The sequence below is a fragment of the Odocoileus virginianus genome, chromosome 29, assembly GCF_023699985.2.
Source record: "Odocoileus virginianus isolate 20LAN1187 ecotype Illinois chromosome 29, Ovbor_1.2, whole genome shotgun sequence".
In the NCBI taxonomy this organism is placed as follows: Eukaryota; Metazoa; Chordata; class Mammalia; order Artiodactyla; family Cervidae; genus Odocoileus; species Odocoileus virginianus.
The window spans coordinates 21,406,634-21,694,991 of NC_069702.1; the positions used below are offsets into that span (position 1 = coordinate 21,406,634).

Genomic DNA, 288,358 nt, shown 5'->3' on the forward strand with positions numbered 1-288,358 from the left:
ACAAAACAAACCAGCAAACATGGTAAAAAAAGAAGAAAAGAAAAAAATAGAAAAGCAAAGTTAAATAAAAGTATAAAAAAATTTATATATTTTAAAGAGTAACTACAGCAGGAAAAGAACAACAGAAAAACAACCAAAAGAGAAGAAAATCAAAGAAAAAGGAAAAAATTTAAAAACCAAAAACAAACTCCCACACAACCACAAAAGGCTAATGTAGAGGTAGTCATATATTAAGGAAATAAAAAGTGTGATTCTTAAAAAAAAAAAAGCCTTCTCAAAATCTTAAATATCGTTAATAGTAATAATGAAACCAACAGTCACAGCAACAGAGGAAATAAAATGAAAGAAAAAAAATCTAGAACCAACTACAGAGCAAATCAAAATATAAGAATAATAATAAATGTTTTTCTCAAACCTCAGCTCACTGAGTCACAGTCCACCTCCATATCCCTAGGATGCCCTCCAACACTTGGCTGGTTTCTGGACCTGCTGTGGGGACAGCTCAGACTCTAATCTGGTCCTGATCCTGCTTGTTCTTGCCTCCAATGTCTACAGCTGCCAGAGCGAGAGTGTTTTCTTTGGGGGACCTCTCAATGTCTTTTTATATATCCCATAGATAGAGTTTGCCTACTTGATTATGTGGATTTAATCTAAAGCTTGTACAGCTGGTAGGAAGGTTTTCAATCCTCTTCCTTAGCCACACTGCCCCTGGATTTCACCTGTGGTTTTATCTTCACATCTGCATGTGGATGGTCCACAGGAACTTGCTCCTGAGGCTGCCCTGGAGCACTTAGGTCTGCCCCGGTGAGGTCTGGGTGTGGAGGTGGCACAGCTGCTTGGATAGCAGGAACCCTGACGGTGCCAGCTATTCAGGGGGAGCCCACCGCCAAGGGGCGCAGGAGATGTGGTGCTATTAGGGTTTTTTCTAGTCTCTGGCAGCTCTGCCCCAGTGAGGACTGTGCATGGAGGTGGCACAGCTGCTCCACAGGAGCGTGGAGACCCTGGTGGTGCCAAGTGTGTAGGAATGTTGGCTGCATCAGTGGCAGGAGCTATGGTACCATCAGCTTCTGGCAGCTGGCATTCAAAGGTCCTCTCTGGCTGGTCTTTCTCTGTTGCTTGGTGTGTTTAGGTACTTAAAGGACCCCCCCAACTGGAGTCCTTCTCTATTTCTCAATGTGTCAGGGACTTAAAGGCCCACCCTCCTTGGGGTTTCTATATTGGCGCTGGTGTGTAGGGAGACAAAGGCTACAGTGATGGCTCCACCCACTGTGTGTGACTCAGCAGCATCGCCTCGCCTCTATGTCTGCATGGTTTTCCTTTAAAGTCATTTCCCACTGCAATATCTTCCTTCGTGTCCCCTCAGGCCATCTCCCCGCAATCAACAACAGACCTCACCCTGGGATTTCTCTCCAATCCTTATGCTCCCGCTCCCAGTCACCGCACGTTCCAGGGCACTTGTGTCCCTGTCCTGGGTATGTAGAGCTGCGGCAAAGATTGTCTGCGTGGTTCTCATTCCATTCCGACTGTTAGAGATCAGCTGCTGCATTCTCCAGTAGCCTCAAATGCTTCTCCTTTGTCCCAAACAATTGCCCCAATGTGGGGATCTGACCCCTGCTTCAGCTCCCCCACCCCTGGGTGCAGGTGCAGTCCTGCTTCTTTCCTCTCCTTCCTTTGTCCTACTGAGTTTTGCATGGGTCTGTACATTTCTTTCTGGTGATCAGGGATTCCTTCTCGTTCTCAGCTGGTGTTTTGTGAGGTCTTCTGTGTCTGAAGGTGTAATCCTGATGCATCCATGGAGAGAGATTTTTCTCTACATCCACCTTCTCCTCCACCATCTTCCTTCTACACATCTTAACTGATAATGCCATCTTTTTACCAACCCACCCCCATCTTCAAACAAGACCTGGTTATGCTTTTTCTTTCTGCAGACATTTCTTCCCTTCATCTGGACTAACCTAAAAAGACTATCCTTCTCTCAAAATGCAGATTAAATGCTCTGTCCTCCATTGATCCTGGTCTTTCCAGCTATGAGTAACTTCTCATACTCTTTGGAATTCCTATTACACTGCATCACATAATTTTAATCTTGGTATTATAGGTACTTAATTATCTTAGTTCAGTAACTAGAATAACTCACTAGAGTATCTCTTACTAGACTCCGTCTTCCAAAGAGCAGAGATCAGTGCTTAGCAGAAAGTGGGCATTAAACATTTGCTTGATTAATAAATTTAAAAAATTTGTAAAAATGAATTTCTTCAAATTAAGACTTCCTTTATTTGATGAACAAGTGTTAACTCTGTATAAAGATCAGGGTCAAAAGCAAACCTCTGGTTTAGTAAACTTTAAAAAATATCCTCAGGCACTTGTGGTCCAGTGTTGGTGAATACCAGTGTTAAGCTGGTATTTTTGCTAGCCAAATTTGCTACATATGAAACTCATTGGCCATTTGGGGATTGACAACTTTCCTACTGCTCCTTTCAAAGAACTTCCCAAGAAAACTGGGATGGATAATCTATGTGCCATATGTGCTGTTAAAATAAAGTTGGATATGCACCCATCAAGTGGTTTCCATGAGAAACGCAAGGACTCCAGAATATGAAAAATCTTTTTAATTGTAGTACTTATGGTAGGCACTCCAAATAGAAAAATTACATTTCAAACTTTTTTATCTTAAAAAAAAAATAGTTTATACCACAGCTTAAATATCTTGGAGCAGAAACAATGTGGCTGTTTAAAATGTTATATAAACAAGTTTGGAAGAAGCAAAAAAAAAAAAGTTTCTTTTTCTTTTTCATGTTGCCTACAAAGTCTTTAAATATAGTGCTTAACTTAAAAGAGGGATTTTTTTTTTTTTTTTTTTTTTTTTTGCTTCTTGAAAATGGTGGAGACATAGGTATGGGGAGCCCTTCTCCCACAATGATTTGAAGATAAGGGAAGATGGGTAACCAAACTTGAATTCCCTCAACTGAATAGATGGGCTAAGAAGATCTTCATTTGGTATCATCCGCAGGATAAACCTGGGGGTTTATTTGTCTGTCTCTTTTGAGGAAGGTGTTGTTGTTAGCTGTAATTTGTTTTGTCTCCCTTCTGAGTTGTCTGTTTCTTTCTATAGCCACTTCCATTCTTTGAATTTTGTTATTTAAAATTTCTGCTTCTGTGTTCTTAAGAAAGCTAAAAAAATTTGTACGTGTCTTATGATATCCTCAAAGAAGTAGATTGGGTCTTCTTCTTCTACTTAAAAAAAAAAAAGTTTCCAGTCTGTAAAAATTTATCGATTTGCTTACTGTGAAGGTTACTTCTGAAAAATTCAAGTTAACTTTTTTGGTTGTGCTGGGTCTTCACTGCTGCATGGTCTTTTCTCTAGTTGTCGGGAGTGGGGCTCCTCTCGAGTTGTAGTGTGTGGGCTTCTCATTGCAATGGCTTCTCTTGGTGCAGAACACAGGCCCTGTGGTGTGTAGGCTTCTGTAGTTGCAGATCCTGGTCTCTGACACATAGACTCAATAGTTGTGGTGCGTGGGCCAAGTTGTCCCAGGGTGTGTGGAATTTTCCCAGACCAGGGATTGAACCTGTATCTCCGGCATTCCCAGGTGGATTCTTTACCACTGAGCCACCAGGGAACCCCTACTTTTTTTTTTTTTTTTTGATTGAATGAAAGATTCTTTAAATTCTACAGTGCTTTACAATGTTCAATTTTATGCCAAGTGGAATAAATCAGACAGAGAAAGACAAATACTGCATGATATCAGTTATATGTAGAATCTAAAAAATACAACAAACTAGTGAATAAAACCAAAAAGAAGCAGATAGACAGAGTGACTGACCAGTGGAGAGAAGGAGGGTGGGAGAGGCAATACAGGAGTAGATTTTTCAGAAAGGGTTATTAGGGGATTATATGAAATCACGTGTGTGAAACTTTTGAAGAGTGTAAAGCCCTTTGGAAAACCTTTCTCTTAAAAAAAAAAAAAATTAGGGTTTTCCTGGTGGCTCAGTGGTAAAGAATCTGCCTGCTAATGCAGGAGGCACAGGTTCAATCCCTGGGCTGGGAAGATCTCACATGCCTTGGAGCAACTAAGCCCATGTGCCACAATTATTGAGCCTGTACTCTAGAGCCCGGGAACTGCAATTGCTGAGCCCACACACCCCAACAACGGAAGCCTGAACGCTCTAGAGCCCGTGCTCTAGACAAGAGAAGCCACCACAATGAGAAGCTTGACCACCACAATTGGAGAGCAGCCCCTACTCTTTGCAACCAGAGAAAAGCCCGTGCAGCAACGAAGATCTAGCACAGCCAAAAATAAATCAATACAATTATTTTTAAAACATTTAAAATTTCCCCTTTCCTTCAGAATTACATTGCCAACAAATCTGTCTAGTCAAAGCTATGGTTTGAAGAATTGATACTTTTGCACTGTGGTGTTGGAGAAGACTCTTGAGAGAGGACTGCAAGGAGATCAAAGCAGTCAATCCTAAAGGAAATTAGTCCTGAATATTCATTGGAAGGACTGATGCTGAAGCTGAAACTCCAATCCTTTGGCCACCTGATCTGAAGAACTAACTCATTGGAAAAGACCCTGATGCTGGGAAAGATTGAAGGTAGGAGGAGAAGGGGATGACAGAGGATGAGATGGTTGGATGGCATCACAGACTCAATGGACATGAATTTGAGCAAGCTCTGGGAGCTGGTGATGGACAGGCAAGCCTGGCGTGCTGTAGTCCATGGGGTTGAAAAGAGTCAGACACACCATGTAACTGAACTGAACTGAACTTCCAGCAGAATATTTACATTTACCAAGGAGAGGAATAATATCAAATGAGTGCAAAGGATAATTTAAAAATTCACAATTTCTTATCTCTTTTCTTCCATTTACAATCTTTTATCATAATTATAAATGCCAGCAAAATGACTAATGTAAGATTCACAGAGATTATAGAATGTTAGGACTTGTCTGCGTGCTTGAAAACAGAATTGGGGCTAAGAGAAAGAGATTTATTAAGAAGTATAAAGAGCTCACAGAGTCATCTGGATTGCTGAAGACGGAGGGTGAAGGCCGAGCATTCGGGGACAACTCCCCAAATACACCCAGCATGGGGGTGCAAGGGAGCTGCTCGCTCTACTGAGATTGAGGTGGTGAACCCTGAAGCCACTAAATGAGGTCCAGATGCTGCCTCCGGCACACAGCCTCTGTCATGACCTGCACCAGCAAAAGGACACTGCAGGGACTTCCCTGGTGGTCCAAGAGCTAAGACTCTGAGCTTCCAATGCAGGGGTCCTGGGTTCGATCCTGGTCGGGGAACTAGATCCCGCATGCCCCAACGAAGATTGAAGATTCTGTCTATTGCAACCAGGACCCAGCACAGCTAATTAAATAAACAAATGACACTGCATGCCCTGCTTGTCTCCTCGTAGAACTTAGTTCTGATCTGAAGTCCAGCCTGAGCATATATCGGTGGATTCTAAACCATGAGGAAAACCTGTAAGGGAGTTTAGGAAATGTCCATTTTTAGCTTTTTCTAGCATGCAGAAGACACACTGGAGGGGAGCTGGATCAGTGTTGAGTGAATTCAATTAGGGTCGACCATTTCAGGCAGCTTATCTATTTTCCTTGATTTCTACCACTCCCAGAGCTGGGATGCTGGAAAACAGCAAAATGACTAGAACTTGAAAACTGGCATATGAATCAAGTTGTGTCAAGATGCATCATAGACCTATGAGAAGAGTAATTACTTTCTCATTTCCTTATTTGTAACTTCCTTCTCAGATGGTAAGTGTGTTATCTGTGTTTGCTCGATTTGTCTATCCCTCTGCACGTAACCGCTTTCTCATCACCACTTGACTGGCCCCCAGGACTGATGTCCTCATCCTGCAGGAGTTCTGAAGCTGTCACCACCTGCTGCTCCCACTCAGGCAGTGACACGCTCTGTATGTGGCTGCCACCCTGCCCCGGGTGGCTCTCTCCATAACCCTTCTGGGCTCTGAAACCCTGTGGAGGTGACTCCTGAATTAAAGCCTCCACGTGCTATTAATGCTTAGGTTTCAATATATCCAGCCAGGCGCTCCCCAATCTGAAACTTTCCCTTCTCTGCTTTGGTCCAGTCCCACAGCAGGCTGGCTCCCTTGTGCACAATTCCATTACACACTGCTCAGGCTCGGAGAAGGAAATGGCAGCCCACTCCAGTGTTCTTGCCTGGAGAATCCCAGGGACGGGGGAGCCTGGTGGGCTGCCGTCTATGGGGTCGCACAGAGTCGGACACGACTGAAGTGACTTAGCAGCAGCAGCAGCAGGTTCTTACACTCAGCTCCGCACTGCCCCACCCTCGACTCGCCCCCCTCATGCTCCATCGTTCTGGACAGCTGGGCTTCCAGTATAGTCTCTCTTGCTCTATCTGTGCTCTGACACCCCGCACTGGGGGACTTTTCTGCATGGAAGTCTGTGCGTGGGTTCCAACTGCTCCACAGTGGACTTCCTCCCCGGAACAGAAGGCTTCTTCCTCACTTAGGCTCAGAAACCACACATTGGGTAGTGCCCCCTACACACACACACACACACACACACGGGTAACCTCCTCACCTGGCTGATTCTTTGATGCCTCGTGCTGGGCCACTGCCTCCCTTCCATGTGGACATCTCCCTCACCCTTTTTGGTTCAATATTCCATGCCAGGCTGCCCCTCCCTGCACCGGGGGAAATTCCTTACTCTGCTTGGCCTCTGATATCCCGCCTTCAACTACTATAGATCCTCTCCACCAGAACACTGTTTGCTTGGCCTTGTCTAATGGCTTTTGACCTGAATTGTTCAGTAGCAGAATGGAAGGGAAGTGAAAGAGGAAATAGAATCTGAAACCTGAAATATGGTGTCCAGGAAATGGAAATACAAAATGCAGCAAGTCCCAAAGACATATTTGTGTATATGGGGGCACGGTGACTACCATGGTTTCTCTGCTGCATAGAGGACATGAGGGGGCTTAACTTATTCGAGGTAAAGATATGGAGCTAATCTATGATGCTATTGTGGAGGGCCTTAAATGGCTAGGAAATGGTATCTCACTGGCAATTATTACTTAAGTGATTAGCACGATTGGTTTGCACTTCAGAAAAATAAATCACACTGAAGTGTGTAGAGGTGTGGGAAGACAGAACATTATTAGAATAATTTCACTAAGCATTGAGAAGCTGGCCTGGACCAGGTCTGCTCTAGAGTGCATGAGAAGAAAGGGTGTCATCACAGGACATTATCATTCCAGGATGCCAGTCAGAGCCTGCATTGGTTTGGGAACATCTGACATTTCACATGAGATATGACTTTCATCAAACAAGCTGCCAGGTGTTTAGCTTTTTATGGATGTTTTGGATGCTGTGGTCCTCCTTTGGGATTGAGGTACTCATTCCCACAGCCAGGAGTTTTGACTGCTGACAGCTCACATCTCCTTCTTATAAATGTCTTAAGTCAGCTGCCTTGCCCAAGGTTACACTTATTTTTAAAGGGGTGTCCACAGGGACACAAAACTCTGACTCCGTTCAGTTCAGGACAACTGTGAAAGGCCATTCCAGCTCCAGATTACCACTGGGGTGGGCTGATACTTCCTCTGCAACTGTGTTATGCTTCACCTTTTCCTCTGACTCTTTCTGCCTCTTCACTCTTCATAGGTTTTGCTTCTGAGAGCATGACCCAATATACCTCCTGCAGGAAGATCCCAGAGTCTCAGGTCTGTTTCTGGGAAACTGGATTTAAGACACACCCAATCCCAAGCAGCTTTCCTGATAGCTCAGTTGGTAAAGAATCCGTCTGCAATGTAAGAGACCCCGGTTTGACCCCTGGGTTGGGAAGATCTGCTGGAGAATGGATAGGCTACCTAATCTGGCTTCCTTTGTGGCTCAGCTGGTAAAGAATCTGCCCCCAATGCAGGAGACCTGGGTTTGATCCCAGGTCTGGGAAGATCTCCTGGAGAAGGAAAGGCTACCCACTCCAGTATTCTGGCCTGGAGAATTCCATGGACTGTATAGTCCATGGGGTCGCAAAGAGTTGGACACGACTGAGCAACTTTCACTTTCTTTCAATCCCAAATGCAGATGTTAGTAATCATTTTCTGCTATTGGTTGACATCCCCTGTTGTCAAACACAACAATCAAGCTAGATATTAACTTAGAAGTAATCGGCACCTTCAAAAAGCATTTTGTTCACTGTCAGGAACTAGTTCAGACGTTGGGGAAATCTAGCTCTTTATTGACTATACTGATAAAAGTTTAAATAGATTTTGTCATCTATAGGTACTTATTGTCTTCCTGTGAATCATGGTAGTTATATAATGAATCACTCTACAGGTACTGTGAATATGAATCACTTCCGTTGTGGTAATTTCCAGGAGCATGATGTTGGTCACTGTACATGTCATACAAAGTCATCTACTTATAAATAATATAGATTATGTGACTTTTTACACATAAAGGATACATTCATTTCTATTTTCCTGTGTTTATTATTGTAACTTATTTGTCTCTTCTGTTTATTCTTTGCTGGCGTCAGAGGAGACAGAAATAAATTAATGATAGGATATTGGAAAGATGAACTCCTGAGAGCATAAGTTATATGCTTAGAATATTACCAGATACCTAGTAGGTATTGATAAATACTTTTTAAATAAAAATTAGTAAGTAAATAAAATTTAACATAAAATCCATAGGAGCTCTGTGGGTTTAAGAGATGGGACATGACCAAAGGCCTAGTGGATACTTTTAATCAGGTGTCAATGTCAAGCTACTCTAAGTGTCCTAAACTGAGTTTAAAATGTCCTTGGATTTATTAGCATATTTTATAATAAAGTAATAAATTCTAAAGTTGAACTAGAACTTCAGTTTGATACAAAGAATAACTTTCAAAGAGTAGGGGCTTGTATGGTTTATGAAGCAAACTACTTCAGCAGAAATGCAGATAATTTGATCAAAGAGAAATATTTTAGATTTATTTATCTAAATCATTCAGTTGAACTGTCCCCCCTCTGCTAAAAATATGCATTTCTTATCTCATTTTTGATTTAAAATAGAAAGTTAGGGTTTTCCCTGGTGGTCCAGTGGCTAAGACTCTGCGCTCCCAATGCAAAGGGCCTGGGTTCAACCTCCAGTTGGTGAACTAGATCCCACATGCTCTAAGACCTGAAGAAGCCAAATAAAAATAATAAATTAAAAAAAAAATAAAAGAAAGTTAAACAGAGTGCCAGAATGTTTGTAATGGTACAGAAGCCAATTTGAAGCTCTACCTGGCTACTGTCCAGCTGACACAAGGACTGAGTCCTCTCTCCCCAGAGTGGGGGAAGAGAAAGTTTTACTATTGTGACCTCTCCTACTTCATAGCTTGTTGAGATTCCTAAGTCTGCCCTCACTGTCACCTTCCCTCATTATTTCTTGGAAATAGTGTGACTAACAGCCCTCTTTAGGGACCATCCCAGTGTCTGCCCCAGTTTCAGCACTGAAAGTTGCATGTCCCTGGACACTCTTTGTCTGGGACAAATCGGGACAGTTGGTTGCCCCAGTAGATTAATGACCTTCCCACTCATTTATATTAGAGGAAAATGATTCAGTTAATTATTGGCCTGTGCTAGATGAAGCCGCATCCCTGCTGAAATGATAAAAATTTCAGAACTGGGCTGGATTAACTACCCAAAAAATCAACAAGGATTAATCTTTCCTTCTTTGTCAGGACAGAAGAACCAAATGAGAGACGTCTAGGAGGGCCTAGGAATTTGGAGGAAGAACAAGTTTTAGTTCCAAAGTATTTTGCTTTAGTTTGTTCCTAACACAAGATAGGTCCTTAAACTAGTTTGTGGCATCCCGGAAATTGAACAGAAATGGGTCAAGGAGCCTGGGGAAAAGAAGCCAATGCATGTGAATTTAAAATGCTTCCTCATGAGGACAGAGTGCATGAGACACATATTTCCTTACCTTCTGTCATCTTCTAACTTGAAAGCAATGGTTATTGCTTTTTGGCAATCCCTCCTAACCCTCATTTTATTCAGTCATGTACTAATATGCTAAATTCATTGCTAAAGATATATGGTATCTTGGATTCTATCTTGATTAAAATGAAAGTTGAAAATGGAGATCAATTTTGACCAACAGTAAATAATAAAAAACCTTGAATAAAAAGCTTTAACAAGCTGTTAATGTAAGCTTCCTGAAAGTCAGCCTGTTTCACTTCTGCTATGGGAAGTCTAAGAGATGAATGTATCTATTACAACCCCATGGACTATAGCCTGCCACGCTCTTCTGCCCATTGAATTCTCCAGGAAAGAATACTGGCATGGATTGCTAGTCCCTTCTCCAGGGGATCTTCCTGACCCAGGGATTGAACCCAGGTCTCCTGCATTGCAGGCGGATTCTTTACCGTCTGAGCCATGGGACTTCCAGTGTATCCACAACAGGGCCTAAATCTGAAATGAGAGATGGCAGCATATTCCTGGAGGCCTTATGGCTGCAGAAGAATCAGAATTTCAGAAACTTAAGATGAGACCAGGGTGTACAGAATTGGGATGCTGATAATATAGCTTTCCCTCTCATTGAACATTTCTTTCCTCTGAAGTTCACTTACTTGAAAACAGTGGAGGATTTGTGTTTCTTTCTAACAAAAGTGTTAAATTATCTTCCACTCAATCAGCCACTTGGCCCATCAGTACCTGCCTTACCCTATCAGGTAAGAAGTGGTAAGTCCAGTGGATGATAGTGGAATTTCCATCTCTAAGTGGCAGACATTTCCAAACTGGGGATCTACGTGTATTTACCGAAGTTCTTACCCATTCCTATCTTTATGTTCAGACACTACAGGGATGCTGGTCCAAGCTACCATTTTATCGTGCCCTGGTACTGCACTAGTCTCCTAACTGCTTTTCTTGCTTTCATTCTTGCTGTCTCCAAATTCATTGTATCATATCAGCTATAATGCTCTATAAAAAACATAGATCATAACAATTTATCCCCTTCCCCACCCCTAGAACTCCTTTAATGGGCTTCAGTCGCACAATATAAAATATTTGAATTCTTTATCACAGTTTATGAAGCACATATACTAGCTAGCCCCTGTCTGGCTCTCTTGCTTCCTCTTTCTCCTAAAACTCCAGTTACACTGTTTTTCTTTCTGTTTCTTGAATGTGCTAAGCTAATACTTCTGGAAAGTTGCAGTCACTGGAAATGTTTCCTTCTCTACCTCTTGGAGTGGCTACCTTTTTTGTTAGTCGTTTAGTTGGTCTTTATCATGTGATCATATTTTAAATCTCTGTGAGCTACCTTCTATATGGACATTTATTTATGTATTTCTGTCTGCTTTTCCTCCTCAACCAGACTGCAAGCTTCATGGAAACTGGGGCTTGTCATCTTATTCTGAGCTTTAACTCTAGGTCCTAGAACAGTGCCAGTTTTAAGCGCTAAGTTGTGTCCCATTCTTTTGCAACCCCATGGACTAAAGCCTGCCAGGCTTCTCTGTCCATGGGATTTCCCAGGCAAGAATACTGAAGTGGGTTGCTATTTCCTTCTCCAGGGGTCTTCCCAACCCAGGGACTGAACTACGTCTCTTGCATGGGCAGGCAGATTCTTTACCTAAAGTAGATCCTAAGGTGATGGATTTCTATCTTCAAACAGCTTGCAAATCTGGTTGTAGTCAAAGACAATGTAAACGAAAAGTTAAATATGCACCACAACTATTCAAATTGCTGAGACAACATATAATGTAGTACTATATGAACTTTTTATCATAAAGCCTTGACTTAATTCAAATGAAGAGGAGGTAACACTGAACCTCTCAATCACTGGTGGGATTCTCTGGTGGCTCAGTGGTAAAGAATCTGCCTGCCAATACAGAAAACTCAGGAGAGGAGGGTTCAATCCAGGGTGGGGAAGATCCCCTGGAGGGGGAAATGGCAACCCACTCCAGTATTCTTGCCTGGGAATTCCCATGGACAGAGGAGCCTGAGGAGGTACAATCCATGGGGTCACAAAGAGTCGGACACAACTGAGCGACTAACATACCGTCAGATGGTTAGGTTCTGATAGCCAGTTTCCACTGGGGGAAGGCAGGTTGCGGTGGGGGCAGAGAGGAGAGGCTGAGTGCAGAATTGGTGAGCAAATGCCTGCAAACTTTTGCTCCTGTGCAAATTTGGCAAGAGTGACCCAGCTGGCTCCTGTGCAAATTTGGCAAGAGTGACCCAGCTGGCTCTGAGATGAACTTCTTAATATCTGGAGCTTGAGATGAATGTCAGTGGGATGCAATGTTTTGAGGTACAACTTCACTCCTGAAGTTTCCCACCTTTACTCTCCCCAACCCCCCACACCGAGAAGTTTCTAGCTTTAGTGAGATGAAACAATGAAGTAGTTTTATTAAAAAAAAAAAAAAAGAGGAAGTTGCCTTCTTTAGATACGGGAGCAGCAAGTGTGCTTGTGATGATGGGGGTGGGGCAGAGCCAGGGGGCATGCCCTTTCTCCAAGCTGCTAGACCTCAGTCTCCCAGCCCCGCCAAGGGCTGCTCTCCACAGCGCTGCACCAGGCCGAGCCTGCAGGGTACAGGAAGGGGGGTTGTTTAGTTTCTAGAGGACATCTGTTTTTCTAAACTACTTCTCTCCTTTCCAAAAGCTGGCAAGCCTTAGTCATCTCGGCTCGGCACGAACCCACAAGTGTGCGTGTGTGGCTCGGCTCAGGCCCCGCCCTCGGGCGCACACTGCCACCGCGGGGACCCGGCCGGATTGCGGTTCTGGCCTGGGCTGCGAGTGGCTTCTCCGGAGCCGCCCGGCCTCCTCCCCTAAAGAGGACCGCCCGGCCGCCGCGCGGTGCCAGAGCTGAGTACGAGGGAGAAAAGTTTGCAGTGCCGGGCGGAGGCGGGGAACCCCGAGCCGAGGGGTCCTCCGCTTTTTAAGTGTGCGCGGCGGCGGCCGCGTCCCGGGCGACTGTCTCGGAGGACCCGTGCTCCCGAGCGGAGGCTGGAGGCTCGACCCGAGACGGCGGCGGAACTTCTGCTGCGAGCTGTCGCCGCGGGCCCCGGTCGTCTGCAGGAACTCTCCGGAATCGGGAGGGGGAGGGCCGGATCGCTCTTCCACGGGGATTCGTCAAGAGTTCCGGCGGCAGTGGCGGCGGCGGCGGAGTCTCCCTTTGTCCTCCTAGGACCTCCCTCCTTCCCCGTCTCCCTCCCTCTGTCAGCCTGTGGGTCCCGCTGACCCAGGCGCCAGCGCCCTAGGGGACTCGCTATCCCCCCACCTCAGGGTGCGTCCCTGGTCACTCCCACCAGCCTAGCGTCGCCCCCGAGTGGAGCCGAGCCGAGCCGAGGGGGCTGCGAGCAGGAGGGAGCCGCAGACCCCCGGCCGCAGGATGGTGGCGGGGCGCTCCCCGGCCCGCCGTCCCGGGCGCTGGCTAGTCCCCGGGCTGTGGCTGCTAGCTCTCAGCGGTCCCGGGGGGCTGCTGAGCGCCCAGGAGCAGCCCTCCTGCCACGGAGCCTTTGATCTCTACTTCGTCTTGGACAAGTGAGTGCGGGAAAAGGGATCCAGGGTCTCCGGGGGAGCGTGGTCCTGGGTGGTGAGCTGTGGTGGGGGGAGGCTGGGGTGTCTGTGCTACCTGGGGAGGGGTGAGGGGTAACTCTGGTGATGGGCGCCCTGTTGCTGTCTCTGTCCGAAAGGCGAGCGCTTTCGGATCGGTGCGGGCTGCGGGGTGATAGGAGGAGCCCCGAGCTGCTAGGCTCTCTAGGGAGATGGGCAGTTACTGCTGGCCAGTGGTGGGGTTTCTTGGGAAATGGGAGTGCCGTCACTTGGGGTAACCTTCTGCCACCCTGGGACCCACATGAGACTCCTTCTGGGTCCCTCAGCCCTCAACGCCTCACGCTGGCTAAAGTTTGCCGGGTTTTATCCTGAGCACAGCACTTTCATTGTAGCTTGGCAGTCTGCAGTTAACGTACTCAGTGTGGTTTGCATTTCCTTCTAAGGAAGGCTGTGTTTATTTGAAGAGCTGGGATCTTAACTCCGGACAGTTAGCAGGCAGGTGGTCCCTGAAGATGGGTAGACTTCTTAGGTTCTTGTAGCACCTACCTTTCAGCTGCTGATCCTGTTAACTTGGCTTGAAGAAGAGGTCAGGTGACACCCCTGTAAATATTGTTTTTCTGATTCGTTCAATTTTCTTTTTCAGGTCTGGGAGTGTGGCAAATAACTGGATTCAAATTTACAATTTTGTCCAACAACTTACAGAGAGATTTGTAAGGTATCTCTCCTACTTTCCTTTTCTAAGCAGGGGACTTTGAGGTGGAGGCAAGTAGACCAAAGGCTAGAGAGGGTATCCTTTTTTGGAAACCATTTGCAGGGAAAGGCTTTCCTGAAGTGTTGATTTTTAAGTGCCTCAAGGTCTTATCACACACACGCTGTTATTAGGACAGCCCTTCAGTTGTTGAGGGCTTATTTCATCTGGATCCCAGAAACTTGGCTCAGGCTTTGGGGAAGTATCTTCAGATATGATTCCAAATGTCTTTTCCTTTCTGAGTTTTCATCTGTTTTGAATTTCATTTATGCTTTCTCATAATTTATCACTTTAAAAGTTTATGCTAATAATACCCATAATATATTTTCCATTCCGCACAATTCTTAGCATTATTGAGGTCCTCATTAAGAAAAAAAGTGTTGGTAAACTTCAAATGAGCATGTGTTAATAACCCACTACCAGAAAAGGCACTTGTGTGTGTGTGTGTGTGTGTGTGTGTTTAAAGAAATGACTTGTGTTTACACAATGTGTGGGTGTGTGGCTGGTTTAAAATTTAACTGTTCTATATATGCAATAAGCCTTACTAGGAAAGATTGGTTTGTCTCCTATAAAAAGCATAACTGCTATGATAGCCAGCTTACTCTCTTATTTAGAGGTAACCAGAAATTAGTGGCTTTCTTATTTAAAAGTAACCCTAGGACACTAGGCTTTTGAGGCTTTTTTCCTCCTCCTCTTTTTTTTTTTTTTCTTTTTAAAGAAAAAAAAATGCAATGAGGAAATGCAACGTTTATCAAGATAATGGAAAGGACATGAAAAGGAGCTGTATCATTAAATATTGCTTCTTTCAGTCGTGTTAGCCCAAATGTTTTCTTTAAAACAGGCTTGGATGATCAAAACATTTTGAAAGTCATGTTGCAAGTAACTTCAAACAATCTGTAGAGGCCTAGGAAATCCTTGCTTTCAGTTATTGGCAGCAGTAAGCTTATCCCTATAAAAATGTATGCTTGTCCTTGTTCAGTCATCAGTCTCCTGTTTAAGAAGCCAAGTATAACACTCATTTCTGGACAGGGTCTAAGGTAAACTTGTCTAGGAAAGAAAAATAAACAAGGCCTTATATCCTTACGTGTCAAAGGCAGGAGAGAGAGTTCTTGATAAATTTTCTGATTTAAGCCAAGAGTGTGCAGAGTGTCTCATAGATTTTGATCAAAAGCAGTGGGTCATTTCAGTACCTTTCCAAGAAGTAGGTCTCTTATTTGGTCTGGTTTAAAATTGGAATTCTATAATACACAGTTCTCTGGCACAAGTTTAGTTGTTCAGTTACTAACTCATAATATATTGTAGGAAATGAGTAAAGGGTGACTACTGAAGAGAATGACTTTTCAAATATGTGTAACCCTTGGGCATCATTCTGCTCTTCGGTTTATAGAGCTGAGTGTTACAGCTTCAGGTTCAGATCTTAATTAACGTTGCATAGAGTGTCTTTGAAACAGGAGTCATTCTTTGAGATCAAGGCTTAGAGCTTAAGAGGTGTAGCTAACTAGGACAGTTGTTGCCAGTCAGAAGTATGATGCTTAAGACTTAGAGAACCGAACATGTCTAATCAAAATGTGATTTGTTCTTCTCTTTCACATTGTCCTTGACACTCTTTAAGTAATCCTACCTCAGGATAACTTATATGAACTCCTCTCATAGTTGTGGTAATTAAATCAAACTGGCTTGTCTCCAGCCCTAAACTTGCTATGATAATCATTCTGAAGGGATTGGCCTCCTTGAAAGAGATGAGGTAGAAGGCCTAAGAAAGAGCTTTCTAAAAAAAAAAAAAAAAAAATCCACTGGCCTGGAATTTATCTTTCTAGGTAATTTCTTCCTAAAATGGCCCTGTGGGTCAGAGAGGAGTGCCTGAGTCTTGAGCAGCATTGACTAAATCCAGAATGACTTATATGATAATGGTAATGTTGAGCAGAGTTCATGTATCTACTTAGGGGTTCCATTTAAAAGAAGCCTGGACCATTCAGTGAGACTGATTTTAATTGAGACTCCTTAGCTATACATCTGTATTATATCAATATTTCTTTCAAAAATGTTTTAACTGCCTCTTTTCTTATTTTGCAGCCCTCAAATGAGATTATCTTTCATTGTGTTTTCTTCTCAAGCCACCATTATTTTGCCATTAACCGGAGACAGGTTAGTGCATTAACACTTTGCTGCAGGCTTTTAGTAGAGATTGATCTTAAAGGAATGATGGATATTTCCAAGTGGTGATTCAGGCCTCTCAGTGGACTCAAGCAAGTACACAGACAATTTAGTTCTCTTCACTAATAGAGGGAAAAGGAGGTATGAATAATATAAAAGAACAGCTAATCTGAAAATCAATATCATTCATATTGCTGTGGAATGTACAGTGAGACCCAGATCTCTGCCTTAGTTGTGTTTACTGCCTCCCACCTTTCCCCCTTTCTGTTACTGTAAGTAGTTCTACATCTTTCTTGTTTAGATGTAATATATTAATCAACTAGGAATTTGAAGAACCTTAAGGAGGAGAAAGATATGGATCTATTTGGATAATTTACTAGATGGAGCAGACATCCTGCATCTTTAGACTTACTCTGAGGTCCACTGATGCTGAATATGTTTTTATGAAAGAACTTGCTTTTAATTTCATAAATATATGTATTTATAAATTTGAATTTAATATCATATATATATAAATATAATTTCCCCCAAATCAATGTCATAATATTTTATGTGACCATTTTGATGTCATTTGAACTAATCATTGTGGCAAGTTAGAAATAGTCATTGATGTTAGGTGGCAGCCTGGATGGGAGGGGAGAGTGGGGAAGAATGGATACACATATATGTATGACTGAGTCTCTTTGTTGTGCATCTGAAGCTATCACAACATGGTTAATCAGCTATACTCCATCATAGAATAGAAAGTTAAAAAATTAAGTAGTCACTGACATTTTAAAGAATGGTTCTTTCCATAGTGGGAAGGGAAAGTTTCTACTTCATTTAACACGAAGTACACAAGGTAGTTTTTGATCAATTCTTGAATAAATTAGTGGGTTAGTTTTATTGTGAAACCCAATTTCTCCAAACTGTAGTTTCAGCAAGGAAGACTGTTGTACCTTGTTCTGTGTGATATGTGGATTTCTGAGAAGTTTTGTGTTTATAGTTCCTTTAAATAAAGTATTTTTTTTTTTTACTTTAAAAATGTCGAGAACACATAATATTTAAAAGAGCTTACAGAGGTAACTTATTTAAAATTCCCAGAATTGATTTGGAAAATCCATCAAACTTCTAATGTATTTGTGATTTAAGTTTTACTTTTCCTGGAGAGGAAATCTCTCTGTAGGTGGGGAGTCCAGCTTATGACCTCAGTCTCCTCTCTGATACTTCGTTTCGTACTTTCTCATGTGCATCTGGGTCTCATCAAAGGCCGGGGCAACAGTATTCCCTAACAACCCACATACAACAGCTGTTTATTCCCATTGATATAACAGTCCTTGCCTTCATGAAAAGAATTTTTTCCGTTGCCCAGCTTAATTTCCAAAGAAACAGCTTTTGATTCACCCCAGGTCGCTCAGTGGTAAAGAATCAACGTGCCAATGCAGGAGCTGCATTGATCCTGGATCGGGAAGATCCCCTGGAGGAGGAAATGGCGATCCACTCCTGTATTCTTGCCTGGGAAGTCCCACGGACAGAAGAGCCTAGCGGGCTACAGTCCATGGGGTTGCAAAGAATTGGACATGACTGAGCAACTGAGCGTATACATAGCACATCCTTTAGACAAAAAGAGAACCATGCTAACATTTGTGGAGTGCATATGTAGAGAAAAGCGTTTAGAATATTGCCAGACACACAGTAGACTCTCAGTAATTGTTAACTGCATGCTTTGTGCTAGGTTCTCTGTTAGGTACTTTATATGTGAGTTCTCCAGCACTTTGATGAAGTGTAATCACAGGTCAGCAAGATTGGTATTGCATCAGCAGACGTGGAAAGGGTTTAAATTGTGTTAATCTCACTAACACAATTTTTACTATTATCGTACACTATATTAATATTAAATTTATATTACTGTACACAATCTCACTAACACCATTTTAACCCAGGAGTTGGTGATGGACAGGGAAGCCTGGCATGCTGCAGTTCATGGGGTCACAAAGAGTTGGACATGACTGAGAAACTGAACTGAATTGAATCTCACTACAGATTTTCTGTTACCATTGGTTGAATCTAATAAGGCAGGGGTTGGGATAAAGAGGCTTCTGTTTCCAGAGGCAGCATAATATTGCAGCTGAAAGTTGCTGAACCAATTTCCTAGCCAAATGGGCACAGACAAATGACAGCCTCTTTATGTTTCACTTTCTTCCATCTGTATAATGATGATGATGATGGTCATAATAATAATACCTACCTCATAAGACTGCTGTAAAAATTGAAGTCGGTGAGTGTGGACAATGTAGGACAGAGTCTGGCATATATGTATCGAGTGAAGAGAGCTTTGTTGTTGTTATTATCTGCAGTTAGGGAGTGTGCATTATTTTAATGATGGGGAGACATTATCCTTATATAAAGGGATTATTGTACTGCTTGAAAGGATTTATAATAGTCCAGGAGGAATTCTAATATAATGCTACTTACAACTTTTAAAAAAACATAGTTGGCTCTTCTGTCTCTTTTTAAATAGAAATAAGTTACGTTTTAACAAATTTCCCTGTTTACCAAATTGCATTAGTTTGGGGTAGCAGAATGTACACTAACAAGGCCTGGGTAAGAGTTCCAGTTTTGCTACTTACTGGTTAGAGACGTGGGATAAATCATCTTCTCATTGTGTCAGTATTTATGTCTCTAAACTGCAGGCATAATCTACTGTGTTTTCTTCCTTTCTTTCTTTCTTTTTTAACTGTGCTTTCTTAAGAGATTTGTGGGGATCAAAATAAGACAATGCATAGAAAAGTATTTTGTATATTACAGAACAGTTTCCAGTAAAGGATTATTTTCTGAACCTAGTTGTTCTTTTACCAGTTTTATTTAATTAAATTAGTGACTTTTCACATTTCTGTGGTCCTCTATATTTGGATATAAGGTCACTTTTCATTCATTTACCCCCTTTTTTTAAAAAAAATGGGGTATTGTTGCTTTACAATGTTGTGTGCTTCTGCAGTACAACAAAGTGAGTAAGCTGTATGTGTGCATATAACCCTTCCCTCTTGGACCTTCCTTTCCTTGCAACCCCTTCCCCCTCCTCCCCTCCTTCCACCCTCCTCCTGCCCCAGCATCTCACCCCTCTAGGTCACCACAGAGCGCCAAGCTGAGCTCCATATACTATACAGCAGCTATCTGTTTTACACATGGGTGATGTGTTTATGTCAAGCCTAATCTCTCAGTTCAACGCACTCTTTCCATGTCCACATGTCCATTTTCTACATCTGCATCTCTACTCCTGCCTTTTAAGTGTGTAGAAACCATTCACATATTTAGATGCAAGATCACTGAATGAATGTTGCGACAGCTATTGGGGATCCTTGTTTCAAAGTCTGGAAAGAGGAATTCTACGCATGAACTTTCTTGATGTCACACTTAGATGTCTGAGCACATAGAAAAAGCAAAGGTCAAATACATCAGGTTTCACAATTTTGTTTCTATTTCTTATCATTCTTCCGTACTTTGGTAAATATGAGAAGTACCTCTTGCATGTTTCAGAGTGTTGCTAAATATCTTCAGTAGAGAGGAAGCAAGATTAGAAGGCAGTAAGTCCTTACAGTTGGACTGTGTCTTCTGATAGGGTTTCATCAGGAAGTCTGGTACTATGTAAACGCATGAACAGAATAATAAACATGGCAAGAAATGATCAGTTATCCATTTTATATGCTCATGATTCAAAACCATTATTTTTTTAAAAATTTGTATTTATTTATTGGCTGCATTGGGTTTTCGTTGCTGCATGTGGCCTTTCTCTAGTTGAGGTGAGTGGGGGCTACTCTCTAGTTGTGGTCTGAGGGCTGCTCATTGTAGTGGCTTCTCTCATTGTGGAGCCTGGGCTCTAGAGCACGCAGGCTTCAGTAGTTGTGACACATGGGCTTGGTTGCCCTGTGGCATGTGGAATCTGCCTGGATCAGGGATCAAACCTCTGTCCCCTGCATTGGCAGGCAGATTCTTAACCACTGGACCACCAGGAAAGTCCTAAAAACATTATTATTTTGGATATTTCAATTTGAAACATTCTCTTCTTTTGCCCTCATGATTTTTATTCTATTTTCATTGTTGCTGTTGTTAACACGCTGAGTCCTGCCTGACTCTCTGCGATCCCATGAACTGTAGCATGCCAGGTTCTTCTGTCCTCCACTGTCTCCTGTCAGATTCGTGTCCTTTGAGTCGGAGATGCTATCTAACCATCTCATCCTCTGCTGTCTGCTTCTCCTTTTGCCTTCCAGTCTTTTCCATCAGGGGGTCTTCCAATGAATCGGCTGTTTGCATCGTGTGGCCAAAGTGTTGGAGCTTCAGCTTCAGCTTCATCATCAGTCCTTCCAATGAATATTCGGGGTCGATTTCCTGTAGAATTGACTGGTTTGATCTTCTTGGAGTCCAAGGGACTCTCAAGAGTCTTCTCTTTTATCCTCCATATATCTGGTAATCCCTCCACTCACCTACCCACCATCCTGCTTTGCCTATCCTGTATACCATGTTTTGAGCATTGTGTGCTCTGGAGGTAACACAAGGATGGATAATCATGTGTGTGATAGTGAGGAGTGTACACAAACACATATAACTCAGGGCTGTATTATAGCATCCAGTAAGAGGAAAGTGCTGAGTGTTGATTCAGTATGGAAATATCCAGCCTCTCAGTATTAGAGAATTTGAATCAAGATTCATTTAAAAGGATATTTTTGCTTATTGTGTTGAATAATTGGTGATTGTGAATTATGCTTAGTTCTGTTCAGTGTAATCTTAATGAGGTAAAAGTGATTTAGTTGGAGACATTTAGTGAACATTTTTATGTGCTAGATACTGTGCAAAATGCTTTCCATTCATTACTTAACTTAACCCTTATGTCAACTCCATGTCATAGATATTATTATCTCAACTTTATAAATGAGGAAACTGAAGCTGAGAAAGGAAATGTAGCTTGTCCAAGGACACACAGTTAATCAGTGATGAGGAGTATATTAGCCAGAATGGTCTCTTGAAATGTAGAGGAGATCATGCCACTCTTGCTCTTAAGACAATCTGATGGCTTAGAGTAGAAAGCACACATTTCCCAGTGGCCTAAAGCCCTCCCTGACTGCTCACCCACTCCTGTCCTAAAACTGTATGCCACAGTCTCGCCCGCTGGCCGCCTTCCCTTCCCTGAACGGGCCAAGCATGTTTCTGTACTGGCCGTTTTGCTCTTTGTCTTCCCTGGCCTCATCCCACTCGTCACCTCCTCCGAGAGGCCTTGCCTTAGCATCAGGTATGATGCAATCCTACCTCACCTTCCCAATAATGTCCCACAATTCTCTCTTTGGTTGTCAGTTTTTGAAATTGTTCTGTTAATTAATCAATTTATCTCCATAACCCTAATGTAAACTGCATGAGAGCAGAGGGGGCTTCTTTGTCTTGTTTACCTTCACCTCTATATCTTAACACCTATAACAGAGCTTGAAACATAGTAGATGCTCAGTAAATATATGTTGAATGAACGATTGGGTTGGTCTGACTGTACAACCTGAGTTATTAACTGCTGTCAAATGTTTTCTCTCCTTGAGAAATAATAAATGATGATTTATATTTGCTAATCTCATTCCTATTGCTATAGGTCAGTTGCAAACATTTTCAACTCTCTTTTTGATATACTTGTCCCCAACTTGAAAAAGTCATATACTTGTTTGACCTGAGAATAATAATCACTTAGGAAAACATACTCCATAGGTAAACTTCTAAGGAAATTAAAGATAAGTCATTTGATTAAATTTATATAAGAGGTGTAAGTAATAATACATTTCTATTATTTGAAAGAATTTCTTCTGATTCCTTTAAATCCAAGTTCAAAATTTACTTGTGATAAGATAGTTGGTAATTTATAAATTGGTTCATTCATTTTGCAGGGAAATTTGTCAGTATCTGTAAATGTTTAGAAGTCTCCTATCAGCAATTTTACTTTTTAGGACTATGCCCTACTGAAATATTAGCATCAGTGTGCAAAGATAGGTATGTGTGAGATTAAACCCTGAAGCATTGTTCATAATGTGAAAATGGTAGTAAATCTAAATGCTCATCAGTTGATGATATAATTAAATTAGAGTATATACATAGAATTGGATACTATGCAGTCATTCAAAAAATTGGAAAATCTCTATATATTGCTATGAAAATATGTCTAAGATATACTAGTTGAGAAAAGCAAGTTGCAGAATACTCTGTTAAAGATGATAAACAAAAACAAAAATTTTAATGGTTTTTATGGTATGTGTGTATGATGATGAATGCATGGAAAAAACTCTGGAAGACGAGCAACAAATTGCTAACAACAATATTGTCTTAGCAATGAGATTCAGGGTGGGGGTTCCTTCAGTGAGATTCAAGGTGGGCTTTCCTTCATGTTTTTAATTTCTATACATTTAGGTTATTCAATTTTATTTGAATAATGTACTATTTATAAAAAAAATGCTTAGGTTTAAAAGAAATATTACTGACTTATGTAGTCAGAGGCAATTCTCTTGGTATCAGAATGGAACTCCGGAGTTAGAAAGTATCAATTCAGTTCAGTTCAGTCTCTCTGTCCTGTCTGACTCTTTGTGACCCCATGAATCGCAGCACACCAGGCCTCCCTTTCCATCACCAACTCCCAGAGTTTACTCAAACTCATGTCCATCGAGTCGGTGATGCCATCCAGCCATCTCATCTTCTGTCGTCCCCTTCTCCTCCTGCCCCCAATCCCTCCCAGCATCAGGGTCTTTTCCAGTGAGTCAACTCTTCACATGATGTGGCCAAAGTATTGGAGTTTCAGCTTCAGCATCAGTCCTTCCAATGAACACCCAGGACTGATCTCCTTTAGGATGGACTGGTTGGATCTCCTTGCAGTCCAAGGGACTCTCAAGAATCTTCTCCAACTCCACAGTTCAAAAGCATCAATTCTTCAGCGCTCAGCTTTCTTCACATTAGAAATAGAGCATTGTTGCTGTTCAGTCACTCAGTCCAGTCTGACTCTTTGCGAACCCGTGGACTACAGCACGCCAGGCTCTTCTGTCCTCCACCATTTCTTGGAGTTTGCTCAAATGCATGTCCATTGAATTAGTGCTATGCTGTGCTTGGTCACTCAGTCATGTCTGACTCTTTTTGACCCCATGGACTGTAGCCCGTCAGGCTTCTCTGTCCATGGGGATTTTCCAGGCAAGAATACTGGAGTGGGTTATTGTGCCCTCCTCCAGGGGATCTTCCTAACCTAGGGATTGAATCCAGGTCTCCTGCATTGCAGGCGGATTCTTTATTGGTCTGAACCACCAGAGAAGCCCAAGAATAGGAGTAGGTAGCCTATCCCTTCTCCAGGGGAACTTCCCAACCCAGGAATCAAACTGCGGTTTCCTGCATTGCAGGCGGATTCTTTACCAGTTGAGCTACCAGGGAAGCCCGTTGAATCAGTGATGCTTTCTAACCATCTCATCCTCTGCTGCTGATTCTCCTTTGGCCTGCAGTTTTTCCCAGTGTCATAGTCTTTTCCAGTGAGTTGGCTTTTTGCATCAGGTGGCCAAAGAATTGGAGCTTCAGTTTCAGCAATAGTCCTTCCAATGACTATTCAGGGTTGATTTCCTGAATAGAAATAGAACATATTCAGCTGTTACCTTGGGGAGTCCTGAAATGAAGTGAAATGAAAGTTGCTTAGTCATGTCCAACTCTTTGTGATCCCATGGACTATACAGTCCATGGAATTCTCCAGGCCAGAATACTGGAGTGGGTAGCCTTTCCCTTCTCTAGGATATCTTTCCAACCCAGAGATCGAACCCAGATCTCCCACATTACAGGTGGATTCTCTACCAGCTGAGTCAGAAAGGAAGCCTGGCGGAGGCTGCAGATCCTGAAGGATGCTTGTTAAATGTAAACATCAGGACTGGACTTTGGGTCAGAAAAACATAGGTGCTGTATACGAGCTGTGTAACTTTGTACAAGTTGTTTCACCTCTTGCTACCCAATTCCCTTGTCTGTTATAAGGAACTAATCATTCCTACTGTGTAGAAGTGTTGGGGTGATAAAATGTTGGGATGATTAAGTGCACATAATGCATGAGAAGGCCTGATTAATGACTAGGTGGTAAGGAGGTTGAGGCTGAGATGGGATCTGGGTCTTATCATTGTACCTCTTTATCACCATTATGTGCCCAGATTCTAGGAGAAGTTTGAAGTCAAGTGACTTTGCTCAAAGTGACACAGCTAAGTCAGGGCCAGAGTTCACCCCTGCGTATGGCTCTTGAGCATGAGCACCTAACCATTCCACTGCCTCAGAATCTTTGTTTGCCTTTCTCCAGCTGGTTTCCAGAATTAGCCAGAATTGTCGTAATTCAAAGATACATTCATCCTCTAAATTTCTTCTGTTCTCTTACAAACCAGTGACGTGCTGAGAGGAAGTGACTAGTTGTTTTTGTTTAGATTCTAATAGGGAAGTAATTTTTCCTGTTGAGAAAAGTCAGTGCTGGTCACACATTGTGGTAATTCTGAGAGGTCTGAGCATGGCAGCAACTCAGATTCTAGTCGTGGATATAGGAATAGTTGCTTTCAGTGAAGTCCCATGTTTGCTTTATGGGTATGTTCTAGAAAATTAAATGCATTGTTCTTCATGTCTGGAAGACAGACCTGGCACACTCAGGTGGTTAAAATGCAGAGGTCATTTTTTCATGGCCCAGTAAGGTGTTGAATGAGGAAATGGGGTATAAATATACAAGATACAGCACATAGAGACTTTAGGTGTCATCTGGGTACCTCACTTAGATAAGTGTGGACTAAATTAAGAGACGAATTTTCACAAACCCAGATTGTATGAGGCATTTTGTAAGCAGATATTTTTGAATCTAGGACCCTGAACTTGGATTCATTGGTCTGGAATCTGTACCAGAGAGACCTTGACATATATTGGCCTTAGAGTGACATGTTAAATAAAGAGTAAGCAAGTTTTCATATAAAGCATGAGTTCCTAAGATAATGTATTAGCAATGTTTGTGTCTGAAAAATCATCTTTCACTCTTTTGAAACCCTTGAAAATTTTTTAAGTTGAGCTAATAGGGAACAATTTTTTTATTGCAGTTTATTCTTCACACTGTATGCCATATAACAGTATATAATGGCGTAATTAGATAGATAGCTAGGATGGTCCCACATTTGAATGAGTGAGCAGATTTCCCCTCCTGTAATTTTTCTAATTTTGTCAGAATGATTATATAATATTGTGGTTTATTAATGGAAGTAGACAGAAGTAATACAGTTTATTAAGCACTTACTATGTATCAGACATTTTGCTAAATGCTTTATTTGTAATTGCTCAGGTAAAGTACAATGCTAAGTGGATTATAAATCATTAGTAATTTTGTATGAACATGAACAACATCTTGAGAAGATTGTTCTGTCTCACATTCCACTCAATCTACTAACTTTTATTTTCCAAGAGCAATATTTAATTATGTTATGTAACTATACTTCAGCCACCTGATGCAAAGAGCTGACTCATTTGAAAATACCCTGATGCTGGGAAAGATTGAGGGCAGGAGGAGAAGGAGACGACAGAGGATGAGATGGTTGGATGGCATCACCGACTTAATGGACCTGAGTTTGGGTAAACTCCAGGAGTTGGTGAAGGACAGGGAGTTGCAAAGAGTCAGGTACAACTAGTGACTGAACCGAATTGAAATCTTTATAAAGTTTCTGTGTATTCCTACATTTTGTTTGCAGTTTTGTTCATTTCATATCCCTGGCTGATACTCTCTTGAGAATAAAGTACAGTTCAGTTCATTTCAGTCACTCAGTCGAGTCCGACTCTTTGCGACCCCATGGACTGCAGCACACCAGGCTTCCCTGTTCATCATCAACTCCAAGAACTTGCTCAAACTCATGTCCATCGAGTCTGTGATGCCATCCAACCATCTCATCCTTTGTCATCCCCTTCTCCTCCTGCCTTCAATCTTTCCCAACATCACGGTCTTTTCCAGTGAGTCAGATCTTCCTATCAGGTGGCCATAGTATTGGAGTTTCAGCTTTAGCATCCATCATTCCAATGAATATTCAGGACTTATTTCCTTTAGGATGAACTGGTTGGATCTTCTTGCAGTCCAAGGGACTCTCAAGAGTCTTCTCCAACACCACAGGTCAAAAGCACCAATTCTTCGGTGTTCAGCTTTCTTTATAGTCCAACTCTCACATCCATACTTGACTACTGGAAAAACCATAGCTTTGACTAGATGGACCTTTGTCAGCAAAGTAATGTCTCTGCTTTTCAATGTGCTGTCTAGGTTGGTCATAACTTTCCTTCCAAGGAGCAAGCATCTTTTAATTTCATGGCTGCAGTCACCATCTGCAGTGATTTTTGAGCCCAAGAAAATAAAGTCTGTCACTGTTTCCATCGTTTCCCCATCTATTTGTCATGAAGTGATGGGACCAGATGCCATGATCTTAGTTTTCTGAATGTTGAGTTTTAAGTCAGCTTTTTCACTTTCCTCTTTCACTTTGATCAAGAGGCTTTTTAGTTCTTCTTCGCTTTCTGTCATAAGTGTGGTGTCATCTGTCTATCTGAGGTTATTGATATTTCTCCCAGCAATCTTGATTCCAGCTTGTGCTTCATCAAGCCTGGCATTTCGCATGATGTACTCTGCATATAGGTTAAATAAGCAGGATGACAATATACAGCCTTGATGTACTCCTTTCCCAATTTGGAACCAGTCTGTTGTTCCATGTCCAGTTCTAACTGTTGCTTCTTGACGTGCATACAGATTTCTCAGGAGGCAGGGCAGGTGGTCTGGTATTCCCATCTCTTTCAGAATTTTCCAAAGTTTGTTGTGGTTCACACAGTCAAAGGCTTTGGCATAGTTAATAAAGCAGAAGTAGATGTTTTTTGGAACTCTCTTGCTTTTTCGATGATCCAGCAGATGTTGGCAGTTTGATCTCTGGTTCCTCTGCCTCCATACCTATAACACTTGTGCTTATAGAGTTATCTAAACTGGCATTTGGTAGCATAGATGTACGAGGCTTTTAGTTTTTGTGATAGATTGCTCTTTTGTGACCTCCAATAAAACACAAGAATACATATAACATACATGCATACGTGTGTGTGAGTGTACACACTCAGTTGTGTCTGACTCTTTGTGACCCCATGGACTGTAGCGTGGCAGGTTCCTCTGTCCAAGGATTTTTCCAAGTGAGAATACTGGAGTGGGTTGCCATGTTCTCCTCCAGGGGATCTTCCCAACCCAGGAGTTGAACCCTATTCTCTGGCATATCCTGCATTGACAGGCAGATTTACCACTGAGACAAATATGATTATATATGTAACAGGTATAATATATGTGTATATAAATATTTTTGTATATTTATATATGTATATAAGTACACACATATTTATATATTAACTATATATATTTATATATACACATGTATTTACATATGTGTATATAAGTATTTTTATTTAAATATATAATTTTAAAATGTGGGCTGGGCCTATGACTTACTTTAACCAATGGAATGCAACAGATATGAATGAGCCTGTAACTGTGCCTTCAGTAGCAATTTTATCACTGCCTTTCCAGTCTTTACTATCCATCTCTTCAAGGTCATTTAGCTTTTACTTTAGTCACAACTTTTATTTTGATTATCTATTGGTGCATAATAAACTACTCCAATATTAATGGTGTAACTACAACTGGTCATTTCTCATGATATTGTGCATTGAATGGGCAGTTCTTAGGCTTTGCCTGTTGTCAGCTGGAAAGCTGGAATGGCTAGAAGAGTTGAAATGACCCCACCCACATGGTTCGAAAGTTCGTGCTGGTGCTGGCTGTGGTCTAGGGGCTCAGCCAGGACTGTTGACCTGAGTCTTCATTCTGCTACACATGACTTCTACTCATGGCTAGGTTAAGTGTCCTCCTACCATGGTGATTTCAGGGTAGTGAAAGTTTTTGTATGGCAGCTAGCTACCAAGGGTACATAAAGGGAGAAGTCTTGTGCCTTATTTAGACTTAGTCCTGGAGCAGGCATGGTGATCATGGAAAACCACCCCAACATTTAGTGGCTTAAGCAGTGATTTTGTTAGCTCTCTCAATTCTGTGACACATGGCTCAAAAGGAAGCTTTCTCTGCCCCACATTGTATTATCTGGTGCTATAATCATAGAAGGCAGTTACTGTTATGGAGCACAGCTAGCACTGTTTACTGGAATAATGTCTTCTCCTCCATGGGACCTCTGCTTGTGGTCTGGGCTTCTCACAGCATGATGACTGAGTCCAAAAGCAAGTACCATGAGATGAAGGAAGCAGCGTCTCCAGTTCTCTTAAGGGTTGGACATCTAAGAATATCACTTCTGCCTTGTTCTAGTGCCAGGTAGTAACAGGGCTGGGTCAGATTCAAGGGGATGGGGGATAAATTTCAACTTTTGATGAGCGAATGGGTGGATATAGAGTAGGAAGAAATTAATAGAGGTCATATTTAGAGATTCTGTACCATAGTTTGTACGAAAGTAACAATGAAACTCCAAAGATGAATCTCTTTCATAAATAAACATGCCAGCTAAGAGAGGGGAAAAAAAACCTTGTGTGTAACCAAAAAAGCAAATTAGATTGGTAATTTTGGCACTGGTCTTTAGATTCTGCTGTAACCCATAACCCATGTCAGCAAATTTTGAATGATGTGGTATTTACTTTTATTTTTTATTATTAGCCTCTCATTCCTCTTATTCTTTTGTATGAATTAAAACTGTTTATTAACAACATTAATACTTTCTTTTTGTGTTATTTTAATATTGTCATTATTTCCTTCTTAGGTTTGAATAGGTGGGCACATTTCCTTTTACTTTCATGACTTTGAATAGTATTTCTCAATTCAAACTGTCAAAGTTTTAAGAATTAATATGTAAGGTAGAAATGTGAGAATTGAAGTTTTATTTGTTAGAAATGATAATTTTCCTAAAATAGTTTAAAATTGTGCTGTGATAGAAGTACATTTTGGGATTGTTGGTATTCACCTATTCAAGAGCAATACTGAACACATGCATATGAGTTGGAGTTTGTATAACTTAATATAAAGTTTAAAAATTCTATGTGTTTTAGGAGCTCTAGTGAAGAGAAGTTCTCAAATAAGGCTCCCAAACTGTGAAAAACAAAGGTGATAATTCCTATTTACGTTACCTTCAATGGTTAAGAGAGCAGTACAGTGAGTTGATGGGCTTCTTTGGTGGCTCAGACGTAAAGCATCTGCCTGCAATGTGATCTTCCTGAGCTACTAACACTTGGGCTTCCCCGGTGGCTCAGCAGTAAGGAATCCACTGCTGGAGCCATAGGAGATGCAGGTTCGATCCCTGGAAGATCCCCTAGTGGAGGACATGGCAACCCACTGCAGTATGCTTGCCTGGAGAATCCCATGGATAGAGGAGCCTGGTGGGCTACAGTCCATGGGGTCGCAAAGAGTCGGACACGACTGAAGTAACTTAGCACGCATGCACAGAAAATTGATATAAACAGTTGGTATTGATTATTAAACACTTAGGTGCCATGCCCTGTACTCACTATTTACAAGTAATAAGTGAAAGTTGCTCAGTTGTGTCTGACTCTTTGTGACCCCATGGACTGTATAGTCCGTGGAATTTTCTAGGCCAGAACACTAGAGTGGTAGCCTTTCCCTTCCCCAGGGGATCTTCCCAACCCAGGGATCGAACCCAGGTCTCTTGCATTGTAAGCGGATTCTTTACCAGCTGAGCCACAGGAGAGGCCCAAGAATACTGGAGTGGGTAGCCTATTGCTACTCCAGTAGATCTCCCCGAACTAGGAGTTGAACCAGGGTCTCTTGCATTGCAGGCGGATTCTTTACCAACTGAGCTATCAGGAAAGCCCTGAAAATACAAGTAATAGTCCCTTTAATTTTTATAACAACTCTGCTATATAAGTACTACCAATGTTCCCATTTTCAGATGGTAGAAATGCAAGCTCAGAGAGGACACAACTTAGCAAAGTCACAAAATTACTAAGGCTAGTGAGTCTAAGAGCTGGGAATTAAGGTGGCCAGTGCACCATTTTTGACCTCTGGGTTGTGCTCATGGTATGATGCAGGGTGGCATAATGAAAGAACGAGGGCTGGCTGGCAGATGACCCCGCTCAGTTCCTGGCACATGTGATAAAAGAATAGTAACTAATGTCTATGTGACACTGACTTTGTACTGAATTCTTTATGTGCATCGACTCCTTTGATTTTTCACAGCCACCCTGTGGAGTTAGTGTTGGTGTCACTTTTGCTTAACATGAAACAACGGAAGGATGTGGTGATAGAGGACTGGCTGGAGCAGTCTGGACTCCTGTCCGTCGTGCCACCTGTCACCTCACATTCAGCTTGCCACAAATTGTAGGTTTTTAGAAGAGCAACATGGCAATGCAGAGGAGAAGCTGTAGTGAAGAGGGTTTGTTTTGGGCACTAGCCACTTCCTTTCTCTGGTCTTAGCTCCTTTAATAGCTCTTCTGTCCAGACCCCACAGCTTTCTGAATGTTCAAAGCTGCCAAATATAATAACATTATATGATAAAGATGATGGGCTTCCCGGTGCCTCAAATGGTAAAGAATCTGCCTGCAATGCAGGAGACCCAGGTTCAATCCCTGGATCAGGAAGATCCCCTGGAGAAGGGAATGGCTACCCACTGCAGTGTTCTTGCCTGGAGAATTCCATGGACAGAGGAACCTGGTGGGCTTCAGTCCATGGGGTCGCTGAGCGACTAACACTTTAATAAGTGTGATAGTAGTCACCTAGTAAATGTCTGTGGAATGAGTGAGTGAAGACTTCATTGGGGCAGCCATTCTTATTTACATTTTATGGATATGGAAACTGTGCTGCAGGAAATTAAATAACTGCCAGTGCTTACACTAGTTGTAGAACCGAAGTTTTAGTTCATTTCTGATTTACTCCAAACCTGAGTCTTCCTACCTCATTTTATAGATTTCCATATAATTTGTTCTCACTAAAGCTTCAGTATAAAACTTTCTTTCCTCTATTCCTTTCCCTCCTTCTTTCTGGGTCTTTATCAAATTTTTTCAACCCTCAGTTTGCTGAGTGAGCTCTCCTTAGAATCAAGAAGAAAGTACACTGGGTGAACAAAATCCTACAAACAGAGGAATGACCAGTGTCAATAACAACCATAGTAGCTACAACTAACTGTACTTGTTTTTTTCTTGGCCATGCTGCATGGCCTGTGCGATCTTAGTTTCCTGACCAGGGATTGAACCCACACCCCCTGCACTGGAAGTGTGGCGTCTTAGCCCCTGGACAGCCAGAGAAGTCCCCTAACCCAGTACTTATTATGTGCCGTTTAATCCTCACGCCTGCCCTGTGGTACAGGTATTTTCCTCTTTGTTTTATAGTTGAGAAAATGAGATTGGGCTTGAAATTAATCCATGTTCTCTCTGGCTATAAGTCATAGATCCCAGAAACTGCATTCTACATTTTAAAAGATTATCCTAGTTACCTTCAAAACCCCTCCAGTAGAAGAACTGACTGGCAAAATAGGTAAGGGAAAGAGCATTCCAACAACATTCCATGGAATTCTCCAGGCAAGATTACTAGAGTGGGTTGCCATTTCCTTCTCCAGGGTATTTTCCCAACCCAGGGATCGAACCCGGGTCTCCTGCATTGCAGGCAGATTCTTTACCAACTGAGCCACAAGGGAAGCCCTTTCCAACAACATGGAAAGGTTTTTAAATTAGACGGGGTCAGAGTTTCATAATTCTTGGCCGCACTATAGAATACTCTGGAGAATTTCCAAGAAATACCCTGACCCCAGCACACATCAAGTAAATAATAATTTTTTCCATTAGTGTCCAGAAGATATATACTTTTTAAAGCCTTTTAGGTGATCCCAGTGTCCAGCCAGGGTGGAGAACGACATTGCCCCTGTAGATAGGTGAGAGGGTAGCTGTAGACTAGACGTAAATTGTTCTCATATCACCGTGTAAGATCACAGCATTCACATGTGTGGGTGCTCAGCCAATGTGTGTAGACTGATTGACTGAAACCTGGAAAGAGCTTTGAAATCAGGAAAGTTAAGGCAATGCACAAAGTTCAGGTTAAGTGTAGAGATACATTTATAAATGTATATCTTTAGTCACAAGTAGAAAGGACTTAAAATTATGCCTGAATTGTGTTAGTTGGCCAAGTCAGAATTTTCTGCGAACTATTTAATTATGCCACTATTTATAAAATATATCTTCACCTTAGTTGTGACATCATGCACACCGTCCACAGTATCAAGTGTTTTGTGGCTGGAGAAAGGCCATTGATGTGGCCCAATGCCTCGCAGTTTTTGCTGTGTTTCCTTCCCGTCCCTTCTCTTATCTGCTTATCTTTCCTCTTCCCTTCTTATCTCTTCTTCCCCATACTCAGCAGAGAAATTTGAAGGATACTAACAGAGCTGAGAGTGTTCATTTTTTAGATTAAAAAATGAGTCAATATGTTTCTGCCTCTGCCACCCCCCGCCTCTCTGCCTCACCCCCTCTTTTCAATCAACATAGTTATAAAGTCAAGAAGAAAGAGTTGATTATAGATTTTGGTACCCTGATGCCCAACAACAACAACAAAAAACAACAATAGCAACAGCAATCAAACAGAGGTTTCATATCCCATTTTATTTGTTTAAATTCTGCCTCTTTCCAAAAAGTATTTGAAGTCATACAGAATATAGTAACATTGCAGAAAATTAGTAACATCTGAAAAGAAAAGTTAAGATCTTAGAAAAGAGGAGATAGCAATATGATAACCATATGAGCCTAGCAGAATTCTCTGAATGAGGAAGACTTTTACCATGCAGTTCCTGATAGGGCAAGAAGTAGCTGTAGTTAGCAGAAAAGAGGAAGTGTGTAGCGATTACTCAGGGATGGTAAAGAAACTTCTGCCCTGTGAGCTCATAGGGGACTTTGTCTTGATAGCTGCCTCCTTAGCTACAGAGTCACAACAAACTCCAAAGTAGTTTTGGTATTACTGTTTGTTGTAGTTGAAGACAACGTTAAAGCCAAGCTCAGTGAATCTGATATTGATTTGAGCTGATCTTCATAACATACACATTTTGTCTTCTTTTATTATTAAATATTTTCTCCCTTGCTTTCCTTTAGAACATTAAGTCACAGTATAAATGGATGAGTTGTGTTTTTGACCTACTACATGATTTTTTCTCCCTCAGTTCACCATTTACTAATAGAGAAAATTTAACTTATTTTTAGTTGCTTGGGATCCCTCAAAGGCCCTATCTTGTTTTGATTTCCATTTCCCATTTGGTGACACATTTTTTTTTTTTTCAATTTAAAAACCTTTTTATTTATTTGCTTGTATCAGGTCTTAGTTGCGGTGCACGGGCCTAGTTGCCCCATGGCATGTGGGATCTTAGTTCCCCAGGGATCAAACCAGCATCTCCTGCATTGAAGGTGAACTCTTTATCACTGGACCACCTGGGAAAGTCCCAGTGATACTTGTTAGAGGAGAGGCTGGAAAGTGACAGACCAGGGCTCATGTATGTTGATGCTGTTGGGTGTGGCCAAGGAACACTTTTCCTCTTATGACTCTGTAGCTGCAAAAGTAATGAAGCAGTTCAGAGCAACTTAGGATGTCACAGTGGCTGGTATGGATACGGACAAGAGTACTCTGCTTCTTTCAGCGAAATAAGCAAGCAGAGACCTACCTTCCCACTCTGAATCCCACATTGGCGAGTTCTTTCTCCTTAGAGTCTTCTACTAGTGTCTAGTCCTCAGAAGTAATGATGATTAGAATCTGAACTAAATGGAGAAGGCGATTTTTACCAGGCAAAAGCTGTTTGTGTAAACTTGGATTTCAGTTGTCTTTTTTCATTTCTCTTTTGGCAGCAAACATTAATGCTTGAGGACACGCTGCCACTCATTTCTGGGAAGCACCAAATATTTGGTCTTTATCTGCATTCAGACTGAGTCAGTTTCAAGTTATTTCCGTAGATATTAAAACATAAATATTTAGATAAAACAAGTTTATAAATTATGTAATTTACTCCATCATCTGTGGAACTATGAATTTTTTTCCTAGGGTAGATTGAAAAATTTATTGAACACTTACTTTGTAAAAGGCATTATAATAAGTAATTAGTGCAAAGTTGGGGGATACATTATAAATAATAGACATGGAGATAGCCCAGTGTAGGCTTCCCATCTAGTTAAGTGAAAATGTTAAATCAGTGAAATTATTTTAAAGTAGAATATTTTTGAGATACAGAATTGTTCATTGCAGTAAAAGTTGAACATGAATATGTTTGGGGCATCTTAGAAAAAAGAGTGTACTGAAGTTAGTTAGGTTCAGAATAGATAGGTTTTAAAACAAGTATTAAAAGAGACAATCAACATGGGTTGGTGGAGGTGACTGAGTTACAAAGAAGTAAGATTAGGATTATACTTTGAAAGTTGTGTTTTCTGGAAACTTCCTGAGATGAACTTGTCTGATAATAATTTTTACTACAATATTAAAATAGAATCCTTAAAATTAAAATAAATTATTTTTATAAGTGGGTGAGGCTCTGGTGAATGATTTTATGCTTAAAATACAGACATTATTAAATACTCATTAAAATGACAGTATGAGGAGTTATCTGCCTTCAAAACTCAGGGCAAAACTGCCTTAATTGCAAAACTGCCACATTTTTTGAAAAGTGCTTATTGTGATCTTTTCCCATTTTTCTTTTAATTTTATACTGTATTATTTTCAGAGGCAAAATCAGTGAAGGCTTGGACAATTTGAAACGTGTTAGTCCCGTAGGAGAGACATACATCCATGAAGGACTAAAGCTAGTAAGTTCTTTTATACTTATATAAGTATGGGAAAGAACGTTTCCTTACTCTGTAATAAAATAAATTATAACTCCCTAGTAAAACTGGAAGATGCCATTACATGCTTACCTTAAAGTTAAAAAAAAAATTCTTTTAGTTGTTCTAGGGATAAGACTGATAGAAAGAATTTACCATGGTGATAAAAGAAGTTTGTATGACAGTTTGCCTTTTAAGGAATTTTCCATTTTCTCTGTGACTATATTCAGAGAACCACATTTTCTCTGTGGTTATAGTCAGTCAAGGCTAAAAACCTTTATCATTTACACCCAATAGTAGTTACTCTATAATGTGAATATATGTATATTTCAAATTAAAGTAGTTAATATAAAATACCTTGTTTCAAAGAAAGAAGAAAGAAGTGAAGTCATTCAGTCATGTCTGACTCTTTGCAACCCCATGGTCTGTAGCCTACCAGGCTCCTCTGTCCATGGGATTTTCCAGGCAAGAGTACTGGAGTGGGTTGCTATTTCCTTCTCCAAGGGATCCTCCCAACCCAGGGATCCAACCCAGGTCTCCCACATTGCAGGCAGACGTTTTACTGCCTGAGCCGTCAGGAAGCCCTACCCTGTTTTAAAAGCCAGTTTGATTTTGCCAGACTTAAAATTCAGCTTGATGGAACATGCTGGTTAAAAGTTAAGATTATCTTGTGAGTTGGACAATTTTTCTTCGTTTTCAGGCAAATGAGCAAATTGAGAAAGCAAGAGGCTTAAAAACCTCCAGTATCATAATTGCTCTGACAGATGGTAAGTTGGACGGTCTGGTGCCATCATATGCAGAGAAAGAGGTGAGTATTGACGGAAACTGCTCTTTACACTCCAGTGTACTTTGCTGTATGTCTCTGCATGTGTAGCCTGATGTGTGAATCATTCACCTGTTTCCCTCTCTCTCCCCCTCTCTCTTTCTCTCAATAGGCAAAGATATCCAGGTCACTTGGGGCTAGAGTTTACTGTGTTGGTGTCCTTGACTTTGAACAAGCTCAAGTAAGTGTAGCAGATCTGCAGCCTTGAATCTAAATTACGTAGTAGTCTTAAGCAGAGTTGATCAGATTTTAAAATCACGACTTGCATGCATGCTTTCTTGGTGGCTCCATGGTAAAGAATCTGCCAGGAATGTGGGAGACCCAGGTTTGATTCCTGGGTTGGGAAGATCCCCTGAAGAAGAAAATGGCTGCCCACTCCAGTATTCTTGGCTGGAGAATCCCATGGACAGAGGAGCCTGGCAAGCCACAGCCCGCAGGGTCACAAAGAGTCAGACATGACTGAACAACTAACACTTTCATGCATGCTAAGTTGTTTCCGTTGGGTCTAATTCTTTGTAGCCCTGTGGACTAAAGCCTGCCGGGCTTCTCTGTCCATGGGATTCTCCAGGCAAGAATACTGGAGTGGGTTGCCATGCCCTCCTCCAGAGGATCTTCTGACCCAAACCTGTGTCTCTTACTATGTCTTCTGCATTGGCAGGTGGGTTCTTTACCACTAGTGCCCCCTGAGAAGCAGAGTGTTAGTCACTCGTGGAGTCTGACTCTTTGCAACCCTGTGGACCGTAGCCTGCCAGATTCCTCTATCCATGGAATTCTTCAGGCAAGAATATTGAATTGGGTTGCCATTCTATTCTCTAGGGGGATCTTCCCAAATCCAGGGATCAAACCTGGGTCCCCTGCATTGCAGTAGAATTCTTTATCATCTGAGCAACTACGGAAACCCAATTAATTGTTGAAGATTTTCTGTAAAAATGGCCCCCTGTCTTCAACTCTGTGTTGGTAATGTCTGATTTTGATAGGTTTCATTACCTAACTAAACTGAAGACAAAACTCTGTTTTTCTTGAACAGTAATAAAATAATATGCATGCTCCTCTTTAATCAGCTGACAAGGTTATCATGACAAGTCTTGTTTAGATGTTTTGGTTTGATTGAAAACTTGACTTGTAGGAGCTTAGGATTTGGGAAGTCTGTTGGAAAAATCTTTAAAGACTTTCCTTAAAAAAATGTTTTTTTCATGAAGTTTACAGGGTTTATGTATTAAATTTTTTTTCCCACTCACAAAATGTTTTTACATTTAAATGTCTGGTTGAGTGTGAGTGAAGTTTCTGTGTCTCATAACATTTACAGCTAGTAGAGCTCTGTGCTGTTTTGAAATCACAACTTAAGGCCAATTGTAAAGGGGCTGTGCCTGATCTCAGTTCATTTTGTTGTGATGCGTTTAGAGTACACCAGTTACTCCGGCCAGTTCCTTACAAGGAATTAATCCTCTGGTGTCAATTTTCAGATGAATGTAACTAACAAGTAAGGAAGGGTATAAAAAGTTGTATGTCTCAGCCACCTCTCAGTGAACTTTTCCTCCTTTTTCTAAAGCTCGAAAGAATCGCTGATTCCAAGGAACAAGTTTTCCCTGTCAAAGGTGGATTTCAAGCTCTTAAAGGAATAATTAATTCTGTGAGTATTTCTTTGGGGGTAGGAAAGGCTCATCATTTTAGACATATTTTAAATTAAAAGACTTAAAAATTTTTTTTAATTTTGTTTGCGGGTGTAGCTGATTCACAATGTTATGATAGTTTCGGGTGAACACTGAAGGGACTCAGCCATATATATACATGTATCCATTCTCCCTCCATCTCCCCTCTCATCCAGGCTGCCACATAACAGTGAGCTGTGTTATATACATACAGTAGGTCCTCATTGGTTATCCATTTTAAATACAGCAGTGTATAGATATCAATCCCAATCTCCTTTACCATCCCTTCTCATTCTTTTCTCTGGCAAAAAGTTGTCCCCATAACTTTCTCTAAATCACAGATTCTCTGAATCTATGAGTCTCTTTCTGTTTTATAAGTTCATTTGTGTGATTTCTTTTTAGATTCCACATATAAGGGACACCTCTTAGATATATTTTAAACTATAGGAAGTAATCTTGTTATCTTGAAGAGAGAATTTAAGAAGGAAATTTGTTGAGTATTTTACATGCAGGGAAATACTAGAGATCTGGATTTTGTTGTAAGTGAGATTTGGAATTAACTCTTACAAATTGAGCACTGTGAGCCTGGGTTTGTGATTTCAAGTTTAAGATTGTCATCACCAGTCTCAGAGCAACCTTTGAGCATGGAGTTCCTCACCGCGTCGCTATCTTGAAAGTTTTATAGGCTTTATAGAAGTACAAAATAAAAATTTGGATTGGAATGTGTGATTGCTTCCTGTTCCAAATATGGGTATTTCTTAGCTTTCAGTCAGGCAACTCGAACCGGCGGAAGAGTATCTGACTGCGGTTGTTGTTCTTTCCATTTTAATGATTAATAGTTTCACTGGAGCTCATAATATTTCTGTTTGGAATTCAGTTGAGCTGTCTCTGGTGATTGTTAGAATCCGGGCCATCCTAAACAGGGGAAGGGGAAGTGGAGTGATGAAATGCAAAGCAAAACTCCTGGGCTTTCACAGCTGAGGTTTATGTTTCGTTTTACTGCCTTTTGCTAGAAGCACTAGGAACAGTTGCTATTAAGTATTTATGATATTTTGGTAAACAACATCCTAAAATGGAAGTGAATAATACATATATTCTCTAAAGCCAAAGCTTTTCCTTTAATCTTTGGATATTTATTGAAGGGAAAAAAAAAAAAATCTCAGTTTTTTTCCTGACATTTGGTTTTGGCATTTAAAATTTCTTTTTAAAGATCATGTTTTTTTCAGAAACATAGGGTGAGATTTTTTTTTTTAATTTGTTTTTGGTAGCATGTAGGCTTTTTTTCCTCATGGTAAATGGGGCTTTTCAGGGAAAACATGCAATTTAGTTCTATCACATGTAAGAATGACCAGTGGACAGGCCAAACCTAAGTGCAGAATGGAACAGAGATATAATTATTTTAGGAGTTTTACATATGTATTTTGTTTCAGGAAAAAATTTCAATGTAAAATTAGTAAATATTTTTAGAGATGGATTCAAGGTACATATTGCACAACTGTGATTTGTTTTAAAATATAGGAAAATGTATTGACGATGCAAAAGGGAGGATAATTTGACCCTATAAAAAAAGTGTGCTGTGCTGTGATTAGTTGCTCAGTCATGTCTGATTCTTTGTGACCCCATGGACTGTAGCCTGCCAGGCTCCTCTGCCATGGGAATTCTCCAGGCAAGAATACTGGAGTGGGTTGCCATAACCTTCTCCAGGGGATCTTCCCAACTCAGGGATGGAACCTTCATCTCCTGCACTGCAGGCGGATTCTTTACCAGCTGAGCCACCAGGGGAGCCCCAGAATATTGGAGTGTGTACCTCCACTCCCTTCTCCAGGGAACTTCCTGACCCAGGATCGAACTGGTGTCTCCTGCATAGCAGGCGGATTCTTTACCAGCTTAGCTACTAGGGAAGCAAGTGAAAAAAACTGTACTGTATTTTAAATAGAATTTTATTGTACTTGGGAGTTTTCAGTTATTTTTATAATTATACTGTGAAGGAGAGAAGACCTCTGTGGGTTTAGCCCCTTTGGAATTATTTTCTATCATCAGAGGATTAATTCAAAATTCTCCTGGTGATTAATTGGCATCTGAAAATTCTCTTTTTGTGGGTTATGACTACAGATTTCTCCTTCAGGAAATTTAGTTGTTGATTATTGGAGGAGATAAAGTTGTTGTTATTTAATTATTCAGTTTCATTTTTAAAATTTGTATTAAGGAAACTTTAGAATGGGGTTCTCCAGCCAGGAATACTGGAGTCAGTTGCCATGATTATGTTCTTTGCAGTCAAAGATGAGAAGTTTTATATAGTCAGCAAAAACAAACCTGGATCTGACTGTGGCTCAGATCCTGAGCTCCTTATTGAAAAATTCAGGCTTAAATCAAAGAAGATAGGGAAAACCATTAGGCCATTCAGATATGACCTAAATCAAATCCCTTATGATTATCTAGTGTAAGTGACAGATAGATTCAAGGGATTACATCTGGTAGACAGAGTGCCTGAAAAGCTGTGGACGGAGGTTCATAACATTGTACAGGAGACTGAGCCAAATCCAAGAGAAAACAAAAACAAAGAAATGTAAGAAGGCATTGTGGTTGTCTGGGGAGACTTTACAAATTGCTAAAGAAAGAAGAGAAGTGAAAGGCAAAGGAGAAAGGGAAAGATATACCTAACTGAATACAGAGTCCCAGAGAATAGAAAGGAGAGATAAGAAGGCCTTCTTGAATGAAGAATGCAAAGAAATAGAGGAAAACAATAGAATGGGAAAGACTAGAGATCTCTTCAAGACAATTGGAGATATCAAGGGAACATTTCATATAAGGATGGACATGATAAAGGACAGAAATGGTAAGGACCTAACAGAAGCAGAAGAGGTTAAGAAGAGGTGGCAAGAAGATACAGAACTATACAAGAAAGGTCTTCAGGACCCAGAAGGTCTCACTCACCTAGAGCCAGACATCCTGGAGTGTGAAGTCAGGTGGGCTTTAGGAAACATTACTATGAACAAAGCTAGTGGAGGTGATGGAATTCCAACTGAGCTATTTCACGTTCTAAAAGATGATGATGTTAAAATGTGGCACTCAATAGGTCAGCAAATTTGGAAAACTCAGCAGTGGCCACAAGACTGGAAAAGATCAGTTTTTCTTCCAATCCCGAAGAAGGACAATGCCAAAGAATGTTCAAATTACCATACAGTTGTGCTCATTTCACATGTCATCAAGGTGATGCTCAAAATCCCTCAAGCTAGGCTTCAACAGTTTGTGAACCAAGAACTTTCGGATATAAAAGCTGAGTTTAAGAAAGGCAGAGGAACCAGAGATCAAATTGCCAACATTTGTTGGATCATGGAGAAAGCAAGGGAATTCCAGAAAAACATCTGCTTCTGCTTCATTGAGTACACTGAAGCCTTTGACTGTGTGGATTGCAACAAACTGTGGAAAATTCTTAAAGAGATGGGAGTACCAGACAACCTTACCTGTCTTCTGAGAAACCTGTATGTGACTCAAGAAGTAACAGTTAGGAACAGAAATGGAACAATGGACCAGTTCCAAATTGGGAAAGGAGTATGTCAAGGCTGTATATTGTCACCCTGCTTATTTAACTTATATGCAGAGTACATTTTGCTTAATGCTGGGCTGGATGAATCACAAGCTGGAATCCAGATTGCTGAGAGAAATATTAACAACCTCAGATATGCAGATGATACCACTCTAGTGGCAGAAAGTAAAGAGCAATTAAAGAGGCTCCTGATGAGGTTGAGAGATGAGTGAAAAAGTTGGCTTGAAACTTAGCAAAGTTTCAGAATACTAAGATTGTGACATCTGGTCCCATCGTGTGTGCAGGTGCGTGCGTGCTAAGTTGCTTCAGTCATGTCCGACTCTTTGTGACCCTGTGGAGTGTAGCCTGCCAGGCTCCTCTGTCCATGGGATTTTCCAGGCAAGAATACTGGAGTGGGCTGCCATTTCCTTCTCCAGGAGATCTTCCTGACCCAGGGATCGAAGCTGTGTCTCTTAGGTCTTCTGCATTGACAGTTGGGTTCTTTTACCACTAGTACCACCTGGGAAACCCCCTGGTCCCATTGCTTCATGGCAAATAGAAGGGGAAAAAGTGGAAGCAATGACAGGTTTTATTTTCTTGGGTTCCAGAATCACAATGGACAATGACTGCAGCCATGAAATTAGAAGATGCTTGCTCCTTGCATGGAAAGATTTGACAAACCTAGACAGCATGTTAAAAAGCAGACATCAATTTGCTGACAAAGGTGCATATAGTTAAAGCTATGGTTTTTCCAGTAATCATGTATGGATGTGAGAGTTGGACCATAAAGAAGGCTGAGCACTGAAGAAGTGATGCTTTCAAATAGTGATGCTAGAGAAGATTCTTGAGAGTCCCTTGGACTGCAAGAAGATCAAACCACTCAGTTCTAAAGGAGATCAACCCTGAATATTCATTGGAAAGACTGATGCTGAAGCTGAAGCTCCAGTCCTTTGGCCACCTGATGGGAAGAGCCAACTCATTGGAAAATACTGAAAATACTGAGAAAGATTGAAGGCAACAGGAGAAGAGGACGGCAGAAGATGAGATGGTTAGATAGCATCACCAACTCAGTGGACATGAATTTGAGAAAACTCTGGGAGACAGTGGAAGACAGAGGAGCCTGGTGTGTTATAGTCCATTGGGTTGCAAAGAGTCAGACATGACTTAGTAACTGAACAACAACAAAGTTATGTCAAAAGACTTAGCTTGAAGTTAGAAAAATTTGGGTTATTTTAGCCACCAATCATGAACAAAGCCTTTTGTGTTTCATCTGGAGGGATCTGATGGGTATAGTTATTATCTCGTTATAGTTAAACTTCAGCTATTTAGTCACAAAAGGAGGAGTAAGTGATCCTCAGGGAAGTCAACCTCTGGGGAAACCTTGGTGGTGACTTGGCAAAGGAGGCACGTGGACACAGAGCATTGCAATCAAAGTTGCTCACACTAATGGTTGAGATTTTTATCATCATGATGGTAACTTGGGATTTATGCCCATTTTGTAGAAATTTAAAGCAATTCAAATACTTTCTCTCTCTTCAAGGCAGAGACTGCACCACCTCTGGTAGTATACAAAAGCTGTATATCGGCCTCAAATTTGAATCACCCTTTATATTTAGAGTATCTTCTTATCTTTAAAAATTGTATATGGTATTTAAAACAAATATAGTGTATCTATTTCAGGGTATAGTGCAGAGAGAAGAGAATTTCTATCTGTTCTTTATGGTTTACCAAACTAATGGATTACACTCTCCTGTGGAATGTTTTACACAAAGCTAAGCAGGAGACATGAGAGATGTGGGTTCGATCCCTGGGTAGGGAAGATCCCTTGGAGGAGGAAATGGCAACCCACTCCAGTATTCTTACCTGAAGAATCCCATGGTCAGAGGAGCCTGGTGGGCTACAGTTCATGGGGTGGCAAGGAGTCAGACACGACTGAGTCACTAACACTAAGCAAATGGAAGAAATCCTAAAATTTAAATTTTTTAAATGTTTGGTACACTGAAGGTAGAATATTTGTGAAATGGATTGATAATTTATTTTTCCTGTAGAATTTATTTAAATCCATCTGGCCTTATTAATTGTCAGTATATTAATTTCCATGACATTCATCTTTAAGTGAGAAGAATTGATAATATGAATTTCTTGTTTATTTAGTCCTCCTTCCCCTGCCCACCAAAATCCAGTGACCTAATTGGTCTGGTCCCCTTATTGTATAAGATATCACCTTTTGTTAACACATAGTTTGTTTATAATTGACTTCTTAATCAGCAAGGATAGGAGTTTAATTTTGGAGTCTTTCTTCATTATAGTTTTTTTTCATTTGTCTATAATTTTTAATGTGAAATTTATATACAGTGTAACGAAACAGTTGCATGAAATGAACTACACAGATCTTTATTATGCATTCAGTGAGTTCTGACAAAGGCATGTACTTATGTTAAAAAACCCAATCAAGATATAGAACGTTACTTTCACCCTAGAAAGTTCCTTCATGGCTCCTCTTAGTCCGTCTTTGCCCTCTCCCTCTCCACCCCAGAGGCAGCTGCTCTTCTGATTTTTTTGCAGCAGAGTTTAATTAAACTTGTTGTAGAACTTCATATAAATGAAATCGTATAGTATATACTCTTCTATATAAGGCTCCTTTCACTTAGAGTATTTCTGAGATTCATCAGCCTGTTATTTATACTTGCAGTTTGTTACTTTTTATTCCATTGTATGACTATAGCACAGTTCTCCTATTGATAGACACCTATTTGGGGGTATTGTGAATAAAGCTGCTGATAACATTCATGTAGAATTCTTCTTGTTTCTGCTTTTATTTTTCTCAGGTAAATACCTAGGTGTGAAGTTTCTGGCCTGCCTATAGGGTAGGCATATGTTTAGTTGTGTAATGTGCACATAAAAAGAATTTTTTTTAAACATCATTAGTCATCAAGGAAATGTAGTTAAAAATCACAAGAAGATACCACTACATTCCCACCAAAATGGATAAAATTTAAAAGACTGACAGCACAAATGTTGGTGAGGATGTAGAACAACAGGAAGTTTCATGTATTATTGGAGTGACTCCAACAATTTAATCACTCTGGAAAAAGTTCTAACAGTTTTCATTATAGTTTTTATAAAAAAGAAGAAACACAGTAGTAGTTATAACTTTTATAACTTCAAAAACAAGGAACTTAAAAGGCCTTTGTTATGAACATATTAACAAACGTCAAATTTTCTAAAATTTATTTGATTCAGAAAATCTTTTAATGTTCTATTTTAATTTGGAGGGAAATGTATCATCAAAATTTTTAGATTTCTATCTAGGGAAATGATGTATAACTTTTTTTTTGCATAACATTTTTTATACCATTGGTTTAACCTCCACTCTTAATTAGCATATGTGAAGGTTTAGAATTCATTATCTCAAGGTGGTACTAATGAAAAACTTTCTCTTTTTCACCCTTCTCCTAAAACCTAATGTATTCTTTTATTTATTGACTTAGTGAGCTCTTTATGTTAGGGCATTGTGTTAAGCTTGGAAGAGAGGACACAGACTTAAATAAGACAAATTCTCTGTTCTAAAGGGGCTGGAGAGTGACAATTCAGGTTTTGGATTATGGTGGCGCCCTCCAAGAATTATAAAGTATGAGAATTTGGAAAAGGAAAATTTCAGTGAGTCACCCTGTATGATAAAAGTAATTCTATAATGCAATTTGTGGTAAAATGCCAATATGATTAAAGTTGACAGAAGGGTGGAATAAGTTGGGTTATGTAAAGTCATGGGAGGCTTTTTATGGTGGGATCTGAACTGCACTCTGATAATTAGAATAGATTAATTAGAAATAGAGAACACAGAACCTCAGAAATAGCTTAGGCTGAGTGGCTGAAGCACAGGAGAGTTTGGCCTGGATTGTGAAGTGATGTGAGGGATAAACATTGATAGGTAGGCTGGACCCAGATTATGGAGACTGTCCAATGTTTGGATGGTGAATTGGCACTTTTTGCATGAATAATTGAGGAACCATGGAAAATTCATTTAGAGCCTGCATTTATAAGGAAGCAGTGGAAATTCAGGTAGGATATTCCTGTGCTAATATACGGGATGATTTGGAAGATGAACAGCTGTATTATAAGTCTCTTGTAGTAGTGCTTGTGAAACGTGGTGTCAGGAAACCCAATATAGTGAAGACAAAATGAGACTAGAAATAGGAAGACCTGAGAGCGAGTTCCAGTTCGGCAGGTGTCTAGCCATGTGACCTTGTGTGTGCTATAATGTAATCTTTCTCAGTTTTAAAATTCTCATTAGTCAAATGAGGATAATGATATCTATGTCATTGGGTCATTTTGTGAATTACATGAGATAATGATTAAGAATGATCTAACTCAGAAGCGCTGGATTTTAAAACATGTGATAGGAAGCTAGGAACGGCAAAAAGCTAGGACCATGTAGGATGGGATTATTGATCTTTCTGTAGGGCAGTCCACTGAGATTGTCAGTATTCTAAGTGATCAATGACTTTAGATCTAAACAGGGGTGGTATTAGATATGCAAGGATCAAATCTAGCAAGGGGTCAAAACAGCAAGGACTTCTAGATCGTGTAGCTACCCAAAGTCAAGATCTGACTGTGCCTTGGTTCTAAATTCTCAGGATTCAGGTCTAGGGTTTCCCGGGTGGTGCTATGGGCAAAGAACCTGCCTGTCAGTGCCGGAATTGCAAGAAACGTGGGTTTGATCCCTGGATTGGGAAGATTTCCTGGCGTACGAAATGGCATCCCTTTCCAGGCTTCCCAGGTGGTGCTTCCCAGTGATAAAGAACTCACCTGTCAGTGCAGGAGAGACAAGAGACTCGGGTTTGATCCCTGGGTCGGGAAGATCTGCTGGAGGAGGGCATGGCAGCCCACTCCAGTATTCATGCCTGGAGAATCCCTTGGACTGAGGAACCTGGTGGGCTATAGTCCTTAGGGTCGCAAAGGGTCAGACATGACTGAAGCAGCTCAGCATAGCCACTGTTCTTGCCTGGGAAATCCCATGGCCAGAGGAGCCTAGCAGGCTGAACAGTCCATGGGGTTGCAAAGGATCAGACATGACTGAGTGAGCACAGGTCTAGGATCCAGGGAACAGCTGAAAAAGTAGATTCAGAATTCCCGTGGCAAAAGCTCTGTAGAACTTCAAGATTCTCCATTCTTGTTGGGGAACTCAGTACTAGTTAGTGATTCAGAGTAGAAACCTTACTTTGTTAGGGGGAAACCACACCCCAGTGTATCATAGGTCCTTAGGACTTATTTCAGGCACTGGGATTCTAGGTCTTTCCCAGTAAAACTAGGTCAAGGATGTCAACGGAAGTGCTAATAGATTCACTGTCCTGGTCAGAACTATGTCAGGAACAAGGTGGGGCTGAACCACTAGGTATAAAACTGTTGGCTCTTTCTGAGCCAGGCTCTGAAGACTCCAGTGAATGTTACCTGGCAATTAGTTGCTGCTGTGAAAATTGTGATGGCAGTGAAACTGGAAATAAAATGGTAAATGTGGGAAATTTTAAAAAATTAATAGAACCTGGGAACTCACTGGATATAGGATGAAAAGGACAGAGCGGGGAGTCAAATACAACTTCCACTCCTGATAATGTGGCCGAGTATCTAGAAGCATTGAAAGTGAAAATTGTTTTCACAGAAGGGCCAGAGTGTTAGAGGACAGAGTGAAATTGGGCCTGGGAAGAAATCCCAGTGGGGAATGTCACTGAGGAAAGTGGAAATCCAGAGAAATGTTCAAGCCAGGAAACTGTAGACTTGAGTCATTCTCCATCCTCTTGATCTTTCTCCTCTCCCACTGCCCACAGACACAAGGCTTTTATTCTGTTTTCCTCTTTAGATTAACTTTAAAATCTTAGAATGTTACATACTTATTTTCAGTTTCTTGGAAAGGCAATTATAGGACTTTTAGTTGAAGATGAAATTTTATTCAAGCTAGGATAGGTCAGACTAGCCTGTGAGTACCACGTGCTTTCCAGTGCAGTGTTTCATTATGCAGTGCTGGGGAAGAAAACATTGAAAATAGAACAAAACCATGATTAGTGAATAATAGGGGAAGAATAAAAAGCAAAATAATCTGTGCAAAACCTCCCTCCCCTTTTTTTTCCCCCTCTAAAAACAAGGCCATGAGATGTTGGTTTGCAGTTGGTTCCACAAATTTTTTTGATACAGTACCTCAGAAAGTATTAAGCAAAAGAGACGAATCAGCTGTGGAGCTGGCTTTATAAATAACACCTTATCCAGAAGAATTAAGAACACTACATCCTAGGTGATGGCAGCAAATGCTAAAAGTCCCTAAGTACGTAATGGGAAAATAAGAGAGCCTAAACAAGAAGAGCATGGTCACTCAGACATGTAGAAAATTTAAATGAAACTGTTTATAAAGGGAAAAAAGTGCAATATACATTTCAAAAGGTAACTTCATTAATAGTGCTGGGAATATAAGCTTCATTTGACCTTTGGAGCCAAGTTGTTTTTCTCAGCCATATCTGTTGTTATTATTATTTTTAAAAAGTATCTAAGAAAGATGTCTAAACTATGTTTGAATGGAATGAGAAAACACTGCAAAGTCATTTTCTCTACAGGAAAATCATTTTCATAGAAGAGGATACCTAATAAACTACCTGAAAAGACTTTAGCTTAAATACTTTTGGCAGGTTCTGCTCCAGATGTTGATTGCTTAGTTGTGGGAATCTCTACTTATAAAATCATGGCTGGATGAAAAACCTAAAGTCTGAGCTAACCATGAAGATATCTTCATAGGAAAACAACTTGAACTGGTGCAACTGACTCAAAATTGGAAGTCAGTTTCTAGGACTCCCTTTAAAAAGGGTCAGGCTGTAATGTGAGGCCCACTGTATGTCAGATTCTCCTGGGCTTCAGTTTATCCAATTAGTATTAAATGTAGATGAGGTGTCTCTTTTCATAACATCCTTCACATTAACGATAGAAAGGTTGGGACTGTATTTCCCTCTGCCTCCTCTTATTTTTTACCCAACTCTAATACAGTGTTGGGTAAGTAGACGCTGCTCAATTCCCATTTATCAGTGAATGAATAAATAAAATCTATGCTCCTTGAAAATATTTTTATATAGTTATGGTGTATTTAAGCATCAGAAAAGTCAACTCATCTTTTTTTTTTAACCAGAAAATACTTTATTTTGAATTGACTTTTGATTCTACATTACTTTATTTCATCCTTTTGTTTACATTCCACTGTATTAAGACATTTGGTTACAAGTGACAAAAACCAAGTGTATAGTAGCTTAAGGGAAAGGAAAAGAAAGTTATTGGCTTCTCTAACTCACTGGTGGTCCAGAGGAGGAAATTACCCCAGGTGCAGTTGAATCCAGGGTACCAATCCACTCTTAAGGTCTTCTCCCTTTCTAAGTTTTGCCTATGATTCTGTTTGCCTCTGGAGAAGGCAATGGCACCCCACTTCAGTACTCTTGCCTGGAAAATCCCATGAACAGAGGAGCCTGGTAGGCTGCAGGCATGGGGTTGCTAAGGGTCAGACGCAACTGAGCAACTTCACTTTCACTTTTCCCTTTCATGCACTGGAGAAGGCAATGGCAACCCACTCCAGTGTTCTTGCCTGGAGAATCCCAGGGACGGGGGAGCCTGGTGGGTTGCGGTCTATGGGGTCGCACAGAGTCGGATACGACTGAAGTGACTAAGCAGCAGCAGCAGCTGTTTGCCTCATTCCATGCTTGTTTTGTTGATCATCAGAGGCAAGTTCATTGCCAAAGGTTTCAGCTTACATGGGCGTCAGTTAGCAAGCCCATTGTCTCAGCATTAGTATATTCTATCCCAGTTAAGGACTCTGGTTGACTCAGCTGGGTCAAGTGCTCATTCTTATAACAAAAACATAGTCAACAGACATATTTGGACTGAGTAACATGCTCACTGCCATGGTGGAAGGTTGGGAACAAGGTGGAGAAAGAGAAGGTAGCATGATTGATAGCCTCACCAGAACCACGTGGAATAAAGAACAGTTTTTCCAGGAGGAAGGCAACACTGTTTATAGACATGTAAGGATGAAAAAATGTTAAGGATAGGGAAGAAAAATCAATAGCTATGAGAGTCCAGTATATTAAAATATATTTGAAATATTTTAAACATATTCTAATAAGGTACTTCATTTCTTCCTAATTCCAATTAACTAAAAAATACAAATAGAAAGTTCACTTTAAAATATTCATTTAATTTACTGAAATTTTATAAACTTGACATCTTTTGTTCAATGGTCTATTTGTAGTTGCATGATAATTTTACTTAATATTGTTCTTTCCTTTTTCATTATTTGGTGGGGATTGTAGTATAAGGAAATCAAATCCATTTTTGATAAATAATTACAACTTTGTGATATTTCGTGAGAAAACGCCAGTGGTGGTATTAGGTTGCATTGCCAAAGTGAAGTGTCAAATGTTTATTTTTTAACGTTAATCTTTTGGGCTACAAAAGAAGATAAACTTTTAGAGGCTCACTTGTCTGTGAAAGTAAATTCGGTTAAGTAGAACATTGAAAAGGGGGATAAAATGGTAAGATTTATGATTAAATGTACCATCAGTGTAAATCCCATAATTTTAATGCACTTTTAATGTAAAGTCTATTGTTCATCCATTAAGAAAGCATTAAATGATTATTCTGAGTTTGTGCTGTGAACAAAAGGAAAAAAAGGAGAGGCATATAAATGTTTGTTTTGCATCACAATCCAGTTTGGGGCATAATTTTTATGTTATAGTGAGAAAGGAAGACCTGCTAATATGATTTGTTATGAAAATTGCAATTATAACAGGAGGAAGAACTTTAAAATGTCATTTCAGTATTTTGTTTCACAGTTTGTGATATGGGCATAATTTTACTAACATTATACTCAGAACTGCTCATCTGTTATGTTTGGAGCAGAGAAGAGTAGAAGGCAATGATTGTAACTTACATTCTTCCCTAGATTTATTAGAGTAGAAGTTTGTTTAGAATTTATCACTTGTGCTTATATTACTCAAAGGGAGAAAGAATCCATATTTAGAAATGGGTCATGCAGTATTGAGCAACTGGCGTTTTGAAGCTCCAAGCATTAAAAAAAAACAAACACAACCAAACATGTGACTACAAGTTATAATTGTTTTCATTGAATCATTACCTCTTAAAGAAAAATATATTTGGTAGGATGTTTTAAAGCTAGAGAGAAAATAAAAATTGCATCTAAATATTAAAAGGTAAAAAGCAAACAAGAAAAGATTGTGAGAAACATCTTCCCACTCATTTTAGTTGCTTATTTTGTGTACATGTGTAGTTAATTACTAAAGCTTTATTTTGGGGGGAACTTTTTTTGGGAACTAATGTTCTTAAGTTATTTTTCCTTATGAGATTTAAACTTGGAATCCTTCATATTTGGGATGAACTCCTGTTGTGCTTAAAGACTCTTAGTGAGTCAGAAAAAATAGATTATATATTTCAGACCTTTTTATTATCCTTACTGATATTTTCTGGCATGCTGTATGTCATGCAAATTAACAGTTTCTATTTGTTAAGGGTACACTGAGGGTACTCGTAAATTAGCTATAATGTTCTGTTGTATGTGATGTTATTTACTCAAAGTCGGTATTAGAAAGTTATTGCTAGAATGAATATTTTGAATTTTGAATAACATTGAAAATGTTGGAGATGTTTGGGTAGCATATAGAATTTAAGAGTGAAGAAATAATCCAGTTTGGGGGAAAAATCTTTTTATTTAGAACCGACCTTTAAAAAGGATGTCACAGAGGAAACCATTTAATGGGATTTAATGTCATTTTTCTCTTCCACATATCCTATCTAAAATTAGCCCTCTTTTTAAAAGAAGGTGCATATCTTAAATTTGTTTCTTTTTTGTATTTGGCTCAGTGCCTTATTAGTGCCACTGGTTACCACAATTTGAACTATACAAATACGTTTTCCTTTCCTTGTGTGTGACCAAAGATGTGATTTGAAAAGCTCTTTAATTTTAAATATGTTTAACTGTCCATTGTTACACACCGTGCTTATTTGTCTTATAGTCAAGATGCTTGTTTTTTACTAGAAAATTTTGCATTTACTCAGTTAATTCAATAAATATTAACTGAGCAGCAGCTGTTTATAACTTTGTGCTATATACTTTTTATATTAGATTGGTTTTAAATATGAGGTATTATCATTCATTAAAAAAAGTGTTTACCTAGTTTTATGTGCACTGGGCTGTATCCTATTTTCCAAATATAGTATCCTTACCATCACCATTTAGAAATTGGAGGGACTTCCCTGGTGGTCCAGTGGCTAAGACTCTGAACTCTCAGTCCAGGGGGCCCAGGTTTGATCCCTGGTCAGTGAGCTAGATCCCACACTGCTACAACTGAGACCCAGAGCAGCCAAATAAATAAATAAATAAAATTAAAAAAAAAAAGACATTGGAAAAATATAGATTTAAAAAACAGGTCTTGATGTATATTAGTTGTAGGAAGTGGGCTTTTGCTTGTTTATTTAAACTGGGTGTTTGGTCTTCAAATCATAAGACTTAGGTGTTGCTCCCAAATTCAGTATAAACTTCCAAGACACTCTAGGTACTAAGTAATATTTTGACTTTGTCACCTCATTTTGACTAATTCCATGCTAAATTTTATCTTGGATGCAGCCCAACAACAATTCTCCACTAAATTAATCTCATTTTATCTTTAATGCCAGAAGAAAAAGGCCAAAGCTGTATTCATTGTATGCATTTTTGGGGGCTATAATATGATTTACACTACTTCCTACGTATTTGGTATTTGTTATTATAGCATGTGTTCATTATGTAAACATATTCAGAAACTTACAGATCTCAATCAAAATGTGGTTTCATATGTATCTTAAAATAGCTAAGAAAGAAGAAATCAAGTCTGATGCTTTCTGGTTATTTCTGCTGTAAATATTTCCTAGATTAATACTGTTAATTTACATAGTTATTATTCAATAATTTTAAAGATCTGATCCTGACACTATAGATGGACAAGATAAGAAATTGCTTTGTAGCCACTGGGATTCTTAGAAGAGTTGTGTCTCTGACTTAGCAGTGGTGCTTACATAGCCATATGTCTTGCCAATTCTAGCTCCAATGTACATGTCTGCCCACTTGTAGCTCTGTATGCAAATCTGGCCTCTAGTGAAATCCTGCAACCTAAGTACATGATGCTAGATGCAGAGTCAATTGAAATTAATTTGGAACATGCCTGGAATACCCAGGGTGAAACACCATTCTGGTACTTCATTCAAGTTGAACTTCAGGCAAGGGACAGCACAATGGAATCTACTTTCATCTCCTGCCAAACATCTGTAAGAGGCCAGCTGGCATTATGGTCAGAGCTGACCCCTAAGGCTACATCTGGTCTTTTGGCTAACCAAAACTAACCCAGAGTGGGGTGTAAATAACCTTATCTTATCCTACCCCGCTCCCTTGTGAAATAGAGAAATTCCATGATATCCATGTTTATAGAGTTCACCGAACTATTGAGAGTATTCTGGTGGTCTAAATTGTGCAAATAACGTATCAAAATTGTATGCAACCAGTTAGAAACAACTGGTTTCTAAATAATTATAGAAAATAAATAATCATAATTTGTAAGGCTGAATGCTCTTGTTCCCCTTGCAGTTTTATTCCAAACAACTCAGAAGAGGGGGATTACTTGGATTTTCACTTTCTTGTGATCATGTGTTTCTGGCTTTTTACCATACATTTTTACAGTAACTTTATTTATTTATGATTGTGCTGGGTCTTTGTTTCCGCATGAGTGCTTTCGCTAGTTGCAGTGACCAGAGGCACTCTGTTGCGGTGTATGGGCTTCTCATTGTAGTGGCGTCTCTTGTTGGGGAACATGATCTCTCGGCGCATGGGCTTCAGTAGTTGCAGAACTCGGGCTAAGTGGTTGCAGCCTGCAGACTCTAGAGCACAGACTCAGTAGCTGTAGCGTACCGGCTTAGTTGCTCTGTGGCATGTGGACTCTTCCCGGACTAGGGTTCCTGTCCCCTGCCTTGAAAAGTTCTATCATACCTTCTAAAGGAGGCATTCAAAACAAATACATTTTAAATAGGACAGAAAGTTTTGATAATGAGAAAGGACTATGACTATTATCATAGAGATTAAATATATAAAACCATCTTCTAGGCATTTGACAGTTTGGGACAGTGAGCTGGAACATAGACCTCTTACACAAAGTAACAGAATTTAGAATTCTATATCTTTCAGCCTCTTTTTTTAATTATAGATTTTTTTTACTGGTTTATGAACACAGGTCTTGCAGACAGTCTTGGGTATACCAAGGTCTTGCAGACAGTCTTGGGTATACCATCAACTTCTCTGCCCAGACCTCTCCCCACTGGAAGGTCACACTTTTACCTCCAACCCAATCTGTGCTCTGTGGGCTCAACTATAGGTTAAAAACCTTTAACAACCCTGTGGTTCACACATATGGGAGGGAAAGAAACTAAGAAAAACAGTAACAGAGGAACAGACCTCCCTCAGGAAGACATGTAGGCAGAGACATTATTTTCCACCATTGGCATCTCATTTATGTAAAAACATAAATTCACTTTATTCTGCTTTATCTTAGTCCTTTTATGATTATTGATTTGCATACTAGACATTTTTAATATTCTTATTAATTAGTATGTTTGGTCTTTATTCTCTAAGCAATTTTTTTTTGTTTTTTGTTTTTGGTTGTACTTCGAGTACAGAACAATGTGGTTCTCCTGGAAGGCTTGCTCAGTGTGATATCCCATTTCTATGCTCTAACAGTTTGTGTTCTAGTAGAGGGGGTGATTCAAGACTCAAAACATTTTTCTGTAATGCTGATAAAGGTGTGCCTAAAATAACTAGAGTAGTAAAAAGATTGTCAGCTCTAAGATCAGTCACTCTTCTTAATAGGATTTATTTCAAATAAATTCTTTCAAGAATTGTTGCCAGCTAAAATAGATTTAGGGGGTTTATGCTTTCCTTTGACCTTCCATTTTCGTGGCTCGGTTCTCACTTTTATCTCAGACTGGTCAAACCTGGAGCAATAATGCACCTATTTTGTTAACTGGAACCTTTTTAGCTTCTTACTCTTTTGGCAAAACATTTGTATTCTGTTCCCTTCAGAGTCTTGTTATCTGAATTATGTCAAACAGTTTAAAGATGTTAGTGATTTGAGATTCTTTCTTTCCAAGAGGGCACGTTAACTTTTGACAGTGATCCTCAATTCTTAAATGAACAAAAGTGCTTGCTCTTCAAAGGAGTGAGTGTTGATTATTGGAGATAGAATAGCAGACCAAGAGTTGCTGAGGCCCTGACAGTCTTCAGGTGACGCTGGACTCTCTTTGGTCATTTCTGAGTTTAAATGGCTCTCACTCAGAACTTCTCAGTTACAGTATTTTACTCCTCAATCACTATGTGAAAAGTGGGTTCACTAGGAAATGACCCTCAAAAGTACAAATGTGCCCTCTTTCAGAGAGGCATATTCAGCAACAAAAATTCCATGATTTGACCAGCTGATTTTTAGATTCTGACAATTTACATTTCTACTGTTATTAAAGAAAGCACGGAAAGCATTTCTATATCCTGCCACAGTCCTTCCTTCCTGTCTTAGTTATGAGCAGGAGACGCTAGAAACTACTGTACGTCGTCTGTCCTCAACTTCCAGCAAGAAAGAAATGCCTTTCAAAGATCATCTGGAACTTGTCTGCCTTTGCTAATGTAGCGCAGATCAGTTCTAAAAATAAAGGCAGGATTGTTGAGTCCATGAGGAGCAGCTTATTTCATCACTGTTGTTTTTCACTTGTAGCCTGGTGCCTTCTATGGTGGTTTCTGTCTTGCAGAACACGCTAAGAAGAGCTGTTCTGTTCCTGTGCTCTGGGAATGCCGGAGTAGAGAGTCTGTGCTTTTGAGAATAATATTTGGCTCATACAAGGGGCCTGTGTTCTGTAAGTGTAATGTTTGATGCATGTAAGGAGGATTAGCATCCATGGGAATTGAGGCAGAGAAATTGAATAGAAATGCCAGAGTCAAATAAAGAAGTGTTTATTTATTGATATTATGTTGAATCTTTTAATAGAAAATGTTAAATTAGCATAATTAAATAGGAGGTCTGATTTTGCTATCTTGTTTTTGCCTGATGGGAAAGTCAGCGTTGATTTTATGGCTATTGAGAAATTTTAGTTATCTTTTCATATCCAAGGCTCCCAGACTTTGAAGCAACAACTCCTTTTATCTGTGCTTATCTGTATTTATTCTAATCAAATAAGCATTCCTACAGAATACAGTCTTGAAATAGATACTAAAAGGTGACATGGAAATTTCATAAGAGCTTGGTAGCTGTATATGTGGCTAATAAATTTTCTCTGCCACTTATTGTAAATGGAGGACCGCAGATTATTAGTAATCTTATGATTCATTTTATATATTATGATTTAGTTACATTTCTTGGTCTTCTTTTTTATTTCCTTTTTAGATACTAGCTCAGTCATGCACTGAAATCCTGGAATTGCGGCCCTCAAGTGTCTGTGTGGGGCGTAAGTACTTAGAATTTAAAAATACCTTGTAAGAAATTGTACTTTTTTTCCTAGTTAAAATATATGGTTTGAAACTCATGTTGGAAAGAGAATAGCAAAATTAATTTTTTGGCATCTTTTTCTGCAAGAATTTTTAAATAATTCCTTGAAATATTTCTATTTTAAATTCAAATTTTTAAGATTGGAGTGTTATTTTAAATAATGAACATATTGTGTGACAGGCTTTTAAAATCTTCTGTATATTTAGTTCATGTTTGAGACCTTTCTTATGACAAGTAAAATAAAATAGGAAATTTTCTCTTTTATCTGATTATACAAACAGGCATGTATCTGTAGACTTTGAGCTCCATGTTTTGATGACCTGGCCAAAGTACGTCCCTGCCAACTCAGGGTGGATGGCAGGAAAGAAGCAGGTGGCTTGATCAGCTGGTGCTAAAATACAGACTCAGGTTTTAGCACTTTCAAGCCATCCAACCCAGAGAGTGGGATTCTCTGTGGCCTATATACTTTCTTTTTAACCTGGAGCTCATTTTAACCCAACTTTTCTTTCAAAAGTTAAATATTGGGCCTGGTGGCCTCCCACCTGCTGGACGTGGGATGAAGTTCTACATCTTTTAGTGTTCTGTGTTCTTACTTGCTCAGTCGTGTCCGACTCTTTGCGACCCCATGGACTGTAGCCTACCAAGCTCCTCTGTCCATGGGAATTTTCCAGGCAAGAATACTTGAGTGGATAGCCATGCCCTCCTCTAGAGTATCTTCCCAACCCAGGGTTTGAACCCAGGTCTCTCACATTTCAGGCTGATTCTTTACCGGCTGAGCCACCAGGAAAGCCTAAGAATACTGGAATGGGTAGCCTATCCCTTCTCCAGGGGATCTTCTTGACGTATGAATCAAACCAGGGACGCCTGCATTGCAGGCATCTTTTAGACCCACCCTTCATTAATGATTATTGAGATGTTTAAGAGGTATAGTGCATTTGAACATTCTAAAGTGGGATGGTGTTCTGTGCATTTATAATTTGGCCTAATCCTTACAACAACACTCTTCAGCAGTTTTATAATCCTGGATTCACAGGTGGGGAAACTGAGACAGAAAATATATTCAGTAGTTGCTATTAGTAAATGTCCTGTTAGATTCTTGTCTGTCTGACTCCAAAAGCTCATATTCTTTTTCTGAGTCACATGCTACATTTCACTTGCACTTTATTGTGACTTATAAGAACATTCTTTACATTCAGTAATGCACTGAATGGAGAGTGGCATGACAGCATTTTCTTCCACAGTTAATTGTTAGATATGTGTTAGATTATCTTGGGTGGGGGGTCTCTGAAGAGGATTGAAAGTTAACTACTATTAAAAGAGTTGACATATCTTCTTGCAGCTAAGCAGCAAAGATATAAACATTGAAACTTTTCTTCTAGCATGTTATTTCACTCTAACATTTAGTGACTGCTCCTCTTACACAGAGTATGAGTCAAACCAAGTTCTTTTACTAATTGGCCACAGATTATTATTAATCTAAAATGCCTGACTTTTGATGAGTTACAAGTCTGTATGCAACAGAAGTTAAAAGTAGGATTAAATATGTGAAGAAGCTATTAAAGAAGAACTTTGTATGGGGTGTCATAGGTTAAAGAAAATACAACACATGACTGTTCTAAGAACCAGGCAAAATGAGGCATTAACTTCTTCACATTCTCATACCTCAGTGCCTGAGACAAGAGGAAAACAAAGAGTTTTTCTTTCCTACAGATATTTTCCTCAGGATAGAATATGGGCAAGTTTGTACAGTATCTGTCTGGGATGACTGTTGTGCTTCAATTCTATTGGTCAATTACACTTCAATTCTTTTTGGTTACTATTGGAAAACACTTTGTTCAAAAAGTAAAATAATGCATCTCTACCTGGCAGTGAAAGGTACCTCCACTGTATTTCCTTGGAAGGTCTAAGAAAACTAGTAAGACCATGTCTTTTGTTATTAGTTGGTTGAATAGTATTAAAAAATTCCTTGTGCCTTGATGCTTTTGATTCAAGTGATGCTTTTTGTTGTTGTTTTTACAACAACAATGTATTTACATTTTTACAACAAAAATGTACTTACATTTTTTATTCTTCCTTTTACTTCTAGAGGAATTTCAAGTTGTTTTGAATGGAAGAGGATTCAACCTGGGGAGTCGGAATGGCAGTGTTCTCTGTACTTACACTGTAAATGAAACATACACAATGAGTATGTCTTCATAATTTCAGTATTGCTTTAATATCTGTGCAGTATTTCAGCATGAAGTATTTTTCTCAGCTGAAACCAACAGTGCTATCTTTTTTTAATCAGTAAAGAAAGGAAGTGCAATAATAATGCAAGTAGTAATAATAGTTACTTAATAGTTATTTAATAATGGCAACAGTTGTTCATAACTTGTTAAATGCTGGACTGTATCTGAAGTATCCTCATTGTAGAAATTATGGCCTTGTGGCTGAAAGAGTTGTATAACTTGTCTGTGATTACACAACTAATAATGGGCAGAGCTGAGAGTTGAACCCAGTTTTCTTGACTGCACTCTGAATGGACTATACCCACCCGCTGATTTAATTGTCTCTTTCTCCACATTTGTTTCCTGTCACTCTTGCTTGAAAGTCTACCGATCTTGGACTACTCTACTACTTATTACCTCATTTCATTGTCACTTGCTGTCTTTGTCTAATTTGCAAATAAGTTGTCAGCCAGTTTCCTGAGGACAGACTTCTTGCCTTAAAGATATGTCTCCAGTGTCCCCCTGGTACAGTGTTTGTTTATAATTATCATATTTAAGGAATTAAATTTCACTTTCCCTAGCTTGACGTTCAAAAAAGCAGATGAGTGTAACACTTTAATCTTTATTCTGAGAAGAACTTCTCCTCTTTCAATAAATAGATCTTAATATTCTGGGCATTTTGGGTCTCTTTTAAGACTTTTCTCCTTGTTGGTGATTATATTGTCTTCTAAAATTTTATACTGTAAGGCAGATGCTGCAACTCTGTGAACTCTGGTAGAAATATTTTTCGAAAGGATCATCTACAATTTTGTTGTTTATCTGATTGTTATAAACTCTCTGCTTAGCACAGTTTTGTCTGCATGCAAAGTAACTGCTCAATATGTTTGTTGAATTAAAGTATTAAGGGTCTCAGCATGGTAAATGGCATCATTAAATTCCTATCTTTTCTATTAAAATCATCATTTTGGTAAGGAAAGGCAATAATATTTGTAACAAACTCTTGTTAGTAGGTTCTACAACTGAAGAGGAAAAATTATTTTCATATTTTTATTTAGTAATCATCTGTATCTAAGCATTAACTTTACCTAACTTCTTTTGATTACAGGTTGGAGTTTATTATAATAGAAACATTTTATGTTTAGCTATATAGGATTAAATTTATTAAAATAAATCTCAAATAAACTGAGTCAGATTGTATTTTCATCATTTGCATTCTAAGATTATCCAACTGATTATGTAGCTTTTCTGAATATTTATAGTCTAGATCATTTTTCTCATATCTATTAAAATTGCAAGGCAACTTAAGTATTCTGTAAAATGTATTTATATATTATTTGTTGTTGTTTAGTTGCTAAGTAGTGTCTGACTGTTTTGACTATAGCCACCAGGCTCCTCTGTCTATGGAGATTTTCCAGGTAGAGTACCGAAGTGGGTTGCCATTCCCTTATCCAGAAGATCTTCAAGAGGATCTAGGGATCAAACCCTCATCTCCTGCATTAGCAGGTGTATTCTTTACTACTGAGCCACCTAGGAAGCCTGTTTATATGTAATAGACCCAACTATTTTATTAAGCTCAATTAATTAAAGAAATTTTTTATCCTTTGGATATTTATCTTCTTTATCATTTTAAAATTCTGCTTTTTAAAATATATATCATTTTTTCTTGAATAGTATATTGACAAAGTTGAGGGAGAAATGGTGATAATTTTATAGTATCTACAAACTATATGTGAACGTTATATAAAAAATCATAATTTATGATTTACCAGTACTATATATCAGAGAAGGCAATGGCATCCCACTCCAGTACTCTTGCCTGGAAAATCCCCTGGACGGGGGAGCCTGGTGGGCTGCAGTCCATGGGGCCGCTAAGAGTCAGTCGCAACTGAGCGGCTTCACTTTCACTTTTCACTTTCATGCATTGGAAAAGGAAACGGCAACCCACTCCAGTGTTCTTGCCTAGAGAATCCCAGGGACAGGGGAGCCTGGTGGGCTGCCCTCTATGGGGTCGCACAGAGTCGGACACGACTGAAGCAACTTAGCAGCAGCAGCAATACTGTATATCAATGAGGCATTTCTATTTTTCATTCTGTGTTTCTACTCTTCTTTCTTTAGATGAGTATCTTTTTGTTTTTTCATGCTGATGTATCTAATGCCCCACACTTGAACACTGATTGCTGTATCTCTTCATATCATTAATAAAACTGCATGAGATACATAAAGCCCTTTATTAATTCAGTGGCATCTTATTTTCTAGATGTAAAGCCAGTAAGTGTGGAACGGAATTCTATGCTTTGTCCCGCGCCTACCCTGCATGAAGTTGGAGAGTAAGTGCTTCATTAAAACATTTTAAAACTTTTTAGCTACAAATTATAAGGAAATTGTGACACAGTAGGCAGTAGTTGTTTTATCTATTGTTGATATACAGATTGAACATGGGATAGTAAAGCCCAGGCAAATCACTCTGGTTAGTACTTTATGCATTTTTTAGTAGATTTGAAATTGGTAAAGTCTGTTTTATCTTGTTTCTTAAATATTAATGAAAAGACTCTATACATATTTATCTGGGTAGATTGGAGAACTATTGTTAGAGTCTTCAAATAGTAAAGCCATGGCCAGTGTTTTGAATTTTAGTGTATTGAATTTACATACACACACAAATTTCAAAAGTGGGATTTTGACTAATTACTATAGTATTGGAATATTAAGATTGAAGAGCAAAAGGAATGTGGCTCAGTAAGGCACAATTTAGACTCGGAAATATGTGTCCCAGTCCTGTTAAGGTCTATATTCTTATGTTCTTTGGTGTGGCAATAAGCCATGATACCTGGATAAACTTAAAGCTATTTAGTTTATAGGAAGGACTATGATTTTAGTCACCTAAAATACACAGATAGTTTTATCAGTAACTTAATATTTCCATCTGTGACTTTTCCCGCTGTTCTCTTTATTGTGCAGAAAATGATCGTAAATAGTTCACATGTTCTTTTGTTCAATAGTAGTGGATGCAATATATTTAGGATAATGAACAGGATACAGTTCAGAGAGGGAGAATTATGTTTTCCTTTGTGGAACCTAAGAAAATTATTTTACCAGTTTGAAGTTCACTTGAGCACTTGAATTATGTGGATGCTTAAATATGTAAGATATTTATTGGACATTGGTTCTGGTCAATTGAGTAAACTGGAGTGGTATCAGCTTTCTATTTTAAATTGGTTATAGAGGGCTGTATAACTTATAAAAGCAAGACTATCAGAATCTTTTTCTTTCTATAAAAAAGTATTTGTTTTCTTTGTCATATAATAATTTAGCTTTATTGATAACGTGCTTATACCAAATTAGACTGCCTTGGGATTTAAGGCCAGTCCATTTTACATTGAGCCATCTTTACCCCAAGGGCACAGTGGGGCTCAATGTCTTTCTGAACAATACTGTCTTATATTAACAATGGTAAATCTATCGACTTAAAGTTTGGTCTTATTTTATTGAGTCTATGACTCCATATTGATTCCCCTGATTGTTCCCCCAATCTGCTTTCAGAGCTGTCTTCTGTTTCTTAGTCATTGGCAGCTCCATCCTTTTTGTTGTTCAGGTAAAAACAAAACTTTGGGTCATTGATGATCTCTTTTATGTAGCCCATCAGCAAATCTCAGCTCTGATTTCAAAATATATTCAGAATCCAGTCCTTCCCCACCACCTCTACTGATACATCCTAAACCAAGCCACTGTCAGTTCTTGTTTAGGTTATTAGCCTCTCAGATACTCTTTGGCAGAAGTGATTCTGTTAAAACAGATCAATTTATATCACCCCTTCACTTATGCCTGATAATGAGTTCTGCATTACACTGAAAGTCTAGTCACTGCAGTCAGTGTTGTACAAGGTTCTCCAGGATCTGGCCCTTGCTGCATCTCTGACTTTATCCTCTCTTGCCCCTTCTGTTAAGGGCACACTGGCCTCTTTGCTCTTCATTAACCATGTGACTTACTCCCACTCCAGCATCTTTTACACTTGCTGCTCTCTCTGCTTAAGAGGCTCCTCCCCTCTTGTCTCACTGTTCAGCTTCTTCACGTTTTGTTTATATATCATCTTCTCAGTAAGCCCTTCCCAGTTACCTGATTTAATCACAGAGTCTACTCCCTCCTTTGAGTATAACACTCTCTATTTCCTTTTCTTGGTTTACTTTTTCTCTAAAGCATTTGTTTGTTTGTTATTGTGTCTCCTTCCTGCTAGAGTGAATTTGTTTTGTTTCTTGCTGAACTTGATGCTGGACACATAATAGATTCATGAAATATTTGTTACATGTTTCTCAAACACTTTGATTCATTATTTATATACGGACTAAAATAGTGCATTTGGTTACTGGGTATTTCATATTTCACGTAGGAGAAGGATGATCAGAATTCTGTTTTGGGGGTCATACCATTTAAGAGAGCAGAAAACTAACTTGGATTTTTCATAGTAATGCTAGAAAGGGAAGACAGCTTACTTTCTTTTCCAAAGTACTTATAAAATGCAATATGCCTGTTTTGTCCAACACTGAATTTGTTTTCTGTAGAACTTGCCTTGAGGCACAGTCCCCTTTTGAAGAGGCTGCCGTACATACTGCCTGAAATTTTTTAGTGATTTGTAGACAGATCCTCTTCTCAGCTTGCTTGTAGGTGAAATATTAACATCAAAAGCCAGACAAGTGATTGCTTCTCATGCCTGATATTTATTACATCTTATATGTTATTTTTAAAAATATCAGGCACAAGAAATCATCATTTATTTGGCTTTGGATGTTAATATTTCACCTACAAGCTAGCTGAGAATGTTTTGAAAGATCTGTCTAAAATAATTTTGCTTTCCTCTTTTTTTTTTTTATCAAGTACATGATACCACTGAGGCAAAATTGGAGAAGATTTTGTTTGTTACTGTGTTGGACATTTGGAGACATCATTATGTGTTCCACTAAGTACTTTGCAAGTCATTTGGACCTTTCCTTTGCCTTGCATTTCCTTCAGATACTTTTGTAGGTGATGAGCCCTCTTATGAGATTGGATTAAAATTAACACCACTGAAACAGTTTAGCCTTGTAAGGTGACTGATGCTTACTATGTTTGTCTAATTAGCTTTTGGCTAAGGATTCAAACCCATTAAGTCGCTAGTTAGTCTGTGTTTCAAATAAACACATCTGGCCCAACAATGAATGGAGGTTTTTCCTGTGTGAGGGTGACAGATGTGGTGATGGTTCCCCCTGTTCTCTCACTTAAATAATTAACAACATGCTGGTGAAGTAACCCTAGACAGACAGCCTCAAAGCCAGATGCACAGTCTCAGAGCTGGAGCCACGGACATGTGCCTCATCTCATTAGAGTGCTCGCTCAGTCCCTTTCTTATCTTTATGTTGCCTCCTGAATTACATTTTCTTTGAGGATGATCCCTTTAAAAATCCAGGGCTCATGAATTTTGGTTTGAAAGAGGCTTCACATGAAGATGGGAATTAAGAATGCAGCAGGGTAGCTAGGACAGAAGTTTGCATTTGGAAATTGATGTCATAGAGAATCCCAGGCACAGGGTAGCCTGGAGAGTTTACAGTCCATGGGGTCGCAACTGATGTGGCTTAGCATGCACGTACAGCATGTCATGGCGTAACCAAAAGTTAAAGCTGTCTGGGCAGATCTTATCCAGGTATATCATTGCTTAGGATTGCTGGAATGGGTCTTTGGAGTCCTTTGAGGGGATATCTATGGATTACATTTCTTTATCTGGTGTAGAATTTTACACCAAAATGCACAGATTCTTAGTCATTAAACAGAAAGAATGTAAAAAAGGTAGTTCTTTTCTATTTTTTTTTCCATTGGACACAATTTAATTTTAAAAAATGTCCCACGGTTAAACATATTGTCTTACCTAGAAAGATGTATAGGTTGGAAGGTAGTTTCTGTCAGTGGTTAATTTGTACCCAAATGTCTTAAGTAGGAAGGACTCTGTGAAGCCCTGCGGATCCCACCCTTTCGAGGGCAGCTGCCTTTCGCGTGGAGTGTGCGGGTGTCACCATTCTCGCAAAATGGGCTCATTTGCTGACCCTTGTTGGGTGAGACATCAACAATAGCACAGCTGCTCTGCACTAGTTGAGATCTCAAACCTGTAATTTGGCAAGAAGAACAGAGCAAATTGGGTAAATATACATAAACACATTGTGAAGAAAGAAAAACAGAACAGAATGAACCAGAGCCTTATCCTACAGCTTGTTTGATAGAGATGATTTAAGGAGGCATATGGTATAGTTAAATGTGCTTTCAAAAACATTGGCCAGAATCTTCTGGCAAATATGAAATAAATATCTCAATCAGATGAAACTGATAGTATTAGTTCTTTTAAAAGGCTGTGTGGAAAGACAGTTGACAGTGTTTTGAGTAAGAGGAGGTGGGACATCAGTGTATCTGGAAAATTTGAAGCAGCTGATACTGAAGGATCATGGAGATGCATGTGTGGCAGACGGGGTTAGAGCCTGACTCGGTGATAGAATCTCCTTTTCCTCAGTGTTGTTGTTTTTTCAGTATAATTAATTTTGCCTGGAATAAAATTAGTTCCATTTCCCTTTCCTGGTTTGACAGATTCTGCCTTTAGCCTAGCTTCTCACATAAACAGTTTTAATATATTTGTATGGTTAGGTGAATTTCATCTTGTCAGTTTTTTTTTTTTTTTTGAGAGGGAGACTTGACACAATTTTTTTTATCAGAAAAATTCTTTAAAAAGCACTCCAAAACTGAGGTGATGAGTCGGTCCTCGACAGGTGACATGGCGGATGAGGCTGCTTTGGCTGCCCTGGATTCCTGCTTCCTCTCTTGTTCAGCGTCCAGTCAGAGCAGTGCCGTAGCTGCAGGGCCCCTCCTGAGCTCATGGTTGGACTGAGGACCTGAACTGTGTGACCTGTGAGCCTCGGCGCCTCGGCCATGGTTGTTCTCAGTATGTGTGCTGAGTCACTTCAGTCATGTCAACTCTTTGCGACCCCACGGACTGTAGCCTGCCAGGCTCCTCTGTCCATGGGGTTCTCCAGGCAAGAATACTGGAGGGGGTTGCCATTCCCTTCTCCAGGGGATCTTCCCGACCCAGGGATCAAACCCAGGTCTTCTGCATTGCAGGAGGAACCTTTACTGGCTGAGCCACCAAGGAAGCCCATGGTTGAGTGCTTCCAAATAACAAGCTGGTTCTGAGCAAAACCATGGCCTGAGATGAACTCCTTATAGTAGGGGACCAGAGGATGGAGTGTGCCCAGAAGCATCCACAGCACTCAGGCCCCATAGCAGACATTCTAGATGTGAATGTGTCCATCAATGGGTTTCCCTCCAGTTGCCAGTACACTGGACTGCCAGAGACACCAAGTCACAGCCTTGACAGCCTCTTGTGCTGGGGTGAATGTCTGTAGGGGAACTGAACTACTCATTCCAGGAGCACTAGGCCACACGGTGGCCAAGCGTACATTTTTACACATATAGTGTTATTGTTTTTAGTCACTAAGTCATGTCTGACTCTTTTGTGACCCCATGAACTGTAACCAGCCAGTCTCATCTGCCCAGGGGATTTCCAAGGCAATAACACTGGAGTGAGTTCCCATTTCTTTCTCCAAGGGATCTTCCCAACCCAGGGATCAACCCATATCTCCTGCATTGGCAGGCAGAGCCACAGGGAAGCCCTGTAAATGTATAAATTCACCTAATCTGCATTGAATCTTGGTCCTAAATATGATTTTCAGTTCTGGAAATTACCTTTTAAGAGAAACAATAATTAATTCAAGTACATCCAGGGGTGGCTAACAGAATGTGGTCAAGCATTAAAATGTTAAATAGGATGCAGTTAAAATACTGAAAAAGACATAATCTAGATGTGGACACCTCAACTGCCTTCAAACTTCAGGCCTGTTGTGTGAAAGATAGATTTGATTTATTCTGTATTGCTCCGAGAACAAGAGAAGAATGAAAGGTAAAGGGAGGTGCATTTCAGCTCAGTGTAAGGAAGAGTTCTGTAAAAATTAGAACCATTTAGTGAGTGTTTTGGTAACTAAAAGTGTTCCAGGAGGGACAGCCATGCGATGATATGGAAGACGTGGTAGTTCAGTTGCCAAGTCGTGTCCCACTCTTGTGACCCCATGGACTATAGCCCACCAGACTCCTCTGTCCATGGGATTCTCCAGGCAAGAATGTTGGATAGGTTGCCATTTCCTCCCCCAGGGGATCTTCCTGACCCAGGGATCGAACCCAGGTCTCCTGCATTGCAGGCAGATTCTTTACCAACTAAACCTCTGGGGAAGTAAATATGTATTTAAATCCACTTATATATCTGCTTCTAAATTTTATATTATTAAAGTTTTTACTATTATTAAGACATTTGACATTTTTGGATAAAATATACTAAAAATCGAGTGGTCTTTTCTAAGCATCTTTTGAGTACTTTTAAAAAATATACAGTGCAGTTAAAAAGGGGTTATTTTCAGTGTAATACTGAAAACATTTCCAATACAACTTTAGATGTAATATCCAGCACTTCTCTGATATAGCATTTTTTTTCTTCTAAAATATAGCGATCTTCCTGACTGCAGTGTGGTTGTTTCAGTTTTATATAAATATATTGAGTATCTCAAAAAGAAATTATTTTATTTAATTATTTTATCCTTTTACCCTTTGAAGAAAATATTCTTAGATGAAACATTAATTTACATCTATATTCATAACTAGAAATTGAATCTTTATTCACAAATATGAAATTTGGTTTTCAACTCATAATTTATTGTGCATAAAGCTAATTTTTAAAAAGCTCTACAGAGTATTAAATAGTAGCACTTGGTTTCAAAATATCTTCAGTTGACATAATTTTAATAACTTTTTGAGTAGTTACCAGTTTAATTTTCAGTATATGCAAACTGGAGGTAAATTATTTATTACTTTCAACAAATGTCTTTCACAATTTTATTTAATTTTTTCATCTTTTTTAATGGATCATAAAATGGCAGTCTTTTATTGGTTATGCATAAAGTAAACAGCAAATGAATACTTTGCAAATAGGTTACTGTGGATTGAAATGTCAACCATATTTCATGGAGTATGAAATTTCTCATATCAGAGTAACCATAACATGTGGCATTGAGCTGTTCCCCTGTTTTGGAATTTTCATACATCTTTAAACATTGAATAAAAGCACTGTGACCATTAAGACCTTGAATTTTACTTACTGCATTAAATATCCCAATACTAGTGAATAATTTCTCATGTGGAAAGAATTTAGTACATTTGAATTTAGTTTTATTGCTATTTATTTGAGAAGCAGTTGACATTAAAATGCACTTCCAACAGTCTTTCTGTTAAGATGTTTAGGTTTCTTCTATCCTTCTACTTAAAAAAATATTCTAAGGATGGAGCAAAGAGAAAACTAACATTTGTACACAATTCTAAATGATGTAGCACCAATTTGTAGAAAACAAAGTGGAAAGAGTCATCGGTTCTGAGCCTCACCTTCCCTAAACACCCAGAATTGTCTGTACTGTGGGCCAGTCCTGTCTCAGAAGGTTCTCCCTTATCTTTCCTGACTTCATAGTCCCACCTCCCTGGCTGTTTCTTCTCTGATGTCACCTGTGCTTCCTCTTCTTGTGGTTGCTTGTCATTTTTCACCATGACTGGATTCCTAGCCCATAAACTCACCTTCTCTAAGGCTTCCTTTTCTTGGGGATGAGCTCCCAATCTCCAAATAAGATCTTTCCCTTAGCTTTAAGCCAACTATTCAGATGTCTACTACCCAGTTGTCAACTAAGTCACTTGTATTTCCCCTAGGCACCTTAAACCTGAAGTTCCCAAATTAAATCCCTGTGCTTCCATTTAAACCTATTCCTTTCATGATTCCTATTCAGGGTTACCCACCTTCCTGTGCAAGACAGAAACTCCGAAGTCATCTTTAACTACTCCTTCTTCCTCACTTCCTGCATCCTATAAATGTCCAAGTTCTTTCTATTTTTAATTCCTTAATATCTCTCAGTTTTCATTTTTGCACTACCCCCATGGACACTATTTGACTCAATTCTATTTTGGTTTTTATTTGAAATGCACTAAGAAATTCTTAAAATTTTTTAAAAAATTAAGATAACATGGTTTATAATATTATATATGCTTCATGTGTACAATGTTAAGTTTTGACTTCTGTATACACTACAGCATGTTTACCACCAGAAGTCTAGTTTCCATCCATTAGCATACAGTTAACCCCGTTTACCCATTTCATCTTCCCCCTCTTCTCTGGGAGTCATCAGTCTGTTCTCTCTATCTATGTGCTTCTTTTTGTTTTGTTTTGTTTGCTTGCTTTTATATTCCACATATGAGTGAAATCATACAGACTTGTTTTTCTCCATCTGATGTATTTCGCTTAGTACTCTCAAGATCCATCCATGTTGTCATGATAGCAAGATTCTGTCTCTTTTAGGCTGAATACCTTTCCATTGTACATGTACGCTGTACATCTTCTTTAGCCATTCATCTCTCAGTGGACACTTAGATTGCTTCCATAAATTGGTGATTCTAAATAATGCTGCAGTAAGCATCCAGGTGCATAAATCTTTTGAGTTAGTGTTTTTGTATTTAGATAAATATCCAGAAGTGGAATAACTGGATTTTATCGTAGTTCCATTCTTAACTTTTTCAAAAACCTCCATACTGTTTTTTGAAGTAGCTACACCAATTTACATTCCTACTAAGAGTGGAATACACCATGGCTTTCTTAACTGGTCTTCTACTGTAGAAATTATTACTCTTCCAACTGTTACTCTACAATGTAACACATGTGATATTTGTGAAACATAATTATGACTGGATTATGACAACTACTTGTCTTAGAAGTTCATAAGACTATTCCCAAACATCTACATATAGCATCCTGGGTTCTTCATGAGCCCTTTCCTATTCTCCTTTTCAGCATCAAACCATATATTCTCACTCTCATATTCTGTGTTGCTGCCATACTGAATGACTTTTTAGTTCCTTGACTATTCTGTGCCTTTCTTACCTTCTAGCTTTTCAAATAGTGCTCCATTTTCTTAGATTCCTTTCTAATCTCCTTTCCTAACTAATTCTTGATCATTCTTTAGGATTCGTCATAGAGATGGCTTCCTGCAGGAAACCTTTGTTGATGCCCTCATGCAAGGCTGAGTTGGTTGTATTTCCTACATTGTGCTCTAGTGCCTTTCTGCTGGTAGCTATTTTAGTTAATATCACATTCTACTGTAATTGTTTTATGTGACTTCCTTTCAGTTACATTGTAATTCTGTGTTTTCTTTGTTTTTTCAGCCCTATAACCAAGCACACCCTTGCTTGACCTATTGTAGGTAATTTATAAATATTAGAGCAATAGACTGATTGAGTGAGTGATTGAACTTATTGGCAGACATTCAGATACCAATTTGGAGTGTAGTCTTAAGTGTTAAGTTCAAGCACACAGTCAACACAGTGGTAATGTTGGGTTTTGTCAAGATAGCATTTTGTAACAGGAAGGAAATAGCTCTGAAAAATTTCTTTAAATAAACTTGCATGATATTATATTCTAGGCATTTTTTGAACAATTTAGCTTTCTCTATTTTTATATGAAAGTAAGGGGAAGAGAAATTCTTTAAACAAAAAAGTATTGGGCAATTATCTCATTGCTGCAACACATTCTTCAGTATTATCTGTGTTGCTTTTTAACTTGGTATAAAAGTATCTTGATATTCTGAATAATTTTTTTGACAAGTAGTCCAATGTTACAGTAATTTGTAGAGTATCTTCTGTGTTCTAAGCACTGTGTTGGACATTTTGTGGACATTATTTTGTCAAGCTTTTTCCCCCCAAACTCTGAAGTAGGTACAAGTATCCCCATTTTACAGACTGAGGAATGCAAGATTGAGAGTATAGTGACTAGGGTTCAAACCTAGAACTCCTGATTCCCCAACATGTGGGCAGAATCTATCCTCTGTTTCAATTTTATTTTATTCTTGGGACAAATAAAGATGAATTCTTGACTCACCTCTCACTGATATATGGAATTACATAAAAACAATGACTTTAATACATTTCTGTCCATAATAAAGTTTCTGTGACTGAGAGGATGAGTTCTACTGTTCTAAACATTACTAACCAGCAACAGAGGTTATATAGCAATCAGAATGAGAAATCCATAAATTCTAGCAGAATTACATAAAATGTGACAAAACACGATATGCATATATTGGAGTCTTGGGGCAAAGAAAGGTCAAGGTATTGAGTCTGGGTTAAAGGATGAGGTGGCTTTATCAATCTGTGTGCCATCAATGAAGGAGCAGAGCTTTGGACAAAGGTATCAACTCATTACGGTGCCATTCAGTTCCGTCTCTCAGTCACATCTGATTCTTTGAGACCTCATGGACTGCAGCACTCCAGGCTTCCCTATCCATCATCAGCTCCTGAAGCTTGCTCAAACTCATGTCCATCGAGTCGATGATGACATCCAACCCTCTCATCCTCTGTCGTCCCCTTCTCCTTCTGCCTTCAATCTTTCCCAGCATCAGGGTCTTTTCCAATGAGTCAGTTCTTCGTATCAGTTCAGTTCAGTTCAGTTCACACTCAGTCATGTCTGACTCTTTGCAATCCCATGAACCACAGCACGCCAGGCCTCCCTGTCTATCACCAACTCCCGGAGTCTACCCAAACCCATGTCCATCGAGTCGGTGATGCCATCCTGCCATCTCATCCTCTGTCGTCCCCTTCTTATCCTGCCCCCAATCCTTCCCAGCATCAGGGTCTTTTCAAATGAGTTAACTCTTCTCATGAGGTGGCCAAAGTATTGGAGTTTCAGCTTCAACATCAGTCCTTCCAATGAACACCCAGGACTGATCTCCTTTGGGATGGACTGGTTGGATCTCCTTGCAGTCCAAGGGACTCTCAAGAGTCTTCTCCAACTCCACAGTTCAAAAGCATCAGTTTTTCGGCACTCAGCTTTCTTCACCATCCAACTCTCACATCCATATGTGACTATTGGAAAAACCATAGCCTTGACCAAATGGACCTTTATTGGCAAAGTAATGTCTCTGCTTTTAAATATGCTATCTAGGTTGGTCATAACTTTTCTTTGAAGGAGCAAGCGTCTTTTAATTTCATGGCTGCAATCACCATCTGCAGTGATTTTGGAGCCCCCAAAAATAAAGTCTGACACTGTTTCCATGGTTTCCCTATCTATTTTGCCATGAAGTGATGGGACCAGATGCCATGATCTTAGTTTTCTGTATGTTGAGCTTTAAGCCAACTTCTTCACTCTCCTCCTTCACTTTCATCAAGAGGCTTTTTAGTTCCTCTTCACTTTCTGCCATAAGGGTGGTGTTGTCTGCATATCTGAGGTTATTGATATTTCTCTCAGCAATCTTGATTCCAGCTTGTGCTTCTTCCAGCCCAGAGTTTCTTGTGATGTACTCTGCATATAAGTTAAAGAAGCAGGGTGACAATATACAGCCTTGACATACTCCTTTTCCTATTTGGAACCAGTCTGTTGTTCCATGACCAGTTCTAACTGTTGCTTCCTGACCTGGATACAGTTTTCTCTCCTCGTATCAGGGGGCCAAAATATTGGAGTTTCAGCTTCAGCATCAGTCCTTCCAATGAATATTCAGGACTGATTTCCTTTAGGTTTGACTGGTTTGATCAAACACTGCCATTATCATACCAATAATCTCAAAATTTTTTTCTAAAGAAACAACAAAATCTAAAAGCAGAAATAACTTTTAGAGTATGCTTTTCATGCTTGCAACATTTCTGAAAAAAACTACCAACAAATATATATCCATATAAAAATATACAGATATATTCACAAATAAGTATTTTATATAGTAACTGTTAGTTGCTCAGTCATGTCTGACTCTTTGCAACTGCATGTACTATAGCCCTGCCAGGCTCCTCTGTCCATGGGATTCTTTAGGCAAGAATACTGGAGTGGGTTGCCATTTCCCTCTTCACTATATAATAAATGCGAATGTAATTAGCCATGAGAAATAACATGAATATTGTAAAAATTTGGAGGAGTGACACAAAATTTTGCCACTGAGCAAAAATTAAATATCAGACCCTAAAGCATTTATTGAGGACTAAGGTAATGTGTAATAGAAGTGAAAGCGTTTGACTACAGAGTTAAGAAAAGTCCAATTTGGGGCAGGTTACCTTTTTAAGCTTTAAGTTCCTTATTTGGAAAATGCAGATAATGGTACAGCCTCCCTCAGTGGATTGTTTTGAGGATTAAATGAGAAGATGAGTAGTGTGTTGGGTTTGACAGTTTATGGTGAATAATATCAGATTCATGATCTCCGAAGAAGATTTAGCTTCGGAGCCAGGGACTAGGCTTGATCACTCAAGAGCTTTTGTATAGCAGAGTTTTATTAAAGTATAAAAAGGGACAGAGAAAGCTTCTGACATAGACGTCAGAAGGGGGATGGGGAGTGCCCCCCTTGCTAGTCTAATGGAGGTCTTACATACTTTTACCAGACCCACTCCCACAGCATACAATTTAAGATAACCAGATTAGTCAGAAGGTCCTTGTAAAAAAGGAGCATGTCCTTGAGCAAGATACATTGTTGTTATATAATCTCTAGTACAGAGTTTAAGGAAAAACAACCTGTGAGCCATTAACTCTGGGCTTAAAGAAAAAAACATTTTATGTGACTAAGATGAAAGAATGTAGAAAAAACCCATTTGTCCTTTTCTCTTCCTTGAGAACTCCAGACCCCTTTTTCCTCTCCAAGGGCTTTGGACCCCTTTCTCCTCTTTGAGGGCCCCAGACTCCTTATCAACCTACCTAAGAATTAACTCTCTCAGGTTCATAGTAAGGAATAGGCAAATGCCATCATTATTAATATTGTTGCTAATGGTAATAGTTTGATAGTGCTACTACTGCTTTCAGGAAGTGGAAGGTTATATTGTTTCAACTGAGTCCATGTGTCCAAGTGGATCAGGTGGATTTCCATGTCTGTGGAGACTTAAGTCAGTTTTATTTCACCAACCACATTATACTAGACTGAGATTTTAGGAATAATGTGCAGTTGTTTTGATTGCCTACAAGAGCTCATCAGCATGCTATGGGAAACTAAAAGAGTGAACTTTGTTGTAAAAAATATCTTCTGTTTTTATTCCATTTGGATAAGTATGAAATGTTTTGAATGTTTCCTTTATTAATTAGAGAACTGGTTCATGTCTGGTGAGTTCTACCTGCCAGATTATAAACAATTTATGTCAATGTCTACTGATCCCTTCAAAGTTGAATCAATAAGATTACCTGCAACAGTCATACAGTGTTATGACTCCAATAAATCTTCCCCAAAACCAAAACCATGCCTTCTGTGTCATGTGCTTTCTGGTGCATGCTTGAGAGTGGAGGAATTAAGATCTAGGAAACATTATTTTTGGATTCTACTATGCTTAGTCTTCAAAAAAGCAAAACAAAACAAGGCACTCAATTCTGCAGAATAAGCAAGTAATTTTAAGTTTACTTTCTTAAATAAGCCATTTCTCATTCTGTGTTGGAAGTTCATAGAAGTTCAGTAAAGTTGACATAAACACCCTAAGTTGTTGCTTGTTTCTGGATTTCGTTAAACATATTTTTAAAAACAAAATGTTTTGAAGGGAATAATTTACAGGGAATATTTTTAATAGGAGTAATGCTGAATTTTGAAGAAGAGTTTAGCTAGAAGTTTACTAGTTTTATCTTTTCTGGAGACTCTAGCGCTGTAAAAACCCAAGCTACATATCACATTGAGAGGATAATAAAAAAGAAAAACACAATAAGAACTTCCATTTCTTGAAGTGGTATAATGGAAAGAAGTTGAAATTTGTAACAATCCTGTCTTTACCACTTTGGACAAGGTAATTAGCATTTTGGGGCCTTATGTACCTCAGCTATAAAACTGTGAAACTCTTTAACAGTTATAATAATTAAATGAGATAATATCATAAAATGCCCAGGATAGCATCTGGCAGGAACTGAATAATATTTGTCATCACTGGCATCATTATTGAAAGTCTTACCAGTGACTTGAGATTGCTTCTGTTTTACTCTAACTGTCTGTAACTAACAGTGTTTGACACACAATTCAAGGCCTAGAGTAGAACTCTAATAAATTTAACAAGATTCTACTAATCCAGAGTAATTAAGGCAAAGTTTCTGGCTATTAATTCTTGGAATTTAGAATATTTTGTGAATACTGGGGCATGGTGCGGTGTAGAAGCTAGATTAACAAAATGTTGCCTGAACTTTAATGAATGGATAGCTTTGTTTTCTTGGTATATTGATTATTATAGGTAATATACTTTGTAAACTCTTTTGGAAAAGAGCTGTTTCCTTTAAAATCTCCTTGTCACTATTCGCCATTTGATATCTTCTTGTGGTGGTTTATTTGCTAAGTCCTGTCTGGCTCTTGCGACCCCATGAACTTTAACCCACCAGGCTGCTTTGTCCATGGGATTTCTCAGACAGGAATATTGGCGTGGGTTGCCATCTTCCTAAGGCTATGAAAAAAAAAATTACCAACTGATCCCAATTAATGAATTACTATAATAAAACCTGAATTAATGAAATTTTAGTTATTTTTAATTATAATATTTTCAAAATGAGAGCTGTATTTTAATTACAGTAGTTCTCAGCAATGAACAGAAATTATTCCCTCTTTTCTCTGCCTTTTTCAGGATATGTTAAAATCTTGGGTATTTGCAACAAATGCCTACAGATATTTAAATGTATTTTTTCCATTCAGCTTATCTGTGTCTTTCATTATCACTTTCTCTGTATTTTATCTTTGAACGGTTGGTTATTTTTGTATTCTTAAACAATAATCTTGTAATAATTGTAATATCTACAGACAGGGAAAAGTGAAATGGGATGGAATGATTTTTCTCCTTTTTAAAAAGATTTTTGTGAACCTGAAAAATCTCAGCTTTTTCTGTGTTAACGAATTCTTTTAAATCAACTTTTTGTCCAAAAAAGAGCATTTTTAAACTATAAGGACAACCATAGGAATTTTTCATGTGCCTCTTTTAGGAACAATTGAATCACTTAAGGAATTTGCCTCTAGCTACTGAGTAAGGACTGGAACTAAGAAAGAAAAAAGCTAAGATAAACCAACTGATCAGGCACTTGACTTTTAAAATAGACTTTCTGGTTACTTTTGAATGATTTAAAGAAAGAAAAATCTCCCACAAAGCTCTACTTTTTAATTCATTGTTCATTATTGTTTCTTCATTTTCTTTCAGAGCTCTTCATGTTTCAGTGAGTTTTAATGAAGGAAAGTCTGTCATCTCGAGTTCGCTAATAGTCACAGCCACAGAATGTGTAAGTCACAGTTTGCATAAAGTTGCCTTTTAAAGATAACTCTACCCAGAAATAATCTATGGTGTTTCAGTGTTGCTGCATACTACAATAAAGTACAAACAGTAACACTGAAGACCGCTGCAAGAAAACACTTGCACTCGTAGATTGTTTTGCATTTTCCTTTAGTTTCATTTTAAAAGGGATTTTAAGAGAGTATACGTTGTGTTTTGATATTTATAAATTTGGAAAGTCATATCAGAATAAGGTAGGAGAATGATTTCCAAATGAAGCTATTTTTTAATTAAAACAATAACTATAAAGAAAGTAATGTCTTTCTCAATGAAGGTTGCATTGTAGAATCTAAGACATCATGTTTTTGAAATTATTAGTGCATCTTAATGAGTGAGCTTATTATTTTGTCCATTTTAATGTTGGTATTTTTTCATGAGTAAGGAATTTGATTTTGAAAGCTTGATAATATCTTGGCTTGAAACTATATTGAAGCTATAATTTAATTGAGGTGATAGTTTTGTATCATAGATCATAGTGGACCTAAAATGCAGTATTTTGATATGTAAAGTCCATTGATAAGACAATGTTTTCCTTAATTTTTTATGTTAGATTGTTGAACATGAAAACACAAAGTATTAAAAGGAACTGATCACATAAGACTGTTAGTCTTATGATTGCATTTTCTTTGTAAAAAATAAATAAATCAGAGAAAAAAAAAGAAATTCCTGCCCTTCAGAAGACCAAAATCCCAAACCTAAACATTGTCCCACATCTCATGATTTCATGAGATGGTTTTACATTTTGATCTTTTACTTTGAGAGACGTCCTTCCTCCAGAAAAAAAAATAAAAGGCAACTCAATACTATCTGTATAGAGATAGTTTATTTCTTCTTGTAAGAAAACATTGCAGGGAAAACAGCATCCATATGGACTCTTGGGTCATTATTGAATTCCCTGGATAACTCTTTTTCAACACTTGTTTTCATTTTTTTTATTTTAAAAATAGCTAGGCCCTCTCCGCCTCAGTCCCCGCCTTTTCATCTTCAATTCATGTTGCAATTTGTAGATTTTGTGGATGTTGTAGTTTGTCTATTTTCTGGTCCCTCAGGATGTGGTTGAGATTACAAACATTTGTGCTTTATGGTTTCTCAGTGTTCCCTCACTGAAATGGCTTTCTTTCTCCATCCATCCTATTCTGCACCTACAGCTGTTTTCTTTTTTTTTAACCTCTCTTCCACTCAAGTGTGGTTATAGGATCTTTATCTGGATCCTATAACCATACACAGTTTACATGTACAGGGATGCTGAAGTTATATGACCCATTTGGAATTTATAGGTTGTATGCTTCCTAGAAAGAGGAAGTCTTTCTAGGTCTTGCCTGTTTTCAGGGGAGTCTAAGATCATGGCATCTGGTCCCATCACCTCATGGCAAATAGATGGGGAAACAGTGGAAACAGTGACAGACTTTATTTTTTTGGGCTCCAAAATCACTGCAGATGGTGACTGCAGCCATGAAATTAAAAGACGCTTGCTCCTTCGAAGAAAAGTTATGAATAACCTAGACAGCATATTAAAAAGCAGAGACATTACTTTGCCAATAAAGGTTCATCTAGTCAAGGCTATGGTTTTTCTAGTAGTCATGTATGAATGTGAGAGTTGGACTATAAAGAAAGCTGAGTGCTGAAGAATTGATGCTTTTGAACTGTGGTGTTGGAGAAGACTCTTGAGAGTCCCTTGGACAGCAAAGAGATCCAACCAGTCCATCCTAAAGGAAATCAGTCCTGAACATTCATTGGAAGGACTGATGCTGAAGGTGAAACTCCAATACTTTGGCCACCTGATGCGAAGAACTGACTCATTGGAAAAGACCCTGATGCTGGGAAAGATTGAAGGCGGGAGGAGAAGGGGATGACAGAGGATGAGATGGTTGGATGGCATCACCGACTCAATGGACATGAATTTGAGTAAACTCCAGGAGTTGATGATGGACAGGGAGGCCTGGCATGCTGCAGTCCATGGGATCGCAAAAAGTCAGACATAACTGAGCGACTGAACTGAGCTGAATGTGACTCGAGGTGGTTTAAGAGTAAGGTGATTTCAGGAAAAAGGGACATTAGTTGTATCAGAGATGGAGAGAGAGTGTGGGGGCATGTTGTAATATTAAACAAAGGATCTCAGTCATTTCCATGGAGAAGAGATTTGAGCAAAGACTTAAGGAAGGTGAGGGAGTAAGCCTTGAAGACCATGTAAGGGAAGAGTGTTTATACGGAGGGAGCAGCTAAAACAGCCTAAGGTGGGACTGAACCTGGCTGGCTTAAAGAGGAACAAGGCAGCCGATGTGCAGGGAAAGGCAGTTAGGGGAGGAGGAGACTTGAGATGAGGAGAGGAGAGAAGAAGGAGGGGAGAGATCATAGTGGGTTGTATAAGTCATTGTAAGGACTTGAGTTTTCCTTCTGAATGACGCAGGGAGCCATTAGAAGGTGACATGGCTGTTGTTGTTGTTCAGTTGCCAAATCTTTCTGACTCTTTGTGACCCCATGGACTGCAACACGGCAGGCTGCCTCATCCCTCAGCATCTCCTGGAGTTTGTCCAAGTTTGTGTCCATTGAGTCAGTGATACCATCCAACCATCTCATCCTCTGTCGCCGTCTTCTCCTTTTGCCTTCCATCTTTCCCAGCATCAGGGTCTTCTCCAGTGAGTCGGCTGTTCTCATCAGGTGGCCAGAGTATTGGAGCTTCAGCTTCAATGTCAGTCCTTCCAAAGAATATTCAGGATTGATTTCCTTTAGGATTTACTGGTTTGGTCTTGCTGTCCAAGGGACTCTCAAGAGTCTTCTCCAGCAGCACAGTTCAAAAACATCAATTCTTCGGCGCTCTGCCTTCTTTATGGTCCAAATCTCACATCCATACATGCCTACTGGAAAGACCATAGCTTTGTTATATGGACTTTTGTTGTCAAAGTGATGTCTTTGCTTTTTAATACACATAGTTTGTCATAGCTTTCCTTCCGAGAAGTAATCGTCTTCTAATTTCATGACTGCAGTCACCATCCACAGTAATGACATGGTATGACAGTGTTTTAAAAGGATTATTACCCACCAGAGTTCTTGGCCTCCTTCATCAATAGAAATTGATCAGAGGCCAGACAAGAAATTCAGGCAAGTTTTTTGGGGGACCCCTGTTGCAGCAGGGGGGAGCGAGAACAAACAAGTTCCTCTGCTTTTCTGCTTGCTGGGCAGGGAGTTTGTCCCTTTTGTGGGGTGAGGGTAGTGGTGTGTCCAGGGGTTGGGCCAATGGGGTGGTTTAGGTGGTTGCCCACCCTTAGGTGGTGGTGTGTGCAGGGGGCAAGGGCAGTACCCTGCTTTTGTTCCGACTCTTCAGAAGTGGCAGTTTGGTTTTTTTGGTCTCTTTATATCTTTTGTCCAAAATTTGCCCTGACTGTGCATGCACACAGTTATTTTTAGTCCCTTACAGTTTCTTTGTATTTTCTTGTTGGAGGGGAGGCTTAGGTACAAGCACTGCAGCACTGTACCGCAAATGATCTTGGGTTCCATGTCTGTCGCAGGATCATTCTGGTTGCTGTACAAAAACAGACTTGGCAAGATAGGGGCCAAAGTGGAGACATAGAGACCAATTATGTGGCTAGTTCAGTAATCTAGAAGTGGGGGGGTGGTATGCTGTGTGTGGCTCCACTTTCTGCTAGGGAGATAGCAGTGGAGATGGTGAGAAGTGGTTAGATTGAACACTGTGGTGTTCAATGAAGTCTGTGGGGTGACTAGACAGATTAGGTGTGGTTGTGAAAGGCAATAAGTACAGTTCCAAGCTTTTTCACTTGAGTAGTTAGAAAGATAAGTTGTCATTGGTAGGGTTGTTTTTTTAAGGTGAAGTCTATGGGGTACCTAGACAGATTAGGTGTGGTTGTGAAAGGCAATAAGGACGGTTCCAAGCTTTTTCACTTGAGTAGTTAGAAAGATAAGTTGTCATTGGTAGGGTTGTTTTTGGGAAAAAATGAGGGGATCTCTTTTGGAAATGTTGAGTGAAAGATGTCCATTCTTTTTCATCTCAGGGGAAGTATCAGAAAGGCTACCGAACACACAAGTCTGAAGTTCTAGAAAGAGGTCTGGATTGGAGGTGCATGTTTGGGAGCTGTTGTATGGAATGAAAGAGTTAACCAAATTCTACATGATTTTTAATGAAAAAAAAAAAGAAGCTTTAAGAGGTAGAGCATGAAGGGGGAAGAAAACTAGACAAAAGTTTTTATTTATGGAGAAATCTAGATAAGCTGGGTCTTGAAAGGAGAGCAGATCTTCAGCAAGGAGAGAGAAGTGGGGGAGCATTTTACAGATAAATAGTAAACAAATTGAAGCAGGTAAAGACAAATCAGGGGTATGGGACTAACAGATATAAATCATTATATATTGAATAGATAAGCAACAAGGATTTATTGTACAGCAGAGGGAACTATACCTGCTATCTTATAAAGCCTTTAAAGAAATATTATCTGCAAAAATACCGAATCACTATTGTAAAGCAACTATACTTTAAAAAATTAATTAATTAAAGAAATTGAAAGTAGATACATTTGGTTGGAGTAAAAATAGTGGAAGGAAAGCTTGGAAATAGAACATTTAGATCAGATTATCAACAACCTGAAAAAAAGAAAAGAACTTAGAGTTCATTCCACAAGTCTGTGGTTCCTCAGCTTTAGTACACAGAGATGTCACTATTAAAAATGAATGAAGGAAAGAAAATCTGTGTTCATGAGAGCTTGAGCTTAACTCTGTAGAGACTAAGGTTTAGAGAGTTTTTTCTTTTCAGTTGTATTAATATAATTGACATATAGCACTGTATACGTTTAAGATGTAAAGCATACCTATTTACTTACATAAGTTAAAAAGTTAGTTAAGTCGCTCAGTTGTGTCCGACTCTTTGCGACCCCGTGGACTGTAGCCCACCAGGCTCCTCCCTCCATGGGATTCTCCAGGCAAGAATACTGGAGTGGGTTGCCATTTCCTTCTCCAATTTACTTACATAATCATGGGATGATTCTTTTTTTCTCATTAGATTTAATCATTATTTTTATTCAAGCTCAAATATGTCTGGTTTTATTGTAGCTAAGTCATGTCTGACTGTTTGTAACCCCACAGGCTGCAGCACGCCAGGCTCCCCTGTCCTTCTCTCTCTCCCGGGGTTTGCTCATATTCATGTCCATTGAATCAGTAATGCTGTCTAACCGTCTCATCCTCTGCCGTCCTCTTCTCCTTGTGGATGGTAGTAATATCACCATTTTATCGATATGGAAAGTGTGACTGGGGCTGATGAGAAAGGACCAGTGGACGTGTGCTTTACGTCTCTATTCCAAATATAAGAGGACAGTGGGTAATACTATGATATAATAATTACTGGGCATTGTATTTATGTGATACCTAGCCTTTCAGGTATATTTGGATATGATAATTAGGGAATGTTTTGAAATATTCAGATATTGATAATTAGATTAGTAATCTTATTCATTCTAGGATGATGTTTTTGGCTCTTCATAGGCATTTGAAAGTCACACCAAATAAAATACCATCGTCTTAGCAGTTGATTAATCCGTGTGGAAATCCCACAAATAAAGAATCCCCTCTGTTCTCCAAGAGCATCTGGGCTCGGTCCTACTAAGGCACTTATGTCACTGATCTGTAATTTCCTGTTTACTTCTCTGCCTCTCTCTGCAGGCTGTGGCTTGCTCACTGCCTCCCTTTTGGTGTCTGGTGCTTACACAAGGCAGGTGTTCCAAAATTATTTGTTAAAGGAATGCATGACAGTACCTATATATTCGAAGTGGGGATACTAAGGTTTAGATTTAAGAGATTTAAGCTTAGGGTCTGAGGAGGGCTTAGACTTAGGCTATCTGTTCTCTCTCTCTCTTTTTTTTAAATTTTGGCCATGAACATGTAGCATGTGGGATTTTAGTTCCCTGACTAGGGATCAAACCCGTGTCCCCTACTTTGGAAGCACAGAGTCTTAACTACTGGATGGCCAGGGAAACTCCCAGGGAGTCATTCTCTTCATTTGTCTCAGAAGGTCTCCTAAATGTGTCTCTGTTTTTAAAAACGCAGGGAGAGATATTTGTTCTCCCCTCTGGAACCACTGTTCTTCTGATTCTTTCAGAATAATATACTAAGAATGTATTTTCTGAGCAAGAGTTATGTTCCAGACACTGTGCTAAAGCCCTGCATGTGTGCTCAGCACTTTATGATTTAATTCTCACCACTGAAGAGAAGGCTGTTATTATGATCTTAATATTACAGATAAGAAAACTTAGTAACACAGAGAGCCACCTCCAATCTTTACTGCCCATATATGCAAACACAGTAGAAGATGCTTCCTCTTGTAAGTGGATCTAACTCTCAGTAGGGTACACACAGCTTGATGCGCAGAATATTAAATGATTTCAGCCTTCACGGCCTCCAAGAAAGGGGAGACTGGGAGCCTGGAGAATCTGGAGGTTAAATTATTTGCTCAGTTTCATAATCAAGTAAATGCTAGAATTGAGAATTGAACCCGTCTGTCTGCCCCTGTTGCACAATCTTCCGTTCATTAGCAGGTCCTGATCTGATTTATGTAAGATAAAGGTTGGCAGTTTTTTTTTTTTTTTTGGTAAAAGGTCAGATAGTAATTATTTTCAGCTTTGGTGGCAATACAGTTGCACGACCCAACTCTTCCATTAGCGCAAAGGCAGCTACAGATGTATAAACAAATGGGCATGGCTGTGTTCAACCAACTATGTACACTAACCTTTGAATTACATGTAATATATTTTTCTTTCTTTTTTTTCCCCCAGCTATATAGTAATGTAAAACATTTGTTTTAGCTTGCCAGGTTTCTTATGAAATTGTTGAGTTGATTTGGCCTGTGGGTCATAATTTGCTCATTCCTGATATGGAATATTTCAAAAGAATCCAGTAAATGAAATCATCACCTATTTCATGACTCTTTTTTTTTCTTTCCTAAGCTCTGAACTCATGAAATGAAGTTGTAGAGATCTAGTTCCCCTTTTCTGTTTCTGTTTTATTCTAATGTGGTTGCTGTGATTATTTATTTTCTAGATAGATTGCAACATGCTGTTCACAAAGTTTTGAAATTTTTGAGTGATTCCTCTTTTCTTGTAGTTATTTGGCAAGTACAGTAGTAACTCTGATTTGTTTTTATACTTCTTTAATGACTAGAATTTCACATCTGTTTGGCAGAGTAAAGTTTTTCATTGTACCTTAGAGCTTGCTTTGAATGAAGAAAAGGAAATTAGATGCAGGTAAAGTTAAAAGACTGACTGTGTCCAGGACAACTAGAAAATATATCCTTTTTACCCCAAATCAAGCTCAAGGTTCTGTCCCCAGTTGAAACTAAAAAGTTTTGGCTTCACAGCCTTGACCAACACTTGGGTTAGTTTGTTAGTTGCTCAGTTGTGTTCAGCTCTTTGTGACCCTATGGACTGTAGCCAGCCAGGCTCCTCTCTCCATGGAATTCTCCAGGCAAGAATACTGGAGTGGATTACCATTCACTTCTCCAGGGGATCTTCCCAACCCAGGGATCGAACCTGGGTCTCCTGCACTGCAAACGGATTTTTTACCATCTCAGCCACCAGGGAAGCCCCAAGGTACTGTCTTTAATTTGCCTCCTCAGCTAACTTGTCTTTGCAGATACCTGAAAATGCTACTTGCTCAGAACTATAGTTAGGAAGAATTGATCCAACAGATGGCCACTTGGAAGGTCACCCAACAAATTTGTTAGGTATTAACCCAATAAATGGCCAATTCTCTCTGTAATAAAGAGGATTCCTGCTTTTCAGAAATTTGTGTTTCATTAGTTTCTTCAGTTGGTTCAGGTCCCCTCAGATTGTTTTCCAGCCAAAGTTGTCTTTTCTTGTTCTTGAAAGAAGCCACTTGTTGACCCCTACTTCTTCCGGGCTTTCTTATACTTTCCCAGGAGGTCCTCTGAGAACCCCAGTGCAGGCTAGTGCCTTCTTTGTCTGTTTCTATTGTACCGGCTTTCCATCCTCCTCACATTTATGATTGTGTGTTCGAGAGTTGTCCCTCTAACTAACCTGTGGGCTTCATGAAGACTTGCACAACATAGCTTGGGCAGCCTTTTAACTTTCTACTGTTTAAAGAGCCTTACACCTAAACAGAATTGAGAGGCTTTTAGTTTCTCCCTATGATACAGATCTCTGTGTAATCAGATCTGGTTTCGTCTGACTTTGGAGTCTGCACTTCGCAGCACAGCGTGTGCTCATAGAACTGAAGTCTATGTGTTTGACCTTTTTTCTTAATTTGTTTATAAAGTTATCTGAACAATGAAATTATTTCCCTTTAATTGCTGAGGTCTTTCATGTTCTGATAACAGCTCTGGCAAATCAAAACAAAGGAACTGTGGAAGCCTGGATTTGTATCCAGTTAACTGAGCTAATGTCTGGGACTGGGGCATCCAGGGAAGTGTTTATGGCAAGTTCCAGTTGCATTCAATTCTTTGCTTACTGCGACCTGTTCTCCATCATGCTTAACTTAAATACGATAAAGATGAAGTCTGTAGGTCTGTGGAAAGTGTATGTTTTCATAGTTTTCTTGTATACTAATCTTCAGAATCAGTTGAGATGATAATATTATTATATGAAATGATATTTTCATCTGGATGTGCACAGTGTTTTGTGAGTGTTCCTCACAGGGACATTTTTGAAAGAAAATGCAAGAATTTTGACAGCCTGTCATGGCTAGCCCATCTACTTTATATTCTGTCAGTATGATTTTCTGAATTTCCTGCTCATGACACATTTGTAGAAAGAAAAAAAAAAAAAAAACACTAACCACTAAACTTGTAGCATATTCACACCCTCTAGTTTCATGTCTTTATTTCTGAACATAGGATTTGAATTCTAAGAAAAGGGGAAAACAAATGTTCGTAGTACCCTTTTGGAATTTGTGAGCAGAGCCAAATGGTGAGCCATTTCCATGGACACGCTGTGGCTTGATCCTCATGCCGGAAAGGTCTGGGGGAAAAGTTGTGTTCACTCCATACATGAACAGTCACAGATTGGGGGTATTTTATGGAAGAGCTTAAAGGTGGGATCATGAATTTAACACATTTGACAACATTTCTCCCATAAGATATCATAGTTTTCTATGTATTCTGTTGACATTCTTTTCTTGTTATATTCTTGTTTGTCTAGATTTCAGAGCTTAGTGTAATCATTGCATGATTTTTTCATGAATGTTTGGAATTCCATGTAAAAAAAATGCACTTTAAGTGCTTTCATAAGTATGCTGGTGTGTGCTCTGAATTACTTCCTTAGGTTTTGAGGACAGAGGACCTGAACATTTTCTATAATGTATTTATCTTCTCTCTCTCACTGATACATACACACATACACACACAAATTTCTATCTGCAAGACACTGACTTAGATCTTTAGGCTGCATCAATAAATATATGTTGAGTTTGCACTTTATTTTTTTTTCCATTTATTTTTATTAGTTGGAGGCTAATTACTCTACAATATTGTAGTGGTTTTGGCATAAATCAGCCATGGATTTACATGTATTCCCCATCCTGAACCCCCGTCTCACCTCCCTCTCTACCCGATCCCTCGAAACATGTGTATTATCTAGAGTGAAACAGATCACCAGCCCAGGTTGGATGCATGAGACGTGGTCGGGCCTGGTGCATTGAGTTTGCACTTTAATTCTATCAAATTGTACATCAAGAAGTTGCTAGATGACTGCATGTCTTTTCATTTCTTAAAATTAAAATTATTGTTTTATGGTAAATACCATGTAGTAGCATCTTCAAGTGCCTTAAGAGTGGGCTAATAGTAAATAATAGAGCTTTATGAAGATTGTATGTGTGTGTGAAGTTTCTGTACTTATTTTTGTTGTCTTCTAAAAATAGATTACATGACAAGTCAAAGATTCTAGGTGATATTTTGGTGGTGTCTGTTTTGGTTAATTTGCAACCTAACATCAGTTATATGAATAGCTTGTTTGATTATTCCCTCTTATATCCAGATGCAAAATTAGAAAGCAAAGGATGGCTTTCATTGTTCATGTATATACTTGATTGTTAATCTTCTAAAATTTCTGAAGTCAGTGCATGTTTTATGGTTTATGTTGCCCTGAGAATTATTTTAAAAGTTATTTTTAGTGAATTTATTAAAATTGAAACCCAGTTAATAATCAGTGTCTTTGAAAACTGATTTGTTTGGAGATAGTTTCCAAGTCACTGTATGGTAATCTCTTTTTCTTTTTTTTTTAACACTGTGATATACTAACAGATGATACAGGGAAACTATGACTCACATTTCAAGATTCTTCTGATAAGCTATACAAAGAATATTTTGCTAATGCTCCTTAAACTAATACTTTTGAAAACTACCTTCTCTTCTCTTCTTCAGTTATTTACAAATAACTATCTACATAAAGAGGTTTCTCTGGTGGCTCAGTGGTAAAGAACCCATCTAACAATGCAGGAGACACAAGTTTAATCCCTAGGTCGGGAATATCCCAGGGAGTAGGAAATGGCAACCCATTCCAGTATTCTTTTGCCTGGAAACTTCCATGGACAGAGGAGCCTGGAAGGCTACAGTCCATGGGGTTGCAAAGAATCAGGCACCACTGAGGGACTGATCAGTCAAGCATGTCTACATAAAGATCATTATCTCTTTGTGCATAAGTTATTATGCATTACAATTCAAATTCCATCATAAAAGTTCTAATTAAATACCAGCACCATTGTTACTTCAACATCCAAATGTCTTTTCACTTTTTGATCAATCCTAACATTTCCCCAAATGGATACTGGGGGATCCTAGTTCTGTAGGATATTGATAATGTTATGAGAAAATAATTGATTTGTGCTGATGTAAGTTGGACTTTTTTTTTCCTACTATGAAACTATTCAGAGCCTTAAAAATATGTTAATGTGCACAGTGCTTTTCTAAGAGAGATATCCTGGTTATCACTTTGCCACAAGAATTTCATGCCTTGGGAACAACTGACTTTATTATTGTATAGATTAGAAAACAGAGTCCCCTAAAAATTAAACAGTTTGCTTAAAATTAGACCTCCAGACTAACACTTGTAAGGCAAGGCCATTCTAAGATATATATTGGTAGGTTCTTTCAGCTCCAGGCTCTCTTTATCAGCTCTTGGGATAAATGTGACTCTTGCCTTGATTTCCAGGCTTGTACTTCTTATTTGTTTTGAATGACAGAGTGTGTATCTCTGAAAACCTACCTTATGAAGACCCAAATTCCCACCCAGACAGAATGTATTGATTTATTTACAGTTTTTTTTTAATTCCTTGAAGTCTTTAAAGAAAAATAAAAACACAAACAAAACATGATTACTGGGGAATCTCAGAGAGTGAGCATTTGAAAGAGACACTTTGTTCTCTTGGAAAATTGATCTCTGCTAAAAATTAAGTAAATACTTTTTTTGTCTTAGCTCAGTTGGTAAAGAATTCACCAGCAATACAGGAGACCCTGGTTTGATTCCTGGTGTGATCCTGGAGAAGGGATAGGCTACCCACTCCAGTATTCTTGGGCTTCCCTTGTGGCTCAGCTGGTAAAGAATCTGCCTGCAATGCGGGAGCCTTGGGTTCGATTCCTGGGTTGGAAAGATCCCCTGGAGAAGGGAAAGGCTACCCACCCCAGTATTCTGGCCTGGAGAATTACAAGGACTGTATTCCATGGAATTCCAGAGGGTTGCAAAGAGTCGGACACGACTGAGCGACTTTCACTTTGTGTTTGTGGCTCTTGCCGTCTCATTTATTTGGAGTTCATTCTCTTAGTAAATAGTTTTACATACCAGGCCTGGAGTATACCTGGATAAGTAGATTGGGAATAGGCCCTGCCTTCCTAGAACTCATAGTGAATATAGAAAAGACAAATAATAATTGTAGTTCATCATAAATAAATAAGCAAATCAAATAAATAAATTGTGCTAAGTGCTAAAGTTTAAGGTTCAGAGAACTATGCCTTGTACAGTAAGAAGGGGTATTTTCTAGCCAGAAAGTACAAGGAAGGCTTCCTGAGGAAGTGGCTTTAGCTACGCCCTGTAGGATGAATAGGTAGTTGATAGATGAAGCAGGTAGAGGCTGAGCCCAGGACAGAGGTGTTAGGGCTGGAGGAGCTCGTCATTAGGAAGCGTAACAACACCAGTGTGGTTTGTGGTGGTGAGTAGGTTGTGAGTGGGTAGCACTTGAACTACCATGGGTGATCTTCTGATATCCGAATGCATACAGTTGCATCCTTTCGTTGACACGTGTGTACCACTTGCCAGCAAGAACCGTTGTTGCTGGTTTGTCACCTATTTGGTGAGCTTTGGTATTCATCCTGTCCTACCATTCAAGTATATGAAGAAATAATGCTCCATCATCAAAAAGTCTGGGGAAATTCTGCATAAATTCTGCCTAGAGGTAATCATGCTTGTAACCAGAATAATCTTTTCCCAAAGACAAAAGATAGGGGCCATAGGGACTGTTCATGAGGCTTCCCAGGTGGCGCTAGTGGCAGAGAACCTGCCTGCCAAGGCGAGAGAGGAGAGTGACATGGGTTCGATCCCTGGAGTGGGAAATGGCAACCCACTCCAGTAGTCTTGCCTGGAGAACCCCATAGACAGAGGAGCCTGGTGGGCCACAGTCCATTGGGTCGAAAAGAGTTAAAACACAACTGAAGTGACTTAGCAGACACAGCACAACTCCAAATTGTGATTTTTTTTTTCCTGTTTTTCTTTAAGCTATAATTTTAAACATTTTGGGAGGGTTTTATACTTACCCTTGCCTGTCTTAACATAATATATATGAGGTATAATGTGAGGAAATTTAATACAAGTAGATCATATTTAGTGTATTATGTAAATATAATAAAATGGAATATAATGTAATTAGTATATAAGTAGTAAGATGATTTATACTATGTAAAGAATGTAAAGGAATATATTAGCAGTCGGGTTTACCATTATGATGCTTCCTATCGTTTTTTCTGGTGTTTCCTTAAAAAGTGCATGTTTGGGATTTGACTGTCCACTTTGCTGACCGCCTTGCTTTTGTTTTCGGCCTCCTCCAGTCTAGTGGGATTGCAGCCCTCATCGCTATCTTGGTGTTGCTGCTGCTCTTGGCTGTTGGACTGATGTGGTGGTTTTGGCCCCTTTGCTGCAAAGTGGTAAGTAAGAAGGATTTGCCGTCTTCCTTCCTTTGTAAGCATCAAGGTGTAAAGTACGGCTGAAATATGAATCAGCGCCATATTGCTCAACAACGGCAAAGTTTCAATTAGCAAATTGAATTTTAATAGTCATATATTTTAATCACTGTAAGAAATTCTCTCCATGCCTGCTAATAAATGTTTGCTGTAAAACTTCATCTAGGAAGCACTTGAAAATCAGGTTTAGGGGAAGAAGAGAAGAAGAAGGTAGGAATGATGATAGGGATAAAGGGCTTCCCACTCAAGTACAAAAGAATTTCAAGTAAATTGAATGGTATTTTCTACTGGATTCATTGAGAGGGGTTGATCATCTGTCAGGTTTTGGGGTTTGTTTTCTTTTGTTTTCATTGCTTATTGAATGTTTCATTATCTCTTTGAAAGATACACTATTTCAGGACTTTTTCTGTTCGCCTCTTGGAAAAACATTTTAGAAATAAGTCACATGAAAATGTTAGGGTATCTGTGAAACAGTCACTTTGAAGTTATGACAGTTGGTTTGAGGTTGTGTCATTTTTCATGCTTGAGTAAAACCTCTGAAAGAACATGGATATACACAAGCTTTCTAGTGCTACTGTAGCAAATTGCCACACATTTGCTGGCTTAAAACAACACAGATTTATTACCTAACAGTTATGTAATCACAGATCCAACATGGGTCTTGCTGGGCTAAACTAAGCTGAAAAGTATGGACAGGATACATTCCTGTCTTAATGCTCTAGAGGAGGATCTGCTCCCTTGTGTTTTGCAGCTTGCAGGGGCTCCTTCCATTCTTGTCTAGTAAGCCCCTTCCTCCAGCTTCAGAGCCAGGCATGCTGCATCTCTGTCACCATTCTTCTGTAGTCATGTCTTTCTGACTCCAAACCCAGCTGGGAAAGGACCTCCAATATCAAGGAACCATGTGATTAGGTTGGACCCACCTTGATGCACACATGCATGCATGCATGCATCATCTCCCATCTCAAGATCCTTCACGCTAATCACATCTGCAAAGTCTCTTTGGTCCTGAAAAACAGCTTATTCACAGTTCCAGGGAATTAGAGTGTGGATATCCTTGTATGTGTGTGTGTGCTCAGTTGCTCAGTTGTGTCTGACTCTTTGTGACCCTATGGACTGTAGCCTTCCAGGCACCTCTGTTTATGGGGTTCTCCAGGCAAACATACTGGAGTGGGTTGCCATTTCCTTCACCAATGGATCATCCTGTCCCAGGGATCAAACCTGCATCTCTTGCATCTCCTGCTTTGGCAGGTGGACATCTTTATGGGGCCGTTATTCTGCCTGTCACAAGGTGGAACTCAGTAACAAACATCAGCACATTTCAAGCAAAATAACTTGGATTGTTCAGGCTTCATAGAAAAGGTTCTTCTGAAGAAGTGCTCCTTCAAAGCATGCCTACTGCCTATTTTGATATCCTCTTCTTATCAGCACATTATATTGAACTTTATGTTTTGTGGATCTCAGTAGTGTTTTACGTAATGTTACTAGACCGACTCTTCCCCTGTCACCCTTGCTGACTGATTTCCTCTCCTTGCAACTTCAGGCAGTGCTTTGTAGTACTTTTACATTTATTATTCATCGTACTTCAGTCCACTTTCATGAGGCAACTTTACAATCCTTTATCTCAGAGCAGTTGGCCACGGAGGAGGCACAGAGTTAATTTAGACAGCAGCAGAGACAAGAAGCATCCTGTCTCTTTGCTGAACTAATCAGTTTCCTGCCATAGCAATTTACGCTCAGTTTCCTGTTGTAATCTTCATTATCTTAGATATGGTGATTTTTAGACAAGCTAACTTTCTTGCGTCTCAAATTAAAAAGCAAAAAGGTGCCTTATTGTGATTTGTACTCCTTACTTTTTTAATTTAAAATTCACAGGGGTGGTTTTCATTCTTTTGTTACTTTGCATTTTCATTTACTATTGACCAGAGGGCTCAAAAGTGTCGAAGTATATGTTTTTTTTAAAAGGACACTTGTGAACACTGAACTGGGCTTCTTTGTGAGGTTGCTGCATGCCCGCTCAGTTGCTTAGTTGTGTCTGACTCTTGTGCAACCCCTTGGACTGTAGCCCACCAGGCTCCTCTCTCCATGGAATTTCCCAGGCAAGCACACTGGAGTGGGTTGCCATTTCCCTCTCCAGGGGATTTTCCTAACCCAGGGATCAAACCCAAGTCTCTTGCTTGGCAGGCAGTTTTTTCCACAACACTTGATGTATCAAATGAAGTCTTCACTGTCACATGCGATGTTATAGAGGGGATTCGATCATCAGGTAGTGAGAATACATCCATTCCATCCCTGAAACTCTGCAGATTGGGAATCAGGAATATATTTCTTAATGCAGGGTGCAGATTTTATGCAGGACACCACTAAGGTGTGTTTTTAGGATGTCAAGAGGGCTTCCTATACACAGAAACATCATGAATGCTTACTAATTTCTGCAACTTATTTAATAGAATCATCCTTATTTTACATTTAGAAATAGAGACTACAGAGCAGTTAGCCTTGAGTATGAACTTGCATTTAGATCTAAAAATAAATGAATTGGGCTTTCCAGGTGGTGCTAGTAGTAAAGAACCCGTGTGCCAATGCAGGACATATAAGAGATGCTGGTTCGATCCCTGGGTCAGGAAGAAAATGCAGGAAATGGAAACCCACTCCAGTACTCTTGCCTGGAAAATCCTATGGATAGAGGAGCCTGGTGAACTACAGTTCATGGGGCCACAAAGAATCAGACATTACCGAGTGACTGAGCACATAAATGAAGCAGAACAAATGTTCCCTAAAAACACAGATTTAAAAGCAGAGAGAAAGTAGAGGCAAAATTCTGCATTCAGCCCTTAGTAATCTGAGCTAGTGCTGGGCTTGGAATTAGGGGTTCAGAAATGGCTACCATATGATATGGAAACTCATATTTTAATAGTGAGAATGGAGGTTCGTGATTACGCCCAGGAGCAGCACATGTCAGGAACACAAAGGAAAGAGGGATTTGCCAGAATTGAGGGATTGTTTCAGGGAAACTGGGTGGAGCTGCCTATTCCAAACTGATTTTGAATATTGAACAAGACTTTGGCAGTTGATGAGGGACATTTCCTATGAAGTGTGTGTGGAATTACAAGTTATTCAGACGTGCTTTGAGATGTCCCAGGCTGAGGTCTAGCCTGCCAGGGAAAGGAGTGGTGGAAGATGGTTTAGGATCTAGGCATGAACCTCCTATGTCTTTGAGGAAGTTTGAACTCACCCTAGGGATGAGGAGAAACCACTGGAAAGATTTGATCACTGATCCCCTGAAAGAAGCTTCCCTTGCTGTACATGCTGCTGAGATCTGGTCCTGGTGGGGATTAAGTCTTATCCAACTGAGTTCCATCAGCTATGGAAATACAAGCCAGTATAGATGGTGCGCCTTAGATATGGCAGTGGGCAGGGGAGGGGCAACATAGGGATGGGGGAAGTGGGGAGTACAAACTATTAGGTATAAATTAGGCTACAAGGATGTATTACACAGCACAAGGAATATGGCCATTATTTTGTAATTGTAAATGGAGTGTAACCTTTAACATTTGTATTTAAAAAAAAGATACAGCCTGAGCAAAGTATCTCTAACAAAGTATAGAGAGTCAGAATATAACAAGTAAGCTAAATCAATTAGAGAAAGATGAGGAGGTGATGTGAAAAGGAAGGGTCAAAGGAGACCATAACCTTATGAAAAACAGGATCTTGAGTATAACAGAAGGTGTACTATGATAGTACAACTGCAGGATATTTATTTATTTGATTATGTTTAGAGAATATACTTCCAAAATGCTGGCATTTGAATATGATTAGTTAATTGTTAGCAACGTTCAATTATTAGGGATCATTTTGGACTTTGACTATCAGCTGTTACCAGTAATAATACTTTTTAATAGGAAATGAAATGTATTTATTTTAGCTTAGTGTTAATCACTCAGTTGTGCCCATCTCTTTACAACCCCATGGACTGTAGCCTCTGTCCATGGAATTCTCCAAGGAAGATTACTAGAGTGGGTTGCAATTCCCTTCTCCAGAGGATCTTCCCAACCCAGGGATCGAACCTAGGTTTCCCACATTGCTGGTTTATTCTTTACTGTCTGAGCCACCAGATAAGTCCTTATTTCAGCTTGGTATTGTGTACATTTCTTTTGTTTGAGTGTCTTTTAAGTACTGGGGCAAACATTTAGTCTTTCAACTGAAATATGATTAAACAGCTTAAAATGTCTCTTTTCAGGCACATTTAGACTATGTCAGCCATCACCTCCTTGGGAATCATATGCTTAGGAGCTCTTATCGAGATAGAAATCCTGGAAAGGAAAAAAAAACCCTGAACAGAGGCACCCATATCTGTCACACATTCTTCATTGAATCATTTCATATTTTTAAAAAATATCTTGTGAAATAATTTAACCATTCATTTTTCAGAGATTAAAATTTCACAGATATCTAATTAATGACTCAGAGATGACAGTGTTACCTATATCTTAGCCCGGATTTTTTTTTTTTTTTCTGCTCCTAGTAATTGAAAGGCTCTCAGAGTAGGTGCTGTCAGATTTCCATCTGTGGTGTCTCTCTCTGAGGGGAAAGGCTGGTTGGGTGATACATCTCCAGGGATCAGTATGGTTTAGGATAGCCCCCATGGTAAGGTCAGTAATGATCCTTAAAGACATCCAGGTCTTAATTCCTGGAAACCGTGATTGTTGTCTTTTATGGCAAAAGAGGGCTTCCCTGGTGGCTCGGAGGTTAAAGTGTCAGTGAGACTTTGCAGATATGATTAAATTCAGGATCTTGAAATAGGGAGATCATCCAGAATGACCTAGCTGGCTCTAAATACCATCACTGTGCCCATATGAGAGGGTGACAGAGGAGCTAAGACCACAGATGGGGAGAAGGCAGTGTGACCGTGGAGGCAGAGACCAACGCAATGCAGCTTCTAGGCAGGAGCTGGAAGGGGCAAGGAGCGATAAACTCCTGGAGCCTGCAAAATGAACCGGCTCTGATGACACCCGACTTTAGTTGTAAGACTCAGTTTGGACTCCTGGCATCTAGAACTGTGGGAATATAAATTTATGTTGTGTTAAGCCACTAAGTTTGTGGTGATTTGTTATTGCAGCATTAAAGATCTAACAGATTCCCTACATGATTCTGATATTCTCCAGAGTTGGGGATCACTGCTCAGGGCTATTGATTTTGGGGAATTCTTACATAATATGTTTTCGGATCAACTCATTACAAAAACTGTCTATGGGGTGCAAGAAGTTGTAAGATGGGAGATAAGGAAATATTCTTAAAATGTTTGCAGTGATTCTGTGGCAGTGAAAACCCATAGGCGTTCTTTAAAATTAGAATTACCATTCTGTTTTGTTTTGGGTCAACTGTTAAGTAAACATGTGTAATACTTTATATACTGAGTAAAATTTACTCACTGTTTCAGAGTGACAGGGATTTGTCGAAGAAACAGGTTTCTTATTTTAAGAAGTATCCAAGACGTATATGTTATTAGAACCCATTGACAGCAAAGATCTGTGGTCACCTTTCTCACGGTGCCTGTTGTTTGATGATAGAAACCAGTACAATCCCATTCATATTCAGATACATACCACTATTTCAAAATTATGAGAGATAAAGACAAATACCACATGTTTCCACTTATTTGTGCAACCTAGAAAACCAAACAAAGGAACGAATATAACCAAACAGAAGAAGACATGGATACAGAGAACAAACAAGTGGTTGCCAGAGGGGAAGGGGTGAGGGATGGTGAAATGGGTGAAGGGGACTAAGAGGTTCAGAATACAAGTTATAAGATAAATTAGTCATGAGGATATAATGTATGGAACAGACAAAGTAGTTGTATTGTTACAACTTTCTATGACATAAAAATATTGAACCACTATGCTATATACGCAAAACTATTATAAGTCAGTTAAACTTTAAGAAATCATGATAGTTCCTAGACTTATTATTATATTTCATTGTTTATGAATTAATAAAGAAGCGCATAGTATTTCTGTTTCACAGATCTGGTTTCTTGTTTTTAAAAGTAGATTTGACAGTTACATTTCAATACAATTGGATTCCTTTTAATCCTGTGTATTTTAATTTAGCTTGTTTAGTTTAGGAAGGGGTTCGTTGGTCCCCTATAATCAGATTGCCAAAGAGGAACATAGAATAAAAAAGGTTAGGAAAAAACTCCCCAAATATCTGGCTACCAATGATGCTTTTAATATGAGACTATTTTAAAGTGTTAAATCTTTCAATTCATTTAATGAGTATATTCAAGGATAAAAGAAACAGGTGATACCATTAAAGACAGATTAAAATGTTGCAGATTTGTGTCCTCTGTGTGCCTAGGTTTTCCATGGCAAATAGGATCTAAATCAATATCTTTGGAGAACATTGTCTTGTAGTAGTAGTAATAGTAATAATAGTAGAGCTCTCATGCAAAGCTGGAATTTTTAGGCGTTATCATTAGTGAACTATAGAGTATGTTGAGTTTGCAAACTCTTCCATCAGAGGGGAAGTTCTCATTTTTGTGTAGTTATTTCTCACAACCTGTTTACGATTCTGTTTCCTACTCATTGAATAACCTCACATCCATGCTTTACAACTGCTTTTCTATAACAAAGATGTCAGCAGCATCCTTCCTTTTCCTTAGATTAAAAAAGGGGAGAAGTTAAAAACAATCATGGATTGAATCATGAAGGAGATATCAGAAAATACGGCTCTTCACATCACTGTTTAACTCGTAAGATGTGTTGAGTGTATGGCAGGTTTGTTTTACTACCAGCATAGCAGAACTGAGCATCCTGTAGTTGCATCATTCGGAAGAACTGGGCATTCTGCAAAATTACAGATGTAAGGCTAATGAGGTGGCAAAGAGAGACTTTCTGGAGTGTTGTCAATTAGAGTGTGTTATCCAGCTGCAAATAAATATCGCGAATATGCTGGAAATGACAAAAGTTCACTTTGCTCTCTTGTCCTTGGCCAAAGTTCTCCATCCACAAGGGAAAACTGCAAGCTCATTTTTCCTCAGTACATTTAAGACATTGCATAAAGATCTCATAAATCTTTTTAAAACACCATTTTAAAAAGTTATCTTTTTAAAGCCCAATTTACTTATAAGTAAGCTGGGCTTTCATGATGAGGATATATCTGACTAGAGCTATATGGAATCATTTTCTTAGCCAGCAACAGCTGTGCTCTTCTTTCTAAATAGTAATAATGCTTCTACATTGCACTTGTTTTTTATTGTTGAGGAGGGCTCTTGGTGCCTTTATTGAATTACTTTGAGAGCAGTCTGATTTTTTTTTTTTAGAATGCACAATAAAACAGAAGGAATTTAAATTTTAATATTCCTTCCTTGTACCATTAATTAAAATGATTTATGTTTGGTTGCCTCTTTGAAATAGAGTGTGATGTTAGTGCTTATTGGTTCTATCGTGATGTTTTCCAACAGAGCGTCGTTACAAAACAGGGTATCACACTCTTCCTGGCCTTAGTTTATTTACCTTGATGGCAGTGCCTTTACTTAACTCCAGGAGAATACACTCTCACGGGGCTTCCCAGGTGGCCCAGTAGTAAAGCATACGCTTGCTGATAGAGAAGACACAGGTTCGATCCCTGGGTCAGGAAGATCCCCTGGAAGAGGAAATGGCAACCCACTCCAGTATTCTTGCCTGGAGAAGTCCATGGACAGAGGAGCCTGGTGGGCTACAGTCCATGGGGTTGCAAATCAGTTGGACACAACTGAGCATGCATGCTCCCCAAGCCTTCAAAGCACACTCTCACATTGTTCTTGCCAGTCCCCATTAGGCATTTAAAATTATATTTATTGTCCGGACTTCCCTCTATTATTTGTTTATTCAAAGCAGTCTCTTTGAACATTGATGAGTCTGTCAAGGAGGAAAGAAAAGGTAGGCAGATAACCCGATCATATCTTGGTCTGATTGTTGAAAGCAGCTCACTTTGTGGGATTTGGAAAAGAATTTCCCAAACACTAATGTCAGAGAACTTTGTATTTATGAGAGGAAAGGCATTGCACTTGTTCTATGATCTTATCAAAAAAGGAAGGGAAGAGTGAAAGGAAATCCCACATATATTTCAAACAAGTTTTTGTACACGCTAAGAATGAGTTCTTAAAGTCTGTGGACCCTTAGGTGCTTAGATGACATTGCTGAAATATTGGGCATTTGTTTCTGTCACTGGCAAGAGTCGCTTCTGAAATACTACTTGATCTGCAGTCGTTACACAGTATCTTTTTTTTTAATCCAAGGCAGTTCACTGTTGACAGTTCTTTTCACTCTTTTCTGAATATCGGAACATATGATTGCATCAAGCTGGCTGCAGGCTCCAGTGCTGACATTTTCTAGCGCAAAGAATGCCCACATCACTCGAACATTTGAAAAGTGTTAATGAGCAGATCAAAAGGACTGTTGCCTGAAGCAGCTAACTTTTTTTTTTTTAATCGGCTCTCCTCCAAACTGAAATCTTCATTCTAGCAGCTAAGTAGATGAGATGTAATCCTCTCTGATGATGATAATAACAAATGAAAAAAAAAATTGGAGAAGAATCAAACTCTGCATATGGTTCATAAAGTGGTGAAAGTGTTTTCCAGAATCTTCAATATCGAGTTGAAGGATGCTAAGTAGAAAAAATGCTGGCAACTAGGCAATATTATGCCTTTTAAAATCTGCAAATTCTCATAAAATATGGTGCATGCGAATACATCCTTTTCTGAGATGAGTGTTCTTGCACTACTTAATACAAGAATGGGATTCTCATGACTGTTATTTTTAATGTATTTGGACTAACAATCAGGTTTCCTTTTCTCCTGCACTATTACTGAAATGTAGGGACATCAGTGGACACAGACTTTTGCCATTTTTGGCTTTTGGACTGAATGACTTCAGATTATTTTCACTCTTTGTTACTTATGAGGCTGTGTGGTACAATGGAGAGACGGAGCATTTAGAAACATCAAACACACACAACATTTATTTCCTGTTCCAACATTTCTAGGGCAATGATGTTGGGCATATGAATGAAACTGTTATGTCCCTATAAAATGAGGATGATAGCATCTGTCTCATACAGTTACTGTAAATATTGATCTGTATCTGTCTATCTCTGTCTGTCTGTCTTATCTACCTATTCATCTATCTACCTAACCATCCATCCATCCCACCAAGTAATGTTCTTCTCAACACATCTTAAACCTTTTATCCTGTACCCTTTCCCTTGACAATCAAACCTTATTTTAAGAGAATGTCATGTGCCAGAGAAAGTTGAATTCAGAGTTTAGAGGTAGGTGGACCAGTGTCCTGGGTTTAAATACTAATTCTAATGTTTTCTCTGTATATCCTTGGACAAGTTACTGAATTCAGAGCCTCCCTCTCCTTATATTTAAAATAAGCATAGTAACTGCATAGCATTATTATGAAAATGAAAAAAATATAGGGTGTGTGGCATATGCCAGCACCAATAAAATGTGGTTATTGTTAATAGTATTAAGAGCGCACAGATGAGCCTTGGGTCTGTTTCAGTTTCTGAAAGTGCTGTTATTTGTTGTGGTGGTGGTTGTGTCTCTTAATCTACAAGATCAAATTTTTATTTATGCACAGTTGTAAGGGGTTTCCCCTCCATTGTTAACAATGTATAAAGTATACTTACCAGGATTTCAAAATCAATTTAAATTTATAATAAGTCATGCATTTAGTCATACATACAATTAATTACACACTATTGGAAAAACAAACCCTAATGTTCTTTTCTGAAATAAGGTGAATACAAATACATGTAGACATTTGGCCTACTTAATTATGTAAAGGCATAGAAGCAAAAGACCTATTGGAAGTATTGTGATACATACTTTGTCTTTATCGTTCTCTTAGAATTTTCATTTTGGAAAGGACCTATAGTGAATCAAATTTATTTCCCAGATGAAGAAACTTAGCCTGGTCTTATATTTTCCCATCTGTCTTTGAGTTCATTAGCTCTTGGATTTTATTGGTCAAAAAAGAAATTTGATACTTCATTTTCTTTGTAACTAGCAATATTTTATTTTCATGGAAATCTTTTATCAGTTATCATTTACATTTTTTTTCTCCATTAAAAAAAATAAATTTAGAGGTTGGCTATGAGCCTTTGCAAACATTCTCAACTAATTCCTTCAACTCACTTTCAATCATGTTTTTAGTATCTGTTGTTTTCACAGCACTTTGTTAGGCACCGTGATATTTTTAAAGAGGGAGAAATGATATTGCCCCTAAGAAATCAACACTTCTGAGGGGTAGTTGAAAAATTCCAAAATAAACATATAAACCCAAATTGATGAAACATGAATGGTTCAACTGTGTGGTAATGTGTATATTGTTAAAAGTTTTAAAGTTTCTAGATAATGGAATGGAAAGTTGGTAGACTGCTCTGTGAAGGATGGAAGGGACTTAATATGGAAACGGCCATTTTATTGAGGGTAGCAAAGGGATCTTCAGTCAATCTGGAATTAAAGGTACACAAACAGAGATCTTGTAGATAGAGTGTTAGGGCTGAATTGAGGGCCATGCTAAGGCGTTTGAACAATGAGAGTGCAAGAGGACTCATGCACTCAAAAAGGACTTTTTGTTTTCCGGGATGCGGCTTAGGGTAACAGATAAAGAGTCTCTAATAAAGAAGGTAAAAATGCCTCTCATTATCCTGTTGTGAGGATGTCAGCAGTGGTCATATGAGGATTTTAAATTGAAACTTGATTTGCCCATATCCATGCTAAAACACGATGCTATGCAGGATAATGAGCATGACAAATATGACATGAAAAAAGAGGTGTTATGGCGGTGGATGTTCAGTAATTCTCAAGGGGATATAGTGTAAAGAACTATAGGGGCACTAGTGTAAAGAACCTGCCTGCCAATGCAGGAGACATAAGAGATGCGTGTTGCATACCTGGGTTGGGAAAATCCCTTGGAAGAGGGCATGACAACCCACTGCATTATTTTTCCTGGAGAATCCCATGGACAGAGGAGCCTGGTGGGCTACAGTCCATGGGGTCACAGAGAGTCACAACTGAAGCAAGTGAGCAAGCACATGCACATAATGTAATATAGGATTGGGGATACTGTTTCCGTTCTCAGAAATTCATATACCCGTACAAGATGTGCATGTGGTAACCAGAGTTAATTTAAAATCCTCACAAGGAAATGAAAATGAGTACTGTATATTAGACTTAGACTTACTGGAATGAAGGAGGTACCGTAGCCTCTTCCTAGTGAAAGAACTCTAGAGCACTTTAGGATAATTTGCAAAACTGAGTGGAAGCATCATGTGTAAGTTTCCTCCAGAAATTCAGTCATTCCTTGACTTCACTTGTGGTCACTGGAACATTTGATCCATTTTGACTAGAGGAATGATCAATTATGCTTCTATTGCAATCAGTTGAGCTTCTTGAGAGTCCCTTGGACTGCAAGAAGATCAAACTAATCAATTCTAAAGGAAGTCAACCCTGAATATTCATTATAAGGACTGATGCTGAAGTTGAAGCTCAAATACTTTGGCCACCTGACGTGAAGAACTGACTCACTGGAAAAGACCCTGATGCTGGGAAAGATTGAGGGCGAGAGGAGAAGAGGGCAGCAGAGGATGAGATGATTGAATAGCAGCACCGACTCAATGGACACGAATCTAAGCAAACTCTGGGAGATGGTGAAGGACAGAGGAGCAGTCCATGGGGTTGCAAAGAGTCGGACACAACTTAGAGCCTGAACGGCAGACAACAACAAGCTTAGAAAAATACTGACCTGGCTGCATAGATTAGAATGAAGGATGAGTTAGAGACAGAGAAGCAAGCTGCACGTGTAATTTAGCTACAAGTAAAACATGTCGGGGCTTCCCAAGTGGCTCCAGTGGTAAAGGACCTGCCTGCCAATGCAGGAGACATACTGAGGCACTGGTTCGATCCCTGTATCGGGAAGATCCTCTGGAGGAGGGCATGGCAATCCACTACAGCATGCTTGCTTGGAGAATCCCATGGACAGAGGAGCCTGGCAGGCTGCCGTTCATAGGGTTGCAAAGAGTCGGACACGACTAAAGTGACTTTGCACACACACACGCAAAGCATGTAGACATTAATGCCAAAATAAAGCTATGGTAATTATAGATCAATCCTAGTTTTCAATATGTTATTAATTAAAATGCATGGAATGAAGGTGAGGACTGCCAGGGGTGCATCTGGTTTTTCTGAGTACCATGCCTTTAATTAATGGCTTGGCCACCCTTAAAATGCTATTTATCAGTTCTAGAATCTACACTTTGAGATATTGTACAAATGAATACATGCCAAAGAAACTGACCAAGATCACCCAATATCTCAGATCGCTACATGAAAAATGATTGTGAGGTTTAGCTCTCAGATGATATATGGTTAGTATTCAAAAACAGGAAACCCTCTCTTATGGAATTAAAAATAGTTGTCTGTGTGTGTGTATACATTTCACACTGTAGGATCAGTACTAAAAAGTGGAAACTATGAAGAGGGAGGCTTTGGCTTCATTTAGGGGAAAATTTTTCAAATGATGTGGGTTCCTTGCCAGTGGAGTGAATTGCTTAGTGAAGTAGTGAATTTCTCTTTATTGCAGGAATTCAGACATAGTTGGATGATAACTAGGTGGGGATTTTTCAGAATAATGTGGTTCTGGTTGGATGCATTGGGGAAGTTGAAAAATATTGTACTAGATATTTTTAAGGTCCAAAGACTCTCAAGTTCATGATTTTAGGTAGTGATAATGGGAATGGATGTGAGAGTTGGATTATAAAGAAAGCTGAGCACTGAAGAATTAATACTTTTGAACTCTGGTGCTGGAGAAGACTCTTGAGAGTCCCTTGGACTGCAAGGAGATCCAACCAGACCATCCTAAAGGAAATCAGTCCTGAATATTCATTGCAAGGACTGATGCTGAAGCTGAAGCTCCAATACTTTGGCCACTTGATGCGAAGAACTGACTCATTGGAAAAGACCCTGATGATGCTGGGAAAGCTTGAAGGCTGGAGGAGAAGGGGACGACAGAGGATGAGATGGTTGAATGGCATCACCGACTCAGTGGACATGAGTTTGAGTAGGCTGTGAGAGTTGGTGATGGACAGGGAAGCCTGGCGTGCTGCAGTCCATGATGTTGCAAAGAGCTGGGCACGACTGAGTGACTGAACTGAACTGAACTGAACTGAATGGGAATGGAATGTAAAGAATCCTTGCTTCTTCCTGTCATCTTCCTCTCCTCCTGCCCTCCCTCCTTCCTTTCCCCTCGCTTCCTTCCTTTTCCTCTCTCCTTCCTTCCTCCTCTCATCTCTCCTTCCCTCCCTCCCTTTCCTCCTTCCTTCCTTCCTTTCTTCCCTTCTTCATTCCTCCTTCTCTCTTCCATCTTCTTTTCTTTTTCCTGCCTTACTCCTTTTTCTCTCTTTCTAACTTTCTTTCTTCTCTTCTTTTCTGCTAGACACTTTGCTAAGTTCTGGGAATATAACCAGGAACAAAGCAGGCATAAAATTCATCCTCACAGAAGGTACAGTGTTTTGGAATTGGATAAAATTATCAGTTGTGATCAGTGCTAGGGGAGAACAAACAGGCATCCGTGCATATTAAGGAAATCTGAACTACTTTGAGAAGACTGGGGAATTCATGGTGGGGAAAGAAGAAAAGATAGGAATGTGGGGAGAAAGAGACAGATGCATACATTACATACACACTGCAGAGACTGGAATATTTCAAAAAGTCTGTTGGCCATGGTACATGATTTGGTGAAGTCATTCAGAGGTGAGAATAAAGTATAGATTATGAGAAAATTTTAAGGCCGCAATTTTCAAGAAAATGGTTTACCTGAAAGAAATAGGGAAGACAGGAAGAAGAATTGGCTTTTAAATGAAGGTAATTAGGTTGGTTTTGACTCTGTTGACTGTGAAATATTGACTGATCTGCTTTTCACTTATTTTGGACATGCACGTTGATAATGACCTGCGTGCTTCTTTTTTTTGATTTGCCATACTTTTTTTCATTTATTTTCTAGATTACTGTTATTTTATTTTTTAATTTGATTATTGAAGTATAAGTGCTTGACAGTGTTGTGCTAGTTTCTTCTCTACAACAAAGTGAGTCCGCTGTTTGTACACATACACCCCCTTTCTCTAGAGCTTCCCGTCCACCCTCCACTCCCCTCCCACCCACCCCAGGTTATCACAGAGCAATGGGCTTAGCTCCCTGTGCGGTTTCCCACTAGCTGTCTATTTTCCACAAGCTAGTTATATACGCCAGTGCCACTCTCTGTTCATCCCACTCTCTCCTTTCCCCTCACCTTGTCCACGTATCCATTCTCTACATTTGCATCGCCATTCCTGCCCTGCAAATAAGTGGAGTGCTTCCTTTTTATAAAGGAAATGCACCTGTAGCATGATAACCTTTGTCTAATTTTACTACAGTATTATTTTAAATCTTTATCCTCTCTTGGCATTTATTTCTGGGCTAAATCTCAAAATCCACAGATTTCTATCCTTTGTTATTACCAAAAAGAACTGGAATTTTATGTTTATTGATAAAATAAACTTGGATAATAAAAGGGTTAAGTAAAAACAACAGCATTTCTTGTAGCATTCAAATGCTATGATGAATTAGAGATTCAATCAGATTAAATTACTGTCCAGTTATATCCATGTGATTGTGGTTACTGCCTGTTTTTTTTTCTTCCTGAGATTTAGATCTAAACCAAAATTAGAATGATGAAAGTAATATACATAAAAAAGATTATGAGTCAGTTCTCTAAATATTTTTAAAAAACCTTTCATTATGGAAAATTTCAAACCTATGCAAAGAGAAAGAGTAAAATAATGAATCCTCCATGTCTTCACACACTTTGAATGATTCTTAATTATGGCTAATCTTATTTCATCTGTAACCCTATTCACTTCCCACCTCTAATTATTTTGGTGAGAATATCAGAATTATATCATTAACCTGGAAGTGATTTGGTATATATCTTTAAACTATAAGCAGTCTGTAAAAAGCACATTCAGGGATAGTTAGGGAGTTTGAGATGGACCATGTAAGCACTGCTATATTTAAATTGGATAACCAACAAGGACCTACTGTACAGCACATGGACCTCTCCTCAATGTTATGTGGCAGCCTGGATGGGAGAAGAGTTTGGGGGAAAATGGATACATGTATATACATGATTGAGTCCCTTCACTGTTCGCCTGAAACTATGATAACATTGTTTGTTAACTGGCTATACCCCAATACAAAATAAAACGTTTAAAAAACAAATAAAAACATATTCATGATAATAGGAAGATACTGGTACACTAAAAGAATTCTTTGATGATATTAATTTTCAAAGCTACTCCTTTAAAATTTTAAGCATCTAATAACAGAATTGAAACATTTGACCTTAAATGAAGAGAAGCAGTTATAGTTTCAAAGTTTTCCTTCTTAGTATACAGACTTGGATGTGTACCCGAATTATCAGAAGCCATTGGCACTTGGTCAGTCATTTTCTACCAGGATGGTATGAAAGTCCAGATACCCCAATACCAGTGAAGATCATTTAAATCAGATTTCAGTTTATATTCCTCTCACATAAAGAATTAATCATATCAGACTTGATGAAATAATCTACTGAGTAATGATTCACAGGAAAGGAATCTTAGCTCAAAGGTTGATTTGTTTCTAGAAAAAAAAAGGTGGGGAAAGAGAGTATGTTCATTTCCCTTATCTCATCCAATGCAAGCTGATTTTTATATGTCAATTTGAAAAGAATCAGTGAGTCACAGCAGGAAGAGTTTGCTAGTAAATACCCTCTCCATTTGAGGGAACAAGCTGTAATCTAGTGAAAAATGTTTGCATTTTAACATTAGAAGAAACACCTAGTACAAGATATTTGACAGTTTTCTTGTTATTTGCCTGAAAAATGTAGCTATAATGTATCTACATCATAAAGATAAAGTGAGTGAATGTGCTGGTTGGTTAGCTAGTTAGTTAAAAAAAACTACTAGTAGTTGCTAGTTACTCAAAAGCTAATTAACAAAACCTAGTTTAAAAGGGCAATAGGGGCATAAGTATTGAGAAGCTAAGTTGATCAGGGACATCTTTGGCACCACCACAGTATTTTACTAATCTAATTATTTTTGTACATTCTTATTGTCTCCTCTCGATGCCACTGAAGTTCCTACATTTAATTTTTTTTTTTGGTACAGGTTATCAAGGATCCTCCTCCACCACCACCTTCTGCACCAAAAGAGGTAAATGAGTGCTTAATAAGTGATGTGGGTATTTTTTTTTTTTTTGTATTTAGATATTATGCCCAGATCTAATCAATTATGTTGTTGTTGTTAGGTAACTCTGATATACTGAATTTTGAGTTTATGAAAGTTACTTGTTATTTTTCAAACCTGTGGTTTCTTTTACATGTTAGAAGATGGGACCTTCATACATTGATAAACATAGACTGGCCGTCAGGAGCAATAGTACATAGAGATTTAATTTACTTTTATACCAATATATGAATAATATGCTGTTACTGACCTTATTTACAAAAAGTTGGAAGATCCAGGCTTGCAGTTTAAAGATATTATTACTTTCTTCAAAATTATTATTACTTTTATATTACTGCTATATGCTGTATTACTATACCATTAATATAGTATATATTAAATATTATATTACTAGTATGTGGCATATACTAGTAATATTATGTTAGCAAGAAGAAACATGGCATTGTGCATTTTCAAAGCTTCTCAACTACCTTTTTAGTACCAATTTTACAGGGTTCAAATTTACACATATGTTGAGACTTTAAATGATCATTCAAATGTGGTCCTAATTTTAATGTTTTATCTTTTTACATATGAAATGATGAATAAATCTGGAAAAAACAAATGAAGTTCATAGTTAAGGAGCAACTTCTGGTAGCCTAGCAAAATAAGGTAGATTCCATGAATTGTGGAATGAAAGGAGCCCTTATATTCTGTAGAACTTCACTTGAAATTTATACACGTAAGCAGAAGTACATACACATGTGCTATGTGTAATTTTTACTGTATTTCTTCCATACCAGTGGTATTATTCAGAAAAATATCTAAATGTGAGCCAGTTCTGACTTAAGTAACAGTTTAAGAAATTAATTAAACACATTTTTAAAAACTTGTATCTGCATAGGAGGAAGAAGAACCTCTGCCTACCAAGAAATGGCCAACTGTGGATGCTTCCTATTATGGTGGTCGAGGTGTTGGAGGAATTAAAAGAATGGAGGTTGGTATATCTTAAAAAAAAATAGAACCTGCTAATCTGGAATATATATTTTTAGAACTGTTAAGCCATGGAAACTACTTTTCACAGCTCAATTTCCTAATACCATCCAGTATTTCTTAACATGTGGTATTTTTTTGGGCAGTTTTTTTCCATGGAATAATTCTAGCCATTTCAAAACTGTGCAAGAACTGACTTCATTAGCCAATGGATTGCATTGATAAGACTCATGAATTCTAAAGGGCAAAACAAAATTAGGGATTTTCCTCACTGTTTTGGAAAAAATGATGACAGAGAACATCAGCTTTGAAGAAGCCAACTACTTAAAGTTGCAACAATGCTTGTCTTTGAAGAGTCAGTAGTTAAGTACTGTTTGGGGAGGAAAAAATGTTAAAATATTCAGTAGAGTGGATATGACCCTATCACAAATGTAGAGGAAGTGCCTTTAAGGCTTTTAAAAAATAGGTTTTAGTTGCCACTTATGAATAATCATAATTAATATTAAATATCATTTATAGAATGTATTAAATTTTTAGACTGGCAAAAAGTGTGGATTAAAATAAAACTTAAATATTATATCTTAACCATCAAATGAGGTCTTCTTATCACCACAGACATATTTTTCAATGTGATGGAATAATTAATAATAAGCAAGCCCTGTCAGCACTGACCCCTTAACGTGGCAGAGATAAGCCAGCCTCCCATCCAAGGGAGCAGTTGGAGGGATTTTGTCATTGATATCATGACTTTATTATTAAACACAGATCCTGGCACAGCATGTATATAAGAAGATGTATGCGGGGGGAAAACGGTTAGACAGGAATGGGCACAACGTGTTAGTAGTTTTCTTTGAATGGAGTGATTTTCAGTTTGTGTTATGTATTTCCCTGCTTGTTCATGACCTATTTGTCAGTGAGCATGTACTAATTTATATCAGAATAATAAGCCTCATTCCATTGTGAAATCCACACATATAAAATACCACGTGACAGTGGGGATCAAATACATTGCGTGTGTGCTCCGTTGCTCAGTCGTGTCCAGCTCTTTGCGACCCTGTGGGCTGTAGCCCGCCGGGAAGCTCTGTCTATGGGATTCTCCAGGCAAGAGCACTGAAGTCGGTAGCCACTCCCTTCTCCAGGGGATCTTCTCAACCCAGCGATGAAATCCAGGTCTCCTGCATTGCAGGTGGTCCTTCGCCATCTGAGCCACCTGGTATATTTGTTCTTATTGAAAACATGAGGAATTGTGGCAGATTTTTGTTTCTCCAATATTCTAGTATTCCAGAGATTAGGAGTCTCTTTCTACAGAAAAGAAAAGCATATGCATGAGCTCCTGAACGGGCTCCAAGTTAAAAGGCGTATTATTGGAATATGGTCAGGAAAGCCATGGGCCATGAACGTCCTTGAGTAACTCGCATTTCAAGTTTTAAGAGTTATTGACTCTTTTATTTAAAATTTAGTTGAATTGAAATTTATTTATTTGTGTTTTAGTTTTGACTTAATTGATATGAAATTACATTGCCCTTCCTTTTTAGCTGAAGAAAATTTATGAGGACTCATTTACTATTAATAAATCAGAGTCCATTTTAGTCACAGATAATTTTTCTAAAGTTTTTTCTTTAATGTGGACCATTTTTAAAGTCTTTATTCAATTTGTTCAATTTGTTTTACATTTTGGTTTTTTGAAACAATATTGTTTGTTTCTATTTTATGTTTTGGTTTTTTTGGCTGTGAGGCATGTGGGATCTTAACTTCCCGGACCAGGGATCAAATCCACTCCCCCTGCATTGGAAGGCAAAGTCTTAACCAGTGGACCACCGGGGAAGTTCCCTAACCATAGATAATTTTGGCTATATTTTATGGACTAGTCTATCAGTGAGGTGGAACTAAGGATGGGATGATGGAAAAAATGAGCAAGTAAATATGGGCATCACAAAGGGGAAACACAATATGTAAAAATACACAATAAAAATATACTGAGAATTTAGCACCATTAGACTTTTTTAAGCATGAATTTATTTAAACTTGGAGAGGAAAAATAGAAAACATACCTTGTTTTAAAATCATGCCTATTGAGATCTGGAAAGTATTTTCCTTAAAAAATAAATACCTTAAAGGGAAAGTAAATGGAATTATAGAAATCATGGTACATCTGAATTAAAAAATAAATCTTTGTAACTAAATGTTATTTTAAGCCAGTATAGGAATTTTAGTAGAAAGTCTTTCTTCCTTCTCCTTTACATTAAATATTTAAACACTGTGGTAATGGCAATTTGCAGAAAGCTGGAGCTGAACTGATGTTAATAACAGCTGTTAGAACAACTGATCCACGGTACCTGATGACTTCACATGTGTGTTTCTGGCAGTGCAGCAGGAAACTGTTTTTGTTTCTTTTCTCAGTTCTGAAATTGCTCCTTTATGATACAACCTCTGAATATGCTCAGAAATTATGGAATTTCATTGTTTATCATGAAAACCAAATAGAATTGGAAACACGTAGCTATCAAACTTGCACTTTTTTAAAAATAGTCAAAAGTCAGATATATCAGTTTTGTCAAGGCTGCCTTTAGCAACCTGTTCTTGTTATTCTCTTATCCTTTTTGGCTATCTCAATGTGGTCAAACTAAAATATTAAAATTTATACATATAAGTGTGTAATATATTTAATTGTTTTTAAGAGTTTAAGGAAAACTCTATATAGTGTTTCCTAGCTTTAGAATTTGAAGCTGAATGAGAATTGATCGTGCTGTTGTTTGTGGTGATGGTGATAATGATGAAACAGCTATGATGAGCTAAGAATAATGGATTTATGTAATGCATTTATTTTAGACCTCAGCAACTATAATGGGGGCTTCCCTGGTGGCTCAGAGGTAAAGAATCTGCCTGCCAGTGCAGGAGACATGGGTTCAATCCCTGGCTCGGGAAGATTCCCTGGAGAAGGAAACAGCAAGCCACTCCAGTATTCTTGCCTGGAAAATCCCATGGACAGAGGAGCTTGGCAGGCTACAGTCCATGGGTCGCAAAAGAATTGGATGCAATTTAGTGACTAAACAATAGCAACAACAACTATATATTGGGTTGGCCAAAACGTTCATTCAGTTTTTCCCATAAGAAGTTGTAAAATGGACTTTTCCACCAGCCTAGTATCATACATTTAGTTGTTTAGTAGTTGAGTCCTTAGAAATGCCATATTGGGCGAGAACTCCTGTTCAGCTGTCTTCGTGTTCTTTATCTGAGAATGGTGCCAGTGTTACTTAGAGGAAGGATACAGTTACCATTACCTCTGTGATACCAACTGTGAATGCTGCACTAGTTAAAATCTGAGTTAAAAATCTGTAACTTCTGAATGGTCCTAAATTTTACCTACTGATACTTCTACTCCGAATTACTTCTCTGAGTTATGATATTATTTGACTGTATCTCTTTTTTCCCCCCTTAGAATAGAGACTTTACAACTGCAGGAGACGGGTCCTGGTTTTAGGATTTTTTAGTTCAATTTAGATATATCTAAAGATTTTTAAAGTTTTAATTACTCTAGGTGAAGACACTGATTTGAAAGAGAAGGTCATTTCTCTGGAAAGAAAGCCAACTATCTAGCTCTAAAGGTTTAATGGTGTTTAAAACAGTTTTAACAACCTCATAAAGAACATTCTAGTACCACTGATCACACTGAAAGATACAGATACATTTTAATGACTCAACAGGGTCCACTTGAAATTGAAAACCTATTCTAAAATTGTAGTTAAAAAAAGGTAAAAACATCTAAGTAAGCCTTATCAAAAAGCTATGAATAGATCTTTCTATGAACAGTAATCATCTGTATTCCTGTCCGCTAATTCAGGTCATTAAAATGCTTTTAAAAAGCTTATTAATCATTTTTTCTTTGTAGAAATTACTTAACACTGGTGACACACTGCGTGCCCAGGACAGGCCTTCCTTTTCTTTTTAGAGCTTCACTTATTTTTGTCTTCTTTGGTAACATCCTTGCTTTTTAGACTTCTCTGCTGCTCTTGGATGAACAAAACCTTTCTCCAGGGGCTGCATCCTCTTCACATGCCCACACTTGAAAAAAATTTGGCTCAGATTTAGCCAATTTTCACAGAAAAATAAAGAAAACATCATTTGACCGTGCAGTTTTTTTCAGTGTCCAGGGTTTTCAGAGAAAGGAATTCCCCCAAATTTGTGGAAATCTCTGATGTCTCTGAATTCTTCTCTTCAGAGTCTTTTCAGATTTGTCTTCCTTAATGAAAAATGTATATATATGTCAAATAACCATATGCATATGAGCAGAGGAACTGAAGACTGAGAGCTGCTTTACAAAGTGAAGATAAAACACATATAATTATTTTTACTTCCAAAGGCAAAAGTTTAATCATACCTTTGTCCTTACTCAAACTTGATGGAAACTTTGGAAGGAAAAATTAACTCCTTGTATAAAATATATTTGTAAAATTCGAACCTAGTTGAAACATCTTGTCCACTTCAGACTAACATGTTCAAAGCCCTGTCTTGCTACTTACTGTGTGGCTTTGGGCTCATCACTTAACCTTGTATATCTTTGTTTCCTCCATGGGAAGCAAAAAACACAGTATCTACCTCATAGCATTTTTTGTATGGATTAAATGCAGCTTGGCACATGATAATTATTCAATAAATGCTAATTATCATCATGATTACCATCTATTTCAACCATTGTCATCAGTATATAGGGGTGTGTGTTTAGCTAGAAGGAGAACATACCGAAAGAATATAATTACACATTTCTGTTGTAAAATACAAATTAACTCCTTATTTGAAATAATGGAGAAATGGTTGTATCAAATTTAGTTGATGCCAAATTTTTATAAAGGGTCTTTATTTCTAGGATCTTGATATTAAATACATAAGGAGTAGTGAAAAACCTGTTAAATCTCAGAAGAAGAGGAATTTGGAGTTAGGTTACCTACTCATCTTTTGACTCTGAGGTGTTGAGCCAAGAACCAATTGAACAAGAGTCTGTTCTCCTGGGCCACTGTATGTCTGATAGCAGTATTTCCCTTTGTTTTAAAGGTTCGTTGGGGTGATAAAGGATCTACAGAAGAAGGTGCAAGGCTAGAGAAAGCCAAAAATGCTGTGGTAACCCTTCCTGAAGAACCAGAGGAACCCGTCAGACCCAGACCACCTCGATCCAAACCCACACACCAGCCTCCTCAGACCAAGTGGTACACGCCAATTAAGGTGACTGTTCAAACGTTGTGGGATTTAACTGCAATTCCAAAAGTGTAATCCTCGTAGTCTCCCTGAAGGAGGACCAAGTTATATCAAACAGCAGACATTCAAGTCACCTCCTAACAACTGAGTCATTTCTCAGTAACAAGAAATGCCGTTTTTGTTATTTATTCATTTAGTTAATGAAAGAAATGAGAGTAGAGGAAAAGACTTTATCTTCTTCATTTTAGCTCATTTATCTAGCAAGCAGAGGTTGAGTACATTTCCCAGAGATTGACAGCTCATGTTTCCCTTTAGGGTCGGCTGGATGCGCTCTGGGCTTTGTTGCGGAGGCAGTATGACCGAGTTTCCTTGATGCGACCTCAGGAAGGAGATGAGGTTTGTACCTGGGATCTGTTGGGGAAAAGCTAGATTATTCTTTTAAGGATGAAATAATTGATGAGATTAATATTTTCAGTGCCAAGCTTTATTTAGTGTTATATGATTCTAGCATGGTGTTTAAACTATCAAAACATCTAAATCTTAAGATTTTACTTCTATGAGATGGAGATAATTTTTAAAACATCTGAGTTCAACCATTTAGAAAACCAATTTGAGAAAATATTCCTGGAATATTCCCAACAGATCATTTATCCTTTGCTGTGACCATAGGTAGAGAGAATCAGGTGGTTTGTGAAGCAGGCTCTTTCATTACCAAACCACTGTGGTTAATACAAAGTTCTTGTATTTAATGAAGTTTGTGCCTCTGTTTAAATTAATGCATAATCTAGAGTTCTGCTTCTCAAACAACATATAACAACTCTCTTCTTCAATATGCTAGACTTTCACTTTATAGGTTTTAAAATTGTTTTCACGCATCATCTTAGTTTTCTGTCCCCCAACTTAGACATTAATTTTCAACATTTTAAGTGTTGGGTATAGTGGTAGCACTGAAGATGTACTAGCAAAAACAAGAGTGGTTCCAACACTCTCGTCAGCAACCTTCTATATTCCTTTGTGATTCCTCTCATGACTAAAATTTAGTTTTATGGCCTTTTCTTATTTGTACTAATTTTGACTTAATTCACTAACTTATAGATAATAAATATGCACAAGTAATAGCATCTGGTAATATTGAGGGGTACAGATAATGGCCTTTGCCCTTAAGAAATCTAAACTTTGGGATACACACAAAAATAAAATTTATTCCAGAACATGATCTAAGCCATATGCAGATAAACATCAAGGACTCTTGAGTACATGGAGGAAGAGACATTAACTCTTCCTGGAGGAATCTGGGAATGTTTCATCAAAAAATAGAGGCCTGCTATCTTTGAAAATGCATTAGGTTTCATCAGGTGGAGCTAGGTGGAATGAGCATTTCCACAGGTGAAGCATCATGAGCAAAATCTCCGAGATAGCCAAGAACAGTGATATGTGGCTTAAAAAATAGTCTGGAGGTTGGGGATTCAAGCCAGAATGATGAATTGGGAATAGAAAATCTTTGAGTTTGGATAAATCGATGCATTTGTGCTTCTGAATGATGCATTATAATCATTCTTTCATTAATTCAAACAAATATCTATCTAATGTCTAAAATGTACGAAACACTTTGTTAGATACCAAGTAAATCTAATGTTCTTCTTATGGTGCTAGAATAGTTTACATGTTGCCCCAGCAGGTTAAAGCATCATTTATTTTTCCATGATTGCAGAATAATGCTTTCATTATTTTGACCAAAATTTCCTTTGTTTTTGTTTTTTTGAGAATTTGCTCGTTCTTCAGTCTGATATAATCCTGGAACCTTTATCCTAACTCTTGAGGTTAAGTTGTTTCAAAACTCAGAATCTTTCAGATTTTAGGAATCTGATACAATCCGTATATCTGTTTATATACTGTGGAAAGCATCATCTCCTGAGCTCAATGTTGAGACATTCTGCTACAGAAATATTGATTACTACAGGTGGATAATAACAGACCATAAATATGCTCCAGTTAGTTCAGGTCAGTTTTTTCTTCCAAATGTATTTTAGTGACACAGTTAACACAAAACTTTCAGTTTTTAAAGATTTTGTATTTAAAAAATATAGGCAAAAGATAGTAAACTTTTATTGTTTCCCAGTTTTTTGTTTACCACTTTTTTCACTCTTCACCTATATGTGTGATTTATGATTTTTAAATTTGTTTTTGTTTAAATGCAGGACTTTAAACTTAGTAAATATCAATTGTTGGTTCAGTTAATTGATTTGCTTTTCCATCAGATATATATTATGATTCTGTGTGTGTCTGACACAGTCTGATTTAATGTTTATTCATAATACCTATTCTTGATGGTTTTGCTGCTTCCAAAATTTTGTCAACTGTAAATTTTTGTCACTTAGTTCAAGTTCAGACCTCAGTGGGGTACTCCATGAGCACCTTCCACACAGATTGACACTACACACTGTTAATTAAAATGAATATGGTAAAGGTAGAAGCCCACCAATAGTATTAACTCAATTTACCATCTTATTCACAAGGATATTTAATAAATTTTATTAATTTTCTGTATTTAAGGTATAATTATATTTCTGTATTCCCCCATTCAACCAAATCAGTGATGCAAAATTATTTGGTCCTGGAAATCAAGTAATTTTGACATGACTTTTTTCTTACTTCTAATTCTTGCTATGATCTTTTATAATATTTATTATTTTTATAGACTAGGGTTTGATGTCAGACCTATAGTTTACAGCATATAACTTTTTCCCTTTAGACAGCCTGGGAAATCTTTGCCCTCCCCTCTTTTTATTTCTCATTTCCCCATTTTTCATGTTTCATAAAGATTATTAAGAATATCTGAGTTTCTGTCACCTTTGTATCATCTACCAGGTCCTCTTTATTTGATAGAGTTTATTTTTTAAAAAGATCATATAATATTTTAAAAATTCCAGTACTTTTCTTTTGCTTTAGAATAACTTTCATTTGAGAAACTTAATTTACCTAGTAAGAAATTGAAGACCCAGAGGTAGGAGGAGAATAAATGATACAGAACATATTTGGCACAGCTAAATTTTTATGTATGATGGTAAGATGGGATGCTTTGCTTTCGTAATTATCTGTGCAGGAGAAGAAGACCATGGCTCACTGTAACCTTCTATTTATTGTGGCTAGTTAGGTAAGCTCTCAAAAATTAAACTGTCTGAACTCCAAGGTTTTTATCAACGTCGTTTATATAGATATGGTTTATCTCATAGGATTACATGGAGTAGAGGAAAATTTAAATTTAGAAGACGAAGATGTCCAAGTAGCAATGTCCTCTAGTTTTCTGCCTATTCTTAGTTTTGGATTTCCTAGGCAAGCGGGGGCATAATCACTTAATGAGAAAATTAGTCTTGGAGGTTTTTTTGTGACACATTTAGATAGCTAGATTTACCTATGACTAGGCTCCGCCAGCACAAGGAAGGATAAAATTCTATCTTCAACTTGACTCCCCTGAAACCAATCAGTACTTGATAAAATTAAGTTAAAATACAGATCTCTGACTACTCGGACAACTCATGAAATATTTCTTAAATATGTATGTACTATATATATAGTATATATAGGTATATATATATGTATCAATATTGCTTCCCACTAAAAAGATTTGTCTCTGCATATCGAATAGTTCATTGGAATATATGTTATTAGCTGTTCAAGGTCAGTTCTTTTTAAGAAAAACTTAACCTTATCAACAAACTGGTAAATAAATTTTGCAAATAATTTTGTGATTTTTCTGTGCTTGTAAAGGTTTGAGTGTGTTTACTTTTGACTATGCTTCTTGTGACATGTGTGCATAATGGTATAAGAGGTGTGTGTGTGTGTATGTGTGTGTGTGTGTTTAAAGCAATTTGTACATTGCAGAGATTAGGAGGACTTTTGGAAACATTTTCATTTCGTTGGGCATGGATGCAGTTTTGCTGTATATTGTCAAGAAACAAATGAGAACGCTTTCTCATTTCTCAATTTTAAAGAAAGTAATAGTCACGCTCTTTCTTTGGGGGGTAAAAAAAGACACCACAAAACTGCCTAAGAGAGAATAAAACACCATTGTTTTCAGCTTGTGGCTGATGGTTCCAAAATAACACCACCTCCCCTTAGTCAACAGCGCGGCTTTCCACCCTGAAAACCCATCCTGTCATGGATTTATAAATTGTTTACTGCAGACTCTGCCTCTTGAGAGTCTAGTTTCATAAACACATCCGCGCCCGTAGAACCAAACCCGGAGTCACGCACATTTCCCGGCAAGGCCCGTCACGCTGAATTTCCAGCCAAATGGCTCTCCTTTCATGGCTCCGAGGCCGCAGCGGGCTCAGTGGCAGCATCCGCGGCCGAGCTGAAGCCCTTGATCAAGTAACTGAAGTTCAGGCCTCGAGTATCAAAGCGGCGCCAGGCACCTCCGGCTCGGCCCCCGCGCTCCGGCTACCTGTGGGCGCCGCCAGCCCCCGCCAGGCGGCGGGACGGCGGGGCTGCGGGCGGCCCGGGGGCCGGGCTTTGATGGCGGCCGCGGGTCCTCGGAGTCATGAATGTTTCAGCGCGCGGGCGCGAGGTGCGGGCGGCGCGTCCAGGTGTGAGCTCGCAGGTTGTCGCCGACATCTGTTGGCCGCGGCGGCGGCGGCGGCCTCCCCCGGCCCGTAGCGAGCGGCCGGATTGTCAGCGGAGGTAGTTGAGAGCGGCAGGACCGTTTTGGTCTCCCTCTCGCTGCCTGCAGGCCTGAAACACCAAAGGTAGGAGCAGGGGGTGGACACAGCTGCGCTCCCGAACTTGCCTTAGGCGCGAATAAAGAGATCTAATGCAGTCTGACTCCGTGGCGGTGGGGAGACGAGGACGGAGAGCCACTTCAGAGACAACTTAACGCGGCAACATCTGCCGCCAAGTTTCCAGGGAGTGACGGGGGACAGCAGGTACCGATCGAAGTCTCCACATAAACAGCCTCCGCGAAGCCGGGGACTCTTTTGAAGGGCCTCCATCAAACGGGCTGGGGTCTGCAGCAGGCGTTTGTTTGGTTTTCAAAGCGGTGTTTTGTTTTTGCCATAACAAGGTAATTTATAAATGATGCATTAGCAGGCGTTCTCTCTCTGTCTTTTTTTCCCTTTTTCTATTTGAAAAGAGAGTTAGAGAAGCAGCAAAGAAGAAAGCGCAGCCCTGGTTAGGGAGCTGTTGCACAAGCCCAGTCAATCTCCAAGGAGCTTCTTGTCTGTCATCGAGGTTATGTTAACCTTCAGACCGCAGCCTCTCGTTCACCAGCAAGCAGACAGAAATTGAAACAGGGCCAGAAAAGAATGCTGGTGAAAGTAACACCCGTGAAGTATGCCCACTTTGTTTTTTAAACTTAGGGCTTTTTATTACATGGAGATGAAAGAGAATTAGGTTTTCTTGCCAGATGTGTTTAAATTTTTAGTAAGACAAAATTGAGAAAATTGCACTGACTTTAATTTTCTTCTCATTTATAAAGGCTGCATAGAGATAGTTGGGTATTAAAAATCAAAAGTAAGAATAACATGTTAATAGGAGCGTTTTTTTCCCTTTTAAGGAAGTTTCCTCCTCTACTATCTAGATTCAGCCAGAAACAAATCTTAAGGATTTGTATAATTCGCTGAGAATATTGCAAAAACTTATAATTGTGCGCACACAGTATTGGCACAACAGATTAGTAAAAATATTAGTCTGACAAGTAAATCTCCCGGGTATGGTAAGGTAATAAAGATTCTATGGTAGTATAAACTGTTATGGTTAATAATATTTAGGCAGCCTCACCTGAGGAACTAGTTGGGCCTCCACGAAGATAAAAGGAAAGGAGCTGATCCAAAGTGGCCTTTGGAATGAGGGCATCCAGGGAGCAATGACCTGAGGAGAAAGGCTAGCACTTGGCAAAGTTTTCATTAGTCGGTGGTGAAATAAGCAATATGGGCACATAGCGAGTTTCCAGTTAAGCTAAGTATATTACATGGAGAAGACTTCCATTAATTGTGCAGATATTTTCATTTTTAATAATGATTGATGGTAGCTGCTTAAAAAAATGTTCATTGTAACAGAACTCAGTGCTAACCCTCTGATTTTTAAAAAAAATCTACAGAAAAACTCTCCCACCAAAACCCAGTCTGAGAACATGGGTAGCACAGGTTCATTTAGATGGCACCAGAGAAGCCCGAGACCCTCAGTGGCAGATGATTCGGGCTGGACCTCTGGCTTCCATGTCCAGATTAGATTGAGGTTCAGTCCTTTCTTTGTCAGTCCTGCTTCTGAATTCTCGCGCTCCAAACTCACGGCCTCACCTCTTCAGTGGCGGCTTTTTCAAGGATTCTTACCCTCCCAAGGATCACTCTGAACTCTCATGCTTACAAAACAGCGCTCTGTGCTATCAAACCACTTCATCTTCAGATTGAAGAGGCATCTGGAAGGCAGCAATTTCGTACCAGGATGCCTTTAAATTCCACATCACATTTGCAAGACAGAAACCACTTGTGGGTGTTTCTGAGCAGATTGAAGCCTTCACTCAGACGATTTGATGTGTAAGATGTCTTCAGTGCTTGGAACTGTGCTGCTAATAACTGCATTCTTAAACTTTGTTTTTAGATTCCATGTAAACACTTTGTGTCATATAACCAAACGTAGATTTTAGGGACTGTACTTCAGCCTTATTAAGTCAGTCCTACTGAACACAAAATGCCTGCAATGCTTTCACTTTTCCCTTTTTATACTTAAAGAGTAGAGAAAAATATCATTTGTAAAAACTCTTAAGTGATTGCTTGCCTTTTGTTTCTATAAGATCTGAAATTTTGTATGGTCCTTTAGGCCAAGTATGATGCAAAAGCACTTGAAAAGAGTACCAGTAGATGTTTCTATCCTTTTTGTTACCACCAGTATCTTTCCATTCTTACTATCTTTCTCTCCCTTTTTTTTCAGAAAACAGCCTTAGTAGGCAGATTTCTTTATTTAATCTTTTGGCTGTACTGTATGGCATGCGCGAGGATCTTAGTTCCCCGACTAGGGATTGAACTCTTAGCCCAAGTATTGGCAGCATGGAGTCTTAACCACTGGACCATCAGGAAAGCCCCAGTTCTTATTACCTCTTGTCATTACATGTCAGGGCATCCTTAAAATACCTTAAATATCCCACTTAAAAATTAGCAGAAAGAATTATCTTCGGTTTACACTTATTTGAAAGACAAATTTTTACTAGAATAACTCATGTCGTGAACACGCCATTGTTACAATTTCCAGTCTGATTTATGAGTGTGTGCGTGTGTGTGTATATATATGTGTGTGTATAATGTTTAATATAAATGTATATGTATATATAATCCTACAGAACATATTTTTCAGTGTATATGTCTTCGACTAATGTCTGTTTCAGTGGAAAATAGCAAGTTCAGAAAATAGAGTGCTTTTTTGATACCATTTTGTAACTTAAATAAAATTGTTGCTTAATTATGCACATAAGCTGGCGAAAGTGTTGACTCAATTTGATTCCCCAAAGTAAAAAACAGAATATGCAAATTTTAATCATTTAAATGACCAAAAAAGTTTTAATTTTTCAACGAAAGTATAAGTAGAACTTAGATATTTAATTGGCTTTTTACCCCTCTGATCCAAAAGTGTATTTAGTGGCCTCATATATATGTTATATATTAATTTGCAAGTTTAGGTAGAGATATTTCTTGGTTAGAATTGATCAGCAACCTTTAGAAAATCATGAGACAAAAATTATTAAATTAATATAAATATCCTCTTCTTGAATTAATGCACTGAGTTTAAAAATAAGTCTCTGTTTTTTTTTTTTTTTGTCACCAGTGAGCTTTGGCACACGAAAAGAATACTTTAAAAATGTTAGCCTTGTTAACATTGGTTCCATGGCCAAATACATTATTGTATTTGTGGGGAGGCTGTCGATCTCCTGTCTTACTCCTCCACCATCTTCTTCTGCTCCCCCTGTGGCCAGGTACTTTATTTTCTTAGGCTCATATACAGTTTTGTTGTTAAGCATCTGGAGGACATTAATTAAATCATCCAATTGGGAGTAGAAATGTCAGCAAAGGTAGAATTTTAACCTTTCTTTTTCTGTGTTTTAAGTACTTTTTCTGTAGCCCTTATGTAATTTTAATTACAATAGATTAAATTTATATTTATTTAAATGTCACCTTGCAATTTCTGATAATTTACAGAAATTTATATTATTCTGTATATCTTAAATATTGCTTTCAATTTAGAGCTCAAATGATATAGTCCAATGAAGGAAAAAAGTACATTGTTTTGTAGACAGTTTATTACTTTAACAGAGAGCCTAGTGATGGTGACTTTATGTCTACTAGGCCCCCATTTATAAGTTCAGTTTAAGGAAAACTTTCTAACTCAGTTAAGAAAATTGGCTTGAGTAGGATGCTTTCATTGTCCCCTTCTTTTAAAAATGAATTTATACTAATACATTGTATAAATGTATACTTTTAAGGAGAAATAATTTACATTTTTGGTTAAATAGCTTTCATTTCTTTTTATAAAACACTATAATTTTTATAGTATATGTTTATAATCTAAGTAAGTCATCTTTAAAATTGCTTCACATTATCCTATATTCTTCCCTAATTCCACTCTGAATCAAATCACAGTCTCTAATATATGAGGAATTTGAAACTGTTGTAAACTTTGAGGTAAAAAATAAAAATGATTTACTATTCAGACTTTGCAAAAAGTATGTTTAAGAATGCCAATGGCCATTTACTTGTTTACCATTTTTATTTATCTGACTTTGGATTAAAAATTAACTCCTTTAATTTTAAAGACATAAGGAATTTTTTTCTCCTAATGCTTTTCTTTTTTCTTAATGGAATTGGAATAGTTTACAAACTCTTTCCCATTTCAAAATAATTTTGTTCACTGATATATACTTCATATTTCTCACCCTAGAGAACTCTTTCCACTTAGAAAATATGGGGGGAAAAGGTTGTTCTAATTTTCTAAACTTTAGATTCCCATAATGCTTCTTCAAAAGCAGGTTAGTGTATTGAGAATAATATATAGTATATATATTTTTCATAATCCTGACCAGTATTAAGCACATTTTGGCTTGCAATCTTACACACATACATCATATCATATCATATGATATCCTATCTTGATTGACAGTAAATCTGTAAAACATACTTCAATAGAATATTCAAATAGCACATCTATATGCAGATTAGAGGTCGATAGTAACGAATGATTACTTTCCAATTATCTTTGCCTAACAGTTTCATTTCTCTCCCTTCTCCTATCACCTAACATTGGTTGATTCCTACAGTTTAACCCTTGTTCTTAAGTGTTCTCTCCTCCTGCTTTCTCTGGAGACCATGTGGATTTTCACTGCTTTGCCCTCATCACGATACACACCGTTTTAGACAGTTCTGGCCTCCTTCCTCAATTCCTCTTCCTTGTCTCTGAAGACGTGTATGAATTTTCCTCTTAAGTGTTGTATTATTACCACATTCTCTGTGTTTAAGTGGATTAGCATATTCCTTATGTGTGTTTTTCATAAATATTAACTTTATTTCTGTTATTCTAGCTACCCTTCCCCTGCTGCATCTAAGCTGAGGCTGAACAGACCTCATGGTTCCCACAATTCAGTGAGCAGAGACAAGACCTTAACTTATTCTGAGTATGATGTCTTATGCCAAAAAATCACAATATTACCCTATAATATGTACAAAGTACTGATTCAATGAACAGAATTATGTGATTTAATGTCCCTTTTAGCTTTATTGTAATTGATTAAGGTGAATTCTTGATGAATTTATGTAGTAAACTCTACTGATTCTTGAGAGATCCATATTTTGATTTTGTGGAACTTAAAAGGTTTTTTGTAAGCAGGACTAATAATTTTACCTTCAAGTTTCCACCCTGAAACTAAGCTGCTGAGAAAATTATGACATCAGAGCAATTCTTAAATTTGACAAATATGAATTGTCTCTTATAGTAGTATGACTGAGGATACTGATACATAAAAATGCTATTTCTCTGGAGCTAAGGTTTATCATTTGGGGACGATGATTAATTTTTAATTCATAATTAAATCTGTTGAACATGTTCTGCGTTATAAGAGCATGACACAATTATTTCTCCTTAGGTTGAATTCTGAATAGATGAAGGCTTATAATTTTTATTAATTCTCTTTATTGGGATATGTTTATTATTTTCTTGCTTGCAGTTGCATTCTTCTTGTTTTTTTTTTTTTAGACAGATTTACTCTTTGTTTCATATTTGATCTAAGAGAAATTTTCAATGACTGGAATTATTGTAAGATGTATGTTTATCCCAGTGAAATTATACATTATGATGTCAGTCTCTTGCATTGTCATCTTCTGTGTAAGCATACATGCGGCTTATGCTAGCTCTGAGTCTCATTAGTCCAGTTTATAGAAACACTGGCTCTTCTCAACAAAATGACCAGAAAGCTGACAACTGAACTCAGTCCCTACTCTCCAGAAGAAGCATGATGGCTTTATCTGTTCTCTGAATCCAGATTTATGAACTAGTCCTATGCTCTTAACTAGATTAGTTCCTTTTCCATTAACTGCTTAAAGTAGGGCAGCTGTCTGAGCTGTTGGTTGTAAATTTGCTAATGTCTACTTCGTTAATCTCAGGTACAAAAGGCAGCACATAACAGGATCAGAGTTTCAGGACCTGAGGTTTTCACAGCCTAAAATGAGCATGAAAGGGTCAGTGGAGTGGGGAATTGAAGAGATGGGAGGAAGTGTTACATTAGGGAGAAAAGGATGACTTCTGTCATTAATCTTAATTAATTGCCAAGAGTTTTAAATCTGAGTTATTAACACTGAAGTTAAGCCCTTAATATACTGTTCATGCTTTGGCATCAGATGCTCTTTTATAAGATAAAAGGTTTAGGAGGGAGAGAAGTGTGTGTGTGTATGTGTGTGTGTGTGTATCTTACATAAATATTTTCATTTACATCTTTCAAAGATTTCCCTGGGTTAATATTCAGGCCTTCACCTTTTGACAGTTACTGTAGGGCAGTTAGGAATTATAGACAAGTGACAATAAATCCAAATAAAATTTCTAGGTATAGCAACAGCAGTAAATCTGAATAATATTGCTTTCATGTTTACCAGCATACAAAATACTTCACTGAAGAGGAAATGTCAGATTATGGGCTGAAATAGAAGGAGGAAAGATCATGAGCAGAAGTGGGAAAAGAAGCGAATGAAAAAGAAATGAATGAGAAAGAGATTATTCTTCTGAAAAACTTGCAGACAATAGAATTAGTGTTTATTTAAATATTAAACTACATGTTATATGTTTATATAGTTCCGTATTCCTCTATTGCAGCCCTAATCATTTAGAATTAAGCAAATTGAACCTTGAAATGACTAAGCAGCCTTTCCTTTAAAATTCTTTTTTTTCTCCCCACTTGGCTGTTATACTCATGTTTGTCAGGTTTAGCCTACTTTGCTATTAAATCTCCCTTATTATTCCATGATACTTTGCAGTGTGAAATTGCAACTAACTGTATTAATTGTGAGTATTTTGGCTAAGGAGGCTATGGAATAAGGCTTGCGGTACTTACAGGGAAAATCGCCAGAAAGCAGGTATGGCTTAAAGCTTCTGAATTATGATTTCAGAATTATATTTCAAATTCTCCATGTATTTGGACAAATGAAAAGGTCTATAATGAAAGTATATAATGCACTTAAGTTAATTTTTACATGTATATCTTTCTTCTGATGACTCTGAACTGAATTGCAGTTAGCAGGTTATAGCCAGTGACTTGAATATTGTTGTCCACGAATTTAAAATCCTAAATTAGGCTTTGAGATATATAATGTTTATTCTTTACAGAAGTGTTTTCTTTTTTATGATTACTTTTAAATATAAATAAGATAAAACATGAAATAGTATTTATCTCGGTACCTATTTTGCACACTAATTATTGGAGAGACAGTGCAAAAATTTGAAGATATCGAGAGTTTAGATTTTAATTTATAGGCAGTGTAGAGCCAGTAAAGTTTTGGAGCTGGCTAGTAATGTGACCAAATGAAATTTGGGACAGAAGTGTAGATAATTTTTTGTGTGTGTGATAATCTAGTATCAATGCTTTTATATTTATGTGTAGTCTTTCATCATGAGTTGCAGAAAGAATCACTTGAAAATTATAATATAGGAGACCTGATGGATTGTCAAATGACTCAGTGGTTTTTGGATAAAATAACACTTTTTTTCTAATAGACATCCCATCTTTTTTTTTTTTAATACTACTTAGGTTAATTAGCTAAAAATCTGATATTTCATGGCTTCATGTATTTTTCCTGATTTGTCAGAGGTCTAGAGGTCTTTCTTGCTTCTTAGTAATATTTAGATAGATAATTAAAGCTCAGACTAGCAGATCAAATGTACATGAATACATGTATTTATTCATACGTGCATGCGGGCGTACATTGGAGGGTGGTTATGCATCTGATGGGGGCGACAGCAGGGCATCACGGTTGTTGAGGGCACTCATAGTTTCAGGAAAGAGGGAACACTCTCTCTTGATGGGAAGGATTTAGGACTCAAGTTCAGCTGATCACTGAGCACTTACTATGTCTTCCCTGGTGGCTCAGTGGTTCACTGGTAAAGTACCTGCCAGTTCAGGAGACAAGGGGTTGATCCCTGAGTCAGGGAGATCCCCTGGAGAAGGAAATGGGACTCACTCCAGTATTCTTGCCTGGGAAATCCCACGGACAGAGGAGCCTAGCTGGTTATGGTCCCAATGATTACAAAAGAGTCAGACATGATTTAGCGGCTAAACTACGGCAAATGTCTTAGATATGTTCAGTTAGGTGTGTTCAGCTGTTAGTGCTTAAAATGAGGTGTCATTTCATTCCCATTTTATAGATGAAGAACATGAGACTCAGAGAAATTTACTGCATTTTCCAAGGTTACATTGCTGAAAAGTAACAGCCTAGATTCAAACCCAGATTTTATTTATTTCCAGTTCAGTGAGTGGCCCATTATGCCATACTATCGTTGTCCAGTGTTGCTCTTTGTTCTTCTTCCTATTCAGTCAATAACTCAGTGAACTAGGGCTTTTATACAGGTAGAGAAGTGCTTTTTAAAATTTCCAATTTTGAGTCTGATTCTCTTGGGCCAAAATGATCAATTTTGTATCTGTGTCTGTATCCGTAATTTTTTTTAGCATATAGAGTTGAAATTCAGTCCACTATTGGTTGAATCTGTGGATGTAGAAACAGTGGGTAGAACCATTTCAGATGAAGGACTTGAGCGTCAGTGGACTGTAGAATCCTGAGGGGTCTTGGAGTCAATCCACTGTGGAAACTCAGGACAGAGAGACTGTGTACTCAGAATGCATCAGTTTAGTCAGTTCAGTTCAGTCGCTCAGTCATGTCCAGCTCTTTGCGACCCCATGGACTGCAGCATGCCAGGCCTCCCTGTCCATCACCAACTCCCAGAGTTTACTCAGACTCATGTCCACTGAGTCAGTGATGCCATCCAACCATCTCATCCTCTGTCATCCCCTTCTCCTCCCGCTTTCAGTCTTTCCCAGCATCAGCGTCTTTTCCAATGAGTCAGTTCTTCACATCAGGTGGCCAAAGTATTGGTGTTTCAGCTTCAGCATTGGTCCTAATGAATATTCAAGACTAATTTCCTTTAGGATGGACTGGTTGGACCTCCTTGCAGTTCAAGGGACTCTCAAGTGTCTTCTCCAACTCCATGGTTCAAAAGCATCAATTCTTCGGCACTCAGCTTTTTTTATAGTTCAACTCTCACATCCTTACATGACTACTGGAAAAACCATTGCTTTGACTAGATGGACCTTTGTTGGCAAAGTAATGTCTCTGCTTTTTAATATGCTGTCTACGTTGGTTATAACTTTTCTTCCAAGGAGCAAGTGTCTTTTAATTTCATGGCTGTAGTCACCATCTGCAGTGATTTTGGAGCCCCCAAAAAGAAAGTCTGTCACTCTTTCTATTGTTTCCCCAACTATTTGCCATGAAGTGATGGGACCAGATGCCATGATCTTAGTTTTCTGAATGTTGAGTTTTAAGTCAACTTTTTCACTGTCCTTTTTCACTTTCATCAAGAGGTTCTTTAGTTCTTTGTTTCATGCCATAATGGTGGTGTCATCTGCATATATGAGGTTATTGACGTTTCTCCTGGCAATCTTGACTCCAGCATGTGCTTCATCCAGCCCTGTGTTTCTCATGATGTATTCTGCATATAAGTTAAATAAGCAGGGTGACAGTATACAGCCTTGATGTACTCTTTTCCTGATTTGGAAACAGTCTGTTGTTCCATGTCCAGTTCTAACTGTTGCTTCTTGATCTGCATACAGATTTCTCAGGAGGTAGGTCAGGTGGTCTGGTATTCCCATCTCTTTCAGAATTTTCCAGCTTGTTGTGATCCACACAGTCAAAGGCTTTGGCATAGTCAGTAAAGCAGAAGTAGATGTTCTTCTGGAACTCTCTTGCTTTTTCGATAGTTCAACGGATGTTGGCAATTTGATCTCTGATTCTTCTGCCTTTTCTGAATCCAGCTTGACAATCTGCAAGTTCACAGTTCACACACTGTTGAAGCCTGGCTTGGAGAATTTTGCGCATTACTTTACTGGCATGTGAGATGAGTGCAATTGTGTGGTAGTTTGAGCATTCTTTGGCATGCATGTTACCCTATTACATGTATATATGTATATTATATATTCATATGTATTACCCTATTCAGTCTGCTCAGTCACTCAGTCGTGTCCGACTCTTTGTGACCCCATGAATCACAGCACGCCAGGCCTCCCTGTCCATCACCAGCCCCCAGAGTTTACTCAAACTCATGCCCATCGAGTCGGTGATGCCATCCAGCCATCTCATCCTCTGTCGTCCCCTTCTCCTCCTGCCCCCAACCCCTCCCAGCATCAGGGTCTTTTCCAATGAGTCAACTCTTCGCATGAGGTGGCCAAAGTACTGTAGTTTCAACTTAAGCATCAGTCCTTCCAATGAACACCCGGGACTGATCTCCTTTAGGATGGACTGGTTGGATCTCCTTGCAGCCCAAGGGACTCTCAAGAGTCTTCTCCAACACACATATATATAAATAAGATAACTTTGCATGCATCTGTAAATAAAAGCTGATATAGAAGTGGCAGTAAATTGTACAGAAATTTCATGAGCTGCGTGGAATAAGGAACTTTTGCATCATAAAGGACCTCAGAAGTTACGTAATTCAACACCTTCTTACACTGCAACTTCTACCGCTACCTCAATTCTGGACTCCAAAGGAAGAGAACGTTCAAAGGCACAAGGGATGAAATAACTTTTATTTCCAGGAATTTCAGGTAGTTTCCTTGGCTGGAGCAACAAACTGGGAGATGGAGAGATAAGTCCAGAGAGGAGGGCAGAGTTACAGCAATTCCTAAAGCTCTTGGTGGCATATCGGAAAGATCACTGCGTTAGGAGTCAGAAGACATTGTCCTGAAAACTGCCACGAATTCCCTCATCTCTCTGGTCCTCAGTTTTCTCATTTGTATTAAGAGAAATAAATGATCACAAAGGTAACTTTGAATTCTCAAAATCTTGATTTTTATTTAATTCCAACCACGCCAGCTCCCCATGAACATGGCACTTGTCCTGTCATGCTCACTAGTATAACCCCAGGAGTTTGTGCATTGGCCCTCGGACAGTGGGCTTTGATAATCTTTGAGGAATGAAAAAATTTATGTTGATAGAATGTTTGGTTCATTGTTTACAAGCTGTTAAATTCATACATTTTTAGTAATTAGACCTTTCATGATATCATCAATAATTAATGCATATAACCATATTACAGGTTACTACAAGAATTAAAAGTGGCATATGTATCTCAATATTCTGAAATACACTTGAATAACTATGTCAATGCTATGATTCTAGATCCATAGTGGATATTTTACTACTATTATGCTTTAAATAAATTGATAATAACTGCACATGGAAGAAAGTAAAGAGGATACAGATTTAAGAGAGCAGTGTAAAAAAAAATTAATGTGCTAGAGAAGGCCAAGTCTCCAGAAGAATGCCTGACACAAATACTGGAAATGTAATTTTAGAGCATGGTTTTTTAGCCCTGGTCCCCTCTTCTTATCGGCACTTAGACCAGAAACACACACCTGCTAAATGAGGCTAACTTGGAGGCCATATTTACATCTGAAGACCCTGTTCTCTTGGATCCAACCAGTTGTGCCAGGGGTCACATGTTTAAGATTCCCTTCTTCAAAAACCCAAAGAAAGAGACTAGTCAGATGGCTATGGACAGTGGAACTGGCTACAAGATCAGAGTTGGCTTAATGGCAAGTCAGTGTTACTGGAGTCTGTTGGATGAATCCAGCCTGTAAAAACAAGAACCAAATGTTTAGGGAGAAGAGATAAGAGAGTGAAGCCCAGAGAAAGTGATGGAGACAAAAACAATTGATGTTATTCCAGCTTATTCAAGTCCAGAATCAGGTTAGCCAAGATAAGAACCCCTCTTCACCCCCACTCTGGAAGCTATTTTGTGTAGGTTTTCTAATCCTTCAAATAAAAAAGTCTTTAATCCAAAAAAAAAAAGAGAGCAGTGTATTTAAATTTTATGACAGTTTTCTGTCTTTCTATAAGACATCTATTTTTTGCTGCTTCTTTCAAAACAAAAAGAGAAGATATTAATGTGTGATCTTGGATTATCTCCATTGTCATTTTGATATGTGGCAGATTTCTGTCTTGTGTCACAACTACAGAATAATTTAAACACAAAAGTTTCTTTTATTTAATACTATTATAAGCATTGAAGTACTAATGTGTTCTTGTCATTAAATATATATAGCTACATGGGACTGTTCTCCCGTTGGGTCATTCTGAAATTGATTTTCTATCTTGGGCTAACAACAGTGTACAAATGTTAAATGAAAATCAATCACTTTGATTTAAATCAGCTAAGTACACTCCTTTTATTAAGTGGTCTTTTCCCCTACAGCTAACTAGAAGACAAATAACATTTGTTTTGATCTTTAGCCTTTGAACATGTTTAATATAAAACTCTGAGGACAGTGGTTTGATTGCAATTTTATTCTAATATTAAAATTATCTTATTCTTGATTAGTTAGATAAAAGTAGTTTTAGATATTTATAAATAGAAAATTCTTAATTAATATTACTTAACCACAATTTCTTAGACTTTTATTTTTTTCCATTTATTTTTATTAGTTGGAGGCTAATTACTTTACAATATTGTAGTGGTTTTTGCCATACATTGACATGAATCAGCCATGGATTTACATGTATTCCCCATCCCGATCCTCCCTCCCACCTCCTTCTCCACCTAGTCCCTCTGGGTCTTCCCAGTGCACCAGCCCCAAGCACTTATCTCATGCATCCAACCTCGGCTGATGATCTGTTTCACCCTTGATAATATACATGAGACTTTTAATATTTCAAATCTATATCAGAAATATCTCATTATGAATACAACATGGATATAAATAGTAACATGTTACTGTGAAATACTAGGATGTAGCAAGACATGGTTTCTCCAATAGTCATACACAGATGTGAGAGCTGGATCATAAAGAAGGTTGAGTGCTGAAGAATTGATGCTTTTGAACAATGGTGTTGAAGAAGACTCTTGAGAGTCCCTTCGACTGCAAAGAGATCAAACCAGTCCATCCTAAAGGAAATCAGTCCTGAATAGTCATTGGAAGGACTGATGCTGAAGCTTAAGCTCCAATACTTTGGCCACCTGATGTGAAGACTGACCCACTGGAAAAGACCCTGATGCTGGGAAAGATTGAAGGTGGGAGGAGAAGGGGACGAGAGAGGATAAGATGGTTGAATGGCATCACCAACTCAATAGACATGAGTTTGAGCAAGCTTTGGGAGTTGGTGATGGACAAGGAGATGTGGCATGCTGTGGCTCATGGGGTCACAAAGAGTTGGACACTGCTGAGCTACTGAACTGAACTGACTGAGAAAGACTTGGAAACAGTAATTTTTAATTTCTTATTTGCAACTAGAAAAGATAAATCAGGAAAGACCCCAATGTAACATATGCCTTAGATAACTACATTGATGTTGGGACAGTGTCAGGATCTAAAACTGTGATGGCTGGTATAGAAAGTCAAAACTTGAAGAATATACTTAACTAAAAAATTAAGCTAGTTCTATGGAAGTCAGTGTACATGGCTATCATTTCTAATATCATCATCAGTAATGAAAAAACAGCATAATCTATAGAGCAGCAGCTATGTGCCAGGCGCTGTGCTAGTGACCTTGTGTGTGTCACCATAATTCTCAAAGCAACTCACTTTCCTTATCCTCATGCTTGTGAATAAGGAAACTGAGGATCAGAAAGGTCAGGTAAGTTGTTAGCATCACATAGAGGAGTAGTGAGTGAGGGGTGTTGACTTTGTTTGAACTTTAGGTTATAGGAAAAATCAGTGTACCATTTAAATTCTACTTTATGTTTTAAAGTTAATTGGCCAGTTATATAGACAGGCATTCAGTGTTTTAGTTAACAATTTATAGACCCTTGCATTGAACTGATGAAATTAAATTGCAAAGTCCAATATAGAAATGGGAATTACTAGTCAACTGTTTAAATAACATAGGAATCACTAGTGACTATTTAGATACAGTATACTCAGCATGTATATGTAAAGTATTTTAATCACATTTTTAAAATATTGGGGTCATAAAATTATGTGTGGATTTTTTGGGGGGTACTTGCAGGTATTATGGAGGAGCCAAGAATAAGGAATAATTATAAAACATTTTCTTTTCAAAAACAAGTGAGACATAATTAATGGTAGAAAATATATTGACAGGTTAATATTAATATTAAACTTTTATAAATCAGTGGTTATTTCTAATCTATAAAATCAAACTAAAAAGAAAAGTTCCATCCAGAGATTATCACACAATTCCAAGTTATGTTTTCCAAATGTGCTTCATATCAAAACTCATATTCACTAAAGAAAGGCCATAATTTTTAGTTTAGGATACTCTTGGCACAGTCATGTAATTTATTGTTTAGAATCCCTCTTAAAATCTTGTTTTCAGAATATTTCATCATCATTTTCGACTTCAGTTAAATATTTATTGAGTCTTCTGTTTATTTCCTCAATCATTTTCTCTTGCTTGAGCTCTCATTTTGATCTATGGAGCAAATGATTCCACTTGTCAAATTTATCCCTTGATCTAGCTGCAAATAGCGTGCCCCAAATCATCCTACAAGAGCCCACTGAAATGGTTTTTAAAGTGTCTTCTAAGGTACATTAGTGAAAATTGAAGCAAACAGGCTGTCAACCATTACTTTTAAGACAGATCCCTAGCGTGTAAGTAGCAGGAACTGAAGGTTGACATTTGTAGGTTGATAGCCACAGTGTGGTGGTGTAAGTGGTCCTTATGTTCCTTCCACTTCACATGGGGAGGCCAGGGTTTCCTCGTCATAAAACTGTCTTTGATGAGGCATCTAGAAAGACTTTCAAGACATGGCTTGCTGACATTATCATTACAACCATTGTTGTTGTTATTTTGCTGAGAAAATACCTTTTTAACAAATTATCAGAAATACTTTTTCCCTTATTTCCCAGATCTCATTCTATGTGCTCCCTCTCATCTAAACTACTAATATTAAAATTAATAGTAATGATAATTTCTGTAACTGAAGGCATGAGAATAATGTCCTTATAAACAATGTTTTTTTTTAAAAGTGATTTTATTTATTTAGTTTTGGCTGTGCTGGGTCTTCATTGCTGCCCAGGCTTTTCCCTAGTTGCAGAGGGCAGGGGCCGCTCTCTTGGGGTGCACGGGCTTCTCATCGCGGTGACTCTTGTAGGGCGCAGGCTGCGGGCACGTGGACTTCAGTAGTTGCAGCACCTGGCCCTTCAGTTGTGGCTCCTGGGTTCTAGAGCACAGACTCAGTAGTTGTGGCTCATGGGTGTAGTTGCTCTAGGGCATGTGGGATCTTTCCGGATAAGGGATCGAACCCCTGTCTCCTGCCTTAACAGGCAGATTCTTTCCCACTGAGCCACCAGGGAAGCCCTAGACTATGTTTTAAAGCCTAGTTTATTATATTTATAGTAAACAGTTCTTCTGATGCTTTGTAAACATTTACTGATTTGTTTATAAAATCTTTTTTTTAGGAATAAGAAATAGGGAAAACAATGGAATAGTTAATGGCATTAATGAAACTATATGGTCTATAAGATTGCTGGTGGATATCTTTGAATTTAAAAATTATTAATGCTAGAATTTTTCTTTTTATGTGTTGGAAAACATGCATTTAAACACGTTTCTCACTTTCGGTTAAAATGCTTTTCAGTAAAATTAGGCTGATAGGAAAATGAACTATAATGTTGTCAATAGACTCTTATCTTAAGAGAAACATTTAAAAAAATTAGTGATGACTTAAAAAATCACTTCTTGTCCCTAACCTTCTAGAAATTTATGTTCTATTTGGAGTAGAGGATAAAGTAAAGCCTCAAAAATTATAATTCAAAGCAAAGCAAGCAAAATTCAGTTAAAAACAAATCTAAAAAAATAAAGCCCATTGTACATTCTGGATGGATTCTAATTTCTACTCGAGTTTTCTACTCCAATTTTTGTATGGCCTCGAGATATATGATAGTGATACTTTTGATAAATACTATATTTGGAGAATTAAAATTGCTGCTTTAATTGTTAGTAATACATGCACAAAGTTATTACAGATAATATATACTATATATTAATGCAGCAAATAAAAGTGTAAAATATATATCGGTTCAGTTCCATCGCTCCAGTTGTGTCCGATTCTTCGCAACCCCATGGACTGCAGCATGCCACGCTTCCCTGTCCATCATCATCTCCCAGAGCTTGCTCAAACTCATGTCCATCAAGTCGGTGATGCCATTGAACCATCTCATCCTCTGTCGTCCCCTTCTCCTCCTGCCTTCAGTCTTTCCCAGCATCGGGGCATTTTTCTACGCAGTTAGAATTTCACATCAAATGGTAGTTTGACAAAATGAGCTAGAATTAGAATGTAAGAGGCATAAAAATAGTAACTTTCTTCCTGAGCACCTTGTGTTTTTAAGCAGTCTTTGAGCTCCCAAAATATTTGGTACATAGTCTTCAGTAAATTTTTGATCTATTCTAAGGATCAAGAATACATATATAGAAAATAAAATAATGAGGTATTTGAATATCAGTTCAAGGCAGTAACAAGAGATGTAGCTAATGTGTTGCCTAATTAATTTCCAAATGAATGGTCTAGACTTTAATTGCTATCTGAGTTATCAGGGAAGAGCACTTCAGATGAGGAGATAAGATGACAGTTTATAGAGGAAGAAAGGTTTGAATTAACCTTGAAGGATTTGTACAGGTAGAGAAGACAAAAAAGTTCACATGTGTTCCAGGACAGGGGCTCAACTATATGCTTTAGTCACTTCCAAGTTACATGTTGGGAAATAATGGGGAATAAATATATGTCATATCCATTTCTGAGGGTTTCAGTATATTAGATTAACATTTAGCACTCAGTATCCAGCAAGTATTTCATTGTGCTGTTTCTCAAGCTTTTTATTTTTAAATCTTTTTAGATTTTTTTTTAATGTGGACCATATGAAATCCCATAGAGAGAGGAGCCTGGTGGGCTATAGTCCATGGAGTCTCAAAAAGTTGGACAGGACTGAGCACACATGCATGTGTGCACACACACATGTACACACGCACACACATTTTAAGTCTGTACTGAATTTGTTTCAATATTGCTTCTCTTATGTTTTAGTTTTTCAACCACAAGGCACGGGGGATCTTAGCTCTCCAACCAGGGACTGAACCCACAACTTTGTCTTAGTCACTGGACTGCCAGGGAAATCCCCTCAAGCTTTTTAAAGTTTTACCCCACCAGACAAAATCGTTTTATTGAATATTGCTTTCTAGTTCTATATTAGGACCTCATGGAAACAGTTTTTTAGAGAGGATTAGCTTCACAACCTAAATGTCCATTGACTGATGAATGGATAAAGAAGATGGGGAATGTGATGAAATATTACTCAGTCATAAAAAGGAACACAGTTGGGTCATTTGTAGAGATGTGGATGGACCTAGAGTCTGTCATAACCAGTGAAGGAAGTCAGAAAGAGAAAAACAAATATTGTGTATTAATACATATATATATGGAATCTAGAAAAATGGTGCAGATAAACTTATTTGCAGGGAAGAAATAGAGATGTAGATATAGAGAACAGATGTGTGGATACAGGGGAAGGGGAGGGTGGGACGAATTGAAAAAGTAGGATTGACATAATATACACGAGCACGTGTGAAATAGATAACTAGTGGGAAACTTCTACATAGCACAAGGAGCTCAGCTCCATACCCTCTGATGACCTACAGGGGAGGGATCGGGGGTGGGAGTGGGAGGGAGTGGAGATAAATACATACACACACACACACACACACACACGTGATTCACTTCATTGTGTAGCAGAAACTAACACAACATTGTAAAGAAATTCTACTTCAATTTTTTTTTTAAAAATAGTATTAGGTTCATGACAGTATATTCTTGGATAGATTGAGGGAAAGATCAGGAGGCTGGACTAATGCAGGAAGCACCAGGTGAGGGCACCAGTCGGGGCAGGGGACAGTGGGATTCCAACGGAATGGGAAATAGAGTGGAAAATGGGCTCCCAACAGGACTTGATCACTAAGAGGAGCTAGATGTTCAACAAGGAGAATAAAGAAAAGAGGAAGGCCCTTAGGATGGTGCTGTGCAATTGAGCTTGAACAAAAAGTTGGAAATGCCAGTGGAAAGTTAAGAAATACTGGTTTGGGGGAGGAAAAAAAAAAAAAAAAGACCTGGGCATGAAGATTGGAGAGGCTCCTTAGATATTTGAAACTGTGTTTAAGAGACTGAGGATTGGTTTTCTCCTTTAATATTGGGTGTTTTCTTTCTTGTGAATCAAAACTGGCATCTGGTTTAATTTTTAAAAATTAGAATTAGCATCCCAACCTCTCCTTGGTATAGGTTTGTATTTTCCAAATCTTCAGCATTTTTGATAACATGAAATATACAGAAACTGAGGTACTATTGGAATAATTTACAGTGGAGGGTGGGTCAGCAGAGGGAATGAGAGAAAAAGGGAGAAGAAATGTGAGATTTGGTTTGAAAAATTCTGAAGCAATTAACTTGTTCCAGCTGTTTTCAGCAGCTTAGTTCATTTTTATTGTTAATTTTTATTGGAGTGTAGTTGCTTTATAATGCTGTGTTACTTTCTGCTATACTGGCAGGATGAATCAGAGGTACATATACCCTTTTGGACTTCCCTTTCAGGCCACCACAGTGCATTAAGTAGAGTTCCCTGTGCCTCAGAGTGTGTTATCATTAGTTATCAAGAAATATGTCAATAGATTTGTAGCTACTGGCGATGTAACCCTTTTTCTTTTGAAGCAGCGGGAGTTTCATAAATCAATGAGGAAGTAACAGAGATGAGAGTCTGCAGGTTCTTGTAAACCAATGTATCTGAAAGTAGTGTTAAAGAATGATGTGAATGATGATGCTGGATGTTTTGAAAGGAATAGTGCAGATAGTAACTTCTGAAGTCTTAGAGTAGGGGAAGAGTATGAATGAAGATATAATAATGGAATTTTTGATTATTTTCTGCAACTATTTCTAAGATTGATGATCCAACAGAGAGTTTTGGGATGATCATTTAGCTTCAAAGAATGTGAAGTGCTACTGAATAAAGTAATGAATATTGAGTGGGAATTTTTTAAGAATGGAAGTTTTCTAGTAGTTTTGCAGACTTAGTTGTAATCATGCATATTCATGCTGTTCCAGTCCTTTCCTTATCCTAGAATTTTGAATATAATCATTAGTTTTGTGCCTCATTTTTAAACATCAGACCATAATTCATAAATTATAGGGTTTGTAAAATTGATGTCTTTTCATAAAATCTTGGTAGGAATGATACATGTTCACTAACAGAAAGCAGTTTAGATTTGACCAACTTGTTCAGTGGCTTAGGAGATAACTAACAATTTATACTGTCTATGTGCCCACTATGTAACATTTATTTTTCGCTATAGTCCTCATAAAAAATAAATTCTCCATTATGCACACACACAGGATGTTGAAAACAGATTAAACAGCTGGCAAGTGGTAAAGTTTAAACTCAGAGTTTGCTGATATCAAAGCTCTCATATAAATTACACTGGAGTTAGTGACTTGTAGAGGTATAATCTACCAAGAAGTAAGTTCTTGGGGGTACTAAGGCCCTGAGATTTTATGTGCGTGTTACTGTATATATTATTACTTGTATTTTTTAACCTGTGGTATCGGCTTGTACTTTCCCAGGAAGGACCTCTGTAGAGACAGGGATTATGGCAGTATGGTCACCCACCTGCGACGGTGACAGCTGCTGCAGCTGAATCCAGCCCTTGTCATCATTAATGACCTGCATTTGACACTTTATCCCAGCCATCCTTGTTTAGTGTACAATGTATTGCATTAGAATAATTACTACCTGTCATCCTCTATTTAACAGACAGCTCTTAGTCATTGCAGACATGTAAGTGTCATGTGATAGTATGCCAGACCCGTCTTAGCTCCTATGTTCTCATCTTGTTTGTGGATACCTGTGTCCTCTGTATTTCTTTTTTTCTCATGATATTTAAATATGTTTTATACCTCAATTGAAGTATTTTCATTCTTTCACTCACATGGAAAGGATTCATCTCCTTAGTTTTTTTTTTTTCTTTTTTCTTTTTTTTTATCTCCTTAGTTTTTAAATACTAGCCAGACATTTATGAAGGGATAATATTTCCTGAACATAAAGCATGGCCAAGGGATTTAGAGTGGCTGTTTGTCCTACTAAAAATACTGGAGAGCTAGAGTAGAAGTCAGAGAAAGGGATGGTAGTGCTGACTCAAAGAAAGGATGATGACCAAATTTAAAGGGTATAGATTATGTAAAGAAGGTATCCTAGTGCCTACATTAAAAACTTTGCTTTAATTTAAAGATCTGAGTTACTTGCAAGGACACTTTCCTCCCTCCCTTCCTTTTGTCTTTGCATTTAGTTTGAGAACACGCAGGAGATTCACTATCTTACTGAAATGGAAAGGTTTTCCATCATGATTTTACGTCATCAAAATATTATTACATATTTATTTGAATGCGTTTAGAAATTCCTTTGTCTCAGTGATTGAAGACTGTTACTTTATTTTTTCAACTTGTATTATCTTTGTTTTGCTTTAGACTCATAGGCATCTGTTTTGGCTTATTTTACTCAGGAGAGTTAATCTAAAATGTGCTTCTGAATTTTTATGTATCTTAATTTGACACTTAAAGAAAGCAAAATGTCATGCCTGAAATTTGGAATAACACATGCTTTGTATTCAGTATATGATATGCCCCAGCTTATCGTCAAAAGACCAGGTTCAAATATCAGCTTTTGAATTTACCAACTGATTGGCCCTCAGCAAGTTGTATAATCTCTGAACCTTTTTATTAACAGAACTTTTCAACTGAGGCTTTTTATCTGAACCAGGGAACAGAGAAAGTAATTTAATCTTCCAAGGATGCTACACAACTCACATCAGGCTCGGGTGAGAAGTTAGCTTATCATATACAATAGATGCCTCCAAAGGTATTAATGCATTTACAGAACCCTGGTTGAGAAAGGCTAACGAAAATAAAAAATAAATTGCACTCTACATATTTTCGCCACTACTTTTCTCACTAATTGAGAAAAATGTTTTGGCTTTGTAAGCTAGAGGTGAATGCAGTCAAGTAGCAATTTATTTTCTTTAATTCCCTGATTACCACTCAGTGGAAAGGAGATTTCTCTGAAGCTAAAATTAATTTCTCAAATATGTACTTTCTGGATAAAGTATAACTGTATAGCAATAATAGAGAGGACAGGACAGAAATCTGTATTTAGATGGTCTTATATTTTGATATATTAGTGATACTAAAGTTATATATACATTACATTAAGTTTGGAAAGCAACAATGTTTAGAGTTTTGTAATATTTACTGATAAGATATTTAAATAATTATTGTGCATGCCTATATACATTTTTGCAGTAAGTCGTATCATCACTCAAAAGTGACCTTGTTAGGTGAGGGGGAAGGCAAGAGAGACATCCAGGGCCTCTTGAGAACAAGTGGAGTGATGCGTATCAGGAGCAGACACTAAAGATTTATTGTCTGTGGCAAAGGAAACACAGATCTCTGCTTGTGCAATAAGTGTTTTTGACATCGCCCACAGTAAAAGGTGATTGGAAGCTGTAGGTTAGAAAGTGTTCTGCTGGAGCACAATAATAAATATTTTTAGGTCATTGTTTTTATTGTGAGTTTGTCTTGCTATTTAGTCTCTGTGGCACTGAAAACGTGAATGATGGTCATGCTAAACCAATCCTTGTTGTAAATAGGACCTTGCTACCTACATAATCAGATTTACCTAATTGAACCAATATGCCGGAGCAGATTTGGTTATGAGAGGAGGTAGCAATGCAGAGCAGTGTAATTATTATTTTTTCTTCCAATTTCATATTTTGCTTGTGAGCACTTTCTTCCCTGTTTACGTATGCTAGTTTAAAATGAGACAAATGTGGACAGTCGCAAGTAAAAGAGGGAAATCAGAGCATTCTCTAATACAGTATACAAAAAAAATAAAGTCAAAATGGATTAAAAACCTAAATGTAAGACTAAAATTCCTAGAGGAAAACATAGAATGCTCTTTGACATAAACCATAGCAATATTTTTTGGATCTGTCTCCTAAAGCAAAGTAAATAAAAGCAAAAATAAACAAATGGGACTAATTATACTTAAAAACTTTTGCACAGCAAAGGAGAGCATCAGAAAATGAAAAGACAGCCTACTGAATGAGAGAAAATACTTGCAAATTATAGGACCAATAAGGGGTTAATATCCAACATATATAAACAATAAACAAACTCAATTAAAAAAACCAAACAACCCAATTAAAAAATGGACTGAAAAACTAAATAAACGTTTTTCCAAAGAGGAAATGCAGATAGCCAACAGGCACATGAAAAGATATCAGTGTCACTAATCAACAGGGAAATGCAAATCAAAACCACAATGAAATATCACTTCACACCTGTCAGAATAGCTGTCATCAAAAAGAACACAAATAACAAATGTTGGTGAGGATGTAGAATAAAGAAACTCTTGTACACTGTTGGTGGGAATGTAAATTGGTGCAGCCATTGTGGAAAACAGTATGAAAATTTCTCAAGAAAACTAAAAGTAGAACTACTATATGAGCCAGCAATGCCACTCCCAGGTATATATCTGGAAAAAAAAATTAATTTGAAAAGATACATGAACCCCACTGTTCATAGAAGCACTGTTTACAATTTCCAAGATGTGGAAGCAACCTAAATGTTCATCGACAGATGAATGTATAAAAATGTGGTGTATATATCCAGTGAAATACTACTCAGCCATAAAAAAGAATGGAATTTTGCATATGCAGCAACATGAAGAGACTTGGAGGGGTATTGTACTAAGTGCAATGAGTCAGAGAATGACAAATACTGTATGATATCACTTATATGTGGAATCTAAAAGACAATAGCTAGTGAATATAGTAAAAAATTAGCTGACTCACAGAAATAGAGAACAAACTAGTGGTTACAGTGGGGAGATGGAAAGAGCAGTATTGGGATAGGAAATTAAGAGGTGCAAACTACTATGTATAAAATAAACAAGGTATAAAGACATATTGTACAACACTTTACAATAACTTAAAGGGACTAAATAACCTTAAAAATTGTGAATCACTATATTTCACACACCTGCAGTATATAATACTATACATTGACTGTATTTAGAAAATTTTTAAATAAAAATAGAATAAAACAAACGTGAATGATCTACTTGGCCTGAAATTTGGAGAGAGAACAATTCTAATGGGGAGAACCACTTTACCTTGGGGTAGCCATTCTCTTTAGTCTTAAAATAGCCCCATCTAGCTGAGAAGCAGAGATTACAATTCAGTTATTATAGTTGGTTCCTGTTTGCTTCTGGCAGAATAAGTAGGCATGTCACATATAGAAGAGGCTCATAGCAATTTCAAATATTGTCTCACATGGCTATATAAATCCTTACTTTACTGAGAAAAGAGAGAAAGCACTGTGCCTTTTTTATTTTATATGATATCTAGATCCTAAAGTTTAGGGATAAGGACTTTAGCTGGCAGGATATAAACTGTCTGGTATAGATCTTCAGATAGTATTAATGTTCTAAAATAGGAATGCCTTCAGTTAAAAAAACAAAAACGGAGGTCAGTGATGCACATTACCATTTCACAATCTTGATTTATTTATTTATATCTGACTGTGTTGGCTCTTTGTTGCTGCTCAGGACTTTCTCTAGTTGCTGTGTCTGGGCTCCGTACCCGCCAAGCATATGCTTTAGGCTCGAGAGCTTATTAGTTGCTCCATGGCACGTGGAATCTTCCCAGACAAGGGATCGAACCCACGTCCGCTGCATTGGCATGCGGATTCTTAACCACTGGACCACCAGGGAAGTCCCTCTTTTTTTTTTTTTTTTTTAAATGATGGACAGTTCACGAGGACTCGATTTCCTCTGACGTTTCCATAGTAATAGAATAGGACAACCCACATTCAGTGATCAGCGTGTGCAGAGGCTTTTTAACCTGAAGCTCCAGAAATTTCATGGAATTGGTTGAGGCCTCAGTTGAAACTGCAACACAAAACAAATTCTCTCTTTGCCCAGTCCTGTGTTCTTCACAGAAACAAGGGTTGTTTCTGACAGTGCTGCCCAGTAAACCTTTTGCACACAGATGTTCATCTTAGTCTGTTCACAGGGGCGTATGACTTAACTGACTTATGATACCTGGGTTCCATTCTTGGTTGTATGGTTTCCTCTGTGCCCTTAGGCACATTCTCGGGCTCTCTAAATCTCATTTTCCTTTTTTAAAAAATATTTAAAACAAAAATTATTTCATAGTAGCACTTACCACCCCTGGTTACTGAAGATTAGATGAGATAGTGAAGTACGTAGTCCAGTGACTGAAATCCAAGACGTTCTTAATAAGTATTTGCTGTTATATACTTATTATATTTCCAGATTTGGCTGCCTCTGCTTCTCAGTTTCATTCTCACTCTGCACTTTTACCACTTTGTATATTCTGCTCTAGAAGAGCTTACTTTTCCTGCTTTGGCTTTTAAATTTTTTATTTTTAAAAATTTTAATGGATAAATCTGGGTATATATTTATGTGTAAGAACAAATATGTTAAGATAGGGCCTATTTGTGATGATAAAAATAAATTAGGCTCCAGTTGGTATAATTCAGACCTTTCTGACTGCATGGGGCTCCTTCACTCATTCTCCTTCTACCAGAAGTTTGATGGCTGAGGCTCCTGGAAGAGTGCCAAGTGAGCTCCACAAAAGTGAGTCTGAAGTGGTGGTGATTCAAAGGGATCTAGTGAAAACTGAGTATTTTGATTTCAACTTGTATTGAAAATCTCAGATCAATAGATAGTAGGTTTATTAAGATGAATAACATCAATACTCCAATATAAAATAAAAATTTGAAAGGAAAATAAAAACAAATCTTCCCCTACAAAATATGTTCCAAACATTAAAGATATCTGTATTAAAACATTTCTATATAGTTATGGAATTCAGATGGTAAATTTTCTTATGGTAAATGCTATCAGATACTCATATTATATTTTGACTTGCTAAATGGATAAGCAGAAGGACCTAAGCACTTCTTTCTTGGCCTTTTAAAAATTTATAATTCAGTGTATAGTATAAGCTTAGGAAATAGCATATTCTTTTCTGGACGAATCCAAAATATCTATCTGTATTACATCAAACTAGTAACAGCAGTAGTGTGTTAGTCGCTCAGCTGTGTCCTTTTTGCAATCCCATGGACTGTAGCCCGCCAGTCTCCTCCATCACTATGATTCTCCAGGCAAGAATACTGGAGTGAGTTGCCATTTCTTCTCCAGGGGATCGTCCTGACCCAGGGACTGAACCAAGGTCTCCTGCATTACAGACAGATTCTTTACTGTTTGAACCACCAGGGAAACCCATCAAATCAAGTACTTCTCAAATGCTGAATAAAAGGTTTCTGCCTTTCCATAAATGCCCCAGGGTTCTAAAATAAGCTGTATCTTTCTTTATAAAAAGGGAGACATAAAATCGCCTCCTTGGCATTAAGCCATATAAATACCCTGCTTAATTTTGTGAAGACCGTACGAGTTATATTACGTGTAAAACGCTTAGAACATTGCCTGGCATGAAGTCAGTGTTCAGTCAGTGTTAACATGTGTTTGAGACATTAGTAACAGTAACAGTACATAGGAAATCAGTGCACTTCTTCCAATAAAATGATATAAGATGGATGGTGGTTGACTTACAAATCTGGAAGTTGGAACTGTAATGGGAATTTTGAGGGATATGATTCTTCCATATTAAGGTTAACAACTACTGCATAAAATAATTGGAGAGCATATTCCTAAAGAAGGGATTTTCATATTGGACTTTTGTACATATTTCTTAACATACCGAGTTTTCTCATTGGGTGAGAAATCTTCACCTGTTTGCTTTCTCATCTTTCCTTTCCGTGGGCAATTCTCTGTAGTATAAATGTGAAGGGGGCAGAGGGAACCCCACACTCATCACCAAGGTAGCTCTATCATGGACGAGTCTGTCTCCAACAAAGCTGCTTGAAACTAAGCCTAGATTTGAGTTAAATAATTCAAGTCATGTTTGTAAAAACCAGCATTATCTGTTTGAAAAACACTTAGGCTTCATTTTATGAAGTTTAAGACTAGAAAATTATAGTGTCACTAGGCAATTTCAAAACAATTCTGTAATTTTAAATGAACTTCTCTGCCTTCCTGTTGGCAGGAGTCACTCTGCTGAAACCTCCAGCTCTAGGGCAAAAACCCTGAGCTAGAAGGAAGGAGAATCAGAGGGGCAGGAGACCCTGGCAGCAGGGGTGGACATGCTTAATGTATTTAAAAGATTAATAGGCTATTGAAATTAAAATGGCCAACACAAAGCACATTGTTCCAGACTCACAAATGTGTGTGTAACAACCATATGGGCTCCAGCATTAGGCCAGTGGCTTGCTTTTCTGTTGTGACAGGCATAGAGTAGGACTTTTTAATTCTGAAGGCTGAAAGAGATACCTTTTATTTGTCTCACAAATTAGAAATATACACGTAAGTACCAGAACTCATGTTCACATTTTTTTTTTTTTTTATCTTCCAAGTAGTACAGTACATCATTTTTTTGGCGTGGCACCAGAACTGGGTACTGTAAAAATTTGAACGTTTTTCTCCTTCTGCAGCAGTTTAAAATGGTCTTGTGATTTAGTGGCTTTTAATGAGAATAACAGTAGTAATTATTCCTATATATAATACAATATATTAACCACCATGAATAACAAAGTAGCAGTCCTTAAAGTAATCTCCTTTTTCAGCATCATTCGCATTTTTCTGTAGGGACTGAGTTGCTTATAGAGAGCTTGGCATGAAAAGGCAGAAGCATTTTGGATACATTTAATGAGCTTCAATTCTAGACCTCTCTTCTCTTTCTTGCTTTTCTGTTACTGTTCTGTGGCTCACAGAGATATCCTCTGGAGTGAAATACTTTGTAATTTGTCTGAGTAGCACTACCAGTGGTGGTAGGCTTTGCAAAGCCTCTGGCAGGTTTTAATTAACTTGATTCAAACTCAGAAGTGAATGACACTCTGCCTTCATACTTAGCGAGAGAATTTACCGTTTTGTTCAGTGTTCTTTCCTTCTGACCCTCTCTGTCTAAGTGGACAGCAGTAATGTGTGTTAGCAGCCTCATGGAATTTTTTTTGTGAGGAGTTGAAACAACAAATTCCTAAAAATAAGGGATGGATAAGGCATCATTGATTAGTGAAAACTAGAATAAAATAGTAACCAGATGTCAAAATATAATTTCTTGTTTTCACTCAAAAGCAGTGAACTGTTCAGAAATATTAGGGCATTTTTGAAACACCAACACAAGGCTAGGCAGCATGGTTGATGTTCGGTACAAATATTTGGCTTAATAGATACTTAATTCCTCCAGTTGTACTTTGTCAGTGATTTTGTGATTTCTTTATTTCTGGTTCAGATAATGAAACAGAAATCTGTTGTTTAAGAATGTCACAATCCAGGCAGTATCTATATCAAGGTAAATATGAGTTGCAAATTAGAATTGGAAAAAAGTGACCAGAATGAATGGCAGAAAAGTCACTTGCAGACAGACAGTTTTCTATGAATTTACTATAGTGAGATTGTCAATAAAGATGTGTCTGAACACATATAAGCAGAATTTGGCTGCTTTAGCCTAAAGTTTTATGGATATTGCAAATAATCTTCCAGAGAATTTATTCTGCTTTGCTTTGTGCTATGTTAGATGGTTATATGAGATTGGTTTTCAAGGAATTTAATTGAGCCAAATCTGAATCTTTTGAGCTTTTCCTATTACTGGTAATTGCCTCATTAAGTAATTGAAATGGGCACCTTGTTTTCTTAATACTACTGTTGAGACTATAGTGATTGATTCCTGTTCTTTATCACTGAATTAAAAGCTTAATTAAATTTCTGATGTTTTTAAGTTTTATAAAATTAAGGCTCATTCATTTATTAATTTTTTAAAATAAAGAAAAAAGTCACCAACACACTTTTTCTTCTTTGTAACAAAGATTTAAATGAGAAATGCCTCCAAATGATTGAATGAGTGCATAGTGAAGTTATTCATTGCTTGCTGACTTTGTGTCTAGAATTGTGCAAGAGACAGAAAAATAGAAAATAGAAAGGTGGCTCTTATTCTTGTATAGCACTGGGTAGGAACGTGTGTAAGTGCGAAAGCCATTACATGTCAGAGTGCAATAAATAACCAGAGCTTAAAGTGAATTATTTTAAATATTGTGCAATAACTTTTAAATTAATTGCTCTCTGATTATTTCACGTTAGTTTTTTCTTCACTATCTTTTAGTTTTAATATGAGATTTTTATTTCTTTTGCATCATCTCCAATCCCTGAGACCAATTTGAACACTGTTGAAATATTTCACTATTTCTTTCCATCAGCAGTTATGCTTGAACTTTTATGAGAAAATTTTTGTAAAAGCAAAAGAAGCATTCATTGAATTAGAAAAATGTGAGAACATTTTGGCTGTTCGTTTAAGTTTTAGATGTGTGATTATGGGGAAAACTTGCGTGGGACTCATCAAAACAGGATTTTAAGTACATTTGTCCCCCGGTATCCAGTATCCAGAGCATTGGTTCCAGAATACAAAATCTGTGGATGCTCAAGTCTTTTATGTAAAATGGTAGTAATATTTGCATATAGCCTACACACATCCTCCTGTATATCTTAAATCATCTCCAGATTCCTTATTATACCTAATACAATGTAAATGCTATCTAAATAGCTGCAAGTGCATGGAAAATTCAAGTTCCACTTTTTGGAAATTTCTGAATATTTTTTCTGAATATTTTGTCTGAGGTTGGTTGAATTTGGCCATGCGGAACCCATAGATAGAGAAATTATAGGTAGGGAAGGTTGATTACAATGCTACCAATTATAGTACTACTTTAGAAAAGAGAAAACTACTACCATGGTAGTAGTTTTGAAAGAGAATAGCCAAGTTTTGATGACAGAAGACCTGAAAATAGCAGTTGAATAGCACTGTATCATTTAAAAATGTATCTGAATGTCGTCGTTCTGTTGCTCAGTCATGTCCAACTGTTTGTGACCCCATGGACTGCAGCATGCCAGGCTTCCTGTCCTTCACTGTCTCCTGGTCTTCATGAGTTTGCTCAGACTCATGTTCACCAAGTTGGTGATGCCATCCAACCATCTTTCCCTCTGTCATTCCCTTCTTCTGCCTTCAATCTTTCCCAGCATTAGGGTCTTTTCCAATGAGTCGGCTTTTCGCATCATGTGCCCAAAGTATTGGAGCTTCAGTCTCAGCATTAGTCCCTCCAATATTTATTCAGAATTGATTTCCTTAGGATTAACTTGTTTGATCTCCATGTAGTCCAAGAGACTCTCTAGAGTCTTCTCTAACACCACAGTTCAAAAGCATCACTGTTCATCTTCGGTGATCAGCTTTCTTTATGGTTCAACTCTCACATCCATACATGACTACTAGAAAAGCCATAGCTTTGACTAGATGGACCTTTGTTAGCAAAATAATGTCTCTGCTTTTTAATATGCTGTCATGTTAGTCATAGCTTTTCTTCCAAGGAGCAAGCATCTTTCAATTTCATGGCTGCACTCACCATCTGCAGTGATTTTGGAGTCCAAGATTTTGGAGCCCAACAGAGCCTAGTGCTACTGTTTCCATTATTTCCCCATCTGTTTGCCATGACATGATGGGACTAGAAGCCATGGTCTTTGTTTTTTGAAAGTTGGGTTTTAAGCCAGCTTTTTCACTCTCCTCTTTCACGAACTTCATCAAGAAGCTTTTTAGTTCCTGTTTGCTTTCCGCCGTAAGGGTGGTGTCATCTGCATGTCTGAGGCTATTGATATTTCTCCTAGCAATCTTGATTCCAGCTTGTGCTTCATCCAGCCCAGCATTTCTCATGATGTACTCTGCATATAAGTTAAATAAACAGGGTAACAATATACAGGCTTGACATACTCCTTCCCCAATTTGAAACTAGTCTGTTGCTCCATGTCCTGTTCTAACTGTACCTGAAATGTATCTGAATAGAGATCAATTAAAAATCCAGCAAAAGAATGAGCCTCTGACTAAATAATTAGGTCATTTATTGTATACTTGTTTAAGAGCAATGATGGAAACAACTTTAAATTCCTTTAAAGAGAAGAATCGTAATGGTTCTGACAATGGTATGATTACTCCCTACCTTTAGGACTGTGAATAATATTTTAGTTTTAGAATCTATGGCCTGTAATTAGGTTGTGTGTGCGTGTGTGCTAAGTCACTTCAGTTGTGTTGCACTCTTTGAGACCCCATGGACTGTAGCCACCAGTCTCCTCTGTTCATGGATTTTTCCAGGCAAGAATACTGGAGTTGGTTGCTCTGCCCTCTTTCAGGGGATCTTCCCAACCCAGGCATTGAACCTGCATCTCTTACCTCTCCTGCATTGGCCGGTGGGTTTTTTCCCACTGGCACCACCTGGGAAGCCTGTAATCAGGTTGTACATCTGTCAAATACTAATAAGTCCCATTTTCTTACAACTTTAGAATGGGATCATAGTTCTTGGTGCTTTTTTTTTTTTCAAAACAGGCATTTATCATTTAAGAAGATAGATTCTATTAGAAGCTAAGTCATCTCCTACGAGTAGTTTAACTCAAGTGTCACTCTTCAGCGTGGCTCTACCACAGCTAGACAGCTATAGAAACGTACTACCTATTAATGCAGTGAATGTGAAATAGTAAATGTTCCTTCCAAAAACGGGTCACCAACATACTCAAGGGTGGACACAGCATCTTCACTCTAAGTCACCTTAGATGCTGGTCTTTTGATTGAATTACAGACATCTTGAAATTTCTTCATGTTACAATTTCCGCAGCCAAGAGAAATAAGACTTCCTTCCCACTTTGTGCCACACATCATAGGCATGAAAGCCTAAATATCGAGGTGGTGTCTTGCTCTTTGGTTTCTACTTTGCTTCCTCATATTCATGTTGACCTCGCCCTCACCCAAGTTACTGTTCCTTGTGCCATTTCCTGCAGTTTTAGATCCTCTTTTTTCCAGTCCAGCTCACTTTTGAGCTCTTCTTTTTGTGTTCAGTGTTTTCTCCTGAGACAGTGTGCCTGCCACGTTTTCCCTCCTTGTCACTACTTCATTTTTATATTTGTGGTTCATGTTGTGTTATCATGAGCTACGTGTAATTTTAGCATTGCTGTTTCTAGTTGAGTAAATTATGTCCTGAGGATTCCCTGGGGATCCAGTCAGTAAAGAATGTACCTCCAGTGCAGGAGATGTGGTTTGATCCCTGGATTGGGAAGATCCTTGGAGGAGAAAATGGCAACCCACTCCAGTATTCTTGCCTGGGAAATTCCGCGGGCTACTCTCCATAGGGTCACAAAGAGTTGGACACAACTTAGCCACTAAACCACCAACACCAAGTCACATCTTGTGTAAAGGTGAAAACTGAGGGTAGAACGAGGTGTGGTCACTGAAATCCAGCCCATTTGTTCTGAGAGGTTGGGTTAGCATGATGGAGAGGGTGCTTGTTTTGACTGGCAGATGCAGTGCCTTTTTTTCAAAAAAAGGAACATAAAAATTTTAAACTCTCCACACTGGTAGAGGGCATGCATTACAAACCTGTCTGTCTTTAGCTCTGGCTGACACTGTATAGTTGTTTTCTTAATACAATGTCCAGAGTCAATCCTCTGAAAGCACACAGGATCTCACTCTGATGACTGTCTCCTTAATGAAAGAACTGCTGAACTGGGTAGTATTTCTTTGGGTTGGAACTTGACTAATGAAGACTTTTTTTTTTTTTTTTGGCTCCAATATCTGCTTTGAAGTTTTATTTAAAACAATTCTATGCACCATACTATTTGCCAGTTCCTCTCTGTTAGACAGAAACAGTGGTAGGAACACATGGCATTTATTAGTAGTCATCATCTGTCAGGTATTGAACTTCACGGGCATGCCCACACTTCTCCCACTTACTGCATGAGGCCATGCTATTGTCCAAAATTTATAAATGAGGAAATTATAGTGGAAAAGAAATATTACTCAAAAAAAATATACATTACTCCAAGTCAAGTGACTCTCATTGGAGAGTTGGTTTTCAAAGATAGAAAGAGCCCACCTACTCCTTTCATCTTACTCAGAAGCATTGATGGTCATTTACTGATACTCTTTGTTCCAAAAATTCTGTTCTATTGTTTTTTGTACACATTTTTCATATGCCACAATTTGTATCTGAGAGAATACTCAAAATATTAACAGCAACTTAGTTTCTTCCAGTAATTTGATTCAAGATGAGACTACAACTTACAGTTAACTTCAATTTGTCTGTGTTTGTGTGTAATAAGGTGGGGTAAAATACATAAATAACTAAAGTGGTAAGTTATCTTTCAACTCTTCATTATTATAAACCAAGCAGTTACTAACAAAAAACTGTATAAGTTTTAGGACAGAGAAGAAAATAGTATCTTATAGGAAAAAAAGTGAAAATGAAATCTGCTCAGTCGTGTCTGACTCTTTGCGACTCCATGGAGTGTAGCCCACCAGGCTTCTCTGTCCATGGGGATTGTCCAGGCAAGAATACAGGAGTGGGTTGCTGTTCCCTTCTCCAGGGATCTTCCCAACCCAGGGATTGAACCTAGGTCTCTGGTATTGCAGGCATATTCTTTGTCTGAGCCACCAGGGGAGCCCAGAAATCTTCTTATAAGTATCACACAAACCAAAACTATTAAAGAAAACATTATTTCAAAATTTTTCTGAACGTGTTTTTAAATATAGATGAAATCATACTATATTAATAGTAATTTCCCTCCTGCTTTAAATTTATATCATTTTTGGTTTTTACATTGTTACACAGTTTTTATGGTAACATTCACATAACATTTTACCAAACATTGTCCCATGGTAAATGTAGGCACCCCCTAAGTTTGCATCAGTTCAGTTCAGTCGCTTAGTCACGTACAACTCTTTGGAACCCCATGGACCACAGCACGCCAGGCCTCCCTGTCCATCACCAACTCCCAGAGCTTGCTCAAGTTCATGCCCATGGAATCGGTGATGCCACCCAACCATCTCATCCTCTGCCATCCTCTTCTCCTGCCTTCAGTCTCTCCCAGCATCAGGGTCTTCTCAAATGAGTCAGTTCTTTGCATCAAGTGGCCAAAGTATTGGAATTTCAGCTTCAGCATCAATCCTTCCAATGAAAACCCAGGACTGATCTCCTTTAGGATGGACTGGTTGCATCTCCTTGCTGTCCAAGGGTCTCTCAAGAGTCTTCTCCAATACCACAGTTCAAAAGCTTCAATTCTTTGATACTCAGCTTTATTTATAGTCCAACTCTCACATCCGTACATGACTCCTGGAAAAATCATAGCTTTGATTAGATAGACCTTTGTTGGCAAAGTAATGTCTCTGCTTTTTAATATGCTGTCTAGGTTGGTCATAACTTTTCTTCCAAGGAGTAAGCATCTTTTAATTTCATGGCTGCAGTTACCATCTGCAGTGATTTTGGAGCCCCCCAAAATAAAGTCTGTCATTGTTTCTACTGTTTCCCCATCTATTTGCCATGAAGTGATGGAACCAGATGCCATGATCTTAGTTTTCTGAATGTTGAGTTTTAAGCCAACTTTTTCACTTTCCTCTTTCACTTTGATCAAGAGGCTCTTTAGTTCTTCTTTGCTTTCTGCAATAAGGGTGGTGTCATCCACATATCTGAGGCTATTGATATTTCTCCCAGCAATCTTGATTCCAGCTTGTGTTTATCCAGCCCAGCAGGGTGGATATATACAGGATGACAATAAGCCCAGCAGGGTGGATATATACAGGGTGACAATAAGCAGGGTGACAATATACAGCCTTGATGTACTCCTTTCGCTTTCTGAAACCAGTCTGTTGTTCCATGTCCAGTTCTAACTGTTGCTTCCTGACCTGCATACAGATTTCTCAAGAGGAAGGTCAGGTGGTCTGGTATTCCCATCTCTTTAAGGATTTTCCACAGTTTGTTGTGATCCACACAGTCAAAGGCTTTGGCATAGTCAATAAAGCAGAAGTAGATGTTTTTCTGGAACTCTCTGGCTTTTTCAGTGATGCAGCGGTTGTTGGCAATTTGACCTCTGGTTCTTCTGCCTTTTCTACATCCAGCTTGAACATCTGGAAGTTTATGGTTCATGTACTGTTGAAGCCTAGCTTGGAGAATTTTGAGCTTTACTTTACTAGTGTATGAGATGAATGCAGTTGTGCAGTAGTTTGAGCGTTCTTTGGCATTGCCTTTCTTTGGGATTAGAATGAAAACTGACGTTTTCCAGCCCTGTGGCCATTCCTGAGTTTTCCAAATTTTCTGGCATATTGAGTGCAGCACTTTCACAGCATTAGCTTTTAGGATTTAAAACAGCTCAACTGGAATTCTATCACCTCCACTAGCTTTGTTTGTAGTGGTGCTTCCTTTAGGCCCACTTGACTTTGCATTCCAGGATGTCTGGCACCATTGTGATTATCTGGGTCATGAAGATCTTTTTTGTACAGTTCTTCCATGTATTCTTGCCACCTCTTCTTAATATCTTCTGCTTCTGTTTAGTCCATACTGTTTCTGTGCTTTATTGAGCCCATCTTTGCATGAAATGTTCCCTTGGTATCTCTGATTTTCTTGAAGAGATCTCTAGTCTTTCCCATTCTGTTGTTTTTCTCTATTTCTTTGCACTGATCACTAAGGGGGCTTTCTTATCTCTCCTTGCTCTTCTTTGGAACTCTGCATCCAAATGGGAATATCTTTCCTTTTCTCCTTTGCCTTTCACTTGTCTTCTTTTCACAGCTATTTGTAAGGCCTCCTCAGACAACCATTTTGCCTTTTTGCATATCTTTTTCTTGAAGATGGTCTTGATCCCTGTCTCCTGTAAATGTCATGAACCTCCATCCATAGTTCTTCAGGCACTCTATCAGACCTAATCCCCTAAATCTATTTCTCACTTCCACTGTATAATAGTAACGGATTTGATTTAGATTGTACCTGAATGGTGTAGTGATTTTCCTGACTTTCTTCAATTTAAGTCTGAATTTGGCAATAAGGAATTCATGATCTGAGCCACAGTCAGCTCTCGGTCTTGTTTTTGTTGACTCTATAGAGTCTCTCCATCTTTGGCTGCAAAGAATATAGTCGATCTGATTTCAGTATTTACCATCTGGTGATGTCCATGTGTAGAGTCTTCTCTTGTGTTGTCGGAAGAGGGTGTTTGCTATGACCAGTGCATTCTCTTGACAAGACTCTATTAGCCTTTGCCCTGCTTCATTCTGTACTCCAAGGCCAAATTTGCCTGTTACTCCAGATATTTCCTAACTTCCTGCTTGTATGTTCCAGTACCCTGTAACAAAAGGACATCTTTTTTGGGTGTTAGTTCTGGAAGGTCTTGTAGGTCATCATAGAACCTTTCATTTCCAGACTCTTTGGCATTACTGGTCGGGACATAGACTTGGATTACTGTGCTATTGAGTGGTTAGCCTTGGAAACAAACAGAGATCGTTCTGTCGTTTTTGAGATTGCATCCAAGTACTGCGTTTTGGACTCTTCTGTTGACTATGATGGCTACTCCATTTCTTCTAGGGGATTCCTGCCCACAGCAGTAGATATAATGGTCATCTGAGTTAGATTCACCCATTCCAGTCCATTTTAGTTCACTGATTCCTAAAATGTCAGTGTTCACTCTTGGCATCTCCTGTTTGACCACTTCCAATTTGCCTTGATTCATGGACCTAACACACTAGGTTCCTATGCAATATTGCTCTTTACAACATCGGATTTTACTTTCATCACCAGTCACATCCACAGCTGGGTGTTGTTTTTGCTTTGGCTCCATCTCTTCATTCTTTCTGGAGTTATTTCTCCACTGATCTCCAGTAGCATATTAGGCACCTACCAACCTGAGGAGTTCATCTTTCAGTGTCCATCTTTTGCCTTTTCATACTGTTCATGAGTTTGAACACTTAATAGTTTTTCATGGGGTGAATGGTAGCATTATAACTAATGCAATAATGATTGCTTTTATTCCAAGCTGTGTATTTTTGAGGAGAAAATAAGTAGGTTTATAATGAAGAACTAGGAAGGAGTATCTTTTGCTAAGGAAACACATCATTCCTTTATTAAGAGTTACTGTGAACCATTTCAATCACAAACAAGGAAATCCTTTCTGCCCTGATGTTGCTCTTCTCCTGGAATGTCTCCTTCACTCATCTTCCTGCTTTTCCTAGGCTAGACAATCAGGTGGCATTTTCATGAAACAAATAGAACTCTAAGTAGGCAGCGGTGGGATTACTAAACACAGTTAATATTATTATATTAATGTTTTGCTCATATTTAAAACTTATGCAAGTATGAATATTAAAGGCCTTAGTTAATTTACCAAATAATGGATATTTTGTGAGCATACTAAATTTATAGTATGGTGAGATGACTTGGTTTTGAGAAAAAAAAAAAGACAGAGAAACTCCTCAGAGTAGCATTATATCAGCAGTTTACAGTAAGTCTGAATGGACATCAGAATACTGTTACTTAACATGTAAACATATGTTACATGTGAGTGCCTTTTTCACCCCTTTTTTCTTTAATATTCAATCAACAATTTATTACTTTGCCCTGAGACAGGTAAACAAGATAGATCAAGACTCTCTTCTGGTGGAGATGAGTTTAGGGGACAGACAGAAAATAAAGTTAAAATAATCATGAAATGTGAAATCCTTTGAAGAATGATTGAGTGAAAGTAGCTAGGGGAGGCATATGTTGGTATATTAATAGGCAAAAGATAATTTCAGGTAGCAAGAGCTATAAAGAAAACAAAATGAGGTAAGGAAATAGAGAATGACTGGAAAGAGTCTACAGATACTCAGATGGACATGAATTTATGAATGTGTTCAGTTGCAGGAATTAGATGATCCTCATTTAGTGTTATTCTAAGGCTATATCACTTATCTAAATACCATGTAAATTAATACTTTGGTGGCAAATAAAACAAATTAAATATGCTCATTTGCTCAAGAGTCTCTATTGTTGATCTGGGAACAAACAGTGCGCTCTCACGGTTGCAGCTTTAACCTTGCCAATCACAGACTTCCTGTAAGTGCACTGCAGTTCTTTGGAACCTTTTCTGGGTTGGCGTTGGCATTCTTTTGCTAGATTACATTTATGCATTAGTGCCATCTGCGCCTGCTGCACCTTCTGTGAGTGAGCCCTGGCCAAATGACTGGCATTTATCTGAACGTGGAGAGAGGGAGAGAGAGAGAGAGAAAGAGGGAGAGAGAGGGAGAAGAGAGAGAAAGAGAGATCCTAGAGCGTTTATTTTACTCACCATTGGCACAAATGCAATTTAGAAAAGGACAAAATATTTGCACCTGGTGTCCCTGACTGCAACCCTTATAAAATGAACTATTAATTTGCTTTCTCTTAAAAAAAGTATATATGTATACACATACATATATATGAAATAGTTATTTACTTTCAGCCTGTAATATGCAAATGAGATTAAAACCAAGCATTTAAATAAGGAAATATAACAAAGCACATTTGCAAAATTTTCAAGTTGAGAGAAATTATGTACAATTCGAATATATGGGCACTTCTTCTATGACAGTGAATATACATAAAGTAAGTTTGGTTTTGTTGATTAGGTCTGGTAGGCTTCTTGATTTGAACTCTATTTTGGTAAATGTGTTGAAATTGAGACTTAAAGAATATTACCGTCATATGTAGGGAAAGTATGGCTCTGTACTGAACATATAATCAACTGAATTTATTTTGTAGAATCTTTGTGAAATTATGTATATTAAAATATATGGTATTGCAAAATAGCAACTTTCATACCTAGAGCATACTCTAGAGCTGTAAATGGATAAATAATTCTCCAATCAGTAAAAATAGCTTTTGAAGAGTCCCAGCTCTTTACACTATTATCTACTTTTATCTTATACCTGCTTTTAGTGGGCTTGATTATCTGGTTTCCATACCTGTGCAAATTAGAAGCAATATAATAAAATCAGAGCGCATAAGATACATATATCACAGTAATGAGAGGTAAGATTCGCAAGAAAGAGAACGAGAAAAGGAATGGACACAAGACTCAGACAGACGCTGCAGTCTGGAGTTGTTTAATGTAGTAAGAAACTTCATATTCTCCAGAATGCCCTAAGGATCTTGCTGGACTACATCCTAGTATAATTATCAATTTCCATCATTTCAAAGCTTTGTCTTAGATATAAGAACATGTCAGACAACTGAGTCTAGGCAGATAGAGTGTGAGTGTGTTATTGAAAAGAGTTCCATCCTAAATGAAAGTGTGTAAAGTTTGGGGACTTAATGTAGTCGATCCACAACTATCCTACATACTAGTTTGTATTGTGCCAGTGCTAGACACCTGAGTTCATTTTATTTGGCTGTAAATAGGTAAGGTCTCTCTCACGTAAGTTCCCTTTATACATTTTATAATTCTTTTCATAACATTCTTCAGATTTAATTTATAATGTATTTAATAATTTCTGAATTCTCACTGGATGTAAGTTTCATGTGTGCCAAGCCCTTCAGTCAGACTTTTTGGGACCCTATGAGCTGTAGCCCACCATGCCCTTCTCTCCATGGGACTTCCCAGGCAAGAATACTGGAGTGGGTTGCCATGCCCTCCTCCAGGGGATCTTCCCAACCCAGGGATTGAACTGGCATCTCTTAGCCCTCCTGCATTGGCAGGCGGGTTCTTTACCACTAGCGCCACCCTGATAGGCATTTTCCTATATTCCCATCCAGTAATGTTTTATCATCTTTAATGTAATTTTAAAATATCTATACATATATACAAAATAAAGAATTTTATTCATTCATAATCAACACCCATGATGATTATGGGTGTTAGAGGTTGACTCTCCTGGGTCCATATCCTGGAGCTGTTGCTTATTTGTAATGAACTTTTTTGCTTTCTCCAAGCATCAGTTTTCTCATTTGTAAATTCAAGATATCACTACCCACCACATAGAAGTGATGGGTAAACAACCCCAGTCCTTACATAATCCTTAGAAAAGCACTTGATATATATGGACTAAATTGTATAATGGTTGGTCATAATTATCTTTGCTGCTGTTGTCAGAAAACTATTGGTTATATTCCTGAGGAAGATAGTGGGTTATGGCTCAAATTATATTATTAAAAGTGATTGTAACTGGTTTCTCTGACGATTTTGCATATGTTTAACCATGTATCAGTTTGGAAAGATCTTCAGAATCACAGTGGTATTGCCAGGTTAGCACTAGGAGAGAGAAATGCTGTAGTGTTTGCTCTTCTCCTAGGCCCTGGGTCCTGTCTCATTTGGAGAAAATAGCGGTGGCAGCAACATGAAGGACAGCTCACAAAAAGTTTATTCTTCCATTGTTAGTTAGAATCTTTACATTTTTATTTTTGGTGGCTGAGTCTATGTGCCCAATGGTCGTCACCTATGTCTACCAGATGATAGGTAATAGGGGAGAGGACTCCTATTAGGGCCTACTTGAATGACTGAAGGAATGGAACAGAGGCTGGGGGAAAGCCAGCAGCATTTTTGCCTTTCATTTTCAATTATCATGATAGTTTTTCCACTCTGAATTACTTATTCCCAACTACTGCATACAGTCAAGGCTTTATTTGACTCTTACTATTTTACTGAGATTAAGACAGTAAGTTATATCTAAAATAGGATTTTGAGTTAACTTTTGAATTATCAAATATTTTCTTGGCTATGTGTCTTACAAAATACTTATTAAGCAATAATTATTTTTTCATGCTGTCACTGGTTTTATTACATTAAAGTAAATTGACTATCATGACAATTATGATTTATATATAGATAGATAACCACACATGAGTAATATATGGTGGTGGTTTACTTGCTAAGTCATGTCCGACTCTTGCAACCACATGGACTGTAGCCTGCCAGGCTCCTCTATCCATGGGATTCTCCAGGCAAGAATGCTACTGGAGTGGGCTGCCATTTCCTTCTCCAGGGGATCTTCCTAACCCAGGAATCAAACCTGGCTCTCCTGCATTGCAGGCAGATTCTTTACCCAATGAGCTATGAGGAAGATGAGTAATATATAAAAGTCTGTTATATCTTTTAGCATAAATATTTTTCTTTAAATATAACACATCTTCCAAAATATTCCTAACTTAGTCTTTACTGGTATATGAGAACTTTTGATTTTTTAGATCTTGAGTTCATCTGTCATGAATTAAATTCTACAACTTAACTAATCTGTAAATTATGGTAATAATCTCAGTTGACTTTTAAATTCTGTAAATAATCATTCTTTATTGTGGTAAAATACGTATCATATAAGATTTACAGTTTTAACCATTTTTAAGTGTCCAGTAGCGTGAAGTGAGTCAAGATTGTTGTGCAGCCATTATCACTGTTCATCTCTGGAACTTTTTAGCAAAGCAAACTGAAACTGTACCTATTAAACAGTAACTCTGTTTCCTCTCCTTTAGTCCCTGAGGACCATTATTTATTTTTCTTTCTTTTTTAATTTGACTATTCTAGGTACCACATAAAAGTGAAATCGTACAATGTTGTTGCTGTTATTCAGTCACTAAGATGTGTCCAACTCTTTGAAACTCATTGCAGCATGTGAGACTCCTCTGTCCTGTACTGTCTACCAGAGTTTGCTCAAAATTCGTCTCCATTGTGTCAGTTGATGCTATCTAACCATCTCATCTGCTGCCACCCCCTTCTTTTGCCTTCAATCTTTCACAACATCAGAGTCTTTTCCAATGAGATGCTCTTTGAATCAGGTGTCCTAAGTATTGGAGCTTAAGCTTCAGCAACAGTCCTTCCAGTGAATATTCAGGGTTGATTTCCTTTCAGATTGACTGGTTTGATCTCCTTGCTGTCCAAGGGACTCTGAAGAGTCTTCTCTGGCACCACAATTTGAAAGCATCAATTCTTTGGTGCTCAGTCTTCTTTATGGTCCAGCTCTCACATCCAAACATAAGTACTTTGTAGGCAAAGTGATGTCTCTGCTTTGCATGTTATTCTTTGTGTATTTTTCTACTGACTTCTTCATGGGCATCACCTCTGTAATAATGCAGTTAAGTGGATAGATTGAAGTGGTTACACTAGAAGTACTCACTGGTTGCTGCTAATTAATTTATTCACTGGCTGATTTGTAAAGGTGTTATTTTTAATATTGCTCAGTAAGAAATGACCCCAAGTCACACGAAGGGAAGAACTCTCTTGGGTTCATCCTTTTAAAATCTGGGAAGAATTCTGTAGAATCTGAACAGTGAGATATTAACCATGGAGATTTTAAGTCCTGTAGGTTAGTATGATTATAGCAAAAGAGATTATATTTTTGTTGTTTCTGAGTCTCAATAACCTGCATGATTTGAAATGACTATAAAGTAATATTTGTGCCTGGATTTCAGATTTGCTTTTTCTTATTTCCATATGCTGTGTCTTAAACATATGTTAAGCTGTATATTTAAATCTAGAAGTACTGAAAAACCCACAGAAAAATATGTTTTCTTCATTATCAAAGGCTTCAATGCCATCATCATTTGGGAAAAAAAAGAGAAACAGTGAATATAATTTAAGTCTCTAAAACAGACTTTTAATAGCACTGAGTGGAAGGAACATCTGGCTTTTTTTTGCAAGGTGCACTGATGTTGTCAGAAGAGACTGAATAAAAATGCTGATACAATCGTCCAGGTTTGGGTTTTGCCAGTACAAGCATATTTTATTCATTCAGTTTTCTCTACGTCCCAAAGATAGATATTGACTTTGATGAAAAAATACAATGATATATATTTAGTGTGACCCATCTTCCACATTTAAATCTAAAAATGTGCTGCTGCAGTTGGATTTTTCTCAGGGATGCCATTCAAACCACACATTACATTGTCATCTCACATAGCCTTTCTATCTGTGGTGATGGGATGCTAGGTTAGAATATGACAGCTCGGCACAGCTTTCACTGGTGGTGTACTGATGCATGACTACCAGCACTTCTCTTCATTTCAGTCAAAGAGACATTTTCCAGTGGCAAGTTTTTGGAATTGAATTTTCATTGTCATATTTTAAAAGTGTGACAAAAGACTGAATTCAAAGAAAGCAAGCTTTATGAACACAAATATATATTATTTGCAATTGCAAAAGGCAGTTTCTGGCCTTTTACTTTCATGTTTCTGACTCGGAAGAATGTTCCGAGTGCCAGAAATGCCACAGAATTGATACTTTTCTAATAATATCTTATCAAAGAGAGAACAACTCCAATAATGCAATGTAGGTTAAACACTTTTTCATTATAAATAAGGAGTCACCGAAATTGATCTATCAAGTTATATTTTATTCCTTTTAAGCAGGTTTTCATTCTTTTTAAGCTCAAATCTTTACTTTTTGATAAAGTTAGTATAGCTCAACTGGTAAAGAATCCGCCTGCAATGCAGGAGACCCTGGTTCAATTCCTGGGTTGGGAAGATCCCCTGAGTCAGTTCAGTTCAGTCACCCAGTAGCGTCTTACTCTTTGTGACCCCATGGACTGCAGCACGCCAGGCTTCCCTGTCCATCATCAACCCTCAGAGCTTGCTCAAACTCATGTCCATTGAGTCAGTGATGCCATCCAACCATCTCATCCTTTGTTGTCCCCTTCTTGTCCTGCCTTCAGTCTTTCCCAGCATCAGGGTCTTTTCAAATGAGTCAGTTCTTTGCATCAGGTGGTCAAAGTATTGGAGCTTCAGCTTCAGCATCAGTCCTTGCAATGAATATTCAGGACTGATTTCCTTTAGGATGGACTGGTTGGATCTCCTTGCAGTCCAAGGTACTCAAGCATCTTCTCCAACACCACAGTTCAAAGGCATCAATTCTTTGATACTCAGCTTTCTTTATAGTTCAACTCTCACATCCATACATGCTACTAGAAAAACCATAGCTTTGACTAGAGGGACCTTTGTCAGCAAAGTAGTGTCTTTGCTTTTTAATATGCTGTCTAGGTTGGTCATAGCTTTTCTTCCACAGAGCAAGCGTCTTTTAATTTCTTGGCTGCAATCACCATCTGCAGTGATTTTGGAGCCCCAAGAAAATAAAGTCTGTCACTATTTCCATTGTTTTCCCATCTGTTTGCCATGAAGTGATGGGACCAGATGCCATGATCTTAGTTTTCTGAATGTTGAGTTTTAAGCCAGCCTTTTCACTCTCCTCTTTCTCTTTCACCAAGAGACTCTTTAGTTCTTCACTTTCTGCCATAAGGGTGGTGTCATCTGTGTATCTGAGGTTATTGATATTTCTCCTGGCAATCTTGATTCCAGCTTGTGCTTCATTCAGCCGGTATTTCACATGATATATTCTGCATATAAATTAATTAAGCAGGGTGACAATATACAGCCTTGATGTACTCCTTTCGCTTTCTGGAACAAGTCTGTTGTTCCATGTCCAGTTCTAATTGTTGCTTCCTGACCTGCATACAGATTTCTCAGGAGGCAGGTCAGGTGGTCTGGTATTCCCATCTCTTTAAGAATTTTCCAGTTTGTTGTGATCTACACAGTCAAAGGCTTTGGTGTAGTCAGTAAAGCAGAAGTAGATGTTTTTCTGATACTCTCTTGCTTTTTCGTGAGAGCAAGATCCATCCAATGGATGTTGGCAATTTGATCTCTGGTTCCTCTGCCTTTTCTAAATCCAGCTTGAACATCTGGAAGTTCACAGTTCACATACTGTTGGAGCCTGGCTTGAAGAATTTTGAGCATTACTTTGCTAGCTTGTGAGATGAGTGCAATTGTGTGGTAGTTTGCACATTCTCTGGCATTGCCTTTCTTTGAGATTGGAATGAAAACTGAAAAAACTTTTCCAGTCCTTTGGCCACTGCTGAGTTCTCCAAATTTGCTGGCATATTGAGTGCAGCACTTTCACAGCATCATCTTTTAGGATTTGAAATAGCTCAACTGGAGTTTCATCACCTCCACTAGCTTTGCTCATAGTGATGTTTCCTAAGGCCCACTTGACTTCGCATTCCATGATGTCTGGGTTTAGTTGAGTAATCACACCACCTATGGGTGAAACTATGGATGGAGGTTTGTGACATTGTTCAGGAGGCAGTGAATAAGACCATCCCCAAGAAAAAGAAATCCTAAAGGGTAAAATGGTTGTCTGAGGAGGCCTTACAAATAGCTGAGAAAAGAAGAGAAGCTAAAGGCAAAGGGGAAAAGGAAAGATATACCCATCTGAATGCAGAGTTCCAAAGAATAGCAAGGAGAGATAAGAAAGCCTTCCTCAGTGATCAGTACAAAGCAATAGAGAAAAAACAATAGAATGGGAAAGACTAGCGATCTCATCAAGAAAATTAGAGATACCAAGGGAACATTTCATGCAAAAATGGGGACAATAAAGGAAAGAAATGATACGGACCTAACAGAAGCAGAAGATATTAAGAAGAGATGGCAAGAATACATAGAAGAACTATACAAAAAAAGATCTTGATGACCCAGAAGATCCCCTGGAGAAGGGATAGGCTACCCACTCCAGTATTCTTGGGCTTTCCTGGTGGCTCAGATGGTAAAGAATCTGCCTACAATGTGGCAGACCTGGGTTCGACACCTGACTTGGGAAGATCTCTTAGACAAAGGCTTGGCAACCCGCTCCAGTATTCTTGCCTGGAGTATCCCCATGAACAATGGAGCCTGGTGTGCTATAGTCCATGGGGTTGCTGACAGTTGGACATGACTGGACAACTAACCACAGCACAGTATATATTAAATATTAAACATTCACATTTGTCAGCAAATGTTATTAATTTTAAGAGAGTTTTGAAAAAAATATGTTTTGGGAAGTATGCATGAATTATGCTATACTGTTTTCAAATCTCATGATGTTAACAATAGAAAATATAGAATAATTTTTCCTGATGCATGACTTGATCTCTGAAATTTTTATTGACACACAGTGAGATATACCCCTTATATTAAGAAGTACCATGTTTCTTCAAATATTAATTTCTTTGACAGGGAATAGCAGAGTCATAAAGGAAAATAAACACCCACAAAATTGATTAATTGGGCACAGATTTAATATTTCAGTACTTCATGTCATGTTTACATGTGGTTAGGTCACTTGTAATGACCACTTCCTGCGTGTCAGACATGTGTTGTATTTAGATCTAAGTATCATAATGGATTTGGAATATGTACCATTATCTTCTCTGTCTGTTGGTGATTTCAAGCCTGAAGCAGACCTCACTTCCTACCATCTGTTCTCTATTTAAAATTGACATCAAGTTCAGTTCCTCCCTGATGCCTACTTGTTTTCCAGCCTAGAATACTTCTATCCTCCAGTTCAGCTCTTTCTCTATTATGCCTAGCATTGGGCTGACATATAGGAAAGGAGACCTCTAAGGATTGCTTTGAATATCCACATCACAGAAAAAGCCAGGAAGACTTTGGCCATGGAACGATGCCACTATTGTTTAATTAGAAGTCAGCAAAAATTGAAATGTCGTTTCATAGTTTTGTATTTGTACATATAGGCAAGTGAACCACTGTCTTTTATTCCTAATCATTGTGTGGTTAAATTGAAGTACCTCACTATTTACATGAATATCTATATCAATATCAATTATATGTTTGAGAGAGACAGTAGCTGCATAGATAAAATTTAATATTTCATACTCAGTAGTTATCATTAATTCAGCAAATATGTTTTAAACACAGACTATAGGGTGAACACTGTTTTACGCATTTACAAAATGGTAGTAAAAACACAATCATGAAACTCCTGTGTGTTAGTTGCTCAGTTGTGTCCAACTCTGTGCAACCCCATGGACTGTAGCCCACCAGGCTCCTCTGTCCATGGAATTCTCCAGGCAAGAATACTGGAGTGGGTTGCCATTCCCTTCTTCAAGGGATCTTCCTGACCCAGGTATTGAACCCAGGTCTTCTGCATTACAGGTAGATGCTTTACCATCCAAGCCACCAGGGAAGCCCTCATGAAACTTACAGTCTGGAAAGAAGATAGAGTTTAAACAAATTTTTTGTTAAAAAATTAGAAGAGTTGTTAATACTGCTGAACAAACTTTGCTATCATCTGAAATCTAATTATATCTTTTGTAGTAGAATATGAGTGTTAGATACTCGGTCATGTCCAACTCTGTGCAACTCCATGGACTGTAGCCCCCCCAGGCTCCTCTGTCCTTGAGATTCTGCAGACAAGAATACTGGAGTGGGTTGCCATTTCCTTCTCCAAGTAGAATATTAGGCCAATTATTTTTGGTTTAGAAAATCATTTTGGCTTAGAATAACAGAATTTGCTTTTCTGAACTAACTGAAAATTGATTTTTATATCCACATCTGTCTACCTGTATACCTTCCTATCTATTTATTTATCAATATGTGTATCAATATCTATCTTTCTATGTATCCATCCATCCATCCATCCATCCATCCATAAATCATCTATTTACACTAACACTAGACCCAGTATTTGAGTTGTAGATAGACCTGAACTCCAGTTCCTGGTTTTGGGATTTATGTTGAATAATTACATTTAACAATCAAATGGATATTAAATAATCAAAGTCAATCAGTCAATTATTTGACCCAAATATACATGTCTTCAGCATTTTTGAGTTCTATGGCTGAAGTATAAATGTCCTTTGTATGCAGAGGTAAATTATTACACATGAATAAGTCATTAGTATTCTGAAGCAGTATCACAATCATGTTTGTCTACTTATTTGAGTGTATGTATATGTTTATCTTTGTATAAATGTTTAAACTTTGAAAGTCTGTCCTTCTGAGGGAGATTATATCTCTTGAGATGGTTTAATATTATCTCAGTTATTTTAAGAGTTATCTTGTTAGTTGATATGTTATTTAAGCAAGGAATGCCTGTGTTGATCAAGGGACAAAATTCATGTTTAGTTTCTTTTCATAATGTGAAAGCCAAGGGATTCCCATTAAGTGCCACTGTATACTCATTGATAAGTGAAGTGACATCTGGGTCACAGTGGCATCTATCTTTGCAATATGAATCCTGGTGGCTGTATCTGAAAGGTCTGTTCAGACTTGCCTCTGCGCATAAAAGCAAGGATAGTCTTCACACTGTTATCAGCCTAATTTTCATATCAACGATTTAAGGTGCCGCTTGAAGTTTTCTTCTTCCTGGTATAAATTTAGCAGTAAATGTAATCATTTGGCTGCTGCTCTGGCAGTTTAGAATGTTGAAGTGTATTGTGAATAATTTTAATCTACATTACTTATGTGTTATAAAAAAGTATATATCATTTCATGTCTTAATATTAGTTGGTAATAAATGTTCAAAATGAAATCCTGACTTTGGGGATTTGGATACCATTATTAAATATAAAAATGATTTCAACAATTGTTCAAAATTGTTTTTCCCAAATGTAATAAAAATATCTGAGGCATAAATTTTTTGGTCCAAAAATTGAAGATGTACATATGTCCTGTGTTCAAATTGAATGTCTGGAATGAGTTCATTAAATATTTGCTGCACTGAAGGGAAAGAGCATAAAAGTGACTAATTTTCCAGCTAAAGCTTTACGAAGATTTTTCTATAAATTTTTTCCATTTATCATCTAGAAAGTAATTTATAATTTCCCTTCAAAATGAAGCTTTAAAAACTGTAAATCTTTTAAGGCATTTTTAATTGGTATTATCCATTAAGTATTGATTTTAAAACTTAAAGTGCAGTCTTTAATGTTTGTTTTCTTTGAAAGATCTTGTTAAATGATTGGAGTTTGTCTCAGATTAGCTGGGAGTTTAGCTCTCCGACAAATGACCTGAAGAGCTATGAATACTTTAGAGACAGCTAATGAAACCATTTCCTTCTTCAGGGGATCTTCCTGATAGGCTGAATTCATCAACACATTTTTAGTTATTAATTTTTTTAACTGGGACAACATATACTGACTGAAAAGTGAGGATGTAATTCTTAGGATCTAAACTTAGCTAGGAAGAAATCGTTGTATTACTAGGATTGTATACATTAACAAAACCTCCTGATAAGTGTTTTTCAGTGACAATGGTGTATAAGCATTGGGGGTTTCTCTTTTAATGTGCCAAAATCAGTTTGATAAGACAAATGAATTATCTTGATGCCTAATTTTCTAGGAAAAAATACACAAATTGCATGTAAAATTATTGCTTTGTGATATTAACAACTGGAGGTTAAAATTTTAAGTCTATAAATACTCAGGTGAAAATTAATATTTTCATGCATCACTCTTCCACGAGTGAATTAATTTATTCTGTTTTCCAGCTGATTGAAGAGTTGTGATATAACATACTTTTCGTTTGGATTTGTCTAGCATTTATATAAATACATAATTCAAATGTGGGTTGAGTTTTCAGGTAGCTATTATTTGACATAGTGGTTGGAGTTTGGGTTTTTTATCCTGATATTATTTATTGAGTGTATGTGGGAAAGAGAGAAAGTGTGTGTGTGTGTGTGTGTGTGTGTGTGTGTGTTGGTCTTAAGAACATTGAAAAGGAAATCACTTAACATCTTAGCTCAGTCTGTTGTAAAAGAAATGAGGAAGAATACAGGTGTTCAGTCAGTTCAGTTCAGTTTATTTGCTCAGTCCTGTCCAACTCTTTGCGACCTCGTGGACTGCAGCACGCCAGGCTTCCCTGTCCATCACCAACTCCCAGAGCTTACTCAAACTCATGTCCACCGAGTTGGTGATGCCATCCATCCATCTGATCCTCTGTCGTCCTCTTCTCCTCCTGCCTTCAATCTTTCCCAGCATCTGGGTCTTTTCCAATGAGTCAGTTCTTTGCGTGAGTTGGCCAAAGTATTGGAGTTTCAGCTTCAGCATCAGTTCTTCCAATGAATATTCAGGACTAATCTCTTTTAGGATGGACTGGTTAGGTCTTCTTGCAGTCCAAGGGACTCTCAAGAGTCTTCTCCAACACCACAGTTCTAAAGCATCAATTCTTCAGTGCTCAGCTTTCTTTATGGTCCATCTGTCACATCCATACATGACTACTGGAAAAACCGTAGCTTTGACTAGACGGACCTTTGTTGGCAAAGTAATGTCTCTGCTTTTTAATAAGCTGTCTAGGTTGGTCATAACTTTTCTTCCAAGGAGCAAGCACCTTTTAATTTCATGGCTGCAGTCACCATCTGCAGTGATTTTGGAGCCCAGGAAAAAATGTCTGTCACTGTTTCCATTGTTTCCCAGTCTATTTGCCATGAAGTGATGGGACCAGATGCCATGATCTTAGTTTTCTGAATATTGAGTTTTAAGCCAACTTTTTCACTCTTCTCTTTCACTTTCATAGAGGCTCTTTAGTTTTTCTTCGCTTTCTGCCATAAGAGTGGTATCATTTGCATATCTGAGGTTATTGATATTTCTCCTGGCAATCTTGATTCCAGCTTGTTCTTCATCCAGTCCAGCATTTCTCATGATGTACTCTGCATATCAGTTAAATAATCAGGGTGACAATATACAGGCTTGACATATTCCTTTCCCAATTTGGAACCCTGTCCATACTGGGACATGTTGTTGTTCCATGTCCAGTTCTAACTGTTGCTTCTTAACCTGCATACAGATTTCTCAGGAGGCAGGTCAGGTGGTCTGGTATTCCCGTCTTTTTAAGATTTTTACACAGTTTGTTGTGATCCACACAATCAAAGACTTTGGGTGTTAACTTTGTGTAATTAGTAACTTGGCTTTTAAAAAGAGAATTATAACAGTTACTGCTACAGGACTTTATATCATAGGGTCTCTGCTTTCCTCTCTGACCTCATCTTCCTTCATTGCTCAGTCTGCTCTTGCCATACTGTCTGTATTACTTTTCTGTGGAAATGCCAGTTACACTTTCCACTTGATTTCTCTACCAGAATTATTCTTCCCCAGATAGTCACAGTTTCATTGACTTCCTTAGAATCTCTGTGCCATCTGAACATTTCTATAAAGTACAGCTCCTCCAGCACTGGTCTGCGGCACACACGCTTATATATACTGGCACTCTGTAACCATTTACTCTGATTCAAATTCACCTTTTTATGGCATGGATTATTAATAAGTGGTGCTATGCACTTGGTAATGTACCATCTCAATTGTTTTACTATTTGTGATGATAAGTTTGATCAGAGAAACCATATTGCAAAAACCTCATGGGTGGATGGCATCACCAACCCGATGGACATGGGTTTGGGTGAACTCCAGGAGTTGGTTGATGGACAGGGAGGCCTGGCGTGCTGTGGTTCATGGGGTCGCAAAGAGTCGGACACAACTGAGCAACTCAACTGAACTGAACTGAATTCGTGTTGGTTATTATATCTTTTTGACATGGCCCACATTAGTCTTTGATAAATTTTCTTTAGTTTTGTCAAAATATGTCCCATACTCATCTTTTATATTTTTGTTTCAAAACTGGAATAAATCATTCAATTCCAAGGAGATTTAGATGTTTTTAGTATGATATTATTTAGATAAAGCATGTTTGTATATGGGGGTGCTAGTTGTTTTGGGTATTCATTGCTTCTAAGCATTTTCAGCAGGTAGAACTAAAAAACCAATAGTTTTGAGAAAATCATGAGTTTACGGTATATTTTCAATTCTAATTTGGAATTAAAGGCTCTTACTAAATATTTTTGAATTCATACTTGTACCTATTTTCTCTTACATTAAAAACCTCAACCTTACCAATATTTAAATACTTATCTGCCCTGTGCTATAAAATATATTAGCTACAAATTAATAATAAAGTAGCATTACCAAAATTAAGACTAGTGAATGAAATAAAACATTTTTTGTTAGTCTGTTTATTCTTAAATTATTTTCTGTAGTAGATACACAAAGAAAATACTGTGTTAAGTCTCCTGAAATAGTTGTTTTGTAAATGTGATTATGTATCCAGTTATTTTCAGTTCTTGCATCTACTGTATTTTATTTGTATTTGTCCTATCCATTCTTTATTCCCCTGTTTCTCTTTTTCTGACCTCTTTTGGATTAATATAGTATTTTATGTAATATATTAAGATATACCTATGTGTTATTTTTCAGTGTTATCTCTAGAGATAACTTTTCTTAATCTACAATCTAATAATTGTATACAAATTTAAAGTAATATATAAACATTACCATGCCCTAACTTTCATTTATAAACTTCTATTTCTATGTGTTCTTATTATCATATATTGTACTTCTACAGATGTTATGAATTCAATAATATGTTACTATTATTTTTGCTTTAAGTAATCAGTAGTGTCATACAATTTTTATTTTTTATATATTTATATTTCACATTTATGCACATATTTACTCCTGTTTCTCTTTGTTTCTTCCTGCACATCCAGGCTTCCATCTAGTGTCTTTTCTTTCAGTTTCAAGAAATTCATTTAACACTTATGGTTGTTGCAGTTTATTGTAGATAAATTATGTCAGGTTTTGCTTGTCTTAAAATGTCTTTATTTTGCTTACCTTCCTGATGTTGACTTTTTTCCTCCCCATTTAGCATTTGAGAGAATTCTACTGTCTTATATTTTCCATTGTTTCTGATAAAATGTTAGTTGTTGTGCTTACAAATGTTTTCTCTATATAGACTATCTTTGGCTGGAATGATGAGGGGCAGAGAGTTATACTTTTATGATATTCTTTGATTTTTGTAAGTTTTATTATATATTCTCTGGTAAGGTTTCCTATGTATTTATCCTGCTTGGAGATCACTGAGTTTCCTTGATATGTAGGTTTATGCCTTTCATCACATCTAGGAAATTCTTAGCCATTATTTTTTTTTTTCAAATTTTTCTGCCCCATTCCTTCTTCTCTCTTCTGAGACACCAATTACTCATGTGACAGACCATTAGATATTGTCCCAGTGGTCTCAGATTATCTTTAGTTATTTTTTTCCCTTTTTTTTCAATATGAACAATTTATATTCTCTTACCTTCAAGTTCAGTGCAGTTTTCTTCTGTTATTTTAGCCTACTTCTACATGAATCGAAAACATTCTTTATATCTGCTACTATTTTTTTATTTCTAGTTTTTCCATTTTGTTCTTATTGAGAGTTTGCATATTTATGCTGAATTTCACCATATTTTTATGCATGCTCTCCGTCTTTCTCATTAGAAATTTTATTAATAATATTTTATCATACATATTTTAAAGTCCTTGTCTCTTAAGTATAGATTTGCTTATATTAACTGTGTTTTCTGTTGCTTTCAGGTCATCTCGTCCTACTTCCTTGTGAATACCATAATTTGCAATTTTATGCTGGACACTGTCATTAAAAAATAAAAACTAACCTAGATAATATTTACCTCTGGAAACATGTATACAGTTCCTCTGTCATGTTGCTGATTTAGGGTTGAGCTGGTCTCAGTTTGTTGCCATCTTAGATTTAGTGTACTACTGGCTTCCAGACATTCGAGGAGAGGATCAAGGATTTCCCTTTAGTAGAGCTCGCCTTCCACCCCACCCCCACCCCCATCTCATATCTATCTCTGTCTCTCTCCTTTACCACCCATCTGTGAGCTTCCTAGTTGTTGGGGAGTTCTCTTTGCTCTCCAGCGTCCAAGACCACACCTCCCCTATTATCATTTTCTGTACTTTGAAAGATCCATTTCCATATTGATTCCTTGCTCTACATCCTTTGGTTGGCCATACTCCTTCCACTGTCAGAAGGCCCCATGAATCCTGGAGGGATCTTTCTCAGTTCTCCTCTTCCAGGTTTCAACAGGCTCTTGCCATGTGGATCAAGAATGTTCTGAGTCCCTCAGGGCTGTTTTTCTCATTCCTCTTCCCATTCCCCAAACCTTCAAGGGCAGCTTCCTTTTTCTTAGGGAAGGCCCCGTGTGTCTTTGAAAAGGTAATATTTCACTCCCCTCCTGCTTTTCTCCCTAGCTTTCAGTTGATTGCTTTGCTTTCAAGGAAAATGTTATGTACTATGTAGGGGTCTCTCTCAGTTTTCCTGCTATGTCCCCAGCTTTTGGTAGGGTTCTGCCTTTCATTTAGTGAGGGCTGCTTTAGCCTTTGTGCCTTACTATTATGAGGTACGAATTAGATGTTTCATTAACTGCCAGCTGTATGCCTGAATCTCAGAAAAATAAAGACACATAGATATTTGCAAAATAAATGCTACCAGTACATATAGAGTCACTAAAAGTTTGCAGGTGCCGTAACAGAATGAAGAGAAAAAAATTGAAAGGTGACTTCATCAGGCAGACTCAGTACTTCCCTTCATGACATTAACTGAATCTCTCTATGGTGTGTTGTCTCCACTGTAAATGGAACATATGGTATAGGTTGGGCTTCTGTTAGAACAAAAGTATATGGATTATATTATATTTTGGCTCAGTATATTTCAGTTTTTTTAAAGCAGGATGACACAGATCCTTACCTATATAATATATATCATAATATATAAATAATATATTTACATATATAATTATGTATACATTTTATACATATATATTTGTGTATATATTGGAGAAGGAAATGGCAACCGACTCCAGTATTCTTGCCTGGAGAATCCGTTGGACAGAGGAGCCTGGCAGGCTATACACTCCACAGGGTTGCAAAGAGTCAGACATGACTGAACAACTAACACTTAACTGTGTGTATATATATCTTTCTCATTATGTGTGTGTACAGCGTATATATGTATATGTTTTACATACATATATAGTATGTGTATATATATATATATATATATATCTGATGGTTGAGTGTAGTCTTACTATGCTATTAGTATTAGATATGTAAGCTTCACTAACTTGCCCTTTTACTAAAAAAATGAAATAAACCTCTCAGGAAGTTCTGACATTTAGACAGAGAGAGAGAATACTAGGTGCCCTTCCCTCCCTCTGTACCTCCTGTTGCTACAGGAAATTTTCACTCAAAGAGCCTATTGTGTTCTCAAGTCCACATTCTTTCCTGACATTTGTGATTTCCTAGACCTCTTCAGTTGTCTTGGGTCTGTTTCCGTGTGTATCTCTGCTTTGTACACAGTTTTATTTTTGAGTCACTGTTCCCTGTTGCACAAAGCATGAAGGCTTAGTAAAGTCTTTTTTGAAGTGCAGATATAAATAAATCAGCTATCTGTGTTTGAAAAGTCTAAACTAAAGTGCAGTTGTATGCTTCAGCTTGTCAGTGGATATTTATGAGGTGAGCATAATACTGTAACGGTTATAGCAGTGAAATATATCCTGTGCAGAACGCTAGTAAAGGAGCTTGCAGGTGTTAATGCCAGCAGAATTTTAATGCTCAGAGATGGGAAATGTGGCACTTCCTCTGGTTAATGCTACTCTGGTCACAGTAACAATGGACTGGCAAACTCAATTTTCAAATATTGCTACAGAGTTGGGGTCTATGCACTTAACCAACAGTAAATATATTGGTTCCTACTGTTGTCTAGTTTTAATCTCCTGGTTTCATTAGCTGAAGAACAGTAACGGCACTGGACATATATACTCAACTTTCTACTCCTACTTATTATATGATCCAAGAGAAGGTATTGCCAACGATGAACTGTCAATGAACTTCTTACTCTAATAGATACTTGGTGTTTCCTGAAAATCACCTAAGTGGAGTTAAGTGATGTACCTGTTTGTAAGATATCCTTGGTACATTCTGTTCCTTCTTATACTGAGAGAAATTGAGTAACAGAGTAAAGCCTTTGCATAGACCTCAGCTCTAAGAGATGAATCGGCATATAAGTACATTTAAAGTTTATAAAGCATCATATTGTGCTTGTTTTTTTCTAGCAATCAAAGAAAATGAAGTTAAGCGTCTAGTCTTTAGACCTAGGAGATTTATTTTTGTAGAAGAACTTTTGGAATTTTATGAAATAGTGTAGTTTCAACCTATTTGCATGTTTAAGCTTCAAATTTATATAGGTTAAGATTAAATTGACATCAGCTATCTCTATGGTACTTCAGTAAGCCCTACCAGAATAAGAAAAGGCAACAAAGAAGGGAATTAGACAAGATTTGATCTTTTGTGTAGGACAGAGATTGAGGTGTAATACATTTGTTGGAGGGTTTTAAAGGTTTTAGATGAGTGTGGAGTCTTCATAATTAAGAAAGTTGAGAATTAAGAGAGAAATATTTACAATTTACAATTACTTATACCTAATTTACAATTACTTATACCTAATTTACAATTTGCAGTTACTTATACCTAATCCACTTGTAAAGAAATATTGAGGAAAATGTATAATAAAACTTAAGGATAAAAATAGATAATCATGGGCCAAAGTTTTAGCTATACCAGAAAATGTACACTAAGAATAGCAATGCTTTAGAACATGATACAAGTCTGAGCTTTTGGAAGTCAAGGCGCAAAGAGAAAGGCTGAGTTATACAGTTGGCATTACATAATACAAGGGAAACACATGAGCTTACCAGAAATGACAAGCTTTTCCCTACCTAGCTCTGAACTCCAAAAATTGATCCCTTAATATCATCAGCCTCGACAGCAACTTTCCAAAATGCAAAATTCTCTATATATGATCAAAGTTCATATGGGTTCTTGATATGACCAAATGTTGAAGGGATAATGCTTTAATGTTGTCATAAATTTATTTAGGAAGGCATTATATTTCTTAAGAGCAATAAAGACACAAAGTCCAGTTATATTGATAGTTTACTGGTGATCTGGTTTTACGTAGGTATGAATAGCTTGAATAATAGTTATCAAACTACAGTTTTAGTTTAAGCAAAAACAAAATCTTATATGAATTGCGATTTTAAAGCATAGATAAGAGTACAGCTTCTTGATTTGAATTAGGAGAGCTTGTATTTGTCTGTTTCCTCCATTCTTGTGCACCGTTCCAGCTGTAGCGGCTCTTTTAGAAGCCACAGGACATCAGGGACTACAGCATGAGAAATCAGACTGACCTAGAGAAATCAATGGCTATCATTTCACTTAGAACCTCACTTTCAAAGATAGTTTTGCCCACAGATCTGGGGAGGAAGGATTCCAAAATTATTATTGATGAGTGCCTGAAGTATACATATTCTATGTTGTTGATTGAGTGGACACACACACACACACACACCCTGCTTCTTTGTGCCTCAGTGGTAAAGAATCTGCCTGCCAATGCAGGAGACACAGGAGATATAGATTTGATCCCTGGGTCGGGAAGATCCCCTGGTGGAGGAGATGGCAACCCACTCCAGTGTTCTTGCCGGGAGAACCCCTTAGACAGAGGAGCCTGGCAGACTACAGTCCCCAGGGTCACAAAACAGTTGGACCCAACTGCATGACAGAGCACACGTGCCTACAGATGCCCTAGATTCTATGCATGTTATTGGAAAGTTTGATGTCATATGAAAGTTTTATCTTATATTTTCATTTAAAGGTAATCAACTCCCGTATGCACAGGGTTTGAGGTAGGCTATGTGTGCACATGTACACACTCATGAGTGTGAACATGCACACACATACAAACATTTAAAGAAGTTAGATTGCTGATTGTGACCTGGACAAATGCTTGAACAGGCCTTTTATGGAAACTCTTAGTATTGTGTACCATAAAAATGAAAATACTGACTGTGGATTATAAAATGTATTAATTATCATCTTCTGTCATACTCATGCCCTCTTGAGTAGAATCGCACTCACATAGGTTCATCAGGATATTGACTGTAAAAGACAACCTTGAGGCAAGTAAATGAGGTGACCTATGGGAACATGAATGCCGAAGAACTTTGGCATAGATGGTAGATGATGGTGATTCCTGAGAGCAGTCAGTGGGTTCCTGGGCTGATTTTTAGAAACATAAATATAGATCATTAGAAAGGATCACATTTTTGCTGATTGAATTTATTCTTTGAAAACTATTTTTTTAAACTATCAAATGTATAAATATACAGAAAAGATATAAAATAGAGTGTAAGAAATCATACAGCTCCACTCCTCATAGTATGTTTGTTGCAGTCTGTTAGTCTTGTCTTTTACTCTCTAGACGTACATTGTTGTTGCTCAGTTGTGTCTGACTCTTTGTGGCCCCGTGGACTATATGAGCCCTCCAGACTCTTCTGTCCGTGGAATTCTCCAGGCAAGAATACTGGAGTTGGTAGCTGTTCCCTTCTCCAGAGGATCTTCCTGGCCTGGGTCTCCAGCACTGCAGGCAGATTCTTTACCGTCTGAGCCGCCAGGGAAGCCCGCCAGACATATACATTGCATAATAATAAATATAGTAAGTAAGTGAGTGTTAGTCGCTCAGTCCTGCCTGACTCTTTGCAGCCCCATGGACTGCAGCCCACCAGGCTCCTCTGTCCATGAGACTTTCCAGGCAAGGATACTGGAGTAGGTTGCCATTTCCTTCTCCAGGGGATCTTCCCAACCCAGGAATCAAACCCTGGTCTCCTGCACTGCAGGCAGATTCTTTACTGACTGAGCTACAAGGGAAGCCTAATAATAAATATATATATATATATATATATATATATATACAAATTGGAATTTTTTTCCCTTATTATTTCCCTATCTCTTTAAATATTTAAAAAATTTTCTATTTTAATGGCTACATATATGATAATGAGTCATAATTTAATTTTCCTCTGATAGAAATAAATATAAATTAACTGTTATATTTTTCATATTAGAAAAACCCAATGGTAAACATTTTGAAATCTTTGTCTAGATACTTTACTGGGCTGAATTCCCAACATGAAATTACTGAGTCAAGGAATATAAGCTTTTAAAGACTTATTACACATAGTGACTTACTATATAATTTTTGCCAATTTATGCTTTCACTAGCAATGCAAGAGAGTTATCTTGTCACAGAAGCTCACTAATTAGGTAATGTGCTCAATATAAAGTTGCATAAAACAGTTTTACATTCAAAGTGAGGCAGTTTTATTCCTTTTAAGCCATAATTTTTATTAGGTAAATAAAATTTCATACCCAGATCATAATACCATGGTTTCAATTATTAATATATAAATGCCTTTCTAATATTCTACAACTTACTTCAAGTTGGTAAATATGCCAATAACAATACTGTTTATAGTTTATTTGCCTTATTGATTGTTTAACACATTAAGAAGGTAAATTGTAACCTGGTCAGTCATTATCTGAATTATCATAGTTTTGAAATTAATGTACTTTAAATGTATTTGGCTATAATCTAAAGTCAGTAGTTATTCTATTTGTTCTACCTAACCTTAATTTTTTAAAATGTTTAAGTAGTTTTGCTCCTAATCTATGTCATACAAAATGAATAAATTTAATAATTATTTCATTGCATCCAAAGAATTCTATACTCCCAAGGCAAAAGAAGAGAATATATTCATAGTTCATTTTTAAGTGAATGCAGTCCTAAGGATGCTATTTTAATTCAGTTTCATATTGACTATATGTTGTTACTGTTGAAACTTATGAACTAGTGATTTACAAGGCATGGTATGAAATTCAGATTGGTTGTAGTGATTGACTAATTGAATAAATAACATGGTGTTACTTAAATCATCACAACAACAGTATACTTTGATTTCACCCATTATTTAGATGCATGATTAGAGCATGATTTTAAGTCAGGAAAAGTATTTTTAAAATAGTCAATAAAAATTTGGAAATATAGAGAAAATTAGTATTTTTTTCTGCCTGCAATGCAGGAGATCCAGGTTCAATCCCTGGGTCTGGATGATCCCCTGGAGAAGGACAGGGCATGGCAACCCTCTCCAATATTCTTGTCTGGAGAGGAACTTGGTGGGGTCCATAGAGTCTCAAAGAGTCAGGCATGGCTGAAGCAACTTAGCATGCATGCATAATACAATATTACATGTTATTATATATTATTCTGTAAACACTGTGTCACCTGAATTCAAGCTTCTTTTATTATTTTGTAAAATATAGCATAAATGTCATATTGCATGCATGCTCAATTGCTCAGTTGTGTCCGACTCTGCAGCCCCGTGGATTGTAGCTCCTCTGTCCATGAAATTTTCCAGGCAAGAATACTGGAGTGGGTTGCCATTTCCTACTCCAGAGGACCTTCCTGACCCAGGGATTAAACTAGCATCTCTTGCATTGGCAAACGGATTCTTTACCACTGAGCCACATCTATCTCTTTTAACTCTTGCTAGCAGAAACCTTGCGTTCATTTGTTTTAGCATATTACAATTTTAGTGGTCTATTTTAGAGAGTCTATAGTCCTTTACCAGGTACTAGTATTAACCTCTATTTAGAGAATAAAGTATTAAAATTATGTATCTATGTATATTTCTGTATATTCAGGTTAGTTCAACTGACTTTTAAAAAATTTTTCAGAGCTTGATTGTTTATAATTACAGTGAAATAGGGGGGCTTCCCTGGTGGCTTAGCAGTAAAGAATCTGCCCACAATGCAGGATATGCACGTTCAGTCCTTGGGTCAGGAAGATCCCTGGAGGTGGACATGGCAAGCCACTCCAGTATTCTTGCCTGGAAAATTCCACAAACAGAGGAGCCTGCCAGGCTACAGTCTATAGTCACAAACAGTTGGACATGACTGAGAGACTAAGCACACACATGCATACTAAGTGAAATAGTCTCAGGCAAAGAATTGCTGTTTACTACTAATATTTTCCATTCTGAACCATTCAGTGATGAGTCATTTGCTCAAGCTATTTCATATTGCTTTCCTTGTTACCTTGGTAACAAACCTTTATTGTATAGGCACTGTAAGCATGAGGATATAGCAAACCTATAAGCCCTGTCATAGCCCATTTCCTGTGAACAAAAATTGCTCTGCAGTGTTCTGGCCTAGACTGCTTGCCTTGCCATGTGATATCAATGGCAGCCCAAACATTCTTGACCTTAAACGTAATTAGCATGATATTGACAGGTTTTGTAAGCTTAGTATTGAGTAGTATTTGAAGGCCCACAGACGCTTAATTATAGTCGCTTGCAACCAGGGTATGTTGCCTTGATTTTAGAATATTCTGATAAGTGAATGGAAGTAGCTAGCATGAAATAATCCCCTGGGAGTAAGATAACTGATGGAATACTAAATAAAAATTTCCTTTGGCCAACAGTTTCTTTTTTTCTTGATTATTCTTTATCTGTCTTATCTTTTTAGAACTACTCTATTCTATGTTTTTCCATATTATCTTCTCTCCTTTTCACTGCTGTATTTTTCTCCTTTGTAACCCATTTTTTTATCTCTCTCAAATTCGTACTTTTTCTGTTTTCCCATTTTCAAGGTCTTCTCCTCCCCAAGTAGAGGTATTCTTTTTTTAATACACCATCCATCTGTCCAGTTGTTTCTAAGCAAGTATTTATTACATGTCTGTTCTATGTTAAACATTGTGCAATGACATCATAGACAGGAGATAGATAGTGACTGTTTTTTAATTGAGAGTTTACTATATGCCAGGTACTATTCTAAGTGCTTTATAGATATATATTAACAGACTTAATAGTCTTTATAAACATTCAATTTTTAATCTCTATTTTATTGATGAAGAAACCATAAGTTGCTCATCATCCCACAGTTAATAAATAGCAGAACTGGGATACATATTCAAGCTTTGGAGTACTCAGATTGGAGCAAGCAATTATGATGCAATGTGGTTTGACCATTGAAAGTGAAAGTGAAGTCGCTCAGTCATGTCCGACTCTTTGTGACCCCATGGACTCTAGCCTACCAGGCTCCTCCCTCCATGGGATTCTCCAGGCAAGAATATTGGAGTGGGTTGCCATTTCCTTCTCCAGGGGATCTTCCTGACTCAGGGATCGAACCTGGGCTTCCTGCATTGCAGGCAGACACTTTAACCTCTGAAGGCTTAAACAAAGAAAGTAACTTCTGAACAAAACTCTTAAGTTACCAACTTCTGAATTCCTATAAATTAAAACATGATCATGTTTGTTTTGATCATGATTTGATTGTTTTTATCAATGTGTGTGCTAAAATCCAGGGTACATATGCTATTCACCAGGGTTTTGAGGTACTTAAATCAATAGACTGATGATCAGTACTTAATCCCAAGGTTGGGAAGAGTTGGAGTAAGGACCTCAGGGTGAAAATCAACAGGGCTTTCTTCATTTTAGTTTCTACTCTTTAATTAAACCACACCAAATGAAATAGAAAATAATTTGGTCCGGAATAGTTTAGATGTTGACATTATTTTGAAAATTCAAGTGGACTATAAATTTCTCTGTTTAAACTCTCCAGTTCTTAAAATAAATGAATCAGGGTCACTAAGATTAATCTGGTGTGTAGAATAGAAATGGTCAGAGAAAGAACCTTACACATAAATCTAGTTAACTAGTGATGAAATCCAAATAAAAGTAGAAATTCATGATAACTTCTTTTTCAAAATGACATAGAAGAGAGAAAACTTTTACATTTTTGGTCCATAATAAATACATAAGAAAAGATGTCATTAATTTGTATCTTTGCTCTCTGAATGCTATTCCTTATATATTTCCTTTTGTTTGGTTCTGGAAAACTGCCAGAAAATAATATTTGTAATATACATCATTGTTTTAATATGCACAGTTAAAATCTATTTCTCATTGTATATATTTATACTATTTATACTGTCATGGCTCAGAAGGACTGATTTACTGCTTTGCTCAAATATTTATTTTTTATGTCATTTTCCTTCCTACCCCCCTGGAAAATTTTTTTTCAAAAGGCATATATCATGAAAATAATATTTAAAAATATTTTTCTTGGCACTTGATGCCAACTGTAGCTAATCTGGAGAAAAGCATCTTTTCCCTTAATATTTGTAATGAAAATCTTGTTTGAAGGTTCTAGATAATACAAAAATACAGTCTAAGTACATGACTTGTGACCATTTCATTATCAAGGAATTTTGATCTCATTCTAAAGTAGTCTTCTCCATGATTTTCTCAGACTTCCTTTTGCATTGATATTATCTGTAGACATTAGGCACAAAGTAAGGAATAAAATCAACAATCGTAGTAATAACATTACCTCCAAAATTATTTAGAAGGCAGGTAATTTGATGAATATTTGCCTCTTAGGCAAGAACAAATGTAAACTACCTTGTTTTAATATTTCTTATTGATTTCTGAAATTTCCAACTTGTTGTACAGTGATTTTTGAGAGGAAGACAGACCAAAATCTTGTTTCCTTTTTAATGTACCGTGTACATAGGATGTACACTTGAAATAAATGTATTATTCATATTTAGAGGGAAATGAAAAGACAGTCTAAAATATGAAGTTAGAGAGCAGATATTAAGAGAAATAGGAAAATCTCAATAAGATGATGATCTGAACCCTAAAGTTGAGAGCAGTGTGGTAGCTTTGGACTAAGGAATCTGGATATGATTTAGGCTGTACAAGACATCAGCACCGTCAAACCAAGGAGGGGGAGAAGGGGATCTTCTATTACTAACTGGAAATTTATTTTCAACTAATTCTTGGATTATTTATAGTTACATATAAAACAATGTTTCTCTATAAGCTCTATTGAAGTGCTAAGGAACTGGAATGGCAGACTGTCTTTGGAAATGTGGAGTGCAAATAGAGTCACTCCATGTAGAGACCATGTAACTGTGGTGTGCAGTTGTGAGAAATGGCCGAGAGTAGTGGACAAGAATGCTAATAAGTCTCTTGTGAAAGTCTATTATAAAATGGAATCACAAAGAAATGGCATCTCTCCCTTTCTCCCTGACTTCTTATCCCCAATCTCTTAAATACACTCCTCATGTATACATTCTTGAAGCACCAATTTATATCTGCTTTAAAGGCACCAGCTTGCATAAAGGGATACTTTTATTTCATTATAGAAAATGTAGGTTTGTGGCTTTGATATTTTTATTGCTAGGGTAGCGATACTGTTCTTTAAATAACAATACCAAAGTTGTATTTCCCATAGTTTATTTTTTTTTCCACTCTAATTCTATCATGCCATTGTGTAGGTGTACTTGCTATGGTAAAGATCTGAAAAGCCATCATGCTTTGACACAGAGGAAAAAAACTTATGACCATGTTTCATCTTAATGTCAACCGTACCTTGGGTAATTGTTTTATCATAGCAGAAAAACTAGGTGTTCTCGGGCTTTTTAAATAATTATTTCAGTATTTCAATAAGTATTTGTTTCTTTCCTAGGGCCGGTGCATAAACTTCTCTCGAGTTCCATCTCAGTAAAAGGAAAACAAGAAGGCCAAGAGGTACGAAGGTGGTACACGTTCACAACGCCGATGAGAAAAAAAGTGCATTTCAGAAGTTTTTGGAAGAGCAACTTTATTCCTCTCAGTCAGGAAATGTTTTCTCTGCCTTCTGCTTTGCTTCACCAAACATTTTCAAACACTTGTTCTGCCGTCTACATGGGAGTTGATGAAACTCAATGGTAACTCAAGATTCAGGACGTTGAAAATAAAGAGGAACATTAATGGACATGCTGTGGTTTAAACAAGAAGGTCTGCTTGAATGTGTAAAAGAGGAAAAAGTGAAAACAAAAGTGTGAAGATGATGTCAAAATAGGGAGAAAAAAAACAATTGGTCGAGGTGGATCCTGAATGGAGAAAGGAGTGTTTTACATGGAAACATGGCACTTGTGTGTTTACATGGCAAGATTGTTAGCCAAAGGCAGAGTGCGAAATCTCCCACCAGGCTCAGCAGATAATGGAGTCTATTGCCTTATAGCTATGTCAGATCACGAAAGCCTTCCAAGTTCCCCTACCACAATGTGCCTTCCGGGAAGCTTCTGACTGGAAAATCTTGTCATTCTAACACTGAAAAGTGCACACGCATGACAAAATGTAGACAGGATGCCTCAAGGTATTCGTAGCAAGCAAGATTTTGCCCTTTAGTTTTTGAAGACACCTTCCTTTCATTATGCACTTGGGAAAAGAAGAAAATTAATAGTGCATTATTCCACAGGAAGACAGCCTCTAACCAGAGCTCTTGAGTGGAGTTTAATGGACTCGTGATTTGAGAACTTGTCCCTGTGATGGGTCGATTTACCCCTCTTGCTATGTTTAGGGCTTAGTAGTGCATAAAGCATTAATATCTGTAAGCATATCTAGGAGTTTGTTTTGCTTTTAATTTAAAGGAAGCAGTAACCACAAAGCTTCCGCTCAGGGTTTTTTCTTCCTCCAAGTCTCCAAGGGCTCTTCAGCGTCACAAGCCAGCAACTCTCTTTGCATGAAAATTTCAAAGTTTAATTAATATAATTAAAGGCAACAGCAAGCAGCAGCCTGTGAAGATTTTGCTCATCTTTTTTATGCCTTTTGACATTGAATGACCTATTACTGTATGCGTATTTCTTGGATTTTTGAGGGGCACTCACCCTTGGTTGTGATTCAGTAGAGAAAAAACAAAAAGACCTCCTCTCGTCAAATTATAAATGAAAATATCAGGAGGGTCGACCACCCCGAAACATCGAAAATGTCTGTATTATATATTTTTTTAAGAAAAACCACCATCATGTCACGTCGACGATGCCAAATTATGTTAGCGTGAGCGGAGAGACTGTGGGGGAGGAAGGAGGCAGCAGCTGAAGAAAAAGCTCAAATGATCTAGTCACTTTCGATACTGTACTTCAGATGCGAAATGGATATTCGACTGGAAACCTGACAAAGCGCGCCTGCTTTGATGTGAACTGGTATAGACAATGACCAGTGGCTGGGTCAGTGGGATGTCTCTCTGCGAGCACAAAGGCTTATCAAATGACACTAAAAATAAGTTCAACAACCATCATGTTGGAAGGGAGAAGGCGAACATTTCATGTTTGGCGGGCATGTGAGTGCACAAGATGGAAACAGCGATTTGGAGCATCCCAGTATAATTACCCCATTGTGCTCTTAATGGAAATTTCAAAGGACGGGAGTGATTCTGATGGTTGGTGTTCAGATTTGTGGCACTGTTCCAAGAAGCCTTACTCAGACACACGAATTTTTATATATAGATATACATATATATCCTCTAGCTTGAATCTTTTGCTCAAGTTTATTTATGTCACTGGCTGGCTGGATCCAAAGTCATGTGTCTCCATATTCATAAATAAAATTGTACCTGTGCTTTGGCTCCCATTTTCTTTAAGCCCACATACACTCAAGCCTTGTTTGGTTGAATATTGAATTGTCTTGGCTAGTTGCAGGGACAGAATTGTATCCAGTTCCAAAATGTCTGTTATGTTCACAAATGATAGTGTTGGTAGTAATTATCCATGTGTGCAAGTGAAACTTGGAAACCACATAACATCCCCATTGAGTTCTTGTAGACCATTGTTCTACATTTGCATCTGGGGCAGATGCTGTTTTCTTAATTTGGCCTTTCATTTCTGATCAGTTGTTGTTTAGTCACTAAGTCATGTCCAGCTCTTGCAACCCCATGGACTGTAGTCCATTGGGCGCCCCTGTCTATGGGATCTCCCAGGCCAGAATGCTGGAGTGGGTTGTCATTTTCTTCTCCAGGGGATCTTCCGGACCCAGGGATCGAACCCATGCCTCCTGCACTGGCAGGTGGATCCTTTACCACTGAGCTAGCAGGGAATCCCTTCTGATCAGCGCACACCCCCAAATGGTATTGAAGAGCATCAAGGGTACATGCAGAAGCTAAGTCTGCTTCTTTGGTAGTTCCTTTGAGTTCGTCTAGTATCATATGGCATTTCTATGACACTTTTATTTTTTATATGAGCAATGTAAGTAGACCTTTGCCCTTAAGTGGCAAAATAGGTTTCTGTAGATTGTAAGGAAAATGGATTTCCGGTTCTAATATCACTATGAAGAGCTCTCAGTGAAGAGGGAGAGGCAGTGGTCTATATACAGACCACAAACGTATCATTCATGAAGTTCAAAGACATGGAATTTTGTTACACTTGAAGATACAAACTAGATCTAGGTTAATGATTTTCTCTGATTTTGCTAACTAGCAAATTGAGAATAATTTGCTTAAAAAGTGATGTTTTCTCACAAAAGGACAAAATTGAAAACCTCCGTGCCTTTCAGTTAAGAAAATAAGAGGTTGAAATAAAGCCATTTCTTTAAGTTTAATAGTGTTTTCTATTGAGAAACAGTTCCTATTTAATTTTCTGGACATAATGTCAGTCAAGATCTACTTTCTGTGAATAAACCAGTTTAAGTCTTTATCCACAATCCATTTGTGTTGCATAAGGTTGCAAAAACAATTAAGTGGGAAATGACTCCTAACTTATGTGTCTACTCTGCCTGGAAAGAAAGTTTTGAAGGCATCTATATATATTTCATAACAATGTCTGTTCTTTATGGATTTGATCCATAAATATTTATCTATCTGAAAACTTTGATACTTGGAATGTTTTCCTTAAAGCATTTGGTGCTCCAAGAAGAAACATTTGGTGCTAAGAGTTACAGCACTGATGTCTTTCCCCAAGTTAATTCTATTTTAAATTTTTATATTTCCTTCCCAATGAGATGCAGAGTAAAATTGAGACCCTCCATTAAGTGGGGAGCAGCATCTGTCATCTATGGATAATTACTATTTTGGCAAAAATATATAAGGTTTAAACGTTCTACATTTTAAATTGTTAGAAAGGAAATGATTTGCTTATATTTTTCCTGAACTTTATTCTAACCACTTTAAATCATAAATTATTCAATATTTGTTTTTCTAATAAATCCTTACTGGATACAAGATCTGAGTGTCTCTGTGAACTTAACTTTATTATCTAGATATCATTGACCATTGTTTACTGCTCAGAGGCATTTTATTAGATTATTTTAAAAATTAAAACATCCTGTATTGTGGCCAAGAAGGTGTCTAAAGTGTTTTTTTTTAATTGAACTGCTTACATATATTATTTTTCAATTTTAAAAGGGTAAAATATAAATAAGTAACATTTAAAAATATTGTAAATATTATAACTTCCTCTATCACAAAGCCTTATGGTTAACTTTTACTAGATTTTGTTCAGCATCACCTTACTTTAGGAAGTTTATCACTTCTCTATTGCTACTAGAAAAATGTTAGTATTGCACAGGAGAGAAATACATACATTATTTTAATATGAAAGGAAATACCTATTCTAGAGTCATCCAATAACTCTGATTCATCTTTTGGATGTTTACGTAAAGAAACAAGCAGGTGAGATTGGAGCGTGTTGTCTGTTTGCAGATGATGAAGTGAATGCGGCCACATACTCTAGACTCAGTTAAATTAATATTTTACCAAGTGAATTTCTATGGCTTATTTCAGAGAACACTTCAATTTGGGGATGTTTCTACTCTTACCAGGATCTAATTCAGTCAATTTGACAAAAGATAGAAAAACTTCTTTCTCATAGTGTAGCAAGCCCTGTGCTGGGGTTTTTTTTTAATGCATTTTATTTTGGGGCTCTTCTGCCAAAAGAAAATGCTGATAAGAAAGTACAGAGTATAATATGCAAATTTATATTAAAATGTGCTTGTTCAGATTGCTTTGCAAGAACTATATTAAGGTAGAGTGTGTGTGTGTGTGTTTGCGCATGAAGCAGGCAAGGGAGAGAGAGAGATGGAGGTTGACTCAGACTATGTGCATGCTCAGTTGCTCAGTCGTGTCCGACTCTAGCCTGCCAGGTTTCTCTGTCCATTGGATTTTTCAAGGGAAGAATACTGGAGAGGTTTACCATTTCCTCATCCAGGAGATCTTCCTGATCCAGGGATCGAACCCACATTTCCCATCCTCATTCTTTGCAGGTGGATCCTTTACCACTGAGCCATCGAGGAAGCCCAAATGTGCTACAAATTGTTTTGGCTTAAGAATCAGATGATGGAAGTTCTGGACCTAGATCTAGCCACAAGTAGCTTGATGAAATTGAACAAATTAGCTTCTCAACCATAGAGTGAAAATGGATGAACTGGAAATACCTAAATTTCCTTCCAGCTCTGACGTTTTTATAAACATACATCTTATTTGATGTTTTAGTATTTATGTATATCATATTTCAATGACTGGCTTCATTTGTAGAATGTGGTAATATTAGCTCTGTAAACTGCCATTTCATTATAAAAAAGGCATTGAACTATATAGTACAAAATCTGATAATTAGCCATGATAGAGTAATTTCTCAGTAAATTTCTTTTAACTATACTTTGTCAAAGAGGCAACTGATAATAAACTTTATATCTGCTGAAACCTCTCAAAAGTTGTGTAAAATATTGGAAAATATATTCATGTGTTTCACTTAGACTTTATAGTCTTTAACAAGTGTCTCAAAGGCATATGTAAAGATAAACAGAAATTGTTAGGAGATACTATGCTACAGTTTTAAAGATTGAGCTACTTCATACCCTGCAGAAAGTTAAACTCTTCTTTCCTTAGTCAAAATTGGAAAAAAAAAATCTTAATTGATGATAACTATGCTTGTGCATCCCACAACAAGTATTCATTGGAAAACATTTTATTGAGTAATGTGAATACAGCTAAGTATATGTACTGTGTTAAAATTGCTAACCTTTCACAAAGTCATCACTGTCTTATAGTAAAAGAAAACTTGTAAAGAACCAGCTTGCCTGATGCAGGAAATATAAGAGATGAGGGTTTGATTCCTAGAGAAAGGCATGACAATCCACTCCAGTATTCTTAGCTGGAGAACCCCGTGGACAGAGGAGCCTGGCAGGCTATGGTCCATAGCGTTGCAAAGCGTCAGACACGACTGAAGTGACTTAGCACAGCATGTATAGACCCTTAACATTGTCTCCTAATTACTGTAAAGTTATTTGTATCTTAGGTGAATTGTATTTTCAAGATCATAAATGTCACTGGGTAATCCAAAATAAATTGAACACTTACTGAAATGTGCATTGAAGTAGTTTGGTTAGAAACCTTGAGTTAATTTTCAAGAATGTAGACTATTAAAAAGATATGCGTTGCCTTTATGTACTAAAAGGAAAGGCGATTTTAAATAATTTAGATGCAAAACAAAGGATCTGGGAGCTTTCAAAGTAATAGATGATAGAAAAAGGAAGTTGTTACATCATGTGCTAAATTAGAAGCAAATCTAAACCTCTCCGCATGATTTTGTACTCCACCATCTGATTTGTATAAGTAACTAGGGAAAGAAAAGCTCACATTATGAAAGAAGATTGACTAGTTCGAGCAGATGACACCTGTAAATAGAATTTTTACAAGTTGAAATTCTGATGTGAAATGAAACGATTATCATTATCACACTAAGTTTTCTTCTGCATTCTTTTTTTAACATTCTCTAATTCTAAAAGTCTCTTGTTAATTAAACAGAGCAATGACAGACCTTCATCTTCTTTAAATACTTTGTTTGTGTGAGGCTGTCACATGGGAAGAAAGATTATATTTTAAACAATATGTTCAAGTGTAAAAAATCTTCAATAAATTCTTAATGTCTAAAAAAATGGGAGAAAGTTCCAGGGCTTCTGCAATTAAAGTCTTGGGACTCTTCCGAGGGTGCTGGATATTATAGAAAATTTGAAAAGATTTAGAATAATCTTTATAAGGGTTATCAAGATTAAGTGATGATCTGGAATAGTCAATGTACTCTTTCTGATATGAAAATAGTAGGACACAGCACTAAAAACAAAAGAAAATTATGTTGGCATTGAAAATACTCAGTGTCCCTGTGTTCCTGTCATTCCCAGAAAGCACTAAAATGCTGTATTGGTAGCCATGGTTTTTAAAGTTCTAATTCAAAATGATAAAGGCCAACTCATGAGTGATTTCAGAACCATTGAATCTGTTGATCTGGTGGAAGAACAATAGTATACTCCTCAAATTTTTTCTTCATAATCATGGATAAAATGGAAGGGATGACTGATTTCTGTTTATTTATTTATGGCTGTGCCGGGTCTTTGTTGGTGCACGGGCTTTCTCTGGTTGTGGCAAGAGGGGGCTACTCTCCAGTTGTGGTGTGAGGGCTTCTCATTACAATTTCTTCTCCTATTGTGGAGCGTGGGCTCTAGAGCACGCGGACTTCAGTAGTCGGGGTACGTGGGCTCATTATTGTGGTGCCCAGGCTTTAGAACACAGGCTCAGTTGTGGTGCTTGGCCTTAGTTGCTTCTCGGCATATAGGATCTTTCTGGAGCAGGGACAGAACCTGGATCTCCTGCATTGGCAGGCAGGTTCTTCACCACTGAGGTACCTGGGAAGCCCCTAACTCTGCTTTTAAAAATATTTCCCTCAATTTCTTTAAAAATCAGTCCAATAATTCTCAACCCAAGGTCTGCATATGTTTATAACTTCTAACTTTGAAAAAGACACTTTTAGCATCAATTTGATTGAGAAGAGAAGGCTTATATTAGCTTTCTAATGCTGCTGTCACAAATTATCAAAAATGTAGTGGCTTAAAAGAACACAGATTTATTCTCTGACAGGTCTGGAGGTCAGAAGTCCAAAATCAGGTTCACTGAACTGAAAACTTAAGGTTTGATCAGGGTTAGTTCCTTTTGGAGGCTGTTTCCTTGCCCTTTTCAGCTTCGAGTGGCTACCTGTATTCCTTGGCTTGTGGTCCCTTTCATTTGCAAAGTGTATCCCTTCACCCTCTGCTTCAGTCATCACCTTTTGGCTCTGGCCTCCTTCTTCCTTTTTAAAAGGACTACTGTGATTACATGGGACTCACCTGCATATCCAGATAGCTTTCTCATCTCAAAGTCCTTAACCTAGTCACATCTGCAAAGTCCCTTTTGCCATATAAGGTAACAGTCATGGGTTCCGGGGTTGGCCATGGACACCTTGTGCTCTGTGCTTAGTTGCTTGGTCCTGTTCTGCTCCTTCCAACCCCTTGGACTGTAGCCCACCAGGCTCCTCTGTCCGTGGGATTCTCCAGGCAAGAATTCTGGAGTGGGTAGCCATTCCCATGGACACCTTGGGAGGCTATTACTCAACATATCATAAAGTTTATAATATTTTTCCTTTTGTAAATATTTTCCTTCTATCTGACCATAAGAAAATATATAATGAAGTTGACTTTAACTTTGTTTTTCTTACATTTGTTTTTTTAGTCCAGTTCAGTTCAGTCGCTCAGTCATGTCCAACTCTTTGCAACCCCATGGACTGCAGCACTCCAGGCCTCCCTGTCCATCACCAACTCCCAGAGTTTACCCAAACTCAGGTCCATTGAGTTGGTGATGCCATCTAACCATCTCATCCTCTGTTGTCCACTTCTCCTCCTGCCCCCAATCCCTCCCAGCATCAGGGTCTTTTCCAATGAGTCAGTTCTTAGAATCAGGTGGCCAAAGTATTGGAGTTTCAGCTTCAGCATCAGTCCTCACAATGAACACCCAGGACTGATCTACTTTAGGATGGATTGGTTGGATCTTCTTGCTGTCCAAGGGACTCTCAAGAGTCTTCTCCAACACCACAGTTCAAAAGCGTCAATTCTTCTGTGCTCAGCTTTCTTTAGAGTCCATTTCTCACATCCATACGTGACTATTGGAAAAACCATAGCTTTGACTAGACGGACCTTTGTTGGCAAAGTAATGTCTCTGCTTTTTAATATGCTGTCTAGGTTGGTCATAACTTTTCTTCCAAGGAGTAAGTGTCTTTATTTCCTGGCTGCAGTCACCATCTGCAGTGATTTGGGAGCCCCCAAAATAAAAGTCTGCCACTGTTTCCACTGTTCCCCCATCTATTTGCCATGAAGTGATGGGACCAGATGCCATGATCTTAGTTTTCTGAATGTTGAGTTTTAAGCCAACTTTTTCACTCTCCTCCTTCACTTTCATCAAGAGGCTCTTTAGTTCTTTGCTTTCTGTCATAATGGTGGTGTCATCTGCATAGCTGAGGTTATTGATATTTCTCTCGACAATCTTTATTCCAGCTTGTGCTTTATCCAGACCAGCATTTCTCATTATGTACTCTGCATATAAGTTAAATAAGCAGGGTGACAATGTACAGTCTTGATGTACTCCTTTCCCAATTTGGACCCGGTCAGTTGTTCCATGTCCAGTTCTAACTGTTGCTTCCTGACCTTCAAACAGATTTCTCAAGAGGCAGGTCAGGTGGTCTGGTATTCCCATCTCTTGAAGAATTTCCCACAGTTTGTGGTGATCCCCACAGTCAAAGGCTTTGGCAGAGTCAGTAAAGCAGTATTCAGTATTTTTCTGGAACCTTCTTGCTTTCTGATGATCCAACACATGTTGGCAATTTGACCTCTGGTTCCTGTGCCTTTCCTAAATCCATCTTGAACATCTGGAAGTTCATCATTTCCGTACTGTTGAAGCCTGGCTTGGAGAATTTTGAGCATTACTTTACAAGTGTGTGAGATGAGTGCAATTGTGTGGTAGTTTGAGCATTCTTTGGCATTGCCTTTCTTTGGGATTGAATGAAAACTGATCTTTTCCAGTCCTGTGGCCACTGCTGAGCTTTCCAAATTTGCTGTCGTATTGAGTGCAGCGCTTTCACAGCATCATCTTTTAGGATTTAAAATAGCTCAACTGGAATTCCAGTTGAGCTTTGTTCGTAGTGATGCTTTCCAAGGCCCACTTGACTTCACATTCCAGAATGTTTGGCTCTAGGTGAGTGATCACACCATTGTGATTATCTGGGTCGTGAAGATCTTTTTTGTACAGTTCTTCTGTGTATTCTTGCCACCTCTTCTTAATATCTTCTGCTTCTGTTAGATCTATATTATTTCCGTCCTTTATTGTGCCCATCTTTGCATGAAATGTTCCCTTGCTATCTCTAATTTTCTTGAAGAGATCTCTAGTGTTTCCCATTCAATTGTTCTCCTCGATATCTTTGTACTGATCACTGAGGAAGGCTTTCTTATCTCTCCTTGCTATTCTTTGGAACTCTGCATTCAAATGGGTATATCTTTCCTTTTCTCCTTTGCTTTTCACTTCTCTTCATTTCACAGCTATTTGTAAGGCCTCCTCAGACAGCCATTTTGCTTTTTTGCATTTCTTTTCCATGGGGATGATCTTGATCCCTGTCTCCTGTACAATGTCACAAACCTCCATTCATACTTCTTCAGGCACTCTGTCTATCAGAGTTTATTTTTTTACTGGAGTGTAATTTGTTCATAATGTTGTGTTATTTTCTGCTGCACCATGAAGTGAATCAGCTATATGTACACATAGATCCTCTCCCTCTTGAACTTCCCTCCCACCCGTGCATCACACCCCTCTAGGTCATCACAGATCCCTGAGCTGAGCTCCCTATGCTATATAGCAGCTTCTCACTAGCTATCTACTTTATACATGGTGGTATATATGTATGTCAGTCCTACAACTTTCTACATTAGATCTTTGCCTGCCCAAATTATTTAGATCTTGTCATCACATGAGTGGTTTTGCTTTTGGAGGAATTCCATTTGTCCTCATTCTGTGGCTTTGTATTTTACTTGAGATTTCTCTCATAAAAGGAAAAATGCCAGGGGATAAATTCTTGGAAGATTCTTGCCAGATGATAAACTTCACACGAGGCTGAGAAGTATATGGGCAGGTTTTTCTTGCCTCTGGAGTATTTACCTGATCTCTCTGGCATAAGCCCCAAAGTTAACCTAGATTTAGTTCCTATAATACTTTTTGCTGTCATACTGAAGATCAATTTAGAAAGTATTGAAAGATCACTAGAGGCAAAGAACAAAAATATGTTGACATTCTAATGCCAACATAAGCAACAAATGAGGGATAAGCAATATACAGATTAGTAGGGAATAAGTTAAGGAATAAGTTAGTAAGTTAGGAATAATTAGTAAGGAATAAGTTAAGCCCACATTCTGGTGGAGAAAAAAAAAAAACACCTTAAGTAAATGGGTAACAAGGGGGACAGACGTTTTGAATGTGTGTGAGCTTTGGTCTAGGGTTTCAGGGGAAAATTGAAAGAAGCAGAAACTTTGAAGGATAAAGACCCAAAGGGAGGAGGAAAGAAGAATCTTGTAGACAGTGGACAAGTGCCCCAGAAGTAATCAAAACTAAGGCTATCTTTGAGGATGGAGAGTTCGGAATTACGAATAGAGAGCCAGGAAGAGTGGGAAAAGATGAGGCAGGATGATTTAGAAAGAAATCAGATTTTCATTTCTCTAATGATGAGCAATGTTGAGCATCTTTTCATGTATTTGTTGGCCATCTGTGTGTCTTCTTTGGAGCAATGTCTATTTAGGTCTTCTGCCCAGTTTTTGATTGGGATGTTTGTTTTTTTAATATTGAGCTGCATGAGCTACTTGTATATCTTGGAGATTATTCCTTTGTCAGTTGCTTCATTTAAAATGCCATATTATACTGGGAACTCTTAATTAACGCACTCCGGTGACCTGAATAGGAAGAAAATCCAAAAGGGAGGGGATGTATGTATATACACGACTGATTCTCTTTAATAATTATTCATTCATTCACAGTAGAAACTTTCAACATTGTAAAGCAACAATATACCAATAAAAATGAACTTAAAACCAAACAAAAAAGAAAGAAATCAGAGAGCATAGAGCCATGTTCACTATTGTTGACTGTTATCTTCAGGATGAAAAGAAGCCATTCAACCAAGGTTTGAAGGTCTAAAGCAAGAAAGCAGTTTGTATTCTCAGAATGACATTTTGAAGCAATCACAGATTACAGAGGAGACCATAAAGGAAAGGATGTACTGCAGATGATTCAGTATCTCATCTCAAATATCACATAATTGTGCACTGTCTAGATGTTACATTTCTGAGTTTATCATTATTCAAAACTCCTTTGAAGTATGGGAACATTTATCTTCTACTAGTTCAGTTAAGACATATTCCCCCTTAGTTTCAAGCAGATGCCGTGTGTTTAAGGTTAGAACTAGCCATACACACTTCTATTTTTTTCTGTTACTTTTAAAGATTCAAACGAGTACTATTTTGAATAATTTTGTTACAGTTCTTTGCCCTTCCCCTGCACCCCCTGTCTTTCCAGGGTGTCTCACTCCTATGCCTAGAGCTCTGGGGTCTGGCCTCTACCCAAGTCTCTCATTGCCAATCTGAATGCTTCAGCCTTACCCTCATATTCAGTTCAGTTCAGTTCAGTTGCTCAGTCATGTCCATCTCTTTGCAACCCCATGGACTGCAGCATGCCAGGCCTCCTTGTCCATCACCAACTCCCAGAGTTTACTCAGACTTATGTCCGTTGAGCCAACGATGCCATCCAACCATCTCATCCTCTGTCATCCCCTTTTCCTCCTACCTTCAATCTTTCCCAGCATCAGGTATTGGAGGTATCCAATACTCCAAAGTATTGGAGTTTCAGCTTCAGCATCAGTCCTTCCAATGAATATTCAGGACTGATTTCCTTTAGGATGGACTGGTTGGATCTTCTTGCAGTCCAAGGGACTCTCAAGAGTCTTCTCCAACACCACAGTTCAAAAGCATCAATTCTTTAGCACTCATCTTTCTTTATAATCCAACTCTCACATCCATACATTACTACTGGAAAAAACATAGCTTTGACTAGAGGGACCTTTGTTGGCAAAGTGATGTCTCTGCTTTTTAATATGCTGTCTAGGTATGATTAGCTAATGTCAGTACAATCGACCCTCCATATCCACAGGTTCTCATTGGTTGAATCTGCAGATGCGGAAGTGCAGATATGGAGGGTCAATGACAATACTATGTCATTGTATAAGAAGGAGTTTGGTGTCCATGGAAGGTGGAGTGTCCTAGTACCAATTCCCCATGCATACCAAAGGACTGGATTTCCCAGGTGGTGCTAATGGTAAAGAACCTGCCTGGCAATGCAAGAGACATAAAAGACTCAAGTTTGATCCCTGGGTTGGGAAGATCCCCTGGAGGCATGGCAACCCACTTCAGTATTCTTGCCTGGAGAATCCCATGGACAGAGAAGTCTGGTGGGCTACAGTTCATAGGGTCGCAAAGAGTCAGACACGACTGAGCGACTTAGCATGGCACATTCCAAAGGACTACTGCGCAACCAGTTTCACAATATCAGTGTATCATGTCCAGAAGAGCTACTATGATGCGCATTAGGATGCCATGCCTAGTGTTATTCAGAAGTTCTGAGGCTTCTGCAGCAACTGAAACCAAAAGAGCCCCGTATAATATAATTTATTAAAAGCCCATTCTGGGTGTTGGAGGAAACAGAAGAAAAGAGAAAGTTCCCTACTTTATATTCAAATGAGAAAATAGAAAATAAACAAGGGGACGTCTAGAGAGATGCTCTCAGTGAAGTATCAAATATATATATATATATATATACACATAGATATGATATATATGTATATACATGATATATATATATATATATATGTATATATATATATATATATATGTATATATATATATATATATATATATCATGTGCTGGGAAGAAAATAAAACAGAATGACATAAAAACAGTTAAAAAGATTTACAGTTGAGGTGATCATTGAAAGTCTCTCTGAGGGGTGAGGATTCCAGGCACAAGACAGAGCACATTCCCAGGTCCTGAGACAGAAATGAGCTTGGTAAGAACAAGGACGAGATGGCTGTGTGGCATCACCAACTCAGTGGACGTGAGTGTGAGGAAGCTCCGGGAGATGGTGAAAGGCAGGGAAGCCCGATTTGCTGCTGTCCATGGGGTCACAAAGAGTTGGACATGACTTAGCGACTGAGCAACAACAACGAAAACAAGAAGTTGAATGAAGAAAGGCAGAGGGGCTGAGAGATGGTGTGTGAGAGAAGAAGATGGGGTAGTGGGAGACCATGGCAGGCAGGGCTTGGAAGGCCATGTAAAGATGTAAGATTATACTCTGTGATGGGAAGCCAGCTCTCGGAGGATTTGAGCATTACAGTGATATGTTCTGCTTTATACTTTAAAACAAAAAGACTCGAGCTTCTTGATGGAGAGTAAGCTGCAAAAATGGAAGGAGGGAGACCAGTGTGTAATGCACAGAGCCTCTATTCTTTAATCTGTATAAGTGTAGGATTGTTCACATATTTTTCAAGGAACACTGATGAATAATATTGTTCAGTCGCTGAGTCATGTCTGACTCTTCACAACCCCATGGGCTGCAGCCCATCAGGCTTCCCTGTCCTCCACTATCTCCGGGAGGTTGCTCAAACTCAGGTCCATTGAATCGATATATTCCAAGTCGATCATAAGATTCTTAAAAGAAACACCAGGAAATTAAAAATATCTTGTACTCATTTGCTTAGGTACCTGTGTAACTGGAAAAATAAACTGCCTTTCCACTCCTCTTTGTAGAGAACTAAAGAGCATTGTCTAAGAATGTAATTCAATCAGAAGGGGCTCTTGCAAGTTATGCATTCATAGCTTCAGCTCAGTTCTGCCATATGAAGTGAACCTCAGATCTCAGTTTTGCCATAGAGGCTGGACAAACTGAACTTCTCTGCCTAAATAAAATCTTGGAGGGATTCTCTACTCACCCCATCCACTCCAAATTGAAGGGAAATAAAATAGAGAAAAAAGGAGAGAGAGAGGAGGCTGAGCAACTTTTACAGGAGGTGAGAGCATCAATTGAGAAAATGACAGAGGAAATTTTTATGTTTTTAAGAATGCTATTTTAAGAATCCTTGCTATTCCATCTTAAATGGCATTCATTCCAGCAGTGTAAACCCTTCTATCTCATAATTTCAGTTGTCTACTAACTCAGATTTTCTGTCACTTGAGGAAGTTGGCCAAACTCAAGAAAAGCAAAATGATCCCTCAGAAATATTGAGGAGTGGCCATTCCAAAACTGATGAATGGATTCAAAGTGATAGTATTAGGTTGGTGCAAAAGTTGCCATTTTTGCATTGTTTAAATTTGCTTTTGATATTGGACTACATTTTTAAATAAAGTGGTTATGTTATACATCATTTTAATGCACAATTCTCACTTTATGCTTTTTGCTAATGACTTATTACTTGCTGTGTATTTTATATTTATTTTAGATTAGAAAATTAATTTTAGACAAAAGCAAATTCCAGCAATTTCCTTTTTCGAGTTCAAAATGGGTCATAAAGCACCAGTGACAACTTGCAACATCAACAACACATTTGGCCCTGGAACTGCTAATGAATGTGTAGTGCAGTGGTGGTTCAAGATGTTTTGCAAAGGAGACAAGAGACTTGAAGATGAGGAACATATTGACTGTTCATCAGAAATTGACAATGTCCAATAGAGAGCAATCCTCAAAGCTGATCCTCTTACAACCACGTGAGAAGTTGCTGAAGAACTCATCGTTGACCATTTTATGGTCATTCAGCATTTGAAGCAAATTGGAAAGGTGAAAAGGCTTGATAAATGTGGATTTTATACAACAAGTGGTGATGACCAGCTCAGTGGCTGGAAACTGAGAAGAAGCTCCAAAGCACTTCCTGAAGCCAGACTTGCACCAAAAAATGGTCATGGTCACTGTTTGGTGGTCTGCTGCCAGTCTGATCCACTACAGCTTTCTGAATCCCAGTGAAACCATTACATCTGAGAAGTATGCTAAGCAAATCAATGAGATGCACTAAAAACTTCCATGTCTGCAGCTGGCATTGGTCAACAGAAAGGTGTCAATTCTTTTCCACGACAATGCCCAACCACACATCACACAATCAACACTTCAAAATTTGAACGAATTGGGTTACAAAGTTTTGCCTATTCTACCATATTCACCTGACCTCTTGACAACCAACTACAACTTCTTCAAGAATCTCAAAAACTTTTTGCAGGGAAAACACTTCCACAACCAGCAGAATGCAGAAAATACTTTGCAAGAGTTCATCAAACCCTGAAGCAAAGATTTTTATACTGCAGGAATAAACAAGCGTATTTCTCATTGGCAAAATGTGTTAATTGCAATGGTTCCTATTTTGATTAATAGAGATGTGTTTGAGCCTAGTTATAATGACTTAAAATTCATGGTTTGAAACCAGAAATATGTTTGTACCAACCTAAGTATATAGATCTTAAACAGCAAGATCTCCTCACCTGTTAGGTGCTTTTTTCACAGAATAAACAAATAATCTTTTTAAGTAAAGGAGAATGATTTTAATGTTATTAAAACTAGCATCTACTTAAAATATTGTTCAAGTAGTAATCTTGAACATGACATCAATAAAACTGATAAACTCTAAAATGTTAGAAATAAAAAGGATCAGATTTTCCAGCTAGATTTCCCCTAAAATACAACATTATATACAACCAATCTTGAGTATTAAAAAAAATTATGAAATTATTTACATTAACTAGGAATAGTGTTCATGTTGCTCATAATTTTTGTTACTTTATGTAGCTATGCACATACGCAAAGACACACAATCCTTTCTAGGGAAAGATGCTAAAAATTACTCATAATGTGAACTCTTAAGTGGCCCACACTCCTAAAGATAGCCTTGATTATTCATGTGAAGCAATATGACATCAGACAATGATTTTTCAGCATGTTTAAAGATAACCAGGCAAATCACCTGAAGACATTAATAATGTGCACTTATTACTGTATAATTTTCCAAAGTACTATGACATGTGTTCATTGTTTTTATTTAATAAATAAAGTACTGGCAGCATACAATATTCAGTGCTAATTGGGCCAAAACTTAGCAGATTAAAGTGTGAAATTGCGGTGTAAGCAACTTGAATGGAGAGAGATAGAGACGGCCTTCTCAGGATGCTCAGTAAAAAGCAGTCTTACTGCATGAATCCTGAGTAGCCCATTGGAAAATAAACCCTGATCACATAAAATGAGATTTAATGCTAAATGAGGCCTGTTTTATATGGGCAACCCTAGATAAACTCTGTACCACGGAGAGTATCTCATTTTGCTGCCGCACAATTTCCCATGTACATTAACAGCCTTCCTGAGGGAGCAAAATACTTTTAAATCATTCTATTTGTTGCAAAACATGACTTTAGTCTAAGTCACAGATAAGTGAAGCCACATAAAATTGTAATATCCTCTAAGTATAAACAAAACAAAACAAAATGACATAAAAATGATGAGGTTAAGAAGGTTGAGATGTTTCCTAGGGAAAAAAAAGGAAGTTTTCATAGGAAATTGCTTTCAGGGCCAGCTGAAGGACATTACGATAGAGATCATTGCTTTAACATAATTTCAGAGGCAGTTAATGTTGAACAAGAAAGGAAAGAAAACCCAACACAGTGAAAGGATAATTAATTTAATTCAGAGTCTTAGTTTTAATTTCCAAAGATTGTATGGTGAAGTGACCCTTCACAATGGAAAACTGAACAACTAGATTTATATTTTACATTTTAACTCTGATAATGAAACTGTTCCAGGTGTTTATTCTGTTTTGATATCCGTGTTTTTCTCTTCACTTTACCCCCTGACCTACACAAAGCAGGTAAAGAACAACGCCGTTTAGGGTGAAGCCAGATGCCTGTAACATCCTGATTTTCTGATAGCACCTGGAGAATAGCAGAAATGACATCGTGGTGAAGTCCCCGGGAGTAGAGGAGGTTAGTTGCACTGAGTAGTCAGAAATGTAAAGACTTGCCCCTCCCTAACCCTTGCTAGATCAGTGCAAACCATGTCTGAGTCAGGAGATCATTCTGTTGCCAAGAGAAAGGAGTCAAAAATTGATCAAGAAAGTCAGAAAGCCAGCAGCAACTGTACCAGGGATGAAAAACAATGATAAGAACAAAGCCAGAGAGGAGGGAAATTGCACACTCATTAGCGTAATTAATGAAGATGGGTAGGTGCCTACCTCATGCTGGCCTCTGTGCTGGGCGATGGGATACTGCAGCAGGAAGGACAAATTGGTCTCAGCGATCTCACTGGCAAGAGGAGACAGGTCTGAACAAAACGATGCAAGTCACGAGTCACATAAAGTGCTGGAAGAGTCTGTAATGGGAAGGGGCTAACCTAGGCTGGAAATGGCAGCCCACTCCACTATTCTTGCCTGGGATGTCACAAGCACAGAGGAGCCTGGCAGGGGCTACAGTCCATGAAGTTGCAAAGAGTCAGATGTGACCAAACAGCAACAAACCTCGGCTGAGTCGTTAGGGAAAGCTGTGAAGTTCTTGCAGAGACTGGGAAGATGAGCAGTATTTCCTCCCTCCATCCTTACCTTCCTTGCCTCCCTCTCTCCCTCCCTCCCTTTCTCCCTCCTTTCTTCTTCAGTCCTAATTGCTTAGCAACAAAACACTGAGCATTAGTCGCTCAGTCGTGTCCGACTCTTTGTGACCCCATGGACTGTAGCCCGCCAGGCTCCTCTGCCCACGGAATTCTCCAGGACGGAATACCGCAGTAGGTTGCCATTCCTTCTCCAGGGGATCTTCCCGACCCAGGGATTGAACCCAGGTCTCCTGCATTGCAGGTGGATTCTTTACTGTCTGAGCCACCATAAGCAGAACATAAAATAACAGTGTCTGGCAAATAATAGGCTCTCGGTGAATATTTGTTAATAAGTTAAAAAATGATTATTCAGATTTTTAGCTCCTTTAAAACTGAGTGGTCCCCTTTCTCCCATGCCCCCCTTATTACAACTAAAAACCCCTGGACCTTACAAACAGCAATAACAGCAACAACAAAAAAAACCATTAGAAGCCTCTGAAAGGCGGAAAGGAGAAGGCAGACTGCTTAGAACATGAAGAAAAACTTGCAGGTGAGTCTCCTGGGTTTCTATATTGCCTTATCACAAAGAGGGTACCTCAGGGAGAGACCCACCATCTTGGCAGACTAACACCCCTATTGAGGCTGATCTTGCTTTTTCTCTTCTCTCTGTAAGTAAAGAGTTATTTCATCCAGCACTGGCCTGCATTATATTTTCCTTGGCATCTCCAATACCAGAATGCAATGGGCAGAGTGTTTAAAAGTCCTCCAGTAGGACTGGTAACAAGTACTGTACTCCACATATATTTTCAATTTTTTCTTATTGTGTAAAATACACATAAGATAAAGTTTACCATCTTAAGTATTTCAAAGTATGTAATTCACTGGTGTTAAATGCATTCATAATGTTGTGCTACCATCATACCACCATCCATCTTCCAAATCACACAGTTAAGCATTTTTGGAATTGCTGCAACATTCAAGTGGCTTGACTACTTTTAGCATTTTTACAAATTGACTGATGTGCCATTTCCTTCTTTTATTCTGATTGTAGCACAAAGGTTAAGCTTTCCTCTGTAAAAGAGTGTAATTAACATACTTATGAGTGTGTGAGTGTGTGTGTGTGTGTGCACGTGCATGTGAATGAGCATTCTTTTAAACTACTTTAACTTGTTCTTTCAGGTTCAACCTTAAAAGACCTCAAGGCCATAGTTACAATGAGATTCACAGTTTAGAGGCTACATTAGTATAGTAATGCATTTCATGCTGTTTCATAATTTGCCTAATCAAATAAAATGAGATCAAGCATTACATTGGAAGGGTCCAACCTCCCCATTCATAGTTATATTTAGCTAATTACATAAGAAATTACTTTTTTCCCAAGGTTTTGCTTGCATTTTTTAAGCTAGTTAGAGTCAGAATTTAATCAGTAAATTCTATTTCCCTCCTAAAATCGAGTGAGAAGATTTCCCTTACTGAGTAAAGCCAAAATAAATGAGAATAATGTATGGGGCTTAATTAGTTAAATCTATAGATATTTGCTGACTACTGTCTACATACCAGGCATTTTGTTGGCCTCTTATTTACTGCACTGAAAAAGACAGAAACATTATCCTCACCTTTCATGAAGCTTATCTCCCTAATTTTCTGATGCTATTGTAACAAATTACAACTCTCTCGTCTTAAAGCAATACAAACATACTAACATTATCTTACTGTTTGGGGGCGTCAGAAGTCTGACTGCATTCCTAAGGAGAGTGTAGGAGAGAATCCATTTCTTTGAAGTTACAGTTTGTTCCTGGCCGGTCGGCTGATGTTATTCCCAGTTACCATGGGCCTCCCACGTTCCCTGGTTCATGGCTCCCTTCTTCCATCTTCAGAGCCAGCAGTGGCAGGTCAGATTTTTCTCACTTTGCATCTCTTGACCTACTTTTTGCCTTTCTCTTCCACTTTTAATGAATGATTAGACCAGGCCACCTAGACAATCCAAAATAATCTCATTTCGAAGATCTAAATCTTAAATGATATTGATAATTTTTTTGACATGTAGGGTACTATATTCATTAGTCCTGGATATCTGTGGGTGAGGACAGCATTATTTTTCTTCCTTCAATAATATACACAATGAATTTAAGAATTAGACCTATGAAAGTATTTTCTCAAAATAAATATATTTCAAGTAACTGCTTAAATTAAAAAGATCCTGATGCTGGGAACAATTGAAGGCAGGAGGAGATGAAGGTAACAGAGGGTGAGATGCTTGGATGGCATCACCGATTCAATGGACATGAGTTTGAGCAGACTCTGGGAGATAGTGAAGGACAGGGAAGCCTGGTGTGCTGCAGTCCATGGGGTCACAAAGAGTCAGAAACGACTGAACAACTGAAGAGCAACATGCTATGAGAATGGAACTAAATTTAAAATTACACTAATTCTCATGATGGCGTTTGAAAATTTCTGTTTTATTTCAGATAAATCCAATTTATTGAAACACGTGAAAAAAATTCTGTTTTCCTCATCTCTATAGAGATTTCTTTTCTAATAATTTTGAATGGCTGAACATTCTCAGATACTTTGTCTCTAGTCAATTGCCCACACCCACCATAGAAATTCCTAATTCTAAATTGTAGCTTTCAATTTTCCCATTGCAGTCTGAAGGACACTGCTGGAGGATTTTGAGTCAATCACCAATTGGCACTATGTGTGTTTGTGTGTGTGTGTGTGTTAGTCACTCAGTCGTGCCCGACTCTTTGCGACCCCAAGGGCTGCAGCCCACCAGGCTCCTCTGTCCATGAGATTTTCCAGGCAAGGATCCTGTAGTGGATTGCCATTTCCTTCTGCAATATATATATATATATATATATATATATATATGTATATATAGATATATGCACACACACAAACACACATATATACACATAACTATGCACAAGTTTCCAGTATCATATATATATCCACATATATATAGATACATATATCTACTGCAGTTGAGAATAAATAACTCTTCAGGAAGGCAATTTTGATATCTGACATAAAATCCTTACATGTACACTCTCTAGACTCAGATAGATTTTATGTTTCCTTAAAAAAAATCAGAGATATGAACAAATATATAGTCATGTGATTGAACATTGCAGAACCATCAATAATAATAAAATATTGGAACCTGTCTCAGTTCAATTCAGTCACTCAGTCATGTCCAACTCTTCGCAACCCCATGTACTGCAGAATGCCTGGCTTCTCCGTCTATCACCAGCTCCTGGAGTTTGCTCAAACTCATGTCCATTGAGTCAGTGATGCCATCCAACCATCTCATCCTCTGTCCTCCCCTTCTCCTCCTGCCATCAATCTTTCCCAGCGTCAGGGTCTTTTCCAATGAGTCAGTTCTTTATATCAGGCAGCCAAAGTCTTGGAGTTTCAGCTTCAGCATCAGGCCTTCCAATGAATAGTCAGGACTGATTTCCTTTAGGATTGACTGGTTTGATCTCCTTGCTGTCCAAGGGACTCTCAATAGTCTTCTCTAACACCACAGTTCAAAAACATCAATTCTTCAGCACTCAGCTTTCTTTATAGACCAAGGAACCTGCTTAAGTAACAATAATAGCATATTAGTAAAATAAATTCTGGTACATATGATATATTGAAGAATACTTGATCAAATGGAAAATGTACATGCCAACAAATACATATATATATATTTGTTGTAAAACATTAGGTTATAAAATGTAGGTACACTATGATTTTCATCCTAGAAATAGTTAAAATCACAAAATAGAAATAAATGCACAAAAAGATTCAAAAACATACAATTTAGATATCAATATAGATGTACACAAAGAGCTTGAGTTGAACATGCAAATTCTTGGGGCCCCCTTCAGACCTACTGAAAAAGAAATAGAAATTCTGAAAGTGGGCCCAGCAACCTGTGTTTTAATAAGCCCTCCCAGAGATTTTTGATATATGAAAATATTTGAGAATCAGTTCTTTGCTTTCAGTGGTATTCACACAGGTGTAACAAATCATCAATAAACCAAGGTTTAGAAACTTTTGTATTTGATTAAATTATGCTCATTAAAACAATCAAATGGCTCACTCTCTCCCAAAAAACAATGACATAAATTTGGGGATGAAAATAAAAATAACATAAAAGTAAAACCCACCAAACAATATAAATACTACAAGAACGTAAAAATTACCAAAGAATCCAAAGAATGCATAAAGTTTTGTGAGGAAAACACAGGTGATAATAGAGGAGTAGATATCCACCTGAAGTTAAAGAAATCTGATGTTCTATGACTAGTTAAAATTCTCAAACTTGAAGAAAAGTTAAATGGCTAAATATTTCAGAAATATTTGTTGATTAGTATGTGATAAGAGGTTAATATATAAAAGAGAAAAATGCAAGTCAGTTTTAAGTCATTGGAGAGAATTCTGTATATTTAATGTTCTTGGGTGAACATGAGATATCAAAGATCTGCTAAAATAGAGCTTTATTCAATATCCTGCTGAAGGTTTTAGCATTAAAGCCAGGCTAAGTTGTATGCGAGAAGAACATCTTTATATTCATGACCTAACTAGTCAATCACTGGACAAGTTCTAACCGCTGTACTCAATTAAAGACAAACTATATCCCTAACAATCCATCACTCTTAATTTATATATTTGTACAAGTCCCTGAATAACCATTTATAGTGTAAAGTGTAGTAGTCTTGCATGTACTGAAGCATTTAAGGAGACATAGCAGGCAGATTCTATACTGTCGGAGCCGCCAGGGAAGCCCAGTTAAGGAGCAGGGTCGTTAAGGTGGGAGTCAGTGTCGTATCATTCTAGGAGGAAATTTAAAATTCCTTAAAATTTAAAATTTAAAGTTTCCTTATGGGAAACTTTTGAAAAATTCAAATGATCAATAACTTTTGTACATCTTCCCATTATCATTATGTGTTTTTCTTAGTGGTAAATTTAATCCACAGGAGGAAAACCCGCTTTTTTTTTTTTCCCTGAGGCTCTCAGTCTTTTTCTTTTTTTCATTTGTTTTTATTAGTTGGAGGATGATTACTTTACAATATTGCAGTGGTTTTTGTCATACATTGACATGAATCAGCCATGGATTTACATGTATTCCCCATCCCGATCCCCCCTCCCACCTCCCTCTCCACCCGATCCCTCTGGGTCTTCCCAGTGCACCAGGCCCAAGCACTTGTCTCATGCATCCAACCTGGGCTGGTGATCTGTTTCACCCTAGATAATATACATGGGAAAACCCGCTTTTAAATGGTATTAAAAAAATCTATGGAAACAATTGATTTTCACAAAATTGGTCTATTCTAATTATAAGGTAGCATAAACAAAATAAGAATCCAACATTATATAGAGTGAGTCTTTAAATAGCTGCAGAAACAGAAAAACTTATGAAGAAATATCTCCTGATATTAAATCAAGGTATGGAACCAAGTTTCTGATACTGTGGCAGTGACTTAAGGTATATCCCCTAGGATGTACCACTGTCGTCTCACACTCAACAGCATCAGCAACAACATGCAATTAACAATGTCTTATCTTGACCTCTGCATAGCTTGGCATTTCCTATAGCCATCAATTTATCAATTAATCATTATATCTAGAAAACATAATGCAACTTCCTCCTCTCTTTATGTTCCTATTTCTTACTAGAACTAGCTTTTCCTTTCTTTTCTTTGTTATTTGTATTCCTGTCAGTTTAATCTTAAATGGTACTGTTTCACAGATCTCTCTGAGATTATGGAAAATGCCTATGAATCTGCACTGTCCAATGGGGTAGCCGCCAGCCACATGTGGCTGTTGAACACTTGAAACATAACTAGAAAGTCTGAGAAAATAAATGTTCAGTTTTACTTATTTTAATTCTAATCTAATTTATCCACAGGCTGTGACTAGTGTCTGTTATATTGGATGAAACAAGCTGAAGGCTTCATAAACTCAGCTCATCCATACATGAGTTTTGTCATTTAAAAACACCTTTTGGAGAAAACCTCCTGTGTATCCAGGCATAGTGAAGGTTCAAATTCCCAAAGGTCTTGAAAAGAAAGTCACTTACACGTACATGTAAACTATATAAATGGAGATTTTAAGTAGAGTTTCAGATATATGATTTATAACTCAGGAGAGAGATTTTTTTGAAGCCATGGAGATGGAAGAAAATAACTCGAAGAAAGTTTAGAGAGTGGAAACAGAAGGGGGAAAAGACAGAACCTCTTCTAGGAAGTCTTTTGTAGGGAATACTTGCAGTAGGAAAATACTGATGGAAGTGGAGCCCAAAAATGATTCTAAAAACTAATAGTCAAACTGTGTGAGAATGAAGAGAGAGTGATAGTATTTTGAAAAGGAAGGACTGGCTATAATACATCACTTTAGGTTATATGTTACTCCTGGAGAGGAAGATTTGGAGAAAGGATGATGATTTTTAATTATCTCTTACATTTTATATTGTATTTATATTTTCACTAAGATAGAGTTCAAGAAAACACGGCAAAATGTCTATATCTATATATGTTTAATTTGAATGATAAGTAACAAATGTCTCATATCTTTATATGTGCTTTTATATTTGAACAGATACATTTGAAATACTTATATTAATACAATTCAAAAAAAGTGATTAACTTTGCCAAATCCTACAGAAGGTCAAGGGGAGCAAGGTCGGAAAAATGTCCATTGGATTTAGTAATAAAGTGGTTAATAGGGTCCTTGATAAAATAATTTCAGTGAACTAGTGGTGGTAGAAGCCAGTTTCCACTGGGATAAGAAGTTAATATAGAGAGGTTGCAGACTTCCCTAGTGGTCCAGTGGTTAAGACTCTGAGATTCCACTGCAGTGGGCATGGGTTCTATCCCTCATTGGGGAATTAAGATTCCACATGCTACACAGTGTAGTCTATATATGTAGATATATATATCTATATAGTAGATATATATATACACATATATATGTAGTGTATGTATATCTACTATATATATAGTAGTCTATAGTCTACTATATATATACTATATATATATCTACTATATATATAGTCTACTATATATGTAGTCTATATAGATATATATATAGTCTATATAGTCTATATAGACTATATCTATATAGTCTATGTATGTATATATATCTATACATATATACATACATATATATATATATATATATATATATATAGAGAGAGAGAGAGAGAGAGAGAGAGAGAGGATGGCTGGGAAGGTCAGAACTTGGTCTTTGTAGGCTCAAAATTATAGAAGCTATTATACTTTTGTTACTGTTTCCTTCCAAAGCAAGGTAACTTAAATTTACTTATAGATTAAGGGAAAAAAACAAAGAGGCAAGACTTGTAACACCAGAACAAACACCCCAAAGAGCAGAACAAGATCCAGAAGGTAGATAGAAGACTTGTCATAAAAAGACATGCTTTCTCTTTCTGTGTGTGTGTGTGTGTGTGTGTGTGTGTGTGTGTGTGTGTGTGATGGAGGAAAAAATGTGAGAGGTAAAATTAGTGGTTGCTGCCATAGCAAGAAAGTGAAGGAGACACTGAGATAGAGACAGATGAGAATGGGTAGTTTGATGAGAGTGATGACATCTGGTAACTGTTTCAGGAATCAGAAACCCACTTGGTAACCAAACTGTTTCTAGTACCTGGGAGTTACTGTCTGAGTTACACAGGCTGGTTTCTCAGAAGCAAGATGGAGCTTGGGATATGAATGTTTATTGAGGATCACTACCTATGAAAGAGTAGAAACTATTGAATGATTTTTTTTGTGGGCCACTAGGTGAATAAGCTGTGGATCATTCTTATAGTTAAAATAAGTGAATCAATATAGATCAATCCCAAGAATTTAGCATCAAATGAAAAAAGCAACCAACCAGAAGTTATCTAGCATATGATGAAATTTATGTCAATTATAAAAACAAAACAGTAATATATTGTATGTCATGGATAAATATAGAAAGTAATAGTATGATGAAATTCCTGGAAATGATATTAAAATAAATCAACTTGGTTACCTCTGGTAGCTGATAAAATGTGAAGAAATAGGAGGTTATATGTGACAGATGAGTCAAGGCTTGTGATCAATACATAGTAAACACTATGGGTGTTAGCTAATATAATAATAAAACTTGTTGTTGTTCACTTACTCAGTTGTGTCCAACTCCTTGCAACCCCATGGACTGCAGCATGCCAGGATTCCCTGTCCTTCACTGTCTCCTGGAGTTTGCTCAAACTCATGTCCATTGAGTTGATGATGTCATCCAACCTTCTCATCCTCTGTTTTAACATATGTTTATTCTTATTTTTGTACATTCTGGTGTCTGTTATATCATTTCTTTTTGTTGTTGCTGTTGTATGTTTGAAAACATTCATACTAAATTTTTTTTTAAACATATTTGGAGACCCTTTCCTAATTATAACAGGCCAGTATCCAACATGTAACATTTTTTTCACCTTTTTAATTGTTCTTCACTTTATTATAGCTGTGACAGCTACTGTGCATGTGATTTTAATCTTAACTTTCTGAGGGCTAAACCTATTTGAATTGGTGACCAAATGAAAAAGTCAAGTCAGACATACTCTTTGGACACACACAGACATGCACAGGCATATTCACACACATGAGCATTCTCTTAGTGTAACAGAAGCACCAATAACCTCATATAACAGCTAAGGCCAAGTACTTTTGTCTTCTCTCTGTACCTGATGAATTCTTCAAGGGCAAAATGTTGTCCTTTTATGCTCAGCCAGCCATCCCTGGCATATTGTGAGCACTCAATAAGTAAAAATTAATTGAGTCCCTTAATAAATAAGCATGCATTTACTCACTAAATAATAATGAATGGTAAAATAGCTGAAAAGGATGGCAAAATTTGAAAAAAAGTGTTATAAATGAGCTATACCTATTTAAATCTAATTAAATGTCACTTTTGTGGAAGATGTACTCAGAACTTGATACTTAGGAGTTTGTTATAGATACTTATGTCTTAGGTTTTAGAACACTCTTGTTGTTTTAGTCCACCTTGCCATCAATGTCTCAACTGTATTCACATGATTTATTTAAACCTGTGTTTTGTATGCCTGCGTACATGTGTGTATAAGTACATATTCCTATATATGTATACATAGATATATTTGTACATTCATTGATATGTTTTTTACATCTCAATCTATATGCCACTGACCATTGGACAGTTGTGAAGCATTGCATTTCTCTTTGAGGGTGTGTATGTGGGAGGAAATCACTCCATCTTCTAATACTACTGAACTTGTGGTGGCTTCCTTGTGCATCCAATCTTCTGTGCCCCATTTCTCAACCATCATTTCAGTGTGTGTGTGTGTGTATGTGTGTGTGTGTGCGTGTGTGTGTGTGTGTGCGCGCGCGCGCTCAGTTGTGTCCAGTTCTTTGCAACCCCCTGGACTATAGCCTGCCTGGCTCCTCTGTTGGTGGGATTTCCCAGCAAGAATACTGGAGTGGGTTGCCATTTCCTCCTCCGGGGCATCTTCCCCACCCAGAAATCAAACCTGTGTCTCCTGCATCTCCTGCATTGGCAGGCAGATTCTCTACCACTGAGCCACCTAGGGAGCTACTTTTCAACTATCATATGTGTTAGCTGCTAATATTATTACTGTCAGATTACTATTTAATCTTATAAATTAATTTGTCATGAGGTATTAGTATCTCAGTGAATTACTTTCTTATCTTAATAAGAACTATTGATACTTTCCTCTGTAAAAGTAGCTGATTGCATGAATTCCAGAAATATCTGTAATGGAAGTACAATTAAACAGGGATCATTTGGATGCTACTTAAATTATGATGTGTTTACATACTTTTGGTACTCAGTTCACATGGCACGTGACAAATAAATTTGCCCTGTCATTTGTTTCTAAAATCCAACTTTTTCATTTCCAATCAAGTGGAAATATTGATTTTGCATTGTTACTTTACTTTCAGGTCATACATACATAGTCTTATTAAAATGTAAACCAAATTCAGGAAATTTTTTGGTAAATAGAGCAACACATTAAAAATCATGCGACAAGTTGTAATTCAAGCTAAGCTGACATGACCACCATCATTTACCAAATTTCCAGTTTATTTTTCACTTGCATGTTTTATTTAAGACTCATTTATTTACTCCTTTCCTTTCACTAACTGTAATTGAAATTAAATACTGTTCATCTCATTCAGCATCCAGTATGAGCCTCTTAGAAAAACAAATAAATGTCTTCTCTTTCTCAGTTAATTCCATAGAGCTGCTACCAAGAGTAAATACCACATTCAAAGAAACATATAATTCAGACAAGGCTTTTACTGATGAGAACAATTTTGCTAAAGCATGAAAGCTTTTTTTAAAAGAGGATAATGTAAGAAATAGATGTAATAAAAAGAATGAGCCCTTTAGATGACAATGGGGTGATAATAAGAATTTGATGCTATGCTTATGAGTTATTTTGTTATTTTAGTCTAATGATCAAAAAGGTCCTTTAAAAATCATCTAGGTGGATGGATACATATTATCCAGAGACAATAGTGTACGTGGCTGTTTCCCTTTGACTTTAAAATAAAGTTCACAAGTCAGAGAATTTTCTGTGTCATGTTGGGGCGTCAAATTATATACTTTTGAAAGGCATGATTTTCATACACAAAATATCTTCCCAATGTGTGCCTATTTTAAAAGAGTTTTCTTACTTGAAATGTAAAAGTACAAAAATAAATAAATACTTCTATTTAACCAGGGAAATTGGTTGAGTCCTCTGAATGGATTAAGGAGTCAACTCTGCCCCTTTAAATCTCACCTTTGTCTCCAATGCCTGAGCTATCACTGAAGATTAAAGACAGGATTCAAAGAGGGCTATTCTTCATATTTTACCTGCTCATTAAATGCCAAGATAGTTTTTTATTCAATTATATATCTGCCAATGAAAATAGTGAACAAAGGCAATATCAAGGCCATGTTTTCATTTCGATCATTGTTCCCTAGTGAATTACAAGGTTGTGAGCTTTCCTACAACAATTTATATTGACCCAGGCTTCATAAATCTGGTATAGTAGACTGAGTTGCTGAGCTATATGTTGTGATCATGTCTTTCTACCAACAACATTAATCACCTGCTCAAGAGGAAGTAGCAATTCAAGAGTGTTCTGTCTCATGCCCACATCACAGAGGACATCTTAGCAGAAGCTTTAATGTTGCCCTTTTCCCCCAGGGATTTTAATACTCTCTCCTTCCTATAGGTTTCCAAGCTCTAACCTATCTTGTACTCTTTATCAGGCAATGTCAAAGTGAGCAAAATATATACAAAGACTTATATACCTGTAAGAAAAATATTTGTAAGTTACAATTTCTAAAGTTGAAGATAATATTAAAAGTAAGCTAGATGCACTTGCCTTTGGAAAAAATCTTGCATGTCTAGAGTCAGTCAATGTTGGAAATGCACCTTAGATAAAATGATTTTGATTTAATTTTCTCTTTCAGGAAATACTAAACTTAACTGGAAAACAGCCAGCACATCTGTCTCTGAAATGCCCCAGGGCAAAGATATCAATAATAGGTCCAATAGGTTATGCATCTGGCCACCCACATTTTAAGTAGAAAAAGGAGGGCTATGACTAATACACAGGAAATTATGTTATTTGACACTGTACTGTATTAGAGAACAAAACAGAACAAAAAATTAGGCTAGTATGAAAGATATGAAAAAAGATTGTTTTAGGTATCACATATTATAATCATGCCATTTCTTCCCATTAGTTTAGCACATAAAAAGAGTCATCACTCTTTATTTTATTTCACCCAAGATCACTAAAAGTAGAGTGTGGAGAAAAGGAAAGTCTCTTATACTGTTGGTGGGAATGTAAGTTGGTGCAGCCACTATGGAAACCAGTATGGAGGTTCCTCAGAAAAACCAAAAATAGAATTACCATATGATCCAGCAGTCTCACTCCTGGGAATATACTCAGGCAAAACTATAATTCAAAGAGATACATGCATCTCTATGTTCATGGCAACACCATTCACAATAGCCAAAATATGGAAAAAACTATGTCCATCCACAGATGAATGAATAGAGAAGATATACATATATAGGAGATGGTACATATATACAGTGGAATACTACTTAGCCATAGAAAGAACAAAAATAATGCCATTTGCAGCAACAAGGATGCAACTAGAGGTTATCATACTAAGTGAAGTAAGTCAAGACGAGAGAGACAAATACCGTACACTATCACTTATATGTGGAATCTAAACTATGGTACAAATGAACCTATCTGCAAAATAGAAACAGACTCACAGACATAGAGAACAGACTTGTGGTTGCCAAGGAAGGGGTAGGGAAGGGAGAGGAATATCCTGGGAGTTTGCAGTTGGTAGATGCAAACTACTACATACAGAATGGATGAAGAGCAAGGTCCTAATGTATAGTACAGGGAGCTATATTTAATATCCTGTGATAAGCCATAATGGAAAAGAAGATAAAAAAATAAAGTGTATATGTGTATAGCTGAGTCACTTTGCTATACAGCAGAGATTGGCACGATGTTGTAAATAAACTATATTTGAATAAAAAATTAAATTTTAAAAAAAAGAATCACTAGAAGTAAATGAAGTACACACCCTTTTACAATCTTGTAGTTGTTATTAGGTAACTCTTATGGCAGATTGCATTTGCTTTATGTATAACGTACTTTATATTCAAGCACTCAATAATTTAAAAAAGTAAGGCACATTTTGTCAAACACTATTCTCCCTGACATTCCTGGCTAGTTCATAGAACATTGCTTTCTCTCTTTCCTTTATTCTCTTAAAAAAGAAAAAAATACTCCCATAAAGTACATAGTATGCAGGGGACACTTAGTTTTAGTTCTTAAAGCAAATTTTATTGAGAAGAACACAGAGAAGCATTCTCTGCATTTTTGTCTTACCCATGGGGAACACGTGTCCCACTTTCAGAAAAACTTTGTTCCTGTCTTTTGTTCCATCATTTGTGATAATTTGAAGAAAACACATTTAAACAAGAGTTTAATTGTATACAATTTATCTGATTTCTTTCATATTGCTGGCAGTTTTAATTACTGTTGATAATATTGATTTGCCAATTATACGGAGCCTGGAGATAGGAAGGTCAATTGGGTTGACTTTAAAATACATAAAGTGGTGATGATTTTCCCCAGCTTTTTGTGCAAAGGACTAAAGTTTTAATCTCATTTCTGCCACTGACTGGCAGCTTGTAAAGCCATGGATTCTCTCAGCTTTATCTGTATGATAAAAACCGTTTTTAATACTACAATCTCATGAAGGATATAGAACCAGATTGTTGAAAGATTTGTTCACTGCTTATTAAGTCATTTTTAAACCATCTGTACCTGGACTACATTTTGCTTATAATAAAATTAGAATGAGTCTGTAGGGAATAAAGTCATTTAAAAGAATGTTGGATAATCAAATTCAAAACACTAAAAACAATACTAATATTATTTTGTACAAGTACAATGCAATATGGTAGTAAAATCATAGTATTTTTTATACTGTAAAATAAACTTACACGTTATGAAAGCACAAAAAAATGTAAAGGATAAAATCCTTCACAATCTTAGAGGATATCATTTAGAACATTTACTCTCACTTTTTTTTCTATTCACAGAATATTTTGAATTGAATGCAGATTTATAAACTAGGATGTCTGTAGAATCCTAATGTATATTGAAGCAAAAACATTTTTCATGATTAAGAAAATCTTCTTGCACACATGAAAATAATTTATATCACATGAAAGAATGTTTTAAAAGGTTATTTCAAAGACTGGATCTTTGACAATCTCTCTTCAACTGTGCATGTATGCTAAGTCACTTCAGTTATGTCTGGCTCTTTGCAGCTCTATGGACTGCAGCCCACTAAGGGTTGAACCCGCGTCTCTTATGTCTTCTGCATTAGCAGGCAGGTTCTTTACCACTAGCAACACCTGGGAAGCCCTTTCTTGAAATATAAGCCTGGTTATTTCACAAAAATAAAATCAAGGTCCTTCAATACTGAAATAACAGCAGTTTCTAGGAATATCCCCAGATTAATTAAGCAATAAATGGAAGGATTGAGATTGTGATAGCCACTTTGTTTTTCATGTATAAGACGGTTTTAGATATATTATTTTTACAGAGGAGTTACATGAAAAGAAATGAAAGTTGTCTCAAGAAATGCCATGGCAATTACCACAATACCAAGAAAATTGAGTTGTTCCATTTTCAAAAAGGTAGGCCAGTTAGAAAGTTCAGAAAGAAAAACATGCTAAAAGACTTGCACCACATACTTCCTGGAAGCTTTTCCAATATCATCCATGTGCTAGAGTTTTACTTTGTCTACACTTTTACTTTTCCTTACATTTTTCCTACAGTGTGGGCTCTCTTCTCACTCCAGACTCGGGTACCAAACTGTCTCCTACCAACCTTTGGGAAGATTTGGAGTCAGCTTCTCCCCATCATGCTCAAAGCTGAACTGACACAACTTGCCTAAGCCAGCAACAAGTGGGGAAACCGTCTTCCCTTCAAACTCCATATTCAAGCACCAGCCCTGTCATTGTGCTTTGTAAGCATCTCTTTGTACTGCTCCACTTGTATTGCATGATGACCCCTCTCATTGACCACTATTGTCTCTCATCTAAACATGCTACAATAGCCTCCTAGCTGACCTCCTGCTTACCTTGTTCCTCGCCAATCCACCTTGCAGTAAGAGGCAGAGAGGGAGAGCTAGGGGGTGAAAAGAGAGGCGACTAAGTGAAACTTTGATTTAGACTCATCCTTGATAAAAATCTAAATATTTTCTGAGTCTAAACAATGGAAAGTGGACTCTTGTGGTTTGCCGACCTGGTTCTTGCTTTCCTCTCCAGCACCATCTCTCCAAACCTCTTGCTTTAAACTCAGAGTTCCAAACTAACTGAAATATTATTCAATACAACATGCCCCTCTGTTCTTGAATCTCTGCATGTTTCTGCCTTTTCTTGCAAATAATGTTCTTACCCTTTGCCTGGCTCATCTCTACTCATCTTCTCATATTCTTCCCTAGATCACTTTCTAAATGTAGCCCTCATTGCCCCAAAGACTTGGCTAGATGCCCCCTCCAAGGTACTTCCAAAGCACTTTGCTTTCCTCTCCAGAGGACCTACCATACTCTATTGAGATTCTTGTCTCCTTGGAAGGTATCGTTGCTGTTGTTGAGTTGCTAAGGCATGTCTGACTCTTTGCCACCCCATAGACCTTAGCTGGTCAGGCTCCTCTGTCCATGGGATTTCCCAGGCAAGAATACTGGAGTGGGTTGCCATTTCTTTCTCCAAGAGATCTTCCCAACCCAGGGTTGAACCCATGTTTCCTGTGTCTGTTGGCTGTTTTCAGGTTATTTCAAGGATATTTTGCCTCCTAAAGCCACTTGTGAGTTCTTGAGAGGTGCTTTCCAATAGGACTCTCTGCTGTACTGGACGTTTGAAGTCAGGGAGCCAGCATGGTCAAGTTCTGGTGAGAGCGCTCTTCATGTCTTGCCCATGGCCATCTCCTCACTATATCTTCACATCATTTTTTCTTGGCATGTGTGCGTAATGAGGGCAAGAGAATCTTCTCTTCCTCTTCTTTATAAGGGCACCAGTTCTATCAGATTAGAACTCCACCCTATGACTTCATTTAAATTTACTCCCTCAGAGTCCTATTTAGGACTAGGGATAGGGCTAGGGGGCTTGGGCTATTGATATATTGGGCTTCAATATATCAATCGTGGAGATATACAGTATAGTCCATAAAAGGGGAATATTATAAAATAAAGGTAGAAAGAAAAGTGGACTATATCAAGCATTACCTGTTAAGGAATTTAAATTTCTTTAGAGATCAAAGGGAAAACATATAAAAATGGGGAAACCTTAGGTACTAACTCAGCTTTCTTTCAGCTTCTAGAAAATGTATTTATCCAGGGGACATAAGAGAAACACTAGGACAAATTCTAACATTACAAGGATAAATCAATCATAGCTGACCTCTGAGAAGCTCACAATTAAGGAAGCCCATAGGTAAAAGATAAACTCATGAGTAAGGAGAATCTTTTCAACAAAGGGCTTGGGAACAACTTTGACCCCTGTCTCTCAGCATATACCAGTGGCTCAGATGGTAAAAAAAACCTGCAATGCAGGAGGCCTGGGTTCAATCCCTGAGTTGGAAAGATTCCCTGGAGTAAGAAATGACAACCCCCTCAAGTATTCTTGCCTGGAGAATTCTATGAGCAGAGGAGCCTGGTGGGCTACAATCCTTGGGGTCACAAAGAGTGAGACATGACTGAGTAATTAACACTTTCATTTTCTCACCATATGCAAAAATCAATTGGAGATAGATCATAGACCTCAAGGTAAAGGCTAAAGCTGCAAAAGGCTTATAGAAGTAAACACTGGGCAATATCTTCATAACCTTGGGGTAGGAAAAGAGTTTTTAGTCAGGAAAAATATGTATAATATAATGCATAGTTAATAAATTATAATACAATATACTATAATATATATTACAGTTCAAGACAATGTAGTATAATTAAAATATAATACAATAATTGAAAACTGTGATTTATTAAAATTAATAAAAATCTTTGCTTGTGAAAAAATACTTTTAGAAAATAAAAAGGTAAATGCAAACTCAGAGAAAATATTCACAATACAGACATTAATCTGGAAGAAGACTTTTGTATCCAGCATATACAAAATGCCTTACACTTGAATATTAAGAAGACAACTCATTCAAATGGGCAAACAGATACTTCATTTAAAAAAGATATGTGATATATGAATGATCGATAAGCACATGAGAATATGTTCAACATCATTAGTATTCAAGGAAATGCAATTTAAAACCAGAAAGAGATACCACAGTACACTCTAGCATTGCTAAAACAAAACAAAACAAAATGCAGGTGATACCAAATGTTGGTGTTAATATGGAGAAAGTCAACTTTCACATTACTAGTGAAATTATAAAGTGGTATAGGGAACATTTCATGCAAAGATGGGCACAATAAGGGACAGAAATGAAATGGACCTAACAGAAGCAGAAGATATTAAGAAGAGGTGGCAAGAATACACAGAAGAACTAAATAAAAAGATCTTCATGACCCAGATAACCACGATGGTGTAATCACTCACCTAGAGCCAGACATCCTGGAGTCCAAAGTCAAGTGGGCCTTAGGAAGTATCACCATGAACAAAGTTAGTGGAGGTGATGGAATTCCAGTTGAGTTGTTTCAAATCCTAAGAGATGATGCTGTGAAAGTGCTGCACTCAATATGCCAGCAAATTTGGAAAACTCAGCAGTGGCCACAGGACTGGAAAAAAGTCAGTTTTCATTCCAATCTGAAAGAAAGGCAATGCCAAGGAATGTTCAAACTATTGCACAATTGCACTCATCTCACACGCTAGTAAAGTAATGCTCAAAATTCTTCAAGTCAGGCTTCAACAGTACATGAACCACGAACTTCTAGATGTTCAAGCTGGATTTAGAAAAGGCAGAGAAATCAGAGATCAAATTGCCAACAACTGTAGGATCCTCGAAAAAGCAAGACAGTTCCAGAAAAACATCTACTTTTGCTTTATTGACTACACAAAAGGCTTTGACAATATGGATCACAACAAACTGTTGAAAATTCTTAAAGAGATGGGAATACCAGACCACCTGCCCTGCCTCCTGAGAAATCTGTATGCAAGTCAAGAAGCGACAGTTAGAACCAGACATGGAACAACAGACTGGTTCCATGTAGGGAAAGGAGTATGTCAAGGTTGTTACCCTACTTATTTAACTTCTATGAAGAGCACATCATGCGAAATGCCAGGCTAGATGAAGCACAAGCTGGAATGAAGATTGCCAGGAGAAATATTAGTAACCTCAGATACGCAGATGACACCACCCTTATGGCAGAAAGTGAAGAAGAACTAAAGAGCCTCTTGATGAAAGTGAAAGAGGAGAGTGAAAAGCTGGTTAAAACTCAACATTCAGAAAACAAAGATTGTGGCGTCCAGTCCCATCACTTCATGGGAAATAGATGGGGAAACAATGGAAACAGTGACAGACTTTATTTTTTAGGCTCCAAAATCATTGTAGATGGTGATTGCAGCCATGAAATTAAAAGACGCATGCTCCTTGGAAGAAAAGCTATGACCAACCTAGACAGCATATTAGAAAGCAGAGATATTGCTTTGCTGACAAAGGTCCAACTAGTCAAAGCTATGGCTTTTCCAGTAGTCACGTATGGATGTGAGAATTGGACTATAAAGGAAGCTTAGTGCTGCAGAGTTGATGCTTTTGAACTGAGGTGTTCGAGAAGACTCTTGAGAGTCCCTTGAACTGCAAGGAGATCCAACCAGTCAATCCTAAAGGAAATAAGTCCTAAATATTCATTGGAAGGATTGGAAGGACTGATACTGAAGCTGAAGCTCCAATACTTTGGCCACCTGATGGGAAGAACTGACTCATTGGAAAAGACCCGGATGCTGGGAAAGATTGAAGGCAAGAGGAAAATGTGATGACAGAGGATGAGATGGTTGGATGGCATCACTGACTCGATGGACATGAGTTTGAGCAAGCTTCAGGAGCTAGTGCTGGACAGGGAAGCCTGGTGTCCTGCAGTCCATGGGGTCGCAGAGTTGGACACAAATGAGCGACTGAACTGAACTGAAATGAACAGATAACCATTTAGGAAACACAGTTTAGTATATCCTGAGATGGTAGAATGGTGTCACCAATTCAATGGACATGAACTTGGGCAAATTCTGGGAGATGGGGAGGGACAGGGCTGCCTGGCATGCTGCAATCCATGGGATTGCAAAGAGTTGTACACGACTTGGTGACAACTTGATCAGCAACAACAATAGAGTTAATCTTATGCTTACATAACCCTGTAATGCCAGTCCTTGTATGTACCCAAGGTATATGATAACATGTATCCAATAAACAGTTGTACATGGTGCCTATGGTAACTTTATTTATAACAACCAATAACTGGAAACAAATGTCCATCAACAACAACAAAAAAATAGATATCAACTTGTGCTCTATTCTTTTGATGGAAAAACAGAAATAAAAATGATGATGCATTCAACATCATGAATGAATCACAAAAATTTTATACTGAACAATGCAAAAGAATGCACATAATGTGATTGTATTTATAAGAAGTTCAGGTGAAAGCAAAACTAGTCTATACTGATCAAAACCTAAAAATATGTTTCAGGAAGAAGTGTGGATAGGAGGTCAGTATTGACTGGAAAGGGATCTTTCAAGGGGTAAAGAAAAAAATTCTTATATATCTTAATTGAGTGATGGTTACACAGGTGTCATTTGTCAAAATTCATCCAACTCTACTCATGTAAGCTCTGCACATTCTACTATGTGTAAAATACAAAATGTAAAAACTTAAATTTATTAGTAAAATGTCATGAGTAATAAGAGTAGTCATGTATGGTGTGAGAGTTGGACTATAATGAAAGCTGAGCGCCAAAGAACTGATGCTTTTGAACTGTGGTGTTGGAGAAGACTCTTGAGAGTCCCTGCAAGGAGATCCAACCAGTCCATCCTAAAGGGAATCAGTCCTGAGTATTCATTGTAAGGACTGATGCTGAAGCTGAAACTCCAATACTTTGGGCACCTGATGCAAAGAACTGACTCATTTGAAAAGACCCTGATGCTGGGAAAGATTGAAGACAGGAGGAGAGGGGGACGACAGAGGATGAGATGGCTGGATAGCATAGCCAACTCAATGGACATGAGTTTGAGTAAATTCCAGGAGTTGGTGATGGACAGGGAGGCCTGGCGTGCTGTAGTCCATGGGTCACAAAGAGTCGGACACTTTGAGCCAACTGAACTGAACTGATGAATCCTCCCACTAGTAGAATCTATTGTTTTGATCAGGTCCTGAGTTTGAAGCTGGAAGGGTGGAGAATCTGCCACTTGGGAGCTTGTTACTGTTGTTATTCTGTTGCAGCTTGAAGAGTACTAACCTTTAGGGCCTGGGGCAAGCCCCATCTGTTCAGCCTCATTACTAATGGAAGGGCGTTTCAGCTTTAGTCCCTCTGGGAAGGGTGGGGATACAAATATTTTATTCTCTTACTCCTTAATTTTAAGTGCATGCAGAAGGCCAGTGGTTGAATACTGGCTTTAAAATCAAAATCAAAATGAGACAAATTAAAATTAATAAGTCCAAGACATGGAATTAAAAGATTTACAGCTTTTCTATAGCGATGTGGGAAGAGAAAGATAAACTTTGCACAGACTCGGATAAAAATTTGAATAAGCACTTTCTTTTTAATACCATTTAGCATTCCTTTTAAAGGCCCTTTTAACTTTACTTGTTTCACTGACATGCTTCCCATTCACCTAGTATCTATCAAATATTCACACCTGCTGTATCTCCAGCTCAGAGCCTAATTTATTCAGCCACAATACTAGCATTATACCTCTCTGATATCATTAAATCTATATAATAACCTATAATGTATGTACTATTATTTTTCCTTATTTACATATGAAAGAAAAGGCACAGAGAAGGTAAGTACCTTGCTTCAAACTACACAGTCTCACAGATGGCATTTTAACTCAGACAGCTGATAGAGATGGGATGCTTAACCATCTAGATAAGGCTACTGTTAGATCAGTGGTAAAGAATCTGTCTGCAAAGCAGGAGTAAATGAATTCAATCCCTGGGTTGGGATAGATTCCCCTGGAGAAGGAAACAGCAACCTACTCCAGTATTCTTGCCTGGAAATTCCTATAGACAGAGGAGCCTGGCGAGCTACAGTCCATGGGGTCACAATTAAACAACATACAAGCTATTGTCCCCTCCTCCATGCTCGCCTTCTTCCAGTATAACTTTGTGTTTTACATACAATATCTAATTTAATCTTCACAATGACTTTCAAATGCAGGACTTAAAATCTTCACAGTTTTTAGAAAAGAAAACCAAGAAACATTAAGTTTGAAAGGTTGATTAATTTGCTCAAGTTTGTGTGGCTAGAAGGTGTCGATGACACCTGTATTTGAAACTCTCTGTGCCTTCAGGGCTATGAGTCTTTCCACCTGAGACTGAATTTTAACAGTAAAATTTCTTCCTAGGGCTCTTTGTATTTTGATAATTTTCTAATTCATAAACTGTGACTATTAGGGCTTCTGAAGAAGTTATTTAGGAAGACAGTGGATGAAGGGACAAAGGCCCTTTGTACGTGTGGGACAAAGGCCACTTGTTCCCCTTCTTTTTTTTTTTTTTTTTTGATATTTATTTATTTGGCTGCATCACATCTTAGTTGTGGCTCATGTGCTCTCTAGTTGAGGCGCATGGGCTTAGTTGCCCTTTGTCATGTGGGGTCTTAGTTCCCTGACCTGGGATCAAACCCACGTCCCCTGTATTGGATGAAGAGTCCTAACCACTGAACCGTCAGGGAAGTCTCTCTTTCCCCTTCTTGTAAGGCTGGTGCTGAGCTGAGATGTGAAGCAAAAGCAATGGCGACTTGGGGACCACTTCTGTCTTCTGTGTACACTGGCAGATAGTCAGTGTCTGCTTGGTATACAGGGCTTACTATCCACACTTGGCATCTGACATTTGATTGCCTGGTCACTTCATCACATCACCACTCCAACCACTTGGGATTCTCTCAATTTAACTCTTCCTTCCATCTGACCTTGACAGTTGAAACAAGGTGCCTCGTTGTGATCAGGCTTCAGCAAGTATTGTAGAGAAGGGATTTTAAATGTGTCTTTGGAATCCATTTTCATGTATGATTTAATTAATTAGGTTTTACTTAAGCTAGTATTAAAATAGTATACATTCTTTGGCAAATATATATGAAAGGAGCCCAGAAGTGACTTGGAGGTCCAGATAGAACCAGGCAGTGTGGCATCCATACATATTAAATAAGTATTTTTCAAAATCTTAAAACCTCAGTACTCTTCTAGTCAATTAATATGTTAAATTTCCCTAAACCTTATTTTCCTTATCTTTAAAGTCAAGACATTGAACCTGTTGAATTTTAAGAAATTTTCCTGTAGCACATTTATCTTCTCTCCATTATAATAAGTTATGTCTATATACCTTTATTTATTTCTGATTTATGAGGAAATTATAGTTTTTAAGTATACATTCCACTCTTTTTGTTAGAGTATAATCGCTTTACAATGTTAGTTTCTGCTCTAAAACAAAATGAATCAGCTATATTTATACAGAGATCCCCTCCCTCTTGGAACTTCCTTCCACCCACCCCAGTCCCACCCCTCTAGGTCATCACAGAGCACCGAGTTGAGATCCCTGTGCTATATAACAGCTTCCTACTAGCTATCTGTCTTACATATGGTAGCGTATCTATGTCAATCCCAATCTCCCAATTTGTCCCACCTTCCCCTCCCCCACCCCCAAGTCCCCATGTCCACTCTCTATATCTGTGTCTGTATTCCTGCTCTGCAAATAAATTCATCTCTACCATTTTTTTCTGGATTAAACATACATACATGTAAGTTATCATTTCATGCATTCATCATTATTTCATGTATTCATTTTTTTTTCATCTCCCCAAATTTATTGAGAACCTATTAAGTGCCAGGAACTATGTTGACTCAGGTACAACAAAGATAAATAAGACACAGTGCCTGCCTTCAGAGAGATCTGTGCTTAGAATTGGATAAAACTATACAGAAGGCTAATGAAATTCTCATGGGTGACAAACTTCCCAGAGATGACAGATGACAACTGCTTTTCCTTTCATCACAAAAACATACAAAAGGTCCATTTATTTCAAAAGCCAGAAGGCACATGTCATTCTAGCAGCATTTCTACCTTTTATGCAACTTCCTCAGGACCAGAAGGTTTTTCTTTTTCTTTTTTTCTTGTGATACATAAATGAATAATACAGGAGACAATCACTAGCCAGTTTATACTCCCTGCTGTCCTTCCAAAACTTCATAGCCCAAAATAAAGGTGCTGCGGAGGTGGAGAACCCACTTTCCATTCTAAGTTTCACACAGTGGGTTTCAGTCAATTAAAATTTCTGTTCCTAAGAAACAGTTGCTTATGGAGGCAAGTAGCACCCACAGTTTTTGGAAACAGTGATCTTGGTCTAGAGGAACTATCTTCCTCCCAAACCTGCTGAGACCCCAGTCAAGGGAGTTTATTCAGTTGCTTTAGGAATGTTGTAAACCTCATGCCATCTCCTTTTTCAGGCATCAATGTCTTATTACCTGGGTTTTGACTCCTCTTAGTGACACAATAAACATCTTGGGGGTGGGGGAACACATGTTTGTCATTCTTTTTATCCTCATGAATGCATTGGAACTAGGCCATCTGGCTGCCTTTTGGGTAAATCCATTTTATAACAAGATTTTTGTGTGTGCGATTCAGTAATTAAACCCCTTTGGAAAGAGTTCAAGATGGACCTGCCTTATGCTGAATTTTGTTCCATAGCAAACTGTTAGTCACAGGTGCCAGTGAATTTATAAATCAGGATGAAAAATTTCTTGTATATTTCAGAAAATTAGTCATCTCCCCAAGTTTCCTTTGACCTTAGATCTACTTTTCTTTAGAGGTGAGCAAAGTGAGAACATGCTTAAAATTACCTGAGCCTAGCATTGTTAAGATTGTTACCCACCACCTTTATCATGAGAGTCTCTTGGACAGCAAGGAGATCAAACCAGTCAATCCTAAAGGAAATCAACCTTGAATATTCTTTGGAAGGACTGATGCTGAAGCTTCAATACTTTGGCCACCTGACGCAAAGAGCCGACTCATTGGAAAAGGCCCTGACACTGGGAAAGATTAAGGGCAGGAGGAGAAGGGGGTAACAGAGAATGAGATGGTTGGATGGCATCATTGACTCAATGGACAAGAGTTTGAGCAAACTCTGGGAGATAGTGAATGACAGGGAAGCCTGGCAAGCTGCAGTCTGTGGGTTCGCAAAGAGTCAGGCACGACTAAGCAACTGAACAAATTTTATCATAAATCTAACCAACTAGGGCTAAAATGTTGAGGTTAAGACCGGAGAGCCTTGATGTTGTTACTCATTGCTAAAGTATAAACATCATCATAGTCTTAACTGTTCACTCATTCACTTAAAAAATGTTGAAAGATACTAAGCTGGAGATCCAGAAATAACTAGAGAAACTCATGAGTACAGGTTTATGATTATAACAGGATTCAGTAGACACCCTGTATTCCTTTCTTACTGTCATTGTTACATGGGGGCTTCAGACATCAAAATATGATTTGACACGATATCACCTTTGGAATGCTTTCTGAGAATAATTTATTTTGAGCAAATTTGCCTTGTCTTAAATTCAAAAAGTATAAATCAATACACAGATGTGGTTCAAAGTCAAGCGACCAGTCATGTTTTCCTGACTGTCATGGCTGCTTGAGTTGCCATCTGGACAAGATGTTTAGGGCACCGTGTCCCCTCCAGTGAGGATTTCTGTGGGCAGCCTCAAGCTGGAGAGGTTGTCTAGCCTCTAGTGCCCTCTGGGTAGAGACATCGGGATACATTCCGGCCCTTACCTGGGGCAGCTAGTGGGCAGGTAGGTGGGAGCATTTTTTTTTCCCTAGAGAAGCATCCTTACCTCAGCTCCTAGCACCTCCAGCCCCTCAGCTCCACTATGGTGATGTGATGCAGAGGGACTAATGCCAGAAGAAAGGGCGCTATAGACCACCTCCCACCATTTCCCACCCCAAGGCCGCAGGGCAGCTGGGAATAAGACCAGTATATACTGACCTCCATTCCCTGCATGAGGGCAGGGGTACAACCCCCTGCTCTGCCCCCCCCCCCCCATTTCATGGGGGAGACATAAAGAATTATTTCTAAGCAAAAAGAAAAAAGTCAAGGAATCAGTCATGATATCCCAGAAGAGGTAAAGTTAAGGCATTTGGAGGAATTTTAAACTGTTTTCTGAGAAGAAGCAATGAAATGCAGCAAGACTTTTGTGGGTTGTGCCTAGCTGGTGCTGGAGGGGCCCAGGAAACACTCTGCCACTGACCTGTGCTGCCAGAATGATGGAAATCTTAAGGTGATCTTTCCTCATATAGAGATGGAATGTCACTGACTCTGGGCTCTGGGTCTTGCGGGGAGAATTTCCACTTCTCAGCTAGTTGTGCTCCCAATTTCTTTGGCCACAAGTCATTGAAAGTGATATTTAGTTTGAGTTTTCTTCTGGTCACTGATTCATAAGAAAATCCCTTCACAAAATGTGATTAAATTTATTGGACTTTATCTCTTTGGTTTTCTTCTTGCTGTCTCCTTTGTACCTACTTTCTGATTGGTGAGATGAACCACATCTCAACAAGTCTGTGTGTTTTCTTAGCTATAATATGGTTGTAATGTCATTCATATCAGCAGCACTGACTGCCTGTTTGACAAGGAAAGCAACTCTGACGTGACAGTTAATTAGGTAACAATTCAATTTTATATGAAGCTAAATTGTTTGAATCTTTTAAATAGATAATGAACTTGGAACCTCTTCTCAGGCATAAGAAGAGCTTGCCTTGGGAGGAGTAGGCTATTTGAGTTCCTGCATTTTTCTGGCTTCGACATAGATATGCTTTCCTTTTTGAGACCCTATGAATGGTTACTGTGCTTCAGCCTCCTTGAGTAGGGACAGAATGTTCCTAAAATTTGCTGGAAATTCACCAGATGGTAACAGATTTCAGAAAACAAGGTGACTTTGACCTCCTTGTGGCTTCTGTGTTGGCCAACATAAACTACACCCCCACGAATGGATAGCTGATGTTTGTAATTAGAGGGGAATATGTTATATGGTTTATGTCTTGACTCTGCAAGGACTAATAGGGTTACTTAATGGATTTGGGGCCCTACACCTATTACATTTTGGGATCACATTTGGGAAAGGTTTTCATTGTGTTCTCACTGAGGTTCTTAAAGGCTGTTTATATAATTGTAATTAGGTTTGAAACTTCCTGAAAACAAACTTCATTGAGAGATTTTTAGGCATTTTTAGTTCTGGTTGGGTCTCACATTCTAAGAGAAAATTATCTAAGTAGAAGCCAAGACATGCTGCCTTCCAGACATGCTCACAAAGAGGCAAATTAATGCAGGTGCTAAATCCTCTCAAGGGCTCACCGAGTTCAGATAAGATTAAAAATTGTTCAGTCATTCAGTCATGTCCAAATCTTTGCGACCCCATGGATTGCAGCACGTCAGGCTTCCCTGTCCATCACCAACTACCAGAACTTACTCAAACTCATGCCCATCGAGTCAGTGATGCCATCCAACCATCTCATCTTCTGTTGTCACCCTCTCCTCCTGCCTTCAATCTTTCCCAGCATCAGGGTCTTTCCAAATGAGTCAGTCCTTCACACCAGGTGGCCAAAGTATTGGAGCTTAGGCTTCAGCATCAGTCCTTCCAATGAATATTCAGGACTGATTTCCTTTAGGATGGACTTGTTTGATCTTGCAGTCCAAGGGACTTTCAGGAGTCTTCTCCAACACCTCAGCTCAAAAGCATCAATTCTTTGGCACTCAGCTTTCTTTATGGTCCAACTCTCACAACCATACATGACTACTGGAAAAATCATACCTTTGACTAGACAGACTTTTGTTGACAAAGTAGTGTCTCTGCTTTTTAATATGCAGTCTAGTTTAAAATAAATTAAAAATAAAATTAAAATTGTTAATTTTATTAAATTAACTATTAATTTAAATTAAAATAGTTAAAATAAAAATAGTTCATTGCAATATTGTGAAATGTATTTTTGTCACACATTCTCGTGAGTACTATGGCATAATCATTTCAAAGAATTATCAAACTGATCTTATAATCATAGGGTTTTTGTATGGTAGTGGTTTTTTGGCTTGTAGGTTTTATTCTTCTTGGCCACAGTAGAAGGCTGTAGGCATAATGATAACTGGATTAATATTGGAAGGGATTAAAAAGTATATTGATGAACTTTACAACTTACTAGTTGGAAGTCCTCCTTATTAGTGGAGGGGGTAAACTTCAAAGATTCTCCTGCTGAGAGTAAAGTCCTAAAAACCTGTGCTTTCCCCAGTGTTAAATACCTGTGTTTGATGCAATGACTCTGAGCTGATGAAGCCTCAGATGTGCTCAGTTAACATTTGCAACTGCAAACAGAAAATGTGCATCGAGAGGATTACCTGTGCTGGTCAAATTAGTGACCAAAGCAATGGGACATATCACTGTGTAAATAAATCACCCATTTTTTAAGGAGTCAAACCTGTGATTATGAACGAGTAAGAGAATGGTAGGTAGGGTTTTGGGTAAAGGGCCAAAAAAACTTTTTCTCTCCACTAGAGTTGGCAAAAATTATGCCATTGGTGGAAAAGCCACTATTGCATGAAGAAGCTGGAAGTTTTTGAGAGTTAATAGAATTTTTGGTTTTATATTCCTTCTGATACATTAAACTATTCACCTTAATTTTATTTGATTTCACCCATGTACAGAGATTTTAATTAAAACAAAAGTATTCACCTATCACACTCATCCCCCATTCCCGTGTTCTACTTCTCAACATGAACCCTTTCAGTTGTTTCTTATGAAATTTCTCCACTTTTGTCCAAATAGCCAAATAATATTGTCATTTCCTAATTTAAAAATTTTAGAAATTATTGTTTTATTTCTTGCTGCAAACCATATTTACACCCACTGCCCCTCTCAGGCAGCTCAAACTATAGACATACAAGTTTCCTTCTTCTATCATTCTAATATAATTATTCTATTAAGTCAATATTCAGTATTTACATTGCTCTTAATACATAGATATGTCTACTGCTGAGCCATTTGATATAATAAAGTATTTTCCATTCTTTTATACTTTTTGTTATTTCTAGATTAATAATTATCTTTTAGAATTTATTTATTTATAAATTATTAATTCATAAAAACTATGAAATAACTGACTAAACACATAAAGTAAGCTATCAGTTAAATTATTTTTTTCTTCTAGCCTTCTATATTTCTCCTGGCATTTTCAATTTTCTTGTTCCCATCTTGACTACTAACCACTAGATTTACTGCCATTTTGTCCTTTTGTATCTTTGTTCCCACATTACTGCTCCTCTTGTCTTCTGTCTCATGACTCACTCACCCATTCTGTTAGACTACATCCTCCAGTAGCTTTCTGAGAAAGGTTCCCTGAGATATTGATGCTTTGAAGCATTGCATGTCTGAAAATATTTCTATTTCATTTTTTCAATCATTGGTTTTTTGAATGCTATTTTGTAAATTCTATTTTTTTTTACAATATTCTATTTTATTTCTCAGTGCTGCTGTTGAGAAATCTGATATTTTCCTGATTACTGATGCTTTTTGTATAACTTGTTTTTGTCTCTCTGAAAGCTTTTAAAATCTTTTCTTTATTCCATTTTTTTCCTGGAAATATCTCTCACTGAGATATTTCACTTTGAATTCACAAACACATGTCCCCAAGTTCTAGAAAATAAGAAATATACTGGTATTGTTCCTTCAATAATTTCCTCTTTGATTAAAAAAAATTTTTTCTTTTTAGCACTCATATGAATTGATTGTGAATATCATGGATTGATTCTTTTTTCTGTTTTTTTTTCCCCCATTTGTTTGTCTTTTGGTTCTACTGTCTGGGTCAATTTCTTAGCTTTATTTTACAACATTCCTATTGGTTGTGTATATTTCATTTTTCATATTTTTAAATTCCAAAAGCACTTTCCCACTATCTGAATGTTTTATATTTATTTTGCTGTTCTTATTGCAGAGCTGTAAACTCCGTACTTACTTTTGTATGTTAATTATAGAGTTTTCTTTTCATCTATTTTTTGAGCCTCTATCTTTTATGTTAGATTCTTTTCTCAAATTTCAGGTTTCTCTTTATATTAAAGAGATAATACACACACAACTCTTTCTGGAAATACGAAAGATTAGGTATTCTAAATGTTCATCTTAATTAAACAAATTCTGGATAAAATTTTAATTAAACTCATTTTGGACCTTCACAAATGAGTCTACAAGAGGCCAAAGACAAAATGAAGAGGAGCCCTTGAAAGTAAGACTCAGCCAAGCATGCCTTTATCTGTGGGATCCTAAAGAGAGGGAAAGAGACTTAACAAGACCCCTGGATTGGACAGAAGGCTACAGCGGTCATCCAGCCTTACCACTCTTTGGATGCACATTTTAAAATATATGTCGTATATTAGTGCATATATGTAGAATCTAGAAAAATAATACAGATGAACCTCCTTGCAAGGCAGGAAAGAGACGCAGACACAGAGAACAGATGTGTGGACACAGCAGGTGGATATGAAGGGGGAAGTAGAATGAACTGGGAGATTAGGATTGACAAAGGTTCGCTACCATGTATAAACAGATAGGTAGTGGGAACCTGCTATAAAGCACAGGAAGTTCAGCTCAGTTCTCTGTGATGAGCTAGAGAGATGTGACTGGGGGTGGTGTGGGAGGGAGACCCAAGAGGGAGTAGATATGTGTATACATATAGCTGATTCATTTCATTGTACAGCAGAAACTAACACAATATTGGAAAGCAACTATACACAAACAAGACAATATTATTTCTCATTGTCTTAAATATGACTTAATTTTATGTAAACGATAACCCCCCCAAATTATAGCATTGTGTACGGATGGAGTGGAGGCTATGGAAGAGGGGCAAACATCATAGAAGTTTTGGTGAGTAGAGTTTCAAAAACTCTAAGTCTATTGAGAGCTAGGAAAAATATCCTACTGCTTACCAATGGAAACTGGGTAGACTAATATACATTTCTTTTACTTTCCTTCTACTCCAAATTCTTCTTAAGGGTAAACTGAGTCAGATTTTCCATAAGTATAGCTTCTCTCATTTTCTAACTTGAATATGTCATGTTTTTCATGAATTTTTTTGTTCTACAGTAATAATCACGAGACATTTCTTTATCAAGTGTTCTACCAAGTCTCTCTGATCCTTATTCAGACCATTCTTAGTAACTGACTATTTCATACTTTCTGATTGGGATAACATGACTAACTCTGGAAGCTTTTCTTTTTCCCATTTGTACCATAGATCCCTATTGAGTTTCTTTTTTACTGTTTTGCTTTGAAACAAAATTTAAAATAGTATTTCACAAATGGGTCAAGAAAAAAGGAAATTATTCCTCATCCTTTGGGTGTAAAAGCAGAGTAATAATCTGATACTAAGAGTCTTTACAATAGTGTCTAGCTTGAAAGTATTTCAGAAACACAAGTGTTAGAAGAGAGAGAAACATATGTCTCAGCAAGCAGGAGGCAGTACAAGAAAAGGATCTCTATAATGACTTGTCTGCATTTCTGGAAGCTTGAAATACTGCACAAGCTCAGCCTTAAAATAGCCACAACAGACAGCGGAGTGTGACTTAATGATCAAATAATAAATTGCAAAGAAAACAATTAAGCTACAGGTGTTGTATGGTAAAGCATGAAATGGAACCCTGAACTATGGAGCAGAACTCAGTAATTGTAGCACTTCTACAAGATATAAAGATCTCTGGATTGAAATAAAATCCTCTTAAGAAGATAAACATTGTATCTTTAAAAAAATGTTCTTTTAACATGTATTCTGTCTATTATGGTAGAAATTATTTCTAGTTGGTGGAGGCTTCCCTGATGGCTCAGCAGGTAAAGAATCCACAGGAGACACAGGTTTGATCCCTGGGTCGAGAAAAATCCTCTGGAGGAAGAAAATGACGACCTATTGCAGTATTCTTGCCTGAAAAATCCCATGGACAGAGGACCCTGGTGGGCTACAGTCTAAAGGCTCCCTAAGAGTCAGACATGACAATGATTATGCACGCATTAAAAATGGATACTCATTAACTCAGTCAGGCTGAAGGCTGAGTGCTAAAGAACTGGTACTTTTGATTTGTGGTGCTAGGGAAGACTCTTGAGAGTCCCTTGGACTACAAGGAGATCAAACCAGTCAATCCGAAAGGATATTAATCCTGAATAGTCATTGGAAGACCTGATGCTAAAACTGAAGGTCCAATACTTTGGCCACCTGATGTGAAGAGCTGACTTATTGGAAAAGACCTTGATGCTGAGAAAGACTGAGGGCATGAGGAGAAGGGGGCGACAGAGGGTGAGATATTTACATATCATCACCAACTCAGTGGACATGAATTTGAGCAAACCCCTAGAGATCGTGGAGGGCAGAGGAGGAGATTGTGGAGGGCCGTGCTGCAGTCTATGTGATCAGAGTTGGATACAACTTAGTGACTAAACAACAACAACAACATTAATTCAGTCATGCCTCAAGCGAGGCACAAGAGATGCAAGGACATCTCAAGGTTCATAGTCCAGAAGTAGAGATAAATAGCAACTGTACAATTATGCTGCAGGGTGATGAGTTCTGTGATGAAGGAGGCAAAGGATGCTGTGTAAGGAGAGCTGCCTAACAGCCTAGAAGACTCTAAGAGAGAGCTGATACCAAGGCTGAGTGAGATTAATTTTGAAGAATGATTGGGAGGGCCCTTCTAGGGAATGGAAGAAGCATGTATAACAGCATGAGAGACTTGGGTCAAATAGGTCATTCTGAGTTGAGTACACTGGTATACAAGGTACAAAGACTGGGTCAGTAAACTTAGATAAGTGCCATTGTGAGATTTAGCAAGATCAAATTGATGACAGCGTGGCATGTTGGTTAAAAGGATTGCAAGTGGAGATAGAGAGCCAAAAGACTACTATAGTAAGTAGAGTAAGAACAAATAAGGTTTTAAACCAAGGTAATCACAGTTGATATATGCAGATATCAAGATTTAAGAAATATTTTAAAAAGTAGAATCAACTGAAAATCATGACATAAGGAATATGTCAGGGTAAAGGAGTAGGAGAAGATGTGGGTCAAAGACGATGTGCAGGTCTCTGATATGAACCATGGGTTTGGTCCTGCCATTCCCTACTCCAGTATTCTTGCCTACAAAATTCCACATGCAAAGGAGCCTGGCGGGCTATCATCCATGGGGCCACAAAGAGTCAGACACTCCTTAGCGACTGAGCACAACTCACCCAGATAGGGTAGTCTGGGAAGAGAAACAAATATGGAGGGAAACTGATGGGCTCAGTTTGAGAAGGGCTCTGTTTATAGTTTTTCTTCTAGGCATCCAAGTGGAAAGTCCCATAGTTGTTGTTTATGAAGCCTAGAGGTCAAGAGGGAAATCTGGGCCTGAAGTATATTTAGGAGTTATTGTATAATAATAATAATAATAGCTGATGCTATTATTATGAATATATATAATCCAAGAGGATTGGTTTAAGGAGCAGATAGAGAAAGAGGAGATTATAAAAGAGATTGAAAAGCAATAACTGGTGAAGTCCAAGTGTAACCACATGAGACTTGTCTCCCAGAGTCAAAGGACTTCAAAGAAAGAGCCTGGGTTACAGAGACAATTATTGCAGCACTGTCAAACAACTTAAGGATTACAGAGTGGAAAGAGTGATATACCATATATAAGATATACATGTGGTATAAATTATTATTCAACATAGAATAAATTTGAGAATTAAAGAGATAGTGATCCTTGGAAGAAAAGTTATGACCAATCTAGACAGCATATTGTAAATCAGAGGCATTGCTTGGGCAACAAAGGTCCATCTAGTCAAACCTACGGTTTTTCCAGTAGTCATATATGGATGTGAGAGTTGAACTATAAAGAAAGCTGAGTGCCAAAGAATTGCCGCTTTTGAACTGTGGTGTTGGAGAAGACTCTTGAGAGTCCCTTGGACTGCACGGAGATCCAACCAGTCTATCCTAAATGAAATCAGTCCTGAATATTCATTGGAAGGACTGATGCTGAAGCTGAAACTCCAATAATTTGGCCATCTGATGCAAAGAACTGACTCATTTGAAAAGACCCTAATGCTGGGAAGATTGAGGGCAGGAGGAGAAGGGGATGACAGAGGATGAGATGGTTGGATGGCATCACTGACTCAATGGACATGAGTTTGAGTGATCTCCAGGAGTTGGTGATGGACAGGGAGGCCTGCCATGCTGCAGTCTGTGGGGTCACAAAGTGTCGGACACTACTGAGTGTGAACTGAACTGAACTGATGGTTGTGTGTATGTGTCAACTTGACTGATGTCTGGTGTTTTGGATAAACATTCACGATTTGTCTGTGAAGGTATTTCTAGATGAAATTAGCATTTGAATCACTAGAGTGAGTAAAGGAGATTGTTCTCACCAGGGGGCATCGCACAATCAGCTGAAGGCCTAAATGCAACAAAAGGGCAGAGGGAAGAATTTGCTCTTTCCCAGGTGGTGCTAGTGGTAGAGAACCCACCTGCCAATGCAGGTTCAGTCTCTAAGTCAGGAAGATTCCCTGGAGGAGAACATGGCAACCCACTCCAGTATTCTTGCCTGGAGAATCCCATGGACAGAGGAGCCTGGAGGGCTACAGTCCATAGGGTCACGAAGAGTCGACACGATTGAAGCAACTTAGCAGGCACATTCCCTGACTACTTGAGCTGCAACATCAGCCTCTCTGGCTCTCAGACTGGGACTTCCAACATTGGCATTCTTGTTTCACAAGTCTTCAGACTTAGATTGTAATTTGCATCATGAGTTCTCCCTGATCTCAGGACTCTGGATTTGGACTGAAACTATACCACCAGCTTTCTTCAGTCTCCAAATTACAGATTACAGGTCTTCTCAGCCTCTATAATCATACGAACTAAGTCCTTGTAATAATACATTTCGTTATCTCTGTCAACTATCTATCTATCTATCTGTCTGTCCATCATATATCTGAGGCTTTCCAGGTGGCACAGTTGGTAAAGAATTCACCTACCACCTCAGGAGGTCCAAGAGATACAGTTTCAATCCTTGGGTCAGGAAGATCCCCTGGAAAAAGGAATGGCTACACACTCCAGTATCTTGTCTCAAAAATTTCATAGACAGAGGAGCCTGGTGGGCTACAGTCCATGGAAAGAGAGAATGCCTTCCTTGTACTTTAATAACAAGTACAAAATTCCTATCCAGTTACTCTGATCAAGCACTTTTGGGGATACCAACTTCCTGGGTAAAGCATGGATTCTCTGGGCAGAATGACAAGGATGATTTTTAACTCAGGGAATAGTGTAGTAATGTCTCTTGTTTCAAATCTACTCTTACCATGCAAGATGGTAAAAATTTGAATAAGGGTGTGACTGTAGTTTCTAGTTAGTCTGTGCCTTTCCTAGATTTCCTTTGATTTTGTAAACTCTTGAGTTCCAATGATAACCACTGTCTATAGTATTCACTTTTCCCAGAAATCCTGAGTTATGAAAAATAAATCCTCACACAAAGTTATTTTAAGTTATCTAATTCATATTATACATGGGCATGTGGAGAATAGGGATGTGATCTCTATCAGCAAACACAGTTATCTTACCCAAAACTGACATTTTATTTCTTTCCTGGATTTGATTGAGACCTTGTGTCTTAGTTGCATCTTGGCTTTCTTGACTCTATACTTGGATTTTATTCCTTCTCTATCAGTCCCGGAAACATCTTTGCTGGGGATAAGTAGCTCCTTCCCTCTCCAAAACTCACTCTAATACCCTTTGAATGTACATGATCAATTCCAACTCTTTTACACAGATTCTGGCGCAGCCTACACTTTCCTCATGCTGTAATAATCCTTTTGCTTTCTTGCTATAAAAATCCACAGGCTGCAAAATAGCTCCTCTCCATCTCAACAACTTTCCATGCAAGTCATCAATATTCCACCCTGACTTTTCCAAGTAGCAGAGGGGAATGTTTCCTTTCAATGTAGGAAACCACTTTGGTGTCACTAGTTCTGTCACTTCTCCTCCAGTTCACAGCGAACTTTGGACCCTTCTCAAGATTTTGCTCCAATGCCAAGAATGGAGTCCAATGTTCCTGTGATGCTTCCTTTGGTTGTGGCATTTTTCACGTATTCGGCATGAATATTGTAAATTAAAACATGAGACTTTTTTTTCAACAGAGCCAAAACCATGAGATTTTATTTTTTTTCAACAGAGTCAAAGCCATGAATCTCTGCTGTTGGCTCTTCTGTGTCAGTGTGTACCACTGGATATGAAGCTCTCCTGAAAGTCCAGAGAGTGCAGGGGTCTTGACATGATGAGGTGACTCTGTTGCTATGGTGATTCTGTAGCTGATCAAGTGGTCACTGGTTGATTTACCCAGCAGGAGCTTTTGCAAAAATTACTTTGATGAAAGTCAAACAAAACTCTTATTTTTGTCACCCCTGGAAGCTGTAGTAAAGATGAATCAATAAATATGCATTTTCCTTAATCAATGATGAAGAGTATATGGGAGAAAATTTTAAGGAAGGGCTTTGGTGAGGGTAATTACTGGAACTTAGCTGAAATAAATGCTGATATTGTTTTAAGGTTAAAGACTAGAAAGACTGAAGTTAAACTTGGCTTGTTTCTGTTATGTGCTAAGAAGAGAGGTTTGGGGAAGTTGAATCCCTTTATACACAGATAGAACTATATGATCATGAATTTCTGTAGGACTAATTAGCTTTAATCCAATAAGAAATCACTTGATAAAGTAAGAATATAATGCCCAAGACAACCGAGAATCTGACAATTTTTTTCCTGCTATGTTATAGATCTGAAGAGTACTGCAACATTCAACAGAATGAGATGAGTATTTTATCTGTTTTTATTCTGCTGCTCAATTTGTTACTTAGTATCCTCACCATCATAAATGCTAAATAATCTGTGAGGGAATCAGAACCTAAATCAGGCTTACACAACTGTTCTTAAAACTGCTAAACTTGTTTGGACATAGATGCAATCTAGCATGATAGAGTCTTAAATTGTTATTCTTATTGATTAAAATATAAATTCATACAAACACATACAGGCACACATGTATTCCTAAACTGATGATTAAATCAATATTTAGGTGTATCAGCATATGTGTATCAATATACACATAATATCTTGTATATATTACCTCTTCAAAAATGGCTGATGAATGAAGAAAAAAAGAGTAAATAAACATATTGTTGTTAGGATTTGGGGGCACTGTTTTACCTGAAAACCTAATGTGAATTTTGCATTTTACGATGTATTCATGTCTGTCTTAGAATTATAAGTGTTATGTCTTATGATAACTGTTAAAGAGGAATAAAATATAGCAAAAGATTTTCTTCCTCAAATCTTTGAGTAAGATGGATTTTCCAGAAAGGTGTGTTCAGTTTTTAGCGTACACTTTGGGGTACGACTGGGTACACCAGAGTGTTGCTAATTTCAGTGGTCGTAGAAACACTAGGGTACCTTTTTGAAAATGCCATTGGTGGGCCTCCTTGAAGCCCAGTTAAATCTGAATCTCTAGGAAAGATTTTTCTAATCTCACCAGATGAACCTAGTGTGCACCCAGGGATGAGAATCCCTGGTGTACCTGGAGACTTAGCCCATTTGAGAAACACGGATGAGGTTATATTAGCTACCATCTACCTGTCTTCAGGTCACACTTCTCTTTGAAATTGTTTCCTTCATCACTGGAACCTTAGGACAGCTGTAAACACAATGGCGAACTGATTGTAGGGAAGTGGAAACCTAGTCCTCACGGCAACTTGGGCCATCCCCTTGGAGGTTCTGACAACCGGCCTCCAAGCTATTTATTCGAGAGACAAACAGAACTACTACCTCTTAATACTTAGGGCTCTGATTTTTCTTTTCTGAAGGAACTTCCTGTGTCCAAAGAAAAATTTTAATTTGACCAAATCCAAATTGGTGATTCCTAGAAGTCTTTAATAATTATCATTTTTATCAGTTTGACTTTTAAAACCCCACCAAATTCTCTGACAATATTTTCAGTATTTGCTGAAGGATAACATCCCCCTTGCCTTAATCAGGAGCCAGATTACTCGTAAACCTGGACCATATGCCACTGCAATTTGCTGATGGGCCCAAGCTGTTTTGGTAGATAAAAAATCCAAGGGGATTAAATGGCTCAGTCCTCACTATGAACAGAGCAACGGCGGTGGGCAGCTCCATACTCTCCTTCATTTGCTTCTCTGTCCATTACCTGTAGTCGCTGCACTTGGGACATTTGTAACTCAAAACCCAGAGATCACATGAATGTCCACAAAAATGTATTTCACCGAACAAGGTCTTTCTTTAGACACTTAGACAGAAACCAACTTTCAGAGACACAAAGATCTTGTAGGGGAGGGAATAGAGGTCATTATGTACCAAAGTAGGAAATACTTCCCCCGTTTTGGCTTTAGGATGGCCCTGGGGGGAAAAACACTCCTAAATTGATGAGAGACATGAATTGTGTCTTTCTCCTTCACTTGGCTCCTGTTTGCTGTCCAGCACAGTTAATGGTGTAATTCTCTGTCATCAATGTTTGAATGACTACAATTTTTCTGTTTATAATAAAATGAAACTCCATGACTCTTGACTTGAAATCAGAATCAGATGGTTGATTAAATTATTAAAATTTAAAATGACTTTTGGGAAAACATAATTTTCTGGAAGATACTTTCCCAGTTTCCCTTTCTGTTGCAACTGAAATTTTCCCCAAATAAGGAGGTCAAGGTGACTTATATCTTGTGTTGTGAGATCTGTTTTCTTGATAGAAGCCACTTGTTTTAAATATGGTGTCTTTAAAGATAAAGCAATAAAATAGATTGAAGTATAGTAATTACTCATATACCTAAGAATGCTTTATGCAAATATAAAACAGTAGGAAAATGCTAGTTATTCAGATTTCTGTGTTATTATTAAATAATCTACATACTGAACAGTTAGTTATGAGTGGACTTTGAAGGGTAGGATACTGGAAGTTTAGAGCTGGAGGTGGTGTAGAACTCATTCAAAGCAATGGAGGAATTTTCTGCATTTTCCTCTGCTCAATTCAAGAATCTTCTCTAAATATCCCTGGAAAATCTTATTTGAACACTCCTTATGATGAGGAGGGCTTCCCTGGTGGCTCAGATGGTAAACAATATGCCTGCAATAGAGGAGACCTGGGTTCGATCCCTGGGTTGGGAAGATACCCTGGAGGAGGGCATGGCAACCCACTCCAGTATTTTTGCCTGGAGAATCCCCATGGACAGAGGAGCCTGGCAGGCTACCGTCCATAGGGCTGCAAAGGGTCAGACCCAACTGAAATGACTAAGAGAGCCTTCTTTTTACTTAATTTGAATCTTACACATTATAGCTGTTGTTAATAGTTCTGCCTTTGAGAGCTCAGCAGAATAATATGAATTTTGTCTTTCTCCATGACCGCCCTTCAAATACTTGTCTAACAGACACACTCTATCCTCAGGAATGTGACTGTCAAGATAGCAAACTTTATAGAAACATTTGCCTTTCACTAATGACCCCCACTTCCTAAACACAGGGAGTGATATTACAACAGCATTATCCAGTATTACAACCAGCCAATATCAAGAAATGTATTCAACATGAATCAGCCACATATTGACAGATTGTCTCTTCTTCGAAGTCAGAAAGGGATCATGCTTTCCTTTCTTTTTTGTCTAACATTAAAATGCAACTTATTTAAAAGATCTTGCATCACGTTATACAAAGTGATGCCGATCCCTTTCATAGTTCCTGTGATGAAAATTTCTTTCTTAATCACACACAAATGAAATAAATAATTACTTCACTAACTTCTTCCATTGTCTCAATCAAGTTTCTTTTAGTTGACAGTGACACAAACCTAACTCCAACTCCCATTAGAAACAAAGGAATTATTACCATTATTGTTATTACTGCACAAGCAAGATTCAGGTTTCCAGCCATGTAACCAAGACTTCCTTTTTCTTGACATCTTGCCATCTGGGGGAAAACGCATTGGGTTTTTCTTTCCTCTCACATCACCGCCACACTTAACAACACTGCTGACCCCAGATATGTGGGCTTATTTCCCACCGTGACCAATTCTTCAACACCAGTTGGGTGTCCTACAGTTCAGTTCAGTTCTGACATTATCTACCTGGAGTTAGTGTTAGACCACACTTGTCAAGGGTTCAGTCCCACAAGACTGCCCCCATTTCAGATGCCAATCACAAGTCCCAGGTTGTCACTTGTATTTCTGACTGACTGCTTTCTTCAAGTTCCATCCTAAAAATACCTTTGGCACCCATCCCCCCATGGCAGCCCAAGTGACACCAGATGCCAAATGTTTCCTGAAGGACACAGCAGCTGCAGAGTCAGACCATGTTGAAGGGGGAAAATTAACAACAATGAAAGAGGTTATTGTTCATGTTTAAGGGATTTGGGTTATAGAACATGTGCATACTGATACTTAAATTGCACCTTGACTAGGGTACTTTTTTAAACTCTTGCCACAGATTTCTCATATTTGAGATTTTAAGATAGCTTTATTATCCTTGAATGCTAGATATCAGAAGTAATGTTTTATAAATCCAATAGTAAAAAAAAATGATTTCCACAATCATCTCCTTGGGTTTGATCATTTGCTACAACAACTCACAAAGCTCAAGGGATCATTTACTTCAAGTTGCTGGGCTTTCGTATGACAAAGGATATGATCCAAAGGATAAAGATGAGCAGCCAGACGAAAAGGTGCACAGCGTGTGGTCCAGAAAGGACACAGCACAGACTCTTCCATCCTCGTGGAGCTGGGATGCACTAGCCTCCTGGAATGTGGATGTGTTCACCGATCATACTTTAGAAAATTTTACAGCGGCTTTATTATGTAGACACAATTGATTATTAACTCATTTTCTAGTCCCGCTCCCTCTCTGAAGAATGGGGAATGGAATTGAAAGTTCCAAACATCTTGGTCTTTCTGGTGACCATCCTCCATCCAAGAGCCCATGAACAGTGCCCCCCTCCCATTAAAATAAGAGATGCTCTTATGACTTGGGAAATTACAAGGGTTTTAGGAGTTCTGTGTGAGGTCTGTGTGCACGCTCAGTCACTCAGTCGTGTCCCACTCTTTGTGACCCTTTGGATTGTAGCTGACCAGGTTCTTCCGTCCATGGGATTTTACGGGCAAGAATACTGGAGCAGGTTGCCATTTCGTCCACAGGAAAAGTCAAAGACCAAATGTTAGCACGAACAAGAGGCAGAGACCAAAACATGTGTCATCATACACGGGGAGAGCATGAAGACAGCAACCACCTTCCAAAGTCTCTGGGAGAGGATTACAGTGGACTTTTAGATGTGTATTTAACTGGAAGCCTCACTCCTCGGGTTGCAGCAGTGAGGATAATCCTGACAGACCTCTTTCTCAGGAATACTGGGTATTTCAGCTGGCTGCTTCTGTACTTGATGCTGGGGTGTAGCTGCAGTGAGTCCTTGTGAGCCGTTTAAGAGCAGGTTCTCAGTTCAGGATAACCTTATGGGTCTTGTAGACACAGCCTCATCGGCTTTCAAAATTAGATGGCTTGGGAGTCCCCTCTCAGGTGCTGATCTTAAAAGCTGAGCTACCAGATTCGGGGTGCAAACCCTTAGTTCCTTAGGAGAAGTACCTGAGTAAGTTGCCTCTTGACTGTGGGTTGCTGTGCTGGGGGGTTATGATGAGATTATGTCTCAGTCCCTTCTATCTACTTTGATGTGGGTTTTTTTTCCATGTTCATCCAATGTGTGGGAGCTTCTCAGCAGTCTGGGGGGTTCTCTCATACGTAGCTGCAGATTGGGTATGCCTGTGGGAGGAGTTGAGTTCAAGATCCGTCTATGTGATTGTTGGTATTGTGAAAGGTGAAAAATACTCTTTTTGAAATTACTATGATTTAACTCTACTGAACTTCATCCATGAAACAGCCTCAAAAAATGAAGGCAGGACTTCCCTGGTGGTCCAGTGGTTAAGAATCCACCTGCCAATGCAGGGAATATGGGTTTGATTCCTGGTCCAGGAAGATCGCACATGCTGCAGGGCAACTAAGCTCATGTGCCACAACTACTGAAGCCAATGAGGCCTAGAGCCCGTGCTCCACAACAGGAGAAGCTACTGCAATGAGAAGCCCAAGCACAGCAACTAGAGAGTGTGCGCACGCACTGTAAACAGAGAAAGCTTGAGTGCGGTAGAGAAGACCCGGCACAACCAAATTAAATACAATAAATAATTTAAGTGAATACACTTCTGAAATTTGTTGTTGTTGTTCTAGGATCTATTACATCATTAAACCCACACAAAAGATCTCTGTCATGTGGAAAAGATGTAAGGTGGATTTATTTACAGTGATTAGAAAACAAAACAGGATTTATGATGAGGGCTCTGAGTTAGGAGAAATGTCTCAAAGGTGTTAAATAGATTTCAAAGTCCTTTTCTGTCCAAAGAAAGCTTAGCAATACCAAACTCTATAAAGAAATATTTATTTAGTTTTGATAGTTAAATTACCATTTGAAAATTCTTAAAGTCTTCAAACATCTGAAGTAACTCTTATAAACATTGTACAAGATGTGGGAAGTGTGAAATCAACAATGTTTTCACTCATTAGAGATGACCTTCTATAGTTTCACCACTTACGAGTTATCAGGACATCTGTAACTTGTGAAAATGATTCTCCTATCTCATTCCCAAATATTATGTATTTTCTCTTTATTTTTGAAAACATGTAAATATGCAAATGCACATATTGAGGGATACATTTTTCACATTTACTTAGTTATACTAAGGTGTTAAAATAAGAGTTAAAAAATCCATTTGTTAAGACATCCCAGTGAAGGCATGACTAAACATACCACCAAAATTATGTATGTCCTGCCTCCCTCACAGAAAAGGTCACTTTTACCTTTCCAGAGGCACAAAAAACTGCATTGGGAAATAGAGAAACATCAATAAGGTCAAATACATTTTTCGCTTGTGTACTAAAGGCACAGTAAGAAGTGAGCATAAATAAACAAAAAATTTAAAAAGGGGAAAATGGGGACTGGAAGCTCAAAAGCGTTAAGCAGATAAAGAAATGGAAATCTGTTTCCATACAGCCACTTCCAGAAGATGAGAGGCACTGTTTTCAAGAGAAGGGTTGGAAAAGCCAGGCTGACTTATGGTGTGACTGTGCCAGCTGGCATCTGTATCGGGTGCATCACTCTTGCTGACTCACACCTTCCTAGGCCACTTTTAACTGCATACTTTCCTGCAGCGACCAGCAGTGAACAGCCCTCACATGGGACAGGACTTGGTCTCAGCTGCACCTCCATATCCATGTCTCCATGGAGCAGGGTGAGGTGGAAATGATGCCAGCTGATGCCACATTCTATGGGGCAAAACAGAGCAAAAGAGCACATGCCAGTGTGTGGAGCAGGGTGGTTTGCAATTTTTAGTAAAACAGCCTATGAAGACCTCACTGTGAAGATGATATAACAACAAAGACTCAAAGGGAGTGAGAGAATGAGTCTCTCTGGGAAAAGGGCTTTGTGGGAAAGGGAAACAGAATTCTGAAGCTCTGAGGCCACAGCATGGCTGGAAGTTTCCCAAAAAACTCAGGAAGCCATCATTCCTGGAAGACAGTGAGCCAGAGAGGCAGAGAAGCAGGAGCTGAGGTGGGAGATGATGATGTCGGGACACCAAGAGCTTCCTAGGTCTCTCCAAAGATGACAGCTTGTGCTCTGATGGGATAGAAACTCAATGGAAAGTTTTGAGAGAGGAACCTACATGTCATAGCTGATGTTGAGACTAGACTGAAGACTGTGGGGGTGAATGTAGAAGCATAGACTTTTTTTTTTAGGAAACTATTGGAATCATTCATTTGAGAGACCAGAGTAGCTTTGCAAAAGTTGGGAGCAGTAGATGCAGGAAAATGAGGTGAGATTCTGGATATATTTAGAAGGTAAAACCAGTAGAATTTGCTAACAGGGAAGATGTGAGGCGTGAGGAGAAAAGTGAGATAATTTCAAGGTTTAATTGAAATTCAGGAGGAAGAAGTGGCTATTAACAAACTGGGAAGACTTTGACTTGTTTAGTGTGTTTGGGATCAATTTGGGGGTACACTAAGCTTGAGATAGTGATCCAAATGGATATATAAATTAAGCAGCAGGCTGCATATCTGTGTCTGGAATTCAGGAGAGTGCCTGGGATGAGCTGTGAATTGGGGAGTTATCATCATCTAGATCAATGAGCCCCAACATTTTCAGCAGCAGAGACTGGTTTCATGGAAGACATTTTTTTCACAGACCTGGGGAGGGGGATGGTTTGGGGATGATTCAAGCACATTACATTTATTGTACAATTTTATTTCTTTTTTTTCATATTTTTTCCATTTATTTTTATTTGTTGGAGGCTAATTACTTTACAATATTGTAGTGGTATTTGTCATACATTGACATGAATCAGCCATGGGTTTACAAGTATTCCGCATCCCAATCCCCTCTCCCACCTCCCTCTCCACCTGATTCCTCTGGGTCTTCCCAGTGCACCAGGCCCGAGCACTTGTCTCATGCCTCCAGCCTGGGCTGGTGATCTGTTTCACTATAGATAATATACATATTTTGATGCTGTTCTCTCGAAACATCCCACCCTTGCCTTCTCCCACAGAGTCCAAAATTCTGTTCTGTACATCTGTGTCTCTTTTTCTGTTTTGCATATAGGGTTATCGTTACCATCTTTCTAAATTCCATATATATGTGTTTAGTATACTGTAATGGTCTTTATCTTTCTGGCTTACTTCACTCTGTATAATGGGCTCCAGTTTCATCCATCTCATTAGAACTGATTCAAATGAATTCTTTTTAATGGCTGAGTAATATTCCATGGTGTATACGTACCATAGCTTCCTCATCCATTCGTCTGCTGATGGGCATCTAGGTTGCTTCCATGTCCTGGCTATTATAAATAGTGCTGCGATGAACATTGGGATGCACGTGTCTCTTTCAGATCTGGTTTCCTCAGTGTGTATGCCCAGAAGTGGGATTGCTGGGTCATATGGCAGTTCTATTTCCAGTTTTTTAAGAGATCTCCACATTGTTCTCCATAGCGGCTGTACTAGTTTGCATTCCCACCAACAGTGTAAGAGGGTTCCCTTTTCTCCACACCGTCTCCAGCATTTATTTCTTGTAGACTTTTGGATAGCAGCCATCCTGACTGGCGTGTAAAGGTACTTCATTGTGGTTTTGATTTGCATTTCTCTGATAATGAGTGATGTTGAGCATCTTAACCATTAGCAAGACTCATTAAGAAACAAAGGGAGAAGAACCAAATTAACAAAATTAGAAATGAAAATGGAGAGATCACAACAGACAACACTGAAATATAAAGGATCATAAGAGACTACTACCAGCAGGTCTATGCCAATAAAATGGACAACTTGGAAGAAATGGACAAATTCTTAGAAAAGTATAACTTTCCAAAACTGAACCAGAAAGAAATAGAAGATCTTAACAGACCCATCACAAGCAAGGAAATCAAAACTGTAATCAGAAATCTTCCAGGAAACAAAAGCCCAGGACCAGATGGCTTCACAGCTGAATTCTACCAAAAATTTGGAGAAGAGCTAACACCTATCTTACTCAAACTCTTCCAGAAAATTGCAGAAGAAAGTAAACTTCCAAACTAATTCTATGAGGCCACCATCACCCTAATTCCAAAACCAGACAAAGAAGCCACAAAAAAAGAAAACTACAGGCCAATATCACTGATGAACATAGACGCAGAAATCCTTAACAAAATTCTAGCAAACTGAATCCAACAACATATTAAAAAAAATCATACATCATGACCAAGTGGGCTTTATCCCAGGAATGCAAGGATTCTTTAATATCTGCAAATCAATCAATGTAATAGATGCAGGAAAAGCCTTTGACAAAATTCAACATCCTTTTATGATTAAAACTCTCCAGAAAGCAGGAATAGAAGGAACATACCTCAACATAATAAAAGCTATATATGACAAACCCACAGCAAGCATTACCCTCAATGGTGAAAAATTGAAAGCATTTCCCCTGAAATCAGGAACAAGACAAGGGTGCCCACTCTCACCACTACTATTCAACATAGTTTTGGAAGTGTTGGCCACAGCAATCAGAGCAGAAAAAGAAGTAAAAGGAATCCAGATAGGTAAAGAAGAAGTGAAACTCTCACTGTTTGCAGATGACATGATCCTCTACATAGAATACCCTAAAGACTCTACCAGAAAATTACTAGAGCTAATCAACGAATATAGTAAAGTTGCAGGATATAAAATTAGCACACAGAAATCCCTTGCATTCCTATACACTAACAATGAGAAAACAGAAAGAGAAATAAAGGAAACAATACCATTCACCATTGCAACAAAAAGAATAAAATACTTAGGAGTATATCTACCTAAAGAAAGCAAAAGACCTATGCATAGAAAACTATAAAACACTGATGAAAGAAATCAAAGAGGACACAAACAGATGGAGAAACATACTGTGTTCATGGATTGGAAGAATCAATGTTGTCAAAATGGCTATTCTAGCCAAAGCAATCTATAGATTCAATGCAATCCCTATTAAGCTACCAACGGTATTTTTCACAGAACTAGAACAAATAATTTCACAATTTGTATGGAAATACAAAAAACCATGAATAGCCAAAGTAATCTTGAGAAAGAAGAATGGAACTGGAGGAATCAACCTGCCTGACTTCAGACTATACTACAAAGCCACAGTCATCAAGACAGTATGGTACTGGCACAAAGACAGAAATATAGATCAATGGAACAGAACAGAAAGCCCAGAGATAAATCCATGAGCCTATGGACACCTAATTTTCGACAAAGGAGGCAAGAATATACAATGAAAAAAGACAACCTCTTTAACAAGTGGTGCTGGGAAAACTGGTCAACCACCTGTAAAAGAATGAAACTAGAACACTTTCTAACACCATACACAAAAAGAAACTCAAAATGGATTAAAGATCTAAATGTAAGACGAAACTATCAAACTCCTAGAGGAGAACATAGGCAAAACACTCTCCGACATAAATCACAGCAGGATCCTCTATGACCCACCTCCCAGAATATTGGAAATAAAAGCAAAAATAAACAAATGGGACCTAATGAAACTTAAAAGCTTTTGCACAACAAAGGAAACTACAAGCAAGGTGAAAAGACAGCCCTCAGATTGGGAGAAAATAATAGCAAATGAAGCAACAGACAAAGGATTAATCTCAAAAATATACAAGCAACTCCTGCAGCTCAATTCCAGAAAAATAAATGACCCAATAAAAAATGGGCCAAAGAACTAAACAGACATTTCTCCAAAGAAGACATACAGATGGCTAACAAATACAATTTTATTTCTATTATTATTACAACGACTTCACCTCAGATCATCAGACATTAGATCTCAGAGGTTGGGGATCCCTTGATCTAGATAGTATTTAAAGCCACAAAACTGGATGAATCCAGGAGGTAGGGTATGCAGGGAGAAAAGAGAAGAGACCTACGGATTAAGCTGTGGATCACTCCAATGTGTAGAGGTATGGTGAGCTAAGGAGAAGCTTGCCAAGGACCAGAGAAGGTATGGACATTGAGGTAGAGGGTAACAACTTCTAAAGAGAAGACCAGAGTGAAGTCATGGCTGCAAGAGTATTGTGAAGTCAAGGGAAGGATTCCTATGTTACTATTGGAGAGATGATAGCAGGCATATCAATGGGTTAGAAACGATTTGGTAGAGGGGGAAAATTGGTGATGCAAGAGAAAGGAAAGAATTGCTGGAGCCATGGCCTCAGCCAAGCAAGAGGTCATGTGGTCTTGTGTACAGAGGACCTTAAACAGGAACACAGGTTGTGCAAAATAACAGCATAACAGGAAGCAGGCAAGAAAGGATACATGGGCACAGATGCCAAGAGGTAGTTAGGTGCAATGATTCAAGCTTTCAAGCTTGTGAGAGTTGTTTTTTCATCATTGTTATTTTCCTGTTAAATGGGAAGCAAGGTCGACTGTTGATGATCAGGAAGAGGTACTGGGTGTGCATGAGAACCCAAGAGGCTTGAAACGGTCCTCTGGAAGTGTGGGAGAGGGAGTGGATTAGGGAAACGTACTTTGTTTCTGAGCTACATTAGGAACCCATTTGACAGTGAGGCATGTTCACTCACAGTTGTGTGTCTTTTCTGGTCATGTCCAGCTGGGCAGAGGAGCAGAGCCACAGAGCGCTGAATTTAACCAGGATGGGGTTTCGCCAGTCTAATCTGATAAAATGAGAGAGAGGAGGGGACTGAGGGTATACATAAGGGAGGAAATTCATGCTAGCAACGGCATTTTAAATAAAAAAAAAAAAAGTCAATTTGTATATTTATTTTTGGCTGCACTGGGTATTTGTTGCTACACGTGGACTTTCTCTAGTTGCGGTGTGCAGACTTCTCATTGCAGTGGCTTCTTTTGTTCCAGAGCACAGGCTCTAGGCGCCTGGGCTTCAGTGATTGCGGTGCATGGGTTAGTTGCCCTGCAGCATGTGGGATCTTACTGGCCCAGGAATCAGACTAGGGTCCCCTGCATTGCAAGGCAGATTCCTAACCACCGGACCACCAAGAAAGGCCTAGCAATAGTTTTACGCTGTAGCTTTTTGTTTTCTTTCTCATCAACTTTAACCTTTCTACCAAGGGTATCATCCCTCACTCATCCAACTTTGGGAGTTTTGGAGTCATTTTTGTGTCTCCTTTCCTCTCACTCTCCAAATACAGCCAATCACCAAGCAGCAGCCGGCACACTCCCACCCCCACCAGTGTCACTGTCACAGAAGATGTGTTTAGGAGCTGCTGATGCATAGGAGGGAGATAACATAAGGTGGGAAAAGCAATCTAGTGTCAGAAGCTGGAGGGTCTAGAAATCTGAATTAAAGAATACTATCCTTAATTAAATTCTCCATCCCAGGAGAACCAGGAAAAAGCTGTGTTCCTGGTGAATCTGAAGCTTTTGATGTGTAATCACAGAAAACATTCAATGAAAGACAAAATAATAGGTTGTTGCTGTTGTTCAGTCACTAAGTTGTGTCCAACTCTTTGCGACCCCATGGACTGCAGCACGCCAGGCTTCCCTGTCTTTCACTATCTCCGAGTTTGCTCAGACTTATGTCCAGTGACTCAATGATGCCACCCAAACATCTCTTCCTCTGTCACCCCCTTCTCCTCTTGCCCTCAATCTTTCCCAGCATCAGGGTCTTTTCCAATGAGTTGCCTCTTTGCACTGGGTGGCCAGCGTATCAGAGCTTCAACTTCAGCATCAGTACTTCCAATAAATATTCAGGGTTGATTTCCTCTAGGGTTGACTGGTTTCATCTCTTTGCTATCCAAGGGACTCTGACGAGTCTTCTCCAGCACCGAGAAAATAAAATCTGTCACTGTTTTCACTTTTTCCCCATCTTTTTGCCATGAAGTGATGGGACTGGATGCCATGATATTCTTTTTTTTTTTTTTTGAATGCTGAGTTTTAAGCAAGTGATAGGTAAGAAGTGGATTTATTTAGAGAGAAATACACTCCACAGACAAAGTGTGGGCCATCTCAGAAGGTGAGAGACCGAAATATGGCATCGTTTGTTTTTTTGGGCTGGGTAATTTCATAGGCAAATGAGTGGAAGGATTATTCCAGTTATTTCGGGGAAGGGGAAGGGATTTCCAGGAACTGGGTCACCACTCTCTTTTTGAGTTGGCCTCAGAATTGTCATGGTGCTGATGAGTGTGTTATTTAACATGCTAATGTATTACAATGAAAATACATTGAGGCTCAAGGCCCACTGGGAGTCAAATATTCTGCCATCTTGAACCTAGTTGATTCTAAGCAGTTTTTGTCATGTCCTATGGACATATCTTTCTTTTAAATGTTGTACCTTGCCCACCTCCTTACTCTTCTAGCTGCACCGTTCTTTCTGACATAACCTCAGATATCTGAGTTAAAAAGTAGCCTGCTTCTGTAAATAACTTTTGTTAGAACACAGCCGCATCCATTTTTTTTTACATGCCATCTATCTGTTTTTACATTTCATCAGCAGTGCTGAATGATTGCAGCAGAAACTCTATGGCCCGTGAAGCCTAAGCTAGTTACTATCTGGCCCTTGGCAAGGAAAAGTTTGCTAACCTCTAATCTGAAACACAAAGGAGTGTCCTAAGTGGGAGCTTTCAAACTGACCAGTCTTGGCCTTTGTTCTATAACTGAACCTCATAACACATGATGAGAACCTATAGTACTTATAGAGTCATATCTACTCAAAAATCAAATTCCTCAGTGAGATTAGGGGGTCATCCCTACCCCTCATTTCCCATCTCCAGAGATGCTCCTAAGACAAGACAAAATACATGAACTGCACCCAGATTTAAACATTAATTTTGGGATGTTTGCCAGACCAGATGGTTAGAAAAGCTAAATACCATTGATTTATTTCTTACCCTTTATGAGGCAACATTAGAGACAATGGGCCTTATCAGAACAAATGAGAATAAACAACAGAATGCAGATCAGAGGAGAATTAAGAACAAATGCTATTGGATTTTATTGTGCTATAATTAATTTGGTATGTAGAAAAGCACTAATAATTAGCAAATTGTAAACTGCACCAACAGGGCTTTACTTCACAGCAGTTGGGCAAGGATGGACTTTTCTGTTTCATGAATATCATTCCTCCTTGTCTGGTATCGTGACCATAATTTCCAGCACCCTGAGAGTGCTCTCCTGCAAAGGCAATTAATCATCCATCAAATGCCTTTTGAGCACTCAGCACATAGTAGAGGCTGGGGAAACAGAGATGAATAAGACCTGATTGCCACCAGCAAAATGTTGCAGTCCAGTGGTGATTTGCACCCAGAACTGCAACAATTGTTTTGGCATTGTTTCAGGGTTTTTAGATCACAAACCCTTTGAGATTGTGATCAGAACTGCAAATCGTAATTTTAGGGGGGAAAATGTGCCAAGGCACATATAAGCAGAATTTTGCAGGTCATTTCAAGAGATATTTTATTTCCTGAAGGTCATCTATGAAAGCCCATATGGGAGTTTATCCCATTTTTAGAATCCTTGAGGTGTATATGGTACAACTGAAAGAGTGAGCTGGAGTATGTGTATGTGTGTGTGTACACGTGTGTTTGCATGTGCAAATGTCTTAGTTTCTTTAGGACATTAAGATGGAAAAATATTTTCTAGGTGGAGGAACAGCTTAAGCCAAAGTAATGAGACATGATACAGCAGGGGAATCCAGGAAGTCAAGACAGTTTGGCCTGCTATGTTCCTAAGGTGGGAGATAAACCTTGGGAGAAGAGCTGAAAAAAGACTAGAGACTGGATCACACCAGGTTTTGTATATTGTGTGGGTAGACCGTCACTTTTCCTGAAGGATCGTGTGTTATTCAGGGGGACACAACTAAGGGACATGCTGTTTATCACAGAACACATCGAGAACATATTTGTTTGCCTCTAGCTGGTTGTTTATTGCTGATTTTCTCTCTTCTTTATTTTTTTTTTACTGCTTTCTTTCTTAAAAAAAATTAAAATATATGCTACAAAGGATCTTCATACATACTATATCATAGAATTTAAACTTTGTAGCAATCTTGCTAGACAAGTTTATCTATTTTAACCACAAGAAACCTGAGATCAGAGGGGTAACTAATGTGATCAAGCCCACACAGCTAAACATGGCAGAACTGGTAACCGAACACCCTTTTTTTTTTTTTTTCTGACTTCAAGTTCTACACTTTTTCCTCTAGACTTACGACATTGCGACAGGTAAATTTTGTGTTGTAGGATAATTGATCATTTCTAGGATAATGCAAAATACTCCCTTAGAGTAAGTTCAGTTATTAATTAAACCCATCATTTTTAATTCAGTATTTAACACAGTAATTTTTGGGGGCCAATGATTTTTGAGGAAATAGAACTTATTTCTATTTTTCAGTGACCTTTCACTCTTACATAGCCTGACTTTGGTTTTTATTTTGGTTAAGAGGAAGTTGGAGGAAGGCTTGAACTGAACAAGTTGGACAGACTGGTAAAAGCTTGGAAGGGCTAAGACATGGATTACAAAGCCCTGGGCATTCCTCCAAACACAAATTCCAAGCAACGGACAAAATGATTGCACATCATAAAGAGAATTACACATTAAGAAGTTTCTAAAAAATGTTTTTTACCTTCTTCAAGGGTAGCAAAAATATGTAATGACATAACCACAAAGCAGGGAGGGCAGGAGAAGCTCTTGATATTCAGAGTCCTCTCCAGCATCAAATGAGAGCTGACTGCTGTTAGCTTTGATTTTGTTTGTTTTTTTGATGTAATAGATTATTTCTAGAGGTCTTTCCAGAATTTCAGCCCAATTAACACAGGAACTCCTATTGAGATTTACCAGCCAGTTACAGATTACAGGTTGTGATGTGACAGAAAAATAAGGAAATGACAGGACCTGAGTCCATGTTTGTTGTGGGAAGATTCAGGGAGAGCAGACTTGGGCGTGGCACTCAGACATTAGATGAGGGCAGTTCCAGGGTGTTCAAAATTCAACAGAGAAAGAAAAGTGATTGAAGATGTGAAAGGGAGGAGGTTTCAGTAGATTCATCTGGCTCACTTCATAATTGTGCTGAGGTCCTGCCTTGAATACAGTACAATGAGGTTCCTTACTTGGTGAAATAATTTATAATGAGACACTGAATCACAGTCACAAGAAAGGGGGCAGAAATGGTCAAGGGCACCTCCCAGTGTTGCGTAAGTGGCAGGGAAGCAGACCTGGAGCAGGACGTGGTGAGCGTAGTTTGTGCATCCTCACGGGAAGAACAACCTTTAACCCCATCAGCCTGGATCTGGTCAGGTCACAGCTCTGTTTATGTGAAAGTTTCTGTGGCCTTTCTGGCAGGCTTTCCCCTCAGCTGGATCCCAAGCACAGTCCCATTTCACAGCCTTGCATCATTTTCTCGGAACCGGGCCAGGTAGAGAGGGAACAGCTGGGGAGGGATGATTGTAAAAAGCCCCAAGGATTCTACAGAGGGTCCAAAAATCCCCTTCACTAAGGAAACGTAAGGAGCCCGAGGGCATTTTCATAAAACACAGCAACAGTGTGAGAAGAGAGACACAAAATGCAAGCTGATTGGCGTGACCACATTGCAGGGCAAAAGACATTTGTCAAGAGGCTAAAAGTTTTTTTGTATATTTCTTAGCATTTGAACACAGACATGTTCACAAAAGCCCAGGAACAGATGCTCTTGATTCAACCATAGGACATAAAGTCCCACAGCAAATACATAAGCTCCTACTATATTTCATAATTGAAATACATATTTTAAAGACCCTTTCAATTGTTCAATGCCACTGCACACACAATGACTCATTTAAAAAAAGAATGTCACTTTCTAAAATGTCTCTTTAGTAGATTGCTAGTGGATCTATAACATGAAATGAAATTATTTTAAGAGAATATCTGTTGTTATCATTTATCCTATCGCTCTCAATAGAAAGCCATTATTACCAAAGCATATCTTGAAGAGATATGATGCCATTTCCCCCTGTATTTTGGTTATTTGAATACATTTCATTGCTGTTTCATGACTTATAAGCTGGGTATCATTGTGAAACTTTGAATTGTTGCTGAGCCTGTGTTATTGCAGCTACAAAAAGGAGAAATCATAAAAATCTACCTGACACAGTTGTTTGAGAATTAAGTAGAATAATATATGTAGTGCTTAGCAAAAAGCTGGGACATAGAAAGTGCTCAGTAAGTGCTGGCAATAATAATTTTATCATCACATCATTACTCATTTAAATTCAGGTTAGTCAGAGAATATACCAATTTTGAAATGAAAAATTTTACATTTGAAGATAGCTTATAACTTCTGATTATTATCTAAATGTAATAACACTACTGCCTAATTTGAAAATGTACAAAAAACCCTCCAAATCAGCTTGGTAAGGGAGCCATATATACACAGAGAGAGGTTTTTAAAATTATTTTTAAATTAAAAAAAATCCAAGTTTAATTTTCAGGCATGATAATGTTTGACTCATGACCAATCTAAAAACTTCAGTGATTGAAATTTTTTGACAATAATATTTGCACTAAACATTTGATGTAATCTTTAAATCTAATATGCCAACATAGAGTCTCTGATGTTTTCAGTACAGTTCCGTTCAGTTGCTCAGTTGTGTCCGACTTTCTGTGACCCCATGGACTGCAGCATGCCAGGCTTCCCTGTCCATCAACAACTCCAGGAACTTACTCAAACTCATGTCCATCGAGTCAGTGATGCCATCCAGCCATCTCATCCTCTGTCATCCCCTTCTCCTCCTACCTTCAATCTTTCCCAGCATCAGGGTCTTTTACAATGAGTCAATTCTTTGCATCAGGTGGCCAAAGTATTGGGGTTTCAGCTTCAGCACCAGTCCTTCCAATGAATATTTGGGGCTGATTTTCTTTAGGATTAACTGGTTGGATCTCCTTGCAGTCCAAGGGACTCTCAAGAGTCTTCCCCAACATCACAGTTCAAAAGCATCAATCCTTCAGTGTTCAGCTTTCTTTATAGTCCAACTCTCACATCCATACATGACTACTGGGAAAACCATAGCTTTGACTAGATGGACCTTTGTCAGAAAAGTAATGTCTCTGCTTTTTAATATACACTGTCTAGAGTGGTCATAGCTTTTCTTCCAAGGGGCAAGCATCTTTTAATTTCATGGCTGCAGTCACCATCTGCAGGGATCTTGGAGCCCAAGAAAATAAAGTCTCTCACTGTTTCCATTGTTTCCCCATCTATTTGCCATGAAGTTATGGGACTAGATACCATGATCTTAGTTTTTTGAGTGTCAAGTTTTAAGCCAGCTTTTTCACTCTCCTCTTTCACTTTCACCAAGAGGCTCTTCAGTTCCTCTTTGCTTTCTGCCATAAGGATGGTGTCATCTGTATATCTGAGGCTACTGATATTTCTCCCTGAAATCTTGATTCCAGCTTGTGCTTCATCCAACCCAGCATTTCACATGATGTACTCTGCATAGAAGTTAAACAAGCAGGGTGGCAATATACAGTTTTGACATACTCCTTACCCAATTTGGAACCAGTCTGTTGTTCCATGTCTGGTTCTAACTGTTGTTTCTTGACCTGCATACAGATTTCTCAGGAAGCAGGTACGGTGGTCTGGTATTCTCATTTCTTGAAGAATTTTCCACATTTTGTTGTTATCCACACAGTCAAAGGCTTTGGCATAGTCAATAAAAAAGAAGTCAATATTTTCTGGAACTCTTGCTTTTTTGATGATGCAATGGAGGTTGGCAATTTGATCTCTAGTTCCTCTGCCTTTTCTAAATCCAGTTTGAACATCTAGAAGTTCTCAGTTCACATACTGTTGACGCATGTCTTGGAGAATTTTGAGCATTACTTTGCTAGCATGTGAGATGAGTGCAATTGTGCAGTATACTTTGAACGTTCTTTGGCATTGCCTTTCTTTGGGACTGGAACGAAAACTGACCTTTTCCAGTCCTGTGGCCACTGCTGAGTTTTCCAAATTTGCTGGCATATTGAGTGCAGCACTTTAACAATATCATCTTTTAGGACTTGAAATAGCTCAACTAGAATTCCATCACCTCCATTAGCTTTGTTCATAGTGATGCTTCATAAGGACCACTTGACTTCAGACTCCAGGATGTTTGGCTCTAGGTGAGTGAGGACACCATTGTAGTTATCTGGACCACTAAGATCTTTTTTGTATAGTTCTTCTGTGTATTCTTGCCACTTCTTCTTAATATCTTCTGCTTCTGTTAGGTCCATACTGTTTCTGTCCTTTATCGTGCCCATCTTTGCATGAAATGTTCTCTTGGTGTCTCTAATTTTCTTGAGGAAATCTCCAGTCTTCTCATTCTGTTGTTTTTGTCTATTTCTTTTCATTGATCACTGAGGAAGGCTTTCTTATCTCTCCTTGCTATTCTTTGGAACTCTGCATTCAGATGGGTGTATGCTTCCTTTTCTCCCTTGCCTTTAGCTTCTCTGCTTTTCTCAGCTCTTTGTAAGGCCTCCTCAGACAATTATTTGTCATTTTGCATTTCTTTTTCTTGGGGATTGTCTTGATCACTGCCTCCTATAAATATCATGAGCCTCCATCCATGTTTCAGACACTGTCTCTCAGATCTAATCCCTTGAATCTATTTGTCACTTCCACTGTAATTGTAAGGGACTTGATTTAGGTCATATCTGAATGGTCTAGTGGTTTTCCCTACTTTCTTCAATGTAAGTCTGAGTTTGGCAATAAGGAGTTCAGGATCTGAGCCAGTCAGCTCTTGGTCTTGGTTTTGCTGACTCTGATGCTTTAAAATTTGTTTATTCCAAAAAAGCATGAAAACCTTTGTCTACAAATGTGGAATGTTTTTAAAAATGTGCCACTCAGAGAAAGCTGGAAACGATGTCTATGAACCTCAAATCCATCCTACTTGCTCTAGTTTAGGGCAGCAGATTCTCCAGCTTTATTGAGAAATGTTTAGCGATGAGCAGAATGTGTTTTGAAATCAGAAAGAGAAGATGTGCTTCTGTGCTCATCTGTCAGAACACAGAGGCCTCGCTGCGCTTAAAGGCCAGCCAAGCATTGTCTTTTGATCATTGTGTACACACCCTAGTGACGTGATTGGGAGTGTCAGGTTGAAATCTTTCCAGACTTGAAGGCATCATACCCTGGACTTTTTGGACTTCCATAAGAGAATCCTTTCCAGGCTTAGAATCAGATGTAGTAACAATGCAATCGTTCTTTAAAAGTTTCAAATCTAATTTAGTTGAGCTAAGGCCTGACATAACAAAGTTTCCCAAGTTCCTGTGTAGAAATATAACGATTTGATGTGGTTCACACTTCCATCTTTCAGAAGTTCTTCCATTCCAGCTTACCATGGCCTCAGTTTCTCTAATAGTAATCTGTCTTAGACATTCTCTGAAGGAAGGTTTTAAGACAAAAGTTTCCATGTAGGTACTTGATCCATGGGTGCTGCAAAGCATGAAGCAAGTGATTCTGGAAAGCAAGAAGTGATGGATGGTTCGACAGAAAGGTGGAAAAGGCAATACAGACACTGAGTGGGCCACAGTCAGTTCTGTGGTCCCTTCTGAAGAGTCTTCTGGTGTGTGTTTCAGAATTAACCAGCTGAATATCAAAAGGAACATCTATTCCTTAGCTTCTACCCCACATTGGTCAAGGGAAGCCTCACTGATCCTCCCCTGCACTTTAGAATGACACATAAGTATTTACAGACATCCCAAGCAGGTGCTTTGAAACCAACTGAATTTAAAACAAAAACCCAGGCAGGGATTGAGAGATATTAACACAGGTCTGAGTCAAGTGCTGTCGGGTTGCACTGGTGGGAAACTGGCTGAGACCTTCAAAGAACAGGCCAACACTGCAATTCTGGAATACAATGTGGAGAAGATGTGAGGAAGAGCCCGAGAGGTATATTTCATTCCCTTTAGAGTGCCCCTTTCAAGGTAGTGGCCAAACTTCCAAGGATTTACTGGGCACATACCCAGAGGAAAACATAATTCAAAAAGACGTATGTAGTCCATTTTTCATTGCAGCATTGTATTATAATAGCCAGAACATGGAAGCAACCTAAATGTCCATCAACAGAGGATTGGATAAAGCAAATGTGGTACATTTATACAATGCAATATTACTCAACCACAAAAAAGAATGAAATTGCATTACTTGTAGAAATGTGGATGGACCTAGAGACTGCCATACAGAATGAAGTAAGTCAGAAAGAGAAAACCAAGTATGGGATATGAACACATATATGTGGAATCTAGAAAAGTGGTGTAGATGATCTAATTTGCAAAACAGAAATAGAGAAACAGATGTAGAGGACAAATATATGGACATCAAGATGGGGAGAGGGAGTGAGATGAACTGGGAGATCAAGACTGACATATATACACTACTGATACTGTGTATAAAATATATAACTAATGAGAATCTACTGTATGGCTCAAGGACACCTACTCAGTTCTCTGTGTTGACTTAAATGGGAAGGAAATCCAATAAAGAAGAGATATGTATACACATATAGCCGATTCACTTTGTTGTATGGCAGAAACTAACACAGTATTGTAGGACAACTATATTCCAATAAAAGTTAATTTTAAAAAAGAGGATTAGCTGAGTGAGCTGCAGGCTTTACTTCTGCAACTAGTTCTAAAGCCATTCTCCTCTATGATCCATTGTGAATTTCCATTAAATTTGGCAAGACAGTCTAGTCATCTGCCAGGACATGTGTAATAAGTCTAATGGATTCTGTGAATATGGAACCATTCTTCTATCTCTTTAGCTGTAAAATTGGTCTGTAAACAGATTCTTCCTTTCAAGATGAAGCAGCAAAAGAGGGTAGCTGTGCTGTTCTTATTCACTCAGTCTGTCCAACTCTTTGCAACCCAGTGGACTGTAGCCTACCAGGCTCCTCTGTCCTGGTGGATTCTCCAGACAAGAATACTGGAGTGGGCTGCCATTCTCTTCTCCAGGGGATCTTTCTAACCCAGGGGTCGAACCCAGGTATCCTGCACTGCAGGCAGATTCTTTACCATCTGAGCCACTAGGGAATATGTTAAATATATGTGCAGCTTTCTATGTAATCTAAATAATGATTTTATGGTGAATGCAACCCACAAGGGTAACAGGATTCCTTTTGCAAATCATTCAGTAAATCCAAGCTCATGTGCACATGGTATGATGGTTAATGGTGATCAAAGGTTAGGGATTTTTGTTAAGAGAGCCATCTAGACTGGTGAGGAGCTGCCTTTTGGTTTCAGGAAGAGCCTGGTTGATGTCACCAAGTATGTGGGTGTTGAAAGAAAAATAGAAATTCCTAGATGTTTGCTACCTTCTCCTCCCCTTCCTTCTCCCTGGAACAGCTGTCTTAGCTTCAGGAAGCTCAAATACTGTGGGCCATTTAGAAAAAGAAACTGAAGGTTGAAACTCTGAGTTTGCAAAGTTCTGTTAAGAACAGAAAATTTTTATGGATTTCTCACCAGCTGCAAAGTGTTTTGTACCAGAAAAAAAAAGGGAGGGGGCAAGAATGCATTATGGTTCATTTTGCAATTTAGAATAAAGACTACTTGAATTGTGTAAGAGAGAGAGCACAAAGTGTGTATACAGGCCCCGGGGCAGACACTGCACAGCGGGTCTAGGGAACAAAAGAAGTGAGTCTGTGCTGCTACTGGAGCTCAGACAGTGAGTGCTGTAGTTATTCATCAAGAATCCAAAGCAACAGCTGGTCTACAATGACCGTGAAGTAGCCGAAATAGAGGCTATATCACTCTTGATGAGAGAAAGCTTGTGCTAGGTAGTCCATGGATAGCCTGTGTCCCTGACACAGTGACCACGTCATTCATAACTCATTGCATCAGTACCACTGGGCTGAATCAGTAAAGTGATTGACACTCATGGATGGGATGGATCACCTGGTCCAGTTGGTTACTGAATACCTTTTTGGTGATGAACGCACATCAGTGGGCATTCATGTGGGGCATAAACGTTTGGATACTCTAAGGCCACTTCCGCATTCCATCTACTTGCCTCTTCTCCAGAATTCCTCGTGTCTGAACATTGATTGCTGTGCCTTCAGGCACAGGAATCAGTGTATATTCATAACTCAAACCACTATCCCCTCCTTACAAGATAAGCAGTAAGTGGTACTATTCACAATTTTCAATACAGAGAATTACTTCACCCTGGTTTTGGGGGGCCACCTTTGAGGAAGGCTGCAGGGTGACAAAGTCCATGTCTTGCTAGTCTTGATGTAATACATTAAGATGTATTACATCTTCCCATCTGTGGACTGGACCCAAGTTCTTCCTCCTCTGTCAGTTCAGTTCAGTTCAGTTCAGTCACTCAGTTATGTCTGACTCTTTGCGACCCCGTGGACTGCAGCACACCAGGCTTCCCTGTCCATCACCAGCTCCCAGAGCTTACTCAAACTCATGTCCATCAAATCAGGGATGCCATCCAATGATCTCATTCTTTGTCTTCTCCTTTTCCTCCTGTCTTCAATCTTTACCAAATCAGGGTCTTTTCAAATGAGTCAGTTCTTCACATCTAGTGGCCAAAGTATTGGAGTTTCAGCTTCAACATCAGTCCTTCCAGTAAACACTCAAGACTGATCTCATTTAGGATGGACTGGTTGGATCTCCTTGCAGTCCAAGGGACTCTCAAGAGTCTTCTCCAACACCACAGTTCAAAATCATCAACTCTTTAGTGCTCAGCTTTCTTTATAGTCCAACTCTCACATCCATACATGACCACTGGAAAAACCATAGCTTTGACTAGATGGACCTCTGTCAGCAAAGCAATGTCTCTGCTTTCTGATGTACTGTCTAGGTTGGTCATAACTTTTCTTCCAAGGAATAAGCATCTTTTAATTTCATGGCTGCAGTCACCATCTGCAGTGATTTTAGAGCCCCCCAAAATAAAGTCTGCGACTGTTTCCCCATCTATTTGCCATGAAGTGATGGGACCAGATGTCATGATCTTAGTTTTCTTAATATTGAACTTTAAGCCAACTTTTTCACTCTCCTCTTTCATTTGCATCAAGAGGCTCTTTAGTTCTTCACTTTTTGCCGTAAGGGTGGTGTCATTTGCATATCTGAGTTTATTGGTATTTCTCCTGACAACTTGATTCCAGCTTGTGCTTCATCCAGCCCGGCATTTCACATAATGCACTCTGCATATAAGTTAAATAAACAGGTGACAATATACAGCTTTGATGTACTTCTTTTCCTATTTGGAACCAGTCTGTTGTTCTATGTCCACTTCTAACTGTTGCTTACTGATCTGCATACAGATTTCTCAAGAGATAGGTCAGGTAGTCTGGTATTCCCATCTCTTTCAGAATTTTCCATAGTTTATTGTGATTCACACAGTCAAAGGCTTTAGCATAGTCAATAAAGCAGAAATAGATGTTTTTCTGGAATTCTCTTGCTTTCTCAGTTATCCAGTGGATGTTGGCAATTTGATCTCTGGTTCCTCTGCCTTTTCTAAAACCAGCTTGAACATCTGGAAGTTCATGGTTCACATATTGTTGATGCCTGGCTTGGAGGATTTTGAGCATTACTTTACTAATGTGAGAGATGAGTGTGATTGTGTGGTAGTTTGAGCCTCCTCTGTCAGCTGATCATAATTGTTTCAGGGTGAGTTTCTCAGGATGCTGACTTTGTTAAAAGGATTTAAAGAGAGAGAAGGGAGCTGTGATGCCCCCTCTCTCTGGAGTGTCTCCACCAGCCCTGCAAGAAGACTGAAGACCAGGAGACTCTTGAGAGCTGTCCTGACTGAGACAAGAGAGCCAGGTCCTTAAAAAAAAAAATCATTTCTTTTTGGCTGTGCTGGGTCTTCATTGCTGTGAGGGCTTTTCTCTAGTTGTGGTGAGTGAGGGCTACTCTTCATTGTGGTGAGTGAGCTTCTCATTGCAGTGGCTTCCCTTATTGTGGAGCACGTGTTCTGGGTGCAGTGCATGGGCTTCAGTAGTTGCAGCTCCCGGGCTCCGAGCATAGTCTCGATAGTTGTGGCACATGGGCTTAGTTGCCCTGTGGCACATGGGATCAGGGATGGAACCTCTTTCTCTGGCATTGGCAGGTGGATTCTTTACCACTGAACCACCAAGGAAGCCCCAAGAACCAGGTCTTTATATGCTATTTCAGTGGTCACTGAAAGTAGGTACTCAAGGAAGGGAGTGATCTTAGGAAAAGAAGCTCTGTCCAGCTAAGGAAAACTCCCAAAGGGCTGACAGCTGAGGGCTAGCTATTACAGTGTGTGACATAATGAATCCTTTATTCCTTAAGGAAGACCTGGGTGGTGAATATCAACATACACCGGAGCAGTCAACCTCTAGAAGGTATGATCTAAGGAAAAGGCATTGATATAGGAAAGACAATTTTCAAGGGTGTCTGTTCTTGTAATTTCCTTGTTTTTTCTGGACCTGCTCAAGTCTGAACCCAAGTAAAACACTCTCCCCACTCATACACAGGAAAGCTGCTGTGCCTAGTGGACCTTATGGCTTGGTTGGTTATATAATACCCAGCTCATGGTGGGCAGCTCTGGCCCAGTAGTCATGTGGTGTCCTAGGGAAGGCTCCAGAACTGAATATTCACATTTTAATTTATAGGAGACAAGCAAGCTAAATCACCATCAGGAAATTTATCACATTCGTGAAGACCTTGTCCTTAGAAAATATCCAGCTCTGCTTTCAGTCTCTATGGTTTATTGATGACTATAGCAAGTCCATGGAGCACTGGGTTATTAGAATACTGGGGTACACATTAAAGTTGAAAGTTACCATATGATGGAGCAAAAAATGACATACATGACATAAGATATAAGATATCCTTACAAAATATCTTTGATTTGTTCTTTTGGAAACCAATCTCTGAATATAGTCACAATTGAAGTTTCTTTGTTTATAGTGTTTTCATCTCAGGATGTAGTTTCTTATAACCCTTAGGTTACTACAGTCTTGGTATCTTAATATCTAAGTATCTTAATGTCTAGTTAATGCCTTTACCTATAATTAAACATCTATGTTTAAAAATATTAATCCTCTAGAAGATATACCAATCTTTTAATTATCTATTTTAATACTTGACACCTGTAAGTGGAAACTCTTAATATCTACATCTGACCAATAGATGCAAATTTTAGGAGAATTTATATATGAATTATATATATATATAAATAAGAAGCATATACATATATCCAATATATTATATATACCTGATATATAAATATGAAAACTTAAGAGAAAATTAACCTGAATAGCATGGACTCAAATCTGCAAGACTCTGTGGTGATTTTAAGATAAATCGTTTGAACTTCTTCCCATTAAGATTTGGGGTCTAACTACAAATTGTAAAGTGATTAGCCTCCAACTAACAAAAATAAATGGAAAAAAAAAAGAATGAGGAAAGAAAAACAGAAAGAAAAAAAAAAAGAATGAGGAAAGAAAAACAAAAAGAAAAAAAAAAAGATTTGGGGTCTAAATTTCCCTCCATTTGAAACTGGACCAGCTTTAGTGATTCTCCTACAATTGGGTAGAATTTAGTAGATGTGCGCTCTGTAACTTCAAGTTCAGATCAGAAAAGACTATGACGCTTCCACCTGATTTTCAGAAAACTTGCTCTGAGAGTATTTAGAAACCATGTAGATCTGGTTATGCTGATACCTCAATGCTGGAGAAGACAGAAGTACACACTTTAGTCAAGAGCTAGGCCTCCAGCCTATATATAATCAGCTCTAAGTGTCAGCATTTGAGAGTCTTCTTTCACAGCCAACCTTTTCAAACATTTTTGACTGAGTCTCCCGGCCAACATCTGAGAGCAACTGTATCAGAGACCCTTAGGATGAATGACTCAGCTAAGCATTCCTCAAATTCCTAATCTATAAAATGAAAAGAAAAGTGAAATTTTGATTTCTTTAGTTTTGAGATTATTTGTTAGACAGCAATAGTGACTAATTGGGGCTTACCAGGTGGCTCAGTGGTAAAGAATCCACCTGCAAATGCAGGAGATGCGGGTTCAATCCCTAAGTGGAGAAGATCCCCTGGAGTAGGAAATGGCAACCCACTCCAGTGTTCTAGCCTGAAAAATTTCATGGACAGAAGAGCCTGGTGGGCTACAGCCCATGGGGTTGCAGAGTCAGACACGACTGAGCATGCACCCAATACTAACCGACTGATATTGTCTGTACTACTCCTCTGCTTTACACATTCAGTTCACTCCTTTAATCTTGACATCAAGGCAAAGTGAGTGTTATTTCATTGTTAAAATGGCAGTGTTGGAAATGGTCATTGAGAAAAGCATGACTGTAGGTTGACCTGCAACCCGCAGTTGGAGGCTCCCCACCCCTTCCCCATCCTCAGAATGTATGTTCTGTCCATCATACCCTCAATGGGAGCCATTTTCAAGGTTGGACCCTTGAAGGAGCACTGTGTTTGTAAGATTATCTGGACAGTACATATGGCTGAACCCCAGGAAGACCTCTATATAAGTTTTTAAGATTCTGGAATGTGGGTGTGGACATTTACTCTTGCTGTGGCCACACAAGACAAATCTTTCACGTAAGTTCCCTTTCTTCTTAAACTGACCACCTACCAATATAGGTTCCCTTCTTTGGTCCCTCCCTGCCCTCCCTGGACAGGGGACAGTTTCAAATCCTGAACAACTCTGAAGGTTACAAACTGAGATGACGAAAGTGAGTTTCAAAGAGGTTTACACTCTCCTAATGTCATCCAGCTAAGAAGAGGCAGTGCTGAAAGTCAAACCCAAGTCTGCCTAACTGTAAGCTAAAAAATATGATCTAAAGAGTCTAAAGAGTCTAAAGAGTAGAGAAAGGCCTATTCTTTAAGTGGCGGTGGGTGGGGTAGGAGGAAGGTGGGGAACATATCTGATATTAATTGAATTAGAAATACCCATATTTAAATAAAACAATTAAAACACTTTCTGGAGTTCAGCATGTGCAAGCTGGAAATGAAAAATTTGGATGAGAGGGCCCTAGTGAAACAAATTTAACTATTACCATATGAACATTGTTGCCTGAATAGTGATGATGCCAAATGGCTGAGCAAAAGGTATTGGAAATAATCTGTAACAACTTTTGTAAAGATGTTTTGGCATAAAAATGAAGAGCAATTTTATTTTGAAATACTGAAAAGCATGAGTGAAATTATAATTAGTATCTGTAAAAAGTGAATAATTATAGTGCTTTGATTTAAATGACCGTTGATGAAATGCTAATTCTTCAGTAAGCCATTACCCATTTAACCTAATATAAGAAAGGAGAAATCAGGTTTCTTTTTTTTTTTTTTTTTGTCTTCCATCCCCTCTATAAGCCTACTGTCAAAACAGAAATATAAACCTTAAACTACTGTATCATATGCCAAGACTGGTTGAGGGACTGTAATTATTCTTATTCACACACTAAACATATTTTTCATTTGTTCTGATTATGTATGTGGTTTGTAATTTATTTATACCAAATAAAAGCTCTTTTCTATTTCTATATTCTGCTTTGCTTATGTAGTTTTTTACATATTAACTCTGAATACTGGTAAAGAAACTTTCATCAGTGATTACCCCTTCACCTCTCTGATTGCTCTTGTGTCTCCTTCAGAGGTCTTATCCCTGTATGACTGTTGATGTTCAGGGAATAGGTTGAATATTTAGGGTACCTTTACTAGGATTTGGTTGTTTAATCCATGGTTCTGGAGTATTCACACGTGGAAGGGTCACCCAGGGAGTATATGATTGACACTATAGATTCCTGGGTCATAGCCCCAGAGATTCTAATGTGAAGGATGCAGAGTGGGGCTTAGAGACCTACACTGATAAGGAGGACTCTACACTGTGGAGATCTACACTGGGAAGATCTTTTGCAGATGGCCTGAGTATCCTATTTGGATAAATGCTGTCCTGACTGCAATGCCAGTAATTTCAGTAACTTCTATCAGCTTGTAGGATGCCATTTATTATAATTTACCAAGTGTCTCAGGCTTCCCTGGTGACTCAGATGAAAAAGAACCTGCCTGCAATCCAGGAGACCCAGATTCGATCCCTGGGTGGAGAAGACCCCCCTGGAGAAGGGAGTGGCTACACATTCTAGTAAACTTGCCTGGAGAATCCCATGGAGAGAGGAGCCTAGCAGGCTGTAGTCCGGGCTGGGGTCACAAAGAGTGAGCCATGACTGAGCGACTAACATTCTCACTCTTCAAGTGTGTAAACCTCATCCATATAAGGTATATAGGTTCTTAGACATTTCTTTTTAAATTTTTCATACTTTAAAAATGCTGCTCAAAATAAATAAAACCAAATATATATTTTTTGAATTATTAATTAAAATATATACAATTCAGCAAGGGTTACAGTATACAACAAACAGCACAGAATGTATCCTTTATAAAACTGATCATAAGTATATATGGTTGTATGTTTTATTATATAAAATAGAATATATATATAAATATAAGATACATATTCTATGACATAATTATCTACAAAACAAGTGCTCAGTTGTGTCCAACTCTTTGCAGCCTGTGGACTGTAGCCTGCCAGGCTCTTCTGTCCATGGGATTTTTCTAGGCAAGAATAGTGGAGTGGGTTGCCATTTCCTTCTCCATGGGATCTTCTCCACCCAGGGATCGAATCTAGGTCTCTTGCATCAAGATATATATTCTATGACATAATTATCTAGAAAACATAACAGTTGTAACTGTACATTAAGAAAAACAATCATTATTTAAATTAATTTTACTCTCTAGCTTAATTAAAAATTTCATGAAAATTTGCAGATAATAAAAACTATCCAAGGTTGCAAGTTGGCTGTTTATTTATTCATGTGCTTGCCATTGTCTTGAAATATCAAAAGTTGATATAAAACCTATGAATGATCTTACTAAGTGTTCTTAGACTTGATTTATCTTTACTTGTATACGCTTGTTTTTCAGACTGTTTACCTCCAGTGTTTCCATGTAGAATTTCTCCTCATAATCTACAAATTGTCATATCTTATCTTAAAATTATCACCAGGTGAAATTAAAAATGAAAAGGACAAAGCTGGTAAAATATCTTTCATCACAATTCATTTTTGTATTAATTTGGCAACAAGCTTATTAAGTAATCTGCACTACCAGACGAGTGTCTGGTACTCTGTACTCAGAATATAAAACAATACAAGTTTACTGCTCACTAACAATGCCTACTATAATAGGTAACAGGTTTCTGCATTTCAAAATCTGTGTTTTCCCGAAGTAATCATTTTTCTTTTATATCCCTTCTTTGCTATTAAATTAGTTAGTGTAATATATTAAGAGTAGGGGTTTTGAAGTCTGCATTTGTAAGAACTCTATTCAAATTCTTGCTCACAGATGGATTGTGATATGAAATAAGACTACTTATAAAATAAGGATAATATTTAATTCACAGCATTTATTTTCAAAGTATTTCAAAATTTCCCAAAAAAGCAAGGTAATGTGGAGGCTCTACCTTCAGTATGACAGTGTAGGGGGGCTCTGTGAACCTGCTTTCCAGCAAAAATTTTAAAAAATGTAAACACACATACAACCGTTTAAAGTTTCTGGAAATGGACGTAAGGGCATACAGCAAATGAAGAATATTCATTCAAGAAAATCTACTAAAATTTGGCAAGAACCATAAGAATCAATGGTATTTGAACCAAGACTCACTCCCTTCTTTGCTCTCCCATCTTAGTGAGATAGAAACTCCCCTCCAGACTTGTGTGATTGAGAACACAGGTCTCCCTCTCATTCAAGCTCCAAGTTAGAGGGCTGTTCTCTTAGGAGGGGCAGGCCAACAGCATTTCTCATCCTGTTCTGTTGTTTCTGGCTGAACCTAAGTTACCAGCAAGTCTGACTGACAGGTGGGGGCTCCTTTCTTCCACTCAACCCCCACTCCTGGGACAGGGGCTCTACCTGGACTAAAGCACCAGTGAGAACAGTGAAGCCCGTCCTTTCCCTTGATTGTAAGGTGGAGATTCCATACTGAGAGACGCAAGCTGAGAAGACCTGAGGTTACTGTTTGCTCCCCACCTCCCACCTTCCATTCAGTGTTCAGCTACAAAGCAGTATGTCTTACCATCGTCCTCACATCCAGCTCCAGAGCCATGGCCTATATATTTTTTTCTGGAAGGAGAATCAGGCTGTGATTGCATGTGTGCTAAGTTGCTTCAGTCGTGTCCGGCTCTGTGACCCCATGGACTATAGTTGGCCAGGCTCCCCTGTCTATGGGGATTCTCCAGGCAAGAATACTGGAGTGGGTTGCCAAGCCCTCCTCCAGGAGATTTTCCCCACCCAGGGATCGAATCCATGTCTCCTTATGTCTCCTGCATTGGTGGGTGTGTTCTTTACCACTAGTGAGATCTGACTTCATTTGCAAAAAAGTGTGAAAAAATTTAAACTCTGAGATGTTCTCAAAACCAGCAGGCATTGCAGCAATAAACATTTGATGAGACTGGTAGATTCACTGAGAATACAGGCGAAACTGTTGGCTAACTTTGCCAGGGAGAACTAGGGAAAGAGACAGCTGTAAAGAGTACTCCTTAGGTCAGAACAAACCTCACACAGTGATCTTAGGAGCCGTCCCTTCAAAGCAGCTTAAATTTCATTGGCCTGTTAAACAATTCATGCCCAGAACATTGTTGAAAACAATAAAGCATTTAGCTGGCAATTGTTGCAGTTTAATAGGTAGGTGAAGGCAGAGAACGAAACAGTTAAAGAAAGTGCTGCCAAACCACTGTCATCTGAGAATGACCTGGGTTCTCCAAGGCTGTGTGCCTGGACAACAGCATCAGAGGCTTGACAGAGTGCTGGGTGGGGTGACGTGGGTGATAGACTTCACAAAAACAGCATGGTCAGTAACAGTAACAAGCCCCGGAGGGAAGGTACTGTTGCAGGAAGGAGGACCCCTTCCAGGGCCTGAAACTGGGCTCTTGTCTAACACTCAGAAATGAATTGTCCAAGGAGACACATGTGCTGACAAAGCAGGAGATTTTATTGGGAAGGGGCACCCGGGCGGAGAGCAGGATGGTAAGGGAACCCAGGAGAACTGCTCTGTCACATGGCTCGCAGTCTTGGGTTTTATGGGGATGGGATAAGTTTCTGGGTTGTCGTTAGCCAAACATTCTGACTCAAGAGTCCATCCTGGTGGTGCACGCCTTGTTCAGCCAAGATGAATGCCAGAGAGGATGATTCTGGGAGGTGGTTGGACATGCGCTGTCTCCTTTTGACCTTTCCTGAACTCTTCTAGTTGATGGAGGCTTATTAGTTCCGTGTTCCTTACCAGGACCTCCTGTCATAAAACAACTCATGCAAATGGTTACTATGGTGCCTGGCCACGGTGGGCAGTTTCAATCAGTGTGCTTCCCCTAACAGTAACAGTACCAGAATTGCTTCAATGTATTATCTATAATGTCATTTCCAACAAGTAATTCTGAGACATGCAAATAAACAAGAACATATCACCTATACATTGGAGAAAAAAGCAGACTGTAAGTGACTAGATGTCAGGTTTAATAGATACAGACTCAAAGTAGCATTATAAATATGCTTAAGAAACTAAAAGGAAACTGACTAAAGAGGTAAAGAAAGGCATAATGGCAATGTTGCAACAAGTACGAAGTATCAAAGAGCTATAAATGATGAAAAAGGAACTACATGGAAATTCTGGAGTTGAAATTTTCAGTGAAAATTTCATTGGAGGAGCTCAACAGCAGACTTGAGAAAGCAGAAGAAATAATTAGCAAAGCTGAAAATAAATTGATAGGGATTGCACAACCTGAAGAGCAGAAAGAAAAAAAAGAAAGAAGAAAATTAGACACTCAGAAGAATATGAGACATTACTAAGTATATCAATGCACACAAAGTGAATACCAGGAGAGGAGAGTTAAGAGCAAAAAAAGTATGAAGAAATAGCAGCTGAAAATTCACAAAATATATTGGAAAACGTTACACATCCATGAAGTTCAGCAAACTCAAAGAATAAATGCAAAGAGATCCACAGACAGACAAGTCAAAGCAAAAATGAAAGCAGCAAGAAGAAAATAACTCATTATTTGCAGGGAACCCCACTAAAATTAAACAGGCAAATTCTCATCAGAAACAGTGGAGGTCAGACATCAGTGAGAGAACGCATCCAATGGGCTGAAAAATCATAACTGTCAACCAAGAATCCTAAATGTAGCAAAGTTATTGTTCAAAAATAAAAGTAGGAAAAAGATGTTAAAAGATAATCTAAAAGTGAAAGAATGCATTAATCACAGATCTATCTTTGAGAAATCTAAAGAAAGTTTTTCAGGCTAAAAGCAAATGATCTTTTTTTTTTTTTTTTTTTTTCCAAATCCACACAAGAAAACAAAGACCTCTATAAAGGGTAATTATGCAGTTGTGGATAATATAATTGTGAAAGAGAGTATAAAAGTGTATAGAACAGACTTGTGGACTCTGGGAGAAGGCGAGGGTGGGATGTTTCAAGAGAACAGCATTGAAACATGTATATTATCTAGGGTGAAACAGATAACCAGCCCAGGTTGGGTACATGAGACAAGTGCTCTGGCCTGGTGCACTGGGAAGACCCAGAGGGATCAGGTGGAGAGGGAGGTGGGAGGGGGGACGGGGATGGGGAATACATGTAAATCCATGGCTAATTCATTTCAATGAATAATAAAAACTACTGTAATGATGTAAAGTAATTAGCCTCGAACTAATAAAAATAAATGGAAAATTAAAAAAAAAGTGTATTTCTTATCTCTTAACTAATTTAAAAATCAATTGTATAAAGCAAAACAATATATAATAAATTGTTGAACCTATGATATATAGAAATGTAATATATTTGCCATTAACAGCACAAAGGAGGTGAGTGGGAACACAGCTTAGCTGGGCTTAGGAAAATTCCAAATGCTACCTCAAATTCATAGAAACAAAGCAATACATCCAGAAGCAGTAAAGGATGACTATTCATGGTCCTTCCCATAACCTCCCTTTGCTAAACGTGATACTGATTTTCTGTGCTCTGCTTTGTACCCTCTCCTGAAATCCTAGGTAGTTCCCCTGCTGGTACTTTTGTGATGCAGGAGGGAAAGAAGAGAAAGATCAAGAGGCAGGAGCCAAGGATCAACAAGGGGTCCCTCTGATGCATTTCCCAGGGGAGCTGAACCCCCGGAGTTAAGAGAAGTTGTATGTAAGAAAAGAGAACTTAAAGAAGGATGGCTGTGGAATTTCATCAGGATATTCAATCAATTTACAAAGAAAGGAGAACTAATTTTGACATTACCTTTTGCTTGCTGATCTGTGCTTTGGATAGGAGGCTTTCTGAGCTACACTATTTTTAGGAAAAAAAGTACCCACTACATTCTCTACTAGCTTTTCTCACATTTGCTTCAAGTCTTCCCTTAGTGATTTTTTTTTCCCATCTTATATTTTAGACATTTTACCACTTGGCTCGAATGATATTTTTTATTTTTTACATCAGTAATGTTAACGCTGATGCTGAAGCTGAAACTCCAATGCTTTGGCCTCCGAAAAGGAAGAGCTGACTCATTGGAAAAGACTTTCATGCTGGGAAAGATTGAGGGTAAAAGGAGAAGGGGGCAGCAGAGGATGAGATGGTTGGATGGCTTCATTGACTCAAAGAACATGAATTTGAGCAAACTTCGGTAGATAGTGGAGGACAGAGGAGCCTGGTGTGCTATGGTTCACGGGGTCACAAAGAGTTGGACATCACTTAGCAACTGAACAACAACAATGTTAATTAATAATCATCTTTATTATTTCATTAATGATATTAATTCTTAACATTTCCTAGTGAAATAAGATGCAGTTTGAAATAGAAAGAGTAGTTAAGTGAGAGATTATGTTTTAGTATACTTTCTGTCATAAATACCCTGGTGTTGGATGATCTATTTAAATCCTTTGAGTATCAAGTCTCTAACCTGTTAAATGATGGAGACAAATTGCTCAGGAGTTGTAGGAGTAGACTTCAGTAGGTTTATGAACACCCAGAAACTCTATGTACAATTTTCTCAGTGTATATGTTTAGTTTTTGTTTGGTGGTTTTAATCAGGAAAGAGATTCTATAGTTTTCCAATGATTTCCCAATGATAGAATGATTTCCCAATGATAGAGTGACTTCCTTAGAAAGGTTAAAAAAAGCCCTCTGGACTGTATTTCAAGATCTCTTATACCTTTAAAATTATGTAATAGCATTAACTAAACATTGCATTTTTTCAATCTTGAATATTCTAACTTTGTTTACCTGTTGCCATGCAAAATGTGATTGCTTCTCAGTTTATTCAGTGTCTTACTGTCTGTGAAAGGACTGGTTCAAAAATGAAAAACATTTTGTTGGCGTCTCCTGTTATGTATTCCTACATCAATACTCCTTTGATTCACAAAGGCTGTGTGACTGCTTTTGTATTGGAATCAAAAGAGAGGTGTCACCAGTTCTGCTTGTTGTTTGTTTAAATCTATCTTTTCAGCTGGAGTCTTAACAGATCATTCAGTCCAGCCCATTCCTGAACGTTGAAAATAAGGAGCGTGAAGGGAAACTAAGCATTTCACTGATTTAATTGAGACTACACTTCTAGTCCTGAGCAGCCCTGGGGCGAGTATCTTTCCACCACTTTTTCTAGTCTTTTTAGAACATTATCTTGCTTTTTTTGTTGTTTGTTTTTTGCTTGTTTTTCTTTTTTCCAATCTTTTAGAGCCTTGTTTTACTTTATGCTGAGATTTTACACCTCTATTTTATACTCAGTCATGAACTATACTGTCCTTTTACAAAAGCAGAAGATAGTGGGAAATAGTCTCTTGTGATTCAAGCAGTAGTGGGATGAAGCATGAAAAAGAGATTCTTTTAAAAGATATTTGAGGAAGTATAGCTTTGTTTCACTTCTAGTGAAGGGGGTAAAGTAATTTAAATGCCTCTAGTTTATTAATTGACACATAGATTGAATTGTACTTAAAAGCACACACTGCAACTTTAATCACAGTTTAATTCTTGCCTTTAAAGTCTTAGCTATTAATAACACTTTTTCTATAGATGATAGCGTGATTCAGTACACAAAATAAAGGAAAGGGGAAAGCCTATTTTATGTGTAATGTTAAACACAGAGAACACACTTATTTTCCTTGATGTTTGTGAGCTAGTCAAAATCATCTCACCTTTATTTACCCCAGAACAAAGCTAAACGACATTCCTTCAAGAACTGGGGGAATACACTATTTGAATCTTGTTTATAGAAAACAGTGGAATATTTTCCAGGTGACTGTTTCTGATAAAAGCAGGTAAAGCTCATTAAAAAAAAAAAAAAATGAACACACATAAGAAAATTTTATATGACCTGCTATGGAAGGATGTAGGAAAATTTCATATCCTGGAAAAGAGTTAAAGAAGGCATATCAGTCAGGGTCCTGCCAAAAAAAAAGAAATTATTTGAAGTCCTTCAAACATAAGAAAGTCGATAAAAGGAATTTCTGATACATGAATAGAAGAATAGCTGAACTGGTTTTGATTGGAGTAACCAGAAATTAGCTACAGCAGGAAGCCCTTACTTTCCTAGTGGAGAGTAAAACAAAGGGAGAGATGATATTACTAGAACCCAGAAACGAGGGCATCTGAACAAGGTAGAACCACAGCAGTGGCTGCCTAGCAGGAGATGAAGCCATGGATAAAATACAGTACCTGTAAGAATAGTCTCTGGAAATAGAAATACCCCAGATTCTCCTCTCCCTAAACTTCCATGAGTTTCTCTCAATGCTGAACTTGCTGAGAAGCTGAGAGTAGGGAGTCTGGGAAATACAGATTAACATAATGCAGAGCAAGAGGAGAAAGAGGAGTGAAGGACTCTGATAGCAGACAGGGAGAGGACAAACAACTGGAGAGATAGTCTGTTTGCAAAAACAGTACCAAATATTCAATGATTATATGGCAGTGTAAGAAAATATGTAACCAGGTGCTTAAAATTAGACAGATGGATACTTTCAGTTTCAGTTCAGTCGCTCAGTCGTGTCCAACTCTCTGTGACCCCATGAACCGCAGCACGCCAGGCCTCCCTGTCCATCACCAACTCCCAGAGTTTACCCAAACTCATGTCTATCGAGTCGGTGATGCCATCCAACCATCACATCTTCTGTCTTCCCCTTCTCCTCCTGCCCTCAATCTTTCCCAGCATCAGAGTCTTTTCAAATGAGTCAGCTGTTTGCATCAGTTGGAGTATTGGAGTTTCAGCTTCAACATCAGTCCTTCCAATGAACACCCAGGACTTATCTCCTTTAGGATGGACTGGTTGGATCTTCTTGCAGTCCAAGGGGCTCTCAAGAGTCTTTTCCAACACCACAGTTCAAAAGCATCAATTCTTCAGCGCTCAGCTTTCTTTACAGTCCAACTCTCATATCCATGCATGACCACTGGAAAAACCATAGTCTTGACTAGATGGACCTTTGTTGACAAAGTAATGTCTCTGCTTTTTAATGTGTTTCTAGGTTGGTCATAACTTTCCTTCCAAGGAGTAAGTCTTTCAATTTCATGGCTGCAAGCACCATCTGCAGTGATTTTGGAGCCCAGAAAAATAAAGTCAGTCACTGTTTCCCCATCCATTTGCCATGAAGTGATGGGACTGGATGCCATGATCTTAGTTTTCTGAATGTTGAGCTTTAAGCCAACTTTTTCACTCTCCTCTTTCACTTTCATCAAGAGGCTCTTTAGTTCCTCTTCACTTTCTGCCATAAGGGTGGTGTCATCTGCACATCTGAGGTAATTGATATTTCTCCTGGCAATCTTGATTCCAGCTTGTGCTTCCTCCAGCCCAGCATTTCTCATGATGTACTCTACATGTAAGTTAAATAAGCAGGGTGACAGTATACACCCTTGACTTAACTTTTCATTAAATATGAGACATATCTCTGGTTGGAAGGCACATAGAATCAGAAGAAGCTGAGATGAGATGTGACTTGTCCTGTGACAAGATTTGATATGGAGAAAAAGTAGGGAGTTATAGAGGAAAGAGATGTAGTAAAAAAAAAAAAAAAGGCAAAGAATTATCTGAAAGTATATGTATGAAATGGGGGTGGAGAAGGAAATAGGTGGTGTGCTCAAGTGAGGAGACCAGGAGAATAACTCCTTCCTCTTCTTTCCCTTCCTTTTGTCCTTACTTCCTTTCTCCATTAAATCAATAAGTGTTTATTGAGCACCTTCTATTTGCCTTTTTAAAAACTTTTTGTTTTACATTGGAGTATAATCAATTATATTAAATAGACAGCATATTAAAAAGCAGAGACATTACTTTGCTGACAAAGGTCTGTCTAGTCAAAGCTATGGTTTTTCCAGTAATCATGTATGGATGTGAGAGTTGGATCATAAAGAAAGTTGAGCACCAAAGAATCAATGCTTTTGAACTGTGGTGTTGGAGAAGACTCTTGAGAGTCCCTTGGACCACAAGGAGATTAAACCAGTCAATCCTAAAGGAAACCAGTCCTGAATATTCATTGGAAGGACTGATGCTGAAGCTGAAGCTCCAATACTTTGGCCATCTGATATGAAGAACTGACCCATTGGAAAAGACCCTGATGCTGGGAAAGGTTGAAGGCGGGAGGAGAAGGGGACAACAGAGGATGAGATGGTTGGATGGCATCACCCACTTGGTGGACATGAGTCTGAACAGGCTCCAGGAGTTGGTGATGGACAGGGAATCCTGATGTGCTGCAGTCTATGGGATCTCAGAAAGTAGGATATGACTAAGTGACTGAACTGAACTGATAGTCAGTTAACAATGTTGTGATAGATTCAGGTGGACAGCAAAGGCACTCAGCAATACATATACATATACTTATACATATACCTATACATATACATATATATATACATGTACATATACATATATCCATTCTCCCCCAAACTCCCCTCCCATCTAGTATTCCACATAACATTGAGCAGACTTCCCTGTGCTATACAGTTGGACCTTGTTGATTATCCATTAAATATAGAAGTATAATTGGCAATCCCAAACTCCCTAACTACCCCGTCCCCTAACTTTTCTCCGTGGTAACCATAAGTTCAATCTCTAAGTCTGTGAGTCTGTTTCTATTTTGTAAATAAGTTCATTTGTATTGTTTCTTTTCAGAGCCCACATATAAGGGATGTCTTATATTTCTCCTTCTCTGTCTGACTTACTTCGCTCACTATGGCAATCTCTGCGTCCATCCATGTTGCTGTTAATGGCATTATTTCATTATATTTGCCTAGTGTCCCATTGCTCAGTCATGTCCAGCTCTTTGTGACCTCATGTACTGCAGCATGCCAGGCTTCCCTGTCCTCCACCATCTCTGGGAGTTTGCTGAAACTCATGTCTATGGAGTCTGTGATGCCATCCAACCATCTCATCATCTGTTGTCCCCTTCTCCTTCCTTCAACCTTTCCCAGCATCAGGGTCCTTTCCAAGGAGTCAGCTCTTCTCATCAGGTGAGCAAAGTATTGGCGCTTCGGCTTCAGCATACAATAACCTATAGTAGGCACAAGAGACACAGTGAGTAAAAAGGCCTGGCTCTTGCCTTTGCAGAGCTTACAGTTTAATTATATAAATAATAAATACATCATTAAACAAAGAAATGTGTCATTTCAAGTTGTGGAAAGGCTATAAAGGAAACAAACATGATGGCATTAAACATTAAAATGTTCCATAATAAGAAATAAATCAGATCTTTAGACTCTTTATGCAGGACGTGTTAAACAATATTTTGGTCATATTTCCTGGTACTATGGAAAATGATTCATTGCAGATTCTAGACCAAGGAAGTGGGTGGCATGGGGGAAAAATGATGTCTTTTGCTTTTTGTGATGGAGTAGACTCAATATACTAGGCTATGACAGCAAGATAAAATATAAATTTAGACTGTGTCAGCAGCTGCGGACAGAAAATAGCTAGGCAAGATATCTCAGCACTTAACGACAACTTTGATTTGGGATTTAAGAAGAAATCAGTTTGATGAATTTAACTTGGTTGTTAGTGTTAGTCACTCAAGTTATGTCTGACTCCATGCGACCCTATGGACTGTAGCCTGCCAGGCTCCTCTGTCCATGGAATTCTCCAGGCAAGAATACTGGAGTGAGTAGCCATTTCCTTCTCCAGAATATCTTCCCAACCCAGGGATTGAACCTGGGTCTCCTGCATTGCAGGCAGATTTTTTTACCATTTGAGCCACTTGGGAGGTCAGAATAATAATGATGTCATTAATATGAAAAGAGATGTTGGGAAAAGAAGTCAATTTACAGGAGGAAAGACTGTTTTGAACACATAATCTTAAAGACGGTGTCCATTAGATAGTGATGCAGATTATTCACCTGATGTGAGTGATTTATTTGTAAATAGTTAATAAAGAGAAACTGCAGTGTGGGGATGGTCAGGATATGCTCATAGAAATTTGGAATTTTGTAATATGTTTTTAAGACAATGACAGAGTGTAATACCAGCTACATCACCTTTGCTTTATGCTGTCTTCTAGACTTCCTCGGCTTGAAATAAAGATAATGAACTACTGTACTTGATACAGTATTGCACAGTAAAGTCCACAAAAGCACAACCACTTACAGAGCTGAAAGGAAATAAATAAATAAATAATTTTTAAGAAAGCTTGTGGTGAGAAAAATCAGACTATTTTCTCAGACCAGGCATGATTCTGCCCTGCTCAAACTGCTGTTAGTTTCTGCCTTTCGGGAAATTGGAGGCCCAGAAAAAGTCACATTAAGATAAATTACATCTGTTTCTGACTTGTTTGGTCAATCTCACTTCTGTTAATTATTTGTGTCCTTGGCTAATTAAGTTTGAGATTAAATCTAATCTGTGTGTATCTGGGGAGGGTAGGGAGGTCTATTTTTGCTTATCCACAATCCCTACACAAAAGACTGTAAGTTCAGCAATGAAGATTGTAATACACTATTATTTTCAGCTTGGAAGTTAAGAATAAAAAGTGTCAGCAATACTTCTTTGCTAGTGATTTCTCTATTTCAGTGTTCAAGAAGAGGTTGCATGGCAACTGCTTGAGGATACTGCAATAAGAATTCAAAGTGAAACTTGAAACTAATATCATATTGTGTGTTAATTATACCAATAAAAAAGAATTCAAAGTATGATGAGGATGAGGATTAGATGAGATTGTGTCTAAGATATCTTCTATCATATGCTTTATTGTTGTAATGATATCAACACAATGAAGTTAATAATAATTTGAGCGCTGTCTTTACTTTACAGTATAACTCAAACAAGTTGCCACTGGCCAAGTAGAAAGATGAGTCTTACCTGCAGCAAATACTTCCCACATCCTGACCAATGAAATAATGGAAAACAGACTGGGAAAGCACAGAATTCTGAATCATATTACAAAGGAAGCTTTAAAGTTTCCAGGAAAGTTTGGACAACTCTGCTTGGGAGACTCACAGAGCCATGAATTAAGTGCTCATGAGAAAGAGGATTTTTAGAAGCCAGAAGAAGATAGATGTTTAAATATGCTTATGCTATTTTATTTGAAGCCAAAAAAGGAGACACTGGGATTGTTTGTCATATCTTAACTGTTGCTGAGAAACTAAGAAAGGTATTTCCAAACTAAGATGCCAGCTAACGCTGGAAAACCTTGGGGGCTGCTTGCCAAGACTGTAAACTCCATTTGTCACAGAGCCTGTGTAGTACAGAGCTTCTTCTAAATTTGTCATTTCCATTTGTTTTTGTCATGGGATTATAAACAATGTGAGGTTAGACGCATGAAATTGCTATATGTGTTGCTTCTTTTGGCTCTGTCAGAAGCAGCTTTGTTTAATATCAACTGTACTGTTAAAATCTATAAGGACTCAAATCCACTAGATCGTAAAGTTTTAAAAGGTTTAGGGATGGTTACCTTGTTCCTTTCTGTAAGCTCTACATTGCCACCGATGAATGAATGAAAGAAGAGAATGAATAAATTATGAGCTAAAAATCACCCTAGAGGTGTTTATTCAATGTTTTGTAAAATGTGCTATTGAGTAGATATGGTAAATAGGGCCATATGAAATTGCTGATATATTATTATTATTGATCTATAGAAGTGGTGATTTCCTGTGGTTCATCTGACTAGTTAGTAGTTCATTTGTCTTTCCTTCTCTACAGTGTCATAATCAGGATAAATCAGTTTGTTAGGCCTCTATTAAAGGCCGGATATTCAGATAAGTGTTTTTCCATGTTATCTTATTTAACCTTTGAAGCAACCCTAGTAGGCAGAATTCTAAAATGGCTTCTGAGATCTCCACCCCAGTGTACATTTTTGTATATTATCACTGGGACTGTGAACCTTGTAGATTTTATGAATATAATTAGATTGTTATGTAGCACCATTGACTTTAAGAAAGTGAGATTATCTGGGTGGGCCAGACCTAATCAGACAACCCCCTTAAACAGTATGGGTACGTAGACGGAACAAAGAGGAAGTCAGAAGTTTGGAGCAAGAGAAAGATTTGATGGGAGGGAGATGTTTCCATTGCTGGCTTTGCAGATGAAGGGACCAGATGTCAGGGAATGTGGCAGCTTCTGATATTGAATGGTTGTCCACTGACAAATGAAAGAATAAAGAAGATGTGGGACAGATATATAATGGAATATTACTCAGCCATAAAAAGAAATGAAAGTGGATGGGCTTAGAGTCTATCATACAGAGTGAAGTAAGTCAGAAACAGGAAAGCAAATATTGTATATCAACACACATATGTGGAATCTACAAAGATGGTACAGAGGAACCTAATTGCAGGGCAGGAATAGAGATACAGAGGTAGAAAATTAGTGTGTGAACATGGGGCAAGGGAAGGGGGAGGTGGGATGAACTGGGAGATTTAGGTTTGATATAAATACACTACCATGTGTCAAATTGATAGCTAGTAGGAAGCAGCTTCAGTACAGGGAGCTCAGTTCGGTGGTCTGTGATGACTTAGATGGGTGGGATGGGGGAAATGGAGGTCCAAGCCGGAGGAGAGGGGGTGGTATATGTATACATATAGCTATTCACTTCACAGTACAGCAGAAATTAACACAACATGATAAAGCAATTATATTCCAATTAAAAAAAAACAGGGTGGTCCAAAACCTACAGTAATAGGAAAACAAAAGACTCAGTACAGCAAGATCAAGGACATACATTCTGCCAACAGCTCATGAGCTTTGTGCAAGCTTGGGCTCAGTCACTCGGTCGTGTCTGACTCTTTGTGACCCCATGGACTGTAGCCCGCCAGCCTTCTCTACTCATGGGATTTTCCAGGCAAGATTACTGGAGTGGGTTGCCAGTTCCTCCTTCAGGGGATCTTCTTGACCCAGGGATGGAACTCTCATTTTATACATCTCCTGCGTTGCAGGCAGATTCTTTACTGCTGGAGCCTAAGCCCCAGATGAAAACCGTAGGTGTAGCTGAAACCTGGGTTTTACCTGGTGAGGCACTGAACAGAGAACCCAATCATATGTGATCCACAGAAAGTGAGAATATTTGTGTTGTGTTTAAATTCATATGTTTGTAGTGTTGGTTTTGCAGCAATAGAAAATGAAGGCAAATTGTCTAAACCTTTTCATTTCGTGTTACAAAAAAGGAATGAAGACTTGATAGTAATGCCTAATTTTCTCAAGGAAAACAGAAAATATTTTAACACAAAGATTTTTGATTATGTGTAATGTGCCCTTATGAAAGAGGTTTGAAAGAAGAAGTGAGAATTAGACTTCTGTCAAGTTCATGGTAAATTCTCCAGAGATGAGAGGTCACAAAAAAGTCCTAGGGAAGGTCCCTTACTTGTGACTCTACCATGCTTTTGATGTTTCTGGGTGTTTTTATGAGGAAGGTAAAGAGCCTCTGTGAACTCAGTTTGGGTATGATCAAAATGTATTTGGCAAGAAAGAATCACATGGTGTCAGGTGAGCTTTAATATCTTTTAAAAGTTGAAGATGCATTTGTGGTTTGTGGCAACTTGCAGAGTTCATGTGATTCATCCTTTCTTTCTTGCTGAGAAACAGCACACCAAGCCCAACACGTGATGAACTATTTTCTTATAAATCACATTATGCCATTTCCTCACATGTTGCTATGTTTTCTGTGGATATCCAGGACCAAGAAAAGCAGCATTTAAAAAGATCACCCAGTTAGCTCCCTATCTTATTATGTTAAACATTGTGCATACGTGGGGTGGGGTGGGGTGGGGGGGTTGTGTGACTATGTGATATCATTTTGATTTCTAAAACTGTGATATGGGATGGTCATATTTCATATAAATCATGTAACTTAAAAAAAGTCCTAAGGAGTTTTTTTGTTACTTATAATCCCAATATACAGAAACTTACTGTTTTTTTTAATATTAGCTTTCTTCTAGACATAGACTATTTATTTGCAGATAAAAGGTAGAACAAAGATTAATAGACTATAATACTATTTTAAAATAAATAAAATAAAATTTTACTTGGGAGAAAAGAAATTAAAGGCATACTGAACTTCAGATAATTGACTTACTAACCCCATGATAAGTTAGTTCTAAAAGAACTCTCTGAAGCAGAAATGGGAAAACTTCTTATGTAGAGGACCAGTTAGTAAGTATTTTAGGCTGTGAGCCATACACTTTCTCTCACACATATCCTTGTGTGTGTTTATAGGGGAAGGGGGGCATGTTTTACAACCTTTGATGTATTTAAAAACCATTCTTATATCCAGGGCCGAACAAAAATAGGTCATAAGCTAGAACTAGCTCAAGCAAAAATAAAATATGACAAACATTAAAAGATTAGAGTGATTTTTTTTTTTAGGTAAATTCTTTTTTTAAAGCACAATATACTAAGAAAATACACTAATCGTGAGTGCGCAGCTCAAAACATTTTCACAAAGTGACCCCATTTGAGGAATAGACTGAATTGGAATAAAGAAAAGAGACATTTATAGCAGCTCAGAAGCCACTCTTCTGCCCTGGCAGCCGTGGAGGTGTAACCCATGTCTGTCCTTGAGAAAAGACTTGCTTTTCAGCCGCCTGCAGTGCCAACAAGCTGACTGCCCTGAACTGCAGCTCTTTCACGTGGCCACTGAGGCTCAGGTCTCCTGGGGCAACCTCAGCCAGTAACCAAATCCAGCGGGGCTGTTACAGCCTGACCACTTCTGGACAATGTATTGATGAAAGTGAATGTGTTAGTTGCTCAGTCATGCCCAACTCTTTTTGCTAGTTGCTCAGTCATGTCCAACTCTTTTGCAATCCCACGGACTATAACGCTCCAGGTTCCTCTGTCCATGGAATTCTCCAGGCTGGGATACTGGAGTGGGTAGCCATTCCTTTTTCCAGGGGATCTTCCTGACCCAGGGATCAAACCTGTGTTTCTTGCATTGCAGGCAGATTCTTTACTGTCTGAGCCAGCAGGGAAACCCCGATGTACTGATAGAATTCCTCTGTTTGACAATCATTTTGCGGAACTTCCCATTGGATTGGCTGAGATTTTCTGTAGCCTGCATTACACTCTGAGGCTTTCCTTGCTCCATTCTGTTTTCTTGCACGGGTGTCAGAGCAGCACAGGGTATAGAGACAGTCATTTCTCAATAAGGCTTTCCCCCATCCTCTCCTCCATGGTGTCAAGCATAACCGCTACCCCCACTTCTAAACCTTAGGTAGTTCCCTAGATTAAATTGAGCATCAGTTGAGTCGTACACTAGATAGTCTTTTGTAACTGGCTTATTTTGTTCAGTATTCTGTTTGTGAGATTCATCTTTCTCATTCTTATGGCTATGGATAGTTCATTCTTGTTTAGTGTTCCATTGTATGAATGCACCATGATTTATTTATCCATCCTACAATAGATGGACATCAGTTGATGGTATTATTATATAGAGAGCTGTCATAAACATGGTTGCATGTGTCATTTGGTAATCATTTGATTCATACCTTTTGCTTGGGTTTATACCCAGGACTGCAATTACTAGGTCACATGGTGTGCATATGCTCAGTTTTAGTCAGTTTCAGCAAACAAATTTCCAATGTTCTTTTATAAATTTACAGTCTCATCAGCAATGGTAGCTCCAACTACTCCATAAAAAAGTCTTTCATATTTTAGCCATCCTAATGGATGTAAAGATAATTACATTATATTTATAACTTGAATGCTATTGAAACATAGAAAACAGTTTGTATGTTTATTGGCCACTTGGATATTCTCCTTTGTAAAGTGTCTCCAGGTATTTTGCATATTTTCCCTTCTACTGTATTCCATTGTACACATTTTTCATATTGATTTTTTGATGTTCTTTATATATTCTGGATAGTAATTATTTGTTTAATATATACATATATATTTCAAATATATTCTGCTGTTTTTACTCTTTCAATGGTGTCTTTTCATGGAAAGAAGTTTTTAATTATAATGTAGTCTAATTTATTACTTTTTCTTTATGGCTAATAATTTTTGTGTTTATTTGCCTGCCCTAGGAAATAATGTTATGGAGATGTTTTCCAAAGTCACCTGCATTGTTTTAACAGTTAGCTTTTGGCTATATTTTTTGTGTATTAAATGAGGCTGTGGTCATTACTCACTTTTTAATAAAAACATTCAATTTTCCAGCACATTTATTGAAAAACCATCTTTTCAGCAATGCATTAAATAGGCATCCAGATCATAAAAAGAAATGATGCTTTCTCTACTTTCAATTCAGTTTCATTGGTCTGTTTCTTCTTCCTTGTCTTATTATCATATTTTCCTAATTAGTAGAGCTTTGTACTGTATCTTGATATATAGCACTGCAAATTTCAGCTTTGTTCTTCTGCAAGAATGCTTTGGCTACTCTTGGGCCTTTAAATTTCCTTAAATATTTTATCATCATCTTGTCAATTTTCACTAAGTCCAATAAATTAAATCTATAGATCAAATGAATGACATAGATATTTTTACAATACTGAATCTCCAAACCTTGATCATGGAATAGCTTCACATATATTAAATCTTCTTTAACTCCTCTTACTCCTTTTTTGGTGTGAAGGTCTTCTACATGTTTTACTGTATCTATTTCTAGATGTCTATTATTCAAATATTTTTTCTGCTTTCCCTTTTCCTTCTTGTAAGTTTGTTCTCTATATCTGTAAGTCAGTTTCTGTTTTGTTATAGTCATTCGTTTTATTTTTTTAGATTCCACATATAACTAATAATATAGAGTATTCACCTTTCTCTGACATTTCAGTTCAGTTCAGCCACTCAGTCATGTTCGACTCCTTGCAACCCCATGAACCACAGCACACCAGGCCTCCCTGTCCATCACCGACTCCTGGAGTCCACCCAAACCCATGTCCATCGAGTCGATGATGCCATCCAACCATCTCCTCCTCTGTTGTCCCCTTCTCCTCCCGTCCTCAATCTTTCCCAGCATCAGGGTCTTTTCCAGTGAGTCAGCTCTTCGCATCAGGTGGCCAAAGTATTGGAGTTTCAGCACATTTCACTAGGCATAATGCCCTCCAGGTCCATCAGTGTTATTGCAATTGGCAAAATTTCCTTCTTTTTTTTGGCTGAACAGTATTCTATTGTGTGTGTATGTATACATATAAATATATATACAAACATACCCACAAGACTTTTATCCATTTATCTGTTGGTGGACTCAAGTTGCTTTCATATCTTGGCTGTTGTAAATAATGCTGCTGTGAAAATTGGGATGTGTTTATCTTTTGAACCGAATTTTCTCCAGATATACACCTAGGAGTGGAATTGCTGGATCACATTGTAGTTCTAATTTTAGTTTTATGAGGAACCTCCATACTATATTCCATAGTGGCTGCATCAATTTACATTCCTACCAACAGTGTACCAGAGTTCCCTTTTCTCCAAATCCTTGTCAACATTTGTTATTTGTAGACTTTTTGATGATAGCCATTCTGACTGGTGTGAGGTGATATCTCACTGTGGATCTGATTTGCATTTCTCTGATGATTAGCAATGTTGAGCATCTTTTCATGTGCCTATTGGCCATCTGTATGTCTTCTTTGGAAGACTGTTCAGGTCTTCTCCTTTTTAAATCAGGTTGCTATTTTTTATATTGAGTTTTAGAAACCACATGTATTTTAATATTACCCCATATGAATATTAAATATAATATATAATGTTTAATTTTGATATCAAATATTGACATCAGTTGCAAACATTTTTTCCCTTCAGTAAGTTAGATATCATCATTTTGATGATAGTTTTCTTTGCTATGCAGAATACTCTGATATAAATCATACCAATATTTCCTTGGATCTGTCTCTGAGGCAAAGGAAACATAAGCAAAAATAAACAAATGGGACCTAATTAAACTTAATAGCTTTTCTTATTATTATTTTGAATGAAGCTAATTGTTTGTTAAAGAATCATGTGGGGATAAATGGAGGTAGTGAAATAAACCAGTCAGCTCCTTCATGGAATTACTATTGCAAATATACTCAATAAATTTGCTATTTCCTTGCCCAAGGGACAACTTTCTTGTCACTGTTATTGTTGTTGTTAGTGTTTAAGAGGGTTATTGAGGAAGTCTTTAGGTCATAGCTCTCTGTGTTGCTACCAGACAACCACTTTATGCTTTTTCTCCTTGATCCTGTTTTACCCACTAGTGGCTCCCCAGGCGAGCATGATGTTCATACAAATACTTAATCAACACATTTGCTCCTCTAGTTTCACTTCCCTTTACATTCCTTTCCCTCACACAAGGTCTCTAACAGGGTTTCATCCATTTTTTCATGTGATACACACCCCCCGCCCCCAGTTCCTGTCTCTATCAACAAGAGATATTTGTATAGGTCCCTTGTGATAATGCTTCTGAACTTTAAGAAAATTATTAAAAAATTGGTCAAATCTCATTTTTCCTCTGCATTTTGGTCCAGATTTTATAGAAATTTGCAAGCATGTGTTGATTTTCAGATTTTCTGTGTTTTAAATATTTATTATTTTTCATGAATTAAAAAAAAGGAATTGGAAAAAAACTTTATTCTGCTATATTTAAGAGTCTAGCCAGTACATTTTAAAGTGCTCAGGTTATATTGCACCTTTTAGGTAAAATAGATATCAAAGATTTGTGATGCTTCCTTTGTGCTTTGGGTATTTTAGGATTTCTTGAGTCCTGCAACACAAGTGTTATGGCATCTTGAATAAAACTGTCAGTTTAAGTGGTACTTATTAAAGGGAGTAGCATAGTGCAGAGGCTAGTATCATCGTGTGAAGTTACAAAAACCTAAGCTAAAGTATTAAGTCTACCACACACACGTTGTACAATAGCAGAGAAAATTGCTTAATTTCCGTAAATTTTAATTTCTATTTCTGCATGTTGATGATGAAAATGCCCACCTCACAGAGATGTGGTAGGAATTAAATGAGATAACACAGAGAGAACGATTGTTACATAATTGTTGCTAAATAAACTACTGACAAATGTCCGTTGTCAAAGTTATGTTTTTTCCAGTAGTCATGTATGGATGTGAGAGTTGGACCATAAAGAAAGCTGAGCACCAAAGAATTGATGCTTTTGAACTGTGGTGTTGGAGAAGACTCTTGAGAGTCCCTTGGATTGCAAGGAGATCCAACCAGTCCATCCTAAAGGAAATCAGTCCTGAATATTCATTGGAAGGACTGATGCTGAAGCTGAAGCCTCGATACTTCGGCCACCTGATGCGAAGAACTGACTCATTGGAAAATACCCTGATACTGGGAAAGATTGAGGCAGGAGGAGAAGGGGATGACAGAAGTTGAGATGGTTGGATGGCATCACCAACTCAATGGACAGGAATTTGAGCAAGCTCTGGGAATTGGTGATGGACAGGGAAGCCTGGCGTGCTCCAGTCCATGTGGTCGCGAGGAGTTGGACATGACTGAGAGACCAAACTGACTGAAACAGTGACAATTATGATTATTATTCTACATAAAGATGTCTGACTAAATCAAACTGTGAAATTGTTATAAAGTTTAATTGCAGAATTCCATTTTTTATAATCCTTGTGTGACAGAATCTCCATATACAAGTAAAATCATGTTGCTGGAGAAACAGAAAACTTGTAGGCAATGATTTCTATGTTCTAGGACATTCATATCTGAGGGTTGAGCTTACTGGGAGAAAAGTTTTGCAAACATGGAAGTGTGTGCCAGCTGGTGGCATGTTATCTTTGCCTTGTCTACACCCTGACCTTTCAGCTTTATAACTTCCAAATGTTTATATAATGAGAACTGCCCTTTTAAAATTGACACAGTGATTAAAATGGAAAATGAGAGCCGAGACTGTTCTCTAATAAATAGGCTGGATCTGAGCATACATCTGTCCAGCAAAAAATCTTCTAAGCAAGCAGGCACACATTTCTTTGCTTGTATCTAAAAAGTGAAGGTGACATTTATACCGTTCAATAATTTTTCTCTCCATCTGTTTATTCAATGGTGAGATTTAAGTTGGCAAATGCTACATTCACATTGATACTATTCCTAGGCTATCTTTCAAGTATTCAGCTTTTAGAGGGATGCAGCCAGAGTCTTGTTGACACATACATCTCTTATAAATTTCAACTTATGAGAAAACACTCCTTCAAGAAGAGAACTGCAGTCAAAGCAGAACCTACCCTCCTCTGTTGGCAGTTCACCTTGCCAACGGATCTCCCAGCTCCATCAGTTTCCCAGATCCTCTAATGGGTTGTTTTAATAACTTTCCAATCATATACATAGCTTTCTTCATACCTGAAGAGAGATATATTGCAATTATGCAAAACCATCTTTCTCAGTGACTAACGGGAGAATTCCCCAAAGCATATTCAGAATATCCACAGTAACTTCAGCTTTATACTTAAAGGAGAATAAACATTCATGAGTGAATGAATGGTATTGTGCTCAATTGTGTCTGACTCTTTGCTACCCTTTGGACTGTAGCCCACCAGGCTCCTTGGTCCAGGGGATTTTCCAAGCAAGAATACTGGAGTGGGTTGCCATCTCCTCCTTTGAGGGATCTTCCTGACCCAGGGATTGAACTCGCATCTCCTGTGTCTCCTTCATTGAAGGCAGATTCTTTATCTGCTGAATCATCAGGAAAGCCCATAAAGATTCATAGATAAGATTAAATACAATAGATATTTTTATTCAAATATAATTAAAATCAAGTCACAGATGTTGACTGACAAAGGCATTTTAATTTGTTCTCTTTTTTACCTAGCTTTCCTCTACCTAGATTCTAGTCACAGTGGCCTCCTGATTCCTTGATCAAGCTAGATCCATTTAACTAGTTTGTAGGGTCACTATCACCAGCTGCTTCCTTTCCTGGGAATACTCCTCCATATTCATTTCTCAGTTCAGAAGTCACTCATTCAAGAGGTCTTTCCTGACCATTACTGTTTAACCTAGAACCTTGCTTTATTTTCTTCAGAGTGCTTAACATTATATAAAGTTATTTTGGTTTTTTTTCCTACATTCTCCCTCCACTAGGCTGTAATCTACATGACAAGAGGTACTTGTGTTTTGCAGTGTTTCCTGTGTGTAGAAAAGGCTTGTAATACAGTAGGTGCTCAATAAGTATTTGTTGAATAGGTGAATGAGTGACTACTATTTACCAACCAGATTTCAGCTTTCTTCTAAGCTTCACTGAAGTTTGATTCCAACACCTTTTGTTTTAAGCTAGGATCCAAAACTAATCAATTTAAGTCATGGTGACCACATTATATTATATTCCATGATACATTTATATCTCATGATACACACTGTTCAACTTTATTTCTGGTTACCAAAATCACTTTTTTAAATATTCCTATTGTGAAACAACACAGACCTATTCAATTAATAAAGGCTCAGTTGTGTCTGACTCTTTGCAGCCCCATGGACTGTAACCTGACAGTCTCTTCTGTTCATGGGATTTTCCAGGCAAGAATACTGGAGTGAGTTGCCATTTCCCTCTCCAAGGCACCTTCCCCATCCAGGGATCAAACCTGGGTCTCCTGCAATGCAGTATATAAAAAATGACTCCATCCCTTAGCTATACTCTCTGGAAGCAGCCACTATCAAACTTTTCTTGGGGATTCTTTGAGAAAACTCTCACCCCCCCTCCAAAAAAAAATATATATATATATGATTATATATATATCTTATATAAGTTATGAAGATTAGCTTATAAGTTATAGATATTTTATAAGATTCAGATATAAGTTATAGAGGCTTTAAAGTATAGATTGGAATGTAAAATACACACTACTCTGACTTGTTTTTTATTTTACAATGGATTTTGATTTTAAAATGTACAGATCTACTTCATTCTTTCATTAGGTGCAGAGTATCCCATTGGAAAAATCCTGATTGGTATAAGTTTGCATGCATTTATGAGACTGTATAGGATGTATTTTCAATAAAGGGTTTATTGGGGCAATTTTTATTTATTTCTGGGCAAGAATTTTGTTCTTTTAAAAGCTAATTATTACTTTGTTCTAAAATAACATAAAATAGTTACTTTTTTCCAAGTTTCATAGTAAATTTTCTCTTTGAAAGGAAAAAGTATGAGATAAGTATGTGCCTTCTTTCAGTTTTAGAAAAACAAGATGGTATTTTTAACATTGCTTTTGGTTAGTACCTTTAAACCTAGCAAGTGAATATACAGTATATATCTATGTATACTTTTAATTTGGAAATAGTAGCTTGTTTTTACAGTAGAATTGTGAAAGATTAGTTGTTAAGGAAGTGACTGTGTTATTTTATTGAACTTTGAAGATAAACATCTAGAAATGCATCCACCTACTGTTCTATAATAAAACCTTTTTATTTTGAAATAACTTTAAACTTAGAGAAAAGTTGCAAATCTAATACAGATAATTCACACACACCCTCCACTCAGATTTCTGGTGGCTCAGTTGGTAAAGAATCTGCCTGCAATGCAGGAGACCTAGGTTTGATCCCTGGGTCAGTAAGATCCCCTGGAGAAGGAAATGGCAATCCATTCCAGTATTCATGCCTGAAGAATTCCATGGACAGAGGAGCCTGATGGGCTACAGTCCACGGTGTCTCAAAAGAGTCAGACATGACAGTGATCAAACCAACACCATCCTTGAGGATGTCAGTGCATTTCAGATTCCCATGATGTTAAACCATAGTTCAATGATCAAACCAGGAAATTAATATTAGCAAGCTCTTATCAGCTGAACTAAAGACTCTTTCAAATGTTAGTTTCCCTGTTATACTCCTTTTCACTTTCATAATCCAGTTAGGATCCCACATTACATATAGTTGCTGCATCCTTCATCTTCTCTAAGCTGTGACAGTTCGAGTCTTTCCACATCTATTGTGACTTGGTATTTTTCATCTCATGGTTAGTTATTTTGTAATTCTGATGTTTTCTCATGATTAGAATGAGGTTTTATATTTTGGCAAGAAAACTGCAGAATTGATGTATCCTTTTCACTGCAATATACCAAGGGGAAAATTATTTTTATAATGTATGCATTATAGCTAGTGCTATAAACTTCAATCACATGGCTTATGTGGTGTTTGCTAGGTTTTTCCAATGTAAGTTTACTATGTTCCCTTGGAAATTGATAAACATCTTGGGAGAGATATTTGAGGTTCTGCAAATATCCCATTTCTTCTCAAACTTTCATCCACTGCCTTCTTTATCCATGGGTGGATTTTGCTTGATTCAATTATAACTGTGGTGTTTACCTAATGATAATTCTACATTCCCCTCAGTACTTCTACATTTATCCATAAGTCTTATTGATATAAATAAGTAACTGAGTAAATAAATAAAAGAAGTAGAAACTCTTTTTTACAAAGAGTTCCAATTAATATCTCTCTGTAAAAAAGTTTCTACTTCTTTTATTTATTTACTCAATTACTTATTTATATCAATAAGACATGGATATTTATTTTATTCTACAGATTTTAATTAAACACTGTCATCATTTTTTTGCTCCAATTGTTCCAAATTTGGCTATTGAGAATATAACAGAATATCATAGACTGGGTGACTTAAGCAACAGAGATCCATTTCTCACAACTCTGGGGACTAGAAATCCATCAAAGTGTAAGCAGGTTTGATTTCTACCAAGACCTTTCTCTTGGGGTTTGCAGACACCCGTCTTCTCACTATATGCCTACTGTTTGTGCATGAACATCCTTTGTGTCCCCTCTTTTTATAAGGACCACAGTCCTAGGATCCCACCCTTATAATCTCATTTAACTTTAATTACTTCACTAAAGGGTCTATCTTTAAATGTAGTCATATCGGGAATTAGAACTTCAAGGTATGAATTCAACACATAGTATTTATTTATCTTTAAGTGTCTAGTGGTCAGTTGGCAGCCACCCACACCCTCTCCTTCTGTACTTGCAATCTGCTTCTGCTGAGGCTACCATGGTGTTTCCTTGATTCCTCATTTTGCCTTTTCTTTCTGTTTCTCTAGTATGAAAAGGGCTACGATGAAGCTCGCACTTGTTCACTCTCTTCATTCTTACTGCATGTAGAGTCATGGTTTGAGCTCTTCAGGCCCGGCTGATTATAGGGACACTGCATATGAAAGGTCAGTATTTGTGGATTTCCCTTCAGAAACCTTTTTAATTTGCTATTAATTCCCCTGGATTTGATATTTCTTAGAGAAGGCAATGGCACCCTACTCCAGTACTCTTGCCTGGAAAATCCCATGGATGGAGGAGCCTGGTGGGCTGCAGTTCATGGGGTTGCTAAGAGTCGGACACGACTGAGCGACTTCACTTTCATTTTTCACTTTCATGCGTTGGAGAAGGAAATGGCAACCCACTCCAGTATTCTTGCCTGAAGAATCCCAGGGACGGGGGAGCCTGGTGGGCTGCCGTCTATGGGGTCTCACAGAGTTGGACACGACTGAAGTGACTTAGCAGCAGCAGTAGCAGTCATAGTCTAAGATCTACTGTGTGGATCACAACAAACTGCGGAAAATTCTTCAAGAGATGGGAATACCAGACCACCTGATCTGCTTCTTGAGAAATCTGTATGCAGGTCAGGAAGCAACAGTTAGAACTGGACATGGAACAACAGACTGGTTCCAAATAGGAAAAGGAGTATGTCAAGGTTGTATATTGTCACCCTGCTTATTTAACTTATATGCAGAGTACATAATGAGAAAGGCTGGGCTGGAAGAAGCACAAGCTGGAATCAAGATTGCCAGGAGAAATATCAGTAACCTCAGATATGCAGATGACACCACCCTTATGGCAGAAAGCAAAGAAGAACTAAGGAGCCTCTTGATGAAAGTGAAAGAGGAGAGTGAAAAAGTTGGCGTAAAGCTCAATATTCAGAAAACTAAGATCATGGCATCTGGTCCCATCACCTCATGGGAAATAGATGGGGAAACAGTGGAAACAGTGTCAGACTTTATTTTTTGGGGCTCCAAAATCACTGCAGATGGTGACTGCAGCCATGAAATTAAAAGATGCTTACTCCTTGGAAGGAAAGTTATGACCAACGTAGACAGCATGTTAAAAAGCAGAGACATTACTTTGCCAATAAAGGTCTGTCTAGTCAAAGCTATGGTTTTTTCAGTGGTCATGTATGGATGTAAGAGTTGGACTGTGAATAAAGTTGAGCACTGAAGGACTGACACTTTTGAGCTGTGGTGTTGGAGAAGACTCTTGAGAGTCCCTTGGATTGCAAGGAGATCCAACCAGTCCATCCTAAAGGAAAGCAGTCCTGAATATTCATTGGAAGGACTGATATTGAAGCTGAAACTCCAATACTTTGGCTACCTGATGTGAAGAACTGACTCATTTGAAAAGACCCTGATGCTGGGAAAGATTGAAGGTGGGAGCAGAAGCAGACCACAGGGATGAGATGGTAGGATGGCATCACCGACTCATTGGGCATGAGTAAACTCCAGGAGTTGGTGATGGAAAGGGAGGCCTGGCGTGCTGCAGTCCATGGGGTCGCAAAGAGTCGGACGTGGCTGAGTGACCGAACTGAACTGAGTCATGGTCTATGGTTTCTCTGTGCTTTTCTAATTTTACTGCAGTTGTTTTCCCCTCTGTTTTCCATCCTCTATTGTTTTTAGTTGGCTTTGAGAAAGTGAGATGGAATGCCTTTCTTTGGCCATTATATTTAATTACAGATAAACTACTGGGGAACTGGGAGAAAATGGAGACGGGGATAGCAACCCACTCCAGTACTCTTGCCTGGAGAATCTCTTGGACAGAGAAGCCTGATAGGCTACAGTTCAATGGGTCACAAAGAGTAGGACATGACTGAGTTACTAAGCACAAATCTCAGATAAACTAAGATATTCATTGGTATTATTAGTATTCGGAAGTTCTAAAACAAGAATTGTGACTATTAATGGAGACTATATACTGATCAATTTTAAGACTTTTCTCAAAATATTTGTCTGTGCTCTTTATAATAATAAATAAAATAAGAGCCACCAACATGTATTGAACTCTTACACCATGCCAGGTATTGTGCTA

General features: G+C 38.2%; 1 protein-coding gene across 1 annotated transcript; it reads left to right on the forward strand.

The window, feature by feature from the left end:
- The first annotated feature begins 12,478 nt into the window (after positions 1 to 12,478).
- Positions 12,479 to 180,707, forward strand: ANTXR2 (ANTXR cell adhesion molecule 2). Its single transcript, XM_020904317.2, has 17 exons — positions 12,479 to 13,491; positions 14,147 to 14,218; positions 16,325 to 16,396; positions 35,137 to 35,218; positions 35,934 to 36,041; positions 36,169 to 36,237; positions 37,606 to 37,686; positions 55,724 to 55,784; positions 57,912 to 58,010; positions 60,290 to 60,359; positions 75,292 to 75,370; positions 88,463 to 88,558; positions 104,828 to 104,872; positions 105,789 to 105,881; positions 110,927 to 111,094; positions 111,383 to 111,463; positions 178,795 to 180,707. Exons 1-17 carry the CDS (start codon positions 13,340 to 13,342, stop codon positions 178,831 to 178,833), a joined length of 1,467 nt encoding a protein of 488 aa, XP_020759976.2. The 5' UTR covers positions 12,479 to 13,339; the 3' UTR covers positions 178,834 to 180,707.
- The last annotated feature ends 107,651 nt before the right edge of the window (positions 180,708 to 288,358 follow it).

Coding starts and splice junctions, on each gene's coding strand:
- ANTXR2 (XM_020904317.2), top strand. CDS start 13,340: ATGGTGGCGGGGCGCTCCCCGGCCCGCCGTCCCGGGCGCTGGCTAGTC. Junction 16,397..35,136: donor TTGCCATTAACCGGAGACAG/GTTAGTGCATTA, acceptor TATTATTTTCAG/AGGCAAAATCAGTGAAGGCT. Junction 37,687..55,723: donor TTAAAGGAATAATTAATTCT/GTGAGTATTTCT, acceptor TTTCCTTTTTAG/ATACTAGCTCAGTCATGCAC.